This window comes from Meles meles, chromosome 3 (genome assembly GCF_922984935.1).
Source record: "Meles meles chromosome 3, mMelMel3.1 paternal haplotype, whole genome shotgun sequence".
NCBI lineage: Eukaryota > Metazoa > Chordata > Mammalia > Carnivora > Mustelidae > Meles > Meles meles.
In genome coordinates this window covers 78,074,039-78,310,441 of record NC_060068.1, presented here as the reverse complement: position 1 = coordinate 78,310,441, position 236,403 = coordinate 78,074,039, and the positions used below count along the sequence as shown (strand labels likewise).

At 38.3% G+C, this 236,403-nt stretch overlaps 2 protein-coding genes and 1 pseudogene across 6 annotated transcripts; 2 read left to right on the top strand and 1 right to left on the bottom strand.

The window, feature by feature from the left end:
* Positions 1-72,295: 72,295 nt before the first annotated feature.
* On the top strand, positions 72,296-141,576 carry TENT2 (terminal nucleotidyltransferase 2). 5 transcript variants are annotated; one of them, XM_045999119.1, is made up of 16 exons: positions 72,296-72,667; positions 72,897-72,966; positions 80,074-80,244; positions 80,542-80,631; positions 83,322-83,559; positions 99,056-99,170; positions 99,259-99,350; positions 101,161-101,227; positions 103,320-103,389; positions 110,190-110,266; positions 110,921-111,049; positions 116,340-116,383; positions 123,873-124,009; positions 130,964-131,055; positions 138,222-138,301; positions 140,068-141,576. In XM_045999119.1, exons 3-16 carry the CDS (start codon positions 80,111-80,113, stop codon positions 140,140-140,142), a joined length of 1,440 nt encoding a protein of 479 aa, XP_045855075.1. In that variant the 5' UTR covers positions 72,296-72,667; positions 72,897-72,966; positions 80,074-80,110; the 3' UTR covers positions 140,143-141,576. The 5 variants fall into 5 exon arrangements, with proteins under 5 accessions (XP_045855075.1, XP_045855074.1, XP_045855072.1 ...); XM_045999116.1 differs by having other exon boundaries at positions 72,297-72,667; positions 72,902-72,966; positions 101,149-101,227; XM_045999114.1 differs by having other exon boundaries at positions 72,297-72,667; positions 101,149-101,227.
* LOC123938109 lies at positions 77,731-78,187 on the bottom strand (annotated as a pseudogene).
* A 2,699-nt stretch (positions 141,577-144,275) lies between the features above and the next one.
* Positions 144,276-233,262, top strand: CMYA5 (cardiomyopathy associated 5). Its single transcript, XM_046000149.1, has 14 exons — positions 144,276-144,536; positions 178,654-180,989; positions 181,296-189,106; positions 192,197-192,292; positions 193,653-193,886; positions 195,663-195,685; positions 200,043-200,161; positions 205,869-206,018; positions 208,552-208,698; positions 209,829-209,976; positions 224,084-224,217; positions 225,463-225,562; positions 227,688-227,861; positions 232,501-233,262. The coding sequence occupies exons 1-14, from the start codon at positions 144,388-144,390 to the stop codon at positions 232,745-232,747; spliced, it is 11,868 nt and encodes a 3,955-aa protein (XP_045856105.1). The 5' UTR covers positions 144,276-144,387; the 3' UTR covers positions 232,748-233,262.
* Positions 233,263-236,403: the final 3,141 nt, after the last annotated feature.

Below are 236,403 nucleotides of genomic sequence, written 5' to 3'. Positions count from 1 at the left end.
CCTGAGCCGAAGGCAGCGGCTTAAGCCACTGAGCCACCCAGGCGCCCCTCCCCTCACATCTTTACCCAACTATCAAAACAGCATGTCAGTTGCCTCCCTGCTTTTCGAATGCTAACCCTTCACTAGAGACTCTACTATTCAAAGCTACACGGTCTCTTCTTTTGTTGACTTGAAATGGAGAGCTTTTGTTCTATGTAAATCTAATTGTGCATCGTGGTGTAATTACCGAAAGTTTTTGTGATTATTTAATGTCGTCCTCTGCTCTCAACCCGGAAAAGTCTACCAGTAGTTGGTCAGTTTGTCTTTCTAGCTGGTATCGGGTTAGTATATCAGGAATACATATGTCTGTGTACCCCAAAGGCAGAAGTAAAACATTTTATGTATCATGGAATATCTGCTCAGAAAATAGTAATAATAAAGTAAGTGCTTTTTCTGCTCTCTTGAAGTAATTTCAAAACAGTTTTGAGAGGACTCAGAGAACCATTCTATGGCTTTCCGTCTAAAAGTAAGTATCATCTAAAATTGAGTGATGTAACCCAAATGCTAACCATGAATTTCCAACCCTGATTGCTTTAAAGTAGTGAACTTCCTAGAAAGTAATACATTTTCTTTTCCCGGAAGAGATAGAAAGTACTTTAGTAGAGTTTCAAATTTTTAACAGTTCCTGTTTCCCACTATACTCTGAAAATTTGTGGAGAGGTTTATGAATACCCTCTGATTTTAGAATCTGTGGGCGAAGGCATCTGTTTTAGTTACAGAGTTTACTTCCATGCCCTTAATAGGAGATGGCAATATTCAATGGGATGTTCATAGACTGGTCACAAGATGTGTCTTTTTCAATGAAAAGACATTAAGGAGATTGAAAGACTTTACAAGAAAGAGGGTTAAAACCAGATTTTATTTTTAATTGCTTAACATTATGTAATAGAAACTCCCTTTCACGTTGCCTCGTTTTAATTACTAAAATACAACTATTGCTTCAAATAAAATCATAGGTAGAAATAATAGATTAAACGACATCTCAGCATACAATAGAAATCTCAGGATTCCTAGTTTATGCCATGGAATTATGAAGAAACTAAATAACCAGCAAAGACTAGAAGTAATAATAATAAAAAGAATAGAAGAGTTGGAGGGAAACAGAATTTATCTAGTTGATTCTCCAAAGTCAACCCACCTCCTCCGCAACATAACCGATATCGGGTGACAGTAAATTGTGTTTGGCCTGTTTAAAACCATGTTTTATTATTTTTAATAATGTTCTGAACAAAAACAAGGTTGTTAATGGTCTCAGGGGTATAAGTATGTAAGTGGCATCTCCAAGGTGATGGATTGAGGACGATTTTTTTACTCGTCTGAGTTTGTGCACTATTTTATCAGAAGGTTTGGTAGTGGTGGAGGGCGGGAAGTCAGAGAATTATCCTCAGGAAAGCTATGATACAGGACACATGGGAGATAATCTCATAAAATTACCTTTTGCTCTGATTTTTACTGTAAATTCATGATTTGTTTTCTAAATATGATTAAAAATAGATGCAAATGTAACCCCAGACTTATTAAGGAATGTACCAGAAAGTTTCTGGTTGGCACTGTGAGAAAATCACTGTACAACCACATATGTGAATTTTTAAAATATTTACAATAGATAGGGATACAGTGCCTTTGAAAAAATTACCTGACTTAACTTCAGCTTGATTGTTGGAAACAGCAGTTACAGAAAACACGCTGGAAAAATATGCAGATCCACAGAGAGGGACAGTAAAGAACGTTGAGTAAAAGCTCATGCTATACCTGTGTGGTTAGTTAGAATGGAATGCTGTGGAAGCTGGTTGCCATGGTAACCAATAATCTTTTTCCTGAATGGGAGAACAGGACAACCATGAGGAAAATGTTTTAAATGAGCTACCTTATTCTGTGATTCTTCTGGTGCTAGCTAGGAGAAAAATAACACCCAAGGTATTTAGGCTAGCCATGCTTATAAAAGGAAGTTGCCTTCTTCCCAAAGAGACAAGGCTGAGGCAGAAACTGGGGGCTATTTCAAAGGGAGATAAGGGCTTCAGAGGGCAATTGGAAGTCTCTGAAGCAGAACGTAATTGGTAAAGACTCTGACATGACTAAAGAAAGCAGAAGAAATACCTAGAAATGGTGCTAAGGTTCTCCTAAACAGAAGAGGTCAGACATAATTAAAGATTCTTAACATTTGGGATTTTCAGCAAAGATGTTTCATGAGTTATTTGTAAGACATTTCACTTCTTTTAACCTGGCTCTAAATAGTAATTTCTCTAAATAGTAGAAAGGAAATGTTAAATATAATTAGAATCATATTAGTTTAATAAAAATTATATTCATCTATACATAATAAGTATATAGATACAGATATAATATAACTATAGATCTATATCATATGGCTGCATTGACTTGGTCATCTGCTAAAATGTCTTAACCTTCAAATAAAATCCAAACTCCGTGCCTTGACCCAAGAGACATTGCATGATGGGTTCCTGCCCACCTTTCTTACTTTGGTTACCTTGTCTCCCTATACATTTATTGCTTATGTGTATGAGTTAATATATTAACTGCAAGGATCAAAAACCCCACTTAATCGTGACCCAAGCTATAAAATTTTAATTAAGAAGTCTGAAGGTGGGTAGTGCTACAGTTGGTTTGGAAAATCCAAAATATCATTAGGGTCTAGGCTCTTTCCAGACTTTCACTCTGTCGTCTTCATCTGTTGTCTTTTAAACCTGGTTTGCTGTCTCACTGTTGTTAGATTGTTGCATTTCTAGGTATCACATTCTCACAAAGAGCTTTGCAAAGCAAAAACAGAAGGAAAGAGACTGAGGAATTTTCTCCTTCAAGCCTGTATCTTCCCAGGGAGAAAAACCCTCAAGGGGCCCCACAAAATTCCCTCTCATGTCTCATTGGCCAGATCCAAGTTATATGTCTATGTCTAAATCACTGACAGTTTGGAAAAGGCTTTTTATGATTTGCTTAGACAAGTGGTGGTTCCTTCCTTAGAGCTCTCTCAACGAGGGAGAAGAAGCAATGGGTATTGAGCAAGTGGACCACATAATATTTGCCATTCATCCTAAAGCCACTCTGGTATTCCCGCTGCTCTTCTAATACGACCTATTTCAAGTGCAGAGCCTTTGCCACCTAGAGCACATCTGCCCAAGATCTTTGCACTCCTCATCATTCAGTTCTAAGCTCACATTGCATCTGAACACTCATTATAAAATATCAGAATATGCGTAGCCACTCACCCTCCCCTTGACTGACCTTATTTTCTTCATGGCATATTCAACACTCTTTAAAATAATATTACATATGTATTCATTGTCTTACAGACTGTAAACCCCATGAAGAACAACTGTATCTATAATCTTGTCTACTTTTCCATCTACAATAGCAAGACAATGTCTAGCACATCCTAGGAACTCAATAAACGCTTATCGAACAAATGAATTGCTGGACTTTCAGTTATCCTTAGGTAGAAATTACCTAACTAGTTAGCATTCTCAACCAGTTAGCTGGAGTGAACCACAGAACCTGCTCTAACTAGAACAAAGAGATTTACTAGAGTGGTTATGTGTACTTACGTAATTTGCAGAATCACTGGGAGGGCAGGGCATCTCCCTAGGCTGAGTTCCCAGGCACAAGAACTGGCAGGAAACAGAACATTCAAATTAGGTACTTGGAGGAAGGCTTGATAACAATACTACTCTTTTCAAAAGTGAACAATATCTCGCTCAGTGGGGCAGACTACCCCTCTATGCTCAAGAAGACAAGAGGAGGGACCAGTGGCTTGAACCCAAAGGCAGAGAAGATTGAGGGGAGAGGAGCTGTGTCCTTTGCCTAAAGGTCACAGCCAGCTCACAGAGACTCCACAAGAAGGGAGCCCAAATAAATAAATAAATACCCCAACTTAACTCTCCTCCGCACCCAACATCCCCATCTCTTCCTGGTATGGTTCCATTCTTCACAGATAGAAAGCTAGAAGAGGGCACAGGAGCCTGTGATACAGTCCATACAGATTGTCTTCCTGAGGCAAAAAACAAGGGACAGAAGGGTGCAGAGTGAATCTGATGAGGCACACAGAAAATATCCAGCCCAAATTATATTTCACTTATCAGCTATTAGATTAGCAATTACTTTAAAGTTTAGCATATAAAAACATTACAACACGCTCTTAGTCGGCATGTAAATTGGTGTACCCTTGAGGACATACACAAGTTTTGACACAGCAGTTCTACTATAAGAAATTTATCCTACAGATAGGTTTCTCAAATGTTCAAAGACACACAAAGTTTTCGTTTTTGTATTGCTATGAAATTTTTAAAAAAGATGATAGAAACTTTATGTCCATTAATAGGGACTGGTAAATAACTGACCATTTTATTATACGGCATGGCCATATAATAAAATATTAGGCAGTAATTTCAAAGAATGAGGTAGATCCATAGATCTATGGATCTATGGAAAGATGCCTAATATAGAAAAAGAATTCTAGATGAATATAGTAAATTAAATTATGGTTACCTTTAAGGAGTGGAATTGTAAATGTGACAAAGAGGGGGATTTTTTTTATTCCTTTATACTATTTGTATTATTTGCATTTTTTTTACCATAAACATATATTATTTTCATAATACAAAACCAAATAAAATTATTTAAAAGTACTATTTCAAACACACAAATACACTTAAAATTCCATTGGAGGACAGAATAAGGCATTAACATACCTTTCATTTTCCTATCCCCCTCAGCTCACTTTATAAAGAAGACTATTTAAGGTTAAAATACATTTATAGGGGCGCCTGGGTGGCTCAGTGGGTTAAAGCCTCTGCCTTCAGCTCGGGTCAGGATCCCAGAGTCCTAGGGTGGAGCCCTGCATCAGGCTCTCTGCTCAGCAGGGAGCCTGCTTCCTCCTCTCTCTCTGCCTGCCTCTCTGCCTACTTGTGATCTCTGTCTGTCAAATAAATAAATAAAATCTTTAAAAAATACATTTATAAAAAGAGTAGAAATTAAAATAACATATTTTATTGAAATAGTCATTTCATTGTACTCTCTACTGATGCAAATGCATGTGGATATTTTATTTTAAGAAAGATGCTGATGAGATAGCAAGATAACCAAGATGGTGAGAACCGAGACCAGGCCAGGTGAGTTTTCGATGAAGGCAGATGTTTAATTTGCTGATGTCAAAACCCAGGGGAGACACATTGGCTGACTTCAAAGCATGTCTATCTCAAAGAATGGGTAAGGGCTATGTGAATAGGTGCTCCATGAGGTAGTAAAGGATTGAAAGTAAAAACAGCAGAAGTCAGGTTTAAGCTCAACATGAGGAAGAATGCCAAAACACCCAGATCTGTGTGAATAGAGTTGGTTGCCCTGACATTCAGTGGCCTCACTCTTCCTCCCTATATTTTGAAGCAGACACTGGCTGTATGATCATTTGTTGGCATGATGCAGAAAAGATGCTTGTGTCAGGTGAGAGGCTGGATACAACACCCCCAAAGCCATTTTTTACTCAAAGATTTGATGACTGCTCAAGTCTGAGCTCTCATCAAAGTCATCCATCACCTTCCGCTTCTCACACTTTCTCTTTTAAAGAACACATCCTCTCCTCTGATGTCCTTCCTTGCCACTGCATAGCTGCCTTTCTCCTCTTTCCTTCATGCTCCAGGCTCACATCTAGCCTACTGAATAACTTCATTTGAGTGTTCTTATAAATCAAAATGGCCAAAACAAATTAAACACCTAATCACCCATAATTGTCCTCTTGCAGATTTTATTTCTGTTTATGACAGGTCAAGCAAGGCTAACAGACTTGGCTGATAAAAAGAAAACAAGAAAAAAAAAATTAAAAACAAAAAGAAAACCCCACAAGCTTTTTAAAGTTCAGACAGCTTATTACTTCCATAGATAACAAAAGCAAGAACAGCAAAGGGCCAGCTCCCCATGGCCCTTTTCCCACAGAACAGCACAGAAACAAAAGGGGCTAAGTGACAATGCAACATGAGAGATGTGGTACCGTGTTCTGATGAGCTGATTTAAGGCTGCAGCTAGGTAGTTGTATAGCTTTGCAGCTGTATGCTAAGAGGGAGGAGAGGTTGTAAAGAATGTGGCTGATGGCATCTGAGAGTTAAACTCTAAGTCCTTGAAATTTCCTAAGAGATAAGAAAGTCTTTGTTATGCATGGTGGGTACCTTGGATCAAACTGAAGTTCGTGCTAACAAGATAACTCAGGCTGGGGGGCTGTCCCTGCAGGAAGGAATAACCCTGTAATGAGAGAGTTGGGGCTTTGAGCCAGGTGCTATCAACTGAACCTGAAGAGAGAGGGACTAGAGACTAAGTCAGTCATTTGGCCAATGATCCAATCAATCATGCCTACATAAAGAAACCTCAATAAAAACTCTGAACACAGAAGCTCAGGCGAGCTTCCTTGGTTGATAATTACACATTGACATGAGGGACAGTTATCCATCCTGAGGACCCGAAAGTTCCACATTTAAGACCCTGCTGGAACCTGCCCAATAAGTCTCTTCCGACGGCTGGTCCTGCTTTGTACACTTCATAATAAAGCTACAGTAAAAACTGTAGTGCTTTCCTGGGTTCTCTGGTGTTGTTCTAGCTAATTATCAAATTTGAGGGGATAGTGGGAATTCCTGAATTTGTGACTAGTTGTCAGAAGGGGGGGGCGTGGTCTGGAAGCGATCAGCTGGTGTCTGAAGTGAGTGTAGTTTTGTACATGTGGTGGGTGGAGGGAGGCTGTGCCTGCTGTGAAATTTGACCAAACTCCTGGTAGTTAGCATCATAACTGCATTGCTGAGGAGAAGGCAGGAAAGCCTCAAACTTCCTTAGAACCTAGGGGATGATGAGAAATATCTCATGATACTCTCTGGAAAGATATGGAGACCAATGAGAAATGGCCTTAAGGAAGTTTCTCACAAGTTTTGCATGGGCTCATGTTCCAAGGCAATCATAGGATAGTCTGCAAAATTTAGATCAACTGCAGTTAAGCTTTGCATCAAAAAGGGTCTGGAAATATACTTACCAAATGATGCCAGCTGTTGTCTTTGACTCATGGAATCAGGGGACTTTTGGCTTTTTTTCTTGAAGACTTTCCTTATTATACTTTATAGAGGCAATTTAGGGAGTGGTTAACTGAGCTCTGGGGACATCCTGCCTGAGTTTGGATCTCACCTCTCCTTGAGTAACTACATGTCCTTGACTGTGATCCATTGACCTGTCCTCCAAAGGCTCAGCCAGGTCCAGATCCTCTGACGTCTACATTCACACCCCTACCTTCACCTTTTTTTTTTTTTTAAATCTAAAAAAACATCATGTGGAGCTATCTTTTCTTTTCTGAAATGAAGATATAATATGTTCTTGGCAGGCCCTAATTCTTCATCTTTATTTTCCCATTAAAACAAACAACTCAATGAATAAATAAAAACTGTGCTAGTCTGGCTTAACCGGTAAACCCAGAATTCAAGTGAATTAGCCTCTTGAAATCTGGGTTTTCCCATTTGTAAAATGGAGATAATGAATAATAGTCTGTGCCGTATAGAGTTCTCTTAAGGATTTAATGAGTTAATATAAATAAAACCCTTACAGCAATGCCTGGTATACAGAAGGCACTCAACAGATGTTACCTACTTTTATTACCTACTTTTGTTATTTGCTTTGTTTATAGTGGCCACATATTATCTTTCTAAACAAAAAAATTGAAATTGAAGCATGCAAAAATATGAATTTTCTATTATATAAAAATCACATTAATTTTTTTCAATTCTCGACTAGACAAATGGGCCAAATTTTTGCTTATAATTGTAATGTTTCATAGTCACCATATAAAGAAATGGGATAACTTTAGAAAAAGTATTTGAAAACTTCAGTGAATATCTTAGATGAATATATACATACATAATATATATATATTTAAAATGTATATATATATATAATTTTAAATTACTTGAAATTCTTCAACCACTCTCCAAATTAAGCCAGAGTTAAATTTTGATCTCATATTTATTTAAGGGAAGTACATTAAAATGTTCATCATGGTTTTTATCTGTGTATAATGGAATTTTGGATTTTTTTTCTTTATACCTTTATACATATTCTCAATTCTTCCAAGTCATCATGTCTTCCTTTTCGTAATTAGAAAAAATGTTATATCTAAAGATAAAATTATTCATATCAGAATTCTTTTGCACTGTACAAGAAGGAAGTAGAAACAGAAAAACATTTGAGACTCCAGTGACATGAGAGATTGCTTTTGAAACATTCTGAAATTATATTTTTATTGGTTTTAACAAGATTTACAACCAACTCAAAAATGCAATAGAGTGGGCACCACAAAACAAATTTGTTTGAAAGCACTAGAACCAGCACATGAATAGTCATGACATTCAGCAACATGTCCCTGTTGAAAAATAGTTTTTATAATCTATGACAGTGGATGTTCTACTAACAGGGTAAGCCGCATGTAGAATAAAATGGAAAGATTCTTAATGTAGCGATTAAAGATGATTAAAGGTTAAAGATGAGAAAATATTTTCATTAAACTTCCTTTTGATATGTTAATATAAATTACAATCAAATCCAAACACGAACTTTAAAGATCTCAATAAGTCCTTATATAGTTAGGGGTATTGAGAACATGGATTCTGGAATCAGTTAGACTTTGGGTTTTCAGTTCTCTTGGTCCAGCCAGATAGCACTGGATACACTATTTATTATCTCTGAGCCTTAGTTTCCCAGTCTCTGAAATAGAAATAATAATAGTACTTGAAGGGCTTGCTGTAATAATTAAATGAAGTATAAAATACTGGTACATTGCAATGCTTAGTAAGTGTGCTCTTTATATATGAAAGGCAACTGTCAGTTTTTGTTTCTTTACCTGATGTGAAAATTAATTGCGTTCTTCCTACTCCTTTTATGATCAGTTGTTTGAAAGAAATTATATACATGGAAAAGAAACATTAGAACATGTAAGAACTAGAGAAACTGAGTCCAAAGTTGTTTCCAGAGTGCATTCCTCCTTTAAAGCAGAGTTTTACACAGAGGCATGCCATACCAACCCTGTGATTTTATCAAATATAAAGGGGAAACAGACTGGGGTGCCTGAATGGCTCAGTTGGTTGAGTGTCTGCCTTTGGCTCAGGTCATGATCCCAGGGTCCTGGGATGGAGCCCCAGGCAGGCTCCCTGCTCAGTGGGGAGTCTGCTTCTGCCTCTCCCTCTGCTTGTGCTTTCTGCGTCAAAAAAAAAAAAAAAAAAAAAATCTTAAAAAAGGGGTGGGGGGCAAAAACAGAGACCTTAGCATACAAATACACAAGCCTTTCTACTTTATGCCCAGTGATCTCTGAAATTAGCATTTTAGTGTCTTCCATCCATGAACTGGACTGCAAATTATTGTTGACTCTGGATTTATCCTGTAGGTGCTAGAGTGAACTCCTGACTTTTTAAGAATGCTTTCATTGCACAATGGCTCACCCATCCAAGGACTTTGTCACCTATCAAAGGACTTTGGAAATCTCAGTCAGAGTTGGCCTCAAACCTTGCCTATGAGTTAACTGAGCCCTTACAAGTACATTAGAGTACCTAATTACAATGTTTAGTTAAACCAACACAAAACATTTTCCCTTTAGGAGAAAGCCTGTCTTCATAGTTCATCTGCCCTTTCCATTCCTACAGGAATACTTCTCTGGAATGACAGAACATCCCAGTTTGGACTGAGAGAGAAAGTGGGCCAGCTCTATGTTTCACCTAGAACCTACGTCAGAGTGAACAGTGAGACTTCAGTTACCTAGAATATTCCTCCTGTCCATGGCACTTCCTTAACTAACAGCATCTCTCTGTGACCCTGCTCATTTAAAAGTGGGTTCAGTACTCCTGGGCATTAAGTAGAAAAGAGTAAGAGCCACTACCTTTCTGCCTACTTACCCAAACTTTCAGATTTTCCCTTCCATTCTTTCCATTGCTATTGCTGGTATTTTCTACTCGGAAGAATTCAGCATTGCCTATGAACTTGATAGTCTCCTCTTCCAGATTACTTACACAAAATTTAAATATATTTGTCCCAGCACAGAAGGATCTCTGAAATGCTCTCTATGCTTCTTCAGATTGAGCCATGTTTATTGATTCATTTACCCTGTTTCCTCATTTTAAGCCAGCTCCCTAAATTTATTTAAAAAATTTTTTTAAATTTTTTTGTCTGTCTGCCTGTCCAGTGATGGTCCAATCAATTTTTTTTTTTTTTTTTTACTAAATAGTAGGAAATGGCTCTGTATATAACGATTTGGGGGAAGTCTTATATCTAGAAATTTTATCGACTAGTTTTCCCTTTGGCACAACAGTCATTATTTCTCTAAAAACCTTGTGGTATTTCTATATAAATTTTCTTTACAAGCTATGGTGCCTTTTCCCCAGCAGGATTTGTTTATACACTTTTCAATGGTCCTACCCTTTAATTACAGGTTCAACTAGTTTGTCGTATATAGTGTGATACTCCCTATCAGTGAGTTTCCACAGCTGCTTGCAATTCTTCTTTTAGATAGAATTCAGATAGGCAATCCATCAGTCCCCAGGAAAGTGTGACATAACAGGGCACACAATTTTGCCAGCAGTTGCATAAATTTTACCCTTGATGTTCTTGAAAAACCTAGGTAGATCAAGTCTGTTGATTTTTCTCTTTCTGGTGTGCTAACTAGATCCTGGGCACTTCTCATTATTTATTCATAACGCCTTCCATCTCTATAGTGCTTTATGCTTTTCAACTATTTTCAACTTTTTAATGTGTCCAGTAGCACTGATCTTTGTGAATCAAAATAATTTATTTTTTCTGTAAATGTAAAACTACTCTACTAAAAAAAAATCTATTAATTAAAAAAAAAAACTTAGTTTAAAAGTGGGACTCCTGGTAATGTTTCCTTGGAGGAAAACAAAACAATTCATTTACCCTACTAGGATTGTTGCCTTCCTTTCCACCCTGATTTAGTTTCCCTTATTGTCCACTTTAACTTTCTGGCTTGTTTCAATGGTCTTTTCTTGCTTTAGAGTCCCCTGCATAAATGCTTCTCAAATTCTTATTGACCATCATCTACGACTACATTATCAGTTGATTTTCAAAGAAAGCTAGAAAATATTTATAAATACTGCTGTATATAATAACTTTTATTGATTGGATTTCTACTGCATCCAAGCATAGTGCTACGTGTGTTATACATCTTTTTCCAGTCAACCCATAACAACTCTAATGAGGTGGTATTCTATATTCACTCTAGCTTTGTAGAGGAGGAAATGGAAGCTCAGCAGGAATTTGTTGTTTGCCTAAGGTCCAGCTAGATTGGAACCTAGCTCCGCCTAATTCCAAACCTTTGCCTTTAACCCACCTGCTCTTTTGCCATTTAATTGGAGTTGAATTAAACACCTTTAGAACTAGGGGTGACTAGATCAGGATGTTGATTTTCTCCATTCTGGGCTGATCCTGCCACAACCAACTATTCGACTGAGGGCAGGTGACTTAACTTGGGGGATCTCTTTCTTCATTTGTTAGAGTCAGTGGTAGATTACCAGAGTTTAATGTCTTTCAGGTTCTATTTATATAAATATTCACTAATGCCTGTGTGGTCACAAGTAGGCACCAAACAAAAGTAAAAATTATTCAAATATGCCTCTCTTATAAATTGAAAGAAAACAGTTTTATGTTACTCATAACAATTTCTATACATAGGAGGAACATATTCTGTTGTTCTACTTTATAGTAAAAAAAAATGCAGGTGCTCATTAAGCAAGACACGTCCCATTTTTTGGTGTGTCAGCAGTTATGTCTACAAGTGAGTTTTTATTCATTGCCATGAGTGATGGATATACATATTCATTTCTTGACTTGAAAATGCTATCATTGGAAGGTTGAATATAATATTTATTCTCTTTATTCAGATGGTATTCAGTGGGATGTAGTGAAGAAAATTAACAGGGTCAGGGCCTGAATTTGGCTAAGTCAGATTTGTTTTCCCAAGTAGTTTTTGTTTCTGGACTTTTCTTATTCTGAACACAACTTTTAACTCTTTTTTGTGTGTTTCCATTTTGTTTCCCCTTCTCTCTGCACCCTGTTCTGCCCCACTCCTTTCGTCAGAAGACTGAAGTTTCTGGCTGCATCTCCATGACACCCCATGAGCTGGGAAATCCAAGAGTGGAAAGTGGGGTGTTTCTTCTTTGCTCCCCCTGCTTTCCCACCCCACTTCTCACTGTAGCTGTTCCCCCCGTCATCAACCACATTTTCCATGAGGTCAGTCTTCTTCCCCAGCTCCAGCTCCAGCTCTCACTGGGTTCTGCTGTTCTTCCTTTTGTAGTTTCTTCAGGCTGGGGGGGAGGGGCGTGTGTATTGAGCATCTTGAGAAGCTCCGTAGTATACCGAGTGCTAAGAGGTACAAGAGCTATTTGTGGCATGATTTTTTTCTTTTTCTTTTTTTAAAGATTTTATTTATTTATTTGACAGAGAGATCACAAGTAGTCGGAGAGACAGGTAGAGAGAGGAGGAAGCAGGCTCCCTGCTAAGCAGAGAGCCCAATGTGGGGCTCGATCCCAGGACCCCGGGACCACGACCTGAGCTGAAGGCAGAGGCTTTAACCCACTGAGCCACTCAGGCATCCCGATTTTTTTCTTTTAAGACTTTATTTACTAGAAAGAGAAGCAGGCTTCCCGCTGAGCAGGGAGCTGGATTTGAGGCTCAATCCCAGGGCCTCAGGAAAAGAACCTGAGCTGAAGGCAGATGCTTAACCAACTGAGCCACCCAGGCACCCCTGTGGCATGATTCTTCCCCTTGGCAAGTTTGTAATCTAGTTACAAAGTTCCTGATTAATATATTAAACAATTAACATGTAACACAGGACTTTCAATCTTAAATTAGGTTGTCCCTAGGACTACTCAGGTGACATGGGATAAAATTGTCATAGGAAATGCTCACCCTCTAGATATGCCACACTTCTTGTATTTTTTCATTTCCTGAATTGGAAAAAATTTATTCATCATGACTTATATAAAAAAAAAGTTATTCTATACTAAAAAGAATTTGTGAAATTTTAGCCAGTTATGGAATATTCATTCTTGAAATAGCCTAGGAAAGATGTGTCCAAAGGTACCTGTTGTAGAAACATCATGAGAGCCCAGAGGTCATTATTGTGTGTGTAAGAAGAGTGGTGGGCCATCTGTCATTGGTCAACCTGGAGCTATCCATCGTTCCCATATCCTTCACGAGTAAGGAGCTGATCAACTGTTGCTGACTCTTAACTTCAATGACATGCACTAAAACCTGACCTTGCTTATCAGTCTATTTCCCTACTTGGTTTAGAGAGAAGGCTCTGTGGATGGGAGAACGGGAAAGGCGCACACTACACTCTGGTGCCTAATGTGATTATTGCAATTTAGTAAACAGGTTACAGTTTTATGAACTGGGATGTCAAGAGTCCACATTTGATATTTCAGGCACAGGTAGAAAGGGGAAAAACAGAACACTGACTTTCTCTGCTGGTGTACAGACACCAGTGGGGTTCTCTGTCAGGGCAGAAAAGGCTTTCTGCAGATCTTGGCCCTTGTTTTCAAATTTGATGAGAATTCAGATAGGCAAGAGAGTAGACGGACTTAAAAGAGAGAAAAACAATGTGAGAGTAGGCAGAAAGGAGGCAATGAGCTAATATTACACACAGGACAGTGAAGAAACCCGCTTGATGTCATGACCCAGTACTCTTTGAGCAGTACAATGTAATACTGGACAGATGGGATGGGGCAGATCAACTTCCTGAAACTGTGCTGATGAAAGAGAACAGAGCAGTGCCTTCGGCTCGGGTCATGGTCCCAGAGTCCTGGTATCGACCCTCGTCGGCTCTCTGCTCAGAGGGAGTCAGCTGCTCTCTCTTTCTAAGCCCGTATGCCCTGTTTTTGTGCACACACACGTTCTCTCTTTCTTCTCAAATAAATAAATAGAAATCTAAAAAGAGAGAGAGAGAGAATAGGGCATGAAAATTTCAAAGTTTTATTAAAAATGTGATTTCTCTTTAGATAATGTAACTTGCGGTTAGGTATTGACATAGCCACTCTGTAGAATCATGTTTGGTTAAAAAGGTGCTATCGTATTCGATAAGCAGGGCTTGAATTGGACCGGATCTCCTAACACTTGTGGCCTGGAAACTGATTCTCAGGTCCTGTGCATAATATAGTAGATGTAGGTAGAGAGGAAGTTCAGAAATACATTCTCAGCCAAACTGACGGGGGGAATAGATGTACTAATGAGGTAACATTTGTTCACATTTGTTTGTCATGGCAACAATAGTATCATTCAAGATTGCTTCCTTTCCCAAAGCAGGAGGCAACGTAACAATGATTTCCTCTCCCTGCTCAGGAGCCTGCTTCTTACCAGCAGTGGGGGAAATGAGAGAAGCAGCAGCATTTATTGCCAGCCACACCACGATAGGCACTGGGGAAAGAAAGGGTCATAGAAACGGAAATAGTAATGGGTGGGGATGGGAGTTTTTAAGGTCTTACCAAGTACCGTCATGTTCGTACCACATTCTGTGGACCCTTCCTTTCTGTCATCCCCCTCTGTTCTTCCCATCCCGAATGAACAAAGTGGCATGGAAGCTCACCCACCAGTAAAAACAGCGGCATAAATGCCTTTTAACACTTGGTTCTGGAGTAGCAATTACCGGAGCACTTTGCTAATAAATGCCTGGTGAGTTTAATCTCTGGCTATCAGAGAATCAAATAAACATGACTGAAAACTGGATAGTAAATTAGCAACAGCAGTTTTTGAAGTGATATATGTGGGGTTTTTTCACATTAAGGTACCAGTATGATACAACACTCGTATCATGACAGTGCCTTGACTCCTTGAGTTAGCAGAACAAAGAATTTACACTCTGTCTAATTTCAGGCAATAAAAATTTCCAAGTCAGCACCATTTTTCTCCATAAACCTGTCCTGCATACATCACATTGATGTGAAATCAGAGGAGATAATTACATGAAGACACTTTGTAAACGAAAGAACTAAAAAATGGTCAAGGAATCATTATTACTAGCATTCAGTGAATCATGAAAGAACATATTGGAAGGTCACTTGTAGGTCAGTATTTTCAAATTCTAGAAAAATGCACTATTCTTAAGGACTAAAGGAATCAAATTAGGTTTTTTGAAATATCTCTTTTTAATTTTTGAAATGTCTCTTAAGAGTTTGATATGCTGATTATAATAACCTGAAGTGCTAACTAGAATGAATACATTAAAACAGTATTATTTCATTACTTCTTTTTAAGGCTCGATAAAGTACTGTGTTCCAAATATATATAGATAAGTTTAAAAGGACATTCCCTGCAACACTGGTATGGCAAAAGAAAACAAAACAAACAAAACCAACCTGGAAACAACTCATGTGTCCATCATTATGGATCTATTTGAACAAATTATGGCACATTTATATTATGGAGTGCTATATATAATATAGGAAAGAATGAGCTAAACTTTGTAAGCACTAACATGGACAGATATCCAAGATACTAAATGATAAACATGACATACAAAACAGTATGTACTGTATAATTTACTGCATTTCCGAGAGCTATGTAATTATCATGGAATTATTGAAGAAAAGTCTCCTTATATAGTAATATGTACTTGTAAACAGGAAAACACTATTGAGGAATGTTTGCTATTCTATTAAAATGGCTACCCAGGTGGGGTGCGTGGGTGGCTCAGTAGGTTATAGGGCTGCCTTGGGCTCAGGTCATGATCTTGGGGCCCTGGGATGGAGCCCCGCATCAGCCTCCCGGCTCAGCAGGGAATCTGCTTGTCCCTCCCCTCCCCTTTTGCCCCTCCCCCCCCAGCTTGTGCTCACGTGCTCTCTGTCTCAAATAAATAAAATCTTAAAAAAATAAAATAAAATAAATGAAACGGCTGTCCATATCATGTCTACCTATAATAATTTTTTTAAATTATAGAATTCTTTTGGGGCGCCTGGGTGGCTCAGTGGATTGGGCCGCTGCCTTCGGTGGGGTCGTGATCTCGGGGTCCTGGGATGAGCGCCGCATCGCATCGGGCTCTCTGCTCCGCGGGGAGCTTGCTTCCTCCTCTCTCTCTGCCTGCCTCTCTGCTTATTTGTGATCTCTCTCTCTCTCTCTGTCAAATAAATAAATAAATAATAATAAAAAATTATAGAATTCTTTTATAATGAGCTTGTATTCCTTTCATGAGTATAAAAAGTCAAGGCTTTTACAAATGGATAAAATATTTGTGCCTGGGGTCCCTGGGTGGCTCAGTCTTTAAGGGTCTGCCTTCAGCTCAGGTCATGATTCCAGGGTCCTGGGCTCAGAGCCCCTCATCGGACTCCTTGCTTGGTGGGAGCCTGCTTTTCCCTCTCCCACTCCCCTGCTTGTGTTCCCTCTCTTGCTGTGTCTCTGTGTCAAATAAATAAATACAGTCTTTAAAAAAATATATCTGTGCTTCAAACAAAACCTAAATACGTTAATGAGGAGATAGGATTGACTTTCAATCATATACTGAAAGAAATATTGAAGGTTTAAATTGCTAAAGCCAAGTAGAGTTTAGTTCAACTTGCTGAAGCTCATTTGGAATTGTGAGACTTGAAAAAATCCTCCAAATATTGATCCCACTGCTCCAAGGCACCAGGCAATAAGTTCAAATAAAGTTCAGAGTCTCCACGGAGCTAAAACAACTCTTCCTGCTAACATAAGCTGAAACAAAGATGAGTTTTATCCTAGGGTAAAATTTTAGCTTTTGTCTGTGACCAATAAATCAAAGGTCCACATGTTTGTTGAATGCTCTCTAACCCCCAGAGAGAAATCAACTAAAACAGTTTGAACATAAATTGAACAAGGTCAGCTTGGACTTGCACAACAGGAAGTACTGGTAATGACCAAAGTTAGCTTTGCTATTTGCCATCAGAAGCAAAGTGCAGAAAGTGTGGACTGTTCGTGAAGTGAGATATTTCGAAGATTCAGCCATTTCAGAGATGAATGATTACTTTTTCTTATTTTCCTTCCTTTGTCCTTCCCCATGCCTGTTAAAATACCTACCTGATGGCTGAATGGAGAGAAAACTGGGATGTGGTTAAAATTAGATTGCTACAGGCTCTTTAGGAGTCCATAAAAAAAAAATCTTACGCAGACACATAAAATAAAATCTCAATTTGTGAGGATGGTAAGATTGTAAATTACTCAGAAGATTTCTTATCATTATTGTTTTAAAAGTTGAGCAAGCCACACATTTAAAAGCAAAACATATATTTTCTTAAAAGATGATTTCACAAAAATTATGGCTTCCTGGGATGCCTGGGTGGCTCAGTCAGTTAAATGTCTGCCTTTGGCTCAGGTCCTGATCCCATAGTTTTTGGATGGAGCCCCACATTGGGCCCCTGCTCGCAGGAAGCCTGCTTCTCCGTTTCCTCCCAGCTCAGTGCTTTCTCTCTCTCTCTCTCTCTCAATAATTTTTTTTAAATCTTGAAAAGAAATTACAGCTTCCTATTTCTCAAAAGATGCATACAAAGGGGGAAAAAATCATTCAATACTAAGATTCGTGAGAATAGTATCCAGATTGAGTCTTCAAAGCTAGTTGTAAATGTAGCACAAGGAAGAAAATTTTTCTTTAGGTATCCTGTGGCTGTCTAATTGTTTCAGCTTGTTCAACAGACTCTTATGATAGGCAGACATTCACAATATAAAAAGCATTTTTGAATTTGGAAGATAGCTTCCATAAGTTCATTCTGTCCCTTGTGGCATTTTCTTATGAGACTATAGAGTAAATACGGATGTGTTAAATAATATCCCCTTCTGGAAAAATAAAGATTAAAAAAAAAAAAAAGAAAGCTCATATACCCTATTAAATATTTACCACAAATTCCCAAAATCTCCTTAGGGAGTCTGAGGTGCTGGATCCATTATGCTTATAATAAAATACTGCAAACACTGATCTGTTTATAACATAAACATATGAAGCCATATTTAATAATTTCAGAATAGCATAAATAAACTCCAAACTCTGATTCAAAAATATTTTAAGTGAAACAAGTGCTTATAATAAACTTAGGAAACTAGTCAGAAGTTAGCATAAGCTTAAATTTTGCTTCAATTCAAGCTAAACAAATAATGTTTAATAGCAGAAATTACATGAATTGGAGATTTAAAATATTTTTTTCCTTGAGATTTTATTTGCCAAAGAGAGAGAGAACTAGCAGGGGGGTTAGCAGGCAGAGGGAGAAGCAGGTTCCCCATTGAACAAGGAGTTAATGTGGGACTTGATCCCAGGACCTGGGATCCTGACCAGAGCCAAAGGCAGACACTTAACCAACTGAGCCACTCAGGCCTCCTGGGAATATAAGATATTGATAATATTGACAGCTAGGTGAGTTACAGCGTAACACATTAGAGCTATTTTGGTTTTCAACTAATTTTAATAAAAGATTATGCAACATAATTACTTTGCTTTTATTCTTGTAAAAAACAGGTTCAAATGTAAGCTGTTACATAAATGTATTTGCTTCTAAGTGTATAATTGAACTGCAGCATGGGCTCTTTATTTCTTCACCTAAAATCTGGTGTTTACACATTTGCTAACATTTTATACCATGTGCAATGACATTCTCTTCATAGAATTGTAATGAGAATTAACAGTATGTAGAAAGCAAAATCAAAAAGGATATATTTTCTAATAATAATACGAAGAAACAGTAGTAATGTGGTAAGAAAAAAAATCACATCACAATGATTTCTTATTAACTCTTACAAACTTGAACCCAAAAAGATTAACTTCCATCATCTTTATCCATGAAATAAATGTATCATAATTCTGTAATTACTTTTACAAGAAACTAATAACTTAAAGGTTCTGGAGGGTGCCAAAATTTGTTATTTATTATAATTGTAAATAATTTTAATTAAATTTTGATCAAACAAAATTGACTTTTAAATCTACATATTTGGAATTCCATTGGAAAAGTTGGTCAGAAATGAAAAGACACCACTTAATTTGTAGACAGGTGGAACAGGGAAATAAAGGCACAGAATCTGGTGCCAGCCGCCCAAGTTTTGATCTCAGACTCTGCTGCTTACTTGTGGTGTGATTGTGGGCAAGTTACTCACCCCCACTCCCCCTCAGTTTCCTTATCTGTAAAATGGGATGATAATGAGAGCAGTACTTCCTTCATAAGATTGTGGTGAAATTTATTTATTTATTTATTTTTAAGATTTTATTTATTTATTTGACAGAGAGAGAGGTCACAAGTAGGCAGAGAGGCAGGCAGAGAGAGAGGAGGAAGCAGGCTCCCTGCAGAGCAGAGAGCCCGATGCGGGGCTTGATCCCAGGACCCTGAGATCATGACCTGAGCCGAAGGCAGCGGCTTAATCCACTGAGCCACCCAGGCGCCCCGGTTGTGGTGAAATTTAAAGGAGTTAATAAAAGTAAAACATTCAGAACTGTTGCACCTAATAAGTGCTAATAAATGTTAGACGTTTTTTATTATAGGACATTCCTTTAAATACTCTAAATTAAAATGTAAATGGTAGTTTCACATTTCAGTTGTAGTTGATGGTCAGTTCAAAACTAACCTCTTGCTCTGTCTTAAGGGACTGAGTTTCCCTTGAGAAATGTCCCAGGAAGGAAAGCCCAGGGCAGTCGCATTGGTCTTTGGCCAAGGATTCCAAATATGCTGAGTTGAAATTCGGTGAGTGAGTGAGTCAGCTGCGAGGGAACCCACCTCCTCACTGCTGGCTGAACAAATGCTGAACGATTGTTTCATCAAGTCACTTGGTACCGGAGGGCAAGTTTTCCAACACAGGATGTGAACTTGAAGCCCCTGAAACACTCAGGTCACTTTTTTCCCCTAGAAACATGGAAGAGTAACAAAACCCTTCTAAAGTCACTTCGCAGTGCTCAAGCTCACTAAAGCGAAATAAAGAAGCTGAAGTTGTGAAGAAACCAAACTCATTCTTTGCAAGAACCTACCTAGGAAACAACAAAAGCAAAATGCCTGGTAGGATTCGCTGGAAGACTCCTCACTGTCATGTCCAGCTGCCCTGTCTGTCATCTCGAGGCATTAACTGTGGAGGACTGGGAGGCAGAGTCGGATTTGCCATGAATGCTTCAAAGTTACACTGGTTTACGTACACACAATTTAATGCATACCACCAATATTTCCCAAAACATGGTGGACCAACTGTGAGTCATCTACAGTTGTGGGTACCACAACTACAGCCAGTCCTGGTAGTTCTTCTTCTGCTTCTTCTTCTTCTTCTTTTTTTTTTTTTTAAAGATTTTTATTTATTTACTAGACAGACAGAGATCACAAGTAGGCAGAGAGGCAGGCAGAGAGAAAGGAGGAGGCAGGTTGCCTGCTGAGCAGAGAGCCCAATGTGGGGCTCGATCCCAGGACCCTGGGATCATGACCTGAGCTGAAGGCAGAGGCTTTAACCCACTGAGCCACCCAGGTGAACCCCCCCCCTTTTTAAAGGTTTTTATTTATTTATTGCTCTCCTGCTTCTTGATTCCTATAGTCAGAATAGGATTACTCCTTTCAAAATAAGAATAATAGTTAAGATTCATTTAGAATTTAATATGTGAAAGTATGCTAAAAACTTTTCATATATTGCCTCATTTCATCTTCAATCCCAGGTAGTAAGTACTATTATTGTGTACATTTTATGGAGGAGGAAGCTAATGCACAAACTGTTCCAAGGCCTTAGAATTTTTGTTGTTTTTTAAATATATTTTTTAAGGATTTCATTTATTTATGTGAGAGAGAGAGAGAGAGGGAGGGAGTGAGAGTATGAACAGGGGGAGGGGCAGAGGGAGAAGAAGCCTCCCCACTGAAGGAGGAGTCCAACATGGGACTCCATCCCAGGACCTCAACATCATGACCTGAGCCAAAGTCAGAATGCTAACCAGCTGAGCCACCCAGGTGCCTGAGGCCTAATAATTTTTAAAAGGAGTACCTGGGGCTCACACCAAGGCCTAAGTCCAAAGCCCATAGCTCTTGCCCTGCCTTGCGATCTTCTCCAGTCTCTGGAAGGAAAGAAGCGCTTCTCTGTTGTAAGGGGTGGGAGAGATGTGAATGAGTTTGAAAGTGAACACACTGGTCTCAGGCAAATGTTTTGGAAAAACCACATCCGTCTTCAGTGCCTGGCCATTTCCATTTCTGTACCTTTCTCCTGCGTTATGTTTCCTCTGTGATCTGGAGTACAAATTTCATAAAGCTATTGATTCTAGTATAAAATTTGCTAACACAAAATAAAATTTGATTATCTAATCATGGTACAGTTCCCTATCCCCGAATTTCCCATAGTTATTATGGTGGCTCCTTTCCCTCACACCGTATTGTGCTCCGGCTGTCCCTTACAGACCCTGGTGCTGGTTAGCGGAGAGGAAACCAGTGTGCTACCCTGAGTGAGCCCTGACACACGTCGTTTCCTTGCTCTCTCACTGCTCAGCAGTGGCCTTCTCAGATCAGCTCCAAAATCTTTTGAGAAAATAACAGTGATGTTCTGGAATGTTCTGTGACAAACGTATCAGGCTTTAGGCCTGGTCCTGATTATTAAGATACAGACTTTAATGAAAGAACTACTTGAAATTCTGGGTTTTTTAAAAGCTTTTTTTAAAGTTATGGTGACAACCAACATGGTCTTGAATTCATATTTATACACAGCTTCTTCGAAACAGACTTGTGGGGCAACATGATGGCAGTGTATTCTGGTTTGCAAACCAACATGTTTGATAGTCATATAACATTAGTACTTAAAGATCATTTGATCTTTAAGCATCTGATCCAGTGCTTTTTTTTCAAGATTTTATTTATTCATTTGGGACAGAGAGAGAGAGAGAGCGAGCATGAGCAGGAGGAGCTGCAGAGGGAGAGGAAGAAGCCGACTTTCCATTGAGCTGGGAGCCAGATTGGGAGCTCGATCCCAGGACACCGAGATCATGACCTGAGCCAAAGTCAGACGCCACCATCTGAGCCACCCAGGTGCTCCTGATCCAATGTTTTCACTCTAGAGACGAGGACATGGAAATCCCTAGAAGCTAAGAAATACCCTAAAGTTATACAACTTATTAATGTGTGTACAGAATTAGAAGCCAAGTCTTCTTATCACATCTCTTCTGGTGAACAACCAAGGCCCAGGGCAGTATGATGTGATGGAAGGAGCCCTTGATAAGGGATAAAGAGAGCTAGGCTCAGTCAGTGCCTGACCCTTGCACTACCTACTTTAAATTAAACTCTTACCCTCTTTGGACCAATTCCTTCAACCATAAACCAAAGGATCTGACTTAGAATTGTCTAGTAATATAGCTACAAGCTGCACGTGTGACTGGTGGGCCCCTGAAACAGGGCTAGTCTAAATTAAGATGTTCTGTAAGTGTAAAATACCTACACAGTTTCAAAGACTTAGTACTACAAAAAGAATGTGAAATATCTCATTACGTAGTGATTTTTATATTAACGACCTATTGAAATGATAACCTTTTGATTATATTGAATTAAATAAAGTACATTACGAAATTTTTAAAATCTCTTTTCCTTGTTTGTTTTTTTAAAGATTTTCTTTATTTAGGGTGCCTGGGTGGCTCAGTGGGTTAAGCCTCTGCCTTTGGTTCAGGTCATGATCTCAGGGTCCTGGGATCCAGCCCTGCATCTGGCTCTCTGCTCAGCGGGGAGCCTGCTTCCCCTCCCCCAACCCCCGCCTGCCTCTCTGCCTACTTGTGAGCTCTCTCTGTCAAATAAATAAATAACATCTTAAAAAGAAAATTTTATTTATTTATTTGTCAGAGAGGGAGGGAGAGTAAGAGAGGGTGAGCAAGCTGAGGAGCGGCAGGCAGAGGGAGGAGACCCCCTGCTGAGCAGGGATTTCCCAATGTGGGACTCCATCCCAGGACCCATCCTCTGCCTTCAGTCTAAACGGGGAGCCAGGAGCATGAACACATAAGCCATCACGATATAGTTTGTGAATAACACCATAATTAAGGGGGGGAGAGAAGGCTTTGCAGGGGAGCAGCCATTGAGTTAGAGGCCTGAAGAATGAGACAGGAAGTTTCCAGACGTAAAACGTATACATTTATCTTTAGAAACGTGGTAAGACACATGTGTGTGTGGGAATGTGGGAGAACTGTGGTAGTGACAGTGAGATGCGAGGTTTAAGGAGGAAAGGGGCCAGATAACGAAATGCCTTACACGCTACAACTGAGAGCATGCGCAGATGAGATGACAGGACATACTAAGGAATAAAAGCGGGGAATCCTGAGGGGCGAACAGGCCACCTGGGGGGCCAGCCCCGAGGGTAGCACCTGCTGTGGGGGGCAGCCAGGCTGGCAGGTGTGGAGAAGCCCCGGAGACGGACAGAAACAGCTGCAGAAGCAATGAGTGGGCAAACTCCAGGTAAGTAGACCCGCGCGTTTCGCATTAGGGGGGAAAAACCTAGCCAACGTACCACCAATAGGGTCAGACAGCCTTGGCAGGTACTGTTGGCAGGCCTCAGGCAGACACCCACGGAAGAGGACAGGAAGTAAAGGTGAGCGGGGAGGTTTCTATAGAGGTGATACATTGCTAATTGCCTTAGGAGCCCCTCAGAGAGGGGCACCTGGGTGGCTCAGTGGGTGAAGCATTGGATTCTTGGTTTCAGCTCAGGTCCTGATCTCAGGGTTGTGAGATCCAGCCCCATGGTGGGCTCTGCTCGGATGGGGGGAGTGGGCTCCCGCTTGTTTCCCCTTCCCCAGCTCCTCCCCCCTCCAATGCTTTCTCTCTCTTAAAAAAAAAAGAAAAGAAAAGAAAAGAAAAAGAAGACCCTCAGAGAGGCTGAGTTGGGGCTGAAAGGCTAAGCCCAAAGGTTCTTGGTCCCCGCTATGCACTTGAATTTTTTGTGCAATTGGGTTTTTATTTTTTATTTTTTTATTTTTTTATGAAGGCGGCCCTGGCCCCACCCCTCCAGAGATTCCGATTTAATTGGAATCAGGAGCCTATGCATTAGCAACTTAAAAAGATGATTCCGGTGCACAGTCAGGGTTGAGAACTGCTGGTTTGGCTGACGGGAAGCTGGTGTGATGCCCTGTGATTGTCTGGTACAAAGATACTCAAGAGAAGGCGGACGAGCAAGATAGAGAATCTAAACCCATTCTCATATGTGGGAAAACAATGGCAACTACCCGTTCTACTAGTCCACAAATATTTACAGTTGGTAAGTCCTATTATGTGCTGTATAGGAAATGGAGGGGTGTGCACGAAATCTCTGCATCTGTTGAAGATAACTAAAGTCAGACGGCTTCACCAGAGGTGTTTGGTCCCAGATTTTCTAGGGTACTCTGTTTCTGTGGGGTCATCAACTCTTCGGAACATGTCTCCTGATCCCCAAATTGCCAGTCACTTCAGCAAGTGGAATATTGGTGTAAAGTGATCAATTAAAACAGCTACAGAAAACCAGCAAACCCTAAGCTCTGGTTTAGGATTTTTTTTTTTTTTCTGGCAGAACATAGAGCGACACAAAAATATTTCATCAAGGGTATACGAGTTTAAAATCAATTAAAAATAGTATTTCAGCTTTTTGCAGTGGAAGGATTATCAATAGACATTTCTTTGCTTTTTTTTTTTTAAGATTTCATTTATTTATTTGACAGAGAGACACAGTGAGAGAGGGAACGCAAGTAGGGGGAGTGGGAGAGGGAGAAACAGGCTTCCTGCTGAGTAGGGATTCCCAAAGCGAGGCTCCATCCCAGGACCCTGGGACCATGTCCTGAGTGAGAGGCAGTTGCTTAAGGACTGAGCCACCTAGGTTCCCTGTCTCTTTGATTTCTAAGTCAAGAATAGGAAATAGGGGCGCCTGGGTGGCTCAGTGGGTTAAGCCTCTTCTTTCGGCTCAGGTCATGGTCTCAGGGTCCTAGTATCTGGCTCTCTGCTCAGCGGGGAGCCTGCTTTCCCCCTTCTCTCTCTGCCTGCCTCTCTGCCTACTTGTGATCTCTCTGTCAAATAAATAAATAAAATCTTAAAAAAAAAAAAGAATAGGAAATAGGAAATTATTTCAAGAGACTCAGCCAGCTTGGCTGACTGCCTTAATTTTCCCCCACAGCACTTCACCTTTTTTCATACTGCATTACTGTTTCCACTAGAATGTAAACTACTTGGAGGCAGGGATTGTCTGCTTTATTTAGCTGTCTTCCCAGTACCCGGCCCTAGCAGGGGTTCAATAATTGTTGAAAAATTGAATGAATTCCTTAAAAACACTTGTTACTTTAACATGTTGCTTAGATGTTTGAGAACAAATGAGGGGATGTCTGATATCATTTTAAGAGTGAGTTTCTTTAAGAAGCAGGTTTTTAAAAAAATGGAATTCTACCAAAGCTATTTGAGACGAATCAATAATATATAGATTGCAAGAGTAGGTACAAAGACTGGGAGAGATTGGATGAAATTAGTCAGCAGTTGTAGAATTGCCTGTTGACGCAGAGTATCGCTTTAAGCTTTTCATTCAGGTCTAGGTCAGTCTTTCTCTCTTTTGCTATGAGGCAAAAGGTGAGATATAAAAGAGGGGAACTTAAAGTAGCTGTTTTCTTTCTCTAGGTTATAAGTGGTTATAGATAAGTAGAGTAGAATGAAAAGTTGCTCTCAGGGCACCTGGGTGGCTGAATCTGTTAAGCACCTGCCTTTGGCTCACCTTACAATCCCAGCATCCTGGGATTGAGGCCCTAATCCTCACTCTCTGCTCAGCAGGGAGCCTTCTTCTCCCTCTCCCCCTGCCATTCCCCCTGCTTGTTCTTTTCTTGTAAATAAATAAATAAAATATTAAAAAATTTTTTCTCTGAAAGCCCTTGGTCTTGGATCAATGGAATATCTGCAGATTTATGATTATAAGATTTATGGCAAATTAAATCTGCATGGACCCAAGTAAACCTGAGCTAGTTTAACCAGGGGATTATTGGGTAGCGTACTTCACCATAGTTATAACAAAGGCTCATGAGCAAGGTTCTTTTTTTTTTTTTTTTTTTTTTTCCCTTTTTATTAATTTTTTCAGCGTAACAGTATTCATTCTTTTTGCACAACACCCAGTGCTCCATGCAAAACGTGCCCTCCCCATCACCCACCACCTGTTCCCCCAACCTCCCACCCCTGACCCTTCAAAACCCTCAGGTTGTTTTTCAGAGTCCATAGTCTCTTATGGTTCGCCTCCCCTCCCCAATGTCCATAGCCCGCTCCCCCTCTCCCAATCCCACCTCCCCCCAGCAACCCCCAGTTTGTTTTGTGAGATTAAGAGTCATTTATGGTTTGTCTCCCTCCCAATCCCATCTTGTTTCATTTATTCTTCTCCTATCCCCCTACCCCCCCATGTTGCTTCTCCATGTCCTCATATCAGGGAGATCATATGATAGTTGTCTTTCTCCGATTGACTTATTTCACTAAGCATGATACGCTCTAGTTCCATCCACGTCGTCGCAAATGGCAAGATTTCATTTCTTTTGATGGCTGCATAGTATTCCATTGTGTATATATACCACATCTTCTTGATCCATTCATCTGTTGATGGACATCTAGGTTCTTTCCATAGTCTGGCTATTGTAGACATTGCTGCTATAAACATTCGGGTACACGTGCCCCTTCGGATCACTATGTTTGTATCTTTAGGGTAAATACCCAGTAGTGCAATTGCTGGGTCATAGGGTAGTTCTATTTTCAACATTTTGAGGAACCTCCATGCTGTTTTCCAGAGTGGTTGCACCAGCTTGCATTCCCACCAACAGTGGAGGAGGGTTCCCCTTTCTCCACATCCTCTCCAGCATCTGTCATTTCCTGACTTGTTAATTTTAGCCATTCTGACTGGTGTGAGGTGATATCTCATTGTGGTTTTGATTTGTATTTCCCTGATGCCGAGTGACATGGAGCACTTTTTCATGTGTCTGTTGGCCATCTGGATGTCTTCTTTGCAGAAATGTCTGTTCATGTCCTCTGCCCATTTCTTGATTGGATTGTTTGTTCTTTGGGTGTTGAGTTTGCTAAGTTCCTTATAGATTTTGGATACTAGCCCTTTATCTGATATGTCGTTTGCAAATATCTTCTCCCATTCTGTCAGCTGTCTTTTGGTTTTGTTAACTGTTTCCTTTGCTGTGCAAAAGCTTTTGATCTTGATGAAATCCCAATAGTTCATTTTCGCCCTTGCTTCCCTTGCCTTTGCCGTTGTTCCTAGGAAGATGTTGCTGCGGTTGAGGTCGAAGAGGTTGCTGCCTGTGTTCTCCTCAAGGATTTTGATGGATTCCTTTCTCACATTGAGGTCCTTCATCCATTTGGAGTCTATTTTCGTGTGTGGTGTAAGGAAGTGGTCCAATTTCATTTTTCTGCATGTGGCTGTCCAATTTTCCCAGCACCATTTATTGAAGAGGCTGTCTTTTTTCCATTGGACATTCTTTCCTGCTTTGTCGAAGATTAGTTGACCATAGAGTTGAGGGTCGATTTCTGGGCTCTCTATTCTGTTCCACTGGTCTATGTGTCTGTTTTTGTGCCAGTACCATGCTGTCTTGATGATGACAGCTTTGTAATAGAGCTTGAAGTCCGGAATTGTGATGCCACCAACTTTGGCTTTGTTCTTCAATATTCCTTTGGCTATTCGAGGTCTTTTCTGGTTCCATATAAATTTTAGGATTATTTGTTCCATTTCTTTGAAAAAAATGGATGGTATTTTGATAGGGATTGCATTAAATGTGTAGATTGCTTTAGGTAGCATAGACATTTTCACAATATTTATTCTTCCAATCCAGGAGCATGGAACATTTTTCCATTTTTTTGTGTCTTCCTCAATTTCTTTCATGAGTACTTTATAATTTTCTGTGTATAGATTCTTAGTCTCTTTGGTTAGGTTTATTCCTAGGTATCTTATAGTTTTGGGTACAATTGTGAATGGGATTGACTCCTTAATTTCTCTTTCTTCAGTCTTGTTGTTGGTGTACAGAAATGCAACTGATTTCTGTGCATTGATTTTATATCCTGACACTTTACTGAATTCCTGGACAAGTTCTAGCAGTTTTGGAGTGGAGTCTTTTGGGTTTTCCACATATAGTATCATATCATCTGCGAAGAGTGATAGTTTGACTTCTTCTTTACCAATTTGGATGCCTTTAATTTCTTTTTGTTTTCTGATTGCTGAGGCTAGGACTTCTAATACTATGTTGAATAGCAGTGGTGATAATGGACATCCCTGCCGTGTTCCTGACCTTAATGGAAAAGCTTTCAGTTTTTCTCCATTGAGAATGATATTTGCGGTGGGTTTTTCATAGATGGCTTTGATAATATTGAGGTATGTGCCCTCTATCCCTACACTTTGAAGAGTTTTGATCAGGAAGGGATGCTGTACTTTGTCAAATGCTTTTTCAGCATCTATTGAGAGTATCATATGGTTCTTGTTCTTTCTTTTATTAATGTGTTCTATCACATTGATTGATTTGCGGATGTTGAACCAACCCTGCAGCCCTGGAATAAATCCCACTTGATCGTGGTGAATAATCCTTTTAATGTAATGTTGAATCCTATTGGCTAGTATTTTGGCGAGAATTTTTGCGTCTGTGTTCATCAAGGATATTGGTCTGTAGTTCTCTTTTTTGGTGGGATCCTTGTCTGGTTTTGGGATCAAGGTGATGCTGGCCTCATAGAATGAGTTTGGAAGTTTTCCTTCCATTTCTATTTTTTGGAACAGTTTCAGGAGAATAGGAATGAGTTCTTCTTTAAATGTTTGGTAGAATTCCCCTGGGAAGCCGTCTGGCCCTGGGCTTTTGTTTGTTTGGAGATTTTTGATGACTGTTTCAATCTCCTTACTGGTTATGGGCCTGTTCAGGTTTTCTATTTCTTCCTGGTTCAGTTGTGGTAGTTTATATGTCTCTAGGAATGCATCCATTTCTTCCAGATTGTCCAATTTGTTGGCGTAGAGTTGCTCATAGTATGTTCTTATAATTGTCTGTATTTCTTTGGTGTTAGTTGTGATCTCTCCTCTTTCATTCATGATTTTATTGATTTGGGTCCTTTCTCTTTTCTTTTTGATGAGTCTGGCCAGGGGTTTATCAATCCTATTGATTCTTTCAAAGAACCAGCTCCTAGTTTCATTGATTTTTTCTATTGTTTTTTTGGTTTCTATTTCATTGATTTCTGCTCTGATCTTTATGATTTCTCTTCTCCTGCTGGGTTTAGGGTTTCTTTCTTGTTCTTTCTCCAGCTCCTTTACGCGTAGGGTTAGGTTGTGTACTTGAGACCTTTCTTGTTTCTTGAGAAAGGCTTGTACCGCTATATATTTTCCTCTCAGGACTGCCTTTGCTGTGTCCCACAGATTTTGAACTGTTGTGTTTTCATTATCATTTGTTTCCATGAATTTTTTCAATTCTTCTTTAATTTCCTGGTTGACCCATTCATTCTTTAGAAGGATGCTGTTTAGTCTCCATGTATTTGGGTTCTTTCCAGCTTTCGTCTTGTGATTGAGTTCTAGCTTCAGAGCATTGTGGTCTGAAAATATGCAGGGAATAATCCTAATCTTTTGATACCGGTTGAGACCTGATTTGTGACCCAGGATGTGATCTATTCTGGAGAAGGTTCCATGTGCACTAGAGAAGAATGTGTATTCTGTTGCTTTGGGATGAAATGTTCTGAATATATCTGTGATGTCCATCTGGTCCAGTGTGTCATTTAAGGCCTTTATTTCCTTGTTGATCTTTTGCTTGGATGATCTGTCCATTTCAGTGAGGGGAGTGTTAAAGTCCCCTACTATTATTGTATTATTATTGATGTGTTTCTTTGATTTTGTTATTAATTGGTTGATATAGTTGGCTGCTCCCACGTTAGGGGCATAGATATTTAAAATTGTTAGATCTTCTTGTTGGACAGACCCTCTGATTAGGATATAGTGTCCTTCCTCATCTCTTATTATAGTCTTTGGCTTAAAATCTAATTGATCTGATATAAGGATTGCCACCCCAGCTTTCTTCTGATGCCCATTAGCATGGTAAATTGTTTTCCACCCCCTCACTTTAAATCTGGAGGTGTCTTCGCGTCTAAAATGAGTTTCTTGTAGGCAACATACTGATGGGTTTTGTTTTTTTATCCATTCTGATACCCTGTGTCTTTTGATTGGGGCATTTAGCCCATTAACATTCAGGGTAACTATTGAGAGATATGAATTTAGTGCCATTAGTAGCCTGTAAGGTGACTGTTACTGTATATTGTCTCTGTACCTTTCTGATCTACTACTTTTAGGCTCTCTCTTTGCTTAGAGGACCCCTTTCAATATTTCCTGGAGAGCTGGTTTGGTGTTTGCAAATTCTTTCAGTTTTTGTTTGTCCTGGAAGCTTTTGATCTCTCCTTCTATTTTCAATGATAGCCTAGCTGGATAGAGTATTCTTGGCTGCATGTTTTTCTCGTTGAGTGCTCTGAATATATCATGCCAGTTCTTTCTGGCCTGCCAGGTCTCTGTGGATAAGTCTGCCGCCAATCTAATATTTTTACCATTGTATGTTACTGATTTCTTTTCTCGGGCTGCTTTCAGGATTTTCTCTTTGTCACTAAGACTTGTAAATTTTACTATTAGGTGACGGGGTGTGGACCTATTCTTGTTGACTTTGAGGGGGGTTCTCTGCATCTCCTGGATTTTAATGCTTGTTCCCTTTGCCATATTAGGGAAATTCTCTCCAATGATCCTCTCCAATAGACCCTCTGCTCCCCTCTCTGTTTCTTCTTCTTCTGGAATCCCAATTATTCTAATGTTGTTTCGTCTTATGGTGTCACTTATCTCTCGAATTCTCCCCTCATGGTCCAGTAGCTGTTTGTCCCTCTTTTGCTCGGCTTCCTTATTCTCTGTCATTTGGTCTTCTATATCACTAATTCTTTCTTCTGCCTCATTGATCCTAGCAGTGAGAGCCTCCATTTTTGATTGCACCTCATTAATAGCTTTTTTGATTTCAACTTGGTTAGACTTTAGTTCTTTAATTTCTCCAGAAAGAGCTTTAATATCTCCAGAGAGGGTTTCTCTAATATCTTCCATGCCTTTTTTGAGCCCGGCTAGAATGTTCAGAATCGTCATTCTGAACTCTTGATCTGACATAGTACCAATGTCTGTGTTGATTAGGTCCCTAGCCTTCGGTACTGTCTCTTGTTCTTTTGTTTGTGGTGATTTTTTCCGCCTTGTCATTTTGTCCAGATAAGAGGATATGAAGGAGCAAATAAACTACTAATAGGGTGGCAAAGACCCCGGAAAAATGCGCTGTAACCAAATCAGAAGAGACCCCAAATTGTGGGGGGGGGAAGGGGATAAAAAACAGGTTCTGAAAAAAAAAGAAAAAAAAAAAAAAAAAAAGAAAAAAATTTAAAAAATAAAACAAATAAAAAAATATAAAAAAGAAAGAAAAAATATATATATTTAGATGAAGTAGTCAAAAAACGTTAAAAAAGAAAAGGGTAAAAGTTTTTAAAAAAATTTAGCAGAAGAAGAAAAAAAAAAGAAAAAAAAATTGAAAAAAGAAAAAAAAATAAAAAATTGAAAAAAGAAAAAAAAATTGAAGTAGCCGCAAGACTAAAGAATCATGGGGAGAAAGCCATGAGTTCCGTGCTTTGCTCTCTCCTCCTCTGGAATTGCTCTGCTGTCTTAGGAATTGAACCTGCTTTCTCCTTAATAGATGAACTTCGTCCTGGCTGGATATTTTGTTGATCTTCTGGGGGAGGGGCCTGTTGTAGTGACTCTCGAGTGTCTTTGCCCGAGGCGGGATTGCACCGCCCTTACCGGCGGCCGGACTAAGTAATCGGCTCGGGTTCGCTTTTGGGAGCTTCTGTTCCCTGAACGCTTTCCGTAGAGTTCCGGAGGACGGGAATGAAAATGGCGGCCTCCCAGTCTCCGGCCCGGAGGAGCCGAGAGCCTGGGGCCCCACTCCTCAGTGCGCCCCCAGAGGACAGCACCCAATCACTCCCGTATCCCCAGCCTCTAGCCGCGCTCCGAGCTCACCCAGCCCGCGACCAGTTCAAGGTAACCCCGAGCTGAGAGTTCAGTCCTCGGCTCTGTCTTTGCAGCTGGTTTCTCCGTTCTAATACCTGCGAGCTCTCGGACACTCTGATACCCCCGATCCTTCTGTGACCTTGCGGGGCCTGGGGCCACGCTGGCCCCGCGTGGGCTTCACCCCGGTTTAGCCCCTGGAGCAATGTCCCTCAGTGGAACAGACTTTTAAAAGTCCTGATTTTGTGCTCCGTTCCTCCGCCGCTTGCCGGGAGCCGGCCCCTCCCCCCGCGGTCTATCTTCCCGTCGTTTTAGATTCACTTCTCCGCCAGTCCTACCTTTCAGAAAGTGGTTGATTTTCTGTTTCTAGAGTTGCTGTTCTTCTTCTCTTCGCTCTCCCGTTGGATTTGTAGGTGTTTGCTATGTTTAGATAAGCTATCGAGCTGATCTCCTGTTACCTGATGTAGTCTCAGGCTGCTACTTCTCCGCCATCTTGACTCCTCCCGAGCAAGGTTCTTGATTGTAGAAGGATATTAGATTTTCTTGCATTGCTGTACATTGTCATCACTTTCTTTCTTTCTTTTTTTTTGAAAGATTTTATTTATTTGAGAGAGAGAGTGAGTGGGAGGAGGCGCAAAGGGAGAGGGAGAGAGAATCACTCACTGCAGAGTTCAGTGAAGAGCTGGACACAGGGCTTAATCTCATGACCTTGAGATCATGACCTGAGCCAAAACCAAGAGTCTGATGCTTAACCGACGGAACCACCCAGGTGCCTTCATTGCTATCCATTGTCATTACGCATTTCGCATAATGCATTATACGTTACAGTAACTAGGTTTTACATGAAAAGTTGTCACTGAGTGGTGGTTACTCACTTCTGTGAGAAGCCTTCCAACCCCGGGCCCATGGTTGAGTCATTACTTCCCGACCATTGACAGCTAACTAAATTTTAGGCCTGCTACCACATGGTAAACTGGTCCTGGGGTACTCATCTCCAATCTCAGCCTAATGAAGTAGTGGCATTGAAAATAAAACATCTGGGGGGGAGGGCATGACTGGCTGGCTCTGTCAGTAGAGCATGGGACTCTTAATCCCGGGGTTGTCAGTTCTAGCCTCATGTTCGGCGTAGAGATTACTTAAAAATAAACTCTTGAAACAAAACAAAAGAAACATTGACTTCAGTTCTATATCTTTGTTAGTTAAGGGAGACAAACAGATTCAGGGGCTATGAGAAGAGGAAGGAGAACAAGATGGAGGGCAGGACGAGAAGAAAGAGCAACAGCAAAGAATTGGAGATGGTGCTGTCCAGAGACAGTGAAAACAACACACTACATAGATTCTTTATTTTTTTATTTTTTAAAATTTTAAAAAGATTTTTAAAAATATTTATTTACTTGAGAGAGAGAGAGAGTGAGACAGAGAGCATGAGAGGGGAGAGGGTCGGAGGGAGAAGCAGACTCCCCACTGAGCAGGGAGCCCAATATGGGACTCAATCCCAGGACTCCAGGATCATGACCTGAGCTGAAGGTAGTCGCTTAACCAACTGAGCCACCCAGGCGCCTGCCACATAGATTCTTGTGCACAAACATACGTGCCTATGCACGTGCACACAGAGATCCCAGAAAGACAAGGAGAATCACACTGAAAGACAGACTTTAATGGAGCTTAGGGCTTATTACTAAAGCCTTCTAAAGTATTTTCCCCCAACTGTGGATATATAGGGGTATTACAACATCCAGTACTTGCAATGTGAGCTAATACACATAAATCAAAAGTAAACATTTATCTTTCCTATCTTGGGATATACTCTTTAGGCATTAAAAAACATTACAAACCCTAGATTTTCTTCAAGGTAAAATTTTTCTGAATTACTTCCGAGATTACACATGGCTTAGAAGATAGAAGAATATGTTCAAATATCATAGTGGCTTTGAATGGGCCAAAGAAGAAATGATTAGAAAAATGTTTTTTAAACCCTAGGTGAGGCATATAGGAAGTGAAAGAGAATCAAGGCCTGTGATGGCAGACATCTGTGTTTGTTTCTTCCACTGCTTTAATGCCAGATTCTAGAAGAATGCCTGGCATATACTATGTGTTCCTTAAATATCTGATGAATGAATGTGGCTTGACAAGCTGTGTCAGTTAGAGTCCCTCTCTGTGGACCTGAAATTTGAGAAAAAAGAGGAAGTATTAAGGCCAAAGGTAAAAGGATGTTGGGAGTTTGAATTGTAGCCAAAGTTCTTGCATAAATTATCAGGAGACTGAAAACAAATGGAGCTGGCAGAGAAGGAATTGAAGGATGCAAAAATGTGATAAGAGACCAAGAAGCTACTCTATACCCCATATCCCATGATGGCTTATATCCCATGAGGGCTTTAAGCCCCTAACTATCCCCCTCAGTGTCTTAAAAACAACTCACTCTCCTATCCCTTGAGCTCACTTGACTAATTCTTTCCTCCTCATGATTAGAAAAGCTCTGACTTCAGCTATAATGTTGTATTTGATGCAGTAATGATGGCCCCAAACAAGGTTATTAGAACTACTTACACGATACTAAAAGAGGGATGCTAACCTGGTATACAGAAATGATTAAAACTTGTGAAAATAGCAGAATAAGATTTATAAAATCTATAAAATTTATAAAATCAGCCCAGTGGCTAAGCATACTTGAGAAACATTCATGCAACAAACATTAAGTGTTCACCAGATGCCGGCATTGACCTAGGCCCTCCCCACCCCCCCTGGCAACAGCAGACCTGCACAACCCTCGTTAGGAATCAACGGTCTTAAAAAAAAAAAAAAAAAAAAAATGCAGCAAGCACAGTGAAAACCAGAAAGAAGATCCAAACAAAACGGAAAGGGAGCATGTGAGATGGAGACATTTTGAACTCAGACATGAAGAGTCAATAGAACCTTGCCAGCCAGAAATGAGAAGATTCTGCAGAAAAACTGTACTGGAGTTGCCGAGTGGGAGGAGGAAGACATTTTAGGCAGGAGGAATAAATGTGCAAATGCACAGAGGCAGGAAAAAACATTCGCGGAATTATGATTCTGGGAAGTACAAGAAAAGACAGCAAAAGATGAAGTCAAACAGGTGGGCAGAGCGAGGCAGTGAAGGAAATGAGATTTTATTCTGTAGGTCACTAGAAGCCATAGAGAACACTGAGCTCTAGAAAGACATGACTCCATTTGCAAAAGGGAGATTTCATTCTGGTGGGGGAGTAGTTTGAAGGGAGCCCGAGGAGAGTTGGGGGGGTGGTAGTTAGTGGGTGGTGAGGTGGTAAATGGAGTCCATGGGAGAAGAGGTAGGAATACAGAGGAAGATCTGGATATGAGAGTTTTGGGGTAAAATCGTCAAGACTTAATAGTTGATAAAGACAAGTTTGATAGGTCTGTTTAGACCAAAAATAAATAAATAATAAGTAAATAAAAATAAATAAATAAATAAATAAATAAATAAATAAATATGAGAAACAATCTTGGAAATAACTTTGCAGTCTCCAAAAAGGATTTGTACATTCTTTCTTAATCATCAGAGCAGCAGTGCGGAAGAGCTACCGTTATTACCAAAACCCATTTTGTGGAAAAGAGTAAGTCTTTGAGAGCTGAAGTGGCTCACGCAAGGTCACTTACACTTTAAAAGGCAGAGACAGAGCTTAAATTTACTTTCTCTGACTTCAAGGCCCTCTTCCCTGAGCCTCGTCTATGAAAATCAGGTGAACGGAGAAGAGAGCACAGGAATGCCTTTCTCAAGGTAGCTCTACTGTTGAAAAAGCAACAACAAGAACAAGACACCATGTTAAATGTCTGTCAAAGAATTTTTATAGAACGGAACTTCTTTTTCACTTACTCATTAAAATGCTCAAAGAACCAAAACCTTCAGGACTCAGGTTGGATTCTTTTCTTTTATATATTGATTTTGTGTTTGAATTCAGAAGCCAGAGGCTTCGTTTTTCTTATTTTGCTCTCCCTGAAGAAAAATGACGTTTTATAGTTTTGTGAGCAGGGTTATTTTTCCTGTCGCGCTTTTGTACTTTATTTCAAAAACGACACGCGGCGGATTTCACAGTGCCGGAGTAGCCAGCTTCTGATGATACTGCACGGGTTTTATGCAACACTGCTCTTCTAAGGAGCACAATATTCTCTACTAACATTAAACTCACCAATCTTTGGGATGGTCTTGTCTTTTCAAAAGGCATCAAGAATTTTATTCCTTTCTTATAAATAGAGAAACTCAGTCTTAAAGCAGTTAAGCATCTTCACGAGTTTTCCAAAGTAGATCGATGCCATTCTCTTTTATTTTCAACCCTGTAGACACGTCAGGCTCCCGCTTGAAAAAAAAAGTGTGTTGTTGTTTTTTGGATTCATGTTCACACTCAGTGACCTGTTGCAATACATTCAATCGGTTACTATGGGTGGGGGTACTGTGTAAGTTATTTTGTTCAATTCTTAGGAATTCTCCAGGCTTTAACCTCCTTAGGTAATGATTAATGACATTAATTTACTAGACAAGAAATGAATTAATTGATTTTTTTCCCGAACTTGAGGGAAGAAAACAGAACTTTTTTTTTTCCTCAATTTATGTTTAAAGTGAGTTGCTTTTGCAGAAAATAGGTGCAAAAATTATAAAGGTACAGCTCAAGAACGTGATTAGTAAAACCAAATATCAATTCTTGTCAGTGAGGAAAATAGCTTTTTATTTAAGTGTATGTTTCAAAAATTTTAGTAACTTCACAAAATGGTTCCTTTAATTTTCACACATTTTAATTACAAGCCCTAAAATATATTAAACAGGGAAGTTGTTGAGAGGCAATAACAACCATTAAAAGCTGGCTTCTCCAGTTGCAAGGCCAGAAGGAACCACTAGGGGGCGATCAAAGCTGTCATTTCCGAAAGTATTTTGAAATCACCGAATCAAGAGTTTTGGAGCTGGAAGTGACCCAAAGGTCATTAAATCCAAAATTCATATTAAATGGACATGAAAACTGAGTCCCAGAGAAATTATCTGGCTTTTCCAAGATCACACAGACATCTGTAAATAGAGTAGAAGTCAAGATTTCTTGCTCCTGTCCAACTCATATTTTTCCTAGTAGTAGCCGGATTTTAGTTCTTCTTTCTGTATTACTCTGCAAACATTTACCATCACTTTATGAACCACTTCATTGAATCTTCTATCCTCTTAGCTCCTGTTTCCTCCTGGAAAAACCTGAAGACTTGTATTAGGTTTCTTGGAACTTTATTTTTCAATTTTTTTTTTTTTAAGATTTCATTTATTTATTTGACAGATCACAAGTAGGCAGAGAGGCAGGCAGAGAGAGAGGGGGAAGCAGGCTCCCTGCTGAGCAGAGAACTTGATGCGGGGCTTGATCCCAGGACCCTGAGATCATGACCTGAGCTGAAGGCAGAGGCTTAACCTCCTGAGCCACCAGGCGCCCCTTTCAATTTATTTTTAAAATTAACATATAATGTATTATTTGTTTCGGGGTACAGGTCTGTGATTCATCAGTCTTACACAATTCACAGCACTCACCATAGCACATACCCTCCTCTATGTCCATCAACCGGCCACCCCATTCCTCCCACCCCCTTCCCCTCCAGCAACCCTCAGTTTGTTTCCTGAGATTAAGAGTCTCTTATGTTTTGTCTCCCTCTCTGGTTTTGTCTTGTTTCATTTTTCCCTCCCTTCCCCTATGATCTCTGTCTTGTTTCTCAAATTCCTCATATCAGTGAGATCATATGATAATTGTCTTTCTCTGATTGACTTATTTTGCTTAGCATAATACCCTCTAGTTCGGTTTCTTAGAACTTCTTCCTGTGAGACTGGTGATATTAAGTAATGTTTTGAAACCAGAACTAGTGAACAAAGCATGAGCTCTCCTGTTGTATCATTATTCAGCAAGAAAATCATCATCAACATCAAATATACATTCTGTGAAATTGTGGCTTTGCACTACTTTGATTTCTTTTTTTTTTTTTTTTAAGATTTTATTTATTTATTTGACAGACAGAGATCACAAGTAGGCAGAGAGGCAGGCAGAGAGAGAGAGAGAGAGGTGGAAGAAGGCTCCCCACTGAGCAGAGAGCCCTTTGCGGGGTTCGATCCCAGGACCCTGGGATCATGACCTGAGTTGAAGGCAGAGGCTTTAACTCACTGAGCCACCCAGGTGCCCCATTATTTTGATTTCTTAATCTAACTATTTTGATAAATACTAAAGTTCTCTACTTCTAGACATATTCTAGAGAAATTTCTGCACATGTATACCAGGAGATGTAAATAAAAATGTTCACAGCAGTATTGTTCGTGAAGAGACAATAAAAGGGAAACAGCCCAAATACCCACTAGTAGTAAAATGGAAAACAAAATTGTAGTCTGTTCATACAGTGGAATACTACAGAGTAGCAAAATGGAGTGAATTACAACTTCATGTATCAGTGGGTGATAAATCTCAAAAACACTTTGAACAGGAAAGCAAATCACACAAGCCTAAACACGTATACTGTTTCCATAAATTGCAGGAGCAGGCAAAGTTAAACCATACATGGAGTAGGGACAGATAAGACAATTAACAGAAGCAAGGGACGGTTAACAAAGTTTTACCATGCGAGTACCTACAGGGTGGACTGAGAGGGGGACATCATCGGGGAGAGGTACAAAGGAAACTTCTAGGGTACTGGTAATGTTCTATTTCTTAAGATGAATGGTAGGTGCACAGTTATATTTTACTATTATTCTTTCAAAGCATATATAAATATATACATACATACACTCTTGTGGAGGTGTGATATATTTCACAATAAAAAAGTTTAAGCAATGAAAAGATAATATTTTCTTCTGTAAAATTTTATTCAAATTCAATTAATTAACATATAGTGTATTGCTAGTTTCAGAGGTAGAGGTTAGTGATTCGTCAGTTGCATATAACACTCAGTGCTCATTCCATCATGTGCCCTCCTTAATGTCCATCACCCAGTTACCCCAGCCCCCACCTATCTGAATTTTCTGAATTAACTTGGAAATTCTAAATTGCAGTTACAAAGGCACATCTCAAAAACTGTTTTCTTTTTCATTTAGAATTAAAGCTTGGTTTTAACTTATATCTCAGAACATATTGAGAATTAAACATAGTACAAAATATTGCAATAAGGACCATGTTTTAAGAAATGCGCTTATACTAAGCATGGGTATGCTAAATATGGCTAGGTCTGATGTTGTTGGATATAGCTATATTTATGTTGGGCCAACACATTCGAAAAGCCAAACATCCTCTTTTCATTGATGTTTCCAAAAATATGACATATCTGGTGAGCCTTACATTGAAAACCAAACTTGGTAATTTTTCCCTTTTGTTTTAGAGGTGAGGTGATATTATAAAAGCTGAAGTTGCCAAAAAGAACAGCAGATATGTTCTATTATCCACTTTATGTATCTTCTGCTATTTGAGTAACTGAAATGTGTTTTAGTTGAAATAAACATGGCCTTGCACAGCTATATGTGTATTTTAGAAATGTTACAAGGAAATTATTCCCTATTACCACGTGTAGATTACTGTAGTATATGAATACCTAATTGTATTGTTAGGTTCTGCAAAAGCAAAGACTCTTGGCTGATAAACAGAGCAATTCTCTGTTCAGTTCTTAGGAGAAGAGATGGGACCTTCCATGGGAAATCAGGCTGAGAGGGCAGTGGAGATGTGGGGTGATAGACAAGGGAGCTGGATCTTTCTTCCTCTTGATCTAGAATCTGAATATTCTAGATGTCAGTCAGGATCTCTATGGCTCATATGATACACGTACACAAAGTGAGAAAAGTCACCACCTCCCTAAGTCTTTCCCAAGACGTTCTACTTTCAGTGATTATAAAATTATAATGTACTGACTATGTAACAAGGCACTTAGCTGCCATTTGCCAGAAAATTAGTTTGAAGAAAATTGTATGATGTCTACAATGTGAATGGTACCTTCTCAGATGTGATATCTTTGTGCAGTGCCCAACAGGCGTAACTGTACTAGTTCTGTGACTGGGATTGTACACTTACATGGTGGATACTCATCTATGGCACATACCATGATGAAGGAGATTGGAAGCTAGAAGGAGTTCAAGCCAAATTTCTTTTTCCTAAGACCTCACGTGGAATAGGGAGATATCTGTGAGAAAGCAGACTTTGCCTTGGATATACTTGGATATACTTTGCCTTGGATATATATTTTGATTTCTTTCTTTCTTTCTTTTTAAATTTTCTCCTACATTTTAGACTCCCCCCACCCCCGCCCAGTCCAGTTTGGTCTCAGCAAAGAGCAGCAATTCCCTCTCAGCTAGTGAGAATTCCCTCAGCTAGTGAGCAGCAATTCCCTCTCAATTCCCTCTCAGCTAGTGGCAAGGCAATACACTGCGAATGGAACTTTGGTGGGGAAGTCTGGGTCCAACTGTCCCTCCTCACCAGGAAATTCGCCATGGTTCCAGATTTGGAATTTCTGGATTTTATTGCCTTATTACATTTCCTTACAGCTGTTCCCTGGAATTTTATGCTGCGAGGAAGTGTGGATAGTGAGTTTTGAAAAGGCAAACACAAGGGCAGAATTCAGATACTTCAGATTTTAGTAGAGGCTGATAATAGTAATACTTATTAAGCACTAATTATGAGCTATGCTAGAATGTTTTACATGCTTGTGTATTTTAATCTTTGCAACTAGCATATGAAATAGGTCTACTAAGAGAGGAAATTAAGGCTTAGGAAGTTTAAGTCACTTTTCCCAAAATATACAGGAAGTATCTGGTAGAGGCTAACTTAAATATAGGTCTGTCTGTATGATTGTAAAAGCCAAATTTACCACTATACAATCTAGAGTAGTCCTTAAAGGTCTAATACTTTAATAAGAAGTGGGCTGAGGCTGGGGTCACCTGGCTGGCTCAGTCAGTAGAGCATGTGACTCTGGATTTTGGGGTCGTGTGTTCAAGCCCCACTGGGCATGGAACCTACTTAAAAAAATAAAGAAAAAAATGGACTGAGACAGAGACAGAGTTTACATGAGGCTAATGGAACTTTAGCTTTCTTTTTATTTTTTTTCTTTTTTTCTTAGAGAGGGGTGGGAAGCAGAGGGAGAGACAGAATCTAAAGCAGGCTCCATGCCCAGCAGAGAGCCCAGTGCAGGACTCAGTCTCACAGCCCTAAGATCATGACCTGAGCCAAAACCAAGAGTCTGACACTTAACATGCTGAGACACCAGGCACCCAGAAATTGTAGCTTCAGCTGCCTTCGTTTGCATGGGTCCCTTCCAAGTCCCATGGAAAGGCCCTGGGAATGCGTCTTAAATGGTCTTCTGATTTTGTAAAACGTGAAAGCATCAATTTTGTATTCATTTTCTTAAAGTAGGCTCCCCAAATTGTGCAAGCTTATGGCCTCACAAAACCTGATCAATCCCTGGCTGTTCCAGTCTCAAAGGTCAGTTGTTCCACATTCAAGGGTTTTCACAGAATAGTCCTGGCCATTTGGAACTTATGTTCCTACCCCCTGAACACTTGCCTGATCATCTGTGTAACTCACTGGAACACAGCTCCTTAAAGGCAGACAACATAGTTCTTTAACCTGTATTAACCTGACACTGAACACATGAAGTTCTTAGTAAATATTTGTTAAAGGAATGAATGAACATGAGTTTCATAAGGAATAAAAATCCATTTCCTTCCCATAGAACTAAGGACTAAAAATCCACAGATAGAGAGTTAGGCTTTGTGTAGAGCAGTAAGATTCTGGAGCTGTTTTCATTTAGCAGACCTATAGGTTCAGATGTGAACTTAAGACGGTCTGTTTCTAAAGATTTTTTTTTTTTTTTTTTTTGACAGAGATCACAAGTAGGCAGAGAGGCAGGCAGAGAGAGAGAGAGGAGGAAGCAGGCTCCTCTCAGTTCTCTGGCTGAGCAGAGAACCCGATATGGGGCTTGATCCCAGGACCCTGGGATCATGACCTGAGCCGAAGGCAAAGGCTTTAACCCACCGAGCCACCCAGGGGCCAAGAGGGTCTGTTTATGACAGCAGGACTGGAGGGAGGGAGGGAGGAGAGCAGGAGAGGTTCTGGGGTAACCTGGGTTCATACTTGGATATATAACATCAAAGAGATTGGGTTGATCCAATGTTTATTAGGCATTCTGGGTGCCCTACCATGGATTTGGCGTTTTACACTGATGTAAGGTTAAACTACGTTCTCCATGGAGTCATCTTATACCTGTCCCCTGTGAGGTGGGATAGTAGGGGGGATGTTTTGTGTAGGGGAGAGCTTGGCATGGAAGCATTAGTACCTGTCCCTCATCTGAAATCATCTAAGTGGGAAGAGGCATGGCGAAGGGAACTATGGTGGAGGGGTGACTAGAGTTGGTACGATGGTTGGTCTTATGTGTCAAGTTGATGGGCCACAGGATACCCAGACATCTGGTTACATAGTATTCTGGATGTGTCTATGAGGGTGTTTCTGGGTGAGATTAACATTTCTTTTTGTTTGTTTGTATAATCTCTATACCTAATGAGGGGCTCAAACTCAGAACCCCAAAATCAAGAGTCACAGGCTCCAGCAACTGAGCCAGATAGGCACCCCTGAGATGAACAGTTCTCACTGGAGACTGAGTAAAGCAGAATGCCTTCTCTAAAGTGGGTGGGCCCCGATCAATCAGCAGAGGGCCTGAAATGAGCAAAAGGGCTGAGCCCCCCACAGTTAAGGGGGGAAATTCTCCTGCCTGACTGCCTTTGCTGCTGGAAAGTTGGTTTTTTACTGCTTTCAGACTCTGAATTGAAACACTATATTGAAACATTGATTCTTCCTGGGTCTCCAGCCTACTGACTTTCAGAACAGAACTACCTGTCAGTTCTCCTTGGACTCTGGCTTGTTGACTGCAAATTTTGGGATTTATCAGTCTCTATAATCATGTGAGCCAATTCCTCATTATGGATTTCTTTGTGTATCTACATCTGTCTGTCTCGCTATCTCTGTATCCTATAAGTTCTGTTCCCCTGGAGACCCTTGGTTAATACAGCTGGAAGTAAGGGTCTGAGGGGAAAAACATACAGGTTTCCTATGGTCTGCATGAGGATTACAGAAGCAAGAGCTTGATTTTGGTCATCTTATTAAAGAGACTCCACCGAAACAGTGGAGAAGGTTTACAGAAGCATGTAAAGCTTCAAGCTGAGATGTAATACCTACAGTGGGAAGTGGTGGAGAAACCAATAGCCTGAAATTCTGTCTCAAAAGGAAATTGGAGTTTGGAGGTCCTCAGTAGTGAGAACTCAAACAGGCCACTGCACCAGCACAGCAACATTATTCTTGTACTCTAATCCGCCTCCTCCACTGATAGAACCGTCGAATAGACAGAGAAAGTGGTTAGAAAGTGGAGGAGATAGATATAGAAAGAAAGACGACCCCTCCATCACTCCCCACCCCCACGGACTCACCCTTGCCTTTCCCATGTGGGGTCTGGAAGCTTGATTCAGGCCAGAGGATGAAGAAAGGGCAGGAGATGGGGTCAGGAAGGGAAACTGAATCAAATGGGAATATAACATTTTAATATTAGATAAACCTGAGATTTTAATAGCCGAATATGATCTAGAAAGCTAGGATCCCTGCATAAGGCTTCATCCAAGGATGGAGGAGAATAACTTGACAGAGGGAGTTTGAAAGAGCAGTGGAGAAAGAGTAAAGCTGTTTTCTTTTGCTCTTGACTGAGTCTGGCTTATTCGATTAACCAGTTTTATGCAGTTAAGCCCCCCCCCCAAAAAAAAATTGGTATGCCAATTTGTAAAACTTCCCATGACTACTGTTACTATTTTATTCCAAAAAGTCTAATGGAGACCTAAGAGTGCCCTTGCTTTAAGCCCCAGGAGATATGCTTTCTCTTCTTCTTTCCTCCAATGACTCTGCCAAAGGCCAGCAAACTCATTTCCTGAATCAATTGGATGATTCAAAATCTCTCATCTCCAAAGCAGAGCCTTAAAATCCTTTAAGCAGAAATTGAATATTGTAGCTTTGTATGTATCATTGTAATAAGGTAAGCATAAGCATCAATGTGACACCAAGACTTAATGAGCCAACAAGGTCTGCGATTAATTCAGGAAGGTAGGAGTCTGTTGAAGAGGAGGGGGTGGTTCCTGCCAGGAATCTAAATGCTTTTTGTCAAGGAAAGATCCATCCTCCTGAGATTCAGATCATGAGAGTTGTAGGGCTTTAGCTCTCAAACACTGCCCCTATTTCCAGGAAACAATACATTTGCCTGAAGTATTCATTACAATCTCTCCGTGTTTAGCAACTCGCTGCTTTTTGCCAGGCAGCAAAGTTCTCTGCTAAAATGTTGTCAGATCATCAACCCACAAGCTATAAACCACCTACCCACTAGCTCTGTTCTTCAACACTAATTTTCTTTTAATGCCTGTTTGTTTGTCCGGGAGGTAGGGGAAAAGAGAGCTATTTTGATGATTTATAGCATCTGCTTGATCTCTGAGATTTGATTTGTTTAAATATGGAGTCTGGTATTCACAATTTGCAAAGAAATGAATATCTTTTCTTGAAATTGAACCAAAGGAATGATTAATCCCCTTGGTTTCTTCTCGTTTGCCTGAAAGTGCGGGATCAGAAAGCATCAAAACAGAAGGTACCCATTGTGTCAGCCCTGACTCCAACACTCAAACAGAGCATACAATCTCCTGGATTAGTAGTAGTTGTTGTAGTTTTCTGAAGCAGCCTCTGCATTCTCAGGATTTTCTGCATGTGGCTACTTTTTTTTTTTTTTAAGATTTTATTTATTTATTTGACAGAGATCACAAGCAGGCAGGGAGGGAATCAGGCTTCCTGCTGAGCAGAGAGCCCAATGCGGGGGCTCGATCCCAGGACCCTGAGATCATGACCTGAGTCGAAGGCAGAGGCTTAACCCACTGAGCCACCCAGGCACCCCTACATGTGGCTACTTTTAAATGTCCACATCCTAAGTCTCTGTCCTTTAAATTTTATTTTTTGAAAATTATTTTATTTATTTATTTGACAGGAGAAAGAGCACAAGTAGGGGGAGTGGCAGGCAGAGGGAGAAGCAGACTCCCTGCTGAGCAGGGAACTCGGAGAGTCTGGGGTTCCATCCCAGGACTCTGCGATCATGACCTGAGACAAAGGCACCATTCAACCTCCTGAGCCACCCAGGCGTCCTATGTCTCTGTCCTTTAAAGGAAGATTTCTTACTTCTGCATCCATTCTTTTTTTTTTAATTGTTTGAAGTATATGAAGGAATATATCTGAAGGAATAGTAATAGCTCACAGAATCTCTATGAAACGGAACAACGAGGTATGCAAACAAGGAGGAAAAAGAAAGGCCAATCTAATAGAACCACTGACAAAGCCACACTCTGGCATTGTCTGGGAAGGGTACTACTGCCCCTGCTGAGTGAGCAACCCTGTAACTTTGCAGAAGTGACAGTGCTGTCCCTTGAGACTAGACACTGCCAATGGCTCCATGACTTTCGCTGCCCCTGGACAGTGTGACATTAAGGATTTATTTTTTTTTTAAGATTTATTTGTTTATTTTGGTGGGGGAGGCAAAGGGAGGGAGAGAATCTCAAGCAGACTCCCTGCTGAGCATGGAGGCCGATGCAGGGCTTGACCTAGTGACCCTGAAATCATGACTTGAGCAGAAATCAAGAGTTGGATGCCTAACCAACTGAGCCCCCCAGGTGTCCCAAGGATTTTTTTTTAAAGATTTTATCTATTTTTTTGAAATAGAGAGAGAGCACAAGCAGGGCATGGCAGGCAGAGGGAGAAGCAGGCCTCCTGCTGAGCAGGGAGCCCAATATGGGACTCAATCCCGGGATCCCAGGATCATGACTTGAGCTGAAGGCAGACGCCCAACCTACTGAGCCACCCAGGGGTCCCTAAAGTATAGTTGATATACAATGTCATATTATTTTCAGGCATACAGCATAGCGATTCAGCTCAGTTATGCAATGTTCAACACTATATGTGTAGTCACCATCTGTCATCATACGGTGTTTTTATGATATTATTGACTGTATCTCCTATGCTGTACTTTTCATCTCCACAACTTATTTATTTAATTTTTTAAAAAGATTTCATTTTTAAGCAATCTCTGCACCCAGTGTGGGGCTCAAACTCATACCCTCCCGAGAACAATGATCGCATGCTCTAGTGACTTAGCCAGCCAGGTACCCCTCCATGTCTTATTTATTTTATAACTGGAAGCTTACATCTCTTAATTCCCTTTACCTATTTCACCCATCCCCTATCCTCTCTCCTCCGGCAACCTCCGGTTAGTTCTTACTTCCATTCCTACTTTCCAGGTCTCAGGTCACTTCTCTTGTGCTGATAAAATGCCAACGTCTTGCTGTTATTTATATAATGGCATATTTATACATTTATACTTATATAATATAAATAAATATATAATTTATATTATCTTGATTTTTTTTTTCATAATGGAAAGCTGAGAACCTCACCATTATCAGTGATGATTGGGAACCTCACAAAAAGCTCAGTGGCACCTTTCCCCTGTGTATTAGAAGCAGAAAGCCTGGCTGCAGTGTACAACTATCTCTTTGGGTCATGTGTTGTCCTGCAACATCATTATTTTTTGTTGTCATTCTAGCCCAGGAATTTAAAAAATCTTTTCTTTCTGTTTGCTTTCACTTCAGTGGAGACAAGGGGTCAATAACCATTTTGACTTAAAAGGAAACAGTGTGGGTATTTACCCTAAAGATACAAATGCAGTGATCCGAAGGGGCATGTGCACCCGAATGTTTATAGCAGCAATGTCTACAATAGCCAAACTATGGAAGGAACCTAGATGTCTATCAACAGATGAATGGATAAAGAAGATGTGGTATATATATACAATGGAATACTATGCAGCCATCAAAAGAAACGAAATCTTGCCATTTGCAACTACGTGGATGGAACTAGAGGGTATTATGCTTAGCAAAATAAGTCAATCGGAGAAAGACAACTATCACATGATCTCCTTGATATGAGAAGGAGATGGAGATGCAACGTGGGGGGTTTTGCGGGTATGAAGGGAGGGAGAGAAACTATAAGTGACTCTTAATCTCACAAAACAAACTGAGGGTTAACCGGGGGTAGGGGGGTAGGGAGAGGGTGGTGGGGTTATGGACATTGGGGAGGGTATGTGCTATGGTGAGTGCTGTGAAGTGTGTAAACCTGGACGTTCACAGACCTGTGCCCCTGGGGCTAATAATACATTATATGTTAATTAAAAAATAAAAAAAATTAAAAATTAAAAAAAAGAACAGTGCAGCTGTTGATGGGCATAGGTGGTGGGCAGAAAGATGGAAAAAACAGAAAATAATGGAATTAAGTGAGAGCAAGGGAAAGCAAAGGAAGCCGAGAGGAAGAGGAGAACGAGAGAAGGAAGACAGACACGGGAGTATTACATAAGCCAGAGATGACCTGTGATCTAATATAATAATAAAAAGCATATATATCATACAGGCCTTTTGTACTTTCTTACAACGTGGAAATCACCAGAACATTTCATTTTCTTTGTTGTGTTTGATACTTCTGGCCTTGGTCATTTAATTTTTGAAAGGCAAGGTGATACATACTTTGGATTTTGAATAGAGTCGAAACAATACGTAAATTGTTTCATCATCAAAGGAAAAGAGACTGAGAAAAACAAAAGCAGAAACAACAGGATGAAATCTACAAATAATGACAGACCCGCCTTTATCTGTGGATTCTAAACTCTTCTTTCTCCCCGACTTCTTTTTAGTCTGTCAGCTAATAATAACATCAGCAGATTTGAGTTTTTCCTGTTCTGCTTCCTCCATGAGAAGAGATAGCATTTGTTCTGCTCTGGGGGGAGGGGAGAGCTGATTTCACAGAGGCATGGGACACTGGGCTAAAGAGTGGACTATACTCTTCAGACTGAGATGTTGGCAGCATTTTTCAAGCTGGGGAGGGATGCAATGGACTTTTCATTTTGAAATACCTGTCTGATGTGGGAACGGACATGGGAAGGGTGAGGCTGTAAGCTAGAAATCATTTGTTTACTCAACAAATACACACTCAGTGCTCACTTTTATGTTAGATGCCTGACCCCTTGGAACTGACCACATAGAAGGGAGGCAGACCCTCACACAGGTATGTAAATACATACTTGGGTAAAGATGATGAAGGAAGAGGAAGGATAGGCACTATGGATGAAAGGAAATTTTTCTCTGATGTGATGCTTGGGCTTGAGGATAAATAAAAGGAAGTCGGACAAAAGTTACTTACAAAAGCAAGAGAGGAACAAGAGAGGATCTTACTCAGGAAGAGGAGACTTGAATGTGCTTATGCACTGAAGGGAAGGATGAGGTTGTGGGGGGAAGTTGAAGAGAGGGGCAAAGGAGGGGACCACTTATGGAGCAAGAGTCTTTAGAGGATGTGCTTAGGGCTATAGACGTGCTCAGTGCTCAGGGGCATAGAAGAATTAGCCTTGGCCAGGAAGAAGGTTACCATTTGCTCTGGGATGGGATAGAAGGAGAAGGGATGGAAACATGCATGTATTGGCAAGTTTATAGATGGAGGAGAGGATATGGTAGTTTTCCTTGCATGGTGTTGCATTCTTTGTGCAGTAGGAAAAGCAGGTGGTAAATAATCAGGAGGGGCTTATAGAGTAGAGGGTTTGGTGAAAGTGGGTTGGAATGGCTTCCTTGGAAAACCAGAGGGAGTCATGGCAGATGAAACTATCTCTATCCCAGAAGCTCCCTGTCATTCCTCTGCGGAATGCCCCCATAGTCTCTTTTTCTCCCTTTAATTGTTATATTTTCCAAGGAACTCAGTAATGACGTAGAGTAACCATGAGGACAAGCATAGGGGGATTCTCCCATTATACATGTAGGTCCTAAACCAAAAAATGATATATTTATGGAGGCCTGCTTTCATCCCACTCTTCAAGGAGATCCAATAGTGATACTGGCAGAAATTAGAAATCTGATAATACTGAGTGTGGATATCAATACGGGCAAAAAGGAATTCTTAGACACTGCTGGGAGGGGAGGGGTTGTGGTGGTGGTGGTGTACATTGGTACAACAACCAGGAAGAGCAAGGTTGTGCACTCTTGTAAAACGGAAACTGCCATGCGCTGTGTATGCCTAACAGCTAGGTACAGACTTGGAAAATCGTTTCTCAAACTGCACATGGAGGGCCTGTAGTGGGTCTGGAAATCAAGTGACTCTCAGCTAGCAAGTTAAAAGAACAGAGGCTAAAGATAGGTAATATCAGAGGTTGTTAGTCATAGAAATGATAAGTACTGTTTCTCATGAAACCGATTTCAGCTACATATAGGCAACTGGTTACAACGAGACATGGGCTGGTCACAGTAAGACACTTCCCATCATGGGATGGGGTCAAAATATGTAGAAACACTGTTCTAGAGAGACACATGCACATGCATGCAAGGAAACATGATTATGGCTATTTCCTGCAGCACTGATTATAATAGTGATTTATGACAAAGGAAATAATCTCCGTCAGTAGATGAATTGGAAGTGGTCTGCTTATACAATGCAAAATTGAACTAAGTCCAACTCTATCAGTTTGCCTAAATCTAAAAAGTGAAAAAAAGCAACCTGAAGAATATGTAAGGATGATACCAATTATGAAAAAATTTAAAAACCCACAAGACAGCTGTATACATTGTTTTCACTATATTTATATTTACATAAAAGAATAAAAAAGACTGGAAAGAAACACCATGTAATTGGGCATGGAGACAAAGAAGATTCTATTTCAAATTTTTTTTTTTTATTGAAAATGTTTTTGAGAAAAATATTGATAAGGTAATAATCGTCATTTTGGGGCAGTGAGTACACCACTGTCTGTTATATTTTTCCTTGTACTCATTGTAGTTTTAAAGATATGTTTATACATTCTTTGATATTCCTCCCCTCAAGAGAGCTTCATTTCCCTCTCCTTGAGTTTGGGCTGGACTTGGTGACTTGCTTCTAGCAAATGGAAAATGGCAGAAGGTATGGAATGTCATCTTTAAGAAAAGGCCAGTAGCTAGGACAGAAGACTTGGCTTGTATCCTGGGTTCTCTCTCTCCCTCTCTTCATTCCTTCCAGCCCCCCTCTCAGATTTCTCACGCTGGGGGACCAGCTGCTAAGTTATATGAACTGCCTCATGGAGAGGCCTGCATGGTCAGGAACCGAATCTGCTACCAGAGGTTATATGAGTGAGCTCAGAAGTGGATTCTCAGCCCCTTCAGATAACTGTGGTCCCGGCCAACAACACAACTAAAAGCGTGTAAGAGACCCTCACCAAGAACCACCCACCTAAGCCATTCTCAGATTTCAGATTGTGTGAGGTGATAAATGATTATTGTTTAAAGCCGCTAAGTTGTGGGGTTGTTACATCGCAGTAGATAACTAATATAAGTTCTCTGTATTTATGTTTTTTCTCAAAAAAGGAAAAAGCTCCCCTAAATGCCTTTATAAGTAAATAAACCTTTAAAATAACAGAGAACAGAAAGAAACTATTAGGAATTTCCTTCAAATATCAACACAAAGAGAAATCGAGGGTTGGAGGATACCAGAGTCACAGAATGAAGCTTAAGAGGATGAACTCTGGAACCAGACAGCCTAGGCTTAAAGCCCTGCCTCTGTCCCTCACTAGCTTTGTGACCTTGGACAAGTTACCTAAACCTCTCCAACCTTCAGTTTCCTTATCTGTAAAATGGGAATAATACCAGTAGTATTCCAGCCTCATAGGTTGCTGTGAAGATAAAATGAATGTTTTCTGTATTTGTGAGTTTGTTTCTGGTTTTTGTCTTTTATGTTTTTTAGATGCCACATATAAATGAAGTCTTATGTAATTTGTCTTTCTCTGACTTATTTCATTTAGCATTATCTAGTGTTGTGACTGATGGTGACCGCACTTACGGTGAGCTTTGCACAATTCTGTACCAGTTGTGTACAGAATTGTCGAATCACTCTGTTGTGCACCTGAAACTAATATAATATTGTGTGTCGATGATACTTAAATAAGAAAGATGAAATGAATCAACAAATATGAGGCAATTTGAAGTGCCTGACAAATACTATGCACTTTATACATGTAACTTACAATTTTATTCTTGTTTAAAGGAAAGGGACCTTAAAGATGATCTAATTCAATCTCTTCATTTTGCAAGTGGGGAAAATGGAGGTCCTTGGTTCTGGACTTAGAGCTATTTCTTCCTGGAAAGGTCATTTCCATGAGAATTTTCTTTTTCCTCCCTTTATGTCAATTATACCACTGAATGGCCCAATTTGCAAGGCTCTTTGTTGGGCTACTTTACATATAATACCTCATCTAATCCTTAAAAGCATGCCGGTATTTTTGTTACCTCCATTTTGCAAAAACACCCAAACTGAGAGCTTATTGCTTGCTCACAGGCTGCTCAGTGGTAAAGTCAGAATTCAAACTCAGGTCTTCTGACAATAAGATTAGTGGAACAAGTACTTTCTTAACAAGTTTAAGGCGTTTCACAGTAGACTGTTTTGATTATAAAGGTCTTGTAGACTTCTCGGCTTATGACCTCCTAGGACACTAGAGCAGATGCTTTCTTTGTACTCTTTTTGGAGGTTATTATGGGTGGCTTTCATGTATTTCAAGGATGATCTAATCTGGAAACTTGAATTCCTCTTTACACAGAGTAACACCTATTTCTACAGAATGCATTGGTTGGTCTCTTTCATTTCCATAATATTCTTCCACTTGGTTCTCTATTCTATATTCAAAAGAAGAACATTTCAGCCTACTGCTAAAAATTGGCAGGGCATCTAAGGAGATTTAGCAGATTATGAAGAGGCTCAGGAAATTCTCCTATCCTACGAAAATGAAGCTGAAACCTAATGTTAATCAACAATGAAACTTTAGTTCTGTTATTTGATTTTCACAATAATCCTATGAAACAAACTGAGATTTTTGCTTATCTTACAGATGAACTACAATCTCAGGGAGCTGAAGTGACATACTCAGAGCAACACATTAGAAGTGGCAGTTCTGAGTGTCCTTTTCAAACCATCTCTAACTTCACCCAGTAATTCCGTATCTGGGTCTTTAGCCAAAAGAAATACTCTCAAAGTGTGCAAGAATATATGTGCAAGCATTCCTTGTAGCATTATTCGTAGTAATGAAAATCTGAAGAAAACCTCAATATTCCAGCCATAGAAGGTCATTTAAAAAAATATGACATATCCATAATATGAGCGGGACACTTAGCAGTCATCTAAAACAATGAGGTACACACACACACACACACACACACACACACACACAGAGTGCCATGAGGGATAGACACAAAAATTGTTTAATTAAAAAAAAGCAAGTTGCAGGGGCCCCTGGGTGGCTCAATTACATTGTTTACATTTTTATAATGGTTATATGTTACCTTATACTTAAATGGTTTAGGTTGATTATTCACAGTTTTTTTTTTTTTTAAGTTACTCAGCCTCACAAATATTTATTGAATTTCTGTTATGTGTGTTCAGCACTGTGCCAGGGGTTAAAGACCTCACAAGGAAGCTCTCTTGAGGAAGTCTGCATCTGGTTGGAGAGAAAAGCAGAACTTGGAAAATGATACAAGCCAGTTTTTATACTGAACTGTGGGGGAAATGAGCAATTAAGGGTGCCAGTCAGATACCTTTGGGGAAGAGTCACACATTTCATTTTCTGTTGGAGGTTTTGTACAAGGGAAGTGGCCTCCTGTCCCAAATTTCCCTGCGATGGGGCTTTTGCAGCTTTGGGTATCACTAAAAATCTTGAATTGCTTGGTATCCCTCGGGCTTGTTAAACTGGATTAACTTGTCCTTTCTTTATTGATCTATCACTTACAGTTCTCAAAGAGAGAATTTGGTTGGCTGGCTGGTGTTACCTGGTATCATGAGAAATTGGGCTCCTGGACAGAAACTGGATGATACCACCTCTGACATCTGGTGTCCCTCATGTGTAACCCAGAGAAGGTCATTTCCAGCGTGGGCAGCAGTTCTCAGCCTATGCCAAGCCAAACACTTAGGGCCATGATATCTGGGTTTATTTTACTGACAAAGCATGTACTTTGAGCCACTGAACTTACATTTAAAAGAACTGATGGGTGTCACTTGTCTTCACGAGCAATATTTTCTGCATGGCAAATATTATGGATTCTTCTGGCAAATATTATGGATTCTTCTGACAGCTGTTTAGTTGAAAAGGTAAAAGTGAGACAAGTACAGGGTGCGTGGGTGGCTCTGTTGGTTAAGCGTCTGTCTTTGGTTCAGGTGGTCCTGGGATCGAATTCCCCATGGGGCTCCCTGCTCAGCAGGAAGTCTGTGTCTCTCTGCCCCTCCCCCCTGCTCGTTCTCCCTCTCTCTCCTTTCTTGCAGTAAAATAAATAAAATCTAAAAAAAAAAAGTGAGAATAGCAGAGGTAAAGGAAAAATACTTTTGAGTGTAGCCAAGTTCAAAAAAAGTAAAGAGAAGTTGGCATCTATTTACTAGTTTTCTGGGGTGGGGCTGCTCTATAGGCTCGAACAGGCTGTACCTGCATAGGAATGTTCACTGAGGGAGTGAAGGGCTGAAATTCAAGCTGAGTAGTGCCTACTGTGTGGCCCTGGTGTGTGATCGGGGAGGAGCAAGCCCTTTCCCAAACAGCATCAGAGCAGCTCCTGGACTAGCAAGAGCCCTATTTTGGGGATAACATCAGCTTGTAAACTACCAAACTGTAGAGTCAGAACTGAGGGCCATGCTAAAAGATATGGAGGGAAGGGACTTCAGAGGAAAACTCGAGTAGGTATTTCCAACTTGAGCCTGGTCCATAGTTGATATTTAATAAATACTTGTTAAGTGAATGAATAGTGCTGGGGATGGAGTAGTGAGAACAATAGACAAAATCTTCGAGGTTATATAATGAATTAAAGTAAAATACAGAGGAAGTGGTACTATATGACGCCACTCACATGAACAGCACAAGGAAATAAAATAAGATTGAGATGTGCAACTGGAAAGTGGAAAGAACCCGAGTGTCCGCTGACAAGAGAATGGCTATTTGCACTATATTCATCCAGTGGAATTCCGCATGGTGGTAAAACATAATCAGCAACAGCTACACACTAATTTGTAGTCAAAGATGCCACACCTGAAGTTGCTCAGCCATCTTGACATCATGAGGGAAAGTCTTTGTATCACTGAATCACTGAACCAGTGCTAGCTAGCAGCTGCCTCTAAAGTAAACTCCATTTAGTGTAGGTCATTGATGATCAAGTTTTCTTGTTATTTGCACGTGTAAATATTTCTAATACATAATGGTTAAATAAATGAGAGGGCTATTCAGGGATTATTAAGGATGAAAAGTCAGGGGGGACTTTAAAGTTCATATTGTGGAAAATGTTTGCATTAAGAAGATGTTCATAAGTTACTTGCTTAATTTAAATTTAAAGAATTTAAGTACAAGAAACCAAGAAGTAGTGATATATAGCAGGCCACACGGACCAGCTTTTCAATCTTTCTCAACTGAACTTTTGTAATATTTATGTCACTTGCCTTCTATCAGATTTCCCCCCAGAGTTATTGCTTCTTAGCACAGTCGTGCTGTAACTTCCTCTCTGTAATGCATTCATCCTTCATTCTGGAGGTATGTATCTTGGCACCTTCTGAAATCTTCAAATTACAAATTTCATGATAGTATTTATTTTTGATAAAACTTCTAGTTAGGAATCACTTTTAAATTAGGCTGTTTCTCTTTTTCTGCAGTTCCAAACAACATCAGCACCAAAAGCTGGCTTTCTTGTAGAGACCATTTCCACCAAAAAAAAAAAAAAAAAAAAAAAGAATTTGGGGCACCTGGGTGGCTCAGTCAGTCGAGCAAGTGCTTCTTGATTTCAGCTCAGGTCAGATTCTAAGGGTGGTGAGATCAAGCCGCACTTCTGCTCTGTGCTCAGTGTGGAGCCTGCCGAAGATTCTCTCTCCCTCTCCTGCTGCCCCTCCCTCTGCTCACATGTGCGCGTGCTCTCTCTCTAAATAAATAAAATATTTAAAAAAAGAATTCATAAGTATCCCTATGTATATAAAGATAAGAAGTGAACAATAAATTCAAAATTTTAGGTGTTATTGTAAGCAATCAGGTAGTCTCATTCAGTAGCCAGAAATTCTGTAAAACTAGAATTTATGTATGTAAAATTCAAATTCTCTTACCACAAAAGAATGACAAATCATTCCAAGACCAAGGATCTACTGAACAATTGATTATACTTGTAACATAATCAGTTCAACAGGTCCTCCCTGAGGTTATGTTCAGATTACTTTGACTAGATTTCTGATTTCTGTAAAACTTTCAAATCTCACATTAATCAAAAACTGCTTATAATGTATGGTTTTTGATTATTAAAAATTATATTTTATTCTTGTGCATAACATAAAGTATAAATAACAACCACAATTACAGTAAGTGAACACCCAGATTTTCTCTACCCAATTTAAGAAACAGAATATTAAGACTCTATATCCTACTTTCTGTCCCTCCACTCTCTCATCCTTCTCCTTTTCTCCCTTTCCCCATAGCTTTCTTCTACCCTGAGTTTTGTATTTATCATTTCTTTGCTTTCCTTTACAGTTTTACCACATAGGAATGTATTCTTAAATAACAGATTGTTTAATTTTGCATGTTTTTGAACTTCATATGAATGGAAGTCTGTAGTTCTTTTCTTCTGAAACATGTTCTTTTTATTTTTCCTCAATATACAGGTGCGTGAAGTTCATCTATGTTGACATACGTAGTTCTAATTTATTTTTGCATCTATATTGTATTTCATTTTGTGAATGTGTATTCATTCAGTTTCTTACTACTTGAGTCACTGGTTTTCTGCTATTTGAAACAAAGCCAGTGTTAACACATCTCTTGGGTAAGAATTTCTTTGGGGTATATGTAGGTGCAGAATTGCTGGCTTGAAAGGTTTATAAATATTCTACTTTATTTGAAATGCCATAATGTTTTCTAAAGTGGATTTAAACAAAGTTTTATTATTATTATTATTGAAGTACAGTTGACATATAATATTGTTTTAAAGAAAGTAAGTTTATTAATTTTTTAATATTTTATTTATTTATTTGAGAGAGAGCACGAGAGAGGGACAGCACAAGTGGGGTGGGGAAGGTTCCTCACTGAGCAGGGAACCTGATATGGGACTCAATCCCAGGACCCTGAGATCATGAACAGAGCGGAAGGCAGATGCTTAACCAACTGAGCCATCCAGGTGCCTAAACAAAGTGGTTTTATTTTTTTATTTTTATTTTTTTTATTTCTTTTCAGCGTAACAGTATTCATTGTTTTTGCACCTAAACAAAGTGGTTTTAAATACCAGAAGTATTCAAGATTTCTCATTGTTTGATATCCTTATCAATAATAGTTGCTGTTGGGATACTTTAAAATTTTTGCCAATGATACTAACTATAGATGGCTAAACATATCTTTGTATTTTTATCTTTATAGTTCTCATTTTTGAATTCAACTTTCAACCTCTGTTTGAAGGTATCTTTCATCATCTCCCTGTATCACATACTTCTTAGTGATCATTTTAAATAATTTAACTTTTCAGATGCCAAGAAAAGAGCTGGACGATATTCAGATTGATTTGAGGACTAATAGTGATTATTTATCCAAGTGGTACCGTCTGGGTAGTGTACTGCCACAACGTGATACATTTAAAATGTCTTCTAGCTCCTTTTCTTCAGTTCCATCCATCCATCCCCAAAACATCATGCTGTTGCCTGGGGACTGGAGCTCATGTGACTTCCATGCTACAATACCCCAAAGAAGCTGGCCTCTAAAGTTCACAAGTGTAATTTTTAATGCCTAGATGTATACCTCTGTTATCTGTTTAGAATTTGGAGCCACCTGCTGAATTCTATAACCGTTAAAACTAAAATCTAAAAATTCTATGCAAGAGGTGCCTGGATGTGTTAAGCATCTGCCTTTGGCTCAGGTCATAGGCATCCTATGCCAGGGTCCTGGAATCGTGTCCCTGCTCAGTGAGGAGCCTGCTTCTCCCTCTTCCTTTATCCCTTCCCCTGATGGTGCGCTCTCTCTCTCTTACAAATAAATAAAATCTTAAAAAAATAAAGTAAAAATTCAATGCAGTAATTCTTATAGACCAACTTTATTAAATCATAATACTAATTACTAATCATAATCAAATACATAATACTGAAGTTCAGCTTAGAGTTGTTTCCTTATGGTGGCAACAAAGGTGATCAATGCACGTTGCAGGGTGAACCGGAGAGTACTTCTTACTCAGTTGTCCTATGTGTATTCTCAGTTTCACCTAAAACCAAAGTTTCTGGTGACTTTGTTGGGAGGCAGGTGGTGGTGGGAGGAAAGGAGTCCAAGCTTTTAATAATGCTGAAGGCTCTGCATGAGAATACTCAGGACAAGATGAAATGGGTAGATATCAAAACTGACGTTTAGCCATTCTTAATAAATACTAAGAATTTAATCTTCACAACAAAGAAGTAGCTGCTATTGTAATATCCCTATGCAGGTAAAGAAACCGAGATGCAGAGATGTTAAAGTAACTTGGCCAAGGATCTCATATGACTGGAAAGATGTAGCTAATCCAGAGACAAAATCCAGAGACAAATCGACTTTTTGTTTTTGAAGGATGCCAAGACTTTGAAGTTATTTTTCTTTCTTATTTTATTTTAACCACATTTCTATTTTCTGTAAACCAAAAGCCACACTCCAAAGTCTTATTCTTAGATTTCTCGCAGCTTGGACATCTAGCTGGATGATTAGAATTTCAGTCACTTTTTTCCAAAGTACTTACTTGTAGGTGGCAGTGTTACTTTCAAACCCTACTTTGCATTTTTTTTCTGGGGAAGATTAGAAAAAGCCATCTGGTTAACATTACCCTGAAAATGTTTTTCTCTGTGTGGAGCTTCCTAAGAAGAAATTATAAGAGGAGAGTGCTGTAGGAAGCTAGGCAGAATACAAATAGAAACATTTAGAAACTGAAGCACTACATTATGATACTTATGAGAATTATCTTTCTCTACCATAAATTCACTATTCTTCCAGTCCTTTTCTTCACTTTTCCTTTTGAGGAAAGATTTTTTTTTTTGAATGAAGCTCTTTCTTGATAACACTTTTCTAGTTCTGTGGGGGTTTAATCTTGTTCACATACTGCTTGTTTGATTTTGAACTTTGGGCTCCTTTTACTACTGGCTACTGGCTGTCTCTTCTATAGGTTTTTATTACCACCATCTTCCACCTTCCCAATAGTGACATTCTTGTTGTTACTCTTTAACTAGAAGAGAATCTGGCAAATAATGTCCAGTAAATATTTGTGGATTAACTGAATGACTGCTTACATGAAAGAACAAATGAATTAGTGAGCGAAGACCTTTCCAGGAAAGAAAAAAACAAGATCAAAGAGAGTAAAAGTAAACTCGAAATAAATCATTACTGATGAACTTCATAAAGAAGAGTTGGTGATATTGACTTTATTCTTTCACGTTTCCTTAGCATGTGTTAACCTTGAGAAGTCTATATATCCATATAATTTCAGGACTCCACTTAGAAAAATCAAATGCTATGCTAAAAATGACTTTTGTATCAATTTAAAAGATTAGGTTTTTTTTGTCTAATTGATTCATTTAATTGCAGTTATTCTATCCAGTTATTTGGAACCTTCCACTAATATGTTTTAGATCCGGTCTGCATTCCCTAGTAAACTGCTCTCTCATTCACAGAATTTATCTTTTACTTTGAATCTTTTACAATATTATCTCATATTGTATCATACTTGTTTAAAAAAACATTCATGATGACAAAAGTTGAGATATTGACTACCACTTGTTGTAATTCTTATTTTTGTCTTCATAAAATTAAACTTTTAAAAGGCAACATTCAGGCTCACTGTTTTTAGTTATATCAAATCCTATGAATTAAATTTTTTTATTTTCTTCTTAATACATTTTTGTATTATTTCTAAAACAATTTCTCTGACAAAACTTCATTACTTTTATACTCATAGAAAGCAATAGATTCCATTAACACTTCTGCTCTCCGAATCAGCCACTTATCACTCTGAGCAAATTGCTTCTCAAATTTATGGATTTTTTTTTGTAGTAATTTCTGAAGGTGTGTGAACCTATGGCAGTAATTTCAACTTGAAATTCTAAGGGCTTTCTCCAAGAGAATGAATAGAGAACTACATTCACAGTGTATTCATGTAGAATTTACAGTTGCCTTCTTGGATCACACTGTCTGTTCTCAGGCAATATCCAAGTTGAAATTGTATGCCAATATACTTAAAATGATTTAGAACATATGAATTTATTTCCTTTTCTGTCTTTTTTCTGTCCATTGTTTTCTTACATGTAAAACAGGGAAGAGGAATAATTGCTGAGCGTTGTTTTAGTTCTGATACTCTCTAAGCATTCACTAAGATTGCTCTGCAATAAATTCATTAAAGATAGAATTATGGAGGATTGTACCTTGAATTTCCAAGAACAGTTCATCTCAGTAGCCAGTTTATATTCTCACATTGTAAACAGAAGAATGCACTTTGTATATGCACAAAGTAATGCACAAAGTATACCCATGACCTGTAAAGAATCATATTGGGTATTGGGAAGTTGGTAAGTTTGAATAGTTTTAATACTATAATAATCATCTAACTCTATACTACACCTGTGGTTTCAGTCACTCCTTCCTAATTAAAAAGACATCTCTGTATCTCTATGTAACATTACCTAATGAAGAGGAACTTTCTGGAATTTCATTCAATATTTTATTTCTCTAACTTATAGAACCCTGTTTAGAACATTGTCTCCATTAATAAAATTTTATCCAGTTCCACATGACTTTCATACCCATCACCAGGGTAATTCAGGATGTCTCTGCTCTGTTTTTAGGAGAGGTAGTGGCCTTTGAATGGATTATGAATTAAAAAGAAATTATATAGCAGGCATTTTCTTTTCAAAGTCCATTTTCAATTCTTCTGAAGGGAGCCAGTGTAACCTGGTGGTTAGCAGTTAAAAGTAATGGGCTTGGAAACAAACCTGTTTGTATCCCAGCTGTACTTTCAACTTTTGCCTGACCTTGGACAAGTTACTTTACAACTCGGATCCTCCGTTCTGTCATTTGTAAAATAGTGATAATAATAGAACTCCTTTTGTAAAATTGTTTATGAGGAATAATTACATGCCCTACACAAAGCACTTTGCATTCCATTTAGTAAAGCAATACTTATTGAGCACTAAAAATGTGCCAGGCACTGCTCCAAGCTCCTGTCTAACTCGGGATTGTTCTTTTTCTTCCCTCAAATTTTGATCTCAATTCTCTTCCATTGGGTCTCAGCTTAAATGGCACTTTCTCCCAGAAAATTTCTGTGCTAGTTCGGGTGCTCCAAGAAGCTAATGCCAGGACAGGATTAGACACGCAGCAGATTTATTAGAGGAGATTCCTGTGGAAGATAAAGGGGAGGAAGCAAGAGTAAACAGGCAAAGACTCAGACTCCAATGCAACTCTGACATCTCTTGAAGGAGAGGAAGAAAGAAGGAGGCTTGGGTAGAAAAAGACTGCATTACTGTTTAGGAAAATTTTGGCTAGGCCACTAGGGAGTTCCCAAGCCAGAAGTGCCCATTAGAGAAGTCCCGTGTCCTGCAGGAATGGGCTGGCACTGGTACCTCTGTGCTCATTCATTGGCTGGCTGAGGTTCGGGAGAGGCGGAGCCTCACTTCCAATGTGGTGAATCTAGAGAGGCTGCAGCTGGGGTTGTCAGTCAACTATGCTCCTCACACAGGAGATCTCAGTAGTGCATGTCCAAAGCCCTCCCACCTCCATAATAGGTAGGATCCCCCAGTCATTTGCTGTTACAGAAACATGTAGTTTCCTTTTCTCTGTTACCACCATAAAGATCAAATTTTTGTTCTCTAAATTTGTGGAGGTTATTCTCTCTGGACTGTCAGCTACATGAGGGTAGGGACTGAGTCGCTCTTGTTTACCATTGCTTCCCCAAGATGCACCAGGTGAAATGGCAGATAATAGGTACAAAGCACAATGGTAGTCATTATTTTTATCCACTGGATTCTGCTCTGCGCATTACCACATCCGAATCAAAGCACTGCAGTCTCACACTGCCGTATAAATTGCAGATCTCAGCTTGATGTTATTTTCATTGGAACATCTTTATTTCATTTTGTCTTGGGGAGAGGTTGCACCTTTACTTTTAACATAAGTCAAAGTATAATCAAAAGTCGTGAAGCTTTGAAGATGGACTTTTGAATGTACTAAAGTATACTCATGCATAAGGAAAGGAGAGCTTCCGGCATCTAGTTGTAAATTCTTTCCTTTTTTTTTTTTTTTTTTTTTGGTGGGTAGAGTGTAAAGAATCTCTCTTCTGGGCTTAAAGAGCTATCTGTATAGATGGGTGATTGCCAGCTTTTCTCTAAATGACTTATTTCCTTACCCCTATCTCCTTTCTAGAAAGCAAAATTTTCTTCAGATATAGCTGAAAATGTTAGAAAGCTAAGAAGGGGGATGTAAGCGAATAATACAAAGATGAAGGAACCTAGATGTTGTAGTCGACTCCATCTCATGGAAGAGTTCAAGACGCCCATCCCATGCAAATATAAAATTAACAATTACAAAACCACATCATCAAAAGCTCCTGAGTCCCTTAGTCTTACACTTCTTCCCTGACTCCTTCCTCAAGCTGGGGGCTGAGTGGAGGAGGGACCTGGGAGGAGGAGGCATAGGCTACTGGAGTGAGGCTACCTATAGATTCAAAGTTTAACTTTGGCATTATTTGTGGGATATTGAACAAGTTGCTTGATTTCACTGAGACTTAGTTTTTTCACCTGCATAGTGAAGATAATGAAAGTAGTAATCTTAGAAGACTGTTAATCAGAGTACAAGAGATAATTTTTGTTAAGTGCTTAGCAAGGTGCTTGGCAGAGAGCAAGCTCACGATAAATCTCTACTATCAATTCTTACTAGGACTTCTGCCGTACCCTGCTCCAGCCATTTTCAAAATGTGAGCCATATACAGTTTTAGGAGCCACGAGGTCAAAATTATTTTCATAACAGTAAGAAGTTATTTACCTTGCCATTGTTTTAACCTTCGCTTTGATAGTTCAAAAGCAAATCACTGTAGACCACAAAATACTACTTCACACCCACTAAGATGGCTATAATAAAACAGACAGGCGATAACAAATGTTGGCAAGTATGTGGAAAAATTGGAATATTCATACACTGCTGATGGGATGTAAATGGTGAAGCCACTTTGGAAAAGAGTTGGCAGTTCCTCAAAACATTAAACATAGCGTTAACATAAGACTTAGCAGTTTCACTTCTAAGTATACACCTAAGATAATTGAAGACATATGTTTATTTATTTTTAAGGATTTTATTTAGTTATTTGACAGAGGAAGACACATTGGGAGAGGGAACACAAACAGGGGGAGTAAGAGAGGGAGCCTGATGCGGGACTCAGTCTCTGGGCCCTGGGATCATGACCTGAGCCACTAACTGAGCCACCCAGGTGCCCAAGACATATGTTTAAACAGAAACTTATCATGAATGTTTATAGTAACATTATACATGATAGCCAAAAACTCAAATGTCCATCATCTGATGAATGGATAAAGAAAATGTGGTATATCCACCCAGTGGAATATTGGGCTGGATAATACTTTGAAAGGGTTGTCCTATGCATCAATTATCAGAATGGTTAGCCCCACCCCTCGGTTCTAGTCCTTAGATACCTGTAGCAACCATCCCCAGTCCCAAGTTGTGATAACCCAAAATGTTTCTGGACATTGCTAAATATCCTCTGGGGCAAAATCACCTTCAGTTGAACACCATTGGCACAAATCAGTAGTCCTTATATTCTTCACTGTTATTCTCTTGATGTTGAAAAAAAAACTTGAAATTTTACTTAAGAATGTTAATGAAGCAGTAAAAACGATTAATTCTAATAACTATTGACCCTTGAATTCACATATTTAAAAATATTCTGTTTAAAAAATAAGAAGTATTCATAAGTTACTTTTTGCTACATACTAAAGAACTATAACTGTCTTGAGAAGCACTTTGTGGGATTGAGTTACAAGCTGAACTAACTTCTTTAAATATTAGGGAACACCTTTTTAAAAAATTTATTTATTTATTTTTTATTTTATTATAAACATATAATGTATTTTTATACCCAGGTCTATGAATTGCCAGGTTTACACGCTTCACAGCACTCACCATAGCACATACCCTCCCCAATGTCCATAACCCCACTCCCCCTCTCCCAAACCCCCTCCCCCCAGCAACCCTCAGTTTGTTTTGTGCGATTAAGAGTCACTTATGGTTTATCTCCCTCCCAATCCCATCTTCTTTCATTTATTCTTCTCCTATCCCCCTAACCCCCCATGTTGCATCTCCACTTCTTCATATCAGGGAGATCATATGATAGTTGTTTCTCTGATTGACTTATTTCACTAAGCACGATACCCTCTAGTTCCATTCATGTCGTTGCAAATGGCAAGATTTCATTTCTTTTGATGGCTGCATAGTAATCCATTGTATATATATATACCACATCTTCTTTATCCATTGATCTGTTGATGGACATCTAGGTTCTTTCCATAGTTTGGCTATTGTAGACATTGCTGCTATAAACATTCGGGTGCACGTGCCCCTTCGGATCACTACGTTTGATCTTTAGGGTAAATACCCAGTAGTGCAATTACTGGGTCATAGGGTAGTTCTATTTTCAACACTTTGAGGAACCTCCATGCTGTTTTCCAGAGTGGTTGCACCAGCTTGCATTCTCACCAACAGTGTAGGAGGGTTTAGGGAACACCTTTTTAAAAAATTAACATATAATGTATTATTTGTATCAGGGGTACAGGTCTGTGATTCATCAGTCTTACACAATTCACAGCACTCACCTGAGCACATACCCGACCCAATGTCCATCACCCAGCCACCGCATCCCTCCCACCCCCTTCCACTCCAGCAACCCTCAGCTTGTTTCCGGAGATTAACAGTCTCTTTTGGTTTGTCTCCCTCTCTGGTTTCGTCTTGTTTCATCTTCCCCTCCCTTCCCCTATGATCCTCTGTCTTGTTTCTCAAATTCCTTATATCAGTGAGATCAGATGATAATTGTCTTTTTCTGACTGACTTGTTTTGCTTAGCATACTAGCCTCTAGTTTCATCCACGTCGTTGAAAATGGCAAGATTTCATTTTTTAAAAAAAATATTTTGTTTATTCATTTGAGAGAAAGAGAATGAGAGAGCACGAGAGGGGAAAGAGTCAGAGGGAGAAGCAGACTCCCCGCTGAGCTGGGAGCCCAATGTGGGACTGTATCCTAGCACTCCAGGATCTTGACCTAAGCTAAAGGAGTTGCTTAACCAACTGAGGCACACTGGCATCCCAAGATTTCATTTTTGATGGCTGTGTAATATTCCTGTGTGTGTGTGTGTGTGTGTGTGTGTGTGTGTGTGTGTGTGTGTACACACACACCACCTCTTCTTTATCCATTGATCTGTTGATGGACATCTAGGTTCTTTCCATAGTTTGGCTATTGTGGACATTGCTGCTCTAAACATTTGGGTGCATGTGCCCCTTTGGATCACTACATTTGTATCTTTGGGTAAATACCCAGTAGTGCGATTGCTGGGCCATAGGGTAGCTCTATTTTCAACTTTTTGAGGAACCTCCATGCTGTTTTCCAGAGTGGCTGTATGAGCTTGCATTCTCACCAACAGTGTAGGAGGGTTCCCCTTTCTCCACATCCTCGCCAACATCTGTCATTTCCTGACTTGTTAATTTTAGCCATTCTGACTGGTGTGAAATGGTTTCTCCTTGTGGTTTTGATTTGTATTTCCCTGATGCCGAGTGATATTGAACACGTTTTCTTGTGTCTGTTGGCCATTTGGATGTCTTCTTTGCAGAAATGTCTCTTCATATCTTCTGCCCATTTCTTGATTGGATTCTTTGTTTTTTGGGTGTTGAGTTTGATAAGTTCTTTATAGATTTTGGATCCTAGCCTTTTATCTGATATGTCATTTGCAAATATCTTCTCCCATTCTGTCAGTTGTCTTTTGGTTTTGTTGACTGTTTCCTTTGCTGTGCAAAAGCTTTTTATCTTGATCAAGTCCTAATAGTTCATTTTTCCCTTGTGTCCCTTGCCTTTGGCGATGTTTCTAGGAAGAAGTTGCTATGGCTGAGGTCAAAGAGGCTGCTGCCTGTGTTCTCCTAAGGGATTTTGATGGATACCTGTCTCACATTGAGGTCTTTCATCCATTTTGAGTCTATTTTTGTGTGTGGTGTAAGGAAATGGTCCAGTTTCACCCTTCTTATGTGGCTGTCCAATTTTCCCAACACCATTTGTTGAAGAGACTTTTTCCCACTGGACATTCTTTCCTGCTTTGTCATAGATTAGCTGACCGTGGAGTTGAGGGTCCATTTCTGTGCTCTCTATTCTGATGGAACACCGTTTTTATTAAAATACCTCTTGACAGACAAACTGGTTATTTAGACTCGGGTATTTGACAAGTATTTTCTCAAAAATAAATGAAGTAGAACCATCAGTCTAGGGAAAACAAATGATAATATTTGTTGTCACTGATATAATTGAGCTTTCTAGAAAGTAAATTGTAGAGGTGCCTGGGTGGCTCAGTAGGTTAAGCCTCTGCCTTCAGCTCAGGTCATGATCCCAGGGTCCTGGGATCGAGCCCCGCATCGGGCTCTCTGCTCATCAGAGACTTCTTCCCCCTCTCTCTCTGCCCGCTTCTCTGCCTACTTGTGATCTCTGTCTGTCAAATAAATAAATAAAATCTTAAAAAAAAAAAGTAAATTGTAAAAGTTGCATCATCACTGTCATCTTGACAGCTTCCAAATACTTAGATTCTTTTGATGAGCTTGGAAGGGATATTAACAAATGTGATATTTTGATAGCATAGGATGAAGTATGTTCACATTTGGAAGATCTGCATAACTCAGTGAACAAGTATTTCCAATGACCACTGTGGGATGTTAAAAATGTGCATATTTTAAAAGATTCACTCAAAGTATAATATGTACCAATAGATTTTTGTTTAAAAAAATTAATAGCTTATCTGAGGTTTAATTGACTCATGATAAGTCACACATTTTTACACATGAATACACACACGAAACTATTACAACCATCAAGATAATTAACATGAATATAGCTCCCAACAGTTTCCTCCTATTCCTTTGCAATCTCTCCCTTGGGCTCTTAGCTCTTAGTCCCAACTTTCATTTTCCAGACTACCACTTACTTTTTTCTCCCTAAAGATTAGTTTTTCATGTTCTGGAATTTCATATAAATGCAACCATATAATATGTACTATTTTTTGCCCAATTTCTGTCACTGATTGTAATTATTTTAAAATTAATCCATGTTGTGTAGTATCAATAGTTAATTTCTTTTTATCCTGAGTAATATTCCATTGTATGGATATATCATGAATTGTTTATTCATTTACTTGTTGACAGACATTTGTGTTGTTTCCAGATTTTGTCTATTATGAACACAATTGCTATGAACATTTGTATACAAGTCTTTGGGAAAACATTTTCTTTCTTTTTTTTTTTTAAGATTTTAATCTATTCATTTGACAAAGAGAGGGAGAGACAGCACAAGCAAGAGAAGCGGCAGAGGGAGGGGGAGAAGCAGGCTCCCCGCTGAGCAGGGAGCCCAGATGTGGGACTCTATCATCCTGGGATCATGACCTGAGCTGAATGCTTCACCAGCTGAGCCACCCTGGAGCCCCTATGCTCACATTTCTTTTGGATAAATACCTAGGAGCGTAATGTCTAGGTCACATGTAAATATATGTTTAACTATTTGAGAAATTGCCAAAGCATTTTCCAAAGAGGTTGTACCATTTCACATTCCCATCAGTGGTTATGAGAGTTCGTTTTTTAAAATTATTATTTTTTGAAGATTTTATTTGCCAGAGTGAGAGAACGCACATGTGCACAAGCAGGGGGGTGGCAGGCAGCAGAAGAAGCAGGATCCCTGCTGAGCAAGAAGCCTGATGTGGAAGTCCATGCCAGGACTCTGGGATCATGACCTAAGCCAAAGGCAGATGCTTAACTGACTGAGCCACCCATGCATTCCATGGTTATGAGAATTCCAATCACTCCACATTCTCAACAACAGTCAGTATGTTTAGTCTTTTTTTTTTTTATTAATTAATTTATTTTTATTTGCTTATTTACAGCATAACAGTGTTCATTGTTTTGGCATCACACCCAGTGCTCCATGCAGTATGTGCCCTCCCTATTACCCACCACCTGGTTCCTCAACCTCCCACCCCACCCCACCCCCTCCCGCCGCCCCTTCATAACCCTCTGGTTGTTTTTCAGAGTCCATAGTCTCTCATGGTTCATCTCCCCTTCCAGTTTCCCTCAACTCCCTCTCCTCTCCATCTCCCCATGTCCTCCATGTTATTTGTTATGCTCCACAAATAAGTGAGACCATATGATACTTGACTCTCTCTGCTTGACTTATTTCGCTCAGCATAATTTCTTCCAGTCCTGTCCATGTTGCTACAAAAGTTGGGTATTCGTCCTTTCTGATGGAGGCATAATACTCCATTGTGTATATGGACCACATCTTCCTTATCCATTCATCCGTTGAAGGGCATCTTGGTTCTTTCCACAGTTTGGCGACCGTAGCCATTGCTGCAATAAACATTGGGGTACAAATGGCCCTTCTTTTCACTACATCTGTATCTTTGGGGTAAATACCCAGCAGTGCAATTGCAGGGTCATAGGGAAGCTCTATTTTTAATTTCTTCAGGAATCTCCACACTGTTCTCCAAAGTGGCTGCACTAACTTGCATTCCCACCAAGAGTGTAAGAGGGTTCCCCTTTCTCCACATCCTCTCCAGCACACGTTGTTTCCTGTCTTGCTAATTTTGGCCATTCTAACTGGTGTTAGGTGGTATCTCAATGTTGTTTTAATTTGAATCTCCCTGATGGCTAGTGATGATGAACATTTTTTCATGTGTCTGATAGCCATTTGTATGTCTTCGCTGGAGAAGTGTCTATTCATATCTTCTGCCCATTTTTTGATATGATTATCTGTTTTGTGTGTGTTGAGTTTGAGAAGTTCTTTGTAGATCCTGGATATCAACCTTTTGTCTGTACTGTCATTTACAAATATCTTCTCCCATTCCGTGGGTTGCCTCTTTGTTTTGTTGACTGTTTCCTTTGCTGTGCAGAAGCTTTTGATCTTGATGAAGTCCCAAAAGTTCATTTTTGCTTTTGTTTCCTTGGCCTTTGGAGACTTATCTTGAAAGAAGTTGCTGCGGCTGATATCGAAGAGGTTACTGCCTATGTTCTCCTCTAGGATTCTGATAGATTCCTGTCTCACGTTGAGGTCTTTTATCCATTTCGAGTTTATCTTTGTGAACGGTGTAAGAGAATGGTTGAGTTTCATTCTTCTACATATCACCGTCCAGTTTCCCAGCACCATTTATTGAAGAGACTGTCTTTTTTCCATTGAATATTTTTTCCTGTTTTGTCGAAGATTATTTGACCATAGAGTTGAGGGTCCATATCTGGGCTCTCCACTCTGTTCCACTGGTCTATGTGTCTGTTTTTATGCCAGTACCACGCTGTCTTGGTGATCACAGCTTTGTAGTAAAGCTTGAAATCGGGTAACGTGATGCCACCAGTTTTGTTTTTGTTTTTCAACATTTCCTTAGCAATTCGGGGTCTCTTCTGACTCCATACAAATTTTAGGATTATTTGCTCCAGCTCTTTGAAAAATGTCGGTGGAATTTTGATTGGAATGGCATCAAAATTCCATGTTTAGTCTTTAATTTTACCATTAAGTAGGTAGGTAGTGATATTTTATTGTAGTTTTAATTTGTATTTTCTCTAATGACTCATAATGTTGAGTATCTTTTCATGTGCTTATTTTCCATTTATATGACTTCTTTGGTGAAATGTCTATTCAAACTTTATGCCCATTTGTCTACTGGGTTGCTTAATTTCTTCTTATTGAGGTATGAGAGTTTGTGTGTGTGTGTGTGTGTGTGTGTGTGTGTGTGTGTCTGTGTGTGTGTTTTGAGATATGAGAGATAGAAAAAGTAATACTTTCTGGGTATAAGTTCTTTATTAGATCTGTGATTTGCAAATACTTTTCAGTTCTTGGCTGTCTTTTCATTTTCTTAGTGACCTGAAAAGAAATAACTTAATTTTGATAAAGTACAATTGATTACTTTTTGTCTTTTAGGGTAAATTTTGGTCTAGTTTAAGGTCAGATAGTTTTTTGTTTTCTTCTAGAAGTTTTATGTTTAGATCTATGACCCATTTTATTTTCACATATTTTTTATTCATTCATTCATTCATTTATGCCTATGAATAACCACCTTTTAGAATTATTAGTGAAAAATCTTTCTTTTCTCCACTGAATTGTCTTTGTCCTTTGTTGAGATAAACAACTTTGGCGCTTTTAAAAAACTCTCTATTCAGCTTTGTCAATCTTTTATTCTCTCTTTATACCAATACTACACTACCTGGCTTAATGTGGCTTTGTAGCAAATACTGAAATGAGGTAGTGTAGTGTTAAGTTCTCCAAGGCTGTTCTTCACTCTCAAAGTGTTTTGGTTGTTCTGGGTCTTTTGAATCTCCATATAAATTTTAGAATCCTTTTGTCAATTACTAAAAAAAAAGTCTGCTGGGATTTTGATTGGGATTGTGTTGAATCTATAGATTAATTTGGGGGAGAATTGACATTTTTGTAGTTTTGAGTCTTCTGAACCATGAACGTGGTCTATTTTCTATTTGTGCCTTCTTTTTAAATTATTTATTTATTTTATTTTAGAAGATTCTATTTATTTATTTGACACAAAGCAAGAGAGAGCACAGACGGGGGTGGGGGTTGGCAGAGGCAGAGGGAGAAGCAGGCTCCCCACAGGGAGCCTGATGCGGGGCTCAATCCCAAGACACTGGGATCATGACCTGAGCTGAAGGCAGATGTTTAACCATCTGAGCACCCAGGTGCCCCTGTGTCTTCTTTTTAAAAACGATTTATTTATTTATTTATTTATTTATTTTAGAGAGTGCTTGCACATTTGTGAGTGGGGGGAGAGGCAGACTCCTCTCAAGAGCCCAAATCACTACCATCATCAAGACTACAGGATACACAAATCAATATACAGAAGTCAATTGTATTTGTCTTCCATGAAAAAATGTTTAGTCTGAAATTGAATTTAAAATACCACTTAAAATAGCACCAAAAATATGAAATAGATCAGGTTAAGTTTGATAAACGATATTCAAATTGTACATCGAAAATATTAAATATGTTGAGATAAATTTAAGAAGACACAAACACGTGGGGCACCTGGATGACTCAGTTAGTTTAGCGTGTGACTCTTGGTTCTGATTGTCATGTTCTCAGGGTCATAAGATCCCGTCCCCCAACCCGCCTTGGCTCCAGGCTCATTGTGAAGTTGGCTTGGGATTCTCTCCCTCTTCCTCTGGCCCTCGCCCTGCTCCCATGCATGGAGAGGGCACTCTCTCTCTCAAAGAATACTTAAAATATATATATATATATATATATATATATATATATATATATATATCTTGTCAACATTACAAAAAAGAAAGCTGAGTGGCTATACTGCCATTAGACAAAGTACACTTTAATTTTTTTTTCAAAGTACACTTTAGAGGAAAAAATATTACCAGGAGAAAAGAGGTTTTATGAAGTGGATTATTTATAAAACGGATCATTTCAATGATAAAATACTTTTTATTTCAATGATAAAATTTCAATGATAAAATACTTTACATAGTGAATTTCACTCTGGATAAATTCATAGAAGTAACAACAATTATAAATGAAAAAAGTTTATGCAATTAATAGCAGAGTTCAAAATACATGAAGCAAAACTGATAGAACAAGCAGAATTAGAAGAAACCATAACTATAGTTAATTCAATACTCCTCTCTTAATACTTAATAGGATAAGAAGACAGAAAATCTCCCAGGATTTAGAAGACCTGAACAAAAATATCAACAAACTTGATGTGAGTGACGTTTGTAGAATATTTCATTCAACAACTGTAGAATACACATTCATCTTAAATGCATATGACTATTTATCAAGACACACCATATTCTGGGTCACAGAATAAGTCTCAATAAATTGAAAATGATTCAAATTATGCAAAGTATATCATCTGATTATAATGGAATTAAAGTGGAAATCAGCGATAGGAAGATGTCTGGAAAATTCAATTTTTGTAGATTACATAACACACTAATAACCCACGGGTCAAAAAAAAAATCTATGGGTAAACCTAAGAAAGTATTTTGAAATGAAAAAAAAAAAAAAAAGAAAAGAAAACATATTGAAACGTATGAAAAGTAGTTAAAGCAATATTCCGAGGGACACATCCCACCAAATGCCTGTATTATAAAAGAAACATCTCTAATCAGTGATCTCGGTATCTAAGTTAAAAAACTAGCAAATAATGAAAAAAACTTGAAAAGTTAAAAAAAAGAAGAAAGGAAATAAACCTAAGAGCAAAAATCAATGAAATAGGAAACAAAAACAAAGAAAACCTATGAAAACAAGGATGCTTTGGGACTTGAGATCCGTAAAGTTGATAAGCCTCTCGCCAGAACGATCAGGAAAAAAAAAAGATGACACAAACTACCAATTTCAGAAATGAGAAATTCTTCTGTAGGTATTAAAAGGAAACTAACACTGTTAAAATATTGACATTAACAAATCCCAACAACTTAAATACTTTCACAACCGCTAAAGCTCACTCCAGAACAAGAATTAAATATTTATTGAATTCGGGAACGCTATATATTATTAAAAGCGGAGGACTGAGTCCAGACTTCAGAGACAAGGCATTTTCAACTCCAAGCAAGTTTCATTTCACTGAAAGGGTAAAAGACAAAGCTTATTACAGATGTATGACTGAGGAGTGAGGGAAAAGGGTCACAAAAAGCTCCTCGGGGGAGGAGTCATCCGGCTGAGACAAGACAGAGCAGTAAGAAGTGCGTATCAGAACAAGAGCTACTGGGCGTCAGCTCGGGTAGGTGGCCCGAAGGAGCCTTCCGCGACCGCGCCTCAAGCCGAACTCCTAGAGTTCCTTGTCTCAGGGCTGTCCTCTCCCTTTCCCCACTCGCGCTCACTGTCCTTAAGCGTCTGCCTCCAGCCATACCCGGACTGCAGCAGTTGTGCGCCTGCGCACTCAAGCAAAGCGCTGCTGAAAGTGGGGGCGGCTGCCGGAAGTGTGACCTCTAGCTCCCTGCTCGCGGTTCCCATCCGGGGTCGTGGCGGTCTTCCGGGTGTTCCTGACAGGCTTTTCTACGCCTTTTCTTTCGGCGACTTTTTGGTCTTCCGCTTCTTGCTACCGCCCCGAACCTCCCACACGCTCGCTATACTTGTCTTTTCTTCTGTCGCTCCTCCCCGGCTGACGTGCCTGGGGTTTAGATTGCAATCCGGACCCGGAGCCAGGCCTAACCCTTCCGCAGACCACTACCCGCTTTTGACTGGGGCGAAAGCTACTACCCTGCGCGCCGGACCCTCGCTGCTCCGGCCTTGGAGCTTCTGGGCGGGCAGTGCCGGTTGGCCCTGCTTAGCCTTCCCCAAGGACACCTGTGAGTTAGTGGGTTTCGGAAAAGGACGCAACCGCGTAGGCCCAGGTCGGGGGGCGGGGCTCGGGGAACTTTTCCTGAAACCGCACTGTTATGTTTGCGTGGGAAGTTCCGGCATTATTTCTTAGACGTCCCGGACATATGGGCGCCCCCCAAGCTGTTGCACTTTTTGAGGAATCTTAGGACCGCTTACTTTTCCCACTCGTTTCCCTTCCTCGCGCCCCGTTCTCAGTCTAGGACCATAAGAGGAAGACTATCTTGGCACCTCTGCATGGTGTTTCAAAGGGTGGTGAAAAACTAAGGTAAATATCTGGATTAATATTTTAAAATTTAAGACTTTAATTAAATGGGCTTCAGTTCTTCATTTTACAGGAAAGTGTACGGTTCTGAAGTCTATCCGATTGTTGTACTCTTCCCGTTAAGCCTCTGTGGTTAGACTCTTCATCTCTCTAGGCCAGAACACGATGGTATTTGTGTCTCAATATCTGGATTATCCAAATACCCTGTCTTGTTTTCTCTCTTTTAGTTCTTTAACATAGCAGTAGTTCTTTAGATAGCGGATATCAGTCGGGTGAGCAAAAAAGAAAGAAACTGAAACTGTAAAACTCAAGCTAAATCGAAACTTGTTAACAAATACTTGTTATGTGATTTTGTGAGGAAAGATCATAACTGAACACTAAATTTGTGTTTGTATTGTCGGTAACATACTATTTTTTAATATATTGCCTTGTATGGCTTATTAGTACAGATATTTAATGTGGACAGCCAAAAGGCTCATAGTAGCTAGCCAGTGATGGTAATATGATTTTGTTGGTGTTAGCCCCAATTATGTCTAATCTGGAAATGCTCCATGATATGGGCTTTATGTGAAACAGGCCATTTATCAATCATTTAGGAAACGTCCATTTCAAACAACATGACATTATTTTTTAACTCATGGATGCAATCTAATTCTTAATAAAAAGGAATGCCCTTTTCAAAACCTTCAGGTAGTTTTGACAGTGGGTGAGCAGGATTTAGGAATTGGGCTTTTTGGTCTGTGGAGAAAAGAAGTGAGTTCAGGATAGCAAAGGCATTTGGGCAAAGTGGACAGATAACTTGATTTAGTTCCCACAGTCTGGCTTTTAGCTTTTATCCTAGGGAGATTCTGCTTTCTAGGAAATTCTGATGAAGGAATTATAAAACCTTGAAAGTTCTCTAATTGATTGGAGGAGAGATCAAGTTTAGGACAGAAATTCCAGGTTGTGGGTTACAGGAGCAAATACCATATCAGTAGGAATTACTCGGTAAACTACTCTTAAACAGCTTTGTCACTCATGTATGATTATTTACAAATAAACCTGTGTAAATTTCCCATTGTGTCAACCTTAGTCAAGAAGCAACTTTAAGATTTTTTCCTTAAGACAAGAATCAGTGCAATGGTTTTAAAACACACCAAAAGTTTGTAGATTATTCTATTTTATAGTCATGTACGTATTGAGAAACTGGTAACTTTTAAGCTAAGAAAAACGGGATACCACCAATATCTGGATTTTATTTATTTATCATGGAATTTCTTATACTTGCTACCACAATTAATGTGGAATAGTGTTTTATGTAGATCATCAAGTAGACTTAGTGAAGAAGCCTTTCATTCAGAATATAAAGAAAAAGATTTAAAATTTTGTGGAGGTCTCCTTAATGCTACAGTGCTAATAGGTTTGCTGGATTTTATGCTCTAAAAGTCTGTATTCTGTTTAAAAGATGATCCCTTGTATTGTTTATGATAGATTATTATTTTTGGATTATTTTAGATTATTCATCAAAATCACAAAAAAAAAATTAGAAAGAGGAACTGAAATTCATAGACCTTTGTTTTACTTTCTCATGTTCATGCAGATGGGGCATTGAATGCCATTGGTTAATTCCCATAGGAATGATCCTAATGTGAGGGCTGACCTAGTCATGAGATAGACTTGAGGGCCAAGATTCATAATGAGGAGAACCTGACATACTTTGTTGTGGAGGGACTATAAAAGTTTTGATGCTTATCTGGGAATTTGGGATAGGCTGAACTGGATATCTGCCCTAAGGTAAACTTTTGGCTAAGTAATCATTCTAAGCTCTTAAGCCTTGGATAATTTGGTCATTAGCTTTGTTGAGTGCTACTGGGCCACGAGACACCTTTTGACTTAATTCCCAATTTGGATCTTAACATATCATGGGATAGAAATAAGGTGAAGTCTGGGCTATCAGGTCATTTGGGGTCTTCAAGTCTGAATGCATGTATATGGGACTTGATTCGGGTCCAGAGGAAAAACACAAGCATATAATTCATAGATGTAAACAGAGTGTGTCAGATTTTAACTATGAACTGATTTAAATAAATCTGAAAATAGAACATTTTAATTTTAGCTTTTCTGAATATAAATTCCTTCCCTTGTTTGAGCAGATCTATAGTATCTGTATTCCAAGGAAATGAAATACCAAGAAAAAATCATTATTTTAATTTTGAATTAAGTACAATGAATTTTAAATATAATGAATTTGAATTAAATATAATGAGTTATATTTAATGTCATTTCCTCATGGATCTTAGGATAGGAATTATGTTTATGGGAGTTTGGGTCAGGGAAACAGAATAAAGAAAGCCAAGAAAGAAAAGAGCATGAATCTGGGAAAATGATAGAGCAAGTCTTTAGTTACTTGCCTTGAATCTTGCTTTTTGTGATTGAGTGTACTTTATTAATAAAGGATTGTCTGGAATTCTTCTTGGTTCAAGATAATTTCCATTTCCTCTGAGCAGTGAAAATCAGTGAGTACAATATAGCACTTATGCTAGGATTGATTTTTTTTTTTGAAAAATCTCCTCTATTAAGAGGTACAGACCTGGGGCGCCTCGGCGGCTCAGTGGGTTAAAGCCTCTGCCTCCGGCTCAGGTCATGATCCCAGAGTCCTGGGATCGAGCCCCACATCGGGCTCTCTGCTCTGCAGGGAGCCTGCTTCTTCCTCTCTCTCTCTGCCTGCCTCTCTGCCTACTTGTGATCTCTGTCTGTCAAATAAGTAAATAAAATCTTTAAAAAAAAAAAAAAAAAAGAGGTACAGACCTATTGGAGAGAGTTGATAAATTTTGTTTTCTGGAGGTAACACCTTGTCTCTTGTTCAAATGAGGGAGTTGGGCATGAGATCTGATGGTGGCCCAAGACTCTTGTTCACAATCCATTATGAAACCTGGACTGGTGAATCTCATTATCTGTGGATCTGCCAGTGTTGGGTATTTAAATTTCACAAAATTGAAAAAAAAAAAAAGAACAAAATTTGTATGAGTGATTTATTAGTTTCTCTCCGGCTCTTTGTCTTTTACTCTATTTTCTCTTGCTCCAGCTTTTCCAGCCATCTGGTCTCAATACTCAAAGGCAGCAACATTTCTTTTAGCTACTTAAGTGTTATTTTCTTCTGTTGTTCTAAAAAAAAAAAAAAAGTTTAAAAAACTTCTATAGCTCGTTTTTAAATTTGACATCTGCTGAAAATGAAGATTTAGCACCTTTATGTACCCTCTCATCATTAAATTATGATGTATATGAACATGTAACTACATAACATACATGTAATCCTTTAACATGTAATAAATGATATACAGTAAATTTATTACAGTTTTGGTCTAAACTAGTATTTTTAATGTTTGTGTTATTGTGAGAACCAAGTAGGTCATGATTATATTTTTTTATATGATTTTTGGGTTTTTTTGTTGTTTATTTAGTAATTTCTTTTTTTTTAAAAGGTTTTATTTATTTATTTGACAGACAGAGATCACAAGTAGGCAGAGAGAGAGAGGAGGAAGCAGGCTCCCCACTGAGCAGAGAGCCCAATGTGGGGCTCGATCCCAGGACCCTGGGATCATGACCTGAGCTGAAGGCAGAGGCTTTAACCCACTGAGCCACCCAGGTGCCCCAGTAATTTCTTTTTAACTTGCTACTTTTCTGTTTCTATGATTATTTCTGCTCTGTTAGCAGAACTCCTTTCTGTGGTCAGATACGTCAGATAATCTGTCAGTAAAGTTTTAAGCTTTTTTCTTCTTTTTTTTCTATCTTCTTGAAACTCTTTATCTTCTTGGCTCTAATTCAAGCTGGTAGCTTCCCTTCATCATCATTCGAGGGAATTTGCTTTGTCTCTGCCCTAGAGCAGATCTCCCTTTTCCTAGATCCCGGGTTTTGTTTTGTTTTTTGATACCTTGCATGTCTGAACATGTTTTTGTTCTCCCATGCCTTGTTATTATAGCTGGGTATGGAATTACTTCTTGAGAACATTTTCTTCAGAGGCTTAAAGGCACTGACTTTATTGTCTTATTGTTTCCTCTGTTGCTGTTAGGGAGTTTAAAGACATTTTGATTGTGAGCCCCTTTATAACATTTTCTCTTTTGTAATATTTCATAAGCTTCTTTTTCCTGATACTCTGAAATTCACCATACTTTGATGCATATTTATTTTTTAATGTACTTTGACTCATTAGGTCCTTTAACTCTCAGGATTGGTTTTCTTCAGTCCTGGACATTTTCTTGTTTTATTTATTTGATAATTTCCTTCTCTGTGTTTTCTCTCTTCTACAGGAACTTCTGTTATGTTTGATGTTTGACCATATAATTGATTCTCTTATATTTTTCCTCTTACTGTCCTGCCTCCTTTCTACCCTCATCTGTTTTTCCTTTTTGTTCTAAGAGATTTCCTCAGTGTTATCTTTTAACTTTTTACTCAATAGTTCTGCTTTCAATTTTGTGATTTCCAAGAGGCTTTTTTGATTTTTAAACAGTATAGTCTTTTTTTTTTTTTTTTCCCCCTTAGGCAAAGAACTTTATTAACCTTGTTTCCAACTTCTTCCCAGGCTTTTTCAGCTTAATTAGCTTCAGTGAATGAATTGTGTGTGAGTAAAAACTGAAAAGAGCTGCAGTATCCAAGGGCTTTGGGCATAAAAATATTAGAGATGTAGATTTTGTTAGATCCATGAACAGAATTTTAAAAAGCAGTCATACTTTAAAATACCAGCTCCCAGTAACTTCTTCAAGTTTTATCTTTTTCAGAAGTTGACTCAGTTCAGTTTGCTTCATTCTTGGAAGCTTCTTCTGAATTCTCCGTAAGATCTGGAACTTCATCCTCCTCCTCCTCTCCAGTAGCAAGTGGGGCTTTTCCATCCACAGATTGTTTGGGCTGAGCTTCAGCCAGTCTCGAACTGGTCAGACTGTCTGCACTGAGTTGGTTTAAGACCCTGGGTAGGATTTCTGTCAGCTGCTTTGTCTCAGCGTGGCCTTTAATGCTGAAAGTGTTTGCTGCCAGCGATTCCTGAACTTTGGGATTGTTAAAGCGGATCACTGTTCCTTGGTTTGTGAACATATTCACTTCTTCTATACTGGAGATATTGTTTACCCCTAACTTTTTAAGCTGTAGCTGTTCTATGAACCACTTTCTTTCCGTAAGCAATTCCTTTCCCACTAATGCACACTAGTACTTGCAGTTTGGTGAGTTTCTTCTGGTTCGTGATAGTTTCTTTCATCTTGTTGGAGTGGGAATGGGACCGTGTGGGGGGAATAGGGTTGGTGCTGGGGGTCTTGGGTGGACCAGCTGAGATTCTTCTCCTCCTCCTCCTCCTTCTTCTTTTTAAAGATTTATTTACTTATTGGAGAGAAAGAGAGAATGTGTGATCAGGGTATCCCTGCTCCCCTGCCAGGTTCCCCCTGGGCAGAGGGGGAGGGAAGCAGACTCTGTGCTGAGGACAGGAGGCGTGCTGAAGACAGGAAGTGGATGCAGGGCTTGATCTCACAACCTGAGCTGAAATCAAGAGTTGGTTGCTCAACTGACTGAGCCACCCGGGTATTCTGAAAACAGCATATTCTTGTTTTATGTATGGAGTGTTTTAAATTATTTTTGTTGTTGTTGAGTTTTAACTTGTTCTTGGCATTGTTTTTGTTTATTCCTTGATCTTTTTTTTTTTGAATGGTGATCTATGGATGTTTATTTTAAGTGAGATGTACTGGAAATCTGATTGCAAGCTCTTTGTACATGGGTGGATGGTTCAGTAGTAGGCTTCACTATAGCTTCCTAGCAGGCTTAACTTTTCCTTGGAAAACTGTTACTATATTATAGGCTCTCTGGTTTCTTTCTCAGTTACTCCATAGATGAGTTTTCTTGTTGCCTGTGTTGGGAGGTGGGCTGGGAATCCCATTTTCACTTTGTTGATTTTTCTTAATATTCGCTTTCAGTTTGTTACCTGAACCTATTCTTTATAAGTTTCCAGCCTTTTGAGATGAGTCATTGCAAAGTATAAATATCTAGTCTCTTACTTGGTCACTGAATGGTTCTGATTGCTTTGTACAGTAGGCCCCCTCCTCCCCATCCACAGTGGAGATAGTCCAAAACCCCCAGGGGATTAAACTGGGTACTGCTGACCCCTGTATATACTATGGTTTTATCCTCTACACACATACCTGTGATAAAGTTTAATTTATAAACTAAGCCCAACAACAATTAATAAGAAAATGGAACAATTATAATAATCTACTGTGATAAATGTTTTATGAATGTTGTCTCTCAGAATATCTTATACTTTATTCACCCTTCTTGTGATGATGCTATAGTTGATAAAATGCCTGTGTGATGAGATGAAGTGAGGTGAATGATGTGTGTATTGTGACATAGCATTAGGCTGCTATTGACCTGAGCTATGTCAAAGGAGGATCATTTGCTTCTGGGCTGCAGTTGACCGTAGATAACTGAAACCACAGAAAATGAAGTCATGGATAAGGGGGGACTATTATATATAAATTTTCCCCATTGCTGTGGAACAAGCTCTCTTTTACTAGATGTCCTTTATATAAGTTATTTAGACTTTGAAGGGAATCTTGGAATGTTAGAGTTATTAGGTAGTACAGATTCCTTCCATTTTTTGAGGAGGTCTCTAAGAAGATCTGTAAGATCTATATCTTAGGAATCGGGTTATGTTATTATGGCTTATACCTTTGAATAAATTAGATTGGGTATAAATAAACACAAGAATTGTATGGCTTCATTAAATGTCTGTATTGGGTGTTTTTTTATTATCGGAGTAGGTGGTGATAACTTTATTTCTGAAAGATCTGTTGATATTAGGGTAAATTTTGAAGAAATTAGAAACTTGCATATATTTTACTATCATTTGAATAATAATTATCTTAATCTAGATTTAAAATTCATTAGCAAAAAAAAATAAAGTTAAAAAAATGAAATTCATTATTACCAAGTGTTTTGTTATGTGTAGTGGGGCTTATTGATGTTTAAACTTTTGAAATAACTTTGCAAATGAAATTCATAACTTGGTAACTAATTGCTTTTAAATAGTAGATATTAGTTAATAAAGTTCAATATTTTTAAGATACAATAATTTGTCTTTTAAAACTGTTCTAGGTAGAAGAATACATGTTCACTTTTAGTGAACAAGAGCATGTTCCCAAACTCAATTTTGGGTCGCCCGCCTTTCACCCCAAACCACCAACAACATAACTTCTTTGCCCTCTCGCCAACTCTTTATTCACACCAGCAGCTTATAGATGCACAGTTTAACTTTCAGAATACAGAGTAAGTATGGTGATATTTTGGTCCATATCATTTTTAAATTTTGTTTTCTACTTGACAGAAACCCTTTTTATATGAAACATTTGAAGTTAAAATGTCATTGTCTTGTTTTCTTTTGATCAGTGAAATACTTAGTTTTTATGAAATTGGTTTTTTGTTTTTAAGGTAAAAGTGTTTATTACTACTGTTTTTTATGTGTTTTTTGGTAGCTTGTCAAGAGCTGTGTCTTTACAGCAGTTGGTTTTTTGTTTTTAAGGTAAAAGTGTTTATTACTACTGTTTTTTATGTGTTTTTTGGTAGCTTGTCAAGAGCTGTGTCTTTACAGCAGTTGACGTATGGAAATGTCAGTCCAATACAGACCTCAACATCTCCGTTATTTCGAGGAAGGAAGTAAGTACTTCTTAATTATTTTAGAAGGAGAGTTGAGATTCCTCAGAACTGTAGATCAGTGTTTCTTGTATTAAGATTGGATGGGTACTATGCCCTAAATTTTATTTTCTGGAACCTGTGTGATCAATCCTATCAGAGAATTTTAAAGCTTCTACTATATATTTAAAAAGTTTTAGGAATATTTTTGTTGATTTATTCCTGACACTGCAAATTTTAGATGGAATGAAGCTATATTTCTTCAGAATACTACTTTGAATTGAAATACTAACTAAATTAGGCAGTTTTCTGTATTAGTTTGCTGGGGCTACCATAACAAAGCACAACAGCAATAGAAATTTATTTTCTCACAATTCTGGAGGCCAGAGGTCTGAAAGATCAAGGTCTGGGCAGGTTTGATGTCTGTTGAGGCCTCTCTCCTTGGTTTGTAGATGGCTGCTTTCTCTGTGTTCTACATGGTCATTCCTCTGTGTTTTGTGTGTCCTAATTTCCTCTTTGTCTGAGGACACTAATCATAGTGTCTAATCCCTACTGGATTAGGGCCCACTTTAATGACACCACTGTAACTTTTTAATGTCCAAAACTACATTTTGAGGTACTGGGAATTAGGGCTTAACTGTAAGAATTTTGAGGGTACACAGTTCAGCCCATAATACCTTCTTTACAGTGAAGTTTACGATTGATTTATCTCAATCTTACACAGGTAAGGTTCCATAATAACTATTATTTTAGTAAAAATATCTACATGACTTAAAGCTTTCTATAGAGAAATTAGAGTCAGTTAATCTTAACCAATTAAAAGAAATGGATGTATCACAAAGTAACTGTAATAGAACTTTAGAGATGATTATTAAAATAAAATTTAGCAGTACTGGCAAGATACTACTATTTAAAGCCTATGTAGTGTGCTCGCTTTGGCAGCACATATACTAAAGCCTATGTAGTTATTCCATAACTTTATGTCCAATTTAAAATAACACTAGCTAAGAAATAAGTGGTCACTAAATTGGCATTGTTCGTAGGACTTTACAAATAATTTGATTAAATTTCACAACACTCTATGAGGTATGTTACTTCTCTTTTTTTGAGAAAGATGAAGCATACAGAGGCTAAGCAACTAGTTATTCAGGTGGAAGCATACTGGGATTTGAACCCAGGTGGTCTGGCTCTAGATCCTCTGCTTAGAAGCACTGTGAGTTGTTCTTCACAGTTGTGGAAAGCTATATAATGATCCTAAAAGTATTGACTTTATTCAGATTCTAATATTTTTGAAGTTGTCTGATAGCTAACTTGTGAATCACAAATGAAAGTAAATTCCATTGGCTCATCGTTACACATATTTTAAAAACTAAAATTGGCATTTTCAGTAGAAGCTATTCCGCATATAAAGCTAAATCAATTTTATGTTAAAAGATCTTAAATATACTCTTATGTTATTAGCACTGTATATTTTTACCTGAGTAGGAGTTCCACTTATTTCATGGATCAAGGAGTGAGGAATTGGTGTAATCCTAAAGGAGTGTTATAATAAAAACCTTCAAGTGGCTATGACCCATGGAATTTTAGAGCTTAAGGGAACCCAGACCATTTCCCATGGCCTAAAGTGTTATCTGTATGAACAACTTAATGTATCAATGAAGTATTTTTTTTTCAATGAAGTATTTTTTTAAACAAATAATTAGTTTTTATTTCCTTTTGCTTTTTGAGTTTGAAAATTTTATGCCTTCAGAAAAATTTGAAGAATAGTACAATAAACCCCTGTATGCTGTTTACCTAGATTCATTAAAGTTGTGCTACATTTATTTATTTATTTATTTATTTATTGCCTCTTTTTCTCTGTACTCCTTTTTTTCTGAACCATATGAAAAAGCTGTAGACATCACTTCATTCTACCCCAAAGCACATCAGTGTATTCCTCCTAAGAACAAGGATATTCTCCTATATGACCAAAATGCATTTGTCATGCCCAAGAAATTTAACATTAAGACATTACTGTTATCTGAAATACAGTTAGTTTTCATATTTCTTTAGTTGTTCATTGTCTTTATAACTTTTTAATATGATCTTTCCAACTGATGAGCCAGAACATAGGTGGACTTAAAGACTTTTTAAGTATATATATATATATATATATATATATATATATATACACACACACACACACATACATATATACATATACGCAGACATATATATATGTAATATTTTTTAAGATTTTATTTTTAAGTGATCTCTACATCTGTTATGGGGCTTGAACTCACAGCCTAGAGATTAAGAGTTTCATGCTTGACTGACAGCCAGGTGCCCCTTAAAGAGCATTTTAAAATATAGAACACTCAGTTCACTTAATCTTACTCTCCCTATGTTAGAATTTGGGTTTTTATTCTTAGTGATCTGTGAATAGAAGTTTTCCTACAAAGTTTTCACTGGTGGTGAGGTAAAACATTGGGGTAGTTCAAATGTAGGAGATTAATTTTTTTATATGCTTTGTTACTATTCATTTTTCCCAAGGTATTTTTTTAAGGGATCTTTTGTGCTTACAATAAATATTTTAAGATTCATATAGAACTAATAATGTGGCCTTGCTGAAAAGAGTCGTTAATGGTACTTGTTATTTATATATTTTTAATTGTTTTCTGTTTGTTATTAGACAGTTATAGCTTTAATCACTAAGGTATATTGCTTGTTTTCAGGAGATTAAGCGATGAAAAAAACCTTCCTCTTGACGGTAAACGGCAACGTTTCCATTCACCCCACCAAGAGCCAACTATAGTTAACCACATAGTGCCTTTATCAGGTGAAAGAAGATACTCAATGCCGCCATTGTTTCATACACACTATGTACCAGATATAGTCAGATGTGTTCCACCTTTTCGAGAAATACCATTTTTAGAACCTAGAGAAATCACACTGCCTGAGGCCAAAGATAAGGTAATAATAATATAGATTTTAGTTTTTTACCTTTTGGGAAGTTAATATAATGTATTAAAAACACCAGAAATACCTGATGTTTTGGATTAAGTTGAATATGCCTTTTTTGCTTTATTTAACACAGTTTTCTGTCTAAATTTGATTTTTAAAATTTTTTGTTAGCTGTTCTTTTATGGAAGTGCAGCTTTCATGTCAGAAAATCAGATTTTTTCTGATTCATAAAAGTCTGGATTAGGGCTCAGAACATTCAGTTTCTTTAAGTTTAGAGTACTCTGTTGTTACTTATTTTTATTATAGAGAAACATTTTCATACGGTTATTATAATAAAGTGTCAAAAAGCATTTTCTTTTGGGATATTTGTGTTTGTCATGAGGTTTTTGAATGTCAAAAATCAGAGTTCAGGAGTCACTGAGAAATGAATACATTCAGAGTGATACGACAAAGATTTATCTGAAATATTATTTGTGAAGAGTATCTCAAATAAGTGAAATGAAGCTGTTCAATAATTTTTTAAAAAATGACATTATCAGCACTGGGGAACCATGTGTTATTTAAACACTAATATTAGAAGCAAATCCAGCCCCCCACCAAAAAAAAATCTAGGTAATTTGTACGAGTTTATAACATAAATATCTGCATTCTCTTGGCTTGTCTATGGCTTATATTTGCTATTTTTGCATTTTCAAAGCTTCTCCATTTTTAAGAAATACCACATTTGTAGGCTGAGGAGAATGATCCTGAAAAGTATAATGACTTTGTTTTACTCATGTTTGGGTTCCTAGCAACCAGCATAGGTCTGGAATATAGTAAGTGTGCAAAAAATGTTGGGTCAAAAAGGAATGCTTGCTTCATTCTTCATTTGTGCTGCTTTTTGTTCCTTTATCTTTCTTTTTTTTCTTTGAGAGAGAACTATCATGAAATTCACTCTTTTTAGGTGTATGATTCAGTGGTTTTTAGTATATTCGCAAATTTCTACAACCATCACCACTATCTAATTCTAATATGTTTTCATCATCCCCAGAGGAAGTCTTGTACTTAGTAGCAGTCCCTTCCACATCCCTTACCTTCTAACCCTACCTGCAACCGCCAATTGATTTTTTTATCTCTGGATTTACTTATTCTGGACATTTCATATAAATGGACTCATACATTATGTTGTCTTCCTTTTTTCACTTAGCTTATTTTCAAGGTTCTGCGTGTGGCACATGTCAGTTCTTTGTCTCTTTTTATAGTTAAATAATATTCCATTGTATTGATATAGCTTATTTTGTTTATGCATTCATCAGTTGATCAACTTTGGGGCTGTTTCTACTCTTTGACTATTCTGAATAATGCCACTGTGAAAATCTGTGTACAAGTTTTTGTGTGGACATATTTTCATTTCCCTTGGATATACACCTTGAATTGAATTTGGGTTATGTGGTAACTCTATGTATAACTTTTTGAGGAACTGCCAAAGTGTTTTCTAAAGTGGCTACACCATTTTACTTCTCACCAACAGTGCATAAGTGTTCCAGTTTCTCTGCATCCTTGCTGGCATTCATTGTTGTCTTGTCTTTTTGATTATAGCTATCCTGGTGGGTAAGAAATGGTATCTCATTGGGATTTTGATTTCCATTTTGCTAATGACTAATGATGTTGGTCATCTTTTCATTTGCATATTGGCCATTTTTGTATCTTCTTTGAGTAACTGTCTATTCAGATCTTTTGCCCATTTTTAATTGGGTTTTTTATTTTTTATTGTTGAGTTGTAACGAGACCTTTATCAGGTATATGATTTGCAGATATATTCTCCCATTCTGTTGTTTGTCTTTTTCCTTTCTTGTTGGTGTCCTTCAAAACACAAAAGCGCTTCATTTTAATGAAGTCCAATTTATCTGTTTTTCTTTGGTTGCCGAGCTTTTGGTGTTGTGTATAAGAAACCATCGCCTGATCCAGTGTCACGAAGATTAATGTCTGTGTGTTATTTTAAGAGTTTTATAGTTTAGCTCTTAGATTTAGGTCTTTGGTCCATTTTGACTTAATTTTTATATGATACGAAGTAGGGGTCCAGCTTCATTCTTTTGCTAGTCCGTTTGTCCCAGCACTACTTATTAAAAAGATTCTGTCATTCTTTTGTTATTATAAAGTAGGAAAGCAGTGAGGTAAAACTAGGAGGAGGGAGGAAGAGGCAAAATAAAATGGAAAAGACTACTAGAGAAGTTTTGGTACTATTTCTCCCCCTACCCCCAACCCCCCATTCTTTCTCCTTTCTTTGCTTTTTCATTTTAAAGAAACTCTTGTAATGCTATAGTATGAAAGCCTGTGCTGTAAATCAAATCAGACCAATTCTTTGAGTGAATGTATAAGAATCTTTTACTATATGTGGGTTTTTAATGTATGTATGCAGGCTCATTTTTTATGGAATTTATAAGTATTGAAGCTTTCTGTATTTTTGCATGTATTTATATGTTTAATAGCTAACTATTAGAACTAACTAAATAACTGCTAGTTCTGCATATAGACTAAATATATGTTGTTTAAGTAAATTTAATAACATAATTTATATTAGTCAGTATATATCATCTAGTATAGTTCCATATCAATTAACTTTTTCTTTGCTTGATAGCATAGGAAAAAATTCTCTTAAATCTTATGTTTTTGGAGTAAGCATTTATTTCAGAAAGGTAAAGATACATTTTGTTGTTAAGCCAATTTCTTTGAGTACTACTCTCTACTTGCTTAGTTGTAGGAAAAAGAAGGCAAGCAATTGGTTCTGTGTTCATTCTTTAGCGAACACTTTTAAAGAAAACTAACATTTATTGATGTCTTTTCTCTTCTAGGCGTTCTACATATGTTATGTCATTTAGTCTTTTCAACAACCCCATGACATGGATATTATCCTAATTTTACTGAGGCTCAGAAAGCTAAATAACTTGCTCAAGGTCACAGCTAGTAAGTCACACAACCGAGGTTTGACCCTTGTCTCTGATAATACAAAGAGAAGGAACCTAAGGTGCTTAAAATCAGGGTTAGGGAGATGACATTCTTAGAACTGACTATAACACCAGGTAATCTGTGATGGTAATAGCTAATATTAATAAGTATCTTTTTTTGCCAGCAGTGTGCTCAATGATCTGTATTGTTTACCTCTGTTTACCGCTGCTAGAGCGTGAAGTGAATGGGAGCTTCAGTGTGAGATTAAAAATGGGGTAGTGATTTGGGGCCTTGAATGCACAGTAGAATGCCATAGAAGTTTTTTGAGTTTTTTGAGGAATAGCACAATCAGGTTGGCATTTTGGAGAAGACAGTTCTTGTGGTATAGTGGAGTTGAGCTTGGAATAAGGAGGCCCTGGACCATGGATGATTATTACCTTGAAGGCTATTAAATTCATTCAGATGAGATGTGCTGAAGCTTTCAGTTATGGCATAGGGTAGTGAGAAAGATGTGAGAGACCATGAATAAGGACAATTGGTAGGATGTGTGGAATCACTGAATATAGGGAAGAGAGAGGGGGCATTTGTGACTCCAGTGATTGATTTTGGACTACTAACAGAGATAAGGAATACAGATTTGGGGTATATAAATTAATTGAGGGACTAGTCAAGAACTATTTGGAACTATGATAAGCTTTGTAATTTTTGTGCTCTTGAGGAAGCTTGTATTCTGCATATTGCACACTAAGAATATAGGGCTATGGGAAAATAGAGCTGGAGTAGGGTACTCAAAACCTAAACAATTTTGTAACCAGAATACTATCAAGAGTAATAATTGATACCTTGGGAAATAACTTAGTCAGACCGGGTAGGCGGCTTAGTATGGCTGGATGCTGCTGCAGGGTATATTAAAAATGTGCGAAATAGTTGAGATATTGCCTTGTGATGGGCATTGAGACAAGGCAGTTAAAAGTGGAGCTCTGATTCAGTGAGGCTGCTGTTAGTAGACACAGAAGGAAATACATCAGCAGAGAGCTGTTTGAGGCTGACAGGATGCTTATTGAGTGGGAACTGTCAATTTAGTAGGAACCCAAATAGGTGGCAATTTAGTGGGAACCCAAATAGGTGGGAACTTATTTTTAGTTGTGTTAGATCTATAAGGACTCCTACCTGTGCAGCAGCCAAACTAAGGAGTTCTTTTTTTTTCCTCATGGTTTTGATGTATAATTTCAGTTCCATGTACAAATTAACAAACATGTTGAATTGATACCGTTCACCTACTTATCAATTGTCTGTAAGCTAATTGGTATTGTAGAAAATTACGTTGTAATTGAATTGGCAGTATATATTTCAGAAGCAAAGCAGGGACAGAGATAGGAATCCTGAAGTCACCTGTAATAAAAGTAACAATTGAAACACTTGGGAGTAGAGATTCTGTTTTTATTTATTATTCAGCAAATACTTATGACTGCTGTTATCTATATGCTACAATGTTATATCACAGTGTTGTGCTAAATATACATGATCACAGTCTCTTTTACCATATACATACGCTGTAGTGAGAGAATAGTCATTCAAGTATATTTGTAAGTGCAGTGAAGGAAAATTGCAATGCTGAGAGAATGTTTTTGAGGTCAGGGATGGTCCTGTTTTGGCTGGTAATGTTTAAGCTGAGATCTGAAGGATGAGTAGGGGTCAACTAGTGTAAGTGTGGTGGGGTTGGAGAGAATGCTTCAGAGAGAAGGAACAGTATTTTCGAGGTTCCTGCTATAGAGGGGAACATGGAGTAAGCAAGAAACTGAAAGAAGGCTAAGGTGGCTGGAGTTTGGTTGATTAGGGGAAAGTGGCTGAAGTGTGGTAGGGGAAGTGGGGAGAGGGCCAAAGACTGGTATGTTATTTTGGTGTTCAGCCTAAGAGCAGTGGTAAACTGCAGAATTGCCTCTGGTTGAGAATAACTAGATAGAGAAGAAGATACTGAGGATTACTTCTCAGTTTTAGGCTTCTACTTGGATTCATGGTAGGATCATTCACTGAGGGGGAACAAAATGGAGGAGCAGCAATATTTATGTGTGTTTGTGTTTAATAGGAATTGGAGGTTAAGCAGGGGCCTCACGAAGTCTGGACATGTCTTTATCGTGTGTTTGAAACATCAAATTAGATATTAGAGATGAAAGTTTTATATTACAGATCTGGAATTCACAGCAGAGATACTGACTAGCAATGTACGTTTGGTCATCATTGGCATATAGATGGTAATTGAAGCCAGGAGGGTGGATATGATTGTTCAGGGAGAAAAAAGAGCCTGGATTCAAGACTAAAATAGTTTGTGGAAAGAATGGGAAAGCAGAAATGGAAATTAAAAGCATATATACAACTGTTTTGGGGAAGTTTTGCTGTAAAGGGGAGGAGCTAAAGATTTGAAATTAGAACAAAGATTTTTAAAAAAAAATTTTTCAGTTTGAGGAAACTTCAACCACATATAAATGTTTATGGGAAAGATTTAGTGGAGAGAGAGGAGATTAACCACTCTGCAAACAAAAGAACAATCAAGTAAGATTCCTCAGAAGGTAGAAGGGGCATGGATCCTGCTTCTAGGTAGAGTAATTGGCTTTAGGTAAGAGAAAAGCTTTTTGGAATTGGTGGATAGGAAGGGAGGATAGGTATAGATAACGAGGAAGTTTGTAGGTATGATATGGAGAAGTTAATGTGGAGTTCCATAGTTGAGTGCCTTCCCCTGTTTTCTTACTGAGTTATTGTGTAAGGTCATCTATTACGAGTGGGGAGAATGAAGTGAGATGTCCAAGGTTTGAGAATGGTGGAGGTTTGAAATAGCATTGGCTGAGTATAGGAAATCAAGCTGTGACCAGAGAAATAGAATGGAGAACTTGAAACAGTATTTGCTATACGGTGTAGATGACTGACTGATCTAAGATTGGTAATAATAAATTTATTGTAATTAGTATTATATCAGTCAACTGGTTCAGCCAGCTCCAAGGAAAGATTTTGTTAGTAAAAGCTTTAATTACTTTGAGACTTCATATCCTTTCTTTTGAAACCTAAAGATTTAAGATTCATTTAAAATGAATACCCTCTGAGTTTACTTTTTTCCTCCATTTGAAAATCTTTTGTTTGTTTTTCAAGTTGCTGTGTTAACAAACAACTCTTTAAGTAAGATACCTGAATTACCTTTCTGAATTAACTTTTATTTCACTCTAGCTTTTAGGTGAATATATGGTTGCCTGGACAAAAAAGAGGCTGTAGAGGAAATAAGAGTTAATCAAGCTCCTGAATTCTATCTATTATAACTGTTCTTTGGAAATTCTGGTTAGTTTGAAGATATTATGTGAATTGAAGTAATTGATTTTGAATTTTTAGTTGAGATGAGGTTAGGCTGAGGTATTCTTGGTATTCATTGTAAAATAAAAAGATGATTATGAATGAATTACTCAAGTTATCTTGTATAATGTTAAATTTTGGAAAGGAGAAAATTTTATGGATCCTCTTGGCACCCTTGGAGTAACAGTTTAGAGACGGTTAATAGATCTGTTAGAGGCTCTATCTTTAAATTTTTTTTTTTAAAGTTTCATTATTTTACTTATTTAGAAACAAATTTAAAAAGGGAATAAAATGTTTGTAAAGTGCTAGCTCACTGAATTTCAAATACAGTTGGCCCTTGAACATCACAGAGATGAGGGGATCCAGCCTCCTATTAGGTTGAAAGTCTTCATATAATTTTTGACACCCAAAAAACTTCTCTAATAGCCTACTATATGTATGTGTTTTATGTTTTACTGTATTCTTAAAGTAAGGTGGGCAACAAATGTTAAAATCATACGAAAGAAAATACACTTAGAGTACTATACTGTATTCATTGAAAAAAGTCTAAGTGGACCTGTGCATTTCGAACCTGTGTTGTTCAAAGGTCAACTGTAGTTAAAATGTGTATGCCCACATCTCCTACCTACCTCCTTTTTTCCCCAGCTTTATTGAAGTGTGAATGACAAAAATTGTATATATTTAAGGTGTATACTATAATGTCTATAAATTGTGAAATGAATACCATAATCAAGCTAATGTCCTTCACCTCACTCAGTTACCATATTTTTTGTGGTGAGAACAACTAAAATCTACTCTTTTAGCTAATTTCAGGTATATATAATGCATTATTATTAGTTAAAGTCAACATATTATACATTGTATTTCTGGAACTATCTTAGAACTGCAAGTTTGTATGCTTTGACCAATATCACCCCATTTCCCCCTTACCTCCCAGCTCCTGATAATTACCATTCTACTCTCTACTTATTTGACTTTTTAAGATTTAAGATAAGTGAGATCATGCAATATTTTTATGTCTAGTTTATTTTATTTAGCTTAATGTCTTCCAGGTTTGTCCATGTTGTAAATGGCAGAATTTCCTTCTTTGTAGGGCCAAATAATATTCCATTGTCTATGTATATGTGTGGGTATGTGTGTATATTGTGTATATGTGTATGAATGTGTATGGGTGTTTATATGTATATATACCACATTTATCCATTGACAGACATTTAGGATGTTTCCATATCTTGGCTACTGTGTTTCTTTTTTTTATTTTTTATTTTTTAAAAATATTTTATTTATTTATTTATTTGCCAGAGAGAGAGCACAAGCAGGGGGAGAGATAGGGAGAGGGAAAAGCAGGCTGTCCACTTAGCAGGGAGCCGAATGTGGACTTGATCCCAGGACCCCAGGATCATGACCCGAGCTGAAGGCAGACGCTTAACAGACTGAGCCTTCCAGGTGTCCTGGCTACTGTGTTTAATGCTGCAGTGAACATGGAAGTGCAGATACTTCTTTTGAGATCGCGATCTTATTTCTTTTGAATGTATACCCAGAAGTGAAATTGCTGGATCATATGGTAGTTCTATTTTAAATTTTTTGAGTAGCCTCCGTATTACTGTTTTCCAGTGTGATTGTAATATCACAATGTGAATGTAAAATTTACATTTTTACCAACAGCGTATAAGGGTTTCCTTTTCCTCCGTATTGTCAATACTTGTTACCTTTAACTTTTTGATAATAGCATTTTAACAAGGGCAGGATGATACCTCATTGTGGATTTTATTTGCATTTCCCTGATGATTAGTAATATTAAATATCTTTTCAGGTACTTGTTGGCATTTGTGTATCTTCTTCAGAAGAATGTTTGTTCAGGTCCTTTGCACATTTTTAAATTATTGCTGTTGAGTCATATGAGTTTCTTAGATATTTTGGATATTAACTCCTTATTGGATCTGTTGTTTGCGAATATATCCTCCCATTCTGTAGGTTCCTTTTTCAATTTGTTGACTGTTTCTTTAGCTGTGCAGAATTTTTTTAGTTAGATGTAGTCCCACTGGTTGATTTTAGCTTTTCTTGCCTGTGGTTTTAGTGTCAGGTCCAAAAAATCATTGCAAGACCACGGTCAAGGAGCTTTTACTCTATGCTTTCTAAAGAGTTCTACAGTTTCAGGTCTTTTAAATTTTTAAACCACTTTGGGTTGATTTTTTTTGTATGGTGTAAGATAAGGGTCCAGTTTCATTCTTTTACATGTAGATACCCAGTTTGCCCAACACTGTTGAAGAATATCCTTTTTGTGTAGTCTCTCCATTGTGTAGTTTTGGCACCTTTGTCAAAGATAAGTTAACTGTGTATATATACGGGTTTATTTCTGGGCTCTGTAGTGTTTTGTGTGTCTGTTTTTATGCCTGTACCGTACTATTTTGATTACCGTAGTTTTGTAATATAATTTGAAGTCAGGTGTATGATGTTTCCTTTGTTGTTCTTGCTCAAGATTGCTATAGCTTTTCTGGGTTATTTGTGATTCTATAGGACTTTACCAATGCTGTTTCTGTGACAAATGCCATTGGCATTTTCATAGGGACTGCATTAAATCTGTAGATTGATTTGGACTTTTTAACAATTTTAACAATTTTAATTCTTCCAACCCATGAATGTGGGATATCTTTCGTTTTATTTGTTGTCTTGAATTTCTTTTTTTTGGTCAGTATTTTATAGTTTTCATTGTAGAGGTCTTTCATCTCCTTGTTTCACCTCCTTGTTTAAATTTATTCCTATGGCTCTATCTTTATAATGTATGTGTCAGAAAAGTTTGAAAGGTACTAAGGTGTATTTTTCTGTAGAAAATCTAGGCCAGGACTCTGCAGAACAGGTCCTCAAGTGAAAGATTGTTTTGTTTTTCCATTCTCCTTTTATTTCTTGGTCTAGTTCGGTAATAATACGTGCCTAAAAGCAATCAGACTTAAGGGAAAGAAATCAGTAATTCAAATGGCCTAATCAGTGTGCCATTTTATAAATTAAGAAGACTCTGCTCCACACAAAAACATAATAATTTAACATACTAACAAGGAGTGTGTTGTTTTTGGCATGGCATTTTCCTGATTCTGTTTTATTTTAGCTAATTTTAAGAGAAAGGGATTTAGCATCAATAATGAATTTAAACTTTTATTGCATTTCTAGCTTTATTTTTCCAGAGTTATATATATAACAAAGATTATGATAATCTTTGTTGCCTGAGGGGAGAGAGCAGGAGAGAGCCTGAGGAAATGCCAGTTTTTGTTGAAATGTTTGTGAATTCATAACTAGTGTTTTCTGTACCATATTTAATTTTATTGGCTCTGGTCTTTGAAAGCTCCTTACAGAGTTATGTTTGTTGTTTCAGGAAGCACTTACATTTAGTCAAAAACCTGTTACTGTTTTCATATAGTATGTGATCAGGTCATGGTAATCCTAGGTGAAAGATTTTTTTCATTTTCTTTTACGTGGGGACTTAGCTAGCCCAGACAGATGTAGAAGCTGCTGGTGACATGTAAAAGTTGTACCTTAAGCTTTATGTATTGACACATTTAAAAACTTTTCTGAATTTCAATCTATACATGTCCTTGATGGCTCGTGTTGACCTAAGACAGAAACTTCATTGAAAATTTCTTTGAGCCTGACTCTGAAGACAGGTTATAATATTTTTTAGGAAAAATGAACTTTTATATTTGGAAGAAACATTTATTTTAATATTTCATATGGAAGTGAGACTTTTGTACAGTTTTGAACAGATGCAACTTATAGTGAGAAAGAGATATCTTCTACAAGTACTTTTAAATTAAAGCAATAGACCTTGGGAGGCAGCCTAAACAGGTAGTATTGTAGACATTGAAACAACTATAAGAATCTATTTTATGAATACTTTGTTGGAGTAATTTTTTAAACCAACATGAGGAAATACATACTTCTGAGTGAAACAAAAGCAATGAAAGAAAGTTCCTGAAGTGCCGTTACTCATAGTCACCTTGGTATTATATACATGATTGGAATATTTGATGACTGATATTTATCAGCTGAGGAGAATTCATATCATACATTCCGTCCCCCTCTGAATTATAAGAACATTGAGCCATCTTCTGAAATATTTCTCTAAATTTAAGTAGTAGAAGTCATATTTCAGCATGTATGTACATTTATTTTGCATTTTGTTTCATTTGTACTCTATATTCTATATGATGTCTGTTCTAGGATGCAGGAACATAATTTGATAATGTGAATCCCTAAGTAAATAGCTAGGTAGTGAGGAGAATTCTTTTGTATAGAAACCTGTTAGTTCTCCATTATAACAGTACTTGAAAGAGAAGAAATGTTTCCATGAATGTAAAAAAAGGGAAAGGAGCAAGTATATAGAATTTTATATTTTTCACATAATCATAAATTTTTTGTATAGGAATGTTTCTATATGGATATCATTCAGATGAAAGAACTTTTTAAATATGAGCATTGTTATGAAGAAATTTCTTTTTGCTACCCAAGAAAAGTAGTCATATGTAGGATAGTACCTACTATTAGTTCTAGGATTGTATTGATCTGTCTAACTGATTCTCTAGATCATGGGGTTGGCAAAACTTTTTCTATAAGGGCCAACTAGTAAATATTTTAGACATAATGGGGTATGTGGGGTCCCTCTGTTAAATATTCTTATTTCTTTTCTCTCTTTTTGAAACATTGCTTAAAAATATAAAAATTATTTTGTTACTGCCTCTGCAAAACAGTCCAGGGACAGTATTTGGCTTACAGGCTGTAGTTTGCCAGTTCTGCATATGAATAAAACTCAAGTTCAAGTGTTACTTAAAATTTTATATTAACCACTTTACTGGCAACTTCTTTCAAATCTTTTATAAACTTGGATGCTTTTAAAAGTGTTTTTATGGAAAATATCAAATATATGCAAAAATAGAATATAGTGACATAAATCTTCATACCACTGAGCTTTGAAAACTACCAACATAACTATGAATTTTATTTCATCCATACCTGTCTCCTTCATTAGTGTGAAGTACATGAAAGATATATTATATTCACAAATATTTCAGCATTTTTTGTTATCTTTTTAATCTATCCTTTTGCTTATGCCATACTTTTCTTTTTTGTTTACTGTAACTGTTACAGTAAGTAAGTCTTAAAGTCTGGTAAGGCAAATTCTCCAACTTTCTTCTTCCCTTTTTTTTTTTTTTGGGCTATTCTTGGTCTTTTGCCTTTCAAATAAAATTTAAAGTTACTTTCTCAACTTCTAGAAACAAACCTCCTGGGTATTTTAGTTTGTTTTGATGGTATTGACTCTAATTTCAGGAGCATTAACATCTTAACAATAGTTACCTGATCCATGAACATGGTATAGCTCTCCATTATTTAGATTTTTAATTTCACACATCAGTACTTAGTAATTTTAAGTATACAAGTTTTATGTATCTTTTGTAAATATATTTCCAAATACTTACTGTTTTTTGCTGCCTTTGATAAGTTTTTAAAATGTAGATTTCCAAATTTTTTTGTTAGTACTAGTATATATACTTTATAGTCACTTATCTTTTTGGAAAATTAAAACATAAGAGAAAGAGCTTTGGCTTGATACATTATGTTTAAATTTCCAGTAGTTTTGTGGACAGGTCTTTATGGTGTGCTTTATCTGTAGGAGTGTTATTGTATTCTCAGTTTTCTTATAAAAACTTTGTATGAAGGGTGCCTGTGTGGCTCAGATGATTGGGCATCTGCTTGGGCTCAGGTCATGATCTCTGGCTCCTGGGATTGAGCCTCATGTTGGGCTCCCAGCTTAGCAGGGAGTCTGCTGCTCCTTCTCAGCCTGCTCCTCCCCCTGCTCAAGCTTTCGCTCTGTATCTCTCTGTCTCAAATGAATATATAAAATCTTTAAAAAATAAAGCAAGAGAAGAAAACAAAACAAAAACCCAAAAAGACAAAGAATTGACAAAGAATTGACCAGAGTCCTTTTTAGGCATTATTTTTTTCTGTTCCCTCATTCTCACCTTTCTTTCTAAGATACCAAAATTTGCATTTAACAAATACAAATAAAAGTGAGGTGCCTTTTCCTGTACTAGTTTTAAATTAGAATGGTTGGGCAGACTAGCTTTCCAAGATATATGGCTTTAGGAATCCTCTTGTCTAGTTATGTAGTATTCAGAAATATACTTTCTGGGGCACCTGGGTGGCTCAGTGGGTTAAACCCTCTGCCTTCAGCTCAGGTCATGATCCCAGGGTCCTGGGATTGAGCCCTGCATCGGGCTCTCTGCTCAGCAGGGAGCCTGCTTCTTCCTCTCTCTCTCTCTGCCTGCCTCTCTGCCTACTTGTAATCTCTGTCTGTCAAATAAATAAATAAAATCTTTAAAAAAAAGAAATACACTTTCTGAGACCTTTTCTCTCCTTTCTCTTAACTTTTATCTAGACCAGGATTTTTCAGCATTTTGGGTCAGATAAACTTTGCCATGAGGGATTGTCCTATTCATTGTAGGCTATTTAGTGGCATCCTGGCCTCTCACTTGTAGATTTCAGTGACCACCCTGTGGCACATGTCTTCCCTCCAATTATGATAGCTAAAAATGTTGCCAGACGTTGTCAGATGTCCCTGGGAGTCAGAATCATTTTCATTCTGGACTGTGTTTTCTTTGTCCCTATGGCTATCTACTGTTTAGTTTAGATTTCTCTTCCTGGTAGTTCCTGCTGTTGTGTTGCTCTGTCTAAGAAAGGAGCTTTCACTTTGTTTTGAGATTTCTGATCTTTCTGTGATCCTCTTGCATTTACCTGTGAACTCTTGGGTATAGTCTATGCAGCTCTCCCCCAGTTTTGGTTGCTGTTCTACTCTGAATTGGATTCCTCAATTTGAGGAAAGGGTCAGGAAGAACTACCTATAGGCAGTTTGATTTCTGGATGGTCTGGCTTTAGGACTGTCCAAAATCTTTTTCCTTTTTTTCTTCTTAATGGGTCTTGCTGCTATTGGTATTTGGTCCCAGTTGCACATATTTTGGGGTTCATGAGTAATATGTAATCATTTGTATTAGTTAGCCCTGTTTTATTTTATTTTCGTTTGGTTTTATATGTTTGTTTTATTCTGGCTGCTCTATTTTTGGAGGGAGGGTTATTAAAAACTATTAAAATAGTAATGTTAAATATATTAATATTGTTGTCAAAGGGATATTAAAAAATGATGTCTCTTTCATGGCCTAATTGCCCAGACTGCCTCTGCCTTCTTAAAATGTGTATTCTAAACATGACAAAAGAAAATGTTTTGTTTTCTTATTTTTTTGTCAGTCTATTTAAAAATTCATTTTTTTAATTAAAAAATTCATTTCTAATGAAGTACAGTTGACATATAATAATATATTAGTTTTAGGTGTACAATATAGTGATTTGACAATGTATGTTAGGAAATGATCACAGCATTAAGTGTGATTATTCTGTCACTGTGTAAAGTTATAAATTATAATATTATTGATTATGTTCCCTATGTCCCACCTTTCAAACCTATAATGTAGTTATCCTGTAACAAAATTTGTATCTCTTAATTCTTTTCGCCTATTTTGCCATTCCTCCACTCCCTCCTTTTGACAACCACCACTTTGTTTTCTGTGTGTATGAGTCTGTTTCTTTGTTTTTTCTGTTTTAAGAAAACATTTTAAATGATGGGTGAGAGTTGTGTCTGGTCATGGGGAAGGCCTAGAGAGGGAGAGGTTGAAAATGCAAGAGAGATATGGAAAAACTGATGAAAGTATTTGTGCCCTGGAAGGGACCAGGAGGCTTGGTACAAAAGTTTTGGCAGAGGTGTTAACTTTGAACAGGGAAAGAGAACAGTTTGTCGGACAGAAGGGGTAAAGAGATAAGATTCATTCAGATGTGTTAGTTTGCAAAAAGTTTGCAGTTAGCAAGCTGAGGAATGTTATATCTGCTATTTTCAATTTTCTTAGTAAACTTCATGTAAAGTTATTTGCTAAAGAGAATAAGGTAAGTATAAGGGACTTGAGGAAAGAAGTAAAGATTTTAGAATGATGATGATGAAAAATGAAACCATACTTCTAACCAGAGGTATGGAAGTCTGAATGATGCTAAGGACCAACCTTAGGCTAGGCTTTAAAATATAAAGTTGAAAGATACCAGTTTTGTGATTTTAAAATTTTTTTCAGTTTTATGTTCTGTAAGAGCTAAGGATTTTTCAGGACAGGAGTTAGACTGAGCATGACAAGGGAATAATGTTAAAGCATGATAAAAGAGAGTGGTTCAAGGGATGGACTTTGTGATATAGACTGGACAGGGAAGCAAATTATACCATTCAGGTGCTAGTTAGCTGGGAAAAAAGGGAGGATTCAGTGGACTCCAGGTCTGTGTGGCTCTGAAGCAGGTCTGAGGGGAGTAAGAAAGTAAGAATTGGACAGGAGATTGAAGCCACGATAGTGTATTGGAATTTAAAATGGTCTGTTCTTTTTCATTATAAAGGCCATGTTATGTTATGGCTGTGGGAGTGATGCTGATGAAAAATATTGAAGTAAGAGAAGTTCAGAAATGGTGGGAGTATGTTGAGATATCTAGCCCATTGTAGATGAGGAAATTAGCTGTGATGATGGTTGAGAGTTGGGTTGTAGGGGAAAGTGTGAACCAGATAGGTAGATGAGCAAGATCTCTATAAATGGCAACAAGAAGACAAGGTTCAGGCCAGTATTGTAAAAATGGGGAAAGAGGGTGGCTTGCATGGGCAAGGACAACCAGAGGCTTTTCTTCTAAAAGTTTGTTAATATTTATTATTGGTGGTATGAATATTGGGTTGGGCAAACTTCTTTTTTAAAGGGACAGATAGTAACTGTTTTAGACTTTGCCACTCATATGTTTCTGTTGCATCTCTTTACTAGTTTGTTTTTATGACCTTTTAAAAATACAAAAATCATTCTTAGCTCATATGCCTTCCCAAAACAGGCAGCAAGTGAAGATTGTAGTTTGCTGTGCCTTGGGTTATACTCATTAAGAATTTTCTGTGACCAACTGTACTTTTCTGTGATTTATCAATGATACTTTGGAAAAGTTAGTAACTATTTCAGTTTTTAAGTAACTATTGAATGACAGTAGTTTTGGAAAGTGTTAAGGAGATAATAGATACTCATTTTTAAAATATTGTTCTTTAAAAAAAAATATTGTTGGTAGTGTTGTTTTGTACTTCTTAGTATGATAATTACTTTAAATTTCTGAACAAAATTTTTGCTTTTTTTGCGGTGGATTCAAGTTGAGTCAGCAGATACTGGAGTTATTTGAAGCATGTCAGCAGCAAGTAAGTGATTTAAAGAAGAAAGAACTGTGTCGAACACAGCTACAGAGAGAAATTCAGCTGTTATTTCCACGTATGTTTCCCTGTTCTGCATGCCCTTTGTATATGCATTCCTACTTTAAATTTTAAATAATCCTTATAATTCCATTCTATTTCTCTAGAAAGCAGACTTTTTTTGGTTGGGTCTTCTTTAAATGGATTTGGTACCCGGAGCAGTGACGGTGATTTATGCTTAGTTGTTAAAGAAGAACCAGTAAGTAATGAAACCTTTATTGCAATTGTTCTTTTCATGTTAAATCATTCAAGAAGTTTCATATAAAAATTATTGAAGAGGGACATCTTGGTTGGCTCAGTTGGTTAAGCATCTGACTCTTGATCTCAGCTCAGGTCTTTATCTTAGGGTCATGAGTTTGAGGCCCACTTTGGGCTCCGTGCTGGGTATGGAATCTATTTTTTTTTTAAAATTTTAGAAGGAAAAATTTTGTTTTGTTTTAATTAGTTCTTTGGATTCTCTGTTCATGGTAATTAAAGGAAAGCCAGGAAATGCTGCTTTTTCTTTTAAGGTGTGTGCACATGCACAAATAAACATAACAGAGATTTTAGCATTAATTTATTTTTAAGTTGTTGAAGCAAGGTGGCTTCATTGTGTTTGCTCTGCCTGTTTTGAAATGTCATTGGATTGGATATGTTGCCAGGATACAACAAGAAGAGTATGTGTCAGTATTATTTTGATATATTTCCTTTGCATTTGAATTATCAGTGATTCTATTTTTATTCTTTCTTTACCCTTTGAAAATGCTATAGGGTTTGGAGTTCTTATTTTGGGAATACAAAAAGGGATTACACTGACTGACTTTAAAAAAAAAGACTTGTGATTGAATATATTTTTCTGTGATATTTTGGGTTTGTTTCTTTTTATTTTTGTTTAGCAACCAAATTTTGTTATTTAGTTTTATATTTGAATTTCCTATTAATTGATACTCTTGTTTGTCCTTAGCACCACAGCAGTTGGTGTTCACTAAGCTAACTTGAAGCAATCTCTTTAATATGCTGAGGCTTCTTCTGAATTACCAAAGATTAATTTAACTATAGTTTTAATTTAACTATAGTTTTAATATGCCTTATTACATGCCACTTCTTTGAAAACAAGAAAAAATCTACTGAATCATAGTAGTATGTATCTTTATTATTTTTATTATTTCATTAAAAAATTGGCTTTTAGTTACTACAAATCAGAAAGAGATTTATTTATTCCAGGAAAGAAACTGACACGTTTCTAGGCTTTGAAATCATGTAAAGGAAAACTTTGGAAAAAAGCTTCAGAAATAATAAACATAGTGAAGAATACTGGAGTTTTAATTAAATCTTTCTCTCAGAGTTAGACTCTACTCAGCCACATCTCACTAATTCTCTTTTGTTCATATGTTTGAATCATGTTAGAACTTAGAGTGAGACACCATAGATTTGAACCTTATCCTTAAGAAGCTCACACTCTAGATAGGGAAATGTAACAAGTTATAGAAAGTTAAAATTTTGTTAGTTCTTTTTTTTATTTCTTTCCTTTTTTTTTTTTTTTTCAATTTGAAGATTTTATTTGAGAAAGAGAGAGAGGCATCAGGAGTAGGGGTCAGGGTGAAGGGAGAAGGAGAAGCAGACTCTTTGCTGAGTGTGGAGTCTGGTATGGAGCTTAGTCCCCGGAACCCAGGATCATGACCTGAGCTGAAGGCTGACGCTTCACCAACTGAGGCACCCAGGTGCCCTCTCTTTTTCTAGGAGAAGATTGTTTTATGTACATTTATACTAAAGTTTGAAAAAATGACACATAAGGCTGTTTTAATATTTTTAAAATTTTGCCTTAAGTTTATAATTAGGAATTGATTCAGGAATGTTGATGTGAAAGACAGCAAATAAGTTGACGTTTTCTATAATGTAATTAAATGCATATTGAAAAGAAAGGTCTACTGTGGTTTCTTTTTGATGAGAAACATTTAGAAAATAAAACACTAAATTTAGAAAGATAATGAAAAAACACTTTATTTTTAACTTTTCAGTGTTTTTTTCAGGTAAATCAGAAGACTGAAGCACGGCACATACTCACCTTAGTCCATAAACACTTCTGTACTAGACTTTGTAAGTCTCATATGCCTCAAGTTCATATGTCATCTGACATAATTATTTAATATGTCTCTCACTTTATTTTCTGGTAAGAATTGTTTATCTGGTCACGATAGGTATAATATGGATCCTTTTTTTCAAATGAATTCTTTTTAACTCTTGATTAGAAAGATAACAGTTCTTTATTGAGTTTACTTGTAAGATAATCCCACAGCATGCACTGGGAATTCAAGTATATATAAGCTTCAGTTCTTTTTCTATTCAATAGGGAAAGCCAAAACATGAATGTGAATAGCTGTAGTGCAAAGTACCTGTGAAAAACCAAGAGTGGTAAAGTATTCATGTGGGAAAATGAGAATTTCAGCTGTTTTGCAGTGACGTGCAATTTATGACATCACATTTTAAAAATAGGATCACTGAGCATGAAGCCCATAAATGAATTACTCCAACAAGAAGTAAAATTATTGACATAGGCCATTTTATTATAAGATTTTATTCTTAAGTGAGCTAAGTGGATTTTAATCCCACATGCTAAGCCATCTCAAATAATTTATTTTAAATTTCCATGGAATATTGTGGACAGTGGAAGTTACTGTACCTATGTGATGTTGGAAAGGGCTGTGTCCATTTATTCAACAGATACTACTATGTGTCAGGCTTTGACCTGGAAAATACAAAGTAGAGTGACCAGTTATTGCCCTGGACAAGTTCTGTTTTTGGTGAGAAATAAATGAAGTGATTAATTTTAGTGGACTGAAGTTTTCACATTTGTGGAATAAAGGAGTAATTCATACCTTAAATGGATTTTCCATAGCTATTATTAGAATATCTAAAGCATGTTAAAACATGTTTTATATCTAAGTAATATAATATAAATAATAATATATATGTTATATTATTATTTATATATTATATATTTATTTATATATAATATACTGTTTAAATATATCCAAATAAAATATAAATATATATAATACATAGTTTGTATGTATATATATATATAATCTGTATTATTTATTTATAGTATATATAACTTTATAATATATCACATATAATTATATATTAAATAATATTAAATATTAATTAAATTAAATTTTAAATATAAATTAAATAATACTAAATAATAATTATTATTTATATAATATATAATATATAATTTTCATTATAAATAAAAATATATAATATAAAATAAGTAATATAATCTAAATAATCTAAAATAATGTTAAAAACAGAAGGGACGTTAGAAATCATCTAATTCATAGGTATTTTTGGTTGTTATTTTTCATAGTTAAGGAGTGACGATCAGTGGGTTTAGTAATTTGCTTGAGGAGCATAGTTCGTTTGTTGCTGTCAGAACCTGTACCTGGAACTTGGGACTTTTAATCTTTTAATCTTATTTTTTACTGAACCTCATTGAATTCCTGCACACAAATTGTATTTGAAGCTTGACACATTTTATGATTTTGGTGGTAAAAGCATTGTAACAGAAAGTTTTTCACTTTTAAGTCTGGTATTATGCTTTTCTTTAGTTATAGCATTAGGAAATTTTTCCTTTGGGAAGAGTTAGCTGTTTGTTTTTTTAAAAATAATTTTCTATAGTTTCCTAGTTTCATATAATAGACCTGTATTATTTTAAAAATTATGAAGTTTGATGGAATAAAAATATGAATACATGTATTCTTCCACTTAGAGATCATACTTACTTAAATGTATCACTACTCCATGTATCATATTGGAGGCCTTTCCCATTAAAGACTGTTTATTAATAGGATTTTTATAGCTGTCATAATATTTTGCCTTGTGCTATACCAGAATTTATCACCTTGATGCTAGTCTAGATATTTTTCATGTTTATAATGCTGTGATGAATTTCCTTATGAATATTATTAGATATTAGATGACATTTCTGAATTTAAATATAAATCCCTGTAAATGGTATTGGAAATTTCAGTCTTAGAAGAATGCGATAGTGTCCTTCCTTTGCTTTCTTATCAAAGACTTTTACATTGTTTTGGTTTAGTAAAATACCATTTTTTAAAAATGTGCATTGGAACACTATGAATTTGAAAAACATTTACAGGTACTCACATTATCTTTTATCCTTCAGCTGGCTACATTGAAAGACCTCAGCTGATTCGAGCAAAAGTGCCAATTGTGAAGTTCAGGGATAAAGTCAGGTAAATAATTACTGAATTTTTGTTTTTCAGTTGCTTTAGATCATTTTTAGATGTTCTTTTAATGTAAATAAGAAATATGCTACACTGTAAAAGCTTATCTTTATCAGTTTTTAGAACTGCTTGATTTGGTCTTTGAGATTTTTTTGGAATAGTCTGAGCAATTTTTTTTTTTTTTCATTTTATTTATTTTTTTCAGTGTAACAGTATTCATTCTTTTTGCACAACACCCAGTGCTCCATGCAAAACGTGCCCTCCCCATTACCCACCACCTGTTCCCCCAACCTCCCACCCCTGATATGCTTAACTATACTTAGTTATTCTGCTTGACATTTCGAGTGTTTGAAACTATCCGTTTAAAAATATATATATATATTTTTACATTTCCCATTTTTAAATGATCTCTTGCCTTTTGGAAATGTAGTCACTCTTCAGAACATATCTTAATTGGTGAAATTTGTTATGTATTTCAAAATTTGATGTTATTTCTATCAAGGGGGTTGTTGTAAATGTAATTACATTTGTCGGTACACTCTACCAGCCTGGGTTCTGAAATTCTGATTGGATTTCTAATTGGCATTGGGATTGGAATCTTTTATATAATATCTATCTTTTATATAATATCTGAACATAAAAGTGTTGACTATTTCATTGGTTAAATAAGGTGTATTGTTCTCTAAAGGATAGAATTGTGAATATTAGGTTTTCTAGTCCAGTTTTGTAAAAGTAATACTGAAATTCTTTACGTAAATATAAGTATGAATATATACATGCTTGAACCTCATTATTCATGGATTCTTTACGAATTTGCCTACTTGATGAAATTTATTTTGTAACCCTCCAAATTAATACTTGGAGCACTGTCATGGTTATTTGTAGACATGTGCAGAGTGGAGAAAATTCTGAGTCACTCAATGCACAGGTTCCTGAGGTTAAAGAATGTGACTCTTTGCCTTCTTATTTCACCCTTTGTATTGTTAAATAATTATTCTTTTCACAGTCCAGTTCAGTGCCATGTTTTTTACATTTTGCTACTTTTCATGAGTGCCTTTGCTGTTTAAAACAGCCCCCTGGCATAGTACTGAGTTACTGTCTATTGTTTATGCATATAAAGCTGTGATGTGCCTTATGCAGGAAGTACATGTATTAGTTTTGCTTTGTTCAGGCATGAGTTACAGTGGGTTTGGCTATGAGTTCATTGTCAGTGAACAAGTTGTCTTTAAATGGAAACACGTAAAAAAGAGTTAATGTTTTGATCCATTGATGAAAATGTTTTGACTGAAGGCTTGTGGAAACCTAACCCCTTATTTCCCCTAGGAGCAGTGGTTTTGTATTCATTAATTCAATGTTTACAGTGCATACCTACTCAAATAGTTAGAATTGACTAAATACATATTTTTAATTTAATTTAATTTTTTTTGGAATATATATATTTTAAACAAATTCTTAGATTTGGCTCATACCTTCCCCTCCATTCATCCAAATATCCATCCAATGTATAAATATTTATTGAATTTTTGCCAAATAAATAATGGTAGAGTTTTCTAAAGCACTTTATAGGGAGATAAACTAAACATAAATAAAACTATTAGCTTATTATAATTTTTAAAAAATATATAATTGTAGTAATCATATAAAAATTTTATTCCTTTCCTTTTTTTGTAGTTTTAAAAATTTTTTAATTACAAAATTTTTTTTTAAGTAGGCTCCATACCAGTGTGGGGCTTGAACTCACAACACTAACATCAAGATGTTAGGGGTTGAGATGGAGAGTCAGATGTTTAACTGACTGAATCAACCCTTCTCTCTTTTATTTTAAATTTTAATTCCAGTATTGTTGACATACAGCTATATTAGTTTCAGGTGTACAATATAGTGATTCAACAATTCTGTGCATTTTTCAGTGCTGATCGTAATAAGTCTACTCTAATCCCCATCACCTATTTCACCCATTCCCCTACCCATCTACCCTCTGGTAATCATCTGTTTGTGCTCTCTAGGTGACTCTTTTTCATGGTTTGTCTCTCTCATTTGTTTTTCCTTTGTTCATTTTTTTTTTATTCCACATGAGTGCAGTTATATGGTATTGGTCTTTGTCTTTCTCTGATTAACTTTGTTCACTTGGTATTATTATACTCTTGTAACTCCATCCATGTTGTTGCAAATGAGATTTTTTTTTTATGATTGAGTAGTACTCCATTATGTATGTTTGTGTATATATATATAGACACATATATATGAGATCTATGAACCTATGTACATAGATAGTTATATCTCCATTCATCTTTTGGTGGAAATTTTGTTTGCTTCCAAACTTGGCTATTGTAAATAATGCTGCAGTTAATATTGGGGTACATATATCCTTTCAAATTAATGTTTTTGTATTCTTTGTATAAATGTCCAGCAATGTGATGTGATGACTGGATTATGGGGTAGTCCTATTTTTAATTTTTTGAGAAACTTCCATACTGTTTTCTACAGTGGCTGCTTTAGTTTGCGTTCTCACCAACAGGGCACAGGGTTCTTTTTTCTCCATCTTCTTGCCAGCACTTACTGTTTCTTATATTGTTTTGATTTTAGCCAGTCTGACAAGTGTGAGGTAATATCTGATTGTGATTTTGATTTGCATTTCCCTGATGATGAATGATGTTGAGCATCTTTTCACATGTCTGTTGGCCATCTATATATCTTTGGAGAAATGTCCATTCATGTCTTCTGCCCATTTTTTTAAAATTGGATTTTGTTTTTTGGGTGTTGAGTTGTATAAGTTGTTTGTAAACATCTTCCCCCATTTAGTAGGTTGTTTTAGTTTTTCTTTTTTTTTTTTTTTTTAATATTTTATTTATTTATTTATTTGAGAGAGAGAGAGAGAGATCACAAGTAGTCAGAGAGGCAGGCAGAGAGAGAGGAGGAAGCAGGCTCCCCGCTGAGCAGAGAGCCCGACGCGGGGCTCGATCCCAGGACCCTGAGATCATGACCTGAGCCGAAGGCAGAGGCTTAACCAACTGAGCCACCCAGGCGCCCCTAGGTTGTTTTAGTTTTGATGATTGTTTACTTACTGTGCAGAAGCTTTTTATTTTGATGTAGTATATTTTTGCCTTTATTTACCTTGTCTCAGAAGACACATGTAGAAAAATGTTGCTATGGCTAATGTGAGAGAAATTACTGCCTGTGCTCTCTTCTAGGATTTTTATGGTTCCAGGTCTCACATTTAGTGGAGTGAGCATCCTTTTCTTGTTCTTAGGGGGAAAGCTCTCAGTTTTTCACTGTTGAGTATGATGTTAGTGGTGGGTTTTTCAGTATATGGCCTTTATTATGTTGAGGTATGTCCCCTTTAAATCTATTTTGTTGAGGGTTTTTATTATATATAATTGGATGTTGTACTTTGTCATGTGCTTTTGCTGCATCTATTGAAATGATGATATGGTTTTTAGTCTTATGGATGTGATGTGTCACATTTATTGATTTGCAAATAGTGAGCACCACCTTTGCATCGCAGGAATAAATTCCAATTGATTGTCATGAATGACTTTTTTAAGGTATTGTTAAATTTGGCTTGGTAATATTTTGTTGAGGATTTTTACATTTGTATTTATCAGAGATACTGGCCTGTAGTTCTCTTTTTTTGTAGTGTTTTTATCTAGTTTTGGTATCAGGGTAATCGCAGGACTCATAGAATGAATTTGGAAGTTTTTCTTTTCTTCTCTTTTTTTAGAATAGCTTGAAAAGCATACTTATTAACTGTTCTTTGAACGTTTGATAGAATTCACCTGTAAAGACTTCTGGTCCTGGACTTTTATTTCTACGGAGTTTTTTGATAACTAATTTAATTTCATTGCTGGTAATTGGCCTATTCAAATTTTCCATTTCTTCCTGATTCAGTTTTGGGAGGTTATAGGTTTCTGGGAATTTATCCATTTCTTTTAGATTGTCCAATTTGTTGTCATATAATTTTTCATAATATTCTCTTAAAATCCTTTGTATTTCTGCCATGTTGGTTGTTATTTCTCCTTTTTCATTTGTGATTTTATTTGAGTGTGCTTTTTTTTTTTTTAAGATTTCATTTATTTATTTGTCAGAGAGAAAGAGAGAATACAAGCAGGGGAAGCAGCAGGCAGAGGAAGAAGCAGGCTCCCAGCTGAGCAAGGAGCTAGATGTGGGACTCAATCCTAGGACACTGGGATCATGACCTGAGCTGAAGGCAGATGCCCAACTGACTGAGCCACTCAGGCGCCCCCGCTCTTTCTTTCTTCCTTTTTTTTTTTTTTTTTTGATGAGTCTGGCTGAAGGTTTATCAAGTTTGTTGATCTTTTCAAAGAACCACCTCCTCGTTTCACTAATCTGTTCTATTGTTTTTTGTTTGAGTTTTTATTTAATTTATTTCTGCTCTAATCTTTATTGTTTCTTTCCTTCTACTGGTTTTGGGTTTTTGTTCTTTTTCTAACTTGTTTAGGTGTAAGGTTAGGTTGTTTATTTGAGATTTTTATTACTTTTTGAGGTAGGCCTATGTTGCTATAAACTTCCCCCTTAGAACCACTTTTGCTGCTTTACAGAGATTCTTGGTCATTGTGTTTTCATTTTCACTTGTCTCCGTGTATTTTTTGATTTCCTCTTTGGTTTTGTTTTGGTTGACCCATTCATTGTTTGGTAGCATGTTATTTAATCTCCATTCATTTGTGCTTTTTCCAGGTTTTTTTCTTGCGGTTGATTTTTTGTTTCATAGCACTGTGGTCAGAAAAGATGCATGGGATGACTTAGGTCTTTTTTAATTTGTTGAGACTTGTTTTGTTGCCTAATATATGATCTGTTCTGGAAACTTCCATGTGCACTTGAAAAGAATGTGTATTCTGCTGTTTTAGGATGGAATGTTCTGAATATATCCGGGAAATCCATCTGGCCCAATGTGTTATTCAGAGCCACTGTTTCCTTGTTTATTTTCTGTTTGGATGCTCTGTCCATTGATGTAAATGGGGTTTTAAAGTCCTCCTCTATTACTGTATTGCTGTTGATTATTTCCTTTATGTTTGTTATTAACTGCTTTAAGTATTTGGGTGGTCCTGTGTTGGGTGCATTTCTTTTTCTATTTAAGATTATTAAACAAACTTTTTTCATTTTTAAGTGTTCTTTATAAACACAATTTTATATTCTCTATACAGACCATTTTAAAGATTTTGTTTATTTATTTGACAGAGAGAGAGAGAGCACAAGTAGGCAGAGAGGCAGGCAGAGCGGGGGGGGGGGGGGCGGGGGGGGGGAGCAGGCTCCCTGCTGAGCAGTGAGCCCGATGTGGGGCTTGATCCTAGGACCCTGAGATCATGACCTGAGCCAAACGCAGAGGCTTAACCCATTGAGCCACTCAGGCGCCCCATATACAGACCATTTTTTAAAAAAGTCTACTTTTAACACTCAAAGATAAATGATACTAACATTTTGGTATAAAACTTTTAGTGCCTCTTCCATGCATATGAATGCATAAGAGTTTTTAAAATTAAAATTGAGATTATACTTTTTTATTTAATCATATGTCATGGATATTTGTTTATACCACTGATTATTTTCTGGCTTCATTTTAATGGCTTTACAGTAGTATTTCATTGAGTGAATATGTTGTGATTAACTTACTTATTCCCCTGTTAGAATAAGCATTTTGTACATAAACTTTTTGCCATATATATAGGATTACTTTAGTATTTTCAGAAGTAGAATTTGAAGCAAGTACTGTAGATATTTTTAAAGCTCTGAAATCCTATTTTTGGAAAAGTTTTTAATTGCAAACTGGTTTCCTTCTGTTTTTTCCTCTGTATTGAGTTATATAGAGGAATTGCAGACTGGTTTCAGTATTAGCCTTGCACAGACACAATTAGAGAATGTATCTTCATTGTTGCCGTAAGTTTTCCGAAGGCAAATATATATGATATCTGAAGTGGTAATACTACTATGCATGTTTAATTGAAAGATTATAGTGTTTCATTTCCCAAAACAAGAAAACCTGAATTGGTAAATTTCAGATTTTGTAATTAAAAGTTTGTAGAAAGGAATTTTGTTAAGTTTTTATTTTAAGCAGTCTTTTCATAGAAAAACTCAGTGTGCAGAAGAAGTTGGCCCTCATAATGTCATTTTCATTAATCTTTCCTTTTATTTTGGGTTTAGGCTTTCTTTGTAGACCCCATCATTAATGTCCTATTTTCTAAATTGCAAATTGCGTGGTATCTTTGCTTCCAAAGAATTAACCCTTCTGTTATGTGTTTCACTGTTCTTCCCAGATTATCAGTAGCTAAATTTGGTATGATATTATAATTTATATCTTATTTATGTCTTACCCTTTTTGGAGGGAATGTAATGTATAGCCTTCTATTTTTTCACCTGTACTTTATGATTTTATTTCTATTGCTTTAAAGCAATGTTGCTTTAATTCCAAATTAGTTGAGGGTATATAACTCAGTAGGATAATTTGGCCAGAAATGTTTTTTGGTCACATAATTTTATTTATCTGTAAAGGACTGCAAAATTTTAAAATTTGTTTTATTAAGGATAATTGGAGCCTTAATAGTACATTATGGATCTTGCAACTGTAATCCTGTTTTATATTTTTAATATACACTTACTCATATGTACTGAGTATGTATTTATTCTTATTTCTTTAGTGCCTCATTTTAAAGTATTTGGCCTTTGGGCTAATGCTATTTTTGCATGATAGGGTAGGTGAATATTAATTTAGTTACAAGGGAGTTAGTTTGTTTAAAAACATTTGAGCTAATGTTTAAAAACACTTGAGCTAAGGTGTTTTTCTCTCTTCTTCATAGTTGTGTGGAATTCGACTTGAATGTAAACAATATTGTTGGAATAAGAAACACATTCCTTCTCAGAACTTATGCATACCGTAAGTTTTTTATTTCCAAATAATTACCAGTTTCTCTCTCCTTCATTCTTTATTCCTTTTTTTATTTTAAATTTTTTAATTTTTAATTAACATATAATGTATTAATAGCCCCAGGAGTATAGGTTCTTTTTGGTCAAAGAAGCCAGGTTTACACACTTCATAGTACTCACCATAGCACATACGTTCCCCAGTGTCCATAACCCCACCACCCTCTCCCTACCCCCCCCGCAACCCTCAGTTTGTTTTGTGAGATTAAGAATCTTTTATGATTTGTCTCCCTCCCGATCCCATCTTGTTTCGTTTATTCTTTTCCTAGCCCCCTAACCCCCTACTCTTTATTCCTTTTTAAAGATGTTTGTAATAAATACTGACATCTGTTTAATTATGTTTATGTATAGTGTCTTTTATTATATTTATAAAAATCACTACACTGAATTATATACTACTAGAGTTACAGGTCAATAAAACAAATTTTAATGATAATCTTTAAAAGGTGACTAAGATATCTTTTAAAAGCAAGACACGTTTATGGTGAACAAAGTGTTTAATAAATAGGGAGGCAATGTTCTTTTTGTTATAGTTGGGAAATGATAGAAGCTTTCAAAGAAACCATAATATTTTCTTACCATTTTTAAGTTTTAATTTTACTTTCAGTTGAAAATCGCGTTCGTCCATTAGTACTGGTGATTAAGAAGTGGGCGAGTCACCATGAAATAAATGATGCCAGTCGTGGTACTTTAAGCAGCTATAGTCTTGTATTGATGGTTTTGCACTATTTACAAAGTAAGTATTTTCATTTTTTTTCCCAATTTTTAAAATGAAAACACAGTTAAACTTCATTATGATGTCTTCTCTGTTGACTCTGTCTTCAAACAGCATTATTTTAAAAAGTTTTTTCTAAAGCCCAGAAAACCATGTTTTCTAATTCATTGCTTTGAACAGATGTTTTAGAAATACTATTCCTGGGAGTGCCTGGGTGGCTCATTCGGTTAAGTGTCCGACTCTTGATCTTGGCTCAGGTCATGATGTCACGGTTGTGAGATCAAGCCTCATGTCAAGCTGAAGTACTTTTTGGAAAGTACCTATGGCTCAAGCTTAAGGATCTTGCTCTCCCTTTCTCGCTGCCCAACCCTTCCTCCTCCCACAAAAAAGGGAAGAAATGTTATTCCCTGGAAAACATTATAAAGGAAGTTTTACTGTGTTTTTTATTTTTTGGACAGTTTTTCAGTATTTTATATTCGAAGAACTTTTACTACTGTATTGTGGACCCATTATGTTGAGGCATGTGCATGTTTAGAAGGTCTATAAAAATAAGCTCAAGCACCATTCATCATGTTTTTTTGTTTTTCACTTGAGACAGGATTTTCTTTTTGGTCAAAGAAGTTTTATTCATTGTGAGGTGGCATGGAAATTGGTTAAAAGACTTGATGTTACTGTAATAGAAGACCCTTTATCAGAATGTTTAGGGTCTGATCTGTTCTGGGCTAATGATATTTCCATAGTTTAGGAAGTAGTGTTGTAATATTTATATTACAACATACCCTTTGACTCAGTGTTATTCAGTGATTGCATTTCTAGGAATTAATCCCAAGGTAATATCAGGGATATGTGTATGGATTTATATATCAGGCTGATTTTGATAGTGTTTATTGAGATAACAGAAGATTCAAAATAACCTTAAGTTTTTAAGAATGGATACGGTATGATGGAATTAATTATAATGTTAGCCAAAAGTGACGCTTTTAGGATATTTAATGATATAAGAAAATACCCATGATATACTCTTATATGCAACATGATACCAATTTTATTTTAAAAATAGTATCTGTATTAGAGTGTGTGTGTGTGTGTGTATATATATATATATAATACATATATATACATATATATATATATACATATATACATATAATACATATATATAAAAGTTATGTGCCAAAAATTTATCAGAGTTGTTTAGGTTTAGTCAAGTGTGCTTTTTAAGTTGCAACTGAAACTGAAAAATGAATAGACCCTAGTTATGATTTAAAAATTAGATATGACTACAGCATTTAACATGTATGAACATCTATAATATGTGTCCTTTCCTTCTATTTTTATGGGTTACATTAGAAATTTTAGTTTAATTGCCTTCTCTACAAAGATGTACTTTAGGGATGCCTGGGTGGCTCAGTCTGTTAGTTGTTGGACTCTTGATTTCAGCTCAAGTCCGCGATCTCAAGGTGGTGGGTTTGAGCACCGAGTCAGGCTCTGTGTTTGGCAGGGAATCTGCTTGAAATTTTTTTCCTCTCCCCTTTTCTCACTTTTTCTCAAATAAATAAATCTTGGGGGGGGGAGAAAAATATACTTTAATCACAGATTCCTCACGGTGGTTTGGCAAGTGAGTTGAAAGTTCCGGTGTTAGTATTTTACCAGTGTTAAGAAATCATGCTAAAATTTTGCTAATGTATTTTAAGCATATTTTTATTTTTTACAAATCCCGTTTACTGAGATGGTTTTTAACTAATGACTTTCTCATGAACCGTTTCTGGATCTTTTGTTAAAGGACCTTACCTATGCAGAGCTAAAGTATAACTCTGTTATTTGGCAAATTTAAGCTGCCCCTTACTAGAAGAAATTAGATTGAAATAAGTAGCTGCATTTTTTTTTTTCTTTTTTTTTTTGTCATACAGGAGTCTGCAGGATGTCTTGGGCAGTTCCAGTCATGCCATGGTGAAGTAGTGTTTATGATTTTGGCCAAATTACTCTACCTTTCTGATCTTAATATTCTTATCTGTAACAGGAATAGTTGGATTGGATGGACCTTTAGGTTTTATTTAACTTCATACATACTTTTAATGTCTTTTTTGCCATAAATAGAGAAAAGGAACAGTCTTCTGAATGTAGAAAGGTTGAAAAAGATTAAAACATTTCCTTGGATGAATTTCAGTAGTCAGTAAGAGACTATGTATGCTTGAAAGGTGACTGATGAAAGTATGAGGGGTAAAAACCTGATGAGAAGAGCTTTTAATGGCAATCTAAGATTAGTAATTAATAAAAAGGCAGAAGTATCAACTGGTTAGAAATAATGATACAAATGACTATTCATAGAATATTTACCATGTTACTAGGTACAGAACTATCTCAGGCATTTTAAATTGTGTCAGAATTGTTGTTTAGTGTTATCGGAGATATGCTTTTTTAAAAAAAAAATTTTGATGAATCAGAATGGAATGTTTATATGTATAAAATTGTGGGGGCTTGACAAGAAAACCCTCATCTGAAATGGAAGCAAAAATAAAATCTTAGCAGAATAGTTGTTCTGAAAGTGTTATCAATTGATCAGATACTGCAATACTGTTTTATTTTATATAAAGCTTTTGAGAGAGAAATTTAAAAGAATTCAGTCCAGAATTTTGAAGTAAAAATAGATGTTATAGCCAGATTCTTTCTGAATGTGTTTTGCTTTGAGTAAAATGAACATTGAAAAACTACTCTGAAGGCTTTGAGGTTACCATGAGGATAGTGTTAATAAATAACTGCCACAGTACATCAGTTGCTCTTAATGTGTTGGCCTTGAAAAAACAAAAGAGCCAATTTTTTTTTTTTTTTACTGACATAATGAGTTTATTCAAGAATAACAGAGGAATTGAAGTTCAGTACGATCAAAATGGTGACCCAATCATTGGCAAGTCCATAGAATGGAAGCTAGGGACTTGCCTTTATAGAGGAAGGGGAGGAAGATAGAAGGGGCTGTTTCTCATTGACTGGGCTGTTGCTGGGCAAGGAAAAATTCTTTCTTCATCCTGCTGGGGTGTGTGAAGTAAACTACTTTTTTTTATTTTATTTTATTTTTTATTTTTATTTTTTAAAGATTTATTTTTTTGACAGATAGAGATTACAAGTAGGCAGAGAGGCAGGCAGAGAGAGAGAGAGGAGTAAGCAGGCTCCCAGCCAAGCAGAGAGCCCGATGCGGGGCTCGATCCCAGGACCCTGGGATCATGACCTGAGCCGAAGGCAGAGGCTTTAACCTGCTGAGCCACCCAGGCGCCCCAGTAAACTACTTTTTATTAGGGAATGCAGGGTATACTGTATTCCCTTTCAGGACTTCCTCACTCCACTGTAAATGAGGTTTCTTCTATTTCTTTTCACAAGTGACTAGTGTTTTTAAATCTATAAGGTTGTCAGACATGGGATTTATTGAGTGATACCCCTGCCCCCCAGAATTTCCAAATTGCTTAGTTCTTTTACTTATTTTTTATATTTTTTGTTTATTTATTTTGAGACACAGAGAGGGAAGGCACATCTGAGAGAAAGTGAGAGTGGGAGAGGAGTAGAGGGCTTGGGAGAGAGAATCTTAAGCAATCTCCACACTCAGTGTGGAGCCCCATGTGGTGCTTAATCCCATGACTTTGAGATCATGACTGAGCTGAAATCAAAAGAGGTGCTTAACTGACTGAGCCACCCAGGTGCCCCTCAAATCGATTATTTCTAAAGGCTCTTTGTCTAATAAAAGACCCTAACCCAGGGGTTAGTACTTCTTTTTCTCTTCTAGCATTCTAGTTATGATTCTAGAATGAGGTAAGGTTTTTTCTAATTCTCTGTAACCTTCTTTATCATTTTTTAAATTATAATTTTATTTTACTAGGAGTATTCAGTGAGAAAGGAATTCAGGTTTTTAATTAAGTAAACTAATTTCTAGTAAGAGTTTCTAGTTTGAATTATGTATTGTAGCAAAAATTATTAGAAAGTCATTAAAATGTTATATGAATATGAAGACTTTTAGAATTAAAGTAACTGGGGCTTGAGTTTATTTGTAGGATCTTCTAGAATTTTGAGCACTTGAATGCCTCTGGGAAAAAAATATTTTTACTTCCTAAGAGTGGTTCTGGTAAGTAATAAGTTTTCCCCCTCAGTTGCACACTGTGAACATTCCAGAATATCATGGAATTTTATTTTAATTTCAGCTTCGGAATGTAGCATGATACAGAAGAAACATTTAAATACTATGCAATAGGAATTTATACATTTATAATCATAGTTGGAGGTTATGTAAGTTGGTAATAATGGTTGATTATATGTATATTATTAATGTATTCAGAAGTCATTTAAAAAGGTTTTGCTAAATTGCAAATTAAAAGTAATGATGGTTACTGAATTTACTTAATTACTACAATGTATTTCTAATTCTTTAAATACATAGCTTTTATAGTATTATATTTGGTCTTTAATCTTAAAGAAATCTTGAAAATACATTACTTGTGTCTTACCTTACTCAAGACATTCTATTTTATAGTTTTTTAAATTGTGAATATTAAGCACTTTGCCTTTCATGTTCTTCCCCTTATACTATAATGATGTGAAATTACTGTTAATGCATTTAATGAAGTTGGATTTCAGTTAAGCTATTAGAGAATGAAGAATGACAATTGAAAAGAAAATAACATATGAAATAATGAGTCCCTTATATGAAATTTTTATTTTTTATGGCAAATTGGTATAAATATCCTGATATATATTTCTAAACTTTGCTGAGGCTTTCTTTTTAAAAATTTGTGAAGTTGAAGATTTTTTTTCCCAGTTTTTTGCCCCCAGCAAATCTGTCTCCTGAAACTATTAAATTTTGATATTATTTTTTATGAGAAGAAATTAAAAATAAAGGGACAGTTATGATATAGCTGTTGTTCTTTCATGATACAGTATCATTGGACTGTATTTAAAAATGGATAGCTACATCCATTTTAACAATGTTCATTCAATATCTGTAGAACAATCAGTCAATCCTTGTCTTGCTTATTTCGTGTGTGTGTCTGATGTTGGACCAAATGATGTGTGTTCATTGATGGCCTGTTTTTCTAAAACCATGTAAGGAACATTGGTTTACATAGAAATATACATAATTTATTAATAAACCTTAAATTATCAACTTAGGTATATTTGGAATTGAAATTTTTAGGAATCAGAATTCACAAAATATATGGAAACTATTGAATTTAAGCAGAAACCCTTAAATCTGGGGTATAGCTGACAAATTATTGCTTTGCAAAATGAATTATGTGAATCACGGAAGCTTTAAACTTTTTTTTTTTTATAGCCCTACCTGAACCCATCCTTCCATCCATCCAAAAAATTTACCCAGTAAGTGTTTCTTATAAATTATTATAATACATATTATGACAAGTATATGTGGAACTATTATATGCAGTATTAATGTGACTATAAAAGGTGTTAATAGTTAGCTTCTAAATATATGATAACATTTTCTGTATAGGCTGAGGAGTTGGCCACTAGCACATTAAAAACATTTCATATACTTTTTTGGAAGACTGATATTTTATTCGGTTATTGGCAAATAGCCTGGTCATTTATGTAAATGGTAGAATTTTTCACGTGATGTTCATGATTTCACTAATAGCAATTAAATATACTCAGTTGGGAAGGCTCAGTTAGGCTTCAGTTAGGCTTATTCTAGTTTTCTTCATGCTATTTTCAAATATAGTTTTATAGCATTTCTTTAGTTACTAACTCAGAAGTTTTCAGGCCAATGTATGTATACTTTGAAAGCAGGGGGAAAAACTAAGAATTTGAAAATTGAATAATCATTTTATCTTTCATTTGATTTTACCAATACACCAAGAGAAGTAATATCAGTACACTATTTCTGTGCATAATATTAAGACTCCTGAAGTTAATTGGAAACAAGTAAAGGGTGCTTACTAGAAAAAGTTTGGTATGTACTCAGTTTGAGTTTAGAAAAACCTAGGTTAGTATACATATTCACAATCTTTTATACTGTTTATTCTTTTCCAGTTTTTTGTGTTCTTTTTTCCAGAATTCTGTTCCCTTGTTTTATAGTCCTACTGTTTGTTTTCCTTCATAGTCATCCTTATTCCTGGTTTTATTTGGAATGATATTTAAGCTGTTTAGAATATTTAACCTTCTGAAACTGTGTAATTTTACCTGTTTTGTAAACTTACAAAAAGAACTGTTTTCTAAACTTACTAGTCAAATTGGAAAATGTAATTTCTAGCTTGAGTGATAAGTTTTCAAAAGACATACTTATTCTGCCTGTATCGTATAAAATATAAATCTACTTGATGTGGAATCTAAATTAAATATAACTTAATCTTTGATAATTGAGAAGAACTGATGTCCTTGTTTTTGAACGTAGGTTCTTATTGTAATGCATGCATTCAAGGTGCTGGATAATAAAGGTGTACTGTAATAGAGTTTTGCTGTAGTGGGGGCTTCCTAGTTTGTAGTGAGTCATCTGGTAAAGACAATACCTATAAGAATCTTTTGGAATCTGGATATCTTATCTTCCTCATTTTGAAAACTAATTTCTGCTGTTATGAAGAACTATTGTAGCAAATTTCTGTTATTTCTAAGGATCAATATTTATGCTTTCATAAACACGAAAATGAAAGCATCAGTAAGTGTAGAAATAAAAGTAACTTGAACTTTTGGCCTTACCCTTGAATGGTTTTCTCCCTTCAATAAGGTATTGATTCTTTAGCATATACTGAAAGGTCAAAGATGATAACTGGGTGTTTACAATTTCATTTTTTTGTCTCAACTTTTTGGTTAAGACCTAGGTTTCAGTATAGAAAGAACTGTGTATAATTTTTTAGCATACAGAACAGCTAATAGTTAAACTTACCTTTAAAGAGTCTATTATTGTGTATGTAATAGATGTTTCTACAGAAATCCCACTTAAAACCCTTGCTGCATGAACTCTTTTTAGTAATATAAAATGCTAAGGAAATCTCAACTTAATGCACTATGTTGGAGAACAGAACAGACATATTGCTTTTATTATAGGATATCCAGGTTCTTACTGGTATGTTCTAGTTTGAAGAGCCTCATTTTTGTTTTTCACTTTTGTTTCATGTTTTTCATTATCTAGCTTTCCCCCATGTTGGAGTCCTGACTTCTCTTCACATACACCATCTCTTACCCTATACTCTCCACCCCTGTTTTGCTAGTAATCATATTTCTATACTTATAACAGGGAAATAGATTTAGTCCAGCCCCAGGGCCTTAAAAAATACTGATAGCAAGACTTGCTAGATTTAAGAATGTCTTAATTTGCTTTTAGGTGTGGTCACATTGTCATAAATATTTAAAGTACATTATCTTTACTATAAGGTTGATGCTTACATGGGTAAGGACTTAATATCCACTCTAAAAGGATTTTAAATTGTATCTGAAACCTGTATGTGATTGATCAGTTAGAGGACTTTTCTCAGTGGTCCATCTAATAGACAAATCAGCTTATTTCTTACTACTAATAACTGTCACTTATTTAGTATCTATTTTATGTTAGCACTGTATGAATTTTATATACATTATCCTTAATCCTAAACAAGTAAACTTGTATAGTATTATCCTTGATTCACAGGTGAAGAAACTAAGTCTTAGGAAGGTTACATTATTAATTCAAGCTTTGTAGTCACAAATTGTGGATCCAGAAACTTATTTTTTTCTTTCATTCTGTGCTGCCTAAGACAAAATTATACTGTTTACTAATATATCATTTCATCTAATATTTGTTGCTTATTACATTTATTTGTATGTATCTGATTGTTCCTGTACAGATTTACCTTTCTGTAAGAACAACATTTAGAATTTTAGCTTATATAAATTTGAGAATGACTTAAAACTTTATAGTGACAAAAAAAACTTTGTTATTTTACAAGGGAACAAGGTTCTTTTGAATTTTGAGCTTCTCTAATATGGTTAAATAGAATTAAAAAATAGGATAAAAACTTTGAATAGAATAACATTTATTCAATGTATTATGCTTTTTAAAGTTATTTTCATATTTTCTCAAATTTATGGTAATATATTTATTTTAAAAATGGGTATGGTGTTTCAGTTCAGTTAGAATACTAAATTAGGAAAGAAAAGAATGAAAGACTATAACCATATCTTTATCTTCAAAAGCTTTATCATAATGTACCATTATTATTACTACTTAATTCTTTTGACTTAAAAAAGCAACGTGAGTGATAGAATATTAACTATTGAGTTAAAACAATGAAGTTGAGAATGTTTAAATATATAAACTTAGGTTAAGCTTATGAAGGGATCTTTATCTTAATGTGAGCATATTATGAGGCTTATCTAGATTCATGCTAGGTGTAGATTTATGAGTTAGCTTATATTTGTTTGTTTCCCTAACAGTATCTTCATATTCCAGAAAGCCTTCTTTATGGTTGTTAGATTAGGAATTCTGAGAATGTAGAGTTACTCTGTGCAGCTATGTATTGAAAGTATATTAAATTTTAAATATATACGTATGTATACACATAGAGATATAGCAACTCTTTTTAGTTTTAAAATGCATATAATATGAGGGATTTTAGTTATGTAAAACAGGCTATAAATGAATATCTTTGAAAAGACAAATTTAAAAATTTTGGTGAAGTCGGTTTTAATGATAAAAAACATCTTTTAAAGTTGATATTACTTGGGGCGCCTGGGTGGCTCAGTGGGTTAAAGCCTCTGCCTTCGGCTTAAGTCTTGATCTCAGGGTCCTGGGATCGAGCTCCACAGCTGGCTCTCTGCTCAGCGGGTAGCCTGCTTCCTCTTCTTTCTCTGCCTGCCTCTCTGCCTACTTGTGATCTCTGTCAAATAAATAAATAAAATCCTTTAAAAAAATAAAGCTGATATTACTTAAATATTAAAAGTTATAAGGAAGTTAATTTTGGAATAATACATTATTTCAGGAGGTAACCATACTGCATTATTATATGAATAGTACAGTTATAATAATGATGCCTGGCATATACTAAATAATATATAGGTAATACTATTGCTGCTATGCTTTACATATAGTGTATCATTTAATCCTCATTACAGTTCTATGAGTAGTTATTTTTTTATAGATGAAGAAGCCGAACATTAGGAAAGCTAATTAACTTGATTAAGTTCATATAGCTAATAGGTTTCAAAGCTATATCTGACTCCTAAGCTCATGCTCATAACCACTTCATTATAGTACTTCTACTTTATGATATTTATGTTGATTTCAAAACTTTAGAAGCTTCCCAAAAAAGCTATCAAAAACTTTAAAAGCAAATATAATTTAAAGAATTTAATGATCAGTCTTTAACATGTTATTACCAGATTAATGGTAATCTGCATACAATTAAAGCTTGGTAGAACTTCAATATATCATTTAGCCCTTTCTCTGTTCAGTCAGAACTCTGCTTAAGTACTCCATATCAGGTATCTTTTTCTTTGAGACTTTCCTCAACATTTATATCCAGGGCCTAATAATTCATATTGTTAGAATAGTGTGGAACTTTGCTTGGAGTTTAGGAAATAGTCATCCTTCATTTAAGGCGTGTATCTTTTTTTAAAAAAGAGTGTTTATTTGGAGAGTTTGTGCGTGTGTGCACACACAGGAGAAGGGGCAGAGAGAGAGGGGGAGAATCACAAATAGATTATGAGCTGAGCGTGGAGCTCAACGCAGGGAGTCGGCTTCCCTTCTCTCTCTATCCCTCTGCCTCTCATCCCGCTCGCCCACTCCCTCTCTCTAAAATAAAATAAGGGGCGCCTGGGTGGCTCCGTTGTTAAGCGTCTGCCATCAGCTATGGTCATGGTCCCAGGGTCCTGGGATCGAGCACCACATTGGGCTTCCCGCTCAGTGGGAAGCCTGCTTCTTCCTCTCCCACTCCCCCTGCTAGTGTTCCCTCTCTTGCTGTGGCTCTCTCTGTCAAATAAATACATAAAATCTTAAAAAAAAATCTTTAAAAATTTAGGGAATAAATTTATATATATAGAGAGAGAGTGCGTAAGTGCCCATACACAAGCAGGTGGTGGGCAGAGAGCAAGGAAGAGAGAGAATCTCAATAAGATTCCATGCTGAGTGCAGAGCCCATCTCATGACCCTGATCTTCTGAATTGAGCCGAAATAAAGAGTCGGCTGCCTAACGGAGCCACCCAGGTGCCCCTAAGGCATCTATCTTTTTAAAGAATGGTTATCAAGTGAAAGTTTAGCCGATCTAATTTATTCCAGAAAGTGCTTAATTGTCCAAATTTCAAACTTTGAAGGTAAGATATTATGGCACAGATCAAGAAATAATGGAATTAGGCAGAAAATGTCTTTCCATTTTTGGTAGGCATTTGTATGAGCAAAAAAGACTTTGCAGTTTTTCTAGGGGTTTCCCATTAAAATTTTTCTTAACTTGGTATTGGAAGGAAAGGAAGATACATATCTTCAAAAATGTTTTCAGGAATTAAGTCATTATAAATTTGGTTATTAGAGACCCCAAATAAGATATAACTTTAAAAAGTAATAAAGATGTCTTCCCCACTTTAAAAACAAACAACAGTAAGTATTAGTAATCCCCACCTCAAATGCTTTAATAAATAGATGTTACATTGTATCAATTAAATTGGTTTTCTGTGGATTTAGGTTGTATTCTTTGTCTTTTGGATTAGTCTTTGTATGTTTTCTAATATGTTAGCTTAAGTTTTGCCGAGCCATATTCTATCCAAAGTAACATATATTATTCTTAAATACATATGCAATAGGGGAACTGCCTTTAAAAAAATTCTTTGATGAAATTTTTCTTAAAGTAGAAAATCTTTCTGTGATGTTAATGATTACCAAAAATGGGGATTTCTGATGGTTAAGTGGAATTTCTTTTAACTTGTAGCATCTTTTGGCACCCCCCCTTTTTTTTTTCTTTTTTAAGTTTGGCTTTCTCCTTCAGTTTTCCTTTGATATGTACGACATAACCCTTTCTGTATATAACCGTGAAAAAGAATAGTGGCACTAAGTGGAGACTGGTCAAGTTGTTGGTTCAGAGTCATTCACCATTTTAGTAGAGTAGGTCTCACAATCCTAAAGTGTTAATATACAATTGCTGATCTTTTTTCTTTAAATTATTTAACAAAATAAAAAATTTTAAAAGGGGTTTAAACAGTTTTAAGGTAAGAAAATGACTCTTTTATTTTAGCATCAGTTAATAAAGTGAATGCTTAACTGTGGTATGTCGTAGGAGTCAAAATTAGTAAGAAACTTTCAGAGCAGAAGTTATTAAATAGTGACCCACTTCTCTTTTCCTTGTTGTTTGAACTTAGTTTATACCTTTTTGTTTGATTAGCCAGAAAATAATACTGAAATTTTACAATTTAATATACTGTCCAGCAAAGGGTGGTAGAAGCAGTACATCTGCTCTTCCTTCTACTTCCACTCTTTATTGTAAATTGAGACTTCTTTCCTAACTCCCTCTAGTTTTAGAGATAGTTTTGATTTCTACTTAAGTCTCATTGTATAATACTAAATTTGCTAGAAGTGTAAGGGAAAGTTCGAAGTTTAGGAGTGTCAGATTTATGAACTGTGGTTGTCTTCTGAAAGTAAGTTAGTCACTTCTTGGTAGTTAAAAATTAGGGATAGAATTGTAGCTAATCGGACATGGTGGGAATTTTTTATTTTCTTGCTCTTTTGTTTTTCCTGCTGATTTTTGAGGATTACCTTTAACTAGATGCACTACCCTATTTCTCTATATTACAGTTTAGTTATTTGGGGAGCCTCTGTTTTTTAAAGTTGGATTACTAATTGAATTGATATCTGTATACCCAAGGTTGATTTATTAAGTATTTGGGAACCTTAAGCTGTTACCCCTTAACCAGTTGCTTTAAAAAAAAAAAATCTGTTATTACTCTGATGGTGAATGGTAATGTAGAAAGCTATCTTAAGGGCAACTGTGCAAATTACCTTAAAAAGAGTGTTTTCTAACATTTGGATATGTATTATTTGAGAATCTCTGTAGTCCATTTAGTATGTTTTAGAGCCAGAACTTACTGCTGGTAGAGGAAGGATTTATCTAAATGAATATTTATCTAAATGAAAATGAATGGCATAGATTAGGCAAAAAGAAAAGTACCCATTAGTATTCTTTCTAATAAGTGTATTGTTTAGGTGTGGATTACAACCAAATGGTACCTTCCCTTATGAATATTGTGGCAAAAGTTTGCTGAATATTGTGGCAAAAGTTTGCTGAATGTTGCTTGCTGCTCAGTTTCCTTCTTTCTTTTCCCTGCCCTCTGTCTTTTCAAGTTCAGTTCCTGTTGAATGTCTCTCATCTCTTCCCGTTAAGATACAAAATACAAAAATAAAATAAAACAAAATTTTGAAAATCTTAAAATTGGTGTAAGTACTGTTCACATATTAGTTACCTTTATGGCCTCTAGGAGAAATTTTAAGTGCCAGTTAGAAAATGCTCGTATCTTGTGCTTGATATTGCCTGCTGTTCCTTGTAGAGGCACTCAAGAAGGAGGAACATGTATAAAGAAGTCTCTGTGTTATTTGATGAAATCTTGGCATGTACAGTGAAGATTTGTTTATAAGTTTAAAAAATCTTTTGCTACTGTAGGCTCTTGATTAAATGAGTGATATACCTCAGCCAAGGTGTAGAATGTCTTAGTTTTTTAGGTACTTTCTGGCATACTGCAAACACCGGTGAAATCTTTAGTGGAAGAAAATCTTCAAATTTCCAAACTGCCAACACAAAGATTTCTTTTCTCTTTTTCAGAGAGCATTAGGTCAGGATTTGAAAGTTTTTAGCGTGTTTTAAATGACTTTATATTTCCCCCCTTTTCTTTTTGACAGGAATCTTTTAGTCCAGCTATACAGCTGCACCTTGTACATCAAGCTCCATGTAACGTTCCTCCTTACCTCTCAAAGAATGAATCAAATCTTGGGGACCTCTTACTGGGCTTTCTTAAATATTATGCTACAGAATTTGAGTAAGTGAAACAACAGATTGTGTTTTATTCATTTACATACATGAATGCTACACTTTTGGTTAGAAACTATACTTGTTCAATTCAGTGCTACAGACTTGTCTAGAAATGGTGTAAATTATAAAATTTAATATCTAATGATTAATTATTAGAAACTAAATAGATTTTATATTCCTGTCTAATGAAAAATGATAGTTCAGTAAGCCCAGTTTTAGTTGATCCTATCTTATGTTTAGCTCCCTCTTTTCATAGTAGGGCCTGAATAAATATTTGTGTTGACCCTGGATCGGTGTTGGATAGTTTGAAACACCTGTTTTTAGGAAGTTAGAGTAAAAAACACAGCTAAGACAAACTTGGAAACAGATCTATTTGATATCTGAATAGTTGTTAGTACACAAAAATCAAGGAATACTCTTTCTTTTATTTTCCTTTCTTCTGAGATATGTAAACATGGAAGGCTTAAGTGTATAATTAGACTGGACTTAACTGAACGTTCCTAAGGGAGTTCTAGAAGTCCAGATAGAGTGGGGTTAGGAATTGCAGCTCTTCTGATCAATTTAGAAAAGCTTGAAGGGGAAGGGGGAAGAGAAAGGACTTAGGAATTTTACAGAGTTAGAGGAGGAGGGTACAATAACCACAGGGTACCATTTTGAAAAGATTTGGAGAGGGGAATAATAATAGCTTTTGTTATACATTCTAATTGCTAGCTGGGAAAAACTGTTCCCAACAGATTATATGTATTTTCTCATTTACATAATAGCCATATGATACGATGTTATATCATGCCCATTTTACCAGTGAAGCATATATGGCGAGAGGTAAAGAGGTGCCCTAAGATCACACAGCTAGTCAGAGGGAGGATTTCTGATAGTTTTAACTGCAAAATTCATACTCATAACTATGGTACTTTACTACAGTATTGGTATTGCCTTATTTGCTATGATGCAGTAGCTCTAAAGAAACTTGACTCATGAGATAATTTGAAACATAGGGATGAAAGAAGTAATGTTGCTTAAATTCCTCAATGCAAATCTTTCACCAGACTGTTTTGTTTACAGTTGTGTCTCCATTATCTAACCCAATGCTGTAGAATGGGTACTGGAAAAATTCATGCTATAAATAAATAATTTTGAAGCAGAGGGTAAGATTATAGACATGTTGCAAAGATCCTTAGGATGACTTAAAAATTACTGAATCTGGTTAAGAAAAAAAGTGGGAAAAGTGCTGGTGGAAAATAGTTAAATAAGATTGAAGTTATAATAATCATCATTAAAGAAGACGAAGACCAGAGTTTATATCCAGGCAACAAGGATAAAAAGGAAAGAGCCTTCATTTATAAGGTGAAAAGATTTCATGGGACATAAGAGACTATAAAGGTTATTCTAGAGTCAAGATTTGTATGATGCTGCAGTAACAATAGCTGATGTTTCATGAATATTTACTTAGTGCCCTACAGTATGCTAGTGATTCTTATGTATTATCTCATTTAATCCTCATAGTAACCCCTTGTGAGGCCTAGGCAATTGGTGTACTTGAAACTTGCCCATGGCAGTACAGCTAGATAGTTAGAGAACTGAGGTTCAGTCTCAGGTCTAACTCCAAAACTACATTCTTAATTGTTAGAATATATTTGCTTTGTCTTTTCTATTGTAAATTAGGGAAGTTTGCAAAGAGGGAAAAGGGTTCATAGAAAAAGGTATATTTCTACCATGTATAGGTTAGGAATAGAGCATCTAGTTACCAGTGCCTTGAAAGTCAGCTGCTTTGTTGGACTGAAACAAAATGACAAGATGGACAGGTTTGTGTATTAGTTTAGTATTAGCAGAAACTAGCTAGTTGTGCCAAATGATACTGGCTAGGATGCTGAGACTTCAAAAGACGTTTTGAACTTTTGGATGCCTTTGTTATCACAATGATAGATGATTTAGGAGACACCTTTTCTTTGATCATACAGTACATTTGTGAAGTGTGTTGTTGTTTCATATCAGATTTTTTTCAGAAATTTGACTATAGGGAGCACTGCCAAGAATGTAGTCATGGCAGTGAACTAGGTGCTATGCAGAGGAATTCTGGCAGCTGTTAGAAATGTTTGTAAGAATTTCTTCTGAACCTTGAGACATTCATTTAAAAAAATTATCTTTACTCAAAGACAGAACCAAGAGCCTGTTAAAGGGATGCTTGTGTATATGGTATGAGTGTTGCAGAAATTTTGTATGGCCATTTAAAAATTACTAGGATTTTCTTATCTACGTCACTCACAGCTTTCTTCTAACCCTTGCTGCTGAAAATTCTTAAAATGAAGCCAGGCTTCTAGAACTGCCTGGGACCAGGGAACTGATAAATAAAAAAAAGATCAGGTTGCTCACAGAAACTAGGAAAAAGTAACGTCAGAATGTAATAATTTTGTATTTTAACAAAACAAAATAAAATTTAAGTTTTAAATATCTTACAGACACCTAGGTACTACAGATTCTAGGAACCTTAAAAGGTTTCCTGTTTTGTAATCCTGTATATTCCCTGGATTCCTAATCACATGCCATTACTGCAGGTCTTATCTCGTGTGTTAAAAATGGATTTCTACATACTTAAATACATGTTTTAAGAAGGAAGTTACAAAGTCTCAATTTTTTTGACTATCTCCTTTCTTACTCTGATTTTTTTTTCCTCCCATTTAGTCAATAAATTATTGAGTGCCTACTATATATCAAGCTTTTTTTTTTTCTCTGCACCAGGGATATGGCAATTAACAAAATAGGCAAGTCTCTGTCTTCATGGAGCTTACATTGTAGTATGTATTGTAGCATGGAGAGATAGACAGTAAACAAATTGTTTAGTATATACACGAGGTTAGGGATAAGAAGGAAATAATTTATAGTCTAAAAATGAAGGATCGTTGAGATAGGAGGAAAGCCAATAGAATGTGTTGTTTTGGAATCAGAAGGGAAAAAGTGTTTCGAGGGGGAAGAAATGATTAGCTCTGTCACATTTTTTGATGGAGCCAAGTACAAGATGAAAACGAAAAGATGACCATTGCAATGTTGGTCCACGTGGAGGCCACTGGGCCCTGGTCAAGAACAATTTCTGTGGAAAAACTGGGATAAAAGCATCATTGGTGTGAGCTCAAGAACGAACAGGGACAAATTAAATACAGATAGGGTAGTGTATGGACACTAATAATATGTGGAGTTTATATACTTGTAAAAGGGAGCAGAAAAAAATGGAGTAAAAACTGGTGAGTTAAGTGGGATTGAGTTTTTGTTTTTAGAGAGGAGAAATAACCTATCTTGATAGCAAAATTGATGATACCAGAAAAAGTAAATTGTTGAATAGTATGCTTCCTTGAATTAAGAAGGATTGGAATCTAGAGCACAAGTGGAATGGAGAACAGATAATGCATTAATAATAATAAGAAGAAAAAGCAGCGTATATGGATTCAAAGGAATGCCAATGAATTGATGTGGTGGGAGCTAGTGGAAACTATCTTTTGGTTGCCCTAGGTTTTTTTAGTGAAACAGAGCATGGACATCACCTGGGGATGATTGTGAGGGAGGAAATTTGAAAAGTGAGGCAAAGTATGAATTGTCATGTAGGAGAGTAAAGGAGTGAGTTAACTATGGAAATACAGTATGTTTGGTGGGTGTAGCATTTAGGGTCCTTTTGAGCTAAGTCATCATGAATTTAAAGTGAATTTAAAGTTAACATGAATTTAAAGGTCAGCATGGTTGTGTATTTTTCTCCAGCCACGTTGAGCTGCAGGGGAAAGGATTGAAGTAAACAAGGATTTAATTATGGTTATATCTCAGCCAGCTAAGTTGAGTGCAACAAGAAGCATAAGAGAGTTGTGGGTGGGGGGTGAGTATGCAAGCAAGTGATTTTAATAACTGACCATGGGCCGAACATATTAAATTTAGTCTTGAAATTGTGTACACAGGGATGCATATAGGACATCCAGGGGTAGTTTCCAATTGTGAGTTGCAACAGTTGTAGAGCTTAGTAGCAAGCTTGGAGCTGGAGAAAAGGATTTGGGAAACAAACAGATTGTTAAAACTTGGAAGGGGTACTATAACATTAGAAGAGGATTGAGAGAGGTAAGGCCCTGATGGACACCAGCATTTAAGGAGGCAAGTAGAAGAAAGGATCAGGCAGAAGAATAAAACAAAACTCTGGGATTAGAGCAGAATTTTCTTTTTGCTTATGAATTTTGAAAACCCTGACAAAATTTTCTTTTTGTTTGCTTCCCAGCCCTTAATAAAGCAAAACTGGATATATTTGTTCCCTTAATTTGACTACTCTTATTTAATGTATGTAGCCACATACATTTCAGATTTTTCAGACCCATAATTTTGACTTTCTTTACAGGACTTAAATTTTTGTTTGTAATGTTCTAGTGTAAACATAGTATTTTGAAATAAATACGTAGTCACAAATAGAATGGCTAGAAGAGAGTTAATAGATCAGTAGCAATCCATTATTATTACTGAAGAAAAGAAGCAAACATCTTACCAACGTAGGGTTAGTAAACCCAGTTTTATATTCAAAAGAGTGTCGTATATTATCAAATCTGTTTTAGATTAAATTAAACTCTGTATCTGCTCTTTTCTGATACATTTCTCTTCTATAGACTATATCTTATTTTACATTTTAGTTATTGAGTAATAATAACAGATTTTTACATGGCAAACAAATTATGGTAGAAAAATAGGGTATGATAAAAGGCTTGATTTGGGGCCTGTCTGTTTTAAAGAAAGAAATATTTGGGGAAAATGTTTTTAAATTGCCATTTAGACATTCTACATTTAAATTCACTTCGAAGAGTAAAAGTAGTATATATAAGTTATGTATATCAGGTTTTATGATTTCAGATACTAAGTAATTTAGAAATATTTAAAAGTGCTTTGAAAATGTAGTAGATTGAATCAGTCCAAATAATAGTGATTTTAAAAATATATATTTTTTCTCTGTGAAGTACTTCAGGTGATAGAGTCATTTAAGTAATTACACTATTTGGGTTGATTATAGGTTGAAGCTTAAATGATACCTGTTCAGGGATGATAAAGTGAATATTGGTATGTCACATGTTTCTGTGACCCAGTTTAGATCCAAGTATTGACATGTAATACAAATTCAGGATTGGAGTTCACATAAGTATGGTGGTGAGGAGAGTTCCTTTGATTTAAGAGAGTAAAAATTATAATTTAACAGCAGGATGATACAGTATTTCAGGATTCTAAGCTTGTCTGAGGAAAAATCGGTCTGTCCCTTTTTAACATAATCTTTCCAATTTTAATTTTATTGCAGATTCAACTGTCCTAAAAGTTCAGTGAGAAACAAGTAGTCTCAAGAAAAAGTTCATTTTATTAGTGAAATATATCTTAAGTGGTGTAAAGTAGTACAAAGCATAATTCTGCTGTGATCACATTTGGTTTGGGCATGTGGTTATATAACTCTCCCCTCGACATTGTTATTTTATTTTATTGTTAATAGTTATTAATTTATTTAAGTAACCTCTGTACCCATTGTGGGGCCTGAACTCATGACCCCAGCGTCAAGAGTTGCTTGTTCTACCTATTGACTGAGCCAGCCTGGTACCCTTACATTGTTGTTTTTAAAAAATTTTGGAAACACATCTGCACCAACAGAGCAGTGTACTTCTTTTCTCTTTGGAGCTTATACTAATAGAGCTGCTCTACATGAGATATCTAAAACATGTTACTGTAATTAAATACTGTTTCTCATTGATAACCCGCTTAGTTTTTAAAAAGCATAAATTCTGATATGATTTTTTAAGAACTTAAAGTTGTCTTTGCAAAGTATTTCTAAGTTGTATTCCTCATAAGAAAAAATAGAAAATCATACTTTGAGGATCCTTTTCAATTATCAAACTTCACAAGATGCAGTGGTTTTTTTTTTTGCATATTTAAGATAGAGATTAATCAGTTTTTCAGAAAGAAATGACATATTGGACCCTCAATTCTTTGGGATTCTGGTTTTTTTGGGGGGGGGTGTTCTTTTATCTGATTAATAGAGGAAGGGTAAGATAAGTGTTGGAGTTGGAAGGTCCTAAACCTTGGTCTTTCTATTCTTACTGCAGTGGGGACAAAGGTAAATATGGCTGAAAAAAAAAGACCTCAACTATTTCCCAGACTCATTTGTCTCTTGCATACAAGCCGAATGGTCATATGTTTTACAGTGTTCCTTGAGAAAAAGATAATTGTACTTGTGCAGAGCTATTATAATTATAAAGAAAGTCTTAAAAAACAGAATTAAGGTTAGTGCATACAACACTGAACAGTTTACCTTCAGGCATGCTGAGAAAAAAATTGTTTTACTTGAATATAACTTGACTGTTAATAGCTACATCTGATATATAACAATAACAGTATGTTTTCATAGAGTATTATTTTTTCCTAAAACAGCATCTCCTGGCTTCTCTTGGGTAATTGTAAAATTTTCTCCCAAACCATACGTGGACATGCAGTGAACAATTATTTAATGATACCAGAAAACAACACAAGATTGCATCTCTCTTAACAAATAAAAAATCCTTACTGAGGTGCTAACAGTGAAAATAATTTTTACATTTTTTGCTTACTTATGCTTTCTTATTTTTCATATTACTTCATTTATTCAATAAATATGTATTGAATGCCTACTTTATACTAAGCAGTTATTTGAACAGTGAAAAATACATAAATCAGCATCTTGGAGCTCCCATTCTGCTTTGGGCAAGATAAATAATAAACAGTAACTACTAAATAAACAAATTGTTAGCATGTAAGTGCTGTGGAGAAAAAAGAAGGGGAAATAGGAAGTGTGGTGCTGAGGGTCAAGGCAAGTTTCAGTATTCTGTGAGAAAATTAGAGTGGAACTTAGTAACATATAGTAAATACAATAAATAAATACAATAAAAGGGAAAATTAAGAAAATAGTTAACACAATTATGTTTTCTTCTTGTAGCTGGAACAGTCAAATGATTTCAGTTCGTGAAGCCAAAGCCATTCCCAGGCCTGATGGTATTGAATGGAGAAATAAATATATCTGTGTAGAAGGTAGAATTTCTGCAGCTACTTATTTACTATCTTGTTACCACCATGGTACTAAGAGAATTACTTGAATAAGCTGTTTGTATTTCAGTTAAAAGTAATATATTTATATTCTGACTTACAAGTCTTTTAGTTAAAAAATTTTCTTTTTTTTCTTCTGACTTTTTACTTAAAATTCCAGTTATAGTGTGTAGAAGTTACTGCTTCAACACTTTTCATACAATACCTGATGCTCATCACAAGTGCCCTCCTTAATCCCCATCAACTATTTCACCCATCCCTCTACCCACTTCCCCCTCTGGTAACCATCAGTTTGTTCTCTATAGTTAGCAGTCTGTTTCTTGGTTGGCCTCTCTCTTCCCCCCCACGTATGTTGGTTTGTTTCTTAAATTCCACATATTAATAAAATCATATGGTATTTGTCTCTTTCTGATTAGCTCCATTCACATTGTTGAAAATGGCAAGATTTCATTCTTTTTGATGGCTGAGTATTTTCATTTAATTTTTAAAAGTAATTTAATTCTTTAGCTGTAAAAATAATCAATATGAATTTAGGCATTTAATCTTCTAGTTCATAATATTTTGAGCAGTCTTTATGCATCCCTCCTGCTTGTAGTTGATTGAAGCTGAATTTCATGACTTGAAGGTGGAAAAAAATACTATCTTCATATGATGGTTCTTACATTAAGATAAAGTGAGTTCTGGGGCGCCTGGGTGGCTCAGTGGGTTAAAGCATCTGCCTTCAGCTCAGGTCATGATTCCAGGATCCTGGGATCAAGCCCTGCATCAGGCTGTCCGCTCAGCATGAAGCCTGCTTCCTCCTCTCTCTGCCTGCCTCTCTGCCTACTTGTGATCTTTGTCTGTCAAATAAATAAAATCTTAAAAAAATAAAAAAGATAAATTGAGTTCTTAGGAGCACCTGGGTGGCTCAGCTCGGTAAGTGTCTGCCTTCGGCTCAAGTCATGATCTCAGAGTCCTGGGATGGAACCCAACATAGGACTCCCTGCTCGGCGGGGAGCCGGCTTCTCTCTCTGTCTCCTGCTCTCCTTGCTTGTGCTCATGCTTGCTCGCTCTCTCTGACAAATAAATAAATCAGATTTATTAAAAAAAAAGATAAAATGAGTTCTTTTAAAATTAAAATGTTGACACTTAATGCAAGCTAGATTTTTATGAATAGAAATTTATTTTACTTTAAAAATTAAATGCCCTGAAGATAATCTGTTCTCTAAAATTAATTTACATGTAGTTGAATATTTCTTTGAGTTGGTGCAAAATTGACTTCAATAAGCAAAATTATTCTTACGGATGCTAAATTGAAGACTTTTGTAAACCTTGAAGTAAAAAAGAATGAAGTGTTATGTTCGGGGTTTGTAGGAAAACATCAAATTTAGAATATTTTAATCTTGGATTATATGCAACATCTTAAGAGTTTGTGAATATGAAATTAAATTTCCTGCTTTGGTGGTTGGTTTGTTAAATTGCACAGTGGGTGTATATTATTTTAGTTACTTGCATTCTTTTGATTCTTAAATACTTGTAAAGTGCTGTGTGTGATGTGATCCAATAGCTTGGCATATGGCATTATGCTGTTAAAAAACACAGGCAGGGGCGCCTGGGTGGCTCAGTGGTTTAAGCCACTGCCTTCAGCTCAGGTCATGATCTCAGGGTCCTGGATCGAGTCCCACGTCAGGCTCTCTGCACTGAAGGGAGCCTGCTTCCCTCTCACTCTCTCTGCCTGCCTCTCTGCCTACTTGTGATCTCTCTCTGTCAAAATTAATAAATAAAATTTAAAACAACAACAACAACAACACACAGGCATACCTTGGATATATTGTGAGTACTAATTTATTACTCATGTAATAGTGAGTCAAATGAATTTTTTTGGTTTCCTGGTGCATATAAAAGTTATGTTTATCTTATGTTGTAGTCTGTTAAGTACACAATAGCTTTATACCTAAAATAATGTACATATCTTAATTTAAGAAGTCTGTTGCTATAAAATGCTACCCATCATCTAAGTTTTCAACAGATTGTATGGCTGATGGAGGTCTTGCCTCAGTGTTGATGGCTGGTGACTGATCAGGTTGATGGTTGCTGAAGGTTGAAGTGGCTCTGGCAGTTTCTTAAAATGAGGCAGCAGTGAAGTTTGCTGCATCAATTGACTCTTCCTTTCACAAATGATTTCTCTGTAGCATGTGAGAGCATTTTACCCAGAGCAGAACTTCTTTCAAAATTGGAGTTAATCCTCTTCAAACCCTGCCCCTGCTTTATCAGCTAAGTTTATGTAGTATTCTTTTTTATTTATTTTTATTTATTTATTTATTTGACAGAGAGAGAACACAAGTAGGCAGAGAGGCAGACAGAGGTTGGGGGGGCGGGGAGAAGCAGGCTTCCTGCTGAGTGGAGAGCCCGATGCGGGGCTTGATCCGGAACCCTGAGATCATGACCTGAGCCAAAGGCAGAGGCTTGGGTGCCTGGGTGGCTCAGTGGGTTAAAGCCTTTGCCTTCGGCTCAGGTCATGATCCCAGGGTCCTGGGATCGAGCCCCGCATCGGGCTCTCTGCTCAGCAGGGAGCCTGCTTCCCTTCCTCTCTCTCTGTCTGCCTCTCTGCCTACCTGTGATCTCTGTCTGTCAAATAAATAAATAAAAAATCTTTAAAAAAAAAAAAAAAGGCAGAGGCTTAACCCACTGAGCCACCCAGGCGACCCAGTTTATGTAATATTCTTAATCCTTTGAATCCTTTGTTTTCTTTTCAGTATTGTCACCAAGAGCAGATTCTGTCTGAAGAAACAACTGTTTTTGCTCATCTCTAAGAAGCAGGTCCTATCCACTCAAGTTTTATCATGTGATGGTAGAAATACAGCCACATCTTCACACTCCACTTCTAATTCTAGTTGTCTTTCTGTTTTTGTTTTTTTTTTTTTAAAGATTTTATTTATTTATTTGACAGAGAGAGATCACAACTAGGCAGAGAGGCAGGCAGAGAGAGAGAGAGGAGGAAGCAGGCTCCCTGCGGAGCAGAGAGCCCGACGTGGGGCTTGATCCCAGGACCCTGGGACCATGACCTGCGCCGAAGGCAGAGGCCTTAACCCACTGAGCCACCCAGGTGCCCCTTGTCTTTCTGTTTTTACCACATTTGTAATTACTTCCTCCACTGAAATCTTGAACCCCTCAGAGTCATCCATTAGGGTTAGAATAAGCTTCTTCCAAACTACTGCTAATGCTGATATTTTGACCTCTTCCCATGAGTTACAAATGTTCTTGATGGCATTTAGAATGGTACATCCTCTCTAGAAGGTTTTCAGTGGCCTTTGCCCAGATCCATAGAGGAATCACTATCTGTGGCAGTTATAGCCTTACAACATATATTTCTTAAGTAATGTGACTTGAGGGGTGCCTGGGTGGCTCAGTGGGTTGAGCCTCTGCCTTTGGCTCGGGTCGTGATCTCAGGGTCCTGGGGTCGAGCCCCACATCGGGCTCTCTGCTCGGCAGGGGGCCTGCTTCCCCCTTCCCCTCTGTCTGCCTCTCTGCCTACTTGTGATCTCTCTCTGTCAGATAAATAAATAAAATCTTAAAAAAAAAAAAAGTAATGAGACGTAAAAATTACTCCTTGATCCATGGGGTGCAGAATGGATATTGTGTTAACAGGCATGAAAACAACAATCTCATTGTACATCTCCATCAGAGCTCTTGGATGACCAAGTACCTTGTCAAGGAGCAGCCATATTTTGAAAGGAATTTTTTTTCCTGAATAGTAGGTTTTTGTTTTTTTTTTAAGATTTTATTTATTTGAGAGAGAGAATGAAAGAGAGCATGAGAAGGGAGAAGGTCAGAGGGAGAAGAAGACTCCCCACTGAGCAGGGAGCCTGATGTGGGACTTGATCCTGGGACTGTGGGATCATGATCTGAGCCAAAGGCAGTTAGTTGCTTAACCAACTGAGCCACTCAGGTGCCCCTGAATAGTAGGTCTTAAAATAATACATTGTAAACAAACAGATGTGCTGTCATCAGGCTTTGTCATTCCATTGATAGCACACAAGCATAGTAGCTAAAGCATAATTCTTAGGGTCCCTAAGGTTTTCAGAATGGTAAATGAACATTGACTTCAACTTAAAGTCATCAGCTGGATTAGTCCCTAATAAGAGAGTTCTCTTGTCCTTTGAAACTTTGAAGCCAGGCATTGACTTCTCTCTAGTTACGCAAATCTTAGATAGCATCTTCTTCTAATATAAGGCTGTTTCATTTACGTGGAAAATCTGTTATTCAATGTGGCCATCTTTGGGAATCTTAGCTAGATCTTCTGAATAAATTTCTGCAGCTTTTACATCAGCATTTGCTGCTTCACCTTGTACTTTTATGTTATAGAGGCGGCTTTTCTCCTTAAGCCTCATAAACTGGCCTCTGCTAGCTTCAGACTTCTCTTCTACAGCTTCCTTACCTCTCTCAGCCTTCAGAGAATTGAAGAGAGTTAGGGCCTTGCTCTAAATTAGGTTTTAGCTTAAGGGAATGTTGTGGCTACTTGGTCTTCTATCCAGTCCACTGAAACTTTCTCCATATTAGCAGTAAGACCGTTTCACTTTCATATTCATGTATTCGCTGGAGTAGCTCTTTTCATCTTTTCATTTCCGTGAGGAACTTTTCCTTTGCATGCACAACTTAGCTAACTTGTCCAAGAGGCCTAGCTTTTGACCTGTCTTGGTGTTCAACATGTCTTCTTCACCAAGCTTAATCATTTCTAGCTTCTGTTAAAGTGAGAGATGTGCAACTCTTCCTTTCACTTCACTTGGATACTTTGAGGGCATCATGGGATTATTAATTGGCCCAATTTCAATGCTGATGTGTCTCAGAGAAAATAAGGAGGCCTGAGCAGAGAGAGCCAGATGGGGCAATGGTCACTGGATGGAGCAGTCAGAACACACATAGCATTTCCTAAGTTTGCCATCCTGTGTGGGTGTGGTCATTGTGCCCATGAACAATTATAATAATAACAGCCTCAGAGATGACTGATCACAAATCACTGTAACAGATAAAATAAGGATGAAAAGTTTGAAATATTATGAGAATTACGAAAATGTGATAGAGACAACAAAGTGAGCAAATACTGTTGGAAAAATGGCACTGCTAGACTTGCGCAACATAGGGTTGCCATAGACCTTCAATTTGTTAAAAAAAAACAAAAGCCACAGTATCTGTGAAGTGCAATAAAGTGCGGTAAAACAAAGTATCATATACTGTGACAATAAACTCCTTTAATAATAGCCTTCTTAAGCAATCAAATACACACACACACACACACGCTTTTTTATGGGCCTGCTTAAATTACTTGACAAATCTAGAGTTAACTGCTTCATCGGATTTCCTATTCTTCCACATTTTTTCCAGGCCTTTCCCCTCCATTACATTTCTTCCTTCTAGCAACTTCATTTCCTTTCTCTCTAGTCATATTCTCTTTCATGTTTAGAGCACACATAGGTCTTCTCATCCTTGAAAAATACTCTTGATTCTACTGGCTCTTGTAATTACTTTTTTTTTCTCTTTTACAGTGCCAGAATTTTTTTTTTTTTAATTTTTTTAAGAAGGCTCCACACCGAATGTGGAGCCCAACGTAGGGCTTGAACTCACGACCCTGAGATAAAAACCTGAGCTGAGGTCAAGAATCAGATGCTTAACAGAGCCACCCAGTTGCCCCCTGTGCCAAAATTCTTAAACTCGAGTCATTTTTACCTACTTTTGGCATTATATCAGCTATCTCATCTCATTTTAATGCCTTTAGTTATTTTCCTTTTCTCACTAGCTCCTCAGTTTCCTTGTCTTCTCATATAGTTTCCTAATGTCTACATATGGGCTCTTCTCTCTTAACTTGTGGGTAAATAGTTAATGGGTTGGGGATGAAGATGTGGAAGGTAATGTTGAAGACACACACACATACAAAGTTTTCCTTTGTTCTCTTTCTGTCTTCTGTGCTTGCTGTCCTGTTTCTCTCCTTTCTCTGCCAAATTTCTCCCGCAAGTTATTGTACTAACTGTATCCTTTTCTAAACCACCTACTTACACCGTAACTCTGCTTTGTTTTCTATCCTCATGAGTATTAAACCTATACTTTCAGAGGTACCCCTTTCTCCTGCTGTACAAATCTGTGGTCTTTTTTTTTTTTTTTTCCATTTTATCTTATTTCTTTTCAGTGTTCCAGCATTCATTGTTTATGCACGACACCCAAGTGCTCCATGCAATACATGCCCTCCATAATACCAATACCCACCACCAGGGGCGCCTGGGTGGCTCAGTGGTTAAGCCGCTGCCTTCGGCTCAGGTCATGATCTCAGGGTCCTGGGATCCAGCCCCGCGTCGGGCTCTCTGTTCAGCAGGGAGCCTGCTTCCTTCCCCTCTCTCTGCCTGCCTCTCTGCCTACTTGTGATCTCTCTCTCTCTGTCAAATAAATAAATAAATAAATCTTTAAAAAAAAAAAAATACCCACCCCCTCCCCTCCAAGACCCTCAGTTTGTTTCTCAGAGTCCCCAGTCTCTCATGGTTTGTCTCCCCCCTAATTTCCCCCAACTCACTTCTCTGCTCCATCTCTCAGTGTCCTCCGTGTTATTCCTTATGCTCCACAAATAAGTGAAACCATATGATTATTGATTCTCTCTGCTTGACTTAATTCACTCAGCATAATCTCCTCCAGTCCCGTCCATGTTGGTAGAAAAGTTGGGTATTCATCCTTTCCGATGGAGGCATAATACTCCGTTGTATATATGGACCATATCTTCTAAATTACTTCTCTATAATATTCGACATGACCACCTTTTTTGTGTATAGTGTTTAATTCTTTCTGATAATTCTTTATTCTTTATTTTCCTTAGGGTAAGGATAGGTCCTTCACCCCCTCTGATTCTTCAGAAATCTTACTCACTTTCGTGATTTAGACTTAACATATATATGCTGATGACTTTGTTTTTAGTTATCCTCTCACTTGAATTCCATCTACCTTATTAGATAGTTCATAATAAAATTATTTTTATATGCATATCATATATCCATTAAGAGATCAGGCATCACAATATGCGGTTGCTATTAAAACCCATCAAATATTGGCAGTTTCATATAGTTCAACCTAATATAAAAACTGAAGACCTGATTTTAGTAATTTCTTGTTTTTATGTACATTTAATATTGCAGAACCTTTTGATGGAACAAATACAGCCAGAGCTGTGCATGAAAAGCAGAAATTTGACATGATCAAGGATCAATTTTTGAAGGTAAATTATGCTTCAGATTAACTCTAGAAACATTAGTGAATAGTATGGTTTGAAAATGAAAAAATATATTTATAATAGGACAGAGTAGCCTTGGTTTCTGTGTTAAGAAGCCATTAGTGTGGCACAATAGGGAATTTATTACTTGATAGATAGGTATACTTTTCCTTCAAAGAAATCTGTTTTCGTTCATATTGGCTTTCACTTTGATGGAAGTAAGCATTTCCTTAATGAGCCAATTAAGCTCCCAGAATGAGTGAGTAAAATCTGTTGGACTAATTTCTCTCCTTAAAATTTCAGGGAACTTAGTGTAGCTTTAGAAAAGAGCTGATGTTCCATGATTTTTCTTCTGCATACCCCACTGTAACAGTGAATTTGAGCATCTTTTTATCTTTGCTTATATTTTGAGAAAGTAAAAAAAAAAAAAAAAAAATCAATGTATGTATTTGTATACACACATTTTGTGTATATAAACTTCAGCCACATGTATATAAACTGTCGTTTATTACTTAGCTCTTTAGTCCATAGTGTGAATTGATTCATCAGCAATTTTGTTAGGTGTGGTTTCTTTCTTCAGGGAGTTCCACAGTACAGTGTAGAAACACATTGATGGAAACATATACTATGAGACATATAGGAGAGAATGCTTCATGAAGAAAAAGATCAGCGAACTATGAAGGTCATTTCAGAGGAATGCCTTCTCATTAGACATGCAAGTGGACTTTATTTTGGTGATAATTAAAAATGCAAGTGTATCATAGTACAAGCTGTCCTTCCATATTAGGCCCTCTCGGTTTGTCAGCCAGATGAGAAAATTTAAAATTAATGGATTTCTGCAGGGCAAAACAAATATCCAAGAGGGAATATTTTTGTCTGTCATAACAAATTGAGAACTCAAAAATAGCACTGCTACATTGTTGATGTGTGAGCTTTCATTATGATGGGTGAGCTTTCATTTAGGGTTGCTTAGCTATAAAACCAATACTTTCAGTCAGTTGAACAACTGAAGTGAGAATAAACTACAAAGATATGCAGTCACCAAGTAGTGAGCCAGAGTTGTAGCCTGTGAATAAGAATTTCAGTTTTTCTTTTCCAAGTTATATTTACTCTTCTTTTTCAAAAGTATAAAGTGGTTTATTAGAGATTTACTCTTTCCATAATACTATTTTTTTTTAAAAGATTATTTATTTATTTATTTAACAGACAGAGATCACAAGTAGGCAGGGGGCAGGTAGAGAGAGAGTGGGGGAAGCAGGCTCCCTGCTGAGCAGAGAACCCGATATGGGGCTTGATCCCAGGACCCTGGGATCATGACCTGGGCTGAAGGCAGAGGCTTTAACCCACTGAGCCACCTAGGCGCCCCCATAATACCATTTTTGATTAGAAAAGCTTACTAGATGCAAACTAGTCAACCAAATAATTAAAGTGATTTTCTCACACCCTCTCAGACCCAGAGGTTTTGTCTAGATTACCTTGTTGTTATAGACAAAATAGTTTAAATCTGTGAATAAATGTTAAATTGTCAGTTACATCTTTTTATACCACCTCTTTGTCCATTTCTTTTTCAGTGAATTGGAATCACACAGGTATAGCATTTTAAAATAACACTTTCTTTTCTGATGGCAGAAATAAACTTGGGAGATAAAAACACGAAGAAAAAAATTACCCCAATTTTACCACCTAGGGAGAACCACTGTTAACATTCACTTTTCAGTCTTTTGTTCCACTTATATTTTATGTTTTAAGAATGATTTTTCTTTCTCTCCCAGTCTTGGCACAGATTGAAAAACAAAAGAGATTTGAACAGTATACTACCTTTAAGAGCTCCTGTCCTGAAAAGATAACTGGCCTCTATTTCTTAATAAAATCTTCTGAGAAATAAAGAACAGTGGTAACATCATAATACATTTTGTTTACCTCCATCATGGTTTCTTTTTAATTGTTCTTGTTTTCATGTTTATTTTTAAGAGGACATACTTATATAAAGATTGCATATTTTATTATGACATTTCCTAATAAAACCCTTTGATTTAAAGATGTATTTTTGAAAATGTTTACATTGATTAGTAATATTATGGCATGACTTTTCAGGAGATCAGATAAAATATTTTTGGGGGGAATTATCTGAACAAATAAAAAAGTCTTTTGATAAAACTTCAATTAATATACCACATGCTAATACTGAAGAGATGTGTGGAATTTTGGAAAGGGACTGATTAATACATACTTAACGTATAACATACAATAGATAGTTTGTTGCCTGTCTATTCTAGTAAAGTGAAGATTCAAGCCAGTTATTCAGTTACTTGAAGCAAAATGAAATCTGTTATTTCACTGAAATCATTGCAGAGGCGTGAAATACTGGACAGTTGCCTTAAGTCTTCACTTGACTCACCAGGATAGACTGAGGCTTTGGGTGTGTCTGTATTAGCATTTCATTAGTACCTCACGTGCTTTTGATGTACTCTTGAGATTGCTTTAAATTTTTTGTTGAAAAACAGTACATTTTGCACTGTAGTAATAAGAGCACTAACTCTGTATTGTTCAGCAGTTAGTAAATTGTTTTAAAGAATTAGTTCATTGTAGACATTTTGAAAAGATTATAAGTCCCCTGTGTGCTTTATGATAGTTTAGTGCATTGTGCACTTTTACTTTATTTCATGTTTTCTTGCTTTTATTTTCCCTGTGACATGAAGCAACAGAAATTGAAAGATCAAAGTTGAGATTATATCCTATTGGCAGTATCAGTATTGGTATTGTACTGGTATTGACAGTATCAGTAAAAGTATTGACTTTTTCTGTATACAATTATAGGATTGTAATCTAAACTGGAATTTTTAGGCAGTAAGCCACTATGAAATGTTTTAGGTAAGACATAAAATTGTTATAAATAAAAGCTTAATGTTTGTAAAGATGACTTTTTTAGTATTTTTTTTCCCATATGAAGAAGTAGTGGTGGCTGCTAAAAGAAAAGCTACAGTGTTTATTAAGGTTTTTTTGGTTGATGTAAATATTTGTAAATTGGTCAGTGCCTGTACATTTAAATATGAAAAATAATCTTGAAAACAATTTTAACTTTTTCAGAAAGACTATGTACAACCTCTTTTACACCTGCTGTAGTACAATTTGTACCTCTAATGTATTTAGGTTTTTTGCAGACCAATTCAAATGCTAAGACTTTTGCTTTTCTTTGACTTGTAAAGGTGCATATTTTCATTTTCTTCTTTAAGTTTAAAATTTTGTATGATGTCATATGGAATAAAGTTTATATATGAAAATTGTTTTCATGGTTTTTTTTTTCTGTGCTAGTCTTTACTTTTGCGATGAGATTGAGGTTGTAGTTACGATCTAGAACTAACTGAATCTGACTTTTATGCTTGATGATATAGATTATACAGATAATCTCGGATTTGAGTTCATTCTTGGTTAAGCCAGCTAACTGCATCAGTACCCTATTTCTCTGGCATCATTAGGAGTGAAGCTTTCCACGTAGGTGAATTTTTTAGATTACTCATGTTTAACATTTTTGAAGCAGTCGAGCTTTACATTACACATCAATTCCTTTTTTTGGGAAATTTTCCTAAAATATACACTGTGCAACTTTTCTTTATCAGAATGTATTGAGTATAATTAATATTCTAGTGATGACTTGATATCATCATTAAAAGCAATAAAAAACACTCCTAGTACTCTGTGGTAACACTGTGTAGCTCTCAGGGATGTGTAAACATGCAGGGTATTCTGCCTCTACAGTTTGGGACATTTCCTAAGAAAGCCCTAACATTCATTTACCGTGGTATGGACTCTTATTGTCACTGTTTTCTCAGTGCTTAGTGGCATGCTTCCCCCCCCTCCCCCCGTCATCTTACTGCTTCTACTTTTTAGCTGTCTTGCTGTAACACATAGATAAAGAAGTTAATGTTAATAAATTTATACCCATTTCTAAATCAATAGACTGGAGCCTAAGATTATGTACCTTGTGATAGACGAATATGTCATAAGTGGGCTGTTAATATATGAGGGAATTTTTTAGACTTAAATTATTTTCAGTTTGAATTACTTATTTGTGCGGTGAATAATACATTTATTTTCTGTTTGTACTGATGTGGCCATTTCTATATATTTGCATGCATTGTTAAGAAGGTAGTGTTAAAAAGTTACAAATATGTAATCTGTACTGCAGTTCTAAATTTTGGATTGGTTTGAACTAGGATCTTTGCAGATAAATCTCAACTTTAATTAGTGTTTCCAAGAAATTTTGAGTTAAATGGAAGGAATATACAGCACTTCCTGTAGTTTTGATTAGTGTTTAACAGGTTCCCACAACGATTGAATTCTTTTTGTCCAAGTGAGTAGTCATTTGGGATTACTAGTGGGATAAGCCTAGCTCATGTTAAGATAATAACTTGTTGAGCCTGGTTTAGTGAACTGGAAGACTGGACTCCTCTGTCTTCCCTTCACATACACACCAGCTGATACTTTTGTACTGTATCTGAACTATTTGCAGTTCTTTGCTCACAGACTTAAAGTACACATACAAGCTAGTGTAACTGGTGAACTTAACGTTCATCATATTTAGTAACTGTGAATAGAATTTACTGTAATTAAAAATAAATGTTAGCTATTCTAGCCATGAAATCATTCTCATATAAATATATCTCTACCTGTTGTATGTACTGAGCAAGTCTGGTCCTGTTTTCTCCAGGCAACGTTAAGTGTCTACTCTGTGCTAAGTACATTGCTTTCTTCTGGGCTTGTAAGAGATGGGGATGGTGTGGAAAAAGATGAGTAACAAATTTATAGAGTGTACTGAGGCAAAGAGACACAAACATGATTTGAATATAGGATAATGGAACCCAAAAGGGGTATTGAGCTTAACTTGGGCTTTTCAGAGAAAGGTGGTGATCTTAAATGGAGAGTCACCAGGTAAATAAAGGTTGGAAAAACCTTTCAGGCAGAAGGAAATGTGTAAATAAAGGCACAGTGGTGTGACTTGATAAATGTTGGGAATCCTGACTTCTAAAGAAGAAACCAGACAAATGTAGGCTATTGTTACCCAGTGTTCATCTTCCTGAGGAGCTTGGGTTTTAGTCCTCCAGCATAGGGAAGCCATTGAGGGCTTTTAAGCGTTGGGCAGGCTCTGATCCAACCCAAGGTCTGGGGCCTTTGAGTCGAGTTTCAGACAGAACTTAGACTTTGGCCAAACTGAGGAAAATTATTTCTCTTGAAGGTTTTTGGGGGAGTGCTCGCTTCGGCAGCACATATACTAAAATTGGAACGAAGGTTTTTGGGGGAGATAAAAAAAAAAAATGCCGTGGCCGAACAGTCTACAGGCCACTAAAGAGAATACACAATAGATTTGCAGACACAAAAGGACCCCAAAATAAGGAACAAAGGTTGAAAACTGGGCTTTGAAAATGGCAGACCTCGCTTTGTTTCCCATTGGACCACTTACACTAGGCAAGAGACCTTGAGCCAGCCAGCTTGTCAAGCTCTTCTGAGTCTCAGTTTTCTGATCTCGAAAACCAGGATTGCCGTTAAACGTACCACAGAAGAACTATGAGGGGGTCACGAAAGGGAGACCCTTAGCAGAGTGCCTGCACTAACAAGCGCTCTGCTCAGTAAGGAGTAGTTGGTTGGGATGAAGGGGCCATCAAGTAGCTGGGCACCAAACGTACAACCCAGCAAAGCCACACTGGAGGAAGAGAGGCGGGGGCTGGATGCCTTTCCTCCTTTCAGCTCCCTGCTGCCGCTGGAGCCTGCTGCCGCTTGGCGTGGTGATCAAGAGTTGCCCCACCGGCCGCGGGGATTAGCCTCACCTTGGGCGGGGAGGGCCGCGTGGGGGAAGTTGGCAGACGCTGGGGAAGAGGAGAACTCGCTGAGCCCGGGCCCCAGAAACTCGGTGGCGAAACTTTGACGCCTTCTATTTAAAGTCTCGGGGCTAGCCCGCCCCCCGGGGCCGGGAACCCGAGCCGCCCGCTGGGGCAGGGCAGGGCCGGGGTCGGGCCAGAGACGCAGTCAGAAGGAGAACACCAGGCGCGCGCGGGCGGCTCCGGCTCCAGCTCCGGCTCCGGCCCGGCAGAGGCACGATGGCGAGCAGCGACAGCACTTACGCCGCGGAGAGCCCCCTTGGCTCCGACGGGGACGAGGAGGCCCCCCGAAGGCTGGAGAGCGACGAGGAGTCGGAGAGCGAAGAGGACGAGACGGCCGCGGAGTCGGAGGAGGAGCCGGACGCCAGGTAGCGTACTTCCCTCTCCTCGGGCCATGGCCCGAGCGCTCGGCCTGGAAAAGCGGCCTCGAGGGCAGGTGCTTCGCAGGGAGACGCCGCACGCCTTTTTCTTTTTTCAGCGCTAGCATGCATTTCCTCCCAGCTAAGCACTTTCTCTCAGCGGGTGCTGCCTTGGTAAGGAACTTGAAGGTGAAGGCGCTTGCTGTCAGCTGGAGTGACAGGCCCGCCTGCAGCAGCAAAGTTCATTACCGCCCCCCCCTTTCCTCCTTCTCCCCCCTCACCCCTCCGCCCAGCAGCTTGTGACTCGGTGCTCTTGTTTATTACTGGGGATTTACTAAGGGTCCTGCCTAACTGCAGAAATGTGCTGAACCGCTTACACTGGGCCCAAGGCCTAGGAACGACCTTAAAAGCCTGAGCGGGAAGAGAAGGAGATATGAGGTGGGGGTGGAGACGGAGAAGGCTGCTCCAGAGCCTTCAAATGACTGACTGGAGGTCTCTTGGAACCTGGACTGGGTCGCTGTAGGAGGACTTTAATTTGGTACAGAGGCTCGTAAATTACTTGGAGAAAAACACGAGTTTCAATAACCCCTGTTCTTAAAATCCTGCCTTTTTTTTTTTTTATGGTTCCAAATATCAACGTTTCAATGAATGTGATTACAATTAGGCAATGCTGTATAAAAATACGAGTCTCCTTCCGCTTCCATCCCAGCCTTCATGTAGGCCCTAACATGAGAATAGTAGGATTCATCTCCTATTTGGATTTGTTTCTACTTTCCCACGTTCTCTTTGCGGTAAATCTATTAATATCAGTAGAATGGCTTTGTAGGTGACAGAAGGACGTGCAACATTTCAGAATGCCCTTCTTACTCAAAGTTAAAAGTTCTGTGCAACCAAGGCCCGCAGATCTGAAGTTGAAATAGCCCAAAGAGTACCACTGATGAAGAGGAACGTCATTCAGTTTAGAAGTCTGGAATTTTTGGTCCCATATTTAACTTGTAACTGCCAAATGGGAAGCAGGCACAATACCTGCCCTCAAGGACTTCATGGAAGAAGTTAGAGAGCAAATGGGGAGCATGAGTCTCTGCTACATAAATGAGAGGGGCAGGGAGGAAGACCGTGTATATGGCCGAAGGTCAGAAGAGAGCGTGTAGATGTGTGAGTGCCTTGAGCAGTGGGGATGACCTGGGCTTTAGTGAGTAGACAGGAGATGCAGAAAGGAAAAGGGGAAGAGAAGACACCTGTGGGAAATGGAACAGGAAGTCATGACCTGTGATTCCTGGACAATACAGAAGGGAAACCTGTCAATCCCAGCCTTTATAACCTTTCCCACTTAATGGTGAACAGGATCCTTGTATCCTTGCCCAACCAAAATTTACCTCTTAGAGAATTTGAAAACTCATTTACTCTAAAATGGGAGCAGCTGACAGTGATTCAAAGCACCAGGCTGAGGTTTCATTGCCCTTTGACAAAGGTCAGGATCTTCAGGTGAAAAATAGGATTTATCTGCAGTAAATTTCAGCCTGCTCTGACTACAGATGGTAAGGTGGACATCAGGGCAAGTGTCAGAGTTAGTGGAGTGAGGGCAACCAGAGAGAATAGGGTTGGGGGTGGAGGCATTGTTAATTTTTTTAATTTTTTGGATTTGACGACATGGGTAACAAGAAATCTGTAAACTTGGGAGCAAGATTTAGGAATACACACTGAAGTTATGGAAGGATTACTGACAGCAGGTTGAAAAGTTGGTTTGGGAAGGACTCAGATCAGGGAGACAGTAGCAAAGAGAAAGAAAGATGTGTAGGGATTGAATCATGGTGAGGGCCAGAGGAAAGGAGATGGGAACCATAGCTAGAGGTAGAGAGATGTCAGTGGGCAGGATGTCTCAGGGACTTTTTTCCTATCTCGAATTGTTGTCAAAAATCAAACTATTTTGTTCTGTGTAAGTTTACAAATATGGCCTAAAGTTCTTTATTTTTTTCCCTAGAAGCTAGAGGTGAGAACTTAGAATATTCTCTAAAGGATGGGAGGTAAGAATGCTGTCCCATCATTCTTAACCCCTTCCTCTTGGCTCTTCCACCAAAGTTGTACAGTTATAAGAGAGTCCACTCATTCTGTGCCAGTCTTAGTGCTGAATGTTTACGGATGTTTTCTCATTTAAACCCTCCCAGCAACACTATTCGATGACTGTCCTTTTATAGATGAGGAAACTGAGGCTTTATATAATTTACTGATGGTATAAGGCATATACTGATGGTGTAAGAACCTGGAGGGCGCCTGGGTGGCTTAGTCGGTTAAGCGTCTGCCTTTGGCTCAGGTCATGATCCCAGGGTCTGGGATTGAGCCCTGCAACTGGCTCCTTCCTCAGTGGGAAGCCTGCTTCTCCGTCTCCCTCTGCCTCCTGCTCCCCTGCTTGTGCTCACTCTCTCTCTGTCAAATAAATGAATTAAAAAAAAAAAAAAAAAAAGAACCTGGAGGTGAACCAGGGTTTGCTTCCTCCAGGCCACTGCTGGACTTTCACCACCTCCCTTCCTTTGCAGGAGAGAGACCCTTACCGTAGGTGAACCTAGAATAGTCCCAACTAGCTTCTACCTTGAAAATTGGTAGACCTCATCTCTTTGAATAATAGTGGGAGATTTCCCCCATCTTGAATGGAAAAGTTGTTTGCATTTTCTTGAGGTTGGAACCATTCTCAGAAGTTAAATTACAAACTGTGGTTTTTTTTTTTTAACTAAGAGGCAGTTAATAGTAAATAAATAGAAATAGCCTAATAGTAACAGAATGATTGATTACTGTGTCAACTTTATGTGATATTACTAAGCCATTATTAAAATGCTGTTTATGAAGATTTCTAACAACATGAGAAATATGTATATTGAATATGAAAGAAATGTTCATTGTATAATTTAGAATGATCTCACTATAAAATACGGATTGGAAAAAGGCCTAACATGTTAGTAAAGCTTCATAAAAGGTTAATAAAGAACATAATAAAGGTTATGCTAAGTTTTATTAACCTTAAGTTTAAAAAAGGTTAATAGTGGCTGTCTCTGAGTGACAGGATAATGGTTGACTAAAATTTTTTAAAAAATCTGTATTTTTTGACTTTTCTATAATGAGCAGGTAGTGCATTTTATTATCAGAAAAAATGAACTTAAAAATTCAAAAGGCACAATGTAATCTTCTTGTAAACCTTTCTTTACACTTTCAGGAAAGGTAGGTGGAATTATCTATAGTGACCTTTCTGAATCAAGGAAAAAAATTCCCTTTAATTATAACACCTTACACATGCCAGTGCTTGCATTGAATCAGAGAACTACCCTCCTGATGTATTATTTAGTGATACGAGTATGATATATCGCATGAAGAAGCCTGAGTGAACCTATCAGCCATTCTATCATGGGTAAATTCCCTTTTTTCTTGGAGCCTTAATTTTCTCATCTATAAAATGGTAGTAATAATTCCTAATTTATAAGGTTGTCATGGGATTAAATGAACTATGTGAATAGTGGAAGAGTGCTTGCCTTTAGTAAGTTCCCAATGAGTTTTAGATTCTTACCTCCCTTCAGATGAACCATTACTGGCAGCCAAGCTTTATCTTCTGCCCACCTTCATCAGTGAGGGGAGAGTGACAGTCTCACATTTTAACATGAGTCATGATCCTGTTTCACTTTGGCTTTCCTATTTTCATTCATTCACTGAACATTGACAGAATGCCTACTAATTGCCATGGACCATGCAAGGTATTAAGGAAACAAAAATTACTAAGAATCCATTACTGTTCCCAAGTTGTTCACATTCTCATTGGAGAAACAGAAAAACACAATTATATCATTAACTGCTATAGGAGATTTAAGGGAAAAAGTTCTGTAGAAAGTACCTGAAAGTAGGGATCAAGTCCTGGGATCCATCCTCCCTGGAAGGATTGGGGAAAGCTTACTCAGGGGTCTTTGGAGCAGGCTATCCAATCATAATGAAGTGCCTAGAGAGCTAATAGTTTGTGAATATTGGAGAAGGATTTTTGCGTTGCTAAATCTTTATACAAAAGCTAGATGTAGAGAGCAACTCTATTGAACCCACAGGATTTTCGAGCTGGGAGAAGATTTAGAAGCATCCTTTCCCAGCCAGTCCTTTTGCAGTTTCTGAAACTGAATGTCAGGGGACATTTGTTCAAAGTCACACAGGTTTTTAGTGGTAGAACTGGGACTAGATCCAGGGACCTCAGCTCCAATCCAATGTTCATTAATTTATTCATTCAACAAATATTTATTGAATAAAGTGCCAGACACTTTGCAGGCACAAAGGATATGGCAGTGAACAAAATGAACAAAGTTTCTTCCAACCTGGGAGTGACTTTCCAGTTCAGGGAGATAAACAAGCAAATAAATATCTAATATGCCAAGAGGCAATAAGTGATAGGAGGACAAATACAGCAGGATAAGGGTTATGCTGTTTTTGGATACGTTGGTGAAGAAGGCCTCTCTGAGAAGGTCACACATGAGCAGAAAAGGAAGGAATGAGTGCTCTAAGAAAAGGGAAGAGCTGTTCCAGGGGCACTGAGGCAGGAACACGTGGGGCTTGTTTGAGGACACAAGGAGATCAGGTTGCTGGAGCAGAGTAAATAAGGGGGAGAGTGGTGGGAGGCGAATCCAAGAGGTAGTTGGGTTGCAGATCAGGTAGGGCTTTATAGACCATAGTAAGGACTTCACATTTTATTCTGAGTAGAATAGGAAGCTGTATTCGGTTTACCATATCGCTCAAGCTTTAAAACAAGAAAAACATGGTGATCTCAGTATTCCATTCAACAGTAAGGGCCTATATGTGCATGTATTCATTAATAATTACTGGACGCAGACTGTGTGCCAGACACTGTGCTAAATGTTTCAAATGCACGGTCTCCTATGATGGAGGGAGCTATGTAAATAGGCACTCATTATTTTTACATTTTTCTGCCTGGAGACCAGTGAAGCCTGACCCTTTTAGTCTTTCTGATCAATTCCTTAGAAATTTTTCAGTGTTTTTGCTTACAATCTTTTTCTATTGTTCAGTTTTAATTTCTCTATTTAAGCACAGAGAACTTTTGCCACAGCACTACCCAAAACTTAAAAATCATCTTGAATTGCAATTTTACCAGTGCATGTAGAAATAGGTCTGTCTGAGCTGATAGGAGTCAAATTATTAGTGACATTCACATTTACCTAATCATCATAAGAAACAAAACTTTTGGAAGGTGAAGGGAGCTTGTAAGGGGTTTTTGTTATTAGTAGGGAGCACTCCGTTTCCATATGTCTATTTATAGGCTGTCTCCCACGACTGTGCTTATCCAGGTGTTTTGACAAGTGTGTTATTTGAGCCAGCCCTCTTTTGAGGTCAGTGGAAAGAGCTGAGATGGGAGGGGTGACTGCTCAGGATGCCAGAGACTGAGGGAGGAGAGAGTATAAAACAGGCCCTTGGAGCCAGAAACTGAAGAGCTATTTAAATATTGGCTGCATGGGTATTACATGCCCTTGGTTAGACTTTGACTCAGTGTAGGAAATGCAGCAAGAGTTGGATTCTTTTTTTTTTTTTTTTAACAACAAACCTATTAATGTGTGGAACATAGGGACTATGACTATAGAATTTTGCAAATATAAAAGAAATGTGTCTTATATTTCCTGGATAGTTGGAACCTAGACTTAATGAAAACCTTGACTCAATTCAGACAATATAACCAAATTCCCCTTCCTACCAAGAAAATGTAGAGAACCAGGTATAAGAGACTGGATGTGGAGTAATCTTTGGCTTAGGTCAGCATTATCCAGTGAAAATATAATGTGAGCCACATATGCAATTTAAAATTTTCTAATAGCCACACTAAAAGACGAAAAACAAAGGGGGGAAATTAATTTTAATAACTTATTTAACCTCACATCTGAAGTATTATCATTTCAACATGTAATCAGTCTAAAAATTATTAATGGGCTACTTTATATGTGTTTATGCCAAGTCTTTGAAATTTGATGTGTATTTCACTTTTCAGTGCATCTTGATTCCTCCCTCACAGCTCCATTTCAGGTACTCAGTAGCCACATGGGTCTACTGGGTACCATATGAGACAATGCATGCCTGATGATACCTAGACGTCCATTAGCTTCACTGGAATCCATAGGCCTTCTCCTGAAGATGTATATGCCAGGCCCTGTGCTAGGCACCAGGAGCATGATTGGGTGGCACGGTTGCTTCTCTCAAGGAGCTCAATCTGGCACGGGGAAGCAGTTAGCTCCAACATAATGTCATAAGCATTACACTAAGGATATTACCAAAGGAATAGAGAAAAGACATATATTCTTCTTCTTCTTCTTCTTCTTTTTTTTTTTTTTAAGATTTTATTTATTCATTTGAGAGCAACAGAGCACAAGCCAGGGGAAGGGCAGAGGGACAGGGAGAAGCAGACTCTACTGAGCAGGGAGTCCAATATGGGGTGCAGTCCCAGGACCCCAGGGATCATGACCTGGGCCAAAGGCAGACACTTAACTGACTGAGCCACCCAGGCGCCCCAAGACATACATTCTTCTTAAAATTAGATTTAGAAAAGTTTTGTGGAGATAATACAGCAGCTGGGCAGAAAGATATTTCAGACACAATATGTATTTAGGTATTCCTTTAGCTCCTTGTTCCAGCTCTTGTGCTGCTAATTACAGTTCTGTCTAAGCTTTCTTTTTCTCCTCTAGAAGCCCTCAGGATTTCTAGGCCTGAGAATGTTGAATGAATAAGTGAATGGCAAGAATGACAACGAATGAATAAGCAAGTGAATTGTCAAATCATCCCGACTCCTGTGAGAAGCAAATTTAGTTGGGAGGTTGAACCCGTTAGACTAGGGAGAATTTTGGTGCCATTTGTTTAGGGGAACTGACAATGTCCAGTGACTCTGAAACACAGTAGCTTGGAGGGCACAGTGATAAGTATGGAGGGATTGTTCAATTAGGATGTCTGTGGTCATCATTCCCACCTTCTGTGACTTGTTGGAATGCCTCCCCTAGACTGATCCTTGAGCCAGACCATAGATGGGAGGATAAGAATAGGCTTTGCTTTTTGTCCAGAGAAAAGTCCTCTATTAGGGCAACTGGAGTGTATTCAGTTCCAAAATTCCATATCCTAATGTGGGAAGATTAATTGATGCTACTGTTGTCTACCAAACAGAATGCTCCAGACCTTCTTATGGAGCCATTAATATGTTTTCTTAGTTTGATGATGCTTCTCTTTAAAAAAAAAAAATTCAGGGGCATCTGGGTGGCTCAGTGGGTTAAAGCCTCTGCCTTCCGCTCAGGTCATGATCTCAGGGTCCTGGGATGGAGCCCTGCATCGGGCTTTCTGCTCAGCAGGGAGCCTGCTTCCTCCTCTCTCTCTCTGCCTTCCTCTCTGCCTACTTGTGGTCTCTGTCTGTGAAATAAATAAATAAAATAAAAAAAGATTCACATGATGCTAAACAAATTTATGTTCACCACAAATTTCATCTAAATGGCTGATTTCAGTAGGGCACTTAAAATTGTCGATTTGTAAATAAGATTAATTGCCTTCTGTTCCGACTTTGTTAAATTAACATTTGTTAAATGGAGCATAGGGGGCCAGATGGTGAGCCATTGTTCTTCAAAAGGCCACAAGAGAAATCGCAGTAGAGAAGTTTATTACTCCAAGACCTGGAGGAAGTACATGGCATAGCTCAAGGGGCCACACAGGGAGGTCAAGGCAGAGGGCAGAGAGAAGGTCAAGACCTGGGACATAGGCCTTTATTAGGGTCCATGAGTGCAAGATTTTGGGGCTTCCTGGGCTAAGGCTGGATCAGTCAGTTCAAACTAAAATGAGTGTGGTTTCGGTAAGCTTCATGAGGTTCTTATCCGAGGGGCATGCAGCGGAGAGGCATTGAGGGTGGGGGAGATTGTTGATCACAAGAACTGTTGGGGAAGTCATATCAGGAACTTCCAGGGTCATGCGACTCTTCAGACAGTTCCCCAGGGCATGTGCCAGCGTGAGGGAAGCTGCTGTCTCTTCAAGGCTCTTGTAGGTCACTTAGCCAAACAAAATGGATGCTGAGGCAGCAATACATGGGAATGGCTTAGCTAAGCTCGTGACACCTTCAGTTTCAGAAATGTACCTACTATAAGAAAAGGGGCACATTCTGCAAATATTTATTAAGAAACTACACAAAGTGAGTGAACCAAACAGAATCCCTAATCTTTAGAGTTCAGTTTCTGGAGAGGGCAGACAGTAAACATAATCTCATGTGCAGTTAGTTGAAGTGAACACACTGGTATAATGCACTGGGCCTGGGGAACTGAGGTGGGGGTCTACTAGGACCCTGGCCCATCAAGTCTCAGAGCCTTAAGCTTCCCTGCTCATTTCCCTGTGAGTTTTGTGTCAGTCTCTGGGTCCATCTGGCCAGCCCTTCTCTCTCTGCCTGCAGAAGAAGGTTTCACTGTCCTGGGTCCAAGTCTGGCAGGAAAGCCTGGCTGCTGATGGCACTTACCCTGGAAGGGGCCTTAGCATCATTTCCCTGAGTTACATTGCTGATGAGCGAGCAGAGACCCAGAGAAGGGAAGGGAAACCAGTATTTACTCAAGGAATAGCGAGTCTTTTCCTTGCACTGTCACTTGTTATTTTGAGTTATTTTCACATTAACTGTATGATAGAGGCATTGTTTCCATCTCTGTTTTATGGGAAGAGAAAATGGAGGCTTAGCAGTACTGAGTAATTTATCTACTGTCAGGCAGCTGGGAAAATGTGCTAGGATTCTAGCCCTAGTCTAATGGCAGAGTTAGTGCTGGAAGGGTCATGAGTTCAGGGCTCACCTCAGGATTTTATATATGTGTACAAAGTATACACAATCTGGTCTTTATTAGACAATGTCTTTCTTTTTCACTTGAGTGTAAAATTACTTTTAAAAAATTTGAATTTCAGTTTGCTTCTAATTTCAAAAGCAAAGCATAAAAGATCCAGAAAATCTACGTAGTAGCAAATTCTGACCAGCATCTCAGCATATTAAATTTCCTAGGGTGTAATGGGGAGAGAAGATCTTGTGTTTAAAAATAGACATTAGGCAATCTCGTGTGATTGAATTAAGGTCAAACAGTAACACCAAAATAACTTCTCTACATGTTCTGTGGGATCATATGATAAATGTTCAATAGGTATTTACTCTAATATTTTAAAAATTCAGATTCTTTGTTTAAAAGAAATTTTGGATTCAGCATGGTACACTTCAAAGTTTGCTTTTCTAGTGTGTGTTTGTTTGTTTTCAGGAGACAGTGAGAAGAGTGAGACCACTGTGGTCTTTGTCTCCTTTTAGAGTTTTTGGATCTCCAAGAAGGGCTTCAGGAAACCCCCTCTTCATCCAGCACCATTTGGGGGCATAAACCTGGTTATAATGGAAAAACATGTGATAGGATTGAAAAGACCTGGATTATCATCCTGATTCTGTACTTGCTGTGTGACTTGGTGCGAGACATTTAACCTCTCTGTGTTGAGTGTTGCGTAGACCTCAAGGCCCTGCCTGACCGGCTTACACAGCACCTCTCACACTCTTCTGCGATGTTCACAACCCCCACTGGCTTCTTTCAGAGCCTCCAGCGTGCTCAGCCGAAGCCTGCATGCTTATCTTTGACTTGCTCTTTTCTCTCTCTGGTGCTTCTTCCCCAGACCTGCTCTCCAGGTGTCAGTACCGATGATGAGGGACTTTCCTCAGCCATTCTGCCCAACAGGCCTCTACCTGATTTCTTAACTTTCACTACCACATTATTCACTATTTCAGATTGCTCTTCATAGCACCATCACTATCTGAAATGGTGGGTTTTGTTTGTTTGTTTGTTTATTCATTGTTTATTGCCACCACTAGAGGGAAGCTCCATGAGGGCAGGGGCCTTGCTTCGCTTCTCTGCTGCGTCTCCAGCAGCTAGGACACGGGGTCTGGTGCACAGTAGGTGCTTAAGAAATGGTTGTTGAATGGACAAGTGGTTGGAGCTCACCATGAAACGTTTCATCCCAGGCCCTCAGGTTTCCTTCTCTCAGATCAACGTCGCTTATAACATCACAGTCTCAAATCATTTTGTTCCTGGGTGCCAAGACAAGGGCACAGAGAATGAGAGCTCACAAGTGGTCTTTGAATTTGGCAAAAGGCCAGTCACTTAGAGAGAAATTAAGGACAGAAGTGCTCACACCTTTGAGAGGGTTGAAAGTTTAAACCTGTCAGCATCTGGTTTAGATTGGATTCCCTTTTGAACAAATCCCTTCCAATACTGGACCCAAGACATTCTCCTGGGATTAGGGAGCATCAGAAAGGGGGAAAGTGGGTACTTAGGAATGAGAGGGCACCAATGGCCCTTTAGAGCTACAGTTGTTGTCCTGCTCAGAGGAATGAGGGAAGACTGTTACCTAGGACACTGCAGAAAACAACTTTATTCACGCCCTCGGCCTCAGATCACTTATAACTCTGGGACAGAGGGATATTCTTATGTCCCTGACTCTGAGAATCCAGGATGCAAAAGGAGGGGTGGGAAGTAAGCATATACAAAGTCGGCAGTGTTGATACATGAGCTGAAATTGCCCAGTAACAAAATGTTTAGTTAAATCGGCTGATAGAATTAGGACTCCTATTCCATTTATATACTTGGCTGGAAGTAAATCCCTGGATACCAACCCAGGTTGATGGGAGATGCAGGTCACACAGCCTTTGTGGACCAAGGCTGAGAGAGGACTGCCAGCAGCAGAAAACTGGGGCCTTAGCATCTGAATAACTTCCAACAATCAATGGCCTACTTAATCTTAGAGTAGAATGGCAAGAAATGGCAACCATTTCTTAGAGTTTTCTTTCCATTTCTCTCTGCTCCAGTTCTTACCTGCTACTCAAACTGCCAGAGTTTCCACTTGTCATAAGTTCCCCTGGACTGAGTTTGCAGAGCTTCAGAGTTGAGAACCACAAATTCAGAAAGTCAGTCCCCCAAACAGTTTTCCATTTGCCAGTAAAGTCTTATGTGAGTGCTTTTCTGTAGGTGAGGGGAACTGCCTTGGGTTCTAGTCTGTGTCTGTCAGGTTTTAAGTTGTAATAGAGGCTAACTGTGACCAATTTAAGCACAAAATGACTGTATTCACAGAATACTGGTAGTTCAGAGACTCATGAGAAGTGTGGAAAAGAGGAATTAGATAGCCAGGAACAACCTTTAAAACCATGCCTCAAAAGTGGTCTCGTGAACTATAGAACTCAATCATAAAAAGACAAATAACCCAAATTTAAAACGGGCAAAGTATCTGAACAGGCAGTTCTCCAAAGAAGATAGACAGATGTCCAATGAGCACATGAAAAAAGTGTTCAGTATCATTAGCCATCATGGAAATGCATATCAAAACCACAAGATACCACTTCACAGCTACTAAAGTAACTCTAACCAAAAAGACAATAATAGGTATTGATGAAGATAACAGAAAAATCAGAACCCTCATACACCACAGGTGGGAATGTAAAATGGTTACAACTGCTTTGGAAAACAATCTGGTAGTTCCTTTAACAGCTAAACGTTGAATTATCATATGACCCAGCAATCCACTCCTAGGTACATACCCAAGAGAAATGAACAGATCTGTCTGCATAAAGCTTGTTCACAAGTGTCCATAGCAGCATATTCATAATAACCAAAAAGTGGAAATGACTGAAATGTGCATCAACTAATGAATGGATAAAGAAAATACGATACATTCATACATGGGACATTATTCGGCCATAAAAAGGAATAAAGTACTGATTTATGCTACATCATGGATGAACCTTGAAAACAATACGTTAGAGAAAGAAGACAGACATAAAGGACTGCATAGTGTCCATTTCCACATTTACGCAAGGTCCAGAAGAAGCAAATCTGTAGAGAGGGAAAGTTGGTTAGTGGTTGCCTAGAGCTGCATGGGAGATGGGGAGAGGATTGGAGGAGGATGCTTAAGGAGTGTGGAATGTATTTTTTTGATGATAAGAATGTTCTATCATTAATGGTGATTTGTTGCTCAACTCTGTGAATATACTAAAAACCAATGAATTGTACACTTCAAATGGGTGAGCTGTATGCGTGTGAATTTTATCTCAATAAAGCTGTGTTTTAGAAAAAGTTCTTGGGCAAGGTAATGGTTGCCATCACTCCCGGGCACTAGATGCCACCATCTGTTGCCACAACCATACCAGCAAGTCGGGATTACAACAACAGCAGCCTATGCTACCCCAGAAAGAATGAGGATCTCTTCCGTGTCGTTTCTTCATCAGTGGCTTTCAAGGCAGTCTGGAATGGATGTGAAGATCATTACGGGGAGAATATCTGGCATGGCCCCCTCCAGGACCCGCAAGGTGGAGGGTTTGCCAAATGGGAGGAGAGGTCAGATGCTACTGGAATAGCATGAGGCCCTGGACTAGGCTTTCTTCAGGTTTTGTTACCTGATCCTCAGAACGTTTAATTACATAGTGTGGTAGATTTTGCTTTTTCTATGGATGTATAACACTTTTTAAAAGAATGGAACAAAGCAGCTGGTTATTCTTTCCATAAAGACTTTAATTGGAGATACAACACAGAGCAATGACCAAATATAACCATAGGACGTTGAGGTACCTTTTCCCATGAAATATCACCTTAATTTAACTATCACTGTTTATTCTAGTTTTGACTTTCCATTTTATGATAAAAATGAGTCTTTAACTTAGGCCTCAACGTGAGCTGTCATGTACATCTTGCTATCTCTGCTTTGAGATTTCCAGGCTCAATGGAAATCTCCTATCTGTTTGCATTATTAGAAAGTTAATTGCCATTTAATTATTTAAGTCCTATATGCCTAGGTCAATCCTCCTTTGGAGATTTATGCTCCAACTCACAAGGGAGGCTACTTTGACCCTGGTCAGGGGGTGAAATGAGACTCAAGTAGTATCACATTGTCTTTTCTGGTAATTTGGAAATGGAGACAAACTTTCTATTTAGCTAGTTTTAGAAACAAAAGGTTTGGGGGGGACAAAAATCTCAATTTTTTGGAGATCTACTCCACTTTATTTTGATCTTTTCAGAGTATTTTGAGGGTACACCGAGTGGCTTAGTCATTTAAGCATCTGCCTTCAGCTCAGGTCATAATCTCAGGGTCCTGTGATCAAGCCCCTCATCGGGCTCCCTGCTCAGTGGGAAACCTACTTCTCCCTTTGACTCTGTGATCTTTTATGCTCTCACTCTTAAATAAATAAATAAAGTCTTTTAAAAAATAATATTTTGGATAGAATACTGGTTTTTCTGTTTTTAAAAAATTGTTAGCTAATTTTTCTTTTGGTCAAAAAAATTCTAAATTTACTTCTGCAACTTGTCCAAGAAGAACATTAGCTAAAATTGCTGAGCATAACTTTGTGTCTCGGTTAGTACCCAGGAAAAAAAAAAAGTGCTCTTTAAAGCTAAATAAAGTAGCTATCTGTCAAGGCAGGGAGTCTGGAATATAGAAGATGGGTGGAGAGGAGATCCTATAGAGACGGGAAGGGTAGGGCTGTGAATGTGGGATCACTCAAGTGAGCTTCTAAAACTGTAAAATAATCCACCCAAAATAGAACACATACAGGGAATGCCTCTGCTCCAGAATGTGGCGAGCATACCTTATTGCCTATGCTGGGGTAAGAGAGTGAAAGCCGTTTGACTCTGTTCTGTCACTGGGGAAGGCCTCCGTCCTTCATCAAGGCAGTTCATGCCATCCGCCCGAGGTGAGCTTGTAATGTTCTTCCTACCCCTTTCTCTTTGTTCTTTGAAATACAGAGGTTGAGAGAGGGAGAAGCAATAAAATCCCTTTCCAGAAAGCCAGGATTCTGTTTTTGTTTTTTGGTTTATCTCTTAATCTCCCTGGGAAATAATTGTTACAAAAAGAAACTAAGAACTCCAAGCAATTGTGTAGACTCTGGGACTGAAGGTGCTGGTTGGGGGCAGCCCTATTGAGCCATGTGCGGGAGAAACTGAGGAAGCTATGCTAAAGGAGACAGAGACAGAGAGACAAGATGCCTCATGGTTTTCTTGTTTCCTCTTCCCTGTGAGGCCTGGATACATCTGCCCTTGGATTCCATGAGAAATCTCTATTTCCTTAATTGCCCCTTTGCCCCAACTTAAGCTAGCTTGAGGGCATTTGTTCTTAGCACCAAGAGTGCTTTAATCTCTCTTTAATATTTCTTTCTTTCTTTTTAAAGATTTTATTTATTCATTTGAGGGAGAGAGACAGAGCACAAGCAGGGGGAGAAGGCAGAGGGAGAGGGAGAAGCAGACTCCCCACTGAGCAGGGAACGCTGTGTGAAGCTCGATTCCAGGACCCTGAGATCATGACCTGAGCCTAAGGCAGACATTTCACCATTTGAGCCACCCAGAGGCCCCTCTCCTTAACATTTCTATCAGATACTTTTTCTCCTGGAGTTCTTGGCTATACATGTGCCGTTCCTCAGGGCTAGCCAAAAGAACCTCCTTAAGGTGGAGTCATGCCCCACATCTCCCGAAATACTTTTCTCCTCCAATAAGGAATCTTTTGGACGTCAACAGTTACAGTATTGAAACCCAAACTGCCATTCCACTTCATCACCACAACTTACAGCCGGCAAATTTTTCAAAGCCTGCTTCAGATCAGGAAGAACTCATCCTTCTCATTCCCGCACCTCCCTATTGTAAATATTTTAAACTCTGTGGAACATAGCATTATGGACCTGAAGAGAGCTTTATGGTGACCTCACACAGACTTTAGCAGATACCATCCAGGTTCTGGTAGCTAAAAATTCATAATCAATCTCAGTTTGACCTCAAGAATCAGAGTCCCAGACTTATTTGGATCTCTCCCAGAGTTGTTAAAGCCTTAGCACTTGAAGTTCTCCAGGATGTACTGGTGAGAGTGGCAGGACCTCTTTGAACCACAGAGTCTGAAAGACGTGGGTGTGTGTGGGAGCAAATGAAACTATGAGTGCACCAGGGTTCATGTGCTCCTGGAAGAGAGGAGAGTGTGAATGGGTGTCTGTTCCCCTCCCCTCCTCTCAGTAGGAGCTGTCAGGACCTCCTGACCTGAGCAGGCTCATGGGCCCCTGCTGCTCCCTACTGATGGCTTCTTCCCCACACCTTTATTGGGGTGTACTGCCAGATGCACAAGTTAACTCTCTTTGTTTGGTGTTTCATTTTACTTTTGAGTTAAAGCTGGGAGTGAATGTCAGTCTGCTCTGTACCTAGCTCACTACTGTCTTTCTCTCATTTCCTCAGTCGGGTAGTCAGGAAATGTCAAAATTTTCTTGTTAGGAAGGTATTTGAATACATCTCAGGGTCACATTAAAATACCCTGTCCTAAAGCCCCACTGCAGTAATTGTGAACTTTGAGCCCCAATAGGGTCAAAAATGATGTTCCCGCCACCCCTGGGATGTACAGTTAGGAAGTTCTCTCAGTGCAGTTTGGTGAATGGCTTTTCTCTGAATTCAGGTTTCACCATGATTGTGGCATCTGGCACTAAAAAGGATTTCATTCTTTCTCTTGTTTAGAGACAGTGTGTAATTTGTCTTTGGAATACACAGCACATACTCATAGATGTTGACGGAGAGAAGGAGTAAGCATTGAGCAATACAGGGAAGAATAACAAGAAAACTCACATTTGCTTAGTTACACTTTCCTGAGGTAATCATTGTTGGAGAGATGCCTTCTCTCTTAATGACCGCGTTCTGAGTAAATCAAAGTGGATCTATAGATCCTCAAAGTCTGGGCTTGACAAGGTGAAGTGAACGTTGGAAAGGAGAAGGCAAAGAACAAACCTATGGAACATTTGTTATTTGCCAAGTATTGTACGAAGTGTTTTACACGTGTCAGTGCAGCACAGCTGCCTTAGAAAGTACATCTTAGTCTCCCTGTTAACTGAGGATGACCTTCAAGCTCAGGAAAGGAAGGAAAAGAAATATGCCCAAGCTCACACAGCTAGGATGTGGTGAAGCCAGGATTTAAATGCAGATCTCTCTGAGGTTAAAAACTGTTATTTCCACCATTACCCCATCTGTCTGTATCCCACGGGCTCAGTGCAGTGGTAAATACTAAGGTAACGAGACATGGTTTCTGTTGAAGAAACTTGTTGTCAAGTAAAAAGACCCACAGTAAATAATAATTGTAATAATGCAAAATAGCAATGAATAAACACTGTGGTAGAATTATCAGAGAAGTACTCAGTGAGCAGAGAATTCCAGTAGATCTCAAGTACTGTATTTCATCTGAGAGAGTGAGCTCACTAACAACTAGCCCAGTCACATTGTGATTTTCTAAAAACAACTTTCACGACAGGGCTCAAACGGTACCCAGGGTTGATAAAAGTGTGGGTAAGGACGGAAGGCTCTTGTACAGGCTACTGATAGGAATGCAAACTGATAAACCTTTCTGGAAGGGAAATTGGCAACATGCATAAACATCCTGAGAAAAGGGTGCCTGGGAGTCTCCGTCCTTAATCGTCTGCCTTTGGCTCACGTCATGATCCCAGGGTCCCGGGATCAAGACCCACATCGGGCTTGCTCAGCCGGGAGCCTACTTCTCCTTCCGCCTTGCACTGCTTACTTCTTCTCTCCTATCTCTCTGTCAAATAAATGAATAAAATCTTATTAAAAAATCCTGAAAAGGGGCGCCTGGGTGGCTCAGTGGGTTAAAACCTCTGCCTTCAGCTCAGGTCATGATCCCAGGGTCCTGGGATCGAGCCCCGCATTGGGCTCTCTGCTCAGCGGGGAGCCTGCTTCCTCCTCTCTCTCTCTGCCTGCCTCTCTGCCTACTTGTGATCTTTCTCTCTGTCAAATAAATAAATTAAAAAAAAAATCCTGAAAAAATTAAGTTTGACCCTCAAATTCCTAAGGTTTTATTCTGAGAAAATAAATGTGCAGAAAGAGGTATATATGAGGGTGTTTGTCATAGCATTTTTTTAAATAATAGTAAAAACTTAGAAATAGTGTAAATATTGACAGTAGGGTATGGGGTAAAGTGTTCTAGACGGTGATAGAATGCGGTGTTAAATATTAAATATGAAGTGATAGACCAGTAATACCTCTCAAAGTTTGATCTCCTCTCAGGGTGTCCTCAAGATTAAAACTATTTCCATTGTAATACTAGCACGTTTGCAGTCTGCATTTGCCACTTTCACTCTTTCATGAAAGTACAGAGTAGGAAAAGTCCATTGGATTTTTTTTTTTTTTTTTTTTTTTTTTTTTTTAGATTCCACATTAAAATGAATCTTTAAAACACTGCCACTTGTCAAGTTTGGTGTGGTATAAAGAAAAACACCCACAGTAATCTGAAAGTCACTCCTCCCTTTTCAACTACCTATGAGAGGCTAGATTTTCTTCATATACTTTTTGTTTGTTTTTTAGTAGGCTCCACCCCCAGCATGAGCTTGGACTCACGACCCTGAAATTAGGGTCCCATCCCCCTTCTTCATATATTGCTGCTAAGAGAACATATCTCTATTTTGAATACTGAAGCAGATAAGAGAATTCAGCTGCCTTCTGTTAAGCCAAACATTTAAATTATTTGCAAAACTCTGAAATAATGTCACTTTTCTCACTAAATGTTTTGTTGTTTGTCTTGGAAAATAGAATTAAGTTTTGTGAAATACATTACTGATGTTGACATGTAAGCATTTATTTTAAAATGAATTAATAAAACTTTAAAATTTTTGTTTTAATTGCTAATACTATAAAAATCAAAAATATAACCCACATAAACAAAAGCTTTTTGAAGTCCTCAATAAGTTTTAAGAGGATAAAGTCATTTTGAGACCAAAAACATTGAGAATAGCTATTGGAACGGAATAATAGCATGGGAGAATGTTTAGAATATATTTTTTAAAATTTAAAAAGCACATTACAAAACATACCATTTGTGAAAATTTTTTTTTTTTTAAAAAAAGAACTTCTTTGGATAGAACAAGAATGAAAGAAATCCACCAGTATATTGAAAGTAGTGAGTGTTGGGATTATTGATCATTTTAATTTTTTTGTTCTTTTCTGTTTTCCCACATTTCTCACAGTGAAATTTATGATTGACAATTAGGAAAAATTCTTACTTTTAAAACAACATTAAAATCTTGACTCTTGATTTCAACTCAGGTCATGATCTAGGCATCCTGGGACTGAGCCTCATGTCTCAGCAGGGAGTCTGCTCCCCCTCATACTGCCCCTCCCTCTACTCTCTCTTTCTTTCAGATAAATAAATAAATCTTTAAAATTTTTTTTGACTTTTCACCTGAATTCAAATGAGGAATAGGGAGAGAAACGTTGCCTTTACTATGCTTTTTAAAACATTGTGCTTGATCTCATAAATACAATTTTTAAAAATATTCTGGATTTTTCTGTCTTCTTTGTGGGTGATGAATAAGAGAATGTTATGGGAAATTCATCTTAATCTTTAGAACTGCTAAAGATGTCTAAGTGCTTTAAATTCTTATAAAAATGATTGGGGGGATATCGAGTTTTACCTTAAATCTATTTATCCCAACATGGTCCCCCATAAAAGCAAATTAAACTATTGAATCTATTTTTGCTGACTTCCACTTTTGAGATTTTACAGTCAGAAATGAAAAGACTAGAGCAAGCTACTGGCAAATTATTCCTAGTGTATTAATTTTATTTAATCTCTGTCTCTTTTTCTCTTTGGAATTTAAGAGACTTCCTTTTATGGTGTTGCTTTTAATGTCTGCATTATTATATAGGTAAAATGTTTTTTTTCTAACAGTGGCGTTTGGACCCGATGAAGGGATCATCAGCTAGGTAAAGGTGATCTCATTGTGTGGCCAGTGGTATCTCTGTGAGGTTCCTCCAAACAGGCCCAGGAGAGCCACCCTCTATCCCCCCAGCCTCTCTCCTGGTACATGGAAGGTCTCTCTGGAAACTTCAGAGCCAGACATTTCTCACCCATACTTGTTCAGTTCAGAAGCATCTGCTGGAGTGAGGTCTTGGTGTATAATATTATTATTTTTTTTCCTTTAAAAAATGACAGGAAAGAAAAATGTTGCCATATACTATATTCGGCGCATGGACCTTTCATTTCATAGGAGAGAATGGGAGCTAACAGAGGAGCTGGGTTTTATCTTTCAGTGTATTATTGTTATTTTCAAGACCAAAACCTAAGTGTTCTTTCTTTGTTAGAAACCTAAGAAAAATTACTAGAGGGTCACTAAGGAAATGAGGAAAACTGATCAAAGTTTTCCTACTTTGTGGAACAATTAGTCCTCATCCTCTAGGCTTTTATGGAGTTATAATTGTAGTATAAAAAAAAATCAGTGGCACAGCAGGGGAGAAGTCTATCCTGACTCACTGATTTATTTTAAAAAGATCCCAGCCTGACACATTCTTTTCAAATGAAGTGCTCTGTCTCTTGGTAACCACCCCTCAACCTTCACAGGAATGTGACAGCAGTGGCTGGTGGGGCACAGTTTCTGTTCTGTGCTAATACTCAGTAGCTCTTGAAGAATTCCAGTGCTAAAGAGCTAAGCCTGTGTTTAAGTCCTCAGCTGGGAATCCCAGAACACAAATGTTCTTATCCTCCATGGTTTTTCATTTACATGCCCATCCAAAGTTAATGTTGCATGTGGTTGATTGTTTTTTCCCCTCATTCTTGGGTCTATCTATACCAATGGTTCTCAACTAGTATAATTATGAAGACATATTTGGTTTGGGGGCCAAATACTGTTAGCAGCTGGTGGAATGAGGCCAGGGATACTATTAAACATTCTTAGCACACAGGACAGCCTCTCCCTATCATGACAAAGAATTTACATATCCCCAAATGCCCCTGTTGAGGAACTCCCAAGGCCACAAATAATTGATTTGCCCATGTTTTGGTCTGAAATAGTCACTAAGCTATGAAACAGTCCTGTCATGCCATAGTTCATTTATTTTGGTTCTCTAGACTTGGCACCTTTCTGTCCTTAGTTTTTTATAATAGTGGAGAATTTGGTGGACAAATTTTTATACTTCTCTCTGGTAGATTTAGACACTTGCCTATAAGTTTATTTAATTGAATCATGGCCCCCAACTCTTGGGCAGACCCTGAATAGATAAATATCTCCTAAGTAAGTAAGTAAGTATGTATGTATGTATGTATGTATGCATTTATTGTTATTATTATCGTTTGTAAGAAAGAGTGAGTGTGTGTGTGAGCGGGGAGTGGGGAGCACAGCGAGAGGGAGAGAGAAAATCTCAAGCAGCCTTCATGCCTAGCAAGTGCCTATGCGGGGGTCAATACCACGACCCCAAGATTACCACACAGGCTGAAATCAAGAGTCAGAGGCTTCATGAGCTGAGCCACCCAGTCACCTCCTCCCCAAGTATTCATAAATTGATTGCTCACTTCAAAACCCAAACTACTCTTTTTAACTCGGGGGAGATAAATGGCTCCTGTAATTCCAGAGTCCTGATCGGTCATACAACACCTTTCCCACTACTGGGTAGACATTTCCTACTTGAAGTAAATGGAGAAGTTTATGCTTATGGTCCACATATAATATTTTGGTTCAAGAGGGATGGGAGTCAGAAAGAAGAAAGATAGTCACCATTTTGGGAAACATGGCACTTGCAAATGAATCATTTCTTCATCTATTCCTGGTTGAAAGTTCAGGCACTCAGTGACCCAAGTTATCTCAAGCATATGTGTAGCTCTTCATTAACAAGTTATCAGGACTGTCTAAAGCCCTGAGTGATGGATATTTTGCAGTCTACTTGGAGGTTGTAGCGGCATTTGAAAGCATCTAAATAATACTAACATATATACCACTGGATCTTTCAGTTTTCAAAATTAGGCTTTTGTACACCCAGACAGAGCCTGTGGTTTCACAATTCCCTCCTTTTGTATTTGTTCCTTTTACTTGAATTGTCCACAACCATCCCTAAACCGGTCTTCCTGGGAAAACCATTTTTATTTTACAAAACCTGGTACCAGCCTTATATTCTATGATTATATTCCAGACCCCTCCCCTTACATGTATTCACACAGCCTGCCCCAAATTACTCCAAAGTTAAAAAATTTCCTTCTCGTAGATCCATGTCTGATGGCTTTTGCACATTCTGTTATCACATGTGTCAACTGTATTTTAATGCTCTCTGCCGATATATCAACATACTAGGGTTGATATTCCTAGAAGACAGGCGCTGTATTATTCCTCTTAGTGTTCTCATTACTTTCCGTATTATAAGTACTTGTTAGAATTTGAAAATAGGGTTCCTAGTATTTATTTTGCCAGGCTCATTTTTGTTTGTTTTTTAATTATAAGATATTATCAATTAACTGGGTTCGCTCTGATTATGGGACTGAAATAGTAGTTGTGGTAGTTAAGGGAGGCTTATCAATGTTAGATTAATATTTTACAAGAATGTTTTCATTTACTTGTATCATCAAATATTTCATATATGTATATATGAAAAAATATATATCTTTTATATATATACACATATGTGTGTGTGTGTGTGTGTGTATACATAAAAGAAGTTTTTTCTATGCCAAGTAGTACAGATGTTTAATGTTGGAGTGAGATGTTTCAGGATGACTGAGACACGTAGTTAGGTTTGTATTAGATAACACTAGCTGCTCCATCAAGAGAAATGAAATCTTCGGGCTCTCTGCTCAGCAGAGAGCCTGCTTCCCTTCTTCTCTCTCTGCCTGCCTCTCTTGTGATTTCTCTCTGTCAAATAAATAAATCTTAAAAAAAAAAATTTAAGAGAAATGAAATCTTGCCATTTGCAATGATGTGGATGGAACTAGAGGGTCTTATGCTGAGCGATATAAGTCAATCAGAGAAAGACAATTAATATATGATTTCTCTGATATGAGGAATTTGAGAGGCAGGGCGGGGGTCATGGAGGGAACAGAGGGAACAAATGAAACAAGATGGGATCAAGAGGGAGACAAACCGTAAGAGACTCTTAATTTCAGGAAACAAACTGAGGGCTGCTGGAGGGTGGGTGAGGGAGCGGGGGATAGGGTGGTTGGGTTATGGACACTGGGGAGGGTAGGCGTTATGTTGAGTGCTGTGATTGTGTAAGCCTGATGATTCACAGACCTGTACTCCTGGGCAAATAATACATTATATGTTAATAATTTTTAAAAAAGTTAACACTAGCTGTTGTAACAAACCAAATCTCAGTGAATTATCATATTTAAAGTTTCTCTTGAGCTTGTGTAAAAGTCCCATGCAGGTTCTTCTGGCTGGGCAGCTCTCCTCCAAGTAGTGACTCAGGGACTGAAACATCTTACCTTTTGTGGCTTTGCCCTTTTCATTACGTGGCATTTAATGTTTCCATCCTTCAAACTGTGCATGGGAAAAAGTAGAGAGGGAGGTTTTAATGATCCCAACCTAGGAATGGCATATGTTACTAGTGTTCACTTTCCATTGGCTAGAACTCTGTCACTTGGCTGCCATCTGGCCATACTTAAAGGAGGCCGGGAAACATAGACTATTTGTAAGCTTACAAAGAAGAGAAACAAGCTTGGCGATAAGCTAGCCATCTCTGATAGCGAGCAAAGAAACAACTTTCTATATACAAAATAGAAAATAGAATCTATTAGAACTTTGAAAAGCTCACAGAACAAATGGTAGACTGAGGAACTGGACAAGAACTAGTGGAACGCTAGGTGGGGTCCAGGGGACAAGAAAGTTTGATCACCCGTCCTGGGAGCGTGGATTTTCAGCCATCCAATGATGCTTCTTAAGATTCAAATTCCTGGGGGCACCTGGGTGGCTCAGTGGGTTAAGGCCTCTGCCTTCAGCTCAGGTCATGACCCTAGGGTCCTGGGATTGAGCCCTGCATCAGGCTCTGCGGACCAGAGAGCCTGCTTCCTCTATCTCTCTGCCTGCCTCTCTGCCTACTTGTATCTCTGTCTGTCAAATAAATAAATTAAATCTTTAAAAAAAAAAAAGATTCAAATTCCTGGTTGGGGTCTGGCAGGGTGGTAGATGGGCCAGCAAGCTTAGTCTGACTAGCTGCCTATTTCTGAGTAATTAGAAGATGGCAGGGCTGACAGTCCAATGGCTTACTGTCCCATTCAGAGTGAAGTCCAAATACTTCCCATGGCCTTCATGCCCAGGTGAACCACCTCCCAGTTACCCTTCTGGCCTCACCTCTTGTTTTTCTCTCTCCCTTGCCCCGCTTCATCACACTTCCATCCTCGCTGTGTGTGTTTGCAAGCAGTCTCATCTGAGCGAGGTTAGTCTTATTGTTTGCTCTGCTCTTTCCTCTGGTATTTGCATGCTTAGTCCCTCACTCTTTCAGATCTCTGCTTAAATGTCTCTTTAACTGAGAGGTTTTCCTCGACCCCCTCTACAATATAGCACCGCAAGTCAAACCATTGCCCTCAATCCCACTTTTTTGTTTTATTTTATTCATAGAACTTGTTGCTGCCAAACATTTGTATGTTTGCTTTGTTTTTCCTCTGTCTTTCCCTCTACTAGAATTTAAGCAACATGCGAGCAGGAAATTTACTTTGTTTACATGCAAAAAATCAGACACCAGTGAGTGTCAGAGCAAACACTAGGATCCAGGCTTCCTTCCTCCTGTCAGCAGATCACTGCAAGACCAGCCTGAGTGGGCATGGCCTGAGGCTAAAGTAGCCTAAGCCACTGAAGAATACCAACTTTTATCTTTTTTGTACAATCTGACTCAGACTGTCAACATGTATTCTTTCTAGCTAATGAACGTTTTTGCCAAGGATATAATATTATTTATCACTGACCATGGGTAATGCATTTTTAATATTGGTCTATGTTGCTTATAATGCGTCATGTCAGCCATTTTATTTCTGGAGTTGTGAAAAACAGTGCAAATAAAGCTGTGCACAAGTCTGTGTGCTTGTAAAAGAAACCCACATGTGACTAGGGCGTTACTGAATGCTGACTGGCAGATTTCTCTTAGTCTGATTAGTCCACTTATCAGTTTATGGTGGATGCTCACAAGCACGTAGGTTAGTTATCATATCTGTTCTTGCTGTCAAGTGATGTCCTTTAGGCTTTGCCAGCTGCTGCACTTGTGGTCATTTGTGTATATTGGGCTCTGACAAGTAGATTATTACATAACACCCTCTTCCCCCTGCCTAAATTCAGAGACACCTGATAAATAAATCAAAGTAATGGCACATAGAGATCAAAATGTCAACTTTATTACTAATAAGCTGATGATATCAAAGAATGTGGCTTAGGTGTAGGATTACAATGTGTTTTTCTCCAAGTCCCAGAAATAAACAGACTTATATACCCAGTCATGAATTCTGAGGACCTACTCTCCATAGGAGGGCCTGTTCTATGTACTGAACAGTACAAGGAACAGAGTAAAAACAGGAAACAGTCATAGAGGGTAGCTAAGCCAGGAAGGAGTGTTATACTAATAGATGTCCTTTCACATGGAAAAAATACCTAGAATGAGCAATTCGTGTCTCAGTTAATAATTTAAAGAAATTATTTTCATGTATTTTATGAGATTTTACAGATTTAAAAAAACTTTTTTTGTTGTTTTTTTGAAAAGATTTAATTTATTTATTTGACAGAGATCACAAGTAGACAGGCAGGCGGGGGGGTGGGGGGAAGCAGGCTCCCCACTGAGCAGAGAGCCCGATGCGGGGCTCGATTCCAGGACCCTGAGATCATGACTGAGCTGAAGGCAGAGGCTTAATGTCTGAACCACCCAGGCGCCCCTAAAAAAAACTCCTTTAAAAAATCTGAAAAGATGTGAATCTTTATATTGCACAATTTATTCATTCTCCCTTGTATTGATAAACAGAAAAAATGTTGCCACACAACTGAGTGTTCTCAAACTGGGTTGGGAGAATGTTGATTGTGTCTGGCAACACTCTTGTAGAGATGAGGGCTTAGGCAAGCACTTAATTTGCTTTACTGTGGAGCTGCCTCCAGGAGAATAAAATGAGGAAAAATGAATTTATTGTTCTGCCATAAATCTATAGCTGAGACCAAATTGGTTAATTTGAAGCGAACTATAAAGATCTTTTAGAAAATTTGTGACAAATGATTATCTTGCTATAAAAAAAAAAATTGTGCCTAACACAGTGCCTCCTCCATAATTGGAGCTCGGTAAATACTTGTTGAATGAGTGAATCTGGATTTTGGGCTTCAATGTGAGATCAGTGTAAAGTCAATAATGATTAAAGAAATTGTATAGTTTTGAAATTCATCTGAAACAGAAATTCCGTGGGTATAAATGGAAATTAGTAATATACAGAAAAAGTAATAGAAACTCTTTTAACTACTTTCCACTAAACCTAATAGGCTAGAGTAGCCAAAGATCCCCATTTTCTCCTTAAAACAGGCTGATGCCCAAGGCAAGCTAACCATACTTTGGAGCAATCCACTCTCTAATAAACTCATCTTTTTAAATTATTAGATTCAGTTTGCCAATGTATAGTACATCATTAATTTTTGATGTGGTGTTCAATGATTCATTAGTTGCATATAATACCCTGTGCTCATCACAACATGTGCCCTTCTTAATACCCATCACCCGGTTACCCCATCCCCTTTGAGTAACATTTTTACTAAGATCAGTTGTGACTATTCCAAAACTTACTTATTTACTTACTTATTTTATTTTATTCTATTCTACTCTATTCATTCATTTATAAGTAGGCTCTATGCCCACTGTGGAGCCCAGTAAGGAGCTTGAACTCATGATCCTGAGTTATACTTGCTATTGTTATTACATGATTTAATTAAATATTACTGAAGCTGATGAACTGAATGCAAAAGTAGAAGAGCTGTTTTTCTGAAAACAAAGGTGAATGTTTTGGAAAGACTTCACAAGAGGAGTGCTCATAAAAGTTAAAACACACGATTCCTCATAGGTAGCATATAGCTCATAAGTAGTTTATAGCCTTGTAGAGCAGCTAAGATATATGTAAAAATAACTCTAATGTAGAAAGGTAAATGCCATAGAAAATTACATGAAGATTCCAGAAGTTCAGAGGAGGAAAATGACTTTTGGCTCAGAGAATCGTTAACAGGTACATAGAGAAATTGATATCTGAGCTGGTCTCTGAAAAGTGTAAAGTTAGCATGTACAGGGATGATTCATTCCAAGTAAGAAGAAGGAGGTAAGCAAAACCTTACATTCCAAGTAAGAAGAAGGAGGCATAAGGCTGATGTTTGGTGGGAACATAGGGTTCATGAAGAAGAATATATGATAAAGGTAGAAGATAAATTGGTTTCAAGAAGTAGAGGGCCCTAGCCCCCACACTTACGAAATGTCTGGTCATTGTGAAAATAAGATACTTATTCTTTTCATCCATAATAAACTTGAGTGGTCTTTGGTATACTTACAAAACAAGGACTGTATATTAGGGTATGGCAAACCTCTATAATAATTTTTTCATTCATGGATTCATGTATTTTTTCCCCTTAACTGCCTAATGGCTTATAAGCTCCTCTTAACCTGAGCTATCTTTTATTACTTTTGTTGAGCAATGCATATAATTAATTTTCTGCTTAGGATATAGGTCTTCAATTAATTTTTGGTGAAAATGTTCATTGTATAATTAGTGATTATGTTTATAAGAAATTTGGTTCTTTTTTTAAGGCCCACATAAAATACTAACAATTTGTATTATAAGATTACAAGCTTGTTTGATATTTTATAGTTTAAAAACATGTTTTTCAAAATTTGCAATATATGCAAGATCAAATTTGCTCTATTGTCTTACAACAGTTGGAACTTAATGCACTTTAATTAGGTATAGTAGGAAAAAAATTCTATCCATTACGTTTTTTCATTTGATACAATTTTAGTGCACTGTGATTGCTTGAGAGTGGAATAAGTCATCATGAAAATCTAAGGTATTGCTCATAATGATATTCCCATGAGGAATGTCACTTTAACTGTTGGTCAGAAGAAGGGACTGTTCATTCCAAGAGTATTAATCTTGAGCGATAGAAACAAAAAATAGTAATTATATTAGCCTTCAGATACAAAGTTTGAGGACCTGTTTCATTTCTTTAGATATATAGTTCTTTTTCCTTTAAGTAAAAATGAGAGTACCAATTAAAACAAAGATGATTCTGGGATAAGGGAAATCATTATTTTGGTAGCTCTACTTTGATGGCTAGCCATTTTCCTCTTTAAAAAAATTTCACTTTGGATATATATGTATTTCCTTTCTTTGGTTTTCTCCCTCATAAAATAAAAAATATTATAAAACCATAAGACTCTTTCCATTCATGACCAGTAATTTAATTTTCAGTAAGTAACTAGTCTGTGTTTCAGCTAAAGTGAAATGGAAAGAGACAGGGTGTATCTAAGGAGGTTGATCACTGCTAAATTGCAAACACAAGAATTTTTTGATATAGTCATATCCCAGGACCTTATCATTCATTTTGGAACTAAAGAAGTTAGATTTTTCCAGCACATTTAATAAAATTATCTCCTGAGAACTGATTCATACTAATACAATGCACACACAAAAAATAAATTTAGAAAATATGTCAACTTAACAATGAGATATAAAAACATTATCAGCAAGGATACCAAAACACTATTCAGGAGTTATCATATCCCCTCCTCACTATACAAAGGGGTATGTATGTCACACAGTGAAAATACAAATTTGGGTTTATTGGGGGAAATTTAGAAATGGAGAAGTAGCAGAGCACATGAATTCTTCAAGCTCTTATCCCACAAAGAGTCTTACTTATTCAGGGCATACTTGGATTGCTATAGAAAGACTAGGGCTCCTGGAGGAGGGTGATGCTTATGTAATGCTGAACTTATTTATAGGGAGAGGGGGACATGAAAATAAAAGACAAGACTGAGAACTGTGTCAGAGGACTGGAAACAGCTAAAAGAATGGAAATACTAGTACTGAAAAATACAATAACAATGACATAGTTGATGGTTGTAGTAGTAGTTTAGACACACCTGAAGACAGAATAAATGTACTGAATGATACATTGAAAGAAACATGAAAATAAAGCATAGATAAGACACAATGAAAAATTTTAATTTATGAAAAATTGGAATCTCAGAAAAGAATCTCAGAAAAAGAGAAGAGGGACAAGGGACAAAGCAAGATTTGAATATAATATTGAGAAATTTTCAAAGATGATGAAAGACATCAATGTACAGATTTAAGAAGCCATACAAGCTCCAAGCAGGATAAGATTCCTAAGCACATGATAGTAAAACTTCGGAAAAGATGGCAAGATTCTAAAAATAGCTGGGTGGTGGTGGGGAGAAATAATCCAGAATATCTTCAGAAAAGCAACATTACACTAAGAGTTGATTTATCAATGAAACAATGAAAGAAGGCAGTGGAATGATATTTTTAAAGTGCTGAAAGAAAATATCTTCCAATCTAGAATTTTATACCCTGAAAAAAAAATTCTTCAAGAATAGAAGTGTAAAAGACTTTAAAAAAGAAAGAGTAGAGAGATTTTATCACCACCAGTTTCACCCTAAAGAATATACTAAATGGAATCCTTCAGGGAGGAGGAAAGTGATACCAGATAGAATGTTGGAGATGCAGGAAGGAATGAAACACAATAAAAAGATTCAGTATCTAGGTAAATCTAAATGAATACCAACAGTTTAAAATAGTAATAAATTTATATCCATGGGATTTAAAGATATTTATATAATTAAAATATAATTACAGTAGCATATAAATTAAAATTAAGGTGGTTTAGGGTCTTTGTGTTGTCTTGGAAAAAATAAAAATACCAGTTTGTATTAGACATTAATGGGCCAAGGATCCATATTGTAATCCCTAGTATAATCATTAAAAAAAATAGTAAAATGTAACTGCCAACCTGATAGGGAAAATGGAATAATAATAAATAATCAATCAGAAATAAGGCAAGAAAGAAGAGAAAAAGGAACATTAATCAAAACCAAGTTGGTATAGTTTAATTAATATCAAAGTATAACTTTATTAGTATCAAAGCATATATAGCAAAAACAATTATTTGCAGATAGAAGGGACATTTCATTATGATTAAAAATTAATAAAATAAAAAAGATAACTATTCTAAATTTGCTTCAAATCACATGGCTTCAAAATATGTAAATCAGGTATTAACAGACTACAAAGAGAGACAAATTCATACTTATAATAGATATTTGAACAGGTCTTTCTCAGTTGCTGACAGAAAAAAGCAGACAAAACATTTTAGTAAAGATAAAAAAAATTTGAATAAGATAACTGATAAGTCAATCTTAGCATATGTAGAATGCTGCTGAAAGACTGCAGGACACATGTGTTTTACCAGAACACATAAATATTAAAAACAAACAGCTCCCCAAAATTTGGCCATTTATGAGATAGGAAACATCAATAAGGCCAAACTTTATTTGAAAAGATTACCAAATGATAACCTCTGGCTGTTATTTTAAGAAAAGATACAAATAACCAATATCAATAATGAAAAAAACAGACAGCATTTTAGGTCTTACAAAAATTTAAAAGATCCTGAAAGGGTATTATGAATAATCTTAATCCAATTACTTTTTTTTTTTTTTTTAAGAGGGAGAGTGAGAGGCAAGGGGCATACGGAGAGGGAGAGAAGGAATCTTAAGCAGGCTCCACACCAGAAGCTGATGTGGGGTTTGATCTCACAACCCTGAGATTGTGACCTGAACCAAAATGAAGAGTAAGACACTTAACCAACTGAGCTACACAGGTGCCTCAATCTAATGACTTTTTAATATTTAGGTTAAATAGGAAAATTTTTACAAAATACAACATACCAAATTGCACACAAAAATAAACAGAAATTTCAGATAGACACATAACTATTAAATAAATTAAATTACTAATTAAAAAGTTACCCCAAAGACTCCACGTCCTGATGACTTCAACAATAAAGTCTACCACATGCTTAAGGGAGAAATAATACCATCTTCCATAAATTATTCCACAGAATAGGGAAAGAGAACATTTCCCAATTTAATTTTTGAGGTCACAGTGATGAAACCTGATAAGCATATTGTAAGAAAAGAAATTACAGGCCAATTTTTCATGAACACAGGAGCAAAATTCCTAAATAAAGTATTAGTAAACAAATTCCGACATCATATAACAAGTTTAACACATCAAAACCACTTGCAGTTGTTTCAGGAATTCAAGGTTGGTTTGATATCTGGAAATCAATCATTGTAATTGACATTAACAGAATAAAAGATATGGCCATCACCATAGTTGTATAAATAATGCTTAATAAAATTTAACATTCATTAATTATTTTTAAAACTTTCTCAGCAAATAGGAATAGAAGGAAACTTCCTTAATCAGATAAAGGTTATCCTCAAAAGAAGGCAGAGTCTTTGGCACTCAACTCTGGTATCAATCTATTTTTTCCTGATCTAACTCAGACCTGCTAAACCTTTCCCTTGCTCAACTCTGAAAGGGGCCAGAAAGTGAGCTACATACTCAGGTCATCAAGATGTGTCTGTCTTCTACATGGGAAGCCAAGTAATAATGAGAAGTTTGCTCTGTGAGAATCAGAGGAGAATGAATGACATGATGTTCATAGCCAATATCCATTAATTATGAGAAGCTGATGTATACATCTTCATATAGATGAGAACACTTGTGTTTCTGAATAAGAAATATATTTCTGAACTCTGTGCAGACCATTTCTCTTCTATTAAGGGAAATTATTTTTTTAGACTGAGTGTAATGTGAATACTTGGGCTGTGGTTTTACACATGCTAATATAGTCATTCTCTGATTCCTGTTGGCTCTGTCATTCTTCTAGTCCTTTGCTTCTCTCTAAAAATCCAGACATCCCAAAATACTTTGGGTTTTTCAGTGAGCCAGGCTGATTTATTCATATGTACATTTTGCATATTCTGTGACATTTTCCTGGAATAACCTCTCCATCCTCACACCACCTCCACGCCTCATCCATTTGGCAAACTCTTATTTATTCTTCAAAATCCAACTCAAGTATCTTTCCTCTGTGAAGTCCTCTCTTCTTTACATTGTCACTGTATCTTGCTTGTCTTCTAGAATAGTACTAATCATACTGTGTTAAAGTGTTTAGTTCTGTCTCCTTATTAGATTTTTAATTTCTTGAGAGAAGGTTCTGTGTCTTTATATTGTATTCCTAGTATTTAAGCCCAACAAAAGTTCATTAAATGAAGAAATGAATGAGTGAATGAATAAACAAACAATTGAATGAATCTACCTCAGTAGCACTCTGTCTTCCTATGATCACCATTTGAGTATTCTGCTAAGTACTCATGAACTCATTCTAGCTAGTAATGAAAACTTCTCTGGTTGAGTACATTAAATTTACAATCAAGAATTAACTCTAAATTGAATTTATAATACTACTACATCTACTACAATCATGGACATTCAAAATGCTGACTTCCCAGATGCATGTCACAACCTTAATTTTTTATTTCATCCTGCTTCTCTTAAATAAACAAAAGGGAGAAGGAGTAGAAAGAATTGAAAATTCTGAGGAATAACTTTAATTAAGTATGTAAATAGCTTGAACCAACATTGTAAAATAAGATTCAATCCAGAACCAAGATAGAGTATTAATTTGTAATTAAGTTCAGTGGTTTAATACCAAAGCAAATAAGCGAGAGCAGAGTTGCCAAGGAAGCAGAGGAACTAGTTCTTGCTACTGCTTGCCAGCCCTTTGCACTCATGGCATGTATAGGAAGTGACATTACTTATAGTTCCCTGGGGTAAATGGATGAGGCTGCTTGCTGTTAAAGACCAGATGGGCAGGGGTTCTGGCTGCCCTAGTCTCTCCGTGGCTGTGGTGAGAGTTAAGGAAGTCAGGATCTCAGTGGTTCATAAACTCTTTGCCGGAGACTGTTGGGGGAAACTCTGGGTTTAAGAAAGGGGAGTAGAGGGGCGCTTGGGTGGCTCAGTGGGTTAAAGCCTCTGCCTTCGACTCAGGTCATGATCCCAGGGTCCTGGGATCGAGCCCCGCATCGGGCTCTCCGCTCCGTGGGAGCCTGCTTCCTCCTCTCTCTCTGCCTGCCTCTCTGCCTAGTTGTGATTTCTCTCTGTCAAATAAATAAAATATTAAAAAAAAAAAATAAAGGGGAGTAGAATGTAACTATAAGGATTTATGGTCTTGGTGCTTAGCCTAGGCTAACTAGGAAGTGTTTGAAGTAAGCAAGAAAGGCATATACTACTTAAATTTCATAGTTAAGATTGTTTAGGCTGGTGATTTTCAACTCTGCTTTAGACTGGAGTCACTTGGGAGCTTTTTTTTTTCTTTTTAAAGATTTTATTTATTTGACAGACAGAGATCACAAGTAGGCAGAGGCAGGCAGAGAGAGAGGAGGAAGCAGGCTCCCCGCTGAGCAGAGAGCCCAATGCGGGGCTCGATCCCAGGACTCTGGGATCATGACCTGAGCTGAAGGCAGAGGCTTTAACCCACTGAGCCACCCAGGCGCCCCACTTGGGAGCTTTTAAAACAAAAAAACACAGCAAAACTGAGACCCTACCCTAGTATAGTTAAATCAGAGTCTCTGTGGGGAGGGGTAAGGGATAGCATCAGTATTTTTAAAAAGTTTCCTACTGGTGATTCTAAAATATGTCCAGAGTTAAGAACCATTGACATAAGCAGTGATTGATGATTAAAAATTATTAGCAAGGGACCTAAATTCTGTGTATGTTTTCAAAAAGTTAATAATTAATATATATGTACTTATATATTAATACTTATAAAAATCCATACTTAATTTAACACTTATGCTTCGTGGGGTTTTAGGGTAGGAAGTTCTTTATTTTTGTTTTTATTGTTGTAGAAAAATATACAACAGTCAGTAGTTTGTGTTTATTGTAAATTGTAGCCATATTCTTAGAAGGTTACAGCCCTTGGAGTTTTAATCTTCAACTTAATGCTTATGAGAATGGCAAACATAATTACCAAATTGATCAGGAATAGTAACACTGGAGGTTTTTAAACTAAGCCTTGAAGAAGATATAGAATTTAGATATACAGAAAAGGTGGAGTGAGATGGGAATGAGAATTGTAAATGGAGGAACAGCGTGAACTCCGGGAGGAAGAGGTATAAGAAAATTTCAGAGAAGAGTACTGCAGTGTCTGAGACAGGGGCTCAGTGGCAATTGAAATGGCAGCTAAAGCCAGCAGTCTCTTGAGGGCAAATGAGAGCAGTCCAAGAGAGACCACTTTTTCACCTATAGCAATGAAAATGGCTATGCCCAGGCTCAGTTGGTCTCTAATCCAATGATGTGTGGAAGCTTGATTACAGATAGTGTTTAATGAACACTAACTATTTGCCAGAAACTTTTTCTGAGCGCTTCATGTGTATTAACTAATTTAATCCTCATAGCAACTTGGAGAGCTATGTACTGTTATGATCCCTGGCTTACAGATGAGGAAATGTGCAGCCTGTAGGTTGTTTTGGGCTGTCTCTATATTTTCTCCATATGTCCATATGGCTCTGATCCAGAGTCCACACGATGCATTTACTGGGCAATGAATTACATAGTTAAAACAGAAACGTCCAAGGTAGGAATAGAGTAAAAGTGGGTACTTGGAAATAAGGTCAACTAGGGATCAGAAAGTTAAGTATTTTGAACTTTTTTCTATAGGTATGAGGGATTTACTGATATTTTTAAGCAAGGAATGGGATGATGGAAAATTTTAGTTAGGTAGGTCTGGAAAGAGGGGTAAGGTAGGCTAAGGATAAGGGAGGGTGGGGGGTAAACATTAGGAAGCTAATGAAATAAACTAGAGATGACATGGTAAAAAGGTAGGTCAGGGTGGTGGCAGTAGTAACAGAGATGGCGCAGATGCCAAGTGCCCATTATGAAGGTCCTGGTGACCACAGGGGCAGCCTGACTGATTGGGTAAGCCTTGGGAGGTCAGGGAGACAATCCTGATTAAGGGTAGGTGGTAAACCGAATCATTCCAGCCTGGGATGTGTTATTCTACTTCGTATCCTAACTTCAAGTTTCAAATTTTATTTTTCATACTTACCTATTTTTGATATGGATGGCAATATTTATCTGTATACTCTAATTTCACATTAACCCATTACTTAGTAAAAACAGGATATTGACTTTTTACTGTGTGTAATTAATATAGTGTTATTATTATTATTGATATATGTACTATTATTAATAATATTACTTTCTTTAGATTATCAGACCAGGATGAAGAGGGCAAGACCAAGCAGAAGTGTATCATATCTGACCCCTCCTTTTCCATGGTGACAATTCAACGGGAAGATAGTGGAATAACCTGGGAGACCAATTCAAGCAGGTCTTCCACTCCTTGGGCCTCGGAAGAGAGTCAGACTTCTGGTGTGTGTAGTCTGGAGGGGTCAACTATGAATTCTCCTCCAGGGAATGTTTCCTTTATTGTGGATGAAGTTAAAAAGGCCCGGAAAAGAATGCCTAAGTCAAAGCGTGGCTCACCATCACTGCGTCGGAAAGGCAACAAAAAAAGAAATTCTCTTGAATCTCAAGATGTTCCAGCAAACACAAAAGATAATCCTTTGATTGCAGAAAGCCAGGTACCAAGCACCCAGAAAGAGAAGTCCTCTACTGGCATATATGATAAAACGAGAAAAAAGAAGACCACCTCAAATACACCTCCTATTACCGGGGCAATATACAAAGAACACAAGCCCTTAGTGTTAAGGCCAGTCTATATAGGAACAGTACAATATAAAATTAAGATGTTTAATTCGGTTAAAGAAGAATTAATTCCGCTACAATTTTATGGAACATTGCCAAAGGGTTATGTAATTAAAGAAATACATTATAGGAAGGGGAAAGAAGCCTCCATTAGTCTAGAGCCAGATATGAGCCGTGATTCTAGTATAGTTTCTCAAACAGGCAGATTAGTGGGCCAAATCATAGAAGATGATAAAGTAAAACAGCTTGCTTCACCTTGGAAAGCTGCATTCTCTAAAGGATCAGAGTCCTTGATCTCTTCATTCCGTCATGAAGATGAAAAGAAAATTTATGTTGATTCTCCACTAAAGGCCACATCTGGCATCGAGCACACAGTTTCCTCTTTTGCAAGTAATGACACAGCAGAACGAGAAATACAGCTCAGTCCTCCTGAGTCAGTGCCACAACCGCCAGGTGATGAAGCAAAACTCTGTGAAATGGAGCCGTCCTCTCTCACACCTGATACATCTACACCTGGGTTTTTGGAAACAGCAAAGGAAGAATTTGAGCCTGATTCACAAGAAATTGTGACTTCAGAGCATGACTCTTCAGTCTTCCCACCTTTACTGGATGAGGTAAAGAAGGAAGATGTGCATTCTGTTGACCATTCCATTTCATCGGAGGCAGAAAAGGATTCTCTGGAAAAAGGTGCACCAGGTCTGGCAGCATCCATCGAGGAAGATTTGGGCCCAGAGATGGAAGAGCTGGACCTGCCTTCACCAGAAAGGGCAGAACCAGTCTCTGAACAACAAACCCCTCCTCATCTTGAGGTCAAAGGAATGGAGGAAGAAAATGTGCCTGAGCCAACCATTTCTCTTTCTGAACCTCTAGTGTTAGAGGAACCAAAGAAAGAAGAAGTTGAAACTTCTCTACCGAGAGCTGCTACGCCTGAACCCGAAGATTCTAATTTAGTTGAAGAAGAGATCATAGAACTTGAATACCCAGACAGTCCATCCATTTCCAAGAAGCCCTTCTCACCATATTTGGCCCCTGAAGTGGAGCAAAAAGAAGAGATCCTTTTACCACCACTGAAAGCATCCACCAGGAGTGACCATGTCACTTCATCTGAAGAAGAAAGAGAGGAAAATGAGTCTGTTTCTACTGATTCTGCTTTTGTATCAGAGTATTCAGTCCCACAGGATTTGAACCATGAAGTAGAGAAGCAAGAAGCTGAGCTAGTTTCTCCATCCACCGTAAAAGGTATATCTGAACATCCAATTTTTTCAGAAGAGGAAAATGAGGAATTTGAGCCTTTGGCCTCTGCATCTGAGCGCTCTCTCTCACCATCCACAACTGAGCAGACTTCTGAGTTCCAGTCCCCTCTCTTTTCTGCAGCTTTGTCAGAACGCACGGTCCTGTCTGGAGAAGAGGCTTCAGAAAGTGGATGTTACACACCAGATTCCACATCTGCTTCTGAGTATTCAACTCCATCACAGGCAACAAAAGAGTCACCGACGAAAACAGTTGACCATAAATCCCCATTAAAATCAAAAGGTGTTTCTGAACACATGATTCCATCAGAAGAGAAAGAAGGCACTGGACCATATTCCTTAGATGTGGCTTCTGCATCTGAGCGCTCTCTCTCACCATCCGCAGCTGAGCAGACTTCTGAATGCCAGGCCCCATCGTTTTCGACTGCTATGTTGGAACAGGCAGTCATGTCAGAAGAAGAGGACCTAGGAAGTGAGCGTTTCACAGCAGATTCAACCCTGACTTCCCAAAATGCAGTCCCACCAAATGCAACACAGGAACCTCCAAAGAGAATAATTGATGATGTGTCCTTATTAAAATCAAAAGGTGTTTCTGAGCGTATGACTTTCTCAGAAGAAAAGAAGGAAAGCACTGGATTGTATTCCCCAAATGTGGCCTCCATTTCTGAACATTCTCTCCCACCATCCACAGCTGAGCAGACTTCTGGATGCCAGGCCCCGTTGTTTTCGACTGCTATGTTGGAACAGGCAGTCATGTCAGAAGAAAAGGATCTAAGAAGTGAGCGTTTCACAGCAGATTCAACACTGACTTCCCAAAATGCAGTCCCACCAAATGTAACACAGGAATCCCCAAAGAAAATAATTGATGATGTGTCCCTATTAAAATCAGAAGGTATTTCTGAGCACATGATTTTGTCAGAAGAAAAGGAAGACACTGGATTGTATTCCCCAAATGTGGCCTCTGTCTCTGAATGCTCTCTCCCACCATCCACAGCTGAGCAGACTTCTGGATGCCAGGCCCCATCATTTGCAGCCACCCCATCTGAGCCTGTGGTCCTATCAGAGGAGTCAGTAGAAACAGAGCGGTACACACCCTCCTCCACCTCGACTTCTGAATTTTCAGTACCACCACATGCAACACCGGAATCACAGGAGGAAGAAATTGTCCACAGATCCCCTTTAAACCTAAAAGGTGCCTCCTCACCCACGAATTTCTCAGAAGAAGAGCAAGACATTGGACCTTTTTCTCCAGACTCAGCATTTGTGTCAGAATTCTCATTTTCACCCTATGCAACTCAGGAAGCGGAGAAAAGAGAATTCGAATGTGATTCTCCAATATGTTTAACATCACCATCTGAGCATACTGTTTTGTCAGATGAAGACACTGAGGAAGCTGAACTTTTTTCTCCAGACTCAGCATCACAAGTTTCAATCCCACCATATAGAATCCCAGAAACAAAGAAAAACGAATTTGAGCATGATTCACTGGTAACTGAAATATCAGCTTCTGGATATTCTTGCCCTTCAGAAGCAGATGAAGAAGACCTCATGCCAACAGCTGTCACACCCACACCTGCGCACCTTGGTTCATCACAGAAGCAACAAGCCAAACCTTCCCCTTCGATGTCTGGTTCTGAAGACTTGAGTCCACCATCTTCAACAAATAAAAGAGAGATCACAGAAGTTGAGCCAGATGCTCAAACAGTCTCAACATCTGTATCTGAATATCTCATTTTGACACAGCAGCAGAGAACTCAAGCATTTTCAGAACCTGAATCTGAAGACTTGATTTCACCATATTCCACGAGTGAAACAGAGAAGGGAGAAATCCAGACTAGTTCCTCAGTAGCTGCAACACCTGTTTCTTCACCTGCACAATCACTTATGGCAAAGGAAGATGCCAAGCCTGTTTTGCATTCATCTCAATATTCAGTTTCACCTGATTCAGTCCATGCATTTCAGAAAGAACAAGAAGCCAAAGCATCACTCACTCCAAAAGCTGCAAATGAACAGATGGCTTTGTTAAAAGTTAAAAGTAAGGAAGAAACTGTGCCTGATTCTCAAGAAGCTACAGCACATGTATTACGGGATCAAGAAATGGAGCTTCAGCCTCCAAATGTTCTAGGGTCTGGGATGAAATATTCAGTTCTGCCTGACTTGGTAGATGAGCCAAAGAAGGATGTGAAACCCAATTTAGCTCCAACTGTGACATCTGAACTAGAACAGAGAATGTTGTCAGAGAAGGAGCCTGAAGTAATAAAACCATATTCACCTCTAAAGGACACATCTTTATCTGGACCTGATATCTCATCAGCAGTAAAAACGCAAGTGAAACATGATTCTGAAATAGCTGGTACACCTAGGGTGTTGCATTCAGTTCCATCAGGAGTGCAAGAGGAAGCTAAACATGGACCACCTGCCCCAGAATTTTCAGAAGAAATGAAGAGAGAAATCGCACCCAGTTGTTCAATAACCACAACATCTATAACTAAGCATGATTCAAACTTACTCAAGTCAGGAAAAGAAGAAACCCCAACAGATTTATCTTTCACCACCCCTATAGAACATCCAGTCTTAACAGAAGTAGAAAAGAATGAGTTAGAAAGTGGCTTTCCACCACTGGCGACATGTACAGATGACCATTCACTTCTTAAGGAAGAAAAGATAGCGAGGAACACTAGTTCTTCTCCCACGGACACTGCTGCATCTGAACGTCCAGCTCGGTCAGAAGTGGAGAAAGAAATTAAATTTGATTCACCTGCAAGAATATCCTCTCCATCAGAGCATTCTTTGTCCAAGGTAGAAACTGAAGAATTTAAACCTGGGTTGCCAATAACCAAAGCCTCATTTTCTCAGCATTCAGATGTATCTCAGGAAGAGAGGGTGGAAAAGAAAAAGACTTCTGTGTCTGCCTCAGAGGAATCAGGGCCTGAACGTGTCCTTTTGCTCAATCAAGGTGGTGAGGTGAAGAAAAAAGAAACCGAACTTCCTTCCTCACAAAGCGTGTCATCCGCACGCAAACATAGAGTTCCAAAAGACAAAAATGAGGAAATTGGAAGTTCTTCTCCTGAGTTGGAAAATTTAGTGTCAGCAGACTTAACTCTGACCCCCAGAGAAAAGAACAGAGAGATAGCGGAGCCATCTTCTACAGCTCAGGAAGATTTCCTGTCAGAAAGACAAGATCTTGCTCTGGCAGAGCTTTCTTTGGAACTTGAAAAGAAGGACAAGCCACACCAAGTATCAGAATTACCAAGCATTGCGTCAGAATTCACTCGTAGTTTAGGTGGGCAAGATGGATCTATAGATGCAAAACAAACAAAATCTCCCATAACCGAAACAGGGGATACTGTCTCTGAAATTTCAGAGGTTTCATCATGCCTAAGGGAGGAACGTCAGATTCAAGAAATTAAATCTTTCTCTCCCAAGGTAGTCAGCTTAAGGTCCAAAGAAGCATTGACCCATCTAGTTGAAGGAGACATCCCCGAAGAACCTCAGCCACATACTTTTTCTTTAAAAGGATTATCAGAGAAGTTGAACCATTTGGCTGATGTTAAGACAGGAGAAAAACAAGAAATAAGCCCATTACTGTCAACAGGAAATTTGAAGACACAAGTGATAGGAGATATTGAAAGGAAACTAAGCGAAGAAACAGATCAACCAGATTCATTCCATGTGCCCCAGAGTGTAACAGAACCATCAAAGATTGTTTCTTCTGACCTTGTGGAACAAGAGAAGCCTGAAAAAGCACTTCATTCAGATCAAGCTGTTAAATTACCTGATGTAAGCGGGTCTTTTGCAGATAAACAAGGTCTAGGTGTTAAACAATTTTTATTTATGAAAGAGAGTTTGCCTTTGGAAGAATCAAAATCATTTATCACAACTGAGCTTGCAGACGTTAAAGAAACACAAATGCAAGAGGCCCTTTTTGTTCCCAAGGATGAAAGCTGGATGTTGGAAAAGCCAGAAAGGGATCTGGCAAGTCAGCAGGAAGAAGGAATACCGGAATCTGTGGAGCTGGGTTCCTCCGGCAGTAATGATTTGAAGACAGGGCAGCTCAAGGCCGCTCTGCTGGATAAAGACCATACTTGTGAAACCAGAAAGCAGCTTCTGCCACATTCTGCAGAAGAATCTCCTTTATCATCAGGAGATCCAGTATCTACTCTCAGTACCTCCAGTGGTGACATAGAGACCTTATCAATGAAAACTTACTCTTCTGAAGAAACAAAGCTGGCTCCCAAACCAAAATCTTTAGTTCCAACTAGAAATGTAGAGAGAAATGAAGCAGAGGGGAAGCAGATTCTCCCTTCTGTGGGGAGTGAAAGTTTGATACTGGAGAAAGCAACTCCAGACTCTTCCAGGCCTTGCAAAGAAGGCAGCCAGGAAGAAATCAAACTAATTTCTGAAAGAATCCCCCAGAAACCAGTGTCTCGCCCATCAAGGGAAGAGATCAAATCAGAAACTATTCCCTCTCCCACCAAAGCAGCCCATTTCCTGGCAGAAGATGCAGAACCTGCCTTGGGCAAAGAGAAAGAAGCACACAGGAGTATATCTCCTTTACATGGAGAGAAGCCATTAGAAGAAGCAAAAATCATTCAGTCAAAGGTCGTAGATGATGTCAATGAGAGAGGGAAGCCAGCATCTGAGGTGAAAATAACCACACCAATAAAACCCCTCTCCTCAATGCAAGAAAATGAAGAATCTCGACTTGCAGAGCCACTTGAGGTGACACAAAAGTTGCCTAAGCAACAGAAGGCGGTTGAGCCAGGCCCTTCTGAGGAGAAAGGGAAGAAAGGAATTTTATCTTTCACATCATGGATGTCCAGTTTGTTTTTTGGATCAAGCACTCCAGATAAGAAAGTTGCTGAAAAAGATTTAGAAGCTCAACCAAGTCCATCTGTAGAAAAATCAGCACCTGTGACAGGGTCTGAAAGAACAGCTTCTGCTGACTCTAATGCAACTGAGAAATCAGCTGATTGTCTGTTACCTGAGGCAAAACTTAAAACTGCTGAAAAATCCAGAGGTACTTTAGTTAAATCTGGTGAAGGCCAAGAGTTTGAAGAAGAAAAACCCACATCTTTATCAAATGTAGAAATTTTACAACAGCCAAAATCCGATTCTGAGGTGTCTAGTGAAGATTATAGGAAAAAAGAAATTCTAGACTATTCAGAGGAAATGGACCTAAACTCAGTAGTTGCTTCTGCTGATGGTGAGAAACATCTTGAAATTCAATCTTATTCTCCCATGGGTGAGAAATCCATTGTGGAAGAAGTGCAAAATGCTGTTCCTCTTCATATCACTGATAGTAAAAGAGCCCAGAAGCCAGAAATTTCTGATCCGTCTAAATGGAATGTTTCTATTCTTAAGAAGGAGCCAAGAAGTGATCAAAAAGAAAAATTACTCTTTTCATTTGATGCAGTAGATAAGGTGCCACAACAGCCAAAATCAGCTTCATCTGGCTTCACAAGTAAAAATATCACAGAGGAATCAGAGAAGCCAGAGACAATAATTTTGCCAGTAGAAGAATCTAAATGCAGTTTAATTGATCTGGGTGAAGACAGACTGAAGAATGAAATGCTAAAACCTACTTCCTTGAAAACTTCTGAAGAGGAAACAAAACTCGGGCCTGTTAGCCCAACTGAGGAGAAAGGTGACTTGGTAACCAGATCATATTCTGTGGCAGAAAAGAAGGTGCTGGCCGAAAAGCAAGAAACTGTGGCCCCATTAGAATTTAGAGATACTGAACTAGGGAAGGCACAGACTGCATGTGGATCCAGCCCTATTAAATTGGAAGAATCAAAAGCTGCAGCTGTGCTGCAGCGAGTCTCCCAAAACGAAGACCACACAGAAAGATACACAAGAATGAAGCAGGAGAAAGAAGAAAAACAGAATCGGTCACAAGTATTTTCAGAAGGAAAGCAGCAGCAGGAAATACAGCCTTATTCTGTGAATATACTCAGGTCTAAGCCTGAAGAATCAGATATCCCCTTAAGTCCTCCTTTGGATGAAACTCAGCCATTTTCATTAGTTAAAACTGTATCAGTTACTGAAAAATCAGAAACTATGCTCTTGGAGGGTCGCCCAGAAATCAGGGAACCAAGGGCAGTAGGAGTTCAACCACATCCAAGAGAAGAAAGTAAAGTTTTGGTGGAGAAAATCAAGGTGTTCCTTCCAGTGGATCTTCCCTATCATGATGAAAAAGGTAACTACTCTTTACCTAAGGAAGAAAATCTGATAGTGGAAAAGTCAAGCAGGGATATGGCAAGTCACAATGAAGAAAAGGGGCAGGTCACAGTGGCAGAGCCATCAAAAGGTGGTTCAGTAGATACCACAAAAGAAAGTATGAAACAAGGATTTCCATCTAAAGAATCTGAAAGGATTTTAGATCATCCTTTTGATGAAACAAAGAGCTTAGAAACCCCACCATATTTGTTGTCGTCTGTGAAATCACAAACACTTGTTTCAGGAACATCTCCAGAAATTAATACAGTGAAGAAACAAGAAATACCATGGTCAGAATTGACTCCAGATAGGCATACAGTCCAAGCTATTCAAACATCTAAAGATCTAACATCTGAAATAGCTAAGCAATCGGTTCTTGCTTCAAAGCACCATATGGAGGCTGTGGAAGATGCCCATGTAAGTGAACCACACTCTTCAGCAAGCAGCAACTACGCTCAGTTTATAAAGAATGCGTCAGCAATCAGTGCTGGTAGAATGGTTCCTCATAGAGAAATATCCAAGGAACCTGAAGACACATATGTAAAAGAGGAAGACTTCACAGTGACTAGTAAGCCAGCTGGACTTTCAGAAGATCAAAAGAGTGCCTTCAATATTATTTCTGAAGGCTGTGAGATATTGAATATTCATGCTTCTGCATTTATTTCTTCAGTTGATCAGGAAGAAAGTGAACAAATGCAAGATAAGTTGGAATATTTGGAAGAGAAGGCTTCATTTAGAACTATATCCCTTCATGACAGTAGTGAGGCCGTTCCTTGCCATAAAACATTAAAGAGTGAGTTAGAAGATTCTGATCAGGTTGTATCACTGCAAGAAAATAAACAAAAGGAATCTCTTAACACACAACAGGAGGTACCCACAGATTCAGAAACTGGTGATTTCACCTTTAATCAACCCACAGCTCCCAGTGATGAAGATTATTTTGAAAAATATACATTGATTGATTATAACATCTCCCCAGACCCAGAAAAACAAAAAGCCCCATGGAAATTAACTGTTGAAGTGGAACTCCCAAAGGAAGTTACACAAGATAATGTGTCTTTCCCAGAAAGTTCAGAGGAAGGTGCCCTGGAACATGAATATGACTTGGTGAAGTTAGACGAAAGCTTCTATGGGGTGGAGAAGGACTACAGCAAATTATCTCACCCAGAGACCCAGAAGCCTTTGGGTATCCAGCAATCAGATGACAGAGATGCTTCAAAGAACATACATAGAGATGTGGACTTAAAGTCACCTGGGATGCCTTTATTTGGTGCAGAAGGAGTTTTGTCACCAACCCAGATCTTTCCTACCACCACTAAAGCCATTAATCCCGAACTTCTGGAGGAGCCACCTGCACTTGCATTTTTATACAAGGACCTGTATGAAGAAGCAGTTGGAGAGAAAAAGAAGGAAGGGGAGACAGCTTCTGAAGGTGACAGTGTGAATTCTGAGGCATCGTTTCCAAGCAGGAATTCTGACACTGATGATGGAACAGGAATATATTTTGAGAAGTACATACTCAAAGATGACATTCTCCATGACACATCTGTATCTCAAAAGGACCAAGGCCAAGGTCTGGAAGACAAAGTAGTTGGTAAGGATGATTCATACCAACTGATAGCTGCAGAAGGGGAAATTTGGGGGAGGTTTGGAACTGTTTTGGGGGAGAAGAGTCTGGAAGAGGACCAGAAAGCTACTTACAGAGAAGAAGAATCAGTATGCCATGTGGAGACCCTTGACAATGAAGCTATGCAGGGGAAAGCTCCCATCACTGAGGAAGTCGCTGTGGTTACCCAGCAGGTAAGCTATGCGGTTCCATTTGAAGACACCCATCATGTCCTGGAGAGAGCAGATGAAACGAACAGTCAGAATAATGAAGCAGCAAGTGCAAGTCCAGAAGTCAATCTGAACGTCCCAGTACAAGTGTCCTTCCCAGAGGAAGAATTTGCATCTGGTGTAACTTGTGTTCAAGAAACACTGTCCTTCCCAGAGGAAGAATTTGCATCTGGTGTAACTTGTGTTCAAGAAGCACTGCAAGAAGAATCTAAAATAATGGTCCCATCTGAGCCAAGTGAAGACAGACTCCGCAGTAGCCCGGTTCAGGACGAGTATGAATTTGCTGAATCCCTGAATTATGAAATGGTTGCTCAGGACACTTTATCGGAGGAACTGTATTCAGAATCCACACCAGAAGACGTGTTATCTCAAGGAAAGGAATCCTTTGAACATGTCAGTGAAAATGAATTTGTGAGTGAGGTGGAACAAAGTATGTCTGCTGGACAGGAGTTGGGTGGAGAGAAGACAGAACAGGAACAATTATTGTCAGAGTCAGCAACTGAAAAGGAACAAAAGGAACTGAAAAAGTCCCAGATTGACACATACTGTTACACTTGCAGAAACCCAATTTCCGCTGTTGATCAGATGTTTGGCATGCACAAAGACCATGAGGTTGCAACGCTTGATACAGCTATAAATGCTGTAAAGGTAAAAAAATATTTTAAAGCATATAAATACATAATAATATGTTTAATTTCTTTTCATATTTTCTCAATTTAAGAAATGACCGATATCTGATATATTCATATTTAGGGATAATAGTCTGAAAGAAAGCTAAGAATTCTTCCCTAGGCATTTAGTTAACATCAATTTGACAAATGTTTATTGGGTATACACTATGTACCAGGCATTGTTCTAGGTTCTGGCAATTACAGTGTAAATAACACAGGGTCACAACCTTTGAGGTGTTTGAGCTTACGACAGTAGCCCTTAATATTATCCAAAAAAGCCAAATAATTTTATTTTTATTTTTTTAAAGATTTATTGACTTATTTGAGAGAGAAAGAGTGTGCGAGTGAGAGAGAGAGAGCAAGAGTACAAGCAGTTGGGGGGCAGAGGGAGGGGGAGATGTAGATTCCCCACTGAGTGGGGAGCCCGATGTGGGGCTTGATTCCAGGACCCTGGGATCATGAGCTGAGCTAAAGGCAGGTGCTTAACCAACTGAGCCACTGAAACACCCAAGCCGAATAATATGAAATTGAAAAATATGCTTTTGAGCATAAAACACAATTTATTTTCTATTATCTATGCTATCATTCTTTAAAAATACACATTTATATTACATTGAGCAATTTCATTGCAAGTTTTATAAAATATTCAATACAGCCATTTTAAATGTTGGTTTTCTCTATATTTCCTTCGGGTATAAAATTGATATTAAAAATGACATTCTTTCTATATCTATAGACTCCCAATGTTAAAATGTTAAAAGTTAGTATCAACACATATCGTTATGCATGTTATTATAAATACTCTACTTCCCCAGGGATACTACTAGAAGTCAAGCATTTAGTCTTTGAGATTCTTATGTACTTTCAGTAGCCTCCTAACTGGAATTCCCACCTTTCTCGCTTCAAGCCATTCTCTAGTACCTTAGCCAAAATGATCCTCAAATGCAAGTATTCACAAGAATTAAGTACTTACTATGTACCAGGCACTGTTTTAGGTTCTTTATATATAATATACCTTTTACTCCTCATAACAAGCCTGTCATTGTCACCAATTTGCAGATAATGAAACAGGCACAGATAGATTAAGTGATTTGCGCAAAGTCACGGAAGACAGACTAAGATTGGTACCCAGGTCTATCTGATGCCAGAGCTCATGCTCTTGACTGTATATCCATACTGCTTGGCCCAGTGCCTTGCTAATGGTGCAGTTTGCCATATGATTATTCAGTTAGGTCACTGTTAAATGATTGTTAAGCTCATTTTGATTTCAAAAAAATGACAGAATCCTGGCATTTCCCCCCCCCCCAGAAAATTAAATCTTCTCAATCCTGTAACATTGGTTTTGTTTCTCCAGGATGAAATTTTTTTGAAACTTTACCTGGTAAAGTTTGGGGGTTGAGGATGGAGCAATTTTTTTTTTTTTTTTAATGAACTCTCAGGCTTTTGGATGCTTTAACACTGGTGAAATGTGCCCTATTTGTGATGACAGCTGGTTGTGTTAACTGACAAGTACTGGGCGCTGTCAGCAGAAAGAAGACTCGATTTTTTTCAGCTTTCTTAATTATGTTTTATTCATCTCTGAGTTTAAGAAGTTAAAAAAAATTCTGTCTAAATATTATCAATGTAAAACAAATTTCAAAAGCAAGGAGATATGTCTCCTGATTTAAAACTATTTTCAAGTTTTTCCCCCCTGATCTTCTCTAAGCAGTATAACCAAAAGAAAGAAAGAAAAAAGTGGAAAACTAAAGCCAAAGAGAGCTGCTTCATTTCATTAAATCAACCATGAAGATTAAGAGTTGGTTGGCAACTTTTAAAAATTAGAGATCAATTTAAAGAGTTATAACTTGAGAATTCTCTAGCATCTTGTGAGGAGGCCATTTGTGATTATTCAGAATTGGTGGCTGCGTTCAAGATCATCCAGGTCCTTACTTCTCCTCCTCTGCCATTCCCACTGTGGTGGCTTATTTTTTGTCACTCATTTTCTTCCTTCACTCTCTCCTTCTTTCTCAGCATTTATTGACCTCCCATTCCATGTGCTAATCATTGGGAATGAAAACAAAAAGAAAGGAAGATGAACTTGCAGCTCCCCCAAATCAATACAGCATTGTGGGAGCACAGTGTTCTGCAAAAGGAACCTTTTGGGAGTGTGCAAAATGGTGGAGTAGGACCGAGAGGGATAACCATCAGTAAGAGAGAGTTTTTTCATCAATCAAGGGCATGGAGGACATTCTAGAGATAGGGAATGCCACATGAAAAAGCACATAGATGAGAAAGAGTTCAAGGAAAGATGGGGGCTTGGGGAGAACAGGCAAGGGCTATAGAGCAGACCCCAGATCCTGAAGGGGCTTCCCTCATTCTGTGGATGGTGAACGAGGCAGCTGAAGCTCTGTTATTTTTGTTGTTTCTTGTTATGTTTGGTGGGATGGATTACAGCTGGGTTTATAAGTATGGCTAAGATAGCTACCATCTTCCCCCACCCTCCATACATTTTCTAGTTGACTGTCACTCGTTGAGTGTTTTTAAACCCTTTGAGGGTTACTAGAACCTTTAGGTCTCTTTGTAGACAGTTTTCATCATGTAGTATGCTAAACATCTGGCCTGGTGACATTCTGATCCCCTTCTTGGGGTTGGGGATCCAGACATATCTGAAGCCACTGGTACAACTGTGAGGAGACCATTTGGATATGTTGGATCAGCAAAAAGTCTGCAATCTTAGAAGACAATACGTAAAAATCAAGGCTTACTAAAGAGAAAGAATTCAAATCCATAGTTTACTAAAACAGGTATGCTTTGAACTTACCCACTCAACAAGAAGTCCTTCCTCCTGCATGAGAAAATAAACTTTGTCTTGATCTCACTCTCAAACCTCCTAATTGTTTATCAGATAGAATTATCTACAGTCCGTTTAGATGAAGCAGCAAAGAAAATTTAAAGACTGATTTGTTAGTGAACACGATATAGTAAATCTCTACCAAGCATACTAAATTTATAAGGAAATTAGAGCTCCCTGCTTGAAGTTCTTTTCCCAAATGTCATATACTAAGCATATCTTAATTTTTTTCTTCAGGTGCAATTAGCAGAATTTCTTGACAATTTACAAGAAAAGTCCTTGAGGATTGAAGCCTTTGTTAGTGAGATAGAATCTTTTTTTAATACCATCGAGGTAAGTTACCATATCCATTTTACTTTGATCTGGTTTGTTCGTGTCATTACAGGGAAATGATTCTGAGACAGAAGAATCTGAATTAGGGATTGTGTGTGCATATGTGGTTTGCTGCTGTTGGTTTTGTTACATTAAAAATGAAGGTCTTTAAAGTCTTCCATCTGTGTGTAATCAGTGAAACTACTTCCTTTCTAAGGATAAACGATTTGCTCTTGAAAAGATATATCCATCTATTGGGTGTTAGCTATGATAGGGCAAATGCTTGGCCTGCTTTATCCAATTTAATCCTTATAATAACCATACAAGACAGGTGTTATTAATATTGTTCCTATTTTATAGATAAGAAACTGAGAGTGAAGTGTATTACCCAAGGTCATAATAAGTTGACAGTTAAGTTGAGAGCCAAAATCTGAATCAATCTGAGTTCTTATTTGCTCCTGTCCTTTACCAAATAGCTCTGCAGAAATGCTCAAATCCACTGCCCAGTGTCCCATGCCCAGGACAAATGGGTGTCTCTCGTGGTACCATTGCCTATGATGAGTTCATGCCCTCCTAGCTGCCGGCCCTTGCTCCCTCCGCAGTGAAGGGAGGTGGGGCGCCGTGCTCCATCCATATGCAGAGATGGCCCAGGCATCCTCACTCGTCACCCAGGAGTAGCGGACGGGTCCCCTGCAGAAGGCTGCTGCACAGTTTCCCTATCACTAGGGCAACTCCTCATCCTAGTTTGCTTGAGGGGGGTCTGCTCAACTCCTGTTGTAGATCAGTTAATACCTGCTAATTATTCCTAGTATCCTCCCCCAAATATCTGTTTGAGTGAGAATGACTAGGCATCTGGATTTGTCCAGGTGGGCAATAAAGTTTCTCTTAACTGTGCTGGAAATCACCCCCTTGCTGGAGAGCCCTTGTGGATGCACCACGCTGTCCAGGATCCAGCTGCTACCTTCCTCATTCTAGGATTTTCATGGAGTGGCAAAAATGGCAGTAATGAATGGAGACCTTCATTCACTGTGATGCCCATTTTCAGTTTAAGCCTGCATGAGTGCAAGGGGGCGACTCTTCCACACAAATCTCTCTCTCTCTCTCTTTTTTTTTTTTGGTGTTTTGTTAACTAAATCCTTCCTGATAATACTCTTAGACGGTGAAGTTTACTGCAAAGTGAACTATGGCAAAGAGGGTTGGTAGATTGGAAACTTAGACTGTGCCCATCATGTGTGATTCTTTTATCAGGACCCCAGAGGTCAATTATTTGAAAGGCTGGTATTTCATTTAAGAGAAAAGAAAAGAAAAAAGATGTGAAAACAAGACTTCTTGTTTCATTCAGAAATGTTTTTTTTTTTTTTAAATTTTATTTATATTTTAGGAAAACTGTAGTAAAAATGAGAAAAAGCTAGAGGAACAGAATGAGGAGATGATGAAGAAGGTTTTAGCACAGTATGACGAGAAGGCCCAGAGCTTTGAGGAAGTGAAGAAAAGGAAGATGGAGTTCCTGCATGACCAGATGGTCCGCTTTCTGCAGAGCATGGACACGGCCAAGGACACCTTGGAGAGCATTGTGAGAGAAGCAGAAGAGCTCGATGAGACCGTTTTCCTGACTGTAAGCACCAGTTAAAACAGGACCAGACACCCTGCATCTGTTTTCCTCACCTAGGTCTATTCTTTGGAATTCACCTTTCAATATTTCCCAAGATCATTTATATTTCTCCATAGGGTTTATATAATTCTGATACTTAAAAATGATTAGGGCATGCCTGATGCCTATGGAAAAGGCCCAGAAAATCCTTAAAGTCTTTTTTTTTTATATAAAATTTTATTTATTTGTCAGAGACGGAGAGAGCACAAGCTGGGGGAGCAGGTAGGGGGAGAAGCCGACTCCCTGCTGAGCAGGGAGCCTGATTCGGGGACTTGATCCCAGGACTCCGGGATCATGACCTGAGACGAAGGCAGCTACTTAACCGACTGAGCCACCCAGGCATCCCAAATCCTTAAAGTCTTACCACCCAGCTAAAGGACACATGGGAGTCAGGTTAGGCATGATCCATTCACTGTCACGTGGATTGGTCACCTTCTAAGGGGGAAGGAAAGCAGCCTGAAAACCTTACTTGGGCTGTGCTTTCCCTTTGGGTACCAGCCTAATCTCCAGTGTCTGGCGTCCTCATGCTGACCTCTGGGCCCATCCTCTCCACCCCTACTCCCTAATCTGAAGTGCCATTTCAGAGGGACCATTCCCTCCAGGCTTCATCAGGTGGCTGGGGGTAACATTCCCGTATACTTGCAGCATGCCAAAGGACGACATAATGTGATGCCTCTCTCAGGTAACACATCAATGTTTTTACAAGGGTCTTCCTAGGGACCAGATTCCCTAATTCAAACATATTTTATGGACCAAGAGTCCAATGGGTGATCCTCAAATGGCACCAACAGAGGCACAGCTCTTTGCTCTCTTTCTTCTCTAGAATATTCAGGAAGATACTGGTTCTGCATGGAACCTGATTTAAGCAGGGGTAGTGTAGGCAAGTCCCGCACCTAACCATCACACTGGAGGAAAGCACCATCTTATGATGAGTGGGAACCTCCCTTTCAAAGCTCCCCAGTCCTCCCAGCTCTCTAGTAAAGTCTGGAGATAGAACAAGGTGAAATGGAATAATGTTAGGCTTCTGATTTGGGGATCCTTCCAGCCAGGACAAATCTGAGTGAGGTGGACATGGCAACCTCAAGAGAGAATGAAAATTATTCAGTCACTTTATACTTAAGACAAAGCGTTGGTCTTTTAAAATTGGGCACCTCTTGTGAATCCTAACATTCATGAGGTTCTTTGTGTTCCCTAAGAACCTTGCTTTTGTTTAATAAGAATATTTTCTTCCTAGGACAAATTGTAAAAAAGAAAGCATTTTTTTTTCTGCTTAGAAAAGTAATATGTATCCATTTTAGAAAATTTAGAAAATACAGAAAAGCACAGAGAAGGTGTCACCCGGAGATAATTACTGATTACATTTTAGGTATATACCCCACATCGAACAAATGTAAGTCCTTTTTCTTGCTTCAGAGAATTCTATTCTGGAAGCCAAGCCACTTGCTAATGAGTAGAGAAGAGCAGCATAAGAATTCATTGCTGGCTTTGCTTATCATAGGGAGCAGAGCAGAACTGGAAACTAAAGCCCCCTCCATTCCTGCCCAATCCCCGTACCCCTTCTGAGCATTGATTTCCTTGCTGCTGGGGCTGTAGCCATCCAGAAAGAAACAGCCTCCAGGAAGCTAAAAAGTTATGCGTATAGAACATGCATAATCTTAACGCTCTTGGTTGGTTTTTCTTTTTGTTGTTAATTAGTCTCTCTCTCTCTCCCTCTCTCTCCTCTTCTCATTCCCTCATAAGTCGTTTGAGGAAATCAATGAAAGGTATATACAACATGGCACAATGTAGTGGCGACTGAGAATAGCATGGCTGTATGCTTTATTTTTAATATTTTGATGCTTTCTAGAAAATGAGCTGCCAATTAAAAAATACATAAATTTACTGAGCTACTGAAGTTTCACTTTTAGACACTGTGCTTTTAAAAGCTAAACGACAGCTTTGAAAGAAAATTGCATGTGCTTTAGTTAAATAACAATTATCATAATGTAGATTTTTAACTGCTTCCTTTAGATGTGTTCTGTATTTTCAGCCTAATCTGGACCATCTTCCCTGTCATTGCATACAGAACATTGTGTAGATGCTTAGACTTATTGGCTAAATATGAGCATTTGAAAGAATCATTCATTTTTGCTTTGAGTAATTTACGACTTATGTAATCTTAATGGAATGTTCTCTCATTTTCTCTTCAAAAGATAGGCATGCATTTATCTTTTTGCTCAGCTAATCTAAGTGAATCTTCCTCTTTTGATTATGTTTTGTCTTTGTTGCTGTTGTTAACACTCAATCCCAGGGAAATTTGTCATTATCTTAAAAGGCAAAACACTCAACAAGAAACCAGGAAGTGTTGTCTATATAAAACACATACCATCAGATCTATATTTATCTTCTGGAGCATCTGATTTTGAACTATTCATACTGATCTGACACGTTTTCCGTTTTGCCTCAGAGCAAGACTTGAGGTCCTTCTTACTAGTTGAGCTTAATGTTTTTATCATTTTTACCCCTTTCATGTAAATTTTTAAAACTGTAAATTGTAAAGTTATAAAATTGTGAGCTTACTTCACAATGCCAAATTGCGAGAGCACATAAAGCAAAATAAAAAATTTGTATTTGTGATACACTAAAATACAGAAACCTGATTTTTTTAGATAATGAAAACTGCACAGATAAATCCTGTTTACCTTTAAAAACAATCTGTTAAACAGAATATTGTTGATAAGTTTTAAGAAAATAACTTTATATTAATATTGGCATTAATCAATGAAGGTTTTATTACAGCAGCTCTCTCATAAATCAGATTACCCAGGGAGCTTTAAAAAGTGCTGACACCTGAGTCTTACCTCTTGAGATTCTGGTTTAATTGGTCTGGGAGATGGCCTGGGCATTCTTTAAGCTTCCGAGGTGATTTTAATGGGCACACAGTATTGAGAACCTTTGGTTTCTAAGGGTCTGTCCTCTGGCCCAGTGGTTCCTCAGACTGACTATCTCTGAAATACTGGGGCAGTTTGTTAAGCCCAAGTCCCTGGAGCCTTACCTCAGATCCCAGAGGGGACTCCAAGGTGGGACGAGGGCTCTCCATGTTTGCCAGTTCTCACATAGGAGACCAAGGCTCATGAGGCAGGCCCAGAAGCTCAGACCCAGGCTTTGCCCCCAGTTGTTTTTTTTTTTTAATTTTTTAAAAATTATACATTTCTCTAAGTATTAATGATTTGTATTTTCATTTAAAAAATATATTGATTCATAGTGCCATTTCATATATACTGGACAGTGTAGATAGATGCATTATTTGCTTATTTGTGCTTCATCTACTCATGGAACGTACTGATTGATTGGCAGGAAAATTTGGTGAACAAAAAATTGCACATGCTTGTCCCTTAAGAAATACTGCAGTACTTTTTTTTCTCCACCTTAGAGTATTAACTGCTAATATGAATTGTCATTCGTTTAATTCTAAATACCATTTCTTTGGTTTCATGTTTGAACTTGTTCATCCGTGTGTCATTTTACTTCATTATTATTTCATTGTCCATCTGACAATGAATTAATCTCTGCTAAAGCTGCATGCGACCTCAAGGAGAGTACCCTTGGGATAACCATTATTTTCTGTGAAGAAAAAAGACAACAAAATTTGGGATTTGGGATTTAATGAAAGCCCTGTTAGACAAGGGCACACACACACACACACACACACACACACACACACACACCCCACACGCAAACACACGGTGAAGCTTGATTGTTTCAACAAAAAGAAGACTTTTGTGTCCTTTTAGAAGACAACTTCTACCGCACAGTCTCAATGTTACTGGTGTTCCTTTCCATGAGAAGTGCTTATTATCTAGTTGTTGTTTTTTTTTTTTTACCTTGTTTCTTTTTTTCCCCCTTCATATGATATCTCTAAAGGCAGTGCTTGTCTATTTAATGATTTTTCTCAACACCGAAAATGCTTAAATTAAGGAATGCTGTCAAGCGTATTTAGACTCAATATTTGCATATTTTGAAAAACACATTTGCTTAGAAAATGCTGGTCTGTTAAGAAGGTCCATTTTTTTCTCTCTCCGGTTTGCTTTTTTGTGTTATAATAATGAAAAAGAAGGAGAATACCAATCATTGTAGGACCTGCTTTTAAAAAGATTTCACTTGCCCTTTCATATACTGATGTTGAAATTGAATAGGTCAATGTGTACGGGAAAACTCAAACATTTTTATTGGTGGTATCTACAACCAGAACTTTTGTGTTTCAGAAAGTCTCCCGTCTAGTCAGTGATGAGTGTTGACTGGGCTTAGTATATATACTAGTCAGCATTGTTCATTAATTTGGAACCTGTCATCTCCGGCCTATGGACCCCCAAAGCCTTTGTTTAGGCCCTTGGTGTCTTCCCTCAACCAGAGCTCCCAAGCCACCTCATTATGCCTCTGGTCTGCATATTTGCTTTGATCCTTTCTCCCACTCCTGCCGGCATATTCTTACTTCTGTGGCTCTCTTTGCCTTACAAGATAAAATGGAAACTCTTGGTGAATATGAAAGCTCTTCACAAACCTCCTTTCCATTTGTTCTCTGTCTCCATTCACTGGTTCTCAAGGCACTGGTGGGCCCCTTGGGCCCTCAGATGTGACACACCCTTTCACAGCTCCGTGCCTTTATTCAAACCATTCTTCGGTTTGCAACACCCTTCCTCCCTTTCCTGCCTCAGGAACTCCTACTCATTCTTGAAGACAAAGCCCCAGTGTCACCTCTCTTGGAAGCCACTAAGCGACCCATCTCTCCCAAATCAGATGATTGTAAAGTTTATTATTCCTAACACTAGTAAGTATAGTGGATACTCCTTGAATATTTCAGTTACATTTTATAATCTTCTCTCCTCACACTGATGAAAACATTTTACCACACCTGAGAGCCTGATATTCTCACCCAAGTGAAATCATCCTCTCCTCATTAAAAATTCATTAAATGCCTGCTGTGTGCCAAGTAACACAGTACAATACGGTGGTGAACAAAACAAAGTCCTCTCCTGCCTGAGATTATATTCTGGTGAAGTAGAAAGACAAAAACAAATAGGTTGTGATAAGTTTGAGGAAGCAAAATTTAACCGAAGTAAGGGTCTTAGGGACACATAGTGCTGTGTGAGTAGTGTATTCAGGGCTGGCCTCTCTGAGGAGCTGACATTTGAACAGAGATCGAGGTTAAGTGAGGAAGGAACCATACAATATTTAGGAGAAAAAGTTCCAACAGACAGTGCAGGCTTGGAGGTGGATCTGTGCCACCCAAACCAAAAAGTCCAGGCTAATGAAGCTGATGGAATTCCTCAAAGCTTCCTTAATTGCTGGAATAATTCTTGTCCTCTGTGAGCCAGGTGCCCAGAGGAGAGCTCCTAACCAAATTTTAGGTCCCTTGTGCTAAAGTGAAATGCTTCTGCAATCTCTCCTTCCCTTTTTCCTCTAAGTCAACCTGTTTGTTTTGCTTTGTTTTGTTTCAAAATCCAGTTTGCACCTGGATAAAAATGCTAAGAGTTAGCCTCCCTCCTAAAAGGGTCATGAGTATATAAAAGCTGTGGATTTATAAACTGTGGTTTGTTTAGTCTTTCAAGAATTTAGAGATTTCATCCTCCTTCACTGCTGTATCCCCAATACCCAGTGCAGTGCCTGGCACATAGTAGGTGAACATAGTTTTTGAAAGATTAAGTAACAAGGAGTGTAGTTGGGAGGGTTAAGAAAAGCAAGGACATCAAAGAGTGTGTGAATTTCCCGACGGGCTTGCAACCTTTATATCCTTCAGGACATAAAGAAAAAAATAGTCGTTAAAATATAGTAAATTTCAAGACTAACTTTACAGATGCAAAATTGAGACTGTGTAGTTTGATGGTGTCTATTCAGATCTCAGAATAGAGACATGGAATTTCTTTTATTAACCCATTACATGAAAGAATCCTAAAAATAAATAGATTTTAGACTTATCTTTCTAGACTTCAAAACAGTTTAACTCCTGTTTGGCTACAGTGCCTCACAAAACCCACCACCACCACCACTAACAATAACCACCTCATTTTAAGCAAATGTTTTTAGCTTTCCTTCTGTATGTTAATAATTTCTTGAATTACATAGAAATGTTTTCCCCCATAGGTTGCTTTCTGCAATGGAGAGCACTGCTTCTTTAGAGAAAATGCCTGCTGCGTTTTCACTTTTTGAACATTATGATGACAGCTCAGCAAGAAGTGACCAGATGTTAAAACAAGTGGCTGGTAGGAATTTTAAATATTAATTACCTTGATGAAATTTAGCAGTGTTTCCTTGTTCATTTTGTATAAGTTTTTAAATTAAAGTATAGTTGACAATGTTATATTAGTTTCAGACATACAGCATAATAATTATAAAATTCTGTACAGTAAAGCTGTGCTCACCAGGGTAAGTGTAGTTACTATCGTCACCCTATAACGTTATTACAGCGTTAGTGGCTCTATTCCCTATGCTGTACTTCTCATTTGGGTGACTTACTGATTTTATAACTGGAAGTCTGTACCTCTTAATCCCCTTCACCTATTTCACCCATTCCTCAAGTCCCCTCCCCTCTAGCAACCACCAATTTGTTCTCTGTATTTATGATTCTGTTTCTGTTTTTCTTTGCTTGTTCGTTTGTTCTGTTTCTTAGATTCCACACGTATGTGAAATTGTATGGTATTTGTCTTTTTCTAACTTATTTCACTTAGCATATTACCTCCCAATTCCATCCATGTCCTTGCAGATGGAAAGATTTTGTTCTTTTTTTATGGCTGGGTATCCAGTGGTGGAATTCCTGGATTGTATGGTATTTCCGGTTTTGATTTTTTGAGGAAACTCCATACTGTTTTCCACAGTGGCTGCACCTGCTTACACTCCCACCAGCAGTGCCCACCAATATCCACAATCTCTACATTCTTCCAATATATTTTTTGTTTTGTTTTGTTTTTTCCCTTTTTTATACTAGCCATCCTGACAGGTGTAAGGTGATATCTTGTTCTGGTTTTGATTTGCATCAGTGATGTTGAGCATCTTTTCATATGTCTGTTGGCCATCTGGATGTCTTCTTTGGAAAAACTATTCATATCCTCTGCTCATTTTTTAGCTGAATGATTTGTGGGTTTTGGTGTTGATTTGTGTAAGTTCTTTATAAGTTTTGGATATTGACCCCTTAGATACATTATTTGCAAATATCTTCTCCCATTCTGTAGATTGCCTTTCTGTTTGGTTGCTTGTTTCCTTCATGGGACAAAGGCTTTTTATTTGGGTATAATCCCAATAGTTTATTTTTGCTTTTATTTCCCTTGTAAAGTTTTTGTATGTAAGGAGATATAACTGGGAAAAAAAAAAAAAAAAACCCTTCTTAGTTGTAAAAATTAGAAGCCAGATTCCAAATCAAAGCACGAGACCAGCATACCATTTCTGTTATAATCTGCATTTCCATCTGAAGCTCTGTGACTGTCCTGGGATACCGAGGAGTTAGGAGGAAGCAGCAATGGAACCAAAGGGTCTCATCTTTTTTTGTTTTCTCTTTGTAAAAAAGCATTTCCCTCTCTGTCTTCTAGAGATTATTTGCTTCTCACCAGCAGTCAGTTATAGAAGGAAAAATAAATCAAATATTTTCATATGTCTTGAACAGGTTTTTCCTTATGAGTGGTTTTTCTCTCTCCAGATGAGTCCCCCCCCCCCTCCCCTTTCCCCCATACTAAACAGATTAGCTTAGAGAACTAACAGCTCAGCATCACACTCTGTGGCCAGGAGCCTCCTACTCAGCTGTCAGAAGCATCCTGCCGACTCTTCAAAATAGTTTTTAATGTGCTATTTTAACAAACACGACAATGAAGCTTATTTAGATTTCTCAAAGCTGCTATGTTTCAGTGAAGTTATCAAGTTTCACTTACTGTAAAATGTACTCTGCTATCTTTCTCCGAAAATGCTATTTCCAAACCACCTGAGAGACAACTGCTATTTTTACATTGACAATTAATTTTCACTCCTGTAAGAAGAATTCTAGTTTGGTAAAAGGCTTTTCAGGGGTCACCTACCAACCTTAGAGAAAGTGAGAAATTCAGTCATTTATCGTAAGAGATTTTTCTCTATAAATGTGTCAAAACCAAAGGGTGTCTTTTGTAACGTCTTTAAGAGGCATTTAAATTGAGAGGTGATTGGAAACTAAGAAATTCTGATGAACAGAGTAGGTTGTTTGCTTTTAAGGGATTTGTTATATGCTGTTGTTCATTTAGAAGGATATGCTTTTGAATATCGGACAGGCAAAATGAGAGGACATTCCATATATTTGAGAGGCCACAAGGTTAAATCATCACCAATGTTAACGATTCATTCAGAAATAGGGCGCCTGGGACTCCTGGGAGTTCCGAGCTGTTTATGGGGAGACTGATTTTTGTGAGGCAAACACCACACATGGTATGGCTGCCTCATGGAATCAGAGCCCAGGGCGCTGATTTGCTGTTAAATACTTTTTGTTTATTTTTGACCAGTAAACCCTCTCAGATATAAAATCCTCCCCAGGTACATGAAAAGTTAATCTGACCACTGCCAACACTAATCAGAAATTCTAAGGAAAGGCTGTGACTTTTCTACTGAGCCCCTAGCAACTATTCCACACTCGTGTGATTATTATTACTCATTTATTTTTACTCGTTAATTTTACTCATTTATTATTATTTTTATTACTTGTTATTATTCCCATTTGATAGGTGAGGAAACAGAGGGAACAGAAAAATGTCTCGTATATTGCCCTAGATATACTGCTACTTGCGGGTGTGGGGGGTGGGGTAGGGAGCAGTTCTGCTTCAGGGTCTCTGCACTTGAACCCCTGCCCCACCACAGACGGGCAGAGTGCATTGCTGGGAAAGGACGGATAACCAGAGATTAGTAACATCCAAGGCTTCCTTGACTTTGGCTCCTATGGATTTGGTTTTGATATATATGTATTTTTTGAAATTGTGGTAAAATACACATTAACGTAAAACTTACATCTTAACCGCTTTGAGGTGTACAATGTGGTATTAAGTGTATTCACATTCTCAGACAACCGTCACCAGTATCCATCTCTCAAATTCTTTTCATCCTAAGAAACTGAAACTCTGTACCTGTTGAGCAATGTCTCCCCAACCCCTGGCTCCCCAGCCTCTGGCGACCACCATTGTACTTCCTGTCTCTGTGAATTTAACTACTCTCAGTCCCTCCTATAAGTGGAGTCATACGGTATTTGTCTTAGTGTCACGTCCTCAAGGTTCATCCATGTTGTGACACATGTCACAACGGCCTTCCTTTTCTTTTCTGCACCACTCCCCCCACCGCCTTTCAAGGCTGAATAATGTCTTATTGTATGTCTATACTGCATTTTGCTGATTTGTTCGCCTATTGATGTCTACTTGGGTTGCTTCTACGTTTTGGCTATTGTGAATCATGCTGCTCTCCTGGGAACACAGCTAGATGGAGTGGGGATCTATCTGGCCACACAAGTCCTAAAGTCCAAGTTGATCTGATGCTTAACTGAGCGTGACAGTTCTTTATGGACGGACTCCTTCAGGTAGAGGGACTCCGTGGTATGATTTCTCTGCCCAATTCCTTAGCCTCCCAGAAAGAAGCCTTCAAATCCTGTTTTGTGAGGTTTTTGTTTGTTTGTTTGTTTGTTTTGGTTTTTGGGGGCATTACTCCTTTGCAAGTTTATTCCTATAGAACTGTAAACAGAGTTGCTAACATATGAAATCTGACTCCCTGATATTCTGCCACACAGGAACTACAAATCTAACCATTATTGTTGGATTGCATCTATGGAATATTCTTAATCTCTTTTTAATTTTAGAATGCTTTGTAAAGTGAAAGTGTTTCCTGTTTTTGAAAAGAGATGTTTTAACTGTAATAATTTTGGGGGAAGGAGCACATGAGGTACAAAATCACTCCTAGCCCACATGCTTTGCTTAATTCCCTACACCACCTCCTTCTTAAAATTTGGTGATTTAGGGGGGAGTCCATATCACTTTTTAAGTTTGTTGAGCTACCTGAGAGAGAGAGAGAGAGACAGAGCTTTTTGGAAACATGTTGCCGTTTTTAAAAGCAGATATAGCTCAATGTAAAATTCACAGGAAAAAAGAAAGGGAGATTTTCGTCATTCATGCCTCAGGGAGTTTGGCACTGTTTCAAAGATGATTGACAATAGTTGAAGTATTCTGCCTGGCTCTTCAGTAAACCTGGGCAGCATGAAAATTCACTGAACTGCATTTGTCTGGATGGAATCCTTTAGAATGTGACACTGATTTCCTGCAGGGAAGACAAACAGGAAAGTCAAAGACAGTGTGAGGGTCTCTGAACCCTTATCATTTGTTGGGGAGGTGCTCTGATAGGCAGGCTCCTGAGGTTATCAAGCAGCCTGCTCAGCATGTCTTACCTTGGTAGTCCCTCTGTGATTTACCAGACCATGGATCCGCAGTTCATCTCCCATCTTCATGGACTTCCCTCCATTTTCTGTGCTCTTGCCAAGGGTGATTTGCCTTTTGAAACTTTAGCACTGGTTATATGTCAGACAATCTGCTAAGCACTAAATGTACATATGCTGCTTACAACAAATGTGTTAGGAAATGGTATTATTGTTGTTGTTGTTGTTGTTGTTTTCCCATTTCAAAGATGGGGAAAACAAGGCTGAGCTAACACAGCTATTAAGTGGGAGATCTGGCATTTGACCTCAAGCTGTTGTCTCTGCTTTGAAGCCCATGAATTGACTACCCTCTTATCCTGCTCCTCACTTTTCATAACTCTGTATTTCCTCAGCTCTTATCTCTTTTTTGAATCTTTGCAATTTGCCTCCTTTTGTTCCATTCTTTTGACCCATTTCTTATTTTTTCTTTTCTTTTCTTTTCTTTTTTTTTATCTTCTTGTTGAACTAACCTTTGCTTTCTTTTCCTTTGGTGTTGACTTTTCATAAAGTAATCTCATAAAATTTGGCCCATAGCATTTCAGTAAGTTTACCTCTCAGGAAATGTTGATTGGAAAAAATAATCACAAAAACAAATGTAAAAGCATGATATCTTTTCAACTATAGGAATAACCTTTTCCTCTAATTTGTAAATTTAATATTCAGTGCTTCATTGAAAATATTCAATGCTTTTGTATCTTAAAAATGTGGGAAGAGAGTTGCGTAGGAGCTTGATTTATGGCATTGTACATACTATTAATGTTCAATATGCATAATGCAAACTTTAAAAATCTCTTTGAAAACACTTGAGGATACTGTCCAAATTTAAAATTCAGAAAAATAGAGTTCTATCAGACATCTAAACCTTACCTTTGCCTGAGTTAATAGGGTACTTTTTCTCCATGTAGTTTTTATATTTTGTTTATTTTTTTTTTTTAAAGCTTCGTTGGTAGAGTCATGTTAGAAAGAGAAAATGGGATAGTAATTTCACAAAGGATCTTTTGATATTTTATTCACACCAGTCTTTTTTCAGCTTTGATGATGCAGCAACTGGTTCCAAAACGGCTTTATTTGTCTCTGTTCTGAATATAGACTCTATTTATGTAGAAGGAAACAACAGTGGTTATGTAGCAAAGCAACTCAGGTTTTCATTTTGAAGGAAAATCAAATCATTTGATGCATCCTCTCACCTGCATAAGTTTATTATTCTGAATATCGGACTACCGAAGAGTATTACCAAGTGATCACAGTTTGGGGGTCTATGTTTATTTCTCCGTGTCAATAAGCATGCCTATACAAATGCATGAAAAGCACACTCTAATGTCACAGTGGTTGCATCCAGAGAATGTGCTTGGGTGGGTGTTGTTGAGAACAAGGGAGCCCTTCCATTTTTACTCCATGTATTTCTGTATTGTTTGATGTTTTCTCAACATACATAAGTGACTTCTGCAAAATGAAAATGAATCAATGAGTAAAAACAACGTTGGTGGTAATAAATCTTGCTTTTATTCCAGTTCCCCAGCCTCCTAGATTAGAACCTCAGGAACCCAATTCTGCCACCAGCACCACAATTGCAGTTTATTGGAGCATGAACAAGGAAGATGTCATTGACTCATTCCAGGTGTACTGCATGGAGGAGCCCCAGGATGACCAAGAAGTAAACGGTAGGATTGCTAACACAGATACAGATACAGGTGTCCATTTCTTCACCTTAATAGGAAGGATTTAAAGGTACCCCTTTTGTGACTCATTCCACAAAGCACTTACAGCCACATATACAAACCACAACAAGAAACCAACGACCATATAAGCAAACATAAAACAGCTAAGCAAAAACTGGAAATCCGAATTAAGGAAAAGAAAATGCAGAAACATCACAATGGTCAACATGAATATTGTAACTGAGTTTCAGATTTGGCTTTGAGCTCTCAGGATAGCAGGAGCAACTAAGAGAGTCTCATTTTCAGAAAAGTGGTAACATACCAGCCCTTCAGGGAAAACAAGTCTCAATCAGTACTTGAGTCTAAAAGAAAGTATAATATGTATCAATTTGCAGAGGAGAAATGAGCTGTATACAGGACATAAATGAGTTGTATGCAGAAGAATGAGCTGCAACAAAGGATTATTACGTCCAAAATAATTGTAACGCAAATGCAGTATTGATGTCATGGTTGGCGGCTTCTCAGATCCACCTTGATAAAAGCTGCAAACAAACCATAAAGGTTTGTTTAGGGTTCACAGATCTCAAGATGTGGGCGGTGAGTAGTCTCCTTGCATCTCCAGTTAGTACGCAGATAGAAGTGAAAGTGATTAGCAGGGTGAGGATATGACACATATGTAGTTGAGCTTCTGTAAATATCTCTCTGTTCAGTAGGACTTCTAATAAGACCTAGAAGCCAAACACTTTGAGTTTGTACTTCTTGATGAATCAGAGCTGGCACGCTGGCATTTTTCTGTTGCTTGTTGAAGATAGACCGACATATTTTGGAACCCTGATGAGCATGTGACAAGATGGACATGCCATTATGAAACTCAGGAGCCCAATTTGTCATGAGGAACAAATTATAATATAGTTCGCTGTTACCAAGATTTACGTCTTTTGAGATGTCAGGTGATACTTACTTAAATTAGGAACAAGTTTTAAAAAAAAAAAAGCAACCATAGGCATAAAGTTGGCTAAGTTTGCCTGTTAAGGACTGCTTATATTCCTGGCAATGTGACCATGTATCTGTCACAGCAGAGCAAGGTGAATGTCATTATCCCCATTTGCAAATAAGAAAACTGATGGGAGGTTAAGCAGTTTGCCCAAGGCCACACAACTTCCACGTTACAGGGGTAGGATTCAAGCATGAACCTTCAAGACTCCAAAGCTTATGTTTTGGTTTGCTTGTTTCTGTGTTTGTTTTGTGATAGCACACTTCCTCCTCGATATCCAGCTGTCATGTCCTGGAGCTTTGTGGCTCTCCAAGACTCCTCTTAACAGCAACTTATTTCCTGGAGTGCTTTTCTTTTTTTGTAAGCGCATCAGCTCCTCCCCACCCCTATCCCCCAAACACTTAACGTGTCCTAGGTCTCATTCATTCGACACCTTGACGTCTCGCTGTGTGTGGGGTCTCCCCCAACACAGGTCCTGTGCGTCGTTCAAAGAAGTGCTGAGGCAGCAGGACTCTGCTGAAGACGGCAACCACAGTTTCTAGGATGGTGGGCGGGGGGATGTTTTTCAGTGTACAAGTCCATATGAGATTCTCTAAACCAAACTTTCCATCTAGAAAGTATAGCTCACTGGGCTGGAAAGTTGCAATTAAAGAAACTGAGTTGAAGAGCTCCTAAATTTCCTTTAAAAGAAAATGATCTGGGCTTCTTAACTGGAGGAGTTTTGAAGATGTGACTTTCAAGAGAAATAAGGGAAGAAAACTAAAATGATTGAAGGCTAATTTAAAAAAGAAAATAATTCTTTGTAAAGAAGAAAAAGTTTCAGTATGAATGATCAGACTGGTCCCAAAGGGCAGGTGTTCATACTGGTATCGAGTAAGAAGGCCACTAAAATAGTGAAAATAAAATAATGTAAGAAATTTTAGGAAATGTCTTGATTGAACAAGTTACTTTTTAGAATAATTTATGACTTATCAAAGTTATTCAAGTATTTCTGTAAATCATGGAGCTCTCTAGTTGAAAAGATTCTGGAATTTGTGAGAAGGAACCAGGATTTGAAACTTTGAAAATCATACTGAGCACTAAAATTGTTTACTAATTTGGAAACGTGTTTTATAACATCATAAATTTAGAAAAAATGGAGTTGTCCATATTTTATTACATACTCTCCTGAAATATTGGCATTGCTTCTTAAGAATGTTTGAGAATGTACTATAGAGAATTAAACTAACATAAACTATGCAATTTTAGTGTTTACTATTGAAATAAGTTATTTTAATTGCGGCAGATGAAGCTTAGAATGTTACTAATACACTATTATTTTCTGGTAAGTGTTCACAAGTAATAATACATCACTCTAAATATCTCTTTTTACCATGCCGTTGCTTTCTTATGAATTCTAAAGTGAGAGCTATCACAAAAGTTATCTGTAAGTTTATCAGTTTGAATTTTCCACTGAAAAGAACTGAGCGATTCTTTCAATAGCTATAATTTTCAATTTACTTTGGAAGACACCCAAGACTTTCTAATTGTGTTTTATGCTAGACTTGGTAGAAGAATACAGGTTGACAGTGAAAGAAAGCTACTGCATTTTTGAAGATCTGGAACCTGACCGATGTTATCAAGTGTGGGTCATGGCCGTGAACTTCACTGGATGTAGTCTGCCCAGCGAAAGGGCAATTTTTAGAACAGGTAAAGAGATGTTAAGGGGGTTTTGGGAGGCAATATTCAATTCTTCGCACACTACTAAGATCTGATAAGCATTCATTAAGCACCTATTGTATGCTGGATGTTGTACAGTGCTGAGTATACAGTGATGAATAAAACTGGGTTCCTACATTCTAGAAGATTGCAGTCAAGTGGGAGAAATAAAAAAAACAAAACCAAACAGAAGATCACTAAAAAATTGTGGTAAGGACCATGATCTAGTTATTTACAAGTTGTTATGAGAACACTCCACAGGGATACCTGAGTGAGCCTGAGGCAGAGGCAAAATCTGGAATGGCTCCTTAGCATTGAAGCCTGAATAGAATCCCTTAAAGGATCAAGAATCCTTTAAAGGATTAAAGGTTAAAGGAGTGTATGCCTTTTGAAGAAGATATATAAGCAGAAGCATCAAGGTAAGAAATAGTAGAGAGGGTGCAGGGCACTACAAGAAGGTTGGTATTACTTCTTTGACTTGAAAACAAGAAGAGGAAAGACATGAGGTAAGAAAGGCTAGTGTTTGGGGGCCATGTTTGTCAAGGTAAGAAGCTTGGGCTTCATCATAAGGGTGCTAGGAGCCCCAAAAGAGTTTTCAGCAATGATATTCAACTGGGAATGCATTCCCACCATGGGGCCTTTTCACAGGGGGCTGAAGTAGGTGCGGCATAAGCCAAGTGTGCCTTGCCTTGAAGATCACTGTAACTACCACAGAGGAAGAAATGACACTCCCACCATTTTATCCTTTCTTCTTGCCTTCTGAAGCAAGTATTTACTGAGTACCTACGAAAGGCAAGATCATGGCTAACTTTTCTGTGAAGGGAGGTGGACGAGAATCTTCTTTTTTATTTGCTTGTATATGTATAAAGAAACTGGTGGGACTTATGGGAAGCTAATATTAGAGGCTCTCTGGGGATGGGTGAAAACTGCAATTTGGAAGGTAGAGGTGGGAGGGAGACTTTTCACTATATAAATTTTCATATCTTTTGGGCTTTTAACCAAGAATGTACTTTTTAATCAAAAATTAAAATAAAATCATGCCCAAGCATTCTACCCAGGGTACCAGGGAAGCGAAGCTGATGTTGATTGTTCCATAATTGATTTGGTTCCCTCTCTTGCAGCACCCTCCACCCCTGTAATCCGTGCCGAGGACTGTACGGTGTGTTGGAACATGGCCACCATCCGATGGCGGCCTGCCAACCCAGAGGCCACTGAGACCTATACTCTGGAGTACTGTAGACAGCACTCTCCAGAGGGCGAGGGACTCAGGTAAGGATCTTCTCCTCAGGAGACCTCACCTCTCTATGGGGAGAGCCCAGGGTGCCTGGAACTCAGCAGAAGCTCCTAACTTGACTCTGAGCTTCGGCTCACGGAGGGAGAAGAGCTTCCTAAAATCTTGCTAAGCTAATTAAGCTATTGACTTGATTTGCAGCTCCATCACTATTCATCAATGAACTCCAAGTTTGTAATAAAACACATGCTACAATGCAGAATAATGACTCCCTTGTAAGAAAAATGTATGCAAATTTTAGTAAGATGGAACATTCTTTGAGGTATATTTAACTTGAGTCGTTAGACAGGATTTATGCATATTTCATGCACTTTTTAGTAGTTATATCAGAATAGATACCCCTAACTCAGGAAACTAATAGTGAGCTTGTATATAATGTAAATATGTGTCTCCTTGATGTATTGGTAATATAAAGGAGCTAATTACATAAATATTGTTACAGAGACATACCTGCCTCTCTAAGAGCATGAGGGGTCTAAAGAGATTTTGCCGGGAAAAAAGAAATGGGAAGCTCTCTCACTAAACTTATAAAGCTTTAAATTTATCAGTCAAGGGCTGTGCATCCTGGGGGCATTTGGTAAATGTTAATTTATTTACTGAGATGGTAATTTCTTGGCCTATAATCCATGGCAATAGAACAACTTCATATTCCGGGGTGCATATTCAGATCATTATTAATAATGCCCATTTAAAAAAAAGATTTTATTTATTTATTTGACAGAGATCACAAGTAGGCAGAGAGGCAGGCAGAGAGAGAGAGGAAGGGAAGCAGGCTCCCTGTTGAGCAGAGAGCCCGATGCGGGGCTCGATCCCAGGACCCTGGGATCGTGACCTGAGCTGAAGGCAGAGACTTTAACCCACTGAGCCACCCAGGTGCCCCAATAATGCTCACGTTTTAATAGGGCCATTTTTAGTTGTTTTTTTTTTTAAATGAACTTTGCTGAAAAAAACTATTTTGGTAGGAGATAAAACTTAGAAATAATGGTATGAAATCAGACAGCTTTTTAATAAAGTGTATTATTTAAGCCCTTGATTATCTACATGATCAGTCAACAACTATTTATTTAGTTATGTGAAGTTTCATATGACTGAGCAATAATTATAGCTTCTTTCAAGTATGTGAAGATGTGAAGTATGGGTGGGATGTAGGCATTTCAGCAGAAGTGAGAACGTAGTAAATGTACAAAAAACCAAAACCTCTGTTAATGTGCCAAATGCTGGATGGCAGCCTTCAGTAATTAGCAAACAGAGGAGAGGTAAACTCTGACCAAGATGGGATGGGAGAAAAGAAGAGAGAAGGAGGAGGAAAGGAGGGAGAGAGGGAGATAGAGACAGAAGAGATTATAACTGACTTTTATTAAGCATTTACTATGTGTCAGTCACTGTCCTCAATGTTTTATGCACATTGCCTTTTTTAATTCTAATAGGAAGTCTGAGAGAAAACAGACACTTTGAGGGGCGCCTGGGTGGCTCAGAGGATTAAGCCGCTGCCTTCGGCTCAGGTCATGATCTCAGGGTCCTGGAATCGAGCCCCGTATCGGGCTCTCTGCTCCGCAGGGAGCCTGCCTCCTCCTCTCTCTCTGCCTGCCTCTCTGCCTACTTGTGATCTCTCTCTCTCTGTCAAATGAATAAATAAAATCTTAAAAAAAAGAAGAAAACAGACACTTTGAGAGGGTACTCAGCTTGTGAGTAACAATCAAGATTCAAACCCCATTTTGTCAGATTTCAAAGTCCAGGCTGCTAATTCCTCTTTAATGTCACAAAGTGGAGTCCTGGGCCTTCTCCCCAAAGCTCTTGGTGTCATGAGAACCCTGCCCAAGTCCCTGGGAATCTCTCCCTTTGCTCTCCACCAGCAGTGAGGAAAACCCAGTTCTATCTGAGGCAAAAACAGACTGTTAAGGAGTGCTCTGAAATGACTTATCCTTGTCATGGTATTGTCCCCAGCTGGCATTTGCATAAATAATATCAGCACAGTTGGATTCTTAAATCAGCAGAGATCTAGAAACCTTGAAACCCAGTAGCCATCTCACTAAAGGAACTATGATGTCACCTCATAAACATGGCTACAGGGAGAAGGGAAAGGGGAAGATGAAAGGGAAAATGTCCTTCACTGAGGGTCTTCAGCATTTCAGGAACTGGGCAAAATCTCATCCAGCCCTCTCACCAATCCTAGAGGGAGGTGAGGTGATGATCTCCATTAAATGAGATTCAAGGAGGTTCAATAAATTGGCTAAAGTATTAAGTGATGGAATGAGCATTTGAAGTCAGGATTCGAAGTCAGCTCTGTCTTATTCTCTCCATTAGTCCTAAACCTTGAGTTAGTACATAGACTGAGTTAGTACGTGGAGTTAGCTTACGTTAACAGCCTGACAACGTGGAGTTATTACGTATCTGTAGTTTCTTTTGTCACAGGGAAATATAGACTTAAAGAGAGAATGCAGTACCATTATTCAAAACTTCTTTGATCAGTGTTTTTCCTTTTCCTGGTCACCTTGGGATCCACAAAATAAAACAAAAACCATAATGTTCATTTTGTATCAACAATGATAATACATTCCAAACAAATCCTTCTATTGAAGCCAAAGAAACCAACGACAGTTCCATTTGTAGGAAAAAAAATGGCCACCCGCTAATTTTATTAAGACAAAAGTTGAGCTAATTAGAACATAAGGCTTGTCATTAGTTTATTCTATCTGAGACTTTGCCAGTGGGTTCATTTTAATTTTTCCTGTTAAAGGAGAGCATCTGAGAGGCTGGATAAGGAGAAGCTCCTAGAAGTTAAAAAACAATACAAGGACCCTTTGTTACCGAATGGATGTAGTCCAGCAAGTTTAAGGTGAAAGGAAATTCCACTTGCAGGGCCTTGTTGACAGTTCAGAACTGTGTTGGAGATGGAACTGTTTTCCAGTTACGTGCTAAAAGACTCCTCAGTGCCAGGAGGTGGATGGGTATGTCTAATCCACAACCCAGGGATGACTCTCCAGCCTCTGGAGCCCTGCTGAGTCTGACAGAAAAATTAATTTCTTTTTTTTTTTTAAAGATTTTATTTATTTATTTGACAGAGAGAGATCACAAGTAGACAGAGAGGCAGGCAGAGAGAGAGAGAGGGAAGCAGGCTCCCTGCTGAGCAGAGAGCCCGATGCGGGACTCGATCCCAGGACCCTGAGATCATGACCTGAGCCGAAGGCAGCGGCTTAACCCACTGAGCCACCCAGGCACCCCAGAAAAATTAATTTCTTGAAGCAAGCACGAATTTGTTGGCCACAAATTGCTGCCCTGTTCCTTTGCTAAGTCTATTGCTGATGTACCATATTAGAGCCATCCCCCATCAATACAAAAGGCTCAATGTCTTATACCCCAGATTAGCATCAAGGGACTGGAATAATTCATCTTTAATCTCAGAGGCCCAGAGCTGCAAAACTCATTTGTATGTCTTTTGGTTCTCTAATTTAAGACTTCCAGAAGGAAGGAAAAGTCTGCTCTTGGGGAGCGGCCGTGTGCCTTAGTCTTTCAACTATCTGGTTCTTAAAACCGACTTGAAAGCATTCCTTATGGGATCAGAGGGTTCAGAACTCTATAAATTATTAACTATCATCTGTATTGCTCTATCTCTAGCATAACAACTCTACACAGCTAGTAAAATAGTAGAATTGATAAAGAAATTTAGAACTTTATCACCTCTAGTCAACAAATGCAAACAATCCCTACTGTTGGAGTCTATTAGAACCACATTCTTCACCCTGATTTTTTTGCACAGCAGTGCATAATTAGAGTTTTTTGTGTCCTGGAAAGAACAGCAAGTCAAGAGTTGTCTGATCCCACTCACTTGTTGGCTCTATGAAGGGATCATTATGAAAATTTGCAGCCTCGGTGTCTGACAGTATCTGGTATATTGTAGCTACTCAATAAATATGTGTTACCTAAATGGGTTAATATCATTGGTTCTGGGTTCTATCCAAAAACCCTATGCTAAATCAGATTCAAAAATTGATCCAGAGGTCACTGCTGGGGATAAGGGGAGATCAAAGATTGCTTCTTTTGATGGAGCTAGGTTGGCTGGGTGAGGATGGGGACCTTATCTGTGTGAATATTCAATAAAGGTCTGTTTAATGAATGAATGAGAGGGTGAATCAGGGGTGTAGACAAACTTCTTTTGGCTTTGCCACTCTCATGTCATCTGACTGGTTGGAATCTCTGGCCTGATATAGGAGAGCTGAGGACTAACTGAGTTTATATCTCTCACCACCAATCCCTGAAAAGGATTATGGGCTCTGGTCTGGAGTAGGAAGAGAAGTTGAAAGGAAATGAAAAGAATGGAGAAAGGGATGAGTAATAGGAACACACACACACACACACACACATACACACGCACACACACATGCACACACACACACACAGGGCATTGATTACCCTTTCGACTGGGGATTACCCTATAGATTTTGGCTGCCAGAACAGAAACACATTCATCCTTAGACTGCATTTGTTGTCCCTATCCGATGGCCTCTAAATATTCTGATTTAAGATCAAAGGTGCTGGTTGAACTCTTATGGTGAGTGTTTATATGGAATGAGCCTACTGAGCCCCCAAATTCCATGACATGGTATCTGAAATAACCAAGCAATTGCCTCCATTCCATAATCCTCACAGAATACACATTTGCATATTTTTGTGTGTGGGCACCGTGGCTGAGTCCCAGCAGTCGGCCCCTGTTGGGATTGGGGGTGGGCGGGAGTGACAATCCCCGGCTTGTGTGTGGGGGCTGAGGGAGCTCCTACTCACTCTTTCCTGTTTTTCTTTGAATGCTCTCCTCAGGTTGGGTGGGCTCAAAACACTTTCAGAAATTTTCCACCGCTCGGCTGTTTCCTCAGCTGTTCTGTCTCTCCTGTGTGGAGAGAAGTCAGCAGAACTGTGGGTGGAGGAGGGAAAACTGAGAGAAATATAGTACAGGGATTAGCTGTGTGGGCTGTGCAGAGAGAAGCTGTGTACTGAATGACAAATCTGTGAGACTCAATACACCACAGAAGTAGTCAGTAGTGAACTTCCTGCTCCCCTCCCTGGCTGAGGCTATAGGGGTGTGGAGACCTTCTCTGGGTCCCCTTCCCCGGAAGCATCGCGAGGGTTTGCTGGGCTCTGGGTGCTGGGCCTGTAAGCTCACATTCTTCCTGCTTCTGGCCTTCAGGGCCACACGTGGTGGGCAGGAACAGAAATGTCTGTCACAGTTGGGTTTTCCAGCTGGGGACACCTGCTGCTCTGTGTAATGAGGACAAATAAGGGTGAGTTTTCTAATGAACTTAGTACCTGAGCAGGAGATGAAGAATCCCAGCATTTATTTCTTTAAAAAAAACTTCGTGCTAAGTTTTCAGCTGGATTGGTGATGACCAAAGGTCAGCAGCAAATGATTTGACCTCCACAACCTGTGGACGGAGGAGGCAGTTATTCCTGCTCCATGCTTGCTTCTCGGGGTAACAGGAGGATCACTGACACGAATGGGTCCAAATTCATATGTATTTAAGGACTAATAGCCAGTCTTTTTGTGGTATTATTTTCCTGACCCAGGCGATAACCCTCAGCAGGGAGCCCTTGGGAGAGCGAGCTATGGGATGATTTCCAACCCCCCAACCCAGTATTCTTGACATTCAGCTTTCCTAAATGAAATCTTTCTTCCCAAATGAATCTGACTTAACTGTAATCATTTAGAATCCTATACACCTCCTGGTTGCATAGTAAAACTTCAGTCAATGAAAACCCAGGCTGTTCCTTCACTTCTAACTTATGTTCTATCAATTTCCAAAAGTATTCAAGTTGTTCACATTAAAAGACCCAGACATAATAGAACCACTAGAAACAATCCTGGAAGAACAAGAGTCAGATCATTCAGGGGAGAAGATACTGTATCAGAAAGTATAGGTTAAAAACCGTAGCTCAATGGAACAGAAAATTTAAATCTGAACTTCCTGGTAGCTAAGGTGAAAACAGGAGAGAGGGGGAGACAGCAAGAGGGAGAAAAAAAGAGATTACATAACTCATCTTTTTATAAAAAGGAAGCATAACATTTCACTAGGAGACAATTATATTTCTTGACATTCAGCTCTAAGATGAATTTTTCATGTAGATCTTTATATAAGGGCTATTGAACAAGATAATAGTGATTGTCTTTTAAGAGCAGTTTTACAAAAGACGCAAAACCATTCCTGATGTAATCATTTATAAACTGGATCTGAAAGCATAAAGTTAAATCTGGGCAGGCAGTTCTATGGGGATCTCAAGTAATTGTCCACATATGTGGCCTTGGAATGGTAAAGGGGAGCTTCGAGAATCCAGAGGAATGGATGTTACTAGGCTCCTGGGATTCTCTGCCTGAAATAGAAATGGTACCATTCAGGCTCTGGAGGGGAACTACAGAGAAAACAAAAATCCAGGATCATTCTGCTGAAATCCTTTAGCTCACTTGGATTTTGTGAGCAATCTAATTACAGGAAAGTTTAAGTCCCATGGTTGGCAGCATTCGCCTTTGTGTTTCTATCCTATTACGAACTAATAGTGATGTTTAGTTAACCCTGAATCTTATAATATCCTCATTTACCAGAAGAAATATAGTCCTGTTCAAAAATTATTTACATAGTTTTAAGAGCAAAAATCAGTATATAAAGAATCTTCTTTTTCTTAACCCTGATTTAACCATAATGTTTCATCTTTAAAAGTTCCATGTTTACAGGTAGTTAAGCCTTTTTAAAATGGCTTCCGATGACAAGAGTTAGTTCTTGCATTTAGTGTTGCTTATGTTCTTGTAGATTTTCCTATTCCCCCCGCCCCCCTCTCCTCACCCCACTCTTATCATGAGTAAGTTTCCCAAACTCAGCTGATCATAAAAATCACCTGGGCTGCTCCTCTAAGCTTAGATTCTCAGGCCCCCTTAAGAGGTTCCGATTTGAAGGTCTCATGTGTCCACATGGCTTTGGGAAATGCTACTTTACTGGCCCAGCAGTGTACTCTGTTCACAGTTCACATTAAACGGTGTTGACTGCCTGGCTGAATGTGGGTGTGGCCAACAGGAATGCTAGCAAGAACCCACTGGTGTTTTTAACAAACAATGCCTATTTAACCATCTGTTGGGCACTGCAGTGACTGCACCATCCGTAGGCTGCTTCCAGCAGTAATGGCCCTGGATTCCTCCATATTGTTTGTACACACACCGCCCCCCCTCCCCCCCCCCCCCCCGCTGCCTCCGGGGGGGAGAACATGCTTAAATCTAGGTGTTAGACATGGCCGTGCAGAGGCTGTCATTCCTCAGGGTTACAAGCCCCTCAGATGACCTGAAGCTCATGTGCACTCCTCGCTTTCATCCCACACAAATTATCGAATTATCAAATTACTAGAGAAGCCACTCTACAAAATTCAAATTAATGTGTGTTCTGCAAACACATCCAGCCAACTCCTGAGCTTATAATACAGCTCTAAAAGTAAATTATTTAATTGATTTTGGGTAATATGTACATATGGTACAAATTCAGAGATACAAAAGGGATACAGTGGAAGTGAAGTCTCCTTTCTATTTATCTGTCACCTACTCACTTTTTCTCCCTGGAGGCAATTAACTCTTACCTGATTCATATTTATCCTTCCAGGTAGTCTGTGCCTATACAAACATTTGTGTTTTTTTTTTTCAACAAATGGTAACATCCTGTAGATATTTCTACCACCTTGCTTTTCTTGTTTAAAAATATTTCTTGGTGAGAATCCTATACCAATGCATATAGAACGGCCTCCATTTTAAAAACAATTCCATTATATTCTGTTTTAAGACTATAATTTGATTTATTTGACCAATTGGAAGGTACTTAAGTTGTTTCCATTTTCTTGCTGTCACAAACAATGCCTCAGGGAAAAAAACCTTGTATATCATTTCACACATGTACCAGGATATATGTAAGATAAAGCCCTAGAAATAGGGTTGCCTGGGTGCTCACTGGGTTAAATAAAGCCTCTGCCTTTGGCTCAGGTCATGATCCCAGGGTGCTGGGATCAAGCCCCATACCGGCTCTCTGCTCAGCAGGGAGCCTGCTTCCTTCCTCTTTCTCTCTCTGCCTACCTCTCTGCCTACTTGTGATCTCTATCTGTCAAATAAATAAATAAAATCTTTAAAAAAAAGTCCTAGAAATAGAATGTATTAAGGTATATACATTTTGGATTTTGATAGCTATTACCAAACTGTTTCTATAGAGACTATAGTTGTTACATATAGGCTAGCAGCTTACAAGGATGCTTCCCTACCTACACAGGGTAGAATAAAACTTTTGATCTTTGCACTTGATAGGTAGAAGGTGGAATCTTATTATAATTTCAGTGTGTATTCCTGTTATTAGGTTGAACATCATTTCATGTTTCAGAACCATGTACTTCCTTTTCTGTGAACTGCTAGTTTCCTGTACCCACATTTTTCCTGTTGGACTGTAGGGTTTTTTCTTATTGATTTGTAGAAGCTCTTTGTTTTTTAAAGAACATTAGCCCTCATCTACAACATGAGTTGTGAATTTGTTTTGAAAATTTTTTGCCATGAATATTTTTTATTGATGTGTAGTTGACATACAATATTATATTAGGTTCAGGTATATAACACAGTGATTCAACATTTATGTTGAATAAATGTTCACCTTATGAAGTGATCACAATAAATCTAGCTATCATCTGTAAGCATACAAAATTATTACATACTATTAGCTATATTCCCTATACGGTACACTGTATTCTCATGTCTTAGTTATTTTATAATTAGAAGTTTGTACCTTTTGATCCCCTTCCCCTAGCTCCCATCCCCCCCAACCTGGCAACCATCAGATTATTCTCTGTATTTATGAGTCTGTTTCTGTTTTGCTTTGTTTGCTCATTTTTTTTAGATTCTATATATAAGTGAAATTGTATGGTATCTGTCTTTCTCTGTTTGACTTATTTCACTTAACATTATACCATCTAGCTCTATCCATGTTGTCACAAATGGCCAGATCTTATTCCTTTTTTTTTTTTTTTAAAGATTTTATTTATTTATTTGACAGAGAGAGATCACAAGTAGGCAGAGAGGCAGGCAGAGAGAGAGGAGGAAGCAGGCTCCCTGTGGAGCAGAGAGCCCGATGCGGGGCTCGATCCCAGGACCCTGAGATCATGACCTGAGCCGAAGGCAGCGGCTTAATCCACTGAGCCACCCAGGCGCCCCGATCTTATTCCTTTTTATGGCTGAGTACTATTCCAGTGTGAGCTATATCTGTATCTAGGTCTAAATCTGTACAGAGATATATCACATCTTCTGTAATCCATTGATGGACACTTAGGTTGTTTCTATATCTTGGCTATTGTAAACAATGCTGCAGTGAACATGAGGACACAGATATCTTTTCAGGTTAGTGTTTTTGTTTTTCTTTGGATGAATAGCCAGAAATGAAATTGCCGGATGGTATGGTAGCTCTGTTTTACCTTTTTAAGGAAACTCCATACTGTTTTCCATAGTGACTGCACCATTTTGCATTCCCACCAATAGTGTAAGGGCATTCCCCTTTCTCCACATCCTCACCAACACTTGTTATTTCTTATCTTTTTGATACTAACTATTCTAACAGGTATGAATGATAGCTCACTATGGTTTTGATTGGCATCTCTCTACTGATGAGTGATGCTGCATGAGCCATGGAGAGTTTTAAATGTTAATTTAGCTGAATTTGTCAATCTCTTTTTAAAATGTCTTTAATTTTTGTCTCATATTTAAAAATCATCTCCCTCTTATGTTTTCTGTAGTATCCAATGATTTCATATTTTTATTAATTATTTTTATTAATACATACTGTATTATTTGCTGCAGGGGTACAGGTCTATAAATCGTCAGTCTTACACATTTCACAGCACTCACCATAGCACATACCCTCCCCGATGTTCATAACCCACCCTCTGCATACCATCCCTCCCCCCAGCAACCCTCCGTTTGTTTTATGAGATTAAGAGTCTCAGATGGGGGGCGCCTGGGTGGCTCAGTGGGTTAAAGCCTCTGCCTTCGGCTCAGGTCATGATCCCAGGGTCCTGGGATCGAGCCCCACATCAGGCTCTCTGCTCAGCAGGGAGCCTGCGTCCCTTCCTCTCTCTCTGCCTGCCTCTCTGCCTACTTGTGATCTCTGTCTGTCCAATAAATAAATACATAAATCTAAAAACAAAACAAAACAAAGGAGTCTCAGATGGTTTGTCTCCTTCCCGATCCCATCTTGTTTCACGAGCCAATGATTTCATTTTTAAAAACTAGATCTTTTATCATCTGAAATTTATTTTAGTAGAAAGTGTGAAATTAGTAATCCAACTTTATTTTTTTAGTATGGCTATCCAGCTGTCCCACTAAGAGAACCTATCATTTCCTCTTCTGATTTGAAATACTTCCATTATTATGCACTCAAAAGCCTGTGTTTGGGCTCTATTCCTGACCTTTAGAATGTGTAATCTGTTCTACTGACCCATCTACTTGTGTCCCAGTTCCATGCAGTTCTCATTATCATAGCTTTATAATTTAGAATTCTTGGTAGATTAGGTTGCCCCTGCATGACTTTTTTTAAAAAAGATTTTATTAATTTATTTGAGAGAGAGAGACTGAGAGAGAACACAAGTAGGGAAGGGCAGAGGAAGAGGTAGAAAGAATCTGAAGCAGACACCACACTGACCACAGAGCCTGAGGCGGGGCTCTATCTCAAGACCACGAGACCATGACATGAACTGAAACCAAGAGCAGGATGCTTAACTGACGGAGCCACCCAGGCACCCCTATGACTTTTTTTTTTTCTTTTAGCCACTTGTCTCTAACTCCAATTTAAGGGAATGTTTTTGGTATTTTCCCGTTAAGCATTAGGTCCTGATGGTTTTTTAGTTCATAAAGACCCTTTTCAATTCCCATGGGAAAAGATTCTTGCCCCACTGTGCATGGTGAATTATGTCAAACTTTTCAATTGTGCCTTGCAAAAACAAAAGAATGAAAGGTCTCAAGCTATGAAGGCCTTCATAATATTGGGCAGACATTGCCTCCTGGTGGCCTTCACTCATTAGCCTTTTGAAACAGAAGAGGGGAACGGTCTCATTTATGATTTCAGATTTCTGAGGAGACAGTGGGTCTCCTTGAAATAGTTTCTCTCTACTTTACAGCATCGGAGTTAAACAAATGTCCTATGTTCTACCAATGGAGAGACAATCAGGTTGAGTCTTTCAAAGACCTGTTGGGCACAGATAGTTGGGATTGTACTCTGTGGGATGCTTATACTTCACCAGCAATCAGCTAATTGTTGATGAGTCAGGGTTCTAGATGCTTCCTTGCCTTGGTGTTCCTGGAAACTCTACATATAGTGCCATCACTTTCCACTGTACTGTGGGACTTGTAGGGAGAATTCCACACCTATGACCCAAAGTGACTCCACTTGAGTCACATTTCTTACTGTCTTTTGAATTTTATTTTTGGCATAAGCCTTCTAACACAGTCACATCAGTCATATTACTGATGAGGCTAACATCCCTTCTTACCTAAACACCAAGAACCTGCTGTGGTTCCATCTGTGGTGTCATCACTTCCCTCAACTTGGATATTCTTTGAATCTCAGTCCTACTGAAAACTATACTTTGAATAAGGCATGTGGATTGAGTTGCAGTTATGACATTTTTGGTTTTGAAATTAAAAATTTTTGTGGAAGGGTACCACCCTTCAGATTTCAAATTCCAAAATTTTTAAAGTTTTCATTTGGCTAAAAAGTAGGGAGAGCTAATATGAGGACTTTTATGATGTTAAAGTGAGGTCAGAAAGAGAAAGACATGGAAATAAACCATTTGTATGTGAGCTTTTGTTCCTGGTGCTAGAGCATAAGATGGCAACTTGTCAATAATAGTATTATGACATTTCATGTTACTTTTGTTCTCCTGCCTGGTGCTTTTGTTTCACAGATTCAGTGAGGGCATTGTACATATCTGTCAAGTCTGCACGACCTGTTCACATACGGAAAGCAGGATCTGATCCCATATTCTGACTTCAATACCATGTAAACCTTTATTCTTTCAATGAGTGATAAGACATAGGATGCAGTTGACTATATATATATGGAATATATATATATATGTATATATATATATGAAAGAATATATAGGACAAACTTGACAAACTTTCCTTGACAAACTTTCTAAAACTGACAAGCAAATACTCACCCCCAAATCAGTATTTTTGGTATTTAACAAAACAAAGCCAGCATGTTATAGCCCTTCTCTGGAGCTGAAATTTCCTCACCTAGTCTTGCCTCTTCACCCCCAACCCCCTCGAGCTTCAGGGTTATATGGCCTGAGCACGTGATAAGTGATTGATAGACATTTGTTTAATGGGTGAATGAAGTAAATTCAGTTCAGGTTCAAGTATGCTTACGGACACAGTAATTTTACTGCTCCTTGTAATGAATGTACAGTTAGACCATCTCTTCAGTCATCAATTCAAATAAGATAAGCAATACATCCACCCCAGGATAATATTCTAGATATCAGTCGGGAATTACATCCTCAATCACAGGACATGGTTTTTCATTAACGAACTGAAGCATAATTAGTTGTCACTGAACATGTGGCTCAATGATTCTGGCGCGGCTAAACATAGTACTGTGGAGGGCCTGGTCTGGTGGGAGGTTCTGAAATAACAACCAATAACGTTTGAGGAGTTTCCAGCCGCCTCCTCCACACAGGACACTAAATGGCGCATGCGCAAATAGACCCTGTCTGCTCCCCGCCCCTACCCACTTCTTTCTGAGGAACACCCTCGGTGTTTTTTCACTTTTAGACTTGGTGGGGGCGGGCACTGTGACTTTTCTGCTTTTAAAAACCTTTCAACTAGTTTGCTTTCTCAATCAATGATGCTTTTTCTCCTTTTTCTGATTCTCCATAGCGTTCTCTAAGGCAGTGTATTGAGAAAACAAATAGAAGTGACCTGAAGAAAACCTTTGATTCTGATGTTTTTATAGTATATCTGTTAATAACAACGCAACATTTGTTAATAACAAAGCAGAATGAAGACAAACAAGCAAAGAAATGGATTTAAAAAAAAACCCTATCCTCCTGAGAATGAACAGGAAGGGTGTTGTACTGTTGTTCTCACTGACCATTATCCAATGCACAGCTCCGGGGAACAGGGCCCAGCGCTAGTGATCAGAGTAGGAATTCTTTCATTAGTAAGGAGCCTACCTCGTAACTCTATCCAAAGCCTCTCCAAATGGAGGCTGAAAAAATGAGCAGTTGTGTAACTTATCTGTACAGATGCTCTAGGCCATGCTATCCAGGATTAAAGAGACTAGAGAAGAGTCACAAACTACTTAAGTTCCCCTGGCAAGTTCAAGGAGCTCCATGTTCAAATGCATCAAGTCTTTATGTGTTTAAATGGTTTGGCTGTGACACGCTGCCACCAATTAGACACCACTACCAGTCCTTTTATTTTAATATACATAGGAGATTTAGATATAGCAACTTTTTTTACTTGGCAATTAGAACTGTCTTTTCTTGCTAGGATTAAGGGTGTCTTAACAGATACGGTCTTCTTTAGGGATCTTTTGTTTAGGTTAACTTCAGTGGCTTTGGTATGATGGCCATGTCCCAAATCATCACTCACCTGAAGTTTTCTGCTCTTCCTGATCTGCTAATTAGATAATTAGCATCCTTTGTATTACTGATTGGTTTAACATCATCTTAATCCAGAAGTGCCTCTTAGGCAAAAGTTGATAAAGAAAATAATATATTCTTAGAGACTCATTAACCACAAAATTAGCCTGTCTTCTGAATTTAAAAAAAAAAAGGTTTGGTTTATTTCAAAGAGCATTCTAGAAGGCATATATTGGGCAAAAGCTGACAAAGGTAGACGTGATTTGACAAAGTAGTTTTAGTGGACCATGACCATTTTATAGAATCTGACTTGCTAACTCAGTGGTCGCCAAAAGGGAAAAATAAGTTATTTCTTATTAATAAAAAAAGTTCATTGACGACTGGATTGAAATAGGAGGAGTTGTTTAGCATGTGACCTAATATTTAAAATTATTTCTCTTTGGTGTTTAGATCATTCTCTGGAATTAAAGGACTCCAGCTGAAAGTTAACCTCCAACCCAATGACAATTACTTTTTCTACGTGAGAGCCATCAATGCATTTGGGGCGAGCGAGCAGAGTGAAGCTGCTCTCATTTCCACCAGAGGTACTTTCTCCTTCACACGCACACAACTGCTTCCAAGCCTTTCTGTTCCTTCCCTTCTACCACCTAGAGAAGACACTCGAGAAGGCCACTTCTTAAAGCCTCAAAAGCCTCAACCTCTTGGCAGTACTAGGTTTTTGGCACAAGGATCCAAGATGGCTCAAAGACCAAGATGTTTCTTTTTCTGATTTAAGAGGTTTTCAACTTTGGCTACTCATTAGCAATCAGGCAGGGTACTTAAAAAATACTGATGCCCAGGCCCCACTCCTGGAGTCCCTGATTAATCTGATCAGGAGATGGTCTCTGACATGTTTTTAATCCCCCCAGATGACTCTTGTTTGGCTCACAATGTGCTATAATTAGTGGGTATGTTTTGAGTGTATGTTGGCGACAGTGGAATGGGGATATTCTTCTTTTATTACACTGTAGACTCCATGAACAAGCTTCCAGTATTATTCTTCTGTTTCTTTTTGGTGCTTAGCCCATGGTTTGTGCCAATTAATGTTTGTTGAATAAAAGAATGAATAACTTAAGGAAGCGATAAAGCTGTTCAGTGACATTTTGGAGAAAATAGCCAAACGATGCCAATAAAAAAACTGCTTGGCTGTTCTCAATTATTGTGAAAAGAAGAGAGAAATGGAAAAGTGATCATTTTCTTATCTTATCCTCGACCCAAAGATGGCAGAAGATTGAGGATGGTACATTAATTTATTTGCTTAACCAGCCAAACCTTGTGCCCATGCCTTGTTTGTGAGGTGCTCGGGGCCAGCCTGATGTCTATGAGAGAAGAAATGAGAGCTGCTTGTCCAGAAATATTCCCCTCCCCATCCCAATATGGTGCCTGCACCTTGCACTGTTAGAACTACTCCTTTAGTTTACACCCATGCCCATGCAACTGAAATGTGCACATGGATCTCTGGAATAGTTTGTTCAAGGGCAGATCTGATTCAGTAGGTCTGGGATGGGGCCAGAGATGCTGCATGTCTAGGCTAGTCTCTGGGTGATGTAGATGTTGTTGGTCAAAATGAACCAGCATAGCAGAGGGCAGACCTGCAGCCCCAGCTAGAGGTAAGCCCCCACTGGCTCTCAGGCATGCCTTAGCATGGATGAGATTTGCACCCCACCCTGAGTGGGGCCTTTTGGCATCAGGGGAGGGGGAGAGTAAGGTCTAAAATGCAGTGCCATGACCCAGGGACAGCATTTACTGTTGTGATAACGTTATAATCTTATTTTTCTTCACTGCGACAGGAACCCGATTTCTTCTGTTGAGAGAAACAGCTCATCCTGCTCTCCAGATTTCCTCAGATGGGTCAGTGATCAGCTTCACCGAGAGGAGACGGTTGACAGAGTAAGTAAGAGGAAGCCCCTTGCTTCTCAACGGGAAAGTCTTCTGACATGTGTCCCTCTGCTGTGGCCTCTCCTGGGTATATCCTCAATTTAACGGACATGCCTTGGAGTATGGTGTCAAATATCAACACAAGCACACCCATAGGGTTTGGTTATGGTTCGCCACTAGGGAAAAAAAGACAGTAGTTCCTAAGCTGGAGCCCATGTCAGTATTTGTATCGCAAACATAGGCACAGATGGTTTTGTTTAAAACGTAGGCTCTTTTCAGGTACCATCTCCGGTTTAATGAAAAACAAAAACAAAAACAAAAACAAAACAAAACAAAAAACAGTCCAGTCTAATTCTTCTTTTATTTTGAATAGGAAACCAGGTTTTGTATCTCGCCATTTGAAAAGGGATAGCGGAGAATGACATTCTGTTGAGTTTCTGGTTATGGCCACACATAGGGCTGTTAGATTTTCAGACTTTCTTATCCTTCCCCACCCGATAGCTCCCTCAGAAAAAGGGCATTAAAGAGCTAAAAGATGAGGGCACCCTGGGGAGACGGTTCTGCGATTTTTGCTAGCAGTCTCTCATGGTCACTTCGAGGGTCAGAACAGTCACGGGGAGAAAGTCGGTGAGAGGCTTTGGAAAAGTGTAACTGATGTGAGCCCCAGCCAGCCGTGGGTGCCAAGGTGCCCCAGTGTGGCTGCCCGCGAGCCCCCGTTTCGGCTGAGTTGCACAGTTCTCAGGTTGCTTCTAACCTACCTATGTGTAGCCTGGCTTAGGGACCACCTGCTCCTAGAAGTCTTCTCTGGGCCTTGGTGCCCTTTGGTCTTTTCCATGAAAAGGTCTGAGCACATGTGGAGTCATTTGTCAGCCACTCCGTCTTGAACATTCCTCCAGGCAGCCCTGTCTTCTGTGTCTTTGAATCCCCCCAAATCTAGCATAGGGCCTGGAAAATGGTCGGTGCCAAAAAATAGACAAATAAGTGAGTTCTGGGGGGGAAGGGGATGATTTAAGAAACCAATTGGACTTTTCTGTCTTTCTCTGATTTTTCAAAAAATCAAAAAGAAAAGAAATAGACTGTAAGTTGATAAGAGTACATAGATAGTAATTGATGACAACTGTAATGTATCTCATAGAATTTTTATTGATTAGTAACCTGTAAAGTAGCTCATAAATATCAGGCAACAGTCTGTGCTCAGGGGGCAAGGGGCTGTCAGTTTCCATCTCCTTGGACAGAGGTTATTGGGGAGAGACACGAGAAAGTGAAGTATATTCCTTTGCATTAATCATTTTCTCTTCTATTAAAAAGGAGAGGGTGCTGAATATTAACACAGGTTAAATTAAAAGCGCTTTCTTGCTGTCTCAGCCATTTCAAAGCAGAATAGAGCCATTCTTGCTAACAAGGTCACCCATCCGCAGTCCAGAATGCTTGCGTTCATTTCACAGTGCCTATCTTAAAAATAGCTAAGGTGAGACAGAAGGTGACCTTTCACCAAACTCTCAGGTGCACCTGCTATAATCCAAAGAGGCCAGAGTTCTCAAGACTGTTGACTACAGCTTCTACCAAGCACTTATCACACCTGCTCAGTTCTATGCTCTGCTGTGGTCTCCCCCGAAGTCTTGCTGCCCCTCTTTCGGTCTCTGTGTCCAGTAAGGTCGGCAAACATGGGACTCACTGTTAAAGAAGATTTTGGAGACTTCTCTTCCTCCTCCTCCTCCCCAATATCTTCAAGTTTTAGAAAAAACTTTGCAAGTTATGTTCTCTTGGAACTCCCCACCTGCCTCCCTCATATTTCCTCACTCTCCTGGAAAGCGGAGATGGTGCCATTTCTTTTTCTCCCACAATCATTCTGGTTATTTCCTGCTTCTTAGCTCCCTCAAGAGATGCAGTGGACTAGACATGCATGTTGTACATGGCAATGGAAATATGTCAAATGTGTATTGAGAGTTTGTGACATTCTGTGGTGGTCGAGTCAAAGTTGGGGGCACAAGGAGGAACAGATGTCTTTAGTCAAGTTCCAGCAGTTTCCAACGATAGAGTCCTGCCTAAACTGTGTGTGACCTTGTGAATGTTGGTGTTTATGAGATAAAATCTGGTGATTACTGTGCTAGGCTGAGCTGTACCACTTCGTCCACAGAATCCCGTCTGTGCTGGGTGAGGAGCTGCCTGCTTGTGGCCAGCATTACTGGGAAGCCACGGTCACAGACTGCCCAGCTTACCGACTTGGCATCTGCTCCCACTCGGCGGTGCAGGCTGGGGCCCTAGGACAAGGCGAGACTTCGTGGTACATGCACTGTTCTGGGCCGCAGAGGTAAGCCGGAGCACCACCCTCCCTTGTTGGTCAGAGGGTCACAAGCTGACACGTAGGCAGAGGTCTCTGAGGCACCTAACAACTAGAATGCTACTTTCCTGCCCAGGTCTTAGCCAACTGAGAAAGAAAACAAAAGCATCAAACATACGAAAACTAAGCTGTCCTTGTGATCACTGAGGAAGCCAATTTTAGTGAATGTGGTTCATATCTGAGGGAAAGGAGGTTTCTTTTCTTTCCTTTTTTTTTTTTTAAGACTTATTTATTTATTTGAGACAGCGATTGTGTGTCTGCATGAGTGCACGCCCTCAAGCAGTGGCTGAGACAGAGGAAGAGGGAGAGAGAGAATCCTGAGCAAACTCCAAACTGTGTGTAGCCTGATGTGGGGATCAGTCCCATGACCCTGAGATCATGACCCGAGCCTAAACCAAGAGAAGGATGCTTCATCGACTGAGCCACTCAGGCAACTTGGGAAAGGAAGATTCTTAAACTGAACCTTATTAATAGACTTGTACCCACCTAGACCCCGTGCCAGGTGAGCTTTGGCACCTGCAGGGCAGAGATGGTCCCTGGAGAAACAAAGAAGGACAGGTGTTCCAGCGGGAAGCTCATACTCCAGAGATAGGGAAAAGGAAGGAATCTCCAGGCCATGCATGGCCAAGTTTTCCTTCTAAAGTCACCTCAGGGAGGGGGAAGGGACAAGGGTAATATGAAAGATCTCCCTCCACAGAGGAGTCAACAGGAGGGAGAAAAGCAGTCGATGGGTCCCCAATACCTTCCCCTCACTGGTGTATATCGGGAATTGGCAAAATATATCCACAGGCCGAATATGACCACTGCCTGTTTCATAAAATTTTATTAATAGTTTTATTAGAATCCAGTCATCTCATTTGTTCACATATTGTCTGTGGCTGCTTTTGCACTGCAGGGCAAAGTCTAGTTGTAGCAGAGACCAAATGACTCCCAAAGCCTAAACTATTTACTATCTGCCCCTTTACAGAAAAAGGTTGTTAACTGTTTAGTTGGCTAATGTGAAGAAAGCATAGCTTGTGTTAGTCTCAGAGAGAGAAGGCAAGCTTGGATGATCGGAATATGCTCACATTGTTAGAAACACGTCCTTGACTAGCCTCCTATGGGCTACTCACTGGAAGTTCAGTGAATCCTTTGAACCTGCCCGATAGGCCTTGTGTATCTTGTCAGGGGGCAGTGACACCTGGCTGCTACCTTTTTGGGTTGGGAGGATCACATAAAGTCAGGTACAGGGAAGAGTCTTGAAATGGTAAAATATCTTAAAAATGTGAGGCCTTATCTAAATGTAATGCTTTTAAAAGGAAGCCTTCAGTGCTTATAAGTTTCCAGAAAAGGGCCTGTGGATTGAGATTTTGCATATCTCTGACTGCACATTTCTCTCTGCATCTTCCTGGACACAGTTTGATTTTCTGACATGGTTCATAAGGACACTATCTCCCAGAGCTATTCAAAGTCACATTTCATCAAGCCGGAGCAATTGTGATAATTGATGTTCGCTGCTGGGCAATGCTTAAGGACCTAGCCCCTGCCCAGAGCTGAAAATCTCTCAACCCCAGAATTTATAACGAATAGATTTAGAGCTGGAACTAGATAGAGATTCCATAAAAATTTCCCTAGACACTTGAACATTTAAAACCCCCAAACCAAAGACTAGCCTCCAGTAACAAATTCCCGGACTCTAGAAAACAGAATTATATTCTTGTCAACAGGTTCAACAAGCTTGGTCTTTCAAGCTTGGATTCGGGCCCCTGTGGATTCAGGGAGGAAGTGTGTGCCTACCTGTGTGCTCACAGCACAGAGACATCAGTCCTCAAGTGCCTTCACTTCATGTTTCAAATAGAACCCCCCTAGCTTCAGACAGTATGAGATCCCCTGTGGCAACCCCCCACCTCTGTGTTTTGCTTTTCTGGCTTCGTGATTTTAAACCAAACTTGATTACTCTTAATTCTGTTTGCTCAGAATCCAAACTTTAAGATGTCACAATTGGAAAGGAGAAATGGGAAGTCTGGGGACACAGAATCCATAGGAGTTCTTCCAGTCCACTCCTAAACTTTCTCCCCTCTGTCACAGCCTCTTCGCTTCTTCTACCAGGTCCACCCCAGCCACCATGCCTGTACCTCCAGGGAGAGGTCTGCACCCACCCCACACTATCCTGTTGGTCACAACTGGCAGATTTTTCTAGAACATCATTTTCATTACATCTCTTGCTTTTTTGCTCCAAAATTTACAAACATCTACAGTGATGTCGTACTCAGGTGGAGCCATGGTAAAGAGAGGATCTAGGACTAAGGTGACCAGGAAGAGGGATGAGGAGTCCAGCGGGGAGTAGGCACCAGAGCCAAATGGGGTCTGTACTCAGTCTGGGCCGGCAGTGAGATTCACAGGGGGTGGGATCACCTGGGCCTGGGGACCCCAGGACAGCAGTTCCAGGGTCACAGAGGTGTGTAGTCAGGCTTCTAGGTAATCTTTGTTTGAAAAGACTCTGGCAGTCCTAGGAAGGGTTGGGGAGACACTGGGCAGGGAGTCTGTCCCCTGACAGACAGGCTTGGTTTCAGACCAGAGAGCAGGTTGGAGAAGGAACTGATATGCTGACTAGGAAATGGAGGTAGATGTAGAGCGGGACAGATTCCAGGCCCTGCAGAACTAGTGGAGCCCAGACTTGGAGAAATGTCTCTGCCTCCTCGGCCTCTATGGTGGGGATTGGTTCAGGGAATGACAGGGGCTAAGCCCATGAACACCAGGGGTCTTCTAAGCAGGACTGGGGAAATGGCTTGTTTGGGCATTCCGGACCCCCTAGACCAGTGTTTTGCAATCAGACATTCTGTGAAGATAGAAAAATGGTGTCACAGATGGCTATTGAATACTTGAAATGTGGCTGGTAGGACTGAAGCACGGGACACTGAATTTTATTTAAGTTTAATTTGAATTTGTTAGTGGCCCCCCTGTGGCTAGTGGCAAGTGCGATGGACAGGGCAGGTCTAGATCCTGTCCCCTGACTTACCTATTCATGTCATGTCCTCAGAGTCACTCCGTGTTCTCTCCGAACCCGTCAGGCAGACCGTGACGCTCTCCATGACCTAGGGCCTTGCTCGTTCTGGAGCCTCGTCATTGCTCCTGCTGCCCTTGCTGGTTGGATCTCCCCCTCCCTCTTTCCCACCTATCCAGTTTGGACCTGGAGTATGAGCCAGTATTAGCTGAGTAGGAGCCCCTCTGCTCCCAGAGCCTTCCATAAGCGCCCAGCCTACACTGCTGCTCCCAGTGCTGTCAGGCCTCTCATTAGCACAGCACTGAAAAGCTCCTCTGTCACTGAGGGAGCCTTGCTTAATTTCCATCCCTGCGAACTGCTGCCCAATCACACGAGCTCTTTTTCTACAGGGCAGCTGCCAACTTGCCATTCCCTAAACATACCTGTACTCCAGCTTCTGGGCCTTGAAGCCTGACATCATAGGCCTTCAAGGTGCTTGGCTCTCTCAGCCATACCAGAGGCCCTCACTTGCCCAGAGTCTTAAGGCCCCACCAGCCCCAGGACTGCTGAGACTCCGCCCCTCAGCCTGCCTATCCTCACAGACCTTCCCCTCACCTCCTCTTTCCCTCACCCCTCCTCCACCTCTCCCCTTCCCCGCTTTCAGGGCCCCAGTCTCTGTTTCTCAGATTGGCAGGAGGAAATGCCAAACTTACGTTACTTTCTGCACAGAGCAATTTAGTTTTTTCTGTTCAGTGATTTCCCCTTCCCAGCCTGGTCTCAAACCTTTCCTTCCACAACCACACAGGTCCATGAAATGTGTTTGTGAACACTTTTCCAGTCTGCGCCCTGAGGTGGAGCTTCAGCCCAAGCCAGCGTTTAAGTGAGCAACAGTGTTTTTGTCCCTGGTCAGGAGGGCCTGGCTTCCCCAAGGGCAAGGACAGCGCTCTGTGGTCCTTCACACTCTGCAGAGGGCCTCGGAAAATGCTGGACTCACAGATACACCCAATAAGTAACTTGTTGAGTTCAATTTATTTAAACTGAAGAGAGAAATGACAGGCACCCCCCATCCTCTGCCCCCTGCCCTGGGCTGCAAGGCTGCAGAGAACATTGAGAAGATGACAAGGAAGTCAGATCAGGGTTGGGGGAGCCTCTACAAAGGATGAAGTTGGGCAAAAATAACGAAATTTTTTCCTTAACCTTCATAAAGGCCCTTATGTAAGTTACTTATAAATTTTTAAGCTGTAAAATTAATACATTTTATGGAAGGTGAGCCTGCAATACTTTTTAAAATACACGGCAGCCTCAGAGGAGTTTTATTCAAAAGAATGACACGCCATGAATGCGGTAGTTAAAACATGTGGGCAGCTGCGAAAGAATTAGAATGTTGAGAAAAATCACAAGGGAGGCATATGCTGGTTATTCCGGGACCGCCTCCTAATGTAGAAGGAGCAAAATTATTAAAAATGCTGGTCTGTTGGGATGAGCTCTGCATTTTAGCATCTAGGAGGGATCTGGTTAAAGGATCTGGGACGACGTTACGGCAGCTCATCATTGTGAAGTGAAATTAATCACTGAAAGATTGGTTATCTCCAAGTGATTTTCTTTTCCATGGCCCAGTGTTTAATTCCCCGCTCTATTTCATTTCAGATACACGTTCTTCTACAGTGGCATTGTGAGTGACGTCCATGTGACCGAGCGTCCTGCCAGGGTGGGCATTCTGCTGGACTACAACAACCAGAGGCTTCTCTTCATTAATGCTGAAAGTGGACAGTTGCTCTTCATCATTAGGCACAGGTTCAATGAGGGTGTTCACCCCGCCTTTGCCCTGGAGAAACCTGGAAAATGTACTTTGCACCTGGGGATTGAGCCCCCAGATTCCGCAAGGCACAAGTGATCATGGGCTTTCAGAGTTTGCCAGAGCAATCGTTCACGTTTCGGGGGTCTGTGGTTCTTGCCCTTGGGTGCTATGTATTATTCAAAACGTCTCCCACACATTCGCGCTAATGATAGCTGCACACACAGCGCTCAGCACGTGAACAAAACCACCAGGGAAACCTTGACTTTCTAGGTAGCGTGTGAGTAAAGAGGATGGAAAAAACAGCCTCCGCCCTTTGCTTTCTGTATGTTTGAGTGCTTCCCTAAATTGAAAGGATTTATATTTGACTTGGGAACCAAAGCGGAGAAGTGGTCTTCCACCTGTTGTATTGGCAAAACACGTCCTCAGGTGGTCAGGTCTGAGCGAGGCGAAAGTTGTGCTAGTCCTACATTTCTGACAAGAATCAAGGGCTTTTACCCTAAAAGACAGGTCACTTCACTCCACTACAGGATGATGTTTTCTGATCACTAGAGAAGGCATTTTAACTGTTCTAAGTCGAAAACAAACTCTTTTTTAATAATATGTACCGTAGAACACAGGTCTTTTTCCCCTGAAAACTTAAATGTAGACAAGTGCTAGGTGTTAGAAATGTCCATTTTGTTTAAATAAATGCTTAGAGTCTGTAAAATAAAACATGTTATATGAACTTATTATATGTAACTTCTGAGCCTGGTGTCTCTGGACTGGGGCACACTGTAGAGTGAATGACCCTTCTACTTGAGTGGCCTGAGCTCCAACTAATTTTCACAAAAGATTTTTATATGCATCTTTAAAAAATCCAAACACTTTTATCCCATAGTTACAGTCAACTATAGGAAGCTGGGAATCTCTTTTTGTTAAAAGGAAATGGTTGGTCATTTTTAGATACTATACTGAAATCTCTCAAAATCTTCCTAAAATATGTGTGCAAAGTTGATAATCTAGAAGGCATTTTGAGATGATTGCTCTTATTTTCTAGACTATAAATACTTTGATCTTATTTATAGATTTTTTAAGCATTATGAATTCATTTATTTCTTTTCATGAGTTGAGAAATGTTATCCTACTTTTGAGATCCATTCTGAGATTAAGAGTCTCTTATGGTTTGTCTCCCTTTCTGGTTTCATCCCATTTCATTTTTTCCTCTCTTCCCCCACGATTCTCTGCCCTGTTGTCCAAATTCCACAAATCAGTGAGATCATATGATAATTATCTTTCTCTAACTAACTTGTTTTGCTTAGCACAATACCCTCTAGTTCCATCCCCACCATTGCAAATGGCAAGAGTTCATTTTTTGATGGCTGCATAATATTCCATTGTGTATATATGCCACGTCTTTATCCATTCACCTGCTAATGGACATCTAGGTTCTTTCCTTAGTTTGGCTATTGTGGACATTGCTGCTATAAACATTCGGGTGCATGTGCCTTTTCAGATCACTACATTTGTATCTTTAGGGTAAATACTCAGTAGTGCAATTGCTGGGTCATAGGGTAGCTCTATTTTCAACTTTTTGAGGAACCTCCGTGCTGTTTTCCAGAGTGGTTGCACCAGCTTACATTCCCACCAACAGTGTAGTAGGGTTCTCCCTTTCTCCACATATTCACCAACATCTGTCATTTCCTGACTTGTTAATTTTAGCCATTCTGACTGGTGTGAGGTGGTATCTCACTGTGGTTTTGATTTGTATTTCCCTGATGCTGGGTGATGTGGAGCATTTTTTCATGGGTCTGTTGGCCATTTGTACGTCTTCTTTTCAGAAATGTCTGCTCATGTCTACAGCCCATTTCTTGATCGGATTATTTGTTCTCTGGGTGTTGAGTTTGGTAAGTTCTTTATAGATTTTGGATACTAGCCCTTTATCTGATATGTCATTTGCAAATATCTTCTCCCATTCCATCAGTTGTCATTTGGTTTTGTTGACTCTCTCCTTTGCTGTGCAAAAGCTTTTTATCTTGGTGATTGAGATCTGTTCTAACTTCTATTGATTAACAGCTGGAAAATCCAAACCAGGTCTGTAACTGCTTTGGTAGAGTCCTTTCAGAGCCATGACAACGCTGCTTTAAAATGAGAGCAGCTCCTGGGAAGGTAGATACTTAGTGAAATAGGGGAAACAATTTACTTTGTTGAGAATGTTATCCTCACTTTTGTCAAGTCTTAAAAGTGTTGCCATCAGGTTCTGAGTTGTCAGCAACCTATGGTCATTATTACTTTCTCAGTGAGAATGTCATGTAATTAAAAACAGGAAGAGTAGTTAGCAACAACATGAATTTTAGAATTTGTCTCAGTTTGGATTCCTTCAAAAGCAGACCTGGAGATAGAGATTTAGTGTTCGTTGTTTATACAGGAAGTAATTCTGAGAAGCACACTGGAGGAAGTGGGGAAAGTAAGACAGGAAGGGGGAAGAGCCAATAAAGGACATATTTTATGAGTGAATTATTACCACTATGAGCAACTGGGGCTCACTGGTATAGGAGGCACTCCAGAAACCACTCAGAGCATGCCAAAGGCTGACATTTAACCACTTGGTCCAACCCCTGTTGGTTGAGGGTTATCCCAGAGCACATTAAATTCCCATCCCCCACTTTTCCAGGTTGTGTTCCTTGCAAATGCCTATGGTCATCAGAAAGTCTTCAGACAAAGGAAATAAGAAAGAAAGACATCTGACCCAGAGTTGTCAGTGGACAGCTGCCCAATGTACCTGCTGGTGCACTCAAGTGAGCTGGGGTGAGTTGGGGGTAAATGGGACAGGGCACCAGCAGCATCTGCCATCAAGTGGGAAGCCACCCTGATATTAAGGAGAAAGTCACAATAATGGGAAGAACTAAATTTGAATTAGAACTAAGTTAGACTTAGAACTAAGTTTGAAAGGATCTGGATTCAGCTTTTCTAGGTGGTAACTTTGGGCAACTCAGATTTTTTAGCTGTAGCTTTCTCTTGAGACAATTGCAAACATCAGATTAAGTAAGCATGTGAAATGTCACAGCACTCTGTAGCGTACAAAACATCCAGACAAGGGACTCCAGAGATCCTTTCAGGCTGGCTCATTGAGTGGTCCTCCTGTCTTGGCGTCCTTGGCAAGTTCGTGGTGGAAAATAGGACTCTGGTGTCAGGAGAGCCATGTTTCAGCTGCCTTTATCCGTTGACTGATAGATTTCTTCACTGATTTCTAGGGAATTACTCCCGTGGAGACAAGCAAAATCAAGTTAATGCTTTTTCCTTACATCCTCAAGCAATTCTTTCCTCCTGAGTCCATTTTTCCTTGTTCCTGTCCTTCCTTCTCACATAACACAAATCCTCAGAGGGAGGAAAGGAAGTCAGCAAATTTTGTCAAGATTGCTTCTCTGGAAATCTGTCACCGGTGCTTATTAGTTTAACAACACGTCTAGCACATACATGATCTCTTAATCTTCATCAGAATCTTGTGCAGTAAAAACCATTGCCATCTTAGAGATGAGGAAACCAGGCTCAGAGCAGTTAAATAACTAGTTCACACTCCCAGCCAGCAGGTGGCAGAGTGTGGATTTAGCTACAGTTCAAATCCTCAGCCAGGAGAATAAAATGAGGTTTCATTTTTGTATCACAGATTAGTTTTTCCATATATTTGTGATGTGTGAAAATTACATGTGTGTGTATATACATACATGCTCTCTCCCCTACACATGTACATAAACATATGCATGCATACATTCATA

Excerpts from the sequence above, each read along its gene's own strand:
- TENT2 (XM_045999118.1), top strand. The coding sequence starts at position 80,111 with ATGTTCCCAAACTCAATTTTGGGTCGCCCGCCTTTCACCCCAAACCAC. Across the intron at positions 101,228-103,319 it reads ACACTTCTGTACTAGACTTT|CTGGCTACATTGAAAGACCT; the intron begins GTAAGTCTCATA and ends TTTATCCTTCAG. Across the intron at positions 124,010-130,963 it reads TATTATGCTACAGAATTTGA|CTGGAACAGTCAAATGATTT; the intron begins GTAAGTGAAACA and ends TTCTTCTTGTAG.
- CMYA5 (XM_046000149.1), top strand. The coding sequence starts at position 144,388 with ATGGCGAGCAGCGACAGCACTTACGCCGCGGAGAGCCCCCTTGGCTCC. Across the intron at positions 180,990-181,295 it reads GTCCTTATTAAAATCAAAAG|GTATTTCTGAGCACATGATT; the intron begins GTGTTTCTGAGC and ends TAAAATCAGAAG. Across the intron at positions 195,686-200,042 it reads TTTGAGGAAATCAATGAAAG|GTTGCTTTCTGCAATGGAGA; the intron begins GTATATACAACA and ends TTTCCCCCATAG.